Source organism: Diorhabda carinulata, chromosome 1 (assembly GCF_026250575.1).
Source record: "Diorhabda carinulata isolate Delta chromosome 1, icDioCari1.1, whole genome shotgun sequence".
NCBI lineage: Eukaryota > Metazoa > Arthropoda > Insecta > Coleoptera > Chrysomelidae > Diorhabda > Diorhabda carinulata.
The window spans coordinates 4,948,113-5,191,108 of record NC_079460.1 but is presented as its reverse complement, the minus strand read 5'-3'; the positions used below and the strand labels follow the sequence as shown (position 1 = coordinate 5,191,108).

The following is a 242,996-nucleotide window of genomic DNA, read 5'->3' as shown; positions in this document are numbered from 1 at the left end:
TTCATCTGCATTATATCAATTTACAAATAGTTTCATAAGAATCCGATTTATTTCAAAAGTAAAATAAGTATAATACTTCCTGAGAGATGTCGCGATTTATATAAGGAACTTTCATAAATCATTTAATCTCTAATGAAAATGGAGAACGAGTTTGTTCATAACTTCAACGTTGCAGGGATTATTTTGTTTCATTATATAGTGTTAAAATATTCATAAAGTAGAACGTTTTTACCTGGAAATCAATATTGTTTATAAGATTATATATACCGCGCCATCTACCAACCGGAGGAAACAGCTGATGGTATAACAGATTATAAATATAGAGAACTGCTTGTTATATCAATAAAAATATAATGACATTGTTCGGTATGCGTGTATGTACATAGTTGCGTTCGGTAAAGTTGTTCGAAGAACAGAGCGAGCTTAGAGCGATTTGTACCACGTGATCATAGGTTGTACACAGTCAGCTGGTCAGAACAGTAAAAGTGAAGTATGGAGCCTTATGTATATATGCATGTAAATATTGGGGTGTCATATACAATGCGACCCAAACTCTATTAACCCATTCAATACGGCAGCCATTTTGACAGATTATCACTTAGTACGTGGCTATTTGAGATAAACCTTTGGCTCTGGACGGAAAGGTTTTTTGATACAAATTATTTGATCAAACATTAATTTGAATTAAAAAAATCCCATGGTCCTATTTCGGATAATTAAGTGAATGCGTCTCGGCACGCTCTCCGTCAGTAGTAAAGGGTTCAGTTCACCTGTGTAGCGGGTAGCCTAGCTTCGTGACTTACATTGTAACTAATTCGTTGCTGATTCCAAGACCGAGAAATTAAACTAACAAAAACGACATTTTCAAAAAATGTAATTGTGTATATTAATTATGTTGACGATTACTTAAAATCATAAACATATTTCACATATTTTTTATTGTCAATCAAATAAAATTGTTGTAGGAAATAAAATAAATAACCTTACACATTTTTTTATAAAACGTTTATGATATGTACAATTTTTCAAATACTTGCTTATTTACTAAAATTAAAAAAAAATTTATATAAATTCAATTAAAAGTTATTTATCAAAAGAGTTTTATAAAATAGACTGAACAAAATGTTGAAATTAAATATTTTTAATTAGAAAAAATGTCAACTTATGTTAATGATTTAGTTATTTAGTTATCATATTTGTTTTTCAACATGATTTTACTTATATACAGGTGGAATTTAAAAATTTTTAAAAATTAATAAAAAGGCATACTTTCACTTGTTCGATTTTAAAAGGTAAACGACGTATTGTACACTGTTTCTTCGAGATTGACGGGAGTACAAAGCTGAGTCCTTTGGTTGTAAAGGCTAGTTTGGTGTCAAGTTGTAAAGTGAAGGGAAACGAGCACGCCGGCAAGCTCTCCATCATTGGTTAAGGGAAAGGAGAGCGTGCCGGCTGGCGTACCGTCAGTGGGTAAGGAATCGAAGAGTGCGCCGGCACGCTCTCCGTATTGAATGGGTTAACAGTGCTATATTGAAAACACAAATATTGATATCTTTTTGGCTAGTTTTTTTATTGTATTACTTTATTTTTAGTCAAATATTAATAAAAATATGAAATACAGTGAAATATTCTATATTTTTCAAAATAACGGCCTTTTCGTCGTCGGATTGCATGGGGTCCCCCACGGTCTCAAGTGACTAATATGCTCCATAAACCGCGGGGGGGAAAGCCAACCGACGCGCATTCTTGACGATTTTTGTGTTGTTTGGCGCCTTTGCCCCTTAGTATTTGTTCTGACTTGGTGGAGTTCACGTCATTTACGTTTCTTGCCAGCGATTGCAGTTTAGGGTCTGTACTGACTCTCTATATTGACGTGATTTGAATTCTGTATTGTGTTCAGAATAAGAAGACACGAGGTAGAGTTGAGAAAATTATGGGAAAATGTTTTGCCAGCTAGTGAAGACGGTTTTTTACTCGAAGTGTGTGAATATGAACCATCGGACAGTGAATTATCTAGTTCAGAAGAGGACCCCGAAAGCCCAAGGAAGAAAATTAGACTTTCCGTTTCACCGAAAGTTGTAGTTCAAACAGTGAGTGTTCCAAGTACTTCAGCAAAGCGTGTAGTTTTTCCAGAAGTATCCAGTTCCGTTTCTAATTCTCAATCAGCCAGATGACACTGACAATGTAGATGATATAATAGAAGAAGTTATACGAAAAAATCTTAACTACACTGAAGAAAACACAGACGAAGGAGGAATATTATTTGGTCGCCTGTTACAGGAGAAAAATTGAATCAATTTCCATAAATAATGTGTACTAACGAACTATTTGATTTCTTTGTGGAACAAACTAATTTATACGCTGATCTACAGAAGCTTCTTCAAGCGGCAAAATCAAGAGCTCGTATTCATTATTGAAAGGAAATCAGTCGTGAAGAAATGGAAAAATTTCTTGGGTGTATATTATGCTAATGGGTTTTGTTCGAATGCCTTCCATAACCTCTTATTGGTCGACTAATCATGCCCCAAGAAATCTTCTCTTTATACTTTATAGTCTTTGCATGTCTCAGCTCCTGTAGGTTGTTGCAATAATTTGTTTTACCCATATCTACCTTCTTGTTCTGTAGCTGATACTATGGAACGGTTCAGGCCCCCGCGTTAGATCAGCTATCATTTCCTTTCAATCCGGTACTGCTGTTTTAGATCTATCCATATACAATTTAATGGCATATCTGCTCATTTCTTGTATGGTGTTATGACCCCACTTATTACTCCAGCTTAGTATTAGAGCTAATTTTTTTCCATGAATCATTCTGAGGCATATCCAAGGATTGGTCATTATTCTCATGATTCTAACCATTTTTACTACTTTCTAGTATAATGTGGAGAGTTCGAAGATTTCATAGTGCAGCTTCTGGGCATGATTTCATGGCCCCAGCTGCACATGAAATATAGTTCCTCGTGGTATTAAGACTAGTTCTAATACCCCGAACAACTGCCCCATAGATCACGCTTGGTCTCACAATTGTAACCTAACCATGTACATCTACAGTAGGATCCCAAATTCCTCCCTACAAAGTTTCTGCAAACCAACAAGCTTTTGTGACTCTTTTTCGTGTTTGTTTGTTCCAGAGAAGTTCATTATCTAGTGTGAGCCTTATGAAAGTACAAAACTTGACTTTATAAATTCTTGTTTGCTGTATAGCAATGGAAAACCAGTTCATACCGAATTAGGCTACTAATTCGTGACAGTTTTTATACAAACAACACAAAAGTATAAACAACTCTCGATAAAAATCGATAAGCATTCAAATGTCAAAAGCCAGAACTGAGAGTGTTAAAAATTGATATAACCGAACGCGAACCGAGCAGATAGAACGAAATAAAGTGCATTGCCGAACGATACAGAACAGTACGAATCATTAGATTCACAAAGCCGAACGCAACAATTATTAATAGTTGTATTCATATAGGGTGAATCATTAGTAATGATTTTTAATGATCTTTACCACAATACAAAACCGAAGAAATAATATTGATAGCATGGAGATGGAAGATAAAGGATACATTACATACAGGAAAAATACGAAAACAAATAGAACTTGAAGAAGCGCAGCTAAGATCCGAACTGGAGGCTAGTTTGACCCGGAATATTTTGGTCAGTAAAGTGCCATAAATCGGACACATCGGCACAGCAAAAAAGCAAAATAAATCACCAAGAAGAACATGGAATGGTAATGGTAGAAATGCTCAGGATTAGGTGTGTAAATAAAAATATCAACCAAATAATTCCTCGATACAATCCTGCTATATTAACAGAAACTGGTATGGACGTACTTACACTAACAGAATGACATTGCGACTTATCGGTCGACTGCCTTTTAGAGCAAAACAAAAGACGTGACTCAACTATGACACCTGCTATTAAATTTTCCGGTTCTTTCGAGAATATTTCGTTCAAGTATTTGAATAGAATGGCCATTACTTCGAAAAGACACACCTCAACAGAATATTAACGAGAAAAATATCAAGAGGAATTTATTTTCAAAGTGGGATGAGATTGAATTGATTTTTCTGATGTATCACCCTGTATATGTACACCGTTGAATTAACCTCTGCGTTATTATATTTACAATAACTGTTTTATTACTGGGATATGATTTGTTTGTATGTTTTTTTTTAAATCCTTTTAAGAGATCAAAGACCTTGGTGTTGTTATTGTTGTCTGATTGACATGTTGAATAAATTATTCAAATCCTTTTGTTGCGTTCTTCTTAGGAAGATTTATGATTTTTTTTTGGAAAACGTCACTATTTTACGGTATTTTTCAATAATATATCAAAAAATCAAAATATACGTCTGGTTGTGTTTTATTCCAAAATTCCGTCGAAAATTCAAAATCACACATTACGTCATTAATTTCAGAAACGTGGAATCCCCTAAAGCACCATCAGGCAAGATTTACAAAAGGGTGAACCCTATAATAACACTCGAGAAGTGCCTGTTGTGTGGAGATGCCTGTAGATATTGATCTTTAACTTCTGGTAGCTCATTCCACAAGCATGCACTTCACACAAAATCATTAAACTCAATCAGATCGTGTTTGTAGTTTTGTCGAGTAGATCGTTGATGTACAGGAGAGAGATGTATCCCTGGGGAACACCAGCGTTTACCACAAACATCTCTGAGGTGTTCATGGAAAGCGATCTGGATGGATTACGCTTTGAGAAAAGTCATTCGTTGAGTTAGTACGACAAACCCTCTTAATTTATCTAGAAGGTTGATATGCCAAACCTTGTCAAAAGCCTTCGATATGTTCAGTGCGATTCCTCATATTTCTCTATAGCTTAAATCCATACGTTAGTGACATAAGCCAAGCGATCCTCGATTGATCTATGTTCACGAAAACCGTATTAATGGACTCAATATTTACTGGTTCGAGACTTTCTGCATGACCTTAGCAATGCCTGGGACTAACGCAATCGAACGGTAGTTATTCGGATTATTGGATTCAACTCGAATAAGTTTCTAATCTGTAGGGAGCAAGACCTCTTGGATATGAGTTTGATTGTTAGTTCAGCTGCACATTTCTTCAATACGATTGGTGGTATTCCATCTGGGCCAGTGGCTTTATTGATGTCCAAGCCTTTGAGAAGTTTCTGGAATCGATAAACCAACTCCAGGCAGGTTGAGGGGTTGTGGAGTTGAATTTGCCACAGACCAGCAAGACCTTGATCCATTTGGGCAAAGTTTATACGATTTTCGGCACTAGGATTTGAGCGCCATTTTGTTGTTGACTGCTCTAGTACAATGTTCATCAAACCATGGATTGTCGTCTGCAAAGGACTTGAAGAAGTAAGTAATATAGGCTTACATACTTGTCACTTCTGATATCTCGTTTGCACAAACAAAAAGAAAATCCTTCAGATGCTTCCATTAGGTCGATGTATAAAGCCAAATTTTATGAGGTCTAGGTAGATCCTGAGTTTGGATTTTCAGTTCACTCTTTGCTGAAATTAGTTTGGTGCATGTACAAATTATAATCTGTATGAAATAGGTTCAAGAGGATAGGAAAGTCTCGATTGAAATTAATTAATCGAATTTAACAGTTTTTCAACTTTCACTTTCAAAAATTTTCTCATTTTGATAAAAAAACGCTTTCTTACTACTTGATTCACGTGAATAACAAACCTCTAATAACAAACAGCGAAATTTTGAAAAATAACAAATTATAAAACGTGAAATTAATTAATCATAAGTTTTCATTCACCCTGTATATCTTGTGTGTGTGTGATATATTAATATTGCAAGAAGGTTCTGTTAAAGGAAGATCCTTCGCAATAGCCATTCGGAAATCGAAACAATTAAGGACGGCAAGGATAATACGTTGATTCAATACTGATGAAATTAATTTTCAGTTTTGATTTTCGATCATAGTTAATAGATAAAATCAGCATATGACCTCAAAAGTTGCTTGGAATTTTCTATTACACACAAAATTATTTTATAAAACTCATTGTTTAAAATTTGTAGACAGAGGCTTGTAAAAAACTAAATCAAACATAAAAATAACTAAATAAATATACAAATCAAATGAAATCTACATATAATGTACACACACGAAATATTACATATTATCTTTTAAAACGAAAATATATAATAATTTGTACTTAAAATCAATACTTTATCATTAAACATGCGTGTAGAATACTCATAATTAAATATTTACAGCTCAGAAAGCACTTTCCAGTAAAAATACCTTCAAATTCTTCCGAAATGAGGGAAAAGATTCAATTGGCAAATGATTGTGCACTTTTTTGCATTGTACAGTATTGAGCATTTAATTCTTAACGTGTTTATTACATTATCAATTAGATCAAATCGTGCTGCGCGTTATAAAGATGATTTCCTGTATCCAAATCTCTTGATAGTCTTTATAAAGGTCATAGAATTAATCTATGCGATTTCCAATAGTATCCAAATTATTAATACACAGAACCTTCCACAGAAATTGATCAAATCTATGATAAAATAAAAGTTTAGTATTTGTATTCTGCATATTTTTGTAAAACCATCAGTCTCGATATTTTTCATAATTCAGTACCTCCCAATTTCTTAACATCTCGTTTTTTTTTAATTACCAAGTTATTAGCTTTTCACTCCTCAAAACTTCAGTTACCACGAAGCCGTAAAATTCAGAAAGAATCCAGAAAGTTCATTAGCTCGAACATAAAATTTCTCTAATAAAAACTCACTTCGAAAACTTTAAATCCTAAACCAGTCGGGATTAACATTCCAATTGAGTGCAGCGACGATGTTGAGCCTGTCCTCTCGGCTTATGAATCTACACTGATAAAAATCATGGTAACGCACTAGAACGTTGATAAACTGGATAAAGTTCTACGGGTTGAAATGTTATTCACAAATATTTTTTGGTTAGTAAAGAAAATGATAAACGATTGAAGCCATTTCGGTTCTGATTCGTCGAATTTCCATTGCTGAAAATATCTGCGATGTTGCTGGATAGATCTAACAGATAAATGCCAAACCAAGATCTTGTTATAACATGTATTTGAAGAAAACAACACCGTAATCTCTATACGCTTAAAAAAGAAATCCACAATTTCCCAAAAACTACTCTTGGCAACACAAAAGTACCTGGCCCAACAAAGAGCTCCATGTATCTTTCCCAGCGGTGTTCAATAAGTTCGATACCCTTTTTATGATTGGAGTTCCTCCAAATAATCCGAGAGGGGTAAATCTGGCGAATTAGCTGCATGAGGTAGCAATTTAAACTTTAATTCATTAATTTTGGCCATTGCAATAACCGATGTGTAAGCTGGTGCTTTGTCTTGATGAAACATCACTTTCTTCTTAACCAAATGCAGTGGTTTTTGCTCGATTTCTTCGCTCAAACGTTGCAATAGGTTCGCATGATATTCGTCGATGATATTTTTTCCTTTTTCAAGATTGTCAATGAAAATTATTCCACGCGCATCCCAAAAAATTGACGCCATGACTTTGTCTGAAGATGGAACGGTCTCTGCCTTCATTAGAGCCTTTTTTAATCCTTTATTTTGATTGTTCTTTTGCTTCAGGTGTAAAATGATGGACCCACGTTTCATCTATGGTTATGGTAACAAAAATTTTGCTTTATTTCTGTGAAACACTGCCAAACACTCGATGGAAACATTTTCAAAACGCGGAATCCATCTTGCGCACAGCTTTTTCATGTTTAAACTTTCAGTTAATTTGCGATGTACTGCAATTTTTGAAATGCCTACTTTTTTTGGTAGCTCGTGCACTTTCAGAAGACGATCATCCAGTTATTCTTTGTGGATTTTCTTCAACATTTCTAGAATCGTCACCTTATTTGGTCGAACCTTGCGATGCTGGTCTTCGCATGTCATACGGTCTCGTCTAAACTTTGCTATCCATTATTTTACTCTTGTTAACGAAGGAAAAGTCTCACCCAGAGTTCATCTTTTATAATGGTTGGCCTACGCACCTCAAATAAAAGTATTGTATCACATAACGATAACCAATTGTTTTCATATTTACAAATTCACTGAAACGTTCACCAATCAAATACTAAGCAACGTGGCATCTTCAAACTTCAAGCAAATGCTGTACTTTCTACTACAGTGATATTTTTCAAGCAACTCCCTCCATCTCTAGGTCAGGCCAGGTACTTTCTCGTATTTTTCGCTGTTTAATACATCAACAAATGAAGAAAAACCACGCTTAACAGCATCGCAATATCTGTATATCGAACTGTACAATAATTTCTATAGATCTGGAGAAAAATTTAGTTTGGCAACACCGGTATTCCCGTAAGTTACCGTAGCAAGTCAATAAATTTTCCTCGTCCCAGAGAAAAATTTCAAATCATCTAATTTGTCCCAATCTAAGGAAAGTTACGTTTAGCAACACTGCAATTTTTATTTGCAACTGTTCATATATCAAAAAATGAAAAAAAAAACACTACGTTTAACAAATTTCAGTAGATATAAAGATCTAAATTACAATTGGCATCACTGTTATTCATATAAGTCAACAAATTTCGTTTTATCCGACATTATCTTAATCTCCATACATCCCCATATTATATACCATCAAATTTCCTTAGAAACTATAAAAATTACGTTTGACTACACCGTAATCTTCATTGTTATTGTTCGAAAGTCATCAATTTTTTTCAGATTCATTCGCATACAACACAAATTACATTATCCATTTTTCTCAGTGTATATAGATGTATTATTATTTACACAATGTTCCTGTTGGTGTCGTTGACACAAAAAAAGTGTCCACCGTCTTTGGACGGTATAAAAAGAAGAGTCGCTTTGAATAAATAACACTGCGCGTCTTCGAGTCGATATCGAAAAGTTAACAACCTTTTTCTTTCGATTTTGAGTTAAGGTAATCACGATTCGAAAGGTAAGTCGATAATATTTGAATTGTGACGTTCCTTGTTTTATTCAAAAAATATTTTGATCTATAGAATTTTCCTTATATTTGGAGAAATAATACGTTCGGCAACATCGTAATTTCCATAATTTATTACTTCATTAAATGTTTCGGGAATAGACTACGTCGTCTATTTTAATCGAATCACCCTTTATAAGTCGGAAATTCGTTATAAATGACAAATGAGGTTTCTCGAAAATAGTATAAAATGTATTTAAACATTATTAAAACTGTTATCAGATTAATAATCTAAACAAGATGATGTTTTTGATTCTCAAAAAACTTTTTATCATAAATAAATTTTCAATTGTATTTAAATATCATGACTTATATTCAAATATATAGTGTTTATATAAAGAATGTTTTTTTGGCTTGATGTTTATTATTTTATTCGATTTATTTTCAGGATGTTTTTTACTGTGATATTAATTGGACTTTTCGTCACATTGCAAGGTTTAGGTAAGATTTATTTCCATAAAATAATCTATAATATCTTCAACTTTTACTATGTTTTCCGTGATGATTTGTCTGGATTTCATGTTAGTCCAGTCATTATAGGGAGTTGACCTCGGAAAATCGACATACCCAGTATATTGCCCCGCGAAAACTTTGAGCGTCATAAAATTATACTCAAAATTCACATATAATTGGATTGTCACAAGTTTTGAAGTTAGGTTAACCTTTGACGTCGAAGCCATGATATAAAAACACAAATAACGCATGCGTGTGACAACAAGTGAAAAAGCGACCGGTGGGGGGTTCGAATTACAGAAGCCCTGCTGTATTTTTATCTAAAATCAACGCAAATCGTCACGAAAAGGGAATAATATGCTAATTGCTTTCCAGTTGTGAATTTTCCGGTGCATTCTACTTTCACCCTATATAATTGTTACAAAAATGAGATTTAAAGAGGGCCACGTCTAGATCAATGGTTGTTTACTCAATGTTTTGCAAAAAAATACTTTTCGTATATCTTTACAGAAGCTACTCCCGCCAGGGTGGTTTGTTACTTCAGCAACTGGGCGGTGTATAGACCAGGTATTGGTAGGTATGGTTTGGAAGACGTTCCAGTCGATCTTTGTACCCACATCATTTATTCGTTTATTGGTATCGATGAAACATCATGGAGTGTACTCGTAATAGATCCTGAGGTAAGATACATCCACATTACCACGAAAAAGAAACGAACACGATCGTTGGGTTTCAGTTTTTTTATTAGGTGAGGGATTATTTTGAATGATGGAGTTAATTTTGGAAGACAGTTTTTGCTATAGGCTTGTTTCCCTCACTTTAAGTGAGTAACTTTTTTGATACTGTTTTTATAAATTTCAGTTGGACATCGAACAAAATGGTTTTAGAAACTTTAGCGATATTAAAAAGACGCATCCAGACGTGAAGCTCGAAGTTGCCGTTGGAGGATGGGCAGAAGGAGGCTCTAAATATTCCGCCATGGTCGCTCAGAAATCCAGAAGAGATACTTTCATTGGCAGCGTTGTTGGTAAGTTACTATTTTTGTTAATTGAAAGCATTGAGGAAACTTATCATCTTTCAGCTTTTATGAACGAGTACAACTTAGATGGATTCGACTTGGATTGGGAATACCCCGGCGCTGCTGATCGCGGTGGAAGTTATTCCGATAAAGAAAAATTCTTCTATTTCGTTGAAGAACTTAGAACGGCATTCACTAAAGCGGGAAAAGGTTGGGAGATCACGATGGCGGTTCCCATGGCCAAATTCAGACTTCAAGAAGGTTACTATGTACCTGAACTTTGCGAGTAAGTTAAAATCATCGTCAAAACTTTTTGCCCCTTCCATAAATTGTATAATACGCCCATTTTATGATTTCAATGCACAATTTTGGCATTTTTTGTAACACATTTGTCCCACAACTCAATCTGGTTGAGATCCGGCGACTACGATAGCCAAATCATTACTTTCAATTTACTTTCCAATTTTTTAAAATACTCTTTGCTTCGAGGAATCCTTTGAAACGATGTCATGCTGGAAGATAAATTTTCTGTCGATCAGGCGCTAGCCAAAACGTACAGATTTTTTTATAGCTTTTTGCTTTAAAATTCTTTCAATTTTTACCAGGTTTCCACTTGCTTTTCCTCCAAAATATCACCAAACCATCATCGACTCTCTGCCGTGTTTTACAGTCAGTATTACGTATGGATCGAATATCCGTTTTTCCTTTGACTTGCTCACAAACAATCTTGGATCCAAAAACCTGAAACTTTGACTCATCACTCCATAAAACTCTCTTCCATTCTTCGTGAGTCCACTTTTTATGTTCTTTAGCCCAATGCAACCTCCTAATTTCCTTTTAGTGTAGAAGTAATAAAGACCTAGATTCATTGATCTGAGCTGTTATCTTTCTGTCCGGTCGTTTATTCCTTTCCTCGTTCTACCATATCTTCAACATCTTTTTCCATATCCTTTTTCAATTACTCAATTTCTTTTGGTATTATTTTTGTCTGCTTGTAACTTTCGATTTTAGTAACTTGCTTCATATTTCAGGCTGGTAGATGCCATTCACGTGATGTCTTATGATTTAAGAGGAAATTGGGCAGGATTCGCCGACACACATAGTCCTCTATATAAAAGACCACACGACCAATGGGCTTACGAAAAATTGAACGTCGTAAGTTATTGAAATTTACAAATATAATCGCGTATAATTTTCAATTATTTATTGTAGAATGATGGTTTACAATTATGGGTGGATTCTGGTTGTTCGCCGAAAAAACTCGTCGTGGGGATACCGTTTTATGGTAGAAGCTTTACTCTAAGTGCCGGAAATACGAACTATGATTTGGGTACATACATAAACAAAGAAGCTGGTGGCGGTGCTCCAGGACCATACACAAACTCTACTGGATTTTTAGCTTATTACGAAGTAAATAACCATTTTCATTCATTAGAGAATTTTTACATTTTTCGTATTTTTTTAGATATGCACAGAGTTATTAGATGAGAATAAAGGATGGACCAAGAAGTGGGACGAACTAGGAAAAGTACCTTACGCTTATAAAGGTAACCAATCTTAGAATGTGAGCGTGTTTATCATTTTTCATACATAGATACTATCAAATTGCACATTTAATATATAATACGTAGTACGATCCAAGAGTTCTTGTCCTCATATAGTGAATGCAATGCGTTCGGAAAAATCTCGACTCAAAGTTTCGACTTGCCACTTCACTTCACTTCAATTTTAGTATAGTAGATCTCTAACGATTATTCGGTCAAGCTGTTGTAAGAAATGTCTCAAAATGACTAAAGGATTAACCCCAACACACAAATCACAAACTCGTGTCATCATCAAGTCGTTTCATTAGGGACGAGAATCATTAAAAGATGACCCACGTGCCGAAGGTCCAATAAATTAGTGGAAGAAATTGTTGTGAAATTGCAGCACGTACCGGCATTTCCATAACAAATTTTCTAAGGATCCTACATGAGGATCTAAATATGACAAAAATTTTAATGGGTGATGAAACCATGGTTTGTTACTATAATCCGATATCCAAAAGAGATTCCATGGAAGGGCATCGGAAAGGAGAATCCGTTCCAAAAAAAGTCCAGACTACAATATTGTGGGACTATGAATGTAATTGATTGACTTCAAGAAATCAAATACAACTGTAAACGTCAGCATATCATTCTGACTTACTAATGCAATTAGTTCAAAAAATTATCGAAAAAATTCAGCCAAGTATATACAAAATTCTATTTGGGAGGGGGAACGATAGATAACAGTAGTTTATATTTCAGGAACGCAATGGGTGGGTTATGAAGATCCGGTATCCATCCAAATAAAAATGGATTGGATTAAATCGAAAGGGTACGCAGGAGCAATGACCTGGGCTATAGATATGGACGATTTCCACGGACTCTGCGGACCAGAAAATGCTCTGATACATATTTTACACGCGAATATGAAATCATACGATGTACCCGAACCACACGTATCGACCACCCCCAGGGTAAGAACCTATTTATACATATTTGAACTTTACTTAACAAAGGCGGCAGGTCAAATAATGATAACCGCGCAATTAGTAAATTAGTGTACGCATTTGTATATTGAACTTATTACATAACTTGTCAATTTAGCCGGAATGGGACAGACCTAAGAGTACGACTTCGTCGGTTATGACTACATCGAAGCCGCATTCGACTGCAGCAACTTCGACTACTCCAAAAGCCACCACCACGACACCAAGGAATAGCTCACCATCTTCCACGTTCAGTTATCCGGATGACACCGATAATTTGGCCGATTGTCAAGCAGATTTCATGGCGCACAAAGACTGTGATAAAGTGAGTATAATATAACGAAAAATCGTGTATAAAATCTACTTCTTCCTTCCTTCGGTAATTTGCCTCACTAAATACATCTCCGGAAGCTACCGGTATCGAAGAATTCCTTGGGAAACTGCTCTACCTTGTCTTCGATGTTAAATTTTAGACCTCCAAGGACTTCTTTTAGTTCTCCAAACACTAGTATCTTACACCTTAGTTTTGATATGAACAACAACACGGAATTCTCGATCCTTTCTGACATCATAAATATACTGATATCGAAAGAACTGCCAGACACCATAGCAAGATTAGTCCGCAGTTTCAATACGAGCAACACCACCAGGAGGCATCAGACAGTCTGATCAAACAGCCTATTTCTGTTCAATCTCTTAATGAAGGAAGTATCATCTCTAAATATGGGATACCGAATGGGACAGAATAAAATAATCAGCAGCCGACGATGCAGCTAATTTCGCGGATACGCAGGACGGCCTACAGACACAACTAGACATATTCTGCTAGGTCGACCAAGCGCTGAACATAACTATATCCACAGGAAAACCGAAAAGCATAACCTTTGCTAAAGAGCAAACGATGTAAGCTGGTAGTTCAGGACAAAATCATCTAACAAGATTCACAATTTAAATACCTGGGTATGGACCTGTCAAGTTATCACGACCTAGTGAAGGGCCTAAGAAGCCAGATCAACAAAGGGACTGCCATATCGGGCTGCTTAAGGCCGATAATTTAGGCGAACAACGAATACATGCGAAAGGATAACAAGGTTAGGATCTACAAGACTTGTATCAGGCCAATCATGACATACGGAATAGAAACCAGAAAAGAAACCTACAAAACGAAAAGCATGCTTCGGGTAGTTGTAATGAAAGTATAATAGTGGGAAAAACAAAAGTAGATCGAATTAGGAACACTGACATCGTTCTAGGGAACAATATGGGGTGAAAGACATCGTAAGATGGGGGAGTCAAAGAAAAACATACTGGTACACCCACGTGAGAAGAATGGAAGAGAGTAGACTGCCACGCATCGTACTTGAAGGGAAACCAATAGGGAAAAGTGAACGACCACCTAAGAGATGGATGGACAGCTAACAGTGCACCTCCCAGGAACTGATACAGAGGAACCTGCAAATCTAACAGATCATGAGATCTTAAAAATGAATGAGGAGAAGAAGAAATTCTCGATAATTCGATTATAGAATGTACGACACGTTTAAATTTTGACATATGAAAACCTAGACACCCTTTATAATAAAATGCTGATTGGTAACATTTTTTGTTGTTTTTTTAAACATTTTTTTCTATTTCTTACAGTATATTCGTTGTGATCATGGTAAAGCGACAGTTTTCAATTGTGAACCCGGCACTGTGTTTCATACTGGTCTCAACGTTTGTGATTGGCCCTCGAATTCTGATAGAGAAGAATGCAAATCCTAGTGTAATTTCAAGAATTTATTTTAAATATAGATATTCATTTTCTTATCGTTTTTTTTTCTCCAAACTACCTATACTTCACGTCATCATTTCAGCGAATTTCAGCGTCATAAAGTTAGTTTTTGGCGCCAAAAGCAAGTAAATTTCCATTCGGAATTGGATTTATCAACTGATCTCATAATGATGTTAAGATAAAACAACTCAGAATCAGCCAGCTTAGAAATGTCGGTGAAACAACCAACAAAAGAGGTGGCAGTACGAGATCCGTTCGAACTTCTGGGAAAGTTGAAAGCATGAGGAAGGATCTCTATAGGAAGGTCAGCGCTACGGAGAAGGGCCGCTTTTGAAATTTCCGAAAGACCTTGAAGTGAGTTTCGCAACCATCATCCTCCCAAAAGTCAAGTGGTTCAAGCATTCAACGAAAACGATTTTGCGACAATTCTATAAAACATTTTTTTTATTTGGGCACGGTTGAAGAAAATGAGGAGCTTGTTAACACCCTCTGGATGAGTGATAAGGCAAAAGATGGAACCACAAGCCACACAGTCCGTGTGAGCTTGAATATTGTTAATGAGGTTTTCCCAAATCGTGTGAAATCCCGAAACGGAGGGAATCCTTGTCCTCTTCGTTCACCCGACTTCACAACATGTGATTCTTTTTCTGGGGATTCTAGAAAAGTAAAATGTAAAAAAACGTACAGTTGAAGAATTCGAGTAAAGAAACTGATTGAAAATCCTAAGAATTCATCATCGTATGCTTCATAACTTGATCTTGAGGTCTGCAGTTTCGTCCTTCTCCATGCACCAGTGGCATTCCGGATTATCCGTGATGTCCATGGTCGTCTTAGATGGCAGGTTAGAAGTCCGGTCACTAGTCGATTTCGCGCCTATTTAGCTGGAGCAATTTTTTGGTGAGAGACGAGCGGGTCCGTCTATATGGGCATTCGCTTGTCTCATTTCGGGCGTCTCCATCCATCTCTTCCGAGCCCGCCATTAAGGGTGGTAGACCGATGCTTTTTCTCTTTCTACCATTAGTACTTATCCACTTATATGCCGCTTTCTGTATCTTTAATATTGATTCTATGACAAAATCAGAAATTGTCTCCATGATTGCATCAATCGGGAAGAACGCCGTCTGACCTGTGTTATTTTTAATAAGACCCACGTTTCGTCTAAGCTTTTCAATGCATAAGAATATAACAATGAAATTTTGGAAAATGTAGCCGTTTATTTTTAACAAAAAACGCCGACTTTTTACAAATTTGTTTCTCCTAAAGAAGTTAAGATTGTACGGTTTGTCGTACTAACTCATCGATTGACTTAGTAGCTTTCTCAAAAACCGATCCATCCAGATCGCTATCGATGGATACACCTCAGAGAGGTTTGTGGTCAACTTTGAACTTCTTTCTCTTGTACATCAACGATCTACTCGACAAAATTGCAAACCAGATCCATAGCTGCACACCGGTATCGTCTTACCAATTAGCAACAGATCACCAGCATCAATACCGATCTTTAAAATATTCTGAAGCTGTTGCTTTGACAAAAAAAGTTGACATTCTAGCTCAAGATTCCCGTCTAGATGTGAAAAATCGAAGTTAATAGAGGAGGAACTCAGCTGAACAGAACAGTGCAGTTCCTGGTAAACGCTGATGATATTGTTCTACTTAGTCGAAAAGAGCATGAACTGAAGGGAAGTTTTGAGCAGCTGGAGGAGGAATGGCTCACCATTAATGAATCCAAAACAAAAAACATAGTTACTTCAAGGTAGAGAAGAACTCCTCCGAGGGTTTTCGAAGTAGACCGCTATAAATCAGAAAATGTACTGTCGTTTAAATACTAAATAGAGCATACATCAGTCTCTAACGAATACTAGAGTCACGTTTACTGAATTGGGGAACGAAATAGCGGATCTATCGCACCATTTTACGCCTGGTTGTCATGTACACTAGCGAGACCTAGGAGCGAAAGATCTTACGCCGAATATATGGACCGTGCGAGCAGAACTCCACCGGCTCTATGAAGACCCCAGCCTGATAACAGAAGTCAAGAGGGCTAGACTCAGATGGATCGTTCACTTGGGAGCGTTTGCCTTAGGAACAGGGGGGGGTGCGCAAAGCGTACTGGTAAAAGCCCCAGGAATGCGACTACCAGGGCTACCGCGCAAACAACGGCTGGATGATGTCGAAGAAGATCATCAGGAGTTAAGTGTGAGAGACGCCGAGCGTTAGACCGTGATGACTGGAGGAATGTGGTGGACGAGGCCAAGGCTCTTTGAGAGCAGTAGTGTCAGCGGATAAAACATCTCCATCACCGCAAATTCGCTTGTCCAATATACTATACTTCGAAACAGCTCCTAGCCTTCTATAGATTCGTCAATCTTTGTAGGATGCTCGCACATTTGGAGCTCGACTCGCAAGCATACTCTGAGGATACTCGACTTAATCACATAAAGGAGCAATTTTATTTATAGGCGATCCAGAGTTGACCAGAAACTTTGAGAGTCTAGAGCATAGAAGAAATGTCGCCGATCACAGACACCACCACAGATGCTCTTCCAAGCTGTCTAACACAATTCTACTTATCTACAAGACCTACTCGACAGTAGATGTGGCTTATGAGCATCGATTTCGCCTACAGACGCCCTGAACATCATCTTATCGAGACTCCTCTCCTTGGAGAAGTGCAACCCTGTGGAATTAGCTACCAAGGGATGTATTCTCCTTATAGAAGTTCAAGATTGATATCTACATGCATCTCAATATGACAGGACCTACTAGAGTATAATAGGATTGAGACTGTTGTAGTTGTTTTTCATATAAAAAAATGGGCAGATTTAAACAAGGATTAGGGTTAGGTTAGGTTAGGACTATGGATTTATATGAAATACTAGGATGTAGAATATTAATTGGGATTATAAATAATATTCACTCCTTTAAACAACAAAAAATATTTAATAAATGATCCTGAATGATGATATTACATTTTAAGACTTTATTTCTTTTTTAAAATAATCCTTTTCAATACGTTTAACTAAATCAATAAGAGAAGGATAATTTCTGATGATATTAGCTAAATCACTCCTCGGTAGAGGAGTTGTGAGAATGGTGAATAGATGTCCGAATACTAAAGCATCTAATTCAGTAGGTCTAGAAAAAAAAATAATAACAAATACTTTGATAATGATTTTTGATTAAAATCAATGTTACCCATATTGAAAGAAGAAGGGTTTTCCGTCTAAACGAGTCTGTAAAGATTCACAACAAGTTTCAACCTCAGAATATACTTCTTCCAATTTTTTATTATACCAACCAAGAGTATTAAGTTTCTTTACAACCTGTGATCTTTTTTTTCTATTTTGAATATGATTTAACGGCCATGGATATACAGAACCGTTTCTAACACTAGTTACCTCGTTATAAGTTTCGTTATCTACCCAACATATATACAACTACAATATAGATTAGGAGAAATCGCTTTATTAATAATTATGAACATTTACCTCTGCCATTTCAAGGACGTTGTGTATAAGAGACATGTAAGCTCTCATATTGGACTTTTCTTCACTATCTAAATTTTCCGTTAGGGTTATACCTTTTCCGTTGATAAATTGAACAATGCCTTCCACTTCGGATATAACGAATCTTCCTGCTTTTATAAAAGGCACTTTTAATGTAGGAGACATCGCTTCGGCGTTTGGTCTAGGTTCAACATTATAATCCAATTGGCACATTTTTAGATATGCCTGTATCGCTAAACAATTCGCATTATCAGGTAATAAGATTTGTTCGACTTCGTAGGGTTGGAATAGTTTAACATCTTTAGGCCAAGGTTCTTGAGCTTAATAGTTACAAGATATAATGAATTTGTCACAAGTATATATGTATACATACCTCCAAGTTCAAGCGAAATTCTATCTATTAAAGTCATTGTTAGTTTGTTATTAATATTTAGATAACTAAATTTAATTATATCTGTCAATCATAAAAATAAGCTGATATCTTCTTCTTTCTTTGTATTTATTAGCTCAATTTTTAGCTATCCAGCTCTATTTTAATATTTAAAGAAAAATTGTAATAAAATGCTAATTTGAAGCAATAGTGGTATAGAATGAAGAATCTGTTGAAAAATATTCAATTCATTCAAAATCAATTATCTATCTAATTATAAAAATAATATAATTCTTCTTTTTTTGTTCTAATTTTGTTAATTTTCTTTATTGTTTTATTATTTTAGAAGGTACATTATTATAACTAATCAATACATCAAATATTAAACGTCAGATATTCAACAAAAATATATTATCACTCCAATAAATTAACAATTCTTCTTTATTAAAGACTTTTTAGCTGTTTAGCTCACCGTATAGAGGCAATAACATTATAGAAGATTATAATTTCGGTACTACGCGATCTGTCAAAACACATTCTTTCACAAATACACAATGTCTAAGAGAGGTATGTTTTTATAGTTTCTATTATCATCTTTAAAATTATTTGCCATCCTAACATATAAATACTATATTTTTATATTAAAAACTAAAATGAAGTATTTACGTGCTATTGATTTAAAAATTTTTTGGCATAAATATATATTTTTATATTTCTTCCTTCGAAATTGGTTAAAGTTCGTTAATGTTTTTTAGGACGTGGTGGTTCAGCGGGAGCTAAATTCCGGATTTCCCTTGCTCTTCCTGTTGGAGCAGTAATCAATTGTGCAGACAATACAGGTAAATTTTTTTTAAGTAATATTTAATTTACGTTGGTTTGAAATACTGGTATAGAAAAGTTTTAATCAACAAGACGGCAAAAGAATTGTTAGTTTTACATGAAGTTAGCATTATTTTTATAGCGTGCTGGATCAAATTTCCTTTCATTATACCGCAGGAGTTGTTTGTGTGTAAATTGAAGAAATTACAAAGATATTTCATAAATACTGCATTGTTAGTTTTATATGAATTCTATGCATAATAAGACATGTGCCTTATGCTTTTCGTGTGTTAGATCATATTTCCTTTTATTATACATCAGAAGTTGTTTATTTAACTGATTTCAGAGCATTGATATTTTTGTTTTAAACATGTTTTTATTATAAATTCAATTTGTGAATTGACATACAATTAGTGAATATTTTACATTCACCTTCTTTTTCAGGAGCTAAAAACTTATATGTAATTGCTGTACAAGGTATCGGTGGACGTCTAAACCGTTTACCAGCTGCAGGTTCCGGTGATATGATTGTAGCAACCGTAAAGAAAGGTAAACCTGAACTAAGAAAGAAAGTAATGCCTGCCGTGGTTATCAGGCAGAGGAAGCCATTTAGAAGGAAGGACGGAGTCTTCATTTATTTCGAAGACAATGCAGGAGTTATAGTAAATAACAAAGGAGAAATGAAAGGATCTGCCATTACAGGTCCAGTGGCTAAAGAATGTGCCGATCTATGGCCTAGGATAGCGTCGAATGCCAGCAGCATTGCTTAAAATGTAAATTAAATGGAATATAAACTGAAACTTTAGTTAGTTTTCTTGTTTTATTTTGTGAAAGTGTAGAAAATTGGATGAATGCTTAGGAAATTTTTATTGGCATTGTTGAACTGCAATAAAAGGAATTGAATGGTTTAAATTGGAAAAAAATCAAAGGTAAGGTTTTTTTTAAATGTTTTAAAACAAAATTCTTGGTATTGTTTTAATGAAAATGAACTTAAGAAAAACTTTATTATAATGCTTTTCAGGAACTATGATACAGAATTAAGTTACCATCTTTCCAATTCGCTTCCAAATTAGTCAGTTCTTAACCATCTTCTCATATTAGTTTTTTCATTGATTTCTCTATTATTTCAGATTGTACATCCTTTGATCATTCTAATTCCTCCATATACAGTAATCCCACTTATAAAGCGGGGATGTCCAACATTACATTCTTGTACATATTGTGGAATTTATAATGATTTGTACAGTTCATAATTAGTTTTGCACAAGTGTGTTATAAATTTGACCATAGGTATAGGCCTTGTGTTGTATTGTGTAGGGATTACTTAGGTAGTACATTATACAGTTACGTTTTGTGTTTAACAGGTACCGTTTAACCTTCTATTAGTGCCTCTGCCTAATTCCAACCCTATTTCAGATTCAGCTTAACCATGCGCCATAAGGGCAATGGTGCCTTACACAAAATTTTTAGACCTTTATAAGTATATTTGTTTAGTTAAATGCATGAGTATTTGCTGTTAAGCCATAAATTGTGTTCACAGTATTATAAGATTAGTAATAAAATGGCGACATTTATACCAATGAAAAGATATTCCCATAATTCTCCACTATCAGTGAATGAAAAACTTATTATTTCAAATGTGAACGATTGCACATAAAATTCCGTTATTGCGAGGGAGAAAGATAGCAGGCCAAGTGGAATCTCCCAAGAAAAGTCCTTGATGAAGACACCAAAAGTGTAATTCGAAGAAAAGTTCACTCTTTATTTTAAAAAATAAGTATTCACCCTAGATAAGATTTTAATGGAGCTTGGCCAGGATGACAGTATTCCGTTGATAACTAAAAAACTTTTATGGACCACTTTAAGAAATATGGATAACTGTGAAGCACTTTTACTGGAACGTGATGAAAATGTTTGCTGGCGACAAAAATACTTAAGAAGTATAAAGCAATACAGGACAGAGCAGAAGAAAATCTTTTATCTTGATGAGGCGTGGATTAATGGAAGTTTTACAGTACCAAAAATGTGTAAAGACAAAAATATAACCAGTGCTCCCCAAGCTTTCATGGAAGGCCTGTCAACGGGTATTAAGGTGCCTTCAGGTAAAGGGAAAAGACTAATAATTGTCCATATTGGAAGTGAAGAGGGATCTTCAAAAGAAGGTTTGCTAACCTTTCAGTAGTGCCTTATAGGAGATTACCACGAGGACATGGATACGGATGTTTTTGAAGACTATTTTGGTGAAATGATAAAATATCTTCTGGCTGATTCAGTAGTAGTTATGGATAACGCAAGTTATCATTCTTGACGCATAGAAAAGACTCCAACTTCATCTTGGAGAAAACAAGAAATTATTGACTGGTAAACCACCAAAAGTATTGAATTTGAAGATAATTTGATAAAAAAAGGACTATTAGCTGTAGCAAATTAACACAAACATCGTTTTATGCAATACGCCGTGGAACTGTGCTGCGCACATATCATTGCGAACTAAATCCTATAGAACTTATATGGGCGCAAGTGAAAGGATTTGTAGCAAGACACAACATGACATTCAAAATGAAAGATATTAATCTACTGTTTGATCAAGCCATCAAGGAGGTGACACCAGGGAACTGGCGAAAAGCAGTCCAGCATGTCATTAAAGAAGAGAAGAAAATGTGGGATCTTGACTACTTGATCAATCGGACCGTCGACTCGTTAATTATAACGTCAAGAGGAGATGACTGTTCCTCAGATGACGAAGAATATTATGATTTTTTATAATTTAATTTCTGTATAATGTATTTTTTATAATGTTCAATAAAAAATAAGTGTACCAAATATTATGTACATACTGTATTCTTCTGATTGAATTAATTGATTGGGTATCCTAATCGAGAATATTATTTATTTACAAGTTTTAAAACATTATTTACTTATGAGTTTTCATGGAAAATTCAAAATTACAACCGAGTCTATGAAAACTTTTTTTGAATTAATTTATATCTATAACTTTTCTGTGATAATAGACCTTTGTCCAGATGTATAGTAGATTCTAGATGTTTTAATAATTATTATAAATTTACCAATGAACATCTGTTTTACAACAAATTTCTATATTTTTTTTTGTCGGAAAATTGAAAACTAGAATAATCGTCAGCGAGTCAATCCACCTGAAGTCAGGGTTGCTTGATAATTTTTTATTTTGACAATGTTATAACTCTTCAAAACAGTTTTATCTAGCTCCTTCTTGGAGAGGCGGGCATTCTGATTGAGCTGCGCATGGTATTTTAGGGCTTTGTAAACATCAGCGGTAAATTGAGTATCTTTGTACACCATGAGACTTATACCGTTATTTTCTATAAATTCTCCTTTATAAATAAGATCCTTACAAATGTTTTTCTAAAACGAGCATTAGTACCTTGAAATTGTTATTTTATTTTGAAGAAAAATTTGAACACAGTGCCCCATTTAAAGCCTAGTTTTACAATAAAGGAATCAAATACCATAGCTAATGATTTTAAACTATAGGATATATTAAAATACATATGTCAAAATATGAGGTCTCCTTAAATTTTTGAAAATCAATTTTCATCTTTTCAAAGTTTGGACAAGATATAAAAATCCAATTATATAAGTGATGTACCTGAATCGTAGCAACATCTAGCAAAAACTTCAATCTTAGTATTTGATCTTAAGCCAAGTTATGAAATTTTGAATTTAAGAAAAATTTTATCTAGCGAGTACATTTAATTTAAGGTTAAATGGAGACGATGCAATTTAGAAAAGACTTTGTGAAGTGAAAGGCTCCGTGAAAAATCGCAGAAAATAAGTTCTTGTAACACGTCTCCATAGCTACTTATTTGATGCTAAACCTGAACCAAAATGTAGCAATTGCAAATTGATTATAAAACACAACGCAAAAAGATCATCATCAAATCTACCACTCGGAACTGTACGTGAAATTATAGGGCCTAAATACAATATTACTTACCTTAAACAGAGCTCTATCATAAACTTAATATAACAAATATTTATAAAGATAAAACATTTAATTTTTACTGAATCGCCAATAACCTGTATACGGTGGATGTGAATTTTGTAATAAAGAAGACTAATAAGTAAGAGCTTTATTTATTACATAAATTGAAATAGTTTGTGTTTGGTCTTGGTCAAGATGCAAATTGGGACACGCATGGCACGTGTGAGATGACAATCTATATAGGTACATTGACACAGCGCGACATGCGTGAACTCACAGACGTGCCCCGCTGTAGTTCAGATTCAGTTTGCTGTACAACACATGTGGGTGACTAATTATCAAAATCAGTATCTCTCATTTTTGTTTTAATTTTAAATTGTCCACTGTTTTCTCTCTTTAATGGAATAAATTTATTGTTGAGACAATCAAATTCTAAGTTTGTATTCTGTGTTCTTTTTGTTTGACATATGTCAAATGTTACTTCCTATAATGTAAGTTAATGTGTTTGAATAAGAACATGTATTTTATTAATAATAATGTAAAATGTATTTATGAAGTCCTTTCAATACCATAAAATAATAAAACAATACGAAACAACTTTTATTACCGGAAAACCAAGAATTGTACATACGAGAATATTAATTGTTTACCCCACGGCTGCCAGTTTGACGTAGATCAAATGTTTTCTTAGATTGCCTAATGCGATATTAAAAACACATTTTTTTAAATATTAGTTGCAAATTGACTTCTTCCTAATTGTGTATAAGTTAAATTATGGAGAAGTTTGTTGATATGAAGGCGCTGATGAATTCTTTTATTCACGTATTGTGGCTCATTAGTCACTTTCATTATAATGCACAAATTTTGGAAAAAAATAATTTGATGTTTACCTCCTACTCTATTGGAAAAATTCTATAAAAGTTCCTATCAATTTCGTCGATTTCACCATTTCAAATATTTACTGGTAAGTTTTTACATCTTTTTTTACTTTACTTTTTATATATAGTGCTTACAAGATTTTAATTTATATTTCAATAGAAATTCGTATTTTCTATTTATTTTGGTAATAGAACAGATAATTTCTAACTGCTTTTTATTCGTTGTTCTGTTTAGATAGATTAAATATGAATTTGGAGAATCATAACCTAGGATAGTTTTATTTGATTTTCATATATTTAGTTAATAAGGTGTTTCCAGCTTTTTCACCCTTTTTCTTTACTGTTAACTTTGTTAATAAGCTGTTAATAATGATATTTAAAAACGATCATATGGAACTTCTTAATATAACTCAGAATTTATCTAAATAGGGAAATTATTTTACTAGAATCTGATTTAGAAACAAAGTTTCTTTCTGATTGTGTAAAGCCACACAATAATCAAGTTCCTCTTACTTCTTCACGTTTATCTTGGAAGCCCGTTAGGTGTTCAAGTAAAAAAAATCGAAAAAAGGAGGTTTAATTAAATTAATACAAACTTCATTGCATATTAGTACTAAAAACGAAATTAAAGCATAGCATGTACGAGGATGGTACCAGAAGTTTCAAGTTTGAAGACGCCATGTTGTTTAGTATTTGTTGGCAGCCATCAATAGAGAACGTGTTCAGTGGATATGGTCATTGTTATGTGATACAACAGTAAAATATTGGGTAGCAAAGTTTAGAAGAGACCGTATGAAATAGGAAGATCAGCAACGCGGTGGTAAACCAAAGAAATGATGAAGAAAATCAACAAAGAGGTACTCGATGATCATCGACTGAAAGTGCGCGAGCTAGTAGGCATTTCAAAAAGTGCGATCGGTTTTTGGAATGCGTGTGGGATAATTTTCATTGACTATCTTGACAAGGGAGAAACTATCAACTAAGCTAGTATTCTGCGAACTTATTGCAACGTTTGAGCGAAGAAATCAAGTAAAAACCTCCGCATTTAGATAAGAAGTGTTGTTTTATCAGGACAATGCTCGAGCTCATATCCGTTATTGAAATGGTCAAAATTAATGAATTAAAGTTTCAGTTGCTATCTCATGTATCCTATTAGCCAGATTTAGCCTCCTTGGAAAAAATGGCTCGGTGGTCAAAGATTTTTTGAGAAGCTTGACGATTCTTATTATAAAAATGGTGATTACGTTGAAAAATTCCAATTTTTTTTTGTTGAGCTAGGTACTTTTGGAATCATCCTCGTACTTATATTGTTTGAATATGTTAATTAAAGTAAATGTGGTTAACATGAATATTTTTAAAGTTTCCACACATAATAACACAGTGAGTCTTCTACAATACTAATTGTAGTAATGAAATGAAAATTAATAAGTTGTATCGCATCTTCTATTATCATTTTATTTATTATTTCATATTAAGACTTATAAATATTCATATAATAATTTTAGTTGTAAACTTTTAGTTCCGAGAAAAGTGAACAGTTGATTGGTGCAAATTGCACTGATGAGGTATTTTTGTCCATAATTATTTATTCAATATCCTTTTTCATCTTATTATTTTTGTTGAAAACATCAACGCCCATAAATCAACATATCGGTGAAATTGATAAATAATTAGACTCTTAATATTTCTGATATATTCTGTCTGTCATATTTATAATTAAAATTAATTATTCAAATTTTATTTTGCAGTATTCAAAAGTAAATAACCATTTTAGGTTTTTTTGGACAATATCAACAAGAAGAAGAGAATATCCAAAGATTAGGTTCCGAACAACAAAAAACTGAAAAGAAATTAGAAGAAATATAAACAACGACAATTTATAATGCTGAAAAAGTATTGATAATAGATTTGAAACGTTCCATGGTTCTTTGGCAACTTGTCCAAAGATGATGATTTGACTGAACCTCCAAAAAGTTTACAAGTAGATTTAACACTACAAAAACTTTAAACACTTTTATGGTTTAAGTGGAGTGAAAAAACAAAAACCTCCTTGAGGTATCTTAGCAAATGAAATGGGTCTTGAAAAAACATTTATAATGCTATCTTTGATGTTGAAATGCAATGAAATGACTGTGGAAATCGAGCATAAAAAACAATATAATGGAGGTACATTAGTCGTTTGTCCATTTAGTCTTCCGAACTGATAATAAGGAGAGTTACGAGCAAAGGACGGACCTAACCTAAAAATATTAACCGAATAAGATTTGATTACAACTTCTTATAGTATAATAAATAGGGGAAAAAAGAAGTGCTGTTTTAAAGTGAAATAGATAAGATGAAAGGAATTACAGATCTGTTACATTTGCTAATGTTCACAGATCGACCACATGGATGTTAACGGGAAAAGGAGTTTAACATGTTTGAGGAAGAAATTACAGGAGAGACTGAACACCTATATATGGTTTGTATTTTTCCAATTTAAGAAAATATTTGAGAAATTGATTCTTTTTTATTGCAGATTACATCATCTCTTATGTTAAGAAGAAAAAACTGAACTAATTGGAAAGGAATTACTGAGTAGCAAACAGAAACTTATACCTGTTGATTTAAAAATTGTTTATACCAAAATATTAATATTTTCTTGTATATTTTTCGCCATTTATCGTGGTAAAAATCTTAAAAATATCATCAATCCAAACATTTTCAAAATTTTTTCCCGTTAACATACATCTGGTTATTCTAATCAATCTGCAAATGTGGCAGATCTGTAATTTCTAATTTGATGTGCTCCATCTAAAACTATTCTTCTTATTTACTTTACAAACAGCACTTCTTCTTTTCCCTATTTATTATATCGTATGAAGTTATAATCAAATCTTATTAGGTTAATATTTTTAGGTTAGATTCTCTTTTAGATCCACAGTAAGCCTCTGCCTCAGAATGCTAACTGGACAGAAGAGTAATGTAACTCCCTCGTATTATTTTTTACATTAAAACAACTCTTATTCTGTTTGTCGCTGCTAACACACGCTAACTCGAACTTATTTCAGGCAAATCAGCTTTATCCTAACATTTAAATGCTAACGGAAACTACAGAATCGAAATATAAAGATATATGGAGATAAAATTAATCAGTATTATATTATAAATGCTTGTGGCATTGTGACAAAACTAAACACCGAAGTGTACTACTTCTAATATATTAAATACTTATGTATTCATGGTCTGGGAATTAATTACTTAAAAATTACTTAAACTTTGTAATGTATTTGAAAAACAAAAATTCATTAACTTCAATATACAAAAGTTAAATTACCTCTTGATAGAAATATTAAGCGTATTGATTCTGAATTAATATAAGTATTGGAAAATTCGGTATATATTAGAATTAGTACACTTTTGGGTTTAATTTTGCCACAATCCCACTACGGAAACGCCCTTATACATATACAAAGGTATACATTCTATTTAGTATCCATGAATTGGTATCTTGTTCCATAATTTCAATTTTTTTTTCTTTTTTTTTGATAACTATAATTGGTTTTTTTTTATTCGTTTTAAATGCTCTGTTGCATTCTACTAAATCTTCTTTTTCTTCATTATTATCTAGACCTTATCATTTATTTCTTGTTGGCTTTCATTTTCTCTATCTTCGATTCCTTAAATTTTCATATTATTGTGCTTTATTTATCTTTCTACATTTTTCAGTCTTTATTTTCGTTTAGTTATCATTTGATTAAGCTTTTGATTTTATTGTTTCAATTCTTCTGTCTATTTCTTCTTCAACGCTCTAAGGGCTTTCTTTTATCTTGAATCTTCTTTTTTATCATTCATTTCTTCACTTAACAAGTTTCGCTAGTTCTATCATCTACTCAGTTCAGTACCCAATATTCTATTTAGATTCAGTCCGGCTCTGTATTCCTATTTTTGTTCATAACTTTTTCTATTTATTATCGATTTTAATAATTTTGATTTATTTTATATCTAGTTTTTCTCTTTTACTCGATTTCCTCTGTCATTTCATGTTAATATTTCTAGGTTAGGTCCTTTCTTCTTCCTCATTTCACTTTAAAAACAGCACGTCTATTTATTATACCATATGAAGTTGTAATCAAATCTTATTCCGTTAATATTTTTAGGTTAGGTCCGTCCTTTGCTCTAACTCTCCTGACTATTAGTTCGGAAGATTAAATGGACAAACGACTAATGTACCTCCATTATATTGTTTTTTATGCTCGATTTCCACTGTCATTTCATAGCATTTCAACATCAAAGACAGCATTTTAAATGTTTTTTCAAGACCCATTTCATCTGCTAAGATACCTCCAGGAGGTTTTTGTTTTTTCACTTCACATAATCCATAAAAATGTGTAAAGCTATTGTGGTGTTAAATCTACTTGTAAACTTTTTGTAGGTTCAGCAAAATCATCATCTTTTGGACAAGTTACCAAAGAACCATGCAACTCTTTTAATTTATCTATTATGGAATTATAATAGTTCCATTTCCAGAAATCTTTGATTAAAAAATTTCTCCCATGATAAAGCTTGTGACTCAATCCGTACTTCTTCTAATTTCTGTGATTATAACCTCTCTTATTTATTTTTTATTATCATTTGGTAAATCGAAACCTTCTCTTACATCTGTAGTACTTTTTGATTTACAACAAAATATTAATATTTTTGTCAAATATTGATATCAAAAAGCTGATGAAATCATGATGCAGAATGGTATGACGAAATTGTAGAATCAGAATCTAACCAACAAATTTTTAAATCTGTTGAATTTTCTTATAACGGTTATGCTTGATGAGAAAATGGAATTTTTGGAAAATGATTGTAGATCAGATATTGCATTGGATTATATTGACCAATTGAACAAGTAAGTTGTTGAAGAATCCCAACTCTACAGTTATTTTTCATTATGAATGGTGGCGGTCCTGCTAATGACATTTTTCAATGGCTGTCATCTTGACTTTCGTTTTTACTTCTTGTATTCCGATTTGCTTGTGATTTGAATTTATTTTGTCAAGTAATTAAAAACTAAACTAGAAAAAACAGCGGAATGGCAACTTCAAGCTCGTTTTACTGATAATGACACTAATTTTTGACAGCTACGTTTTTATAATGCACAATAAAAAGGCATCAAGACACGATCAACTTAATGGTTAATTTTTAAATGTCCCATGATGCGATCTGCTGCATTTATAATCGACTATAGTTTCTGCATTTTATTTTTATTATCCATAAATATAATAAGTTAACAATTGGTGGTTTTCAGATGACTGCAAAAACGAAAAGCGGATTTCATTATCTTCAACTGTTGTCGAAGTTGATTTAAATTTGGTTGGAACAAATCAATTGACCCTATTGGATCTCCACTGGAATCCCGAATTAGAACACCAGACGCAGGATCGTATTTACAGGGTTGGTGGCGACAGATACCCACATAGACAAAAGAATTTTGGATATGCAAATAAAGAACATATAAATTGCTAATAATTCGATGTTAACTAGATCTGTTGTACAAGTCGATGGAGAAAATTGAAATTATTATTTGATATATAAAATATCTTCACTATGATTTAAATTTTTTATGTATGTCATTTCATTTTGACATGTTTTATTGTTTAAAGTACTTTTGGAATTGTACTTGTTTGAATAAGAATCTAGTTTCCATTATTTGTCACTATTTTAATTCAACCCATCTTCATTATTATTTCATATTCACTTTCTAGTTCTGTGCTTGTGCTGTCAATTAAACGCAAAGAAGTCTATTCTAACCTAAAACCATTTTTAATAAGTGCAGTCGATGCATCCAATGATTCGAGGTACATTATATTTCAAAAAGAACCTCAACCATTTCAAATTCATATTCAACTGAGTTAAATTTATATTTGTAATAAATAAAAACTAAATAAAAAGTTTTAACTACTGAAGTTCATCCAAATATATTCTTATTGTGTCAAAATGAATTTGAAAGTTTCTTTGGTTACCCAAATATTTTTTTTTAAATTAGTCATCACTGAGGTTTCTTAAAACAACTCCGTGGGGCTCTGCAACAACTTCTTCCAGCAGTCCTGTTACATAAGATAGCATTAGATGGCTAGTGTATGGTCTCCTATATCAACTACACATGACCACTAGGTGGCAGCAGAACGAACGTCAAGTAGAAACGTCAGTGACACTCCTCCGCTTATCTTTGATCTTGTAAATGATATAAGTTTCATTAATAAAATAGTATTCAAAAAGTCCTGACTATAATTTAACAAGTTATAAAATATGTAACAAGTCTAATATACAGAAGATCATCCATTAGTACAATCATTTATAAATGATAGGTTAGAATTGTCTATTTACATGTAAATGCGAGTGAATATATCGACCATTTCTCTCCGCGGGTTGCGATTCTGTACTTTTACGCTCCAATTCGGTTCTAACCTCTCCAATATCCAATCATTTTTTCTTCAGGTTCCTCGTTTTTCTTGTACCAATTTATCATCAAAACATACAGTTCTTTTACATAATGGGATTGCTTCAGAGTATATGACCTTTATATATGACGTGATGAGGTCTTCTCCAGCGACAAGTCTTTACCACCCATTTTGTAGGTCCGCTGGACAATTTCCTTTCAGTTTTCTACCAAATTGGGGTTTTATAAGTGGATGTATGTATGTGGATATTAGGGTAACATATACAATGTGAACCAGAGGATCTATTGTATACCCCCAGTGTTTACAGCTGATCTATTAATCTCTTTCCTCTTAGATAATAGGATGGCTGTAGCTACTAGATATCTTCCTCTTCTATTTCAAGCGCTCCAAGATGTACTTCTTCACACATCAAAAGATTGTGGATAGAGGTTTCGTCTTCTGTGCAACAAAATCTGCATTACTTGCTAGGTGTAGCGTCTTCAGGTGTTGTTTGTTGAGGCGATAGTGCCTCGATAGAACTCCTGTAAGTATTCCAAGATTAGGTTCATACATTGAGAAGATTTACTCTGCGTATTGTCTCCTAGAAGAGTCTTTACCTGTTTCAGCCCCTGTTGGTTGTCCGAATGATTGGTTTTGCTACTATCTACCATCATGCTCTGTATCTGATGCCACAGAAGGGTACGGGTTCCATTGAGGGTCTATAAGTGGATGGAAAGACGTTTTTTCATGGTTACCCTGTCCTTCATTTTGAAGACGATAACTTTGTTATCGAAACGCGCGTCAGACAATGTGTTGGTGTAGTGGCTGTTGTATACAGTATGATTATCACAAACGGTTCCAAAAATTCCAACTTGTCAATAATGTCGGTACGATACAAATTACAAGAAACCAAAGTTGAAATTACATATATTTTGGGGGTAGGGTAGGTAGTGAAAAAAATAATTGATGAAGTGTCATTTATTAAAATGTTTTTAGCTAAACGATTAGGAACCAGATTCTCATTTGTAAATTATGTACATTATAACAATGAGATTGTGATTCAAAATCATGAAAAAAAAAATTCGATAAAGGAAAAAAAGTGAAGCCAGTACGAAATCTTCACGGCTTCTGAGTCCCAGGAAAATTTCGTACTCAAACGAGGAACAAACCAAAAGTGCGCGAATGAAATTCGTTAAACTGGCGCATTCAATAGGATTCTTATCAATTAAGGAATTTGATTATTGAATATTAAATTGGCGCAGTAAAGTCACTAGTGGTTTGTTCCGTTTAACGAAAAGAAACATAAAAAATATTTTTTAACGATTTATAATAGATGAAAAATCGTTTTTTTTTTGATAGTTCCTTTTCAATTTTTAGAAGTACAAATAACCCACCACCTTACCCCTGTATATTAACGAAAAAAATGTTCACTCGATTTTTAATATCACAAATGTTGCAGCTAAACCTCAAAAAGTCCCATAAAATTTGTATTTTGATGTATATTTCCAGAAAATTGGCGCAATCAATAGGATAAATACCAAATTATAGGTTCTGGTAATAAGAGCGTTAATTTTTTTCGAAAAAAGTTTAGTTTATACCAAGTTTATGGCACTTTGAGCTACCTCAAAAAAAACTTGGATCGAAAACCATGGCAGTACGAGTGAAAAAATTAAGAATCGAAAGAAGGGAAAAAAATGATTTAAATCGTTAAAATTTTAACTAGTATGGCTGTAAGCGGTATTAGTGTAAGGTCCGCTGTAAATTGAACCGCTCGAGTGCGAAGTCGTCTTCTTCCTTCTCTTGGCTAGGAGACATAAGATGGCGGCAACAACGCACAGCATCAAAATGAGACCCGCTATGCATATTCCGATGGCGAAACTCTTCTGAGATATGCAGATACTGTCTGAAGTCTTAAATTTGTTAAATTAGATAATCGAAGACCTTGATTGGTAGTTACTTACTTTTTCGCTAAATACGGAATCTTCTTCAGTTTTTGCGGAATCATTGGCTTCGTTCACATATAAACCACTGTATACGTTTATGGTGGCTGGTGTACCTTCTCCTTCCGTGGTTTGCGAGCGCGCCTGTCGCCGGATTCTGTTACCACTGGAATTCCAACAAGTGGGCTCCTGGAAAATTAATTTCATCATTAAGAGCCATACTATAACCTTAGGGAAAAGTTAGACTGAAACAAAGATTTTTTTTAAATAGTTATCATGTTTTCATTTTAAATTATTTTTTGCTAAAAAACTTTTTTCAACATAGAGACGTTTCCAGAAACTACATCGAATCTAGCGCCGGTACCTAGAAACTAACCTAACCTAACCTTTTAAAGTTTTAATTGTATTTCTATCTGCAAATTAAAATATTTTACAAATTTTCCTAGAAAATATCGAAAAATCATCGAATCTATCTAGTATATATATATATATATATATATGGAGGTTAAGCATGGGTCATGTGATCCTTGGAAAATTTGATATTTTTACCATGAAATCACCTTAAGAGGAACATTCCTCTAAGTTATCAGACCTGCGTGCATTAGTTTTTCAAATAAAAAATTAATAGAATTTTAAAAAATTTTGGTAAGAGTATGATAAGCCACCCCACGACAATCATCATGAAATTGATTGATATTAAGAGAAATCGATTGTGTGCGGAAACATTTACCTCCAGAGATACCGGAAGTGGCCATTATTTCAGGAAGGCTAACAGATATCGAACCATGGATAACCTTGATCGATAGATCTCCTCAAGAAATATCTGTGTATCAAAAGTCATGATGATTGACGCATGCGCAGAAGAGTTTTTGTGAAAAAAGTATGCAAATGCATCATTTTTATCAAAACAAGCACGTTGGTCCAGGAAGCTTAATTCATACAGATGTCTGGCTAGCCTATCGATGCTTCAGTGTATAAATCACAAAGAAATATTTGTTTCTGATAGCGAGGTTCATATCCAAAGAATTGAGACCAGTTGGAGACCTCTGAGAGTATTCTTCCGCTATTGACATGTACCTTCAGAAGATTGGGAGGACGTAATCATAGAATATATACTTAGCGACGACAATGTCGTAAGTCTGAACAAAATGCCCCATTCGTTTCATTTTCAAATGTAAAAGATATAGATTTAAGTACAATTAAAATATTTGATTGAAGAAAAGTATTTTTGTTTACCTTTATTTCAGTCTCTAACACAACCTAACCTAACCTAACCTTACAAAAATTCTTTAAAATTTGGTTCTCAATTTTACAAATTTTCAAAATTTTCAAAATTTTTAAACATTTCGGACCTAACTTAACCTAACCTTATAAAAACTCTTTGAAATTTGGTTTTAAATTCTACAAGTTTTCAAACATTTCAGATTTTTCAAAATTTTTTGTGTTTTAATTTTGAAATTGTAATGGATTTTCGAATTTTCGAAATGATATAATTTTCATATTTAACAAATTATTTGAAATTTTGAATTTTCCATACATTATTGAATTGAGTATTTTTAGAAATACTTTTTTTGTCCCAATAATTTCATAATTTTTGCGAAACTCATACAAATTAAAGAAAATGTTCATTCATAGAAATTTCCAAATTTTCAATTTTTTTCTCGATATTTCACAAAAAAGTCTAGTAAGTAAAGTTTTTCAGGGGGTTTTCTCAATTTTTCAAATCCTTCAAAATCTTGCTAATTTTTTGAGTAAATTTTACATTTTTTTAATTTTTCTACAATTTTTTTTTGATTTTTGAATTATTCTATTGGGCTCGTTTTGTTTTCCAAAATTCTTATATTTTCAATTTTTTTGTGGTGCAGTTTCTAATTTATTCAATTTTTAACCAACAGAAATTGAAAAATTTTCTGGAATCCACCAAATTTTTAAAACATATTTTAGTGGTTTTTAGAAATTTTTAATTTCCCAAAATTTGTCTCCAAAATTCAATTTTACATTATTTCTCAAAATTTAATTATCCAAAATGGTCGATTTTCTCGATAAGTCTGCTAATTCTAACAATTTCAAATTCGCTATTTATCACAGGTTTTTTAATATTTTCATTTTCAAAAATTATCAACCGATTAATCAAATTTGAATACTTACGACGTCACAACTTTTATCTGCCTTCAAACACAACTTGACATTACACTGATAATAAACGGAAGCCGTGTAAGGAAATTTGTGTGCTTGGAATTCCACATAGGCTTTAGTCTTGTCTTCAGAATACCGGAACATTCCCATAATTTCCGGATCGGTGGGACACCCGTCGTCGTTAATCAATTTTTGTTCCCCCCAACCGAGACCGTCTCTGACTAAACAATCGGTTACGTGGATACCGTAAGTGTCTTGTTCATCCAAAGTTACGACGAGCGTCAGGGGATCCCCGATTTTAACGTTTTCCGCCACTTCTTTTTTGGTTGGGTCTCCCGAAAAGATGCGCATGCTACAGCCAGGCATAGGAGCCAGAGCCGTTAAACGATCAGCGCCCTGTAAACTGAAATATAAAACGTTACGATTTGTTATATTCTACTCTATATTACACAAGGTTTTACAAAAAAAAGTTTAAAAAATTTTCGTTACCTAATTCGATTTTGACATAAAATTGATAACTAATTTCCTACTTACTCGACTTTGAGCGAATCATTGGTGACTGTATTGTTCCGAGTATTATAGCGACACCTTATATGGAAACCTCTACCTTGATTCGTCACCAGTTTCAAATGAGGCTGTACTACAATCGTGTTGTAGTATTCTATGCCTCCATCGTCCTGAAAATAATAAATATCACGTCATCCATACAACCCTGTAATTTCATTCAGACTAATAATTTGTCACATCGGCAGTGAAGATAGTTTTCCATCAGACGCTTTATGGGTATTTGAATCGAAACAACCAGAGACTATCACGATTAAATGGACGGAGCCTCTTTCGAAAATTGCTTTTCCAAAATTCCAATAACGGCAACAACGGGAGCAGGTTCTCAAGAATGGTTTCTCGATTTTGATGAAATTACAATTAAGACAGAGCTTCCACAAGTTATTACACCTCTAACATTATGGATAAAATGGCTCTACCATTGTGGACTGAATCCCATTGAGTTGATCTGGAAAGATGTGGTACAATATGTACAATTACAACAGAAAATAAAACATTTGAATTTTTCACGAAGATATTCATATGATTACACTAGATAAGTGGAAAACGTGTTTTCAACATGTCCAGGAAAAAGTTGAAACCAAAATCTGGTATATAGACATTGTCATTGATTAACAAGTTGAGTCCCTTATTATAAATATTGACAACAGTGGAAGGAATAAGGAAATCAGGCATTCAACAAGGTCTGGCACTATGGACCGCTATAGAAAATCAGTTCCACAGGGAACTGCACTTAGCCCCATTCCTTTATCTTATGTACACAGCTGGTATTTCCAAACACACAACAGCAACATATACAGATGACACTGCCGCTCTAGCATCTCACCAGGACCCAGCTATGGCCTCGCATATATTGCAGACAAACTTAGACCCCATTTTCTTGTGGCTAAAAACTTGGAGAAGAAAAGTAAATGAAAATAAATCTGTTCATGTTACCCACACCCAACGGAGAGGAACAGGCAACAAAAAGAGTGCAAAATACCTCGGAAATCATCTGGACCGACGACTAACCTGGAGCACACACATACTAACCAATTGGGTATAAACGTCAGCAAACTATATTGGTTAATAGGTCGAAAATCCCAACTAATAATCGACAACAAGCTGCTAATAGGTATAGAAAAATTACACTAAAACCCATGAGGCACTGCATCCAACCCAAGTATAGCGATTCTAAAAAGATTTCAATCGAAAGCACTCAGAATTATTGTAAATGCTCCTTGGTATGTACCCAACAGCGTTATCGCTTGTGACCTCCAAATTAGGTCAGTTAAAGAAGAAATATCTCACTTTTTCCGAATGGAAACACATCCCAACACATTGGTTCAACCTCTAATGAGACCTCCCACTCAGCTAAGACTTAGAATGCTTCCGTGTGACCTGCCAGACAAATTTTAGTATCATAGTGATGTGTTCTGTGGTTGTCCCTTAATCAAACGATTATTTTTTTCAAGTGAAGGGAAATTTTCACTGGGTAATTCTCCTACAAAACAGTAGGATTGCTCATTGTAGAATTTTACAAATTGAAAATAAAAAAAGGGTAAAAAATAAAATTTAATGTTTCGATACACATATAAAATAAATAGATTGAAAATGATTCAAAATTATCTCCCAAAAAATAAATAGTTTTCTTATGCACAATACAACATTAATACTTTGTCAGAATTTAATTTAGTAACCTTCGTACGTACAGGAGGGAGAAATAAGACCAAAGAAAAACGAAGAAATAGAGAAAGAGCTGGAGATACATAAAAGGACAAAAACTCAACTGAGCCGGGCACATAATGAGAAGAAAATCAAATGATATAATCAAAAGAATAAAGCATCGGACCCCATTGTGGCCAAGGAGAAGAGAAAGACTTGGAGAAACGAAATAGAGGAGGACTTATTATAGAGAACTGGAGGGCAAAATTCCGGAACCGGAAGGAATAGAAAATAATAACAAAAACAACCAAAACAAACGATAAATTATAATGAAAACAAACAAAAATAGAAAACGAATAATCCATCTCAATAAAAAAAAAGAAGGATTTAAAGCGCCAAAAGCGTCATATGGTCATAATCCAAAGGGTTGATGATGATAATGATGAACCCTCGTATGCCAAAAACAAATTCCCTTTAGTCATCAAATTATCAATCTTTTCTACTTCAACATAAAGCAACCCTCGTATACACTAGCAAAATTTGAACATACCTCGTATATAATACAATATTATTATGAATACCTAATAATGTTAAGAAATGTTTTATTAAGGAAAACGAAATATTTTCTAATTTTCAGAAATATTAGTGGCAACCATGTATATAATGCAAAATTTGAAAAAAAAATATTCTCGAACATACCTTGTATATCATCTAATATGTCTAGAAAATGATGATGAGAAAAGTTACTTTGAAATAGTGAAATATTAGTATTTTTTAATAGTTAGATATATTTGTAGCAACCCTCGTATATAAATTGCGAAAATAGAAACAAAATATTTTCGAGTACACCTCCTATATCATTTAATAATATTTAAATAAGTATTATCTGAACAATTAAATATTAAAGCTTCTCTACATGCCAAAAATAATCGAAAATTTTAAATAAAAACGGGGTAGCGTGGAAAGGGGTTTTCGTCCTCTTTTCAGCAAAATCAAGTTTTTCAAATTTGGTGCAATTATTACACTACCCTTTTTTTATTTAAAATTTTCGAAAGGCTGCTGGTATTTTCGTACTGTAAATTGTAAATTTAAGAATAAAAATCCACAAAGTTTCAGGTTTTTTTTTCCACATAGTACTTAATAATTGAATTTATTCCATACAAATGAACCGCATTGTATATATCGAAAAATCTCCTCGAGAGTGATAGATGGGGTTTTTTTTTGAAAAACCGTTACTTAAAATACAGTTATCTACAGTTATTTAATTAAAAACTCATTTGATTTGTAAAAAGCAGACGTGAAAAAATTAAAATGGAAATATAGAAAAAATTCTAAGGACGAGTTACTCATCGGCCAACAGCCTCACCTTGAAACACGTTGCGCGGATCATCACTAAGAAATTATTCAATGGCCACCAACAGTAGAAATGATTTAAAAAGTTCTCTTTGTAGTAAAAAAAAATATTACACGAACGAGATGTTCAGGGCCGAACAAAATAAATTTTTAAATAACAAGAAATCATAGAAAATTTCAATTACGTCATGTTACAAGGTTCCATATAAAGACATGGCGAATATGTTGTTTGACTTCGAAGGTGTTTTATGTGGGATGACAATAATTTTTTTTCATTCCTTAATATTAGAATAAAAATAATTTTCTATCTGATAAATACATGGACAAAGTATTTTTGTACAAACTTACCAGGTCAGTACTCATGGTATTGCAGCCTCTAAGAGGTAGAGTATACTCAATAGGTGATTTCTTGTGAATCCATTCTCCCATACAGGTGCTGTTTTTCGAAAGGCCTCTTGGATAAACCATTCCATTGAATCTTCCTGATTTAGTAGTTATACTCACTACAATTTCATCGTTATTACATTGAACTCGAATATCCGATGCTACTTCAAGTGAAGCTGAAACAAATCAGGTATCAAGTCATATTCTCAGTTTTGTGTGATTCAATATGTTCGTAATTGTCAATAAAATGACAAATTCATTGTAGAAAGAATATACTCCTACCCTCTGAAATAATTATTAAACTATCAATGGTTTATAAGTGGACTATCGATTTTTATCGATAGTACCGGCTATCGATAGTTTCCTATCTCTTTGCAAATCGATTGTAAAATTCTTATTTTAAATAAAGCACCTTGTATTTTGATACATTTTTGAAATCTACGTAAAATTTTAGTATACTTTTGTCTGAAAACTTTTTTCGAAAAATGCATACTTTTCGAGTTATTATTTTTTTTGTAAAAACTTTGACTGTTGCAGACCCTTATAAATTATTTATTTACGAGGATACCCTTAAAGATAAAAAAAGGTTTCTATTTGGTGGCTTTAATCAAGGTCAGACGTATTTGAATTTATATTGAAAAATTTTTCATTTTATACAGGGTGTGTATAAAAAGTGTTCAAAGTTTAACTTCATAAATATTAAATCTCTTTATTTTTTCAAATAGAACCACCCGGTTTTTCCTACTTTAATAAATTAATGGGTGAAAAATAAGACAAATTCATGTATACTATAACCTAACATAACGATTTTCGAAAGTATCAACAATTGACTAATGACAGTTAAATAAGTGTCATTTATGTCATTAAATTTGGAACACTTTTTATATACACCCTGTCTAAAATAAAGAATGTTTCAACATAGATTCAAATACGTCTGACTTTTCTAAAAGCAATCGAATAGAAACCATTCTCATATCTTTAAGGGTAACCTCTTAAAAAACTAATTTATAAGGGTCTACAACGGTTAAATTTTTTACAATAAATTATTAACTCAAAAAGTATGCATTTTTCGAAAAAAGTTCTTAAACAAAAGTATACTAAAATTTTACGTAGATTGCAAAAATGTATTAATATACAGGGTGTTTTATTTAAAATAACAAAGTTACAGTCGGCCATATTTGAAAATATATTATATCGTATCTGAAAACCCAAACGTATTTTTTGATATTTTTTACCAAAAAAAAACAACTAATTATCAACGAAGGCCACAGATTTTTTGTTAGAGAGTTTTGACCACTAGTATGCGATTTGAGTCGATTTTTTGCTCACGAGTCTGATGAGTAATGTTATTTTGCAAATTTCTACAAATTGAAAGAAAATACATATGTGTACATATGTAAGATTTGCATTTGTAGGTTATGTTAGAAACTGCTTAAAATACGTAGAATTACGTAAAAATATGTAGAGTTGGCAACACTGTATGATATCATAGACAACTCTATGATAATATAATAAGAGAGATTTTTGTAATAAGTACAATACATCATTCAATTTAAAAAAAAACAAATCTTGTTGTATATTCATTGAGAGTTTCAAATTATAATTTATCTTTCAAACCATAATCGTCAACTTTACATTCTACGTAGTTTCGTTTTAAATCCATGAGGAATCTTTGTTTGCATAAAAGTAATAAATGTATATACAATCTTTTATACAGGTTATCACACAATATGTTAAGTTCATTACTAAATTCATATAATGCCAGTGTGACACGAGGACATGCATTTATAAACAGCGAGGCAACGTCCATTGCTATGTGTCATATTTATTGTATTCATTATTTCACGACATTGGATTTATTAATAACACTGAGTTAAATCACAATATGCTGATGTCAATATTTGGAATTAATTGCAAATATCTGCTATTTAGTATTATCAAGGTAATGGATGGCGAGGTTAGGTTGTTTATATTGCAATGACTTCATAGAGACAGTGCAGACACACGAGAGTGTCCGCCATGTTTAACTCGCTGAGATTTAGCATTTGTTCTTTCCATAATAATGCTTTCAAAATCATAATTTATAATCTAAAAAACTTTTCAAGGGCTCACTGATATTTTTCACTCGAAAAAAATACGAAAATAATTTATTTTGTATCGTAATTTGGGTCGTTAGATTCATGCGTTGTTTGACATTATGCGTTCCTATGCACAGATTTCTAATCCTGAACGTGTTCTGTCATCAGATTCAAGCGCAGTTTGACATTGTTGATTCGTGGTGCACAGATTTCTAAACCTAAACGTGTTCTGTCATCAGATTCAAGCGCATTTTGACATTCTGCGTTCCTGTGCACATATTTCTAATCCTAAACGTGTTCTGTCATCAGATTCATGCGCAGTTTGACATTGTGCGTTCTTGTGCATAGATTTTTAATCGTGAACTCGTTCTGTCATCAGATTCATACGCAGTTTGAAATAGTGCATTCGCGGTGTGAATAAAGCAAGTTCGGGATTTGAAATTTTGTGTTTGTGGATGTATCCTCGGACTTGGGAAGGATTTTCAATGCGGCCCATGTGCTTTCATGTCCTTTTTGTGATATTTACTATGAAATAACATCTAACCTATGTGGTTTTCTACGTAATTGTATTTGACACGACGTACAGAGCATATTCAGAATACAATCAAATCAGAATGTGCCCAACTGCGAACAAAGCTGTTCGAAATTTGAGCCGTTAGCGCTGTTGCTAAGTTGTCAATATTTTATTTGTTCAATTGCAGTCAGATCGCGAATTTTCAAGTTTCAAATTTTGCATAAAAAGTAATTTGCTTTGTTAGATCACAGCTCTGATGTAAAAAACAGTAAATAATTTTAACGTCGACCTGAAATTCTCATTTATTTGCCACCTATTCGCGCCAAATAAGTCAGTATTGCTTAAATCGAAAGTGAAATTCAGGTCAAGATGAAAATATCGATAGAGATATGAAATAACAACACGGTTATCAACTGTGAATGTGTTTTCACTTTTATTTTTGTGTTAAATCACGTCTGAGCAGCTGTTATAATTCGACGATTTGTTGTTATCCATAATCGCGCATCTATAAACAAATAAAAACAATACGTTTACTCTAGTAAATAAACTATTTTTTCATAATAAAATTGATTAGAAGTATGAACAGTTCACAATTCACAGTTTTTTAGTTTTGTGCCATCACAAATACCGAAAATTACGCAGTGCGATCCCAAAAACTTTTCAAAACGTTTGACTAAAGCTTCTATACCACAACGACGATGGTCCCAGAAGTTCGTAGCCTGAACTAGAGATGGCGTATTAGAAAGTACAGAATCTATACACCAAATATTTCAAGGCTAAAAATCGAAGCCGTGTGGAGTGGAGCATAGTCACCAAAGATAGTAGCCATCACTCTTACATCACTCTTTACAATTGATTGGTCATCACGGCAGAGTTCTAAGAATCGCTCACAACATTCTACTCGACGTTGATTTTGAGCTGAGAATGCTCATTTAGGATTTCTTAGAACACTTATTTTAGAAACGACGGACTGTATTGCAAATTCTTTTGTTTTTAGAGTTCAGTTACTTAAGACAATATATTCTTCTAATTTAATATTTTCTGGAGAAGTTTCCGTCGCAGGACCTCCCGCACGTGGGTCATATTCTGATGATTCTCGTCCCCAGTGGAACAGCTTTCACTTATTGAAAATGATGGACATAATTCACCATAAACTCCATTTTTTAAAACAACTTGACTAAGGGGTCATTCGATCTAATAAAATGGATCGAAACAGCAAATTGTTTTTCGAATGCGATGCCTTCTGTGTCTGTAGACAAACCATTGTAGCCGTGGCCGTCGTTTGTATAGGGGCTGGTTTTTTATTGCTTTGAGTTAAAAATAGATCAAAGGATTGTTGTGAAATTTCACAAGAAACTTTAAAAAACTGCAACTGAAACTAGCCGAGAAGATGATTCAAGTTTCATGTTAAAAACGAATGAAAACAACGAAAAAGTCGGTAATCTTGTTCGATCTTCTGGCTATCTAAGTATTTGTACCATTCCAAAATATATAGGAATTGACAAAGGATGTGTAGGGCAAATTATACATGTGCAAAACTCCGCATTGTGCGTCAAGAAGGTTCTAAACGAATACAAGATCCCAGTGCTAGACCAGCCACCTTATTCGCCGGATCTTGCACCGTGCGACTATGACTTTCCTAAGGTCAAATCTGCATTGAAAAGGATAAGAAAAAGCGGCGCGCGTTTTGAAGGAACTCGTAGAAAAAAACTTACTGAAATGTTTCGAAAAATGGAACATTCTTCGAAATGAATTGATCAATGTAATTTTGAGAAAAATTAAACCATCAGCATCTCATATTTCCTCATATTCTTTCCACAGTTTTCCAGTACTTTTCCCATAACTTACGTATAGATATTATGTACGAAAATTGTCGATAAAACTAATTTATTGATGTCATACAAAACTATGTTAACCCAGATCAGGAAAAATTTAAGATCCTAAAGTGTAAAAATAATAACTAAACTATGTACTACAATAAAAGTAGTAGCAAAACGTAAGTTTTTCTCAAATTTTTAGAAATTAGAGATAGGTAAACTTTTTGTTTAGGGAAAATTCAAATGAAAAACTTACTTGTCGATGGAGGGAGATTCGCTGCACTGGCTGTGGAAGCTAGACACTGAAAAAAAATCAGACAATTAATGAAAATACACGAAATAAATGGAATTTTATCATATTTTCACAATGGCTTTAGTTAAAACACGCGTTATTTTCCGTTATACCAAGTGATGTAATTTGATCCAAACTAACCAAAGGAAAAAAAAAACAAAGCAGTTGTTTTTCAATTTGTTAAGCACTTTGTGCTCGAAGCTCGGGTGTTTGACTCTCACGAGTCAAAAAAGAATCAATTGGAAGAAACTTCGGTAGGTGTTGTTTCAAGTGTCATATTTGAAAACATTCCACAAATTATTTGTTTATTTGTTGCCGTGTTCGAAATATAAAATTAATTCAATCAAAAATACGGATACTATGGAAGCACTTCTTTGAAACTATATTTTCTACTTTATATCCGTTAATTCCACAATTTGTGTTTAAAGCTCAATTTTGAAGCTCATGGAGCCCAAACATTTATCTAGTGTAACATGCCATTCGACGTATTATATGTTGAAAATTTCTTTTATCACGTATTGTGGCACAGTAGTCACTTCGGATTTATTTATTCTAATATCAAAGTTTTTGAAGAAATTAATTTGTTATCGACCTTCTACTTCAATCGGAAAATTCATTAAAACCTCGGAATGTATTCTAAATCGTCCTCTATCTATTTACATTCAAGTGCTTGAATCAAACTAAATTTTAGTAATTTTGTGGTTTATTTGTTCTGGATATTCGCTGTTCTATAGCTACCAGGTTGGAAGTTTCAACCACCAAGGATTCAACAACCAGACTACAAATTCAATTCACTACAACAATTGGGAATCTAGTTGGGGGCTGCAACTATCCCTGATTTCCGTAGATAAATTCCAGTCTTATCTTTAATATATAAATAGATCTGATTTTGTTTTTAATATATAAGTTTATAACTAAATTTACTATTTTTTCAATAAACTTATTTGTTGCTACAATATTTTTTTTGTTGTTGTGGCAATAAATATTAATTTTGAAAAACATATTCAGAGATAGTTTAAGCTTTCATTAATTTGTTTCATGAGATGTTTCTCCAGCTTTTCCACCTTTTTTATTCATTTTTAACTTCGTTCGTTGAAAAGCTGGTGGTATCCAATTTAATATCAATTTTTCACCCCATCTGAGTACCAGTACCAAAAACGACAATTTGGAACGTGGGTTTGAAGCATTGCACAACCACGTGCTCGATTGTGAGCTCAAATTATGCATGGAAAGCGACTATTTTTACCTATAATGAGATATTGAAAGATATGCTATGCGAAAGCAAGGATTTTATAGCAATTTTTACAAGTCAAAAGTTCCTAATAAAAAACTTACTCTCATCAGTCTCATTGATAATCTAAAATAAGCAAAGAGCAAGCGACTTTATGATCATCTTTTTGCTGATGTTTTTAGACAATACTTAAAATCATGTGGTGATTGAAGAGTCGCCATGTGTTGTAGAAGGATGAGGACCTTGTCCAAATCTTCAAATCACGGTTATATTTCCCACTTACTACTATTACTACTGTGGCCACTCAAATCCAAGTTGCCTTCATAATTTTTTATCCTCAGCCAGGTCTACTTCTTCACCACCTAGTCTCCTTACATCTTCACCCACTTGGTCATTCCATCTTGCTCTTGGTTTTCCAAGTGGGCGCTTCCCGTCTGGTTGACATCTACACTCTCTTCTTATTGTTGTATCTTCATCTCATCTTCTTATTACAATAACACTTACACTACATTATGTTTATCGACCTCTGAAAACGCGTTGGTCAGTGAGTCCATTGATAGCAATGTCACTGTCGACAACTACATGTGTAAGTCTATATTTGATGATTCTCATATATTTATACAAACATTAATGTTATAAACGAATGTTCTATAGATACAAGGATTATTATGTTGTTATATTCTAATGGTACGTGTGTTTCATTGAGTCGAAATGCACGTTTGTTGATTTATTGTCTTTTCTTCTTCTTTTACCATCAACTACAGTTAGATCTAGTTATACTTTTGTATCCTTACATTTATTATTAATACAGCATTCAATGTTTGGAAGTAAACGGTAAGTTTATAGCTGTGAATCGTGACTAGTTCCTTGGTGATAGATGAAAATTGAGTTGAAATAATAAATAGATTTTGGGTACCAGACTTTTTACTCTTTTCTAATCATTGGTAGCTGCTGAAACGAATATCACCATGACTTTTATTGTTACCACAATGATAAAATTGAAGTGACAGTAGAATTTAATTACTGTGCTTTATTTTATACTATTAGATCAGTTATAATCTATCCACATGTAAACCAACGAAATTTTTTCAAAATGAAGTATAGATTCGAATCGAAAACATGTCTGAAGAACATTTGGTTCATTGAGGTATGAAAAAATATTAGCACAAACTATTCCTGTGATTAGTTTGGCTAAAACTTTATAAAACACCCTATATATATATATATATTGGTAGTATCGTTGAGTACAAAATAAAATATGTCCTAGCATTCGATTTCAATAGAAATGAAATGATTTTAGTGATTCTAATTACCGCTGAAGGTAAACCACTTTTTAATTATTGATACTACTGTTAATTTATAAATCACGTTTGGTTGCTGCTCGACCATAAACATTTTTTAGTCGACTGCACATCTCTTCATCTAAAATTAAAAATCTTACTCATTATTGTGTTTTTGTCTCGCCAAGGTTACTTTTCTATTATTCTTTGAAATTTCCGAAAAAAAGATCGTAGCACATACGAGGGTCGCTACTTAAGTTTTGAGATATGTTAACACTGATGTGAATATGTCAAGTCTGAAATTGACACTGTCATCTGTCACATATCATGAATGTACGTGTTGTCCTACGAGTACTATTTGAGTTGTATATAGATACTTGAAACATTGAGGTTGAGGTATTCCACTCTCATAAATTCAATATTGCATGAAAATTTGGCTGTCAAAAAGATTTGTTCCCGTCAGATACCGCATAATTTGACAATCGCTCAAAAGAAAGCTCGTGTCGATTGGTGCAAAGAAATGCTGAAAAATTTCATTTACGGAGATTCAAAAGACTATAAGATCGTGATGGGCGACAAATCATGGATGCATATGAACCCCAAATCAACTATACGGGTCTCTCGAGATAAGTCAAATCGAACAAAAGTTGTTCAAGCATAAAGCACTTCGTCGCCTGTTTTTTGGAATAACTGGATTAGAATAAGTTCTGAATTGTTGTCAGAGAAAAAATCACGAAAACCAATCGCAGAAGTCACGACAATGCGAGATCTCAAACATCAGTTGAAACTAAAACGTTTTTGAACAGTCAAAACATCGAATCGAATTAATGGTTCATCTCCCGTAAAAAGTTACGAGATTAAAAGACAGAACTGGATCGGAAACAATCATTTTTTGGCTTAATAAAAATTGGAATACCAATTTTTGGGCAAAATGAAACTTGGAATACCAATTTTTTGTCAGTCAATTTTTTCAGTATATAATTCGAAAAAAACAAATTTTGAGAAATTTTTTCTTTTTCCACCAACTAAATTTTCCTCCTATTTTGTGGCTAAATAAATTTGAATACCATTTTTTGAACAAATCAAAATCAGAAAGGCCAATTTTTGGTAGTATCGAAATAAAAAAATCCATTATTTGGCAGTAAGCAATTCAAAAAATCTTTTGACTAAATTGAAAACCAATTAATATTAGAAAAGTCAATTTTTGACAGATTTAAACTCAAAACAGTCTCTTTTTGTAATAATTATACCCAAAAACGCTATTTTTGACAAACTAAACTCCAAATTATACTTGAAATCCGATGTTTTCGCTAAATATAAATAAAAAAAAAACAATTTTTGGGAGTATTAAGATATGATTTTCTTTGATACAACTGTACAAAAAAAAACATTTTCTGATCAAATTACATTTATATTTGACATAATCGAACTCGAAAAAGCCAATTTTTAATAAAACCGAAACCGAAAATTGAAAATCCAATTTTTATTAATTTAAATGCAGAAAAATTAATTTTTCACTAAAGTGACCCTATCAAAACCAATTTTCAACCAAATTAGGAGACCAACTATCATTTCTACCCCAATTTCTTTCCGAATTGTAATTTTTCTTTAGTTTTGGTCGAAATTTAATTCCCGAAAGAAAGCAGCAAGTCCGGTCCTGTCGTTTCCTCATTAATACGAAATAGATTGGTCATAAATTACTTACTTAATTACTTTAATTATTTATGGTAAAAACGATCTACGGGATCATCATTAAGAGCTATAGGTACATCTGATAAGGTTTTTTAAAATTGTCACCCAGTAGAGATATCTACCCACTAAACGAAGTTTGAGGTAATAAAACTGAATAGAACAGTGAACAAAACTTGAGTAGAATATGGTGGAATTATTTATGTCAACACGTCCTGGATTCGTTAAGGATATATTTTCAAATTATTATTTAATGAGAATATTTTCAAATGCGTATATAATTCTAGCAGCATATTAACTTACCATTTAGGAAACAATCGCTTAAAACGATTTCATCCAAGGAACGTGTTTGTGTTGATCGACGTAGAAGAATAAGAAATTAGCGGTCAACGGCCTTCTTTACAGTGCCTTTATAGGGCTCCGTAGAACGTTCATAAAATTATCTATTCGACGTTCAACACTTAATATCACTAGCGGGTACCACTATAATTTCCAAGGGAAACTACTATTTTTAAAAATGTGTTTTGTCAATATTTCCGTTTCATTCAACTTCTCCTAGGTTTTCCCTGTCTTTTTCCCTGGTTTCCATTATATGCCTTCCCCCGTTAGCCGTGACTCAACATAACCAAATATTCATCTCTAATATCTTTTGTTATAATATGTTCAGCCTCAGGGTACCCCATTTGGGGTAAATCGAAGATATATTCATCTAAACATCTACTGTATAGTTCAAAAAGAACTTGATTATACAATGAGGTATTGTGTCGATGGATGGGACCACATATTGGGACCCACTAGCATTAGAAATATCAAAAATCAGTTAATGGAATAGCCTACAGAGGCTAAGATACTCCTGGGTTACTATAACCAAAGATTCTGGTACGTAGATGATCTAAATTCTCTCGAAGTGACTACGGTATTCCAGAGACTTACACCTGATGACATATTAAGCAGAAAATGAGAATTTTTCGTAGATAGAACCATTCCACTTTCAAAAACTTCCTGTAAGGAAGGATTCACGTTTATAAACACTGACCACCCCATAGTGAACACAAGAGATCGTTTGGGTCGCTTCCATAATCTCTCGTTTTATTTGTGATCTTTTCTATCATAGAACGTTTCGCTGATCTCCAGAAATCTGTTTCTGTAGACTTCATTATGAGAAAATGGCAAAACGGTAAATTTTTTTTTATCTTAGAGGTAGTGTTCAAAAAAATACCCAAAGAGTTCTGCATATAAAATAGTACATTCTATATGATTGTCAAATTCTGGCAACTCTAGAAGCATGACTAATATTTAATATAAATGTTGAATAACGGCCCGGGAACTGAGGCCTGAGACACTCAGATTGTAAATTTTCTATCCATTTGACGCGCGTTTCGATAACCAAATTATCGTCTTCAGAGATCGAAAGTTCATCTCCCAATACAATCTATTGGAATTTTTGGTATCCTCTATAATTTATCTATGAAATGAGGTTTAGTAGAAAGATTTGATTGTGGTTAAGAAACCAAATACACTCGTGAGCAAAAAAATCGTCGAAGTAAAATCTTCAGCTTGATCTCACAGTCCAACAATATGTTATGATCGGTTTATTATAATAGTACTAATAAGGGAAAGCTGACCCTTATAAAAGGTTATCTACCACTATCAGTTAGCCATCAAACTTCAACAACATCGTTAACAACAAACAAGAAAAATGAACACAAACGTGAAAATGAACACAACAAGTGATAAAGCTTCTCAAGCGGTCAGAGACAAGGTCGGAGTCAGCGAGAAGTGGTCAATGCGCTAACCATGAGTCAGTCTGTTGGTTCCAGAGCTTACCGTTGTTACCAAGAGACGCGATTTCGGAAGAAAAAAGTGACAATCCAAGATGTTGTTGAGAAATCTGGCTTCATTGTTGTTCAAGTCCAACAAGAGCTCAGAGAAACGTGAGTCGTGGCTGTGAGTGGCTGGAGAGCTAGAAGAAGACTTAAGGTAGCTAACCTTGAACCAGAAAAACCCCAAATTAATTACAGCCCACCGAGCAGCCCGTCTCAAATGTTAATTGGACTGAGTGTGCCTTCATGGTGAATATAGAAGAGGACGAGTCTACAGAAGAGAGTCACGACTGTATAAAAAAAATATATTGGAAATATTAAAAATTTCAATACAAAAAATCTTATATCTAGATAACTTACCAGGACTAATACGACCATTTTGAAGAGAAACAGCTTCAAAATTCCAATAGAGTGTGTATCCATCTGAAAATACAAAAATTATTTATAAACATAACGCCCTCTATGGTGGGTTGTTTTCGACCAAATTATAGGTTAGGTCACTTTCTTCCAATATCGATAGTAATAACAGTTACGCAATCATTACATAATTCATGTATTTGTATAAATATTATATTTCTAATTACCTACGTTATAATGAATGCTTATGTCATTTATTTTAATATTTCCTTGTCGCCATTAACGACACATTTTGTTCATTTTAGAAGATAGTCCAGTCAACATAGATACTTAAAAAAGTTCTTACATACACCATGTGTACCAAAGAATTAACTAACGTCAAACGGTGTAGATGGGAAAGATTTTAAAGATTTGATGATAATCAATGCCATATTAGATGCACCATTTTGAATAAAGATGCCATTATGCTTGAAAAAAATGACACATACTACCTATTTATTGGATCGCAGATTTTGAGTGATAAAGAAAAATGGACTTGGAAGGAAAATTGATCTAGAAGATGTTTCAAAGACTGGATAGCTACTTCGGAACTTTGATGTTATGAAATCTATGAAATATCTGGGTCTGGATCAAAATTTAGCTATTTGAATGATTTGGTGATAATCAACGCCATATTAGACCCACCATTTTGAATAAAGAAGTCATTATGTTTGAAAAGAATGACACATAAAAGCTATTTACTGGCCCGCAACCTTTGAGTGATAAAGAAAAATGTACTTGAAAGGAAAATTAATCTAGAAGATGCTTCAAAGACTGGACAGCTATTTCGGAATTTTGATGTTGTGAAATCTAAGCAATATCTGGGCCTTAGGCAAATTATGCTGCACTTATCGTATCAGGAAACACATGATGAAACTGGGTTCAGTATTAAGTCTATGAAGACAATAACTTGGTTATCGAAATTAGCATCCAGCATTGAAATTTTGAGTATTGGTCTAGTGGTAGAATGAACAGTGTATCCAGTATGGATCTAGCATTAATGACTTATAGATTGCATTTCCATTAGAAGCCAACGCCGAAAATGCTTTGTAGAAGCTAGGATGTAATTTTTTAGAACCAACACAGATACTAGATTTCAAGAGGACTCTCGAAGTGGAAGACAAGGTGTAGATGGTAGAATTGAGAAAACATTTGAACATGAAATTTGTCTATAGATATCACCTGAGACCCCTGATTCATTGGAACATTAAGACATATACAATTTTCAATATATTCAACGTTTATTTCCACACAGCTTTCAGAACGTCTGACTAAAGCTTCCATACCACTATAAAAATATGATTAATCATCTTTAGAGTCACCGCATGTTTTATTTCATCGTCGCTTTTGAATATTTCACCTCTTAACTATGTTTTTAGTTTTGCGAACAAAAAAATAGTCAGATGGAGTTAAATCAAGGCCATATGGTTGGTGTTCAATCTCTGTTTATCCATATTGGTGTACAGTAGACTTGGAAATCGAAATTGTGTGGACTGAAGCATTATTATGAAGCAATCACACACCCCAGCTGATTTTGTTATTTATTCGATAATTTTTTGTCGCAAATGCTTCAGTAACTAAGGTTGTGTTTGATTCCTAAAAGTCAGTCAAAAGGATATCCTCGCAATCACTTTGCTTTTTTTGGCACGTGCTCTCCTTTCCATTGCCACTCAATGGAATAACTTTTGGATGTTGTGTTTCATCGCATTATAATTGATTGGATTACGCTTTCTTGCTCTAAAAATCGCTCATAACATGCTAATGCTTATTGGAGTAGTCCCATTACGGGACCTCACGCACGTGGATAATCTTATGATGATTCTTATCCAGAGCTAAACAGTTTTTAATTGTTGAAAATGATGGACATAGGTCAATGTTAAGAGCCTTCATTTTGATTTTGACGTTTAGCCTGTAAATTAGTTTATTTTTGGTGGAATATCAATTATTGGAAATTTTGTTTCTGAAGATATCAACGCTGGATTAAAGTACAAACTCACTTAGGCAATTTTTGGCGAATGCCTTTTTTTTAAGTAAAATTAATCATCGTCTACCAGTTATTACGTATATAAAATTCCCACTAACAATCTTGAAAACAAAAAAAAGATTCAGTCTGCAAGGTCAACGTCTATAAATTTGCAGTCGTAAATGATTAAGTGAACGTTTTCAACCGCCTACAAGGTTTTTTTTATAAAATTCTTCGAATTATCTTACCTTTAATGTCAAATTGTGGGCCTTAATTTATAGAAGAAAGAACTTATAAGCATAAGAATAAACGATTTATTCCACACTTCGAGAACGTTAGTTCAAAAATTTTCACTCTCTATTTTAAATGAAAATTCTATTCGGCACTACACGTTGAGGCCACTAAACATTTTTTTTGGATATTTTGACAGCTGTAACAACCGAAATCCACTCCACAGCCACCTGAACAACTCGACGTCAACTGGTTGTTGGTATTCTCCGCGCGATATAGAAAGGAAAAGTTGTTTGATCAAGTGGGCAGTGGGCGGTTAGGTTGCTTTGGTGCTGTCAGTGTTGTCACTGAACTTGAGGATCGGTCGCGTTCGGGCGGTGGTCGGTTTTCGGAATAAACAGGGACGGATCACACAAATTTTAATTTTCTATGAAATATATATCCAAAATAAACGTCTTCGATTCGATTTTTAATACAGAAAAGTGAAAATAACGAAAAATACTGTTTAAAAATTCAATTTCAGCGTTATTACAGACTATAGATTTTATAATTTACAGTACGAAAATACCAGTACTCCCTCTAAATTATAAGCACCCCCTCGAAAATTTTAAATGAAAAAGGGGGTCGTGTAACACCTTATTGGAAAGGGATTTTATTCCTCCGTTCACTGATATAAAGTTTTTTCAATTTGGTGCAACTATAACTAATTTTTAAGATGTTTTCCTCTCTTGCACAAAGCCCTATACTGAATTCAGACTTCTGTTTCTAAATATTCCGATGAAGATGTAGAGCTCCGATTTTGTTTAGTTTTCTTGCTTGCTCTATTCATGGTATTTTAGTATGTGACTGCTCTATTAACAAATAGTCGAAAGTCTTTTTTCTTAATAAGTTTATTAGCACATTCAAACAAATGCAGTGGATTGATAGAGAAAGTGTGTACACATGGGAGTGGCCGCGAAGTTTAACCCAAACTCGACTGATTCTGCATTTTTTTCTTCATAATATAAAATCGTAATTTATATTCTCAAATAATTTATGTCGTAGTTTAGTTTAAACATGGCGGCCGCTCTGATGTGTCCACACTGTCTGTATCTATACAAACAAATTGAAACTTCTGCCATCTATAATATAGTAATATAACTAACTGCATAAATATACTTGAATATAAAAGTGCTAGATGACGCTACTTATTATAGTTATCTAATTTTTTTTTGTTTTTATTAATTTTTCACAACATTTAGAATTTCAAAAAATTATATCTTCTTCTACGCATTTACCATCGACGAACAGTTGATGAACGACACCTTGTTTTTTTTGAGTTGTTTCGGCTCGTATTACAGCAAGAGTAGTGCCCATTAGGAAGCTCATCTCCGTGCCGTTACAGGTGAAATTGCATTCTGCTTCGACCAATTCGCCATTGACGTATATATTCAGCGTTTGCTTTTCTAAAATGCAACTAAAATCAATTTACGAAACCTAAATTTATCTATAGGTGATGACAAATTCGTAATTTTCAATAAATGAGTGTTTGAGGTACTGTATCTCAAAAACAAGTAATACTACAAATGTTAGAGCTTCTCCAGCTTAAAGAACAGCTTTTTACAAATGAATAAAATTGAAAAATCGACTTGTATATTTAATGTTATTAATAAATTGATAAAGCTGAAAAGTAGATTTGTAAATTGAAATTTTCATTGAATAAATGTTAAATTATTGCTTAATGACATATTCGTAATTTTCAAAAAAAGAAACTTTAAAACAGTGTATCTCGAAAACTAGTGATGATATAAACGTGAAACTTCAACTGACTCATAGAAAAGCACTTTTCAAATTGATAAAGCTGGAAAGTTGATTTGTAAATAAAAAGTTTCATTAAATAAATGCTAAATCATTCCTAGATGATATATTCGTAATTTTCAAAAAATGAAACTTTGACACGGCGTATCTCAAAAACTAGTGATGATATAAACGTGAAACTTCAAATGACTTAAAGAAAAACTCTTTTTAAATTGATAAAGCTGAAAAGTAGATTTGTAAATTGAAATTTTCATTGAATAATTGTTAAATTAATGCTTAATGACATATTCGTAATTTTCAATAAATGAAACTTTGAGACGGTGTATCTCAAAACCTAGTGATGATATAAACGTGAAAATTCAGCTGGTTTATGAAAAAGCTCTTTTCAAATTGATAGACTGAAAAGTAGATTTGTAAATTGAAAGTTTCATTAAATAAATGCTAAATTATTGCTTGATGACATATTCGTAATTTTCGATAAATGAAACTTTGAGACAGTGTATCTCAAAAACTAGTAGTGATATAAACGTGAAACTATAACTAAATCATCGAAAAACTCTTTTCAAATTGATAAAGCTGAAAAGTAGATTTGTAAATTGAAAGTTTCATAAAATAAATGCTAAATTATTGCTTAATGACATATTCGTAATTTTTGAAAATTGAAAGTTTGAGGCACTGTATATCAAAAACTAGTGAACGTACGAAAGTAAAATCTTCGTTTACTAATGAAATAATTTTTCTTAAATCGATAAATCTAGAAATTTTTGTTAATAGTGGCATCCATATTTTTCAGAAATATGTGAAATAGTCCTTTTGGATCTTATTTTTCTTGAAACAATATTTTTTTTCAGATACTTAACATGAGGAATAGATCAAGGAGGATTTAGCTTAGGACAAAAAGGCACGGTTTACAGTAATATATATGGTGCGTCTAAAGCGTGGGAATCCCACGGACTTAAACCTGATTCTTTCGGAGGACGTTTGGATTATATCCACAATCCAACTGGTCTCACTGGTTTCGTAGGTACCAATAGAACCCCTGGATGGGGAACCGATTTTGTCGCAGGGGGGAAATATAAAGTCACTGGGGGAAAAATTGGAGCGCTGACGTCACCGGGCAAAATGGAAGGCATTTTGAATGCCCTGGAGGTACAGGGAAACCTGATATATTAATATTTGAATAAATTGTATTTTCATGCATTATATTATTGTGAATCTTACAAACTATAAAACGCAGAAAAAATTTTGTATTCTTCGTTTTTTTTTATATTAGGGACATCCTGTATAAGAAATTCGATAATACCGAAGACGATCCTGTATCGCTTCCCTTCGGTTATAACAGCCCAACTTCTTATAGCTTGAGATTGTTTTTCTGTGAACTTTTCTAGAGGTTTTCCGTCTACTAAAAGACTATAAGAAAATGCAAAATTTGGCATCGGGTCGACTTTCAAAAGACATTTCGCTTCTTGTTTCCCTAAATAAAATTCTTCGTCTCCTACTAGCTTAAACATCCAATCTCTCCTGAAAATTTCCTAAAACAATCGAAATTTGATATATACACTAACTTATTTCACGAGGACCTTACGACTCCATCAACTCTTAAGACTCTTTTCCCGCTTTTTGTTCCATGTTCGAATTCGACCGTATGAACACCATCTAATAATGGAACACTCCAATAAGCTACCAAATTATTCCTCTCTTGTGATTCTGATTTTTCTAGTGAAGCATTTTTTGGCTCCATTTGAATTCATAACATCTAGAAAAGTGTATATCAAGAAATAACAACTTTTTGGATACCCCCCGTATAAGTATAAGAGCTAGAATCTCCGGAGTGGTGTAGCATTAATAGTTTCTTACTAAAAAATTTAATGCACTGCAATTTTGTAGGTATTGTAAACCAATATCACGCATCATGTCCATTTTTTCTAAATGATTTTTCATTGAAACGAATTCTCATTGGCTGCTCCCAGCTGGTGCGCGATAGCACACCTTGTAGTCTTTACATCATGCGTTCAACCATTGAAAACTAATGTCACGCGACGGCCATTTTTCGTCCAAATGATTTTTCATCAAAACGAAACTTCTTCAGTAAATTTTAAAAATGAGCTACAGTACTAAATAAATCTCATCAATTTTGATATGATTATAATCGATTGATTTGTTTCTAATAGATCGCTTTGGATATTGTTGTTTTCTTTGTTATTTATTTACTCAAATCCAATTTAACCATTTTCCGTCCAAATTATTTCAAGTTTATAAAAAAGTTAGAAAATTATGTTGAATGCTATAATAAGTTGTTCGATTTTAATATGAATAATTTTGTAGAATTATTGAATTATACGAATTATTTTTTTTTTTGAAAAGAAAATGTTAGACTTAGTGCTCCATCTACTTTTAACAATTTAAGAGAGCCATTTTTCATCCAAAATATTTCAACAAGATGTTTCAATTTTTAAAATGATATAGACGCTATAGGGAATCGTGTAACACTAATTTATTCATATGATATTCTAGATTAATACATGATTTAGTTTTAGTTTTAGTTTTATTTCAGAAAGAAATTTTATATAGTGTGCGCCATCTGTAATTCAATAGCTCAAGCTCAAAGTTAGAACCATGATTCCCTTCAAATTATTTCGTATTTTAACACATTTTAATCATAAGCTCGAATTCCAAAATAGATTAATAGATTTCAATATAGTTTTTTCAAGTTATGCGATTATATAGATTAGTTAATTTCAAAAAGACATTTTTGATATTTTACGCCATGTACTATTCAGGTCTAATGAGGCAACCATCTTTCGTTCAAATTATTTAACATTCCAATGAAACTTCCAAAAATATTTGAAAGTGAACTTTGATGCCTTAATACATTATTCGATTTCAATATCATTTCATTAAAATACCTAATTAAGTAAAATTCTATTTCGTAAAGAAATCTTGGATATTGTTGCCATCTGCTATCCAATAATTTAAGTTTATTGTTACGGAGCAACCATTTTTCGTCCAAATAATATTTCAAACCAAAAAAAAAATGTATGAATTTTTGATATTCTTCAAGTAATTAATTTAATCGGTGAATTTCTTTCACAAAAAGTATTTGGAAGTAAATAGTTTATAATGATATCGACAAATAATTATATCCACTTACCTTTTTATATATTCATAACATTTTGTATGATCTATTTAGATCTATAATAGCACTTTTTTATCACTAAAATGGTTTCCACAAAAATCTTTCCTCTTTTCAATTCACATTCCAGTTTAATTTCAAGGAAAATTGTCGAATCGATTTTATTTCTGTATCTATGTTTGTATTGTATAGTTCGAACTATATCAATAATGAAGGACAAAAATTTTATACGGGGTGCTTATGGAAAATACTGACCCATGTACGTGAAATTTTTAAACAAACAAAAATTGGTATAAAATCAGTTTATTCGTAAGTTTCTTTTACAATTTTATAGATGGCAATAAAGTTCCTACACAAGTACCAAATCCAATATTATATTCTTCTCCTTCACAAACGGCTTTCATGGTAACTGTATCTCCGTCCTGGAGGAACTTTCTTTGAGAACCATCTAACAGAGTGAGTGGTTTCGTTCCCTTCCATGCCAATTCGAGCATAGACCCGAAAGAATCTGAAGTCTGCCAAAAATAATGAAATTCTTAAGTTTTGATCGTTCTTTTTTATTTTTTCATAATTTCAGTTTTTTATAAATCTACGACGAAACTATGTAATTTTTTATATATTTTTTTATAATTTTAAGATATTTAAAACAAGATTCAAATAATTTCAAAAATTCAAACTCTGACCTTGCTATAATAAAATGAAATTGTGCATTTGTAAAGGTCGCATGGTGCAAGACAACGTGCAGCAAATTACATGCAATTTCAGGTCAAAATATTGCATAGATGAATATTGCACAGAGCAAACAAATTCCTAACCTCAATTTTTGTTCAATATTTTGTGTGAGTAACAAAATGAAGTGAAGTGAAGTGCTAAGTGCACCACTGTCAATAATTATATATGCTGCTATCTTGCTTTTGAAGCCTAAAGGAGAAGTTGGCTTTTGCGCCAAAAAGAAACTAGATTTATCCTTGGAATTGCTGATAAAATTAGTACTTCATCAATAATATTGCAAGTGCGACATCTTGCATGAAACAATCAGCCGAACTTCATCTGCGCATGCTTTTTATCAAGAAATATTACATCCTGCATTACATTGCAGCAATACAACGTGCAATTCAATGCAAGACGCAATATTTCTTGATCCAAAGCATGCGCAGATGAAGTTCGGCTGATTGTTTCATGCAAGATGTCGCACTTGCAATATTATCGATTAGGTACTATTTTTATTGAGTCTAAGTTTCAATTTTATAAAGAAATGAGTTTCTATACTGCTTATATTACGTTTTATTTTCCTCGGGAGTTTTTAAAATGTTTCTTAAACTATTATCAACTAATTTTTTTATGTTTTCTCGTCTAATTCTCTAGCTAAATTGTCCATTAGACTCCAAAAGCAAAGTAGAGGCAGATATAATTTACTTTTTGAATTGTAACGCAATATTTCTTGATCAAAAACATGCAGATCAACTGATTTCGTAAAACTTACCTTCGTTATTTTCATTGTTAAACTATGTAAAAAATATTAGTAAAAATTTGAGGTTAGGAATTTGTTGACTTTTACTGTTTACAGAGACTTTATGCACGTTGTATTGCATTATGTCAAGCGGCCTTAATGTCAAACGACGTGCAATATTTCTCTACGTGATATTTTGATCTTGCAAGGAATTGCATGCAATTTCTTGCATGTTGTCTTTCATCATGCCAAGCGGTCCAACAGTTGACTGCAATGAATAAATGCAAATCACCACGGAGTAATATCGGCAATCAGTATTGCTTCGAATAGTATGTTGAGTTCTCTATAATCAGACGATTCTATTTATGGATGGTTATATAATCTCATCAAACGATATCATTTTAATTTGACCCGAGCTGATTAATAAATATTTGTATATATTTCAGCTTTATTATCGACTTCAAAATATGCTCTTTTTGAGATAATAATGTCAATACATAATATACATAATCCAATTTGGTCAACGTTTCAAATCACGTTAGTCGAAATCTATTTTTAAACGGTACCGCCATCTATTTACTATTGATAGAATAAAAAAAGCCTTTACTAATTTATTGTCGAGTAGCGACATCTATTAGACAGTGGTAGACTTAGAAAGTAGGTTATTTTTCTAAAATACGCGGCTAGCTTCGTAAATGTTATTTATAAATTTGTTGTGGTAATTTCATTTTAATGAGAATTAGTATTGAAATATTTCATAAATAGACATAAAAACATACTTCTCCGCTTATAGTGCCACTTCCCAACAAATCCCCAGGATTCATTTTACAACCAGTTATGGTATGATGAGCAAGCTGCTGTTTGGGAGTCCAATATAAATATTTAAAATTCGAACGACAAATCGTGGTAGAAACATTACCATCTTTAGCTGTAAATAAATAATTAAAATTAACATTGAATTGCTTTTCTAATTTTTTAATTTTTCTCTCACATCTTTAGTCTCATTATGAGACGTTCCAATTACAATATTTCGACTTTAATAACAATAAAACACTCACGTGTTATGTCAACTTGTAGATTTATGTCGTAATTACACTTATCAGAGTGCCTCAGGTATGGTAAAGGTTGTGGATCTTGTGGGAAATTATCGGTTTTGAAAGGTTCCAAAGCAAACGTCGTAACAACCCAAGGAGATATCGTGGTACCTAAATTTTTAGCCAAGAAAGGTCCTAAAGGAACGTATTCCCACTTCTGTATATCTCTTGCTAAAAAAAATTCTTAATATTATACAGAATGTTGTTAGGAATCGAATAAATACCGCTCCAGTCGTTCATTAGAACGAAACCGAAGATATGATCTTCAGCCTTCTCGATTTTGATGGGTTCTCCAAGTTTGTTGGAACCACCAACGAAAAACGCCATTTCCAATTCGAAATCCATTAGTTTACTTGGACCAAATACAGGATCAGTTCCTAAAATTCATAATATGAAATATTATAAATCAAATTATTCATCTTGACATTTACCATCAGCTACTAATGTTTGTCCATTTGGTCTTCGAATAGGGGTACCAGAAACTACAATGGAACTTGCTCTGCCATGGTAAGCCACTGGAAGATGTTTCCTGAAAGATCGTAAAATATATCTAAAAACTCAAAATAACGAAATCACTCACCAATTCGGCATCAAAGCATTTTCTTTGCTCCGAAACATAATTCCAACGTTCGTAGCATGGTGTATGGATGAGTAGAAATCAGTATAATCGCCGATATGTGCAGGCAAATGCATCGTCGCTTCAGATTGAGACGTGAAAGCTCTAAAAATAAAATAATCAAATGTAAAGATACTTTACAATCAAGTTTCTATCATACACTCACTTACTACATAAAGTTTCGTCATTTTTCAAAATTGGATTAGCTTCAGATAAAATGCTTTGTATAGTTTCTCTGGCTTCTTTCCAAGCCTTCGGTGTTAACCCCATTAATCGGTTCAGAGTTTGCTGAAAAGAAAAATCATCAGAATTAATCAATTAAGCAAAAAATTGTTATTGAATAGTTAAAACTTACTTCTTTAAACACATGTTGATAATTTTTCAGTTCTGGTCCATTGAATAGATGGGAGACTTCGTTTAAATCTAGTATATAATCGGCTATGGCAACTCCTATCCTAGGAATAGGCTGAAAATATTTAATTGAAAATAATTAATTAGTTGTCTTCTGAAAAATAAAAACACTGAGTTCAGTTTTAAAACTTTCTTTTTCATATGGAATAGAATAGGAAAAGCAGCAGTTAATTGTATGATATTTTAGAAAATATTCAAATACACTAGGTTTGGATATCAAATAACGAGACTAGAGATATGAAATATTTATTTTCCTCCTCTATTTCTACATAGTATTGTTCGAAACAATGCAGTAAGTCTTTTTCTGTCAGTTCCTTACTTAGAAAGTACGTCAGATCGATCAAAATCACCGATATTTTTCATATTTTCATCCGTGGAAGGGCGATTATGAAAGTAAAACGTGTTCAACATCTTCTCGACTATCTTGTAAACGGTTAACTAAAAAACACGTGTACGGGACAAATATTCATTGTTCCAATAGAATATAAGTTTAACTATTTCTACCTCTAAACAAAAAAACGAATAACCCCTTCGTTACTTAATAGCCACACCTCGTATACACAAAATGTTAATATTAGTATCACCGTTTCCTGTAATGGAGATAGTTCGCAACAAGTATCTTGCCCGATTTAAAATTCAAATCCTTTTTTCTTTTATAAACAATAATTTTGTGAATAGGTTAAATAATATATACAGAAGGGAAAGAAATAATAATATCCACTTATTATTATTCCATTAGCTATGTTTTAATGTATAATATGTTGCCTATGCACCGTAAATTAATTTATAATTTGAATAATTTTCTCTTATTATCAAGTATTATTCAAAAAATCACATGAAATTATTGTGGCGAAATAATAAATCTATTACAAAGAAATAATAATATGAATTTATTAGTATGATTATAAGTTGACCTCGTTTTGGTGTAAAACATATTGCCTACCTATCGACGCTAGACGTACCGATTAAAGAATCACCTTATTTTTTTTTATTTAATTTTTAAGTTTGAACCGAGGAAAGTTGATCAAATAGAATGAAATCAACAAGAAATAAAAGGTTAGGACAATTGTTTTGAATTACTTACCTTTCCTGGCGACGTAAACACTCCGTATGGTAGATTTTCTATGGGAAAATCACAAAACTTCGAATATTTTAAAAAACACTTCATTGTTATTGTCGAAAAAAAAACTTAGTCAATTCTGTTTACTAATGTGAGGACATTCAAGGTTAAAACTTCTCTACTGGTATTTACCCAATGTTTATGGTGTAAAATGAAAGTTATGCAGTAGAATGAAAATAAAAAAAATATTATAATTTAATTTAAGCAATTGTTGTTGGTATTTGATACGCTATCTATAAATTTACGTAATATGCAACGAAAGGTTAAATATATTTGATGTTTACAGGGAGAGCTTGATAGTTATAAATACAATTTAAACGTTTTTTGTTTTTAAAATGTTTTTAAACTTTATGTTTCGTATATTACAATTTTTTACGATGTTATTTGGTAGAAAAAGATTCAAATTTCGAAAGTAATGAAAAAATAATTTATTAACATATTAATAAATGTTTTTGGGTGGCAGTAAAGTACCAACGCATGTACCGAAACCGATATTGTAGGTATCTCCTTTACAAACGGCTGTCATTGTGACAGTATCGCCATCTTGTAGGAATTTATTTTGAGATCCGTCTAATAGATTTCGAGGTTTCGTTCCCTTCCAAGCTAATTCTAACGTGGAACCGAAAGATTCGGGTGACTGTAACAGAATGTTGTTTTAAATTTATCAATGTGTGATACAAACTAACCTAAATTAATCGAATCTAAACTAACTTATACATACTTCTCCGCTAATGGTGCCGCTGCCTAGTAGATCACCAGGATTCATTTTACAACCAGTTATGGTATGATGAGCGAGCTGTTGTTTAGGTGTCCAGTACAAATTTTTGAAATTTGAACGACATACAGTTCTGGACATAGTATCTCCTTTCGCTATAATAAAAATTAAAATATTGGTAGACATGAAGATCTTTATGTTTTCAAGGTCATACAAGGTCAAGACACTATTACTATGAAAATTGAAACTGTCGAGAGAAGACTTTTGTAGATTTTAAAAACAGATAATAACTACACATTTAATGATACAATTATTAACTAGAGGGCGCTATGTTAAGTGTAGTTCTGACATATATTGAATATTGGACAAAGAAAATTATCTTGGAATTGAATTGAAGATAAAAAACATAATAGGAAGTATGAAGCAAGTGTTTTGAATATCTATTCCTCAATAGTTCTTTGTTTAAACGTAAAAAATACGATTTTTATAGTTCCCAAAACTTATTACTTCTTCGAATATAGTAATACGAATTTCCTGGAAATTTCGTACAATATTTTGATGACGGAAAGTAAATTTATGACGTATTCATTTACTCACGTGATACATCAACTTGAAGATGAATATCGTAATTAAAATTGTCACTATGTCTTAGGTATGATAAAGGTTCTGGTTCCTGTGGGTAATTATCAGTTTTGAAAGGTTCCAATGCAAATGTTGTAACTACCCATGGAGAGATTGTGGTACTAAAATTTTTAGAAACGAATGGTCCTAGTGGTACGTATTCCCATGATAATATATCTCTAGCTGGAAATAACGAATTTTTATTGAAATAATAGAAAAAAATATTAAAAATTACCACTCCAGTCGTTCATTATAACGAAACCGAAAATATGATCTTGAGCATTTTCTACTTTGATGGGTTCCCCTAAATTATTGGTTCCACCAACGAAAAACGCCATCTCTAGTTCGTAATCCATTAGTTTACTTGGACCAAATACTGGAAGTCCACCTAAGATGAAATAATAAGTATTTAAACATGTTTATCATATACAAAGTTAGTACCATCTTCTAGCACTGCTTGTCCATATGGTCTATGAATTGGAGTACCAGATATGACCACGGTACTTGCTCGACAATGATAAGCCACTGGAAGATGCTTCCTAGCATTTCGTAAAAGAAATTTCAGTGTATATTAAGCCTTATAGGTTCAATATGTTGTTGAAAAATTAAATGAGGTAGTCGATAGCTATAGCAATGAATTCTTTCAATCGGAGCCCAGAATTACTTACCAATTTGTCGCTATTGCGTTTTCTTTCCCTCTAAAAAGATTTCCAGCGTTTTTTGCGTGATGTATGGACGAGGAAAAGTCAGTGAAATCCCCGATTTGAGCTGGTAGGTGCATCTTAGCTTCGGATTGCCTCGTAAAAGCTCTAAAAAAAATAAATAAAAAAATTGGTTATTGAAAAACACATAATTTCATAAATTATGGAAAATTCTTACAAGAAATACAAAATGTGGATATTCAAGACCTAAAAAGTAGAATATTATACAGGAATATGTCAACAAGTTGCTTGGCAAGGTTCAATAAGGAAGAAAGACGCAAACAGGATATTAAATTGTTCAATTCTACAATTTGAGCTTAATAACTGGCATGTTCAGTAATTCTACTGCTTCTTTCTTTTCTGCATACTTAAGATCTCTATTTTTTTTGAAATAATATCTCTTAAATTAACACTAACACAATCATGGAAGAAAATATGACTTAGACGAATAAAGATGTTCAATTTTTTATAAATACTCACTTTTTTCTAAGAATATCATCGTTTTGAAGAACTGGATTGTCCTCTGAAAGGATATTTTGTATAGTGCTCCTAGCTTCTTTCCAAGCTTTGGGTGTTAACCCCATGAAACGATTTAATGTCGACTAAAAAATGTATTTAAAACGAAAAATTGGAAATAAAATCAATTTATTGCAGTGTAACTTATGAAAAAATCTACAATTTTCATTTGGAGACTCTATCGACTGCGCCAGTTATTATTTTATTTATGAAAAATTAATTAAAAAAAAAATAAAAGGCGCAGATGAAATGATCGCGAAAACAAATTTAAGCAACTGAAACTTACTTCTTTAAAAACATGTTGATGTTTTTTTAATTCGGGACCGTCGAAAAGTTGAGAAATTTCATTTAAATCTAATATAGAATCTGCTATGGCGACCCCTATTCTAGGTTTGAGCTAAAAAATAATAAAAAATGAAATAATCTCCAAAAAAGACGTGGGGATTTTACGATCAAGTCTTCCACCACAGTTTTTTGTTTTTTGACCAATAATCTCATCCCCATCTATATGATTTGAGTTCAATTGGGAGTTTAAATGCAGGTATAATTATTGAGAAATATTCCACTCACCTTACCGGGTGCAGTAAAAATACCATAAGGGAGATTCTCTATGGGAAAATCAGAAAATTTACAGTATTTAAGGAAGCTTCTCATAGTGACTTTGCTTAAAAAAATTAATTTACTTTGTATTTGGATTTATGTAAATTGAATAATTCTAATGTAAAATGCTTCATACATAAGGATTGTCAAGGCTTTAATTTAAGCAAATGTTGTCTCTGATAAGTTATCTATATTCTGAATTCAAAACGAGGTTGTTAATATTTGACCTTTGAAAATAAAAGTTATACAATCGATAGGATTTAATCAAAAATTTTACATTTTCTCATTAATTACGAAAATAAAATAGTAAAAAATGATAGTACCATGAGAAGAAGATATTCCGAGTACGGCTGCGTTTTGATGGAAAAGTATCTGTCTACAAGATATGATCAAAAAATTGTGTGGATAATTTTAACAGTTCCATGAAGATCCAAAAGTCTCAGCAGATCCATTCTGAGTTAACAGCCCAATCAATAACCATAACTTTGGTCTTCAATTTTGAGTACGTATGGGTATGTTAGGGTACCATGTACACCGTGACCCAAATGGTATACTGTATCCCACATTCTTGTTGTTATACTGGGAATTTTCTATTTCATACACTCCCGAGTGTACTGCTCTGCTATAGCTTCTCCAGGGGTTCGTTAAGGCGACTGTACCCCGATAGGACTCCTGTCAGTATTTAGCAGATTTTTTCTGGTTATACTTTCCCAGGATTGTCATTGCTTACCTCAACCCCTATGATTGTCGAAGTAACTGGTTTTATCCCCTATCTACCTCCTTTTCCAATGCTTTTTCTATTATTCTGTAGCTGATACCACGGGGTTCAAGGGTTCAGGTCACATAAAGGGCCTTGCCTAGCTCGTTTTACAAGACAATCCCAAACGAGTTTATATTTTATAATATTGGAGCTTTAAACTTTAATGGCTGAATGGATACCAGGCAGCATTATCTCCTGTTGCTGGAAAAATGCTTGGTGCCTTGCCCAGGCTTTCCGAGTGTTTGTTTATGGGCCTCTACACTCCTATTCTCTCTCTCGGGGATTTTCACCTTGGCGTGGTGAGAGGGCTCAGTAACTTTCAATATCCAGGGAGCGATGCCGGCGGTAGCATAGCTACTGGTAGGGCCACCCTTGCCGGTAAGGTCTCGAAGAGATGAAAGTGAAGCTAAGGAAACCCACAACGATGAGGCGTCTGACCCAGAGTGGGCGGCTTCAAACAGCGTCTGTATCTCCATGTTAGGAGCGGCTGAAATACACACTCGCCAACACGCAATGGCAAGCGTGGCGTTTTATTTGCCAAAAAACCCTCAAAGTTATGTCGAGTTTTAAAACAATTACGGAACGACCCCAGGCAAGTAGGATAGATCGTCCAAAATCTTGTGCTGAAGAAACTTCAGTCAGTCCCATGGATTCTGGGGGGGGGACAAAAAACCGACAAGCAAATCAAGTAGAAACACTAAGATCTTTAAAATCATAACCTACAATGTAAGAACATTATCGTCAAGTAGTAAACTTCTAGAAATGGAAGAGGAGATTAAGGACATAAGCTGGGATATAATCGGTTTATGTGAAACAAGAAGAAAAGAAGAACAACTTTTTAAATTGAAGTCCGGACAACTCTTTTATCAAAATGAAAATCCCAACAGCCCTGACGGTGGTATAGGATTCTTAATAAACAAACGACTTGAAAAATCAATAGTCACTCTAAAGACTATATCAGACAGAGTGGCATATATAACACTTTCCATAAGTAAAAGGTATGAAATTAAAATTATTCAAGTATACGCTCCTACGACAGCCCACACAGATGAGGAAGTTGACACCTTCTATGGTGACATAGAAATAGCACTTAAAGAGAATCGATGCTACTATACTTTTATTATGGGGGACTTTAACGCCAAAATTGGAAAACAAACAGATATGTCGGAGGTGGCAATTGGAAGCTTTGGAATAGATGGTCGAAATGAGAGAGGACAGACATTGATAGATTTCCTGCACAATCAAAAGTTATATGTAATGAACAGCTTCTTTCAAAAGAAATTGCATAGACGATGGACTTGGGTAAACCCAAATGGAAGAACAAAAAATGAAATAGACTTCTTTATCACGACGCGGAAAAGATTTGTCACAGATGTTACAGTTCTAAATAAATTCGGTATAGGGAGTGATCATTGAGCTGTAAGAGCAACTGTAAGAATAAACGCCAGAAATGAACGACAAAAAATGAAGAAACAACAAATAAAGTGGGAGACCCCAGAAGATATTGATGCGTATAATACTTTCTTAACTGAATCCCTGAACACAAACCAGTCACTAGACATAAACATATTAAATGAAGAAATCACTGGAACAATATTAAAAGCACAACAAAAATACTGTAAAAGAGATGGAGATAAAGAAGAAAAAATAAGCAAAAATACAAAAGATCTAATTAGACAAAGAAGACTTCTAGTAGAACAACAAAAGGAAGATACAAGCGAAATAAGAACACTAAATAAGACTATTTCAAAAAAAATACGGAAAGATTTAAGGAAATATAACACAGAAAAAACCAGACAAGTAATCGAAGAAAATAAAAGTATGAAGGTGCTTAGAAGGAGACTAGCTGATGGGAAAAAGGAAATCATCAAACTCAAGGATAACAACAAAAAAGAAACAAACAATAGGAGAGAATTGGTAAAAATTGTAGAAGAATTCTACAAGGAACTATATAGGAGCAGAAGAGAAGAATTAAATATTACAGAAAATAAAATGAAAGTCGTAAACCAAGGTTCAGAACTTGTACCCGAAATAACAATTGAAGAGTCAAAAAATGCCCTAACGGAAATGAAAAACAAGAAAGCGGCAGGAGAAGACCAAATTGTGATAGAAGCTGTCAAAGTTGGGGGTGAGAAACTTTTAAAAGAAATAATCTCCCTCTTCAATCTATGTCTACAAAAGGGGGAAATCCCGGAAAAGTGGAGAAATGCGACGATAATTCTCATCCACAAAAAAGGGGATATAACGAACCTTGAAAACTATAGACCTATAAGCTTGCTTTCTCACCTTTATAAATGGTTCACTAAGATCGTAACGAAACGCTTGGAACGAAAGTTAGACTTTTATCAGCCCAGAGAACAGGCGGGGTTCAGAATAGGGTATGGAACAAACGACCATTTGCAAACGATTAAGATACTGATAGAAAAATCCATAGAATATAATAGGCCCCTCGTAATGATATTTGTCGATTTTAAAAAGGCGTTTGACACAGTTGAACTTCCAGCAATTTTATCAGCCCTGCAACAATGTAGGATAGACTACAGATACGCAAAGCTCATTAAACACATATATGAAAAAGCAACTCTAAATGTAAATCTCCACGAACCAACAAATAAGATACATGTAGGACGCGGGATTAGACAAGGAGACACTATCTCTCCTAAGCTCTTCACATGTGTGTTGGAATACTCTTTCAAAAAATTAAACTGGGAAGAGAAAGGTATAAATATCGACGGTGAGTATCTAAACCACCTGCGTTTCGCAGACGATATCGTCATAATCACCGACAATATGCAAGACGCTCGGCAGATGGCCACGGATTTGAAAAGAACCACAATGAATATTGGTCTAGAAATAAATTTAGACAAAACCAAATTTATGACAAATCTGGTAACAAATGATAACATAATTATCGATGGAGGTGCGATAGCGCAAGTATATGACTATAAATATCTAGGCCATGAAGTGAGGATAGGAAGAGATAACCAAACGTGTGAGATAAAGCGTCGAATACAGTTAGGATGGATAGCTTTTGGCAAGTTGAGTAGTACCTTGAAATCAGACTTACCAATAAGCCTAAAGAGAAAAGTATATGAGCAGTGTGTTATACCTGTGATGTCCTATGGGGCAGAGACGCTTACCCTTACGAGACAAACTGCAGGAAAGATGAGAGTGGCGCAACGGGCAATGGAAAGGGCAATATTGGGAATTACGAGAAGGGATAGAATTACAAATGAGAACATAAGAAGAAGAACAAACGTTAAGGACATTATTGAAATTATAGCCCAAAAGAAATGGAAATGGGCAGGCCATGTAGCCCGAATGACGGATAATAGATGGACGAAAAGAATATTGGAGTGGAGGCCAAGAATGGATAAGAGAAGTAGAGGCAGGCCGCCAACAAGATGGAGTGACGATGTAAAGAAAATTGTGGGAAATTGGATACATACAGCTCAAGATAGAGATAGATGGTTTAAACTAGAGGAGGCCTATATCCAGCAGTGGATGGAAGATGGCTGATAGATGATGATGATGATGACACTCCTATTCCAGTTATATCTGCTGCGTTACTTATACTATTTGATAGCATGTTCATACATTCCTATTTTTGAACCTACTTATTTCTACACTATAGTATTGAGGTAAATTTTTTCACAAAGTTAAACTTTTTTGGTATTTCGATTTGAGACATGTCTCAACATAGAGACTGCTAATGCGATTTTCCTTTTGCATTTACATTTTTTTTCATTTTACTTTCAGACTTTCCGTTATTATACCGATCATATTGAAGGCATATCAAACTCTTTTTGCGAAGTAAAATGTCCCACTATTAAGGTGCCGACAATTCTTTCTCTTTCCCGATACCTTGTTGAGATGCTTGAGAATTCTATGAGATATTAATAGAATGCGCAGATCCCATCTGCAACCTCTAGGATAGAGAAAGCGTTATCATTCTGTCTTCCTTAATTGGAACAGCTTCCATCATATTTGTAATACTCCTATTTGGACAGTTGGTATGGGAAAAAACGTCTCTACGTTACGGTGTTGACAAGAATCATTTTCTCTCTCGTTCAAGACACTTTATCTATACTGCGCATGTTTGAGAATGCGCAGAACCGAGTTAGTACCTCGGAGGATAGAGAAAGCGTTATCATTCTGTCTTCATTAGTCGGAACAGCTCCCGCCATATTTGTAATACTCATATTTGGACAGTTAGTATGAGAAAAATGTCTTTACGACAATATTTATTTTCTATCTCTTTCGAGACGCTTTATCTATACTGCGCATGTTTGAGAATGCGCAGAACCGAGCTGGAGCTTCGGAGGATAGAGAAATCGTTATCATTCTATCTTCCTTAATTTGAACAGCTTCTATGTTAGTGAAATATTGAAACCCAACATTGAGGTTATGAAACTGCCTATTAGTTAACGTTTAACCAAGGCTCTTTCATTATTTTAACGTAATAAAAAATGCAGTTTTCTCAAGAATCAATTTATTATAAAATTATTACAATTTTTTGGGCGGAAGTAAAGTCCCTACGCAAGAACCAAAACCGATATTGTAGGTATCTCCTTTACAAACGGCTGTCATTGTGACAGTGTCGCCGTCTTGAAGAAATGTCCTTTGAGATCCGTCTCGTAGAGAAAGAGGCTTCGTTCCTTTCCATGATAATTCCACTAAAGATCCGAAGGAATCAGGTGTCTACAAAACAAACATTCTTTAACTGAAATAATTCCATTTTAATCCGCGAGAATATTTTTTTTATTTCCTTTATTGATTAGTATATTTTTGTTATAATAATAAATAATAATTTGGTTCCATAATAACAGTAATACCTTTCCACTTATAGTGCCACTTCCCAACAAATCCCCAGGATTCATTTTACAACCAGTTATGGTGTGATGAGCGATCTGCTGTTTGGGGGTCCAATATAAATATTTGAAATTCGAACGACAAATCGTGGTCGAAACATTACCATCTTTAGCTGAAAATAAATAATTAAAATTAACATTGAATTGCTTTTCTAACTTTTTTTAATTTTCCTCTCACATCAAATGTTTCATTATGAGACATTTCAATGATGATTTTTCGACTATAATAAAAATAAAACACTCACGTGTTATGTCAACTTGTAGATTTATGTCGTAATTACACTTATCAGAGTGCCTCAGGTATGGTAAAGGTTGTGGATCTTGTGGGAAATTATCGGTTTTGAAAGGTTCCAAAGCAAACGTCGTAACAACCCAAGGAGATATCGTGGTACCTAAATTTTTAGCCAAGAAAGGTCCCAATGGTCTATATTCCCATTTTTGTATATCTCTTGCTGAAAAAAATTCTTAATATTATACAGAACGTTGTCAGGAATCGAGTAATTACCGCTCCAGTCGTTCATTACAACGAAACCGAAGATATGATCTTCAGCCTTCTCGATTTTGATGGGTTCTCCCAGTTTATTGGAACCACCAACGAAAAACGCCATTTCCAGTTCGAAATCCATCAGTTGACTTGGACCAAATACAGGATCAGTTGCTAAAATATATAAAGTTATGAAAGTCAGAAGAAATATCTACAGGAAAGGTAAGCGACGAGAGTAGACATAAGCCACCTATTTTATAGATGACCCAAGGTTGAATCAGAGCTCTAGATGGATGTACCAGCATAATCAGATGTCAATTTGGCAAACTTGACACAAAACTGGATAATTGAATATAACTTGTATTAGTCTGGTCACGAGCGGTCGTTCACGCAATTGATTGGCCTCGAGCTGAGACATTAATATTAATACAATCAAATAAAAAACAAGCAAATGCAAGTTTGGTGTGAGACCACATGACAGGTGACAACGCACAAGCACGGGTGGAAGGAGAGAACAGAAAAGAGTTCTCTCTCTCACACGCGGGCGTTATAGTTCGTATCCAAACTTTCCAATACGGAGACTTCAATTTAATATTGTTATAATGGGGAGTAGAGGTTACGAGAAACGTCTCAATGTATCAAAAAGTGAGAATTAAAGTTAGATTAGATTAGATGAGAGCTAGGACGTGGGACGTGAATTTATCTCGCCAATACTTAGATCTATTGATCTATTGTGTACCCCGGACTCTTTATCAATCAGAATACAACAACTTTGTAAAGTGAGCTACCTGCTTGGGAACTATGCGGATTACCTCTTCTGCCTCGCACTCACAAGATGTTCGGCGGCTTCATTCGGTTTTTTACATAAGCGACAAGAGCTTTCGAGAGTTTCTACGATGTTTTTCAAGTGTTAGTTCACCGGACAGTGTCCAGAAAGCATACCATCTACTCCACTTAGCTCGTCTTCTTAGACTACCCACTTTTTTATGACCAAGGCTTTTTGGGTAACCAATGTAAGGTTATGGTCCAATGAAATGAATTGTCCCACCTTTTTCCCCAGATGATTGGTTTGTTCATTGATGTTACTGCGATGTGGCATGGTACCGATATAAGAGTAACTTTATATTTGATCCAATTGAGTTTAAAGATTCGATGCTGTTCCATATTAGCTTTGACTCAATTTTATAAGAGGCATGTGCTCACAGGGCTGCGTGTTCTGTCTTGCATGCTTTTATTGCCCAATTTCTATGAAGTTCTTCAAAGGGGGTAAGTCTAAAATGATTTGTAGTGCTGCCTTGTCGTGTCTGTTATTGCAAGGCAGACCACCCTTTGCAACTTATCTAGGGTTATTTCCCTAGTTTTGGTTTTTGTTCTTGGCCACCATATGGAAGCTGCTTAGCTTATGATAGGTCACATAATGGATTTGTACATTCAGTTCATCATTTTGAGTCTTAAGCCCCATGTTCCTTCGACCCTTCGACCATTCCACAGCAGTTATATATACTGTTGGTCCAAAAAAAGACAGAGGTTGAGATATATCAAATCCTTTACTCTTCTTCCAACTGAACAACTTTTAGATACTCACCCAACAAGATATAAAAAAAATTCAGATAAATGAATAATCTCTGTTATCTTACCGTCTGGTGGTACCATTTGACCATGAGGTCTATGAATGGGCGTTCCGGATATGACTACGGTGCTTGCCCTACCATGATAGGCAACTGGAAGATGTTTCCTAAAATTTATGAAATAAATTTCGAATTGGTTTTTTTACAATTTGAAAGAATCTCACCAGTTCGGTGTCAAGGGGTTATTAGGGTCAGCAAACATAAGCCCCGCATTGGTAGCGTGGTAAACTGAAGAGAAAAAGTCAGTGTAGTCTCCAATATTCACAGGAAGATGCATCGTTGCACAAGCCTGAGATATAAGTGCTCTAAAAAATAGATTTTAGAAGTTTTTGGAATTGATAAACGTTCATATTGTTTGTATTAAACATTTTCATCTCAAGAGATTTTTAATTATTCCTTATAATTATTCATTATATCAGTTAATTAAATGTACATACATATGATTTACGGGGGTTGTTTGAAAGTTTATGATTTCAACTTGAAGATGTTATATAAATTGGGATATAGAAATGTAAGCATAAAGAAATAGAAGACGATTTCCGGCCGACATGCTTAAGCAGCAGATATTATAAATTAACATGTTTTTTCACGACTTTTGAATAGTAAGATCTTTTTAAGTACTATTCAAATTCCAAAAAGTTTGTAATAAGTGTATTTTTGAAATTAATATTATTTTTTAAAAAGTGACAAGTGCTGCAAATGATATTTCTGGCGCTGCGAACAGAATTCTCGTACCCGTTTCCTGGTCAATTTCAATTGTTTTACGAGAGGTCACCGAACCTGGGAACAGAAGGGAGAGCATGCTGAGGAAATCATCAATAATCATCCTGTTTTTCCCTTTATAGCCCTTTTTATCCCTTTATGAGGATTTTTAGTGATATTTCTCAGGATAATTTACATTAACTTTTCGATAATCTTGCCATAGATATTTCTAATAAACGTACTTCAAATTTATCAAATAACACACTAAGCAATATTTTTTGAAAAGTGACAAGTGTTGCAAACGATATTTCTATATTTTTCTCGAAATTTGAGCTATTTTAGAGGCTTAGCTTCTGTTTGACAATCGCTTAAGTGAGTTGTTATGTGTCTACGAACATGGCAGAGAATTTAGATACTGTTCAGCATCATTTACGAGGGCACAATTTTGGACAGCTGAGTTCAAACGCCGGATTAAAAAAATTGGGCACGTTGGCTGCAGCGATTGCTCACTTTGGACCAGACGTAGATACTAACGAACATTTTGCAGGCATTATTGACGCGGTTTAAGCAAAATGAGGCAGTTTTTTGCGTAAATTCGTAACTTTAGATGAAACCTGAAACGAAATAATTGTCAAGACAGTAGATAGAGTAGATTATGTTTAAAAATGTGGAACAATAACAGAAGGTTATTATGGAAAATAGCTTGATTGGGCAAAGTTGGAAGCTACAACATTTTAAGAAAAAAAAGTTGTTTTTTCACTAGGATGAAGCAATTTTTTACACTTTGGTGATTGCTATGCCTTGAATTTCCGAATTTCACAATATCTGACGTTTTCTTGTTTTCAAATCTCAAAATGTTTTGTTGTTTTTTTGTTATATTGGAAATTTTTCAAACAACCCTCGTGTATATCATCTATCAAATGGAAAAGTTCAAAGATTATAGTACCTATAGTAGATTCAAATCAAAATTGTCCTGTCGAGATTGCGTATTCAGATTTATTTACCTTTGTCTTAGTTTATGATCATTTTGTAAAATTTTATTATTCTCAGATAAAATGCTTTGTATAGTTTCTCTAGCTTCTTTCCAAGCTTTAGGGGATAATCCCATTAAGAGATTCAAAGTTGGCTACAAAAAAATTCTTACTTATTATACGAAAAATAAATTGAAATTTGAATTAAATATATTTTCTCCACATCAAAAACTTACTGCTTTGAAAACGTGTTGATTACTTTTTAATTCTGGTCCAGTGAATAGATGAGACACTTCACTTAAGTCAAGAATGGAATCCGCAATGGCGACGCCTATTCTAGGATTAGTCTAAAAAATGTTTCTCATTGTTCAAAATGAGTAAAAAAATTACTATAAAACAATGAAAGTTTGCTAATCCTGGTTAACGATCAAGTTTATAACGCAGACGACAGTAGTTTGTTTTACTAAAAATATCATACGTTCATCGTGCTGAAGCGAATGTCCTGGATCGAAAACTAGTCAGAACAACATTCTAACATGTTCAGATGGGAGTACCAGACACAAATTAAGCCTATTAGTGATTGACAAGGAGAAACATCCGGAGAGTTTGTGTATAAAAACCAAACCGATGATTGGAGGATCCAGAATGCTTTCAAGAAATGGTTTTATAGAATATTTATCAGTGAAAAACCGGATGAAGATGAATTAAAAAGTTATGGTATCTCTTACAATACATTAACCAACATGTGATTCAAGTGGTCAAAATGCTGTCCAGGGAAAACAAGTCGTTGTAGGGTACTATCCTTAAGGATGTAGTTTTTTAACTTGCGAACCTACCAGAAAAATGTGATTTTTTAATTATGATGTTGTCAGACCAGTACAAGAAGAAGATTGCCAAAGGGAAACAGAAATTTGGCGTGAGATAATTGACGAAAAAAACTTATTGCTGAAATTGAAAGCTAAATCTTTACAAAAGAAAATGCAGATATCTGGGTAACCGGAGAGGAACAAGGATACGGGTAGATTATGATTATGAGGAAGAAATAATCGATTAGTCAGAAAGAAGAAGAAGGTTAAGTTAAACAGAACGAAGTTTCTGCTGTTTACTCAATTGGTCATGACGTCGCAATCGATGTATTCAATACTTGAATAAATTACGCGGAGGGGAACGAGGTGATGAAAGAAGAAGAATGACAGTTATTTCACCCAATGGAATATACGATTATTATTAGAGACAAAAATACAGAGTTGTATAAAAAACTTGTTTTAAAACAAAAATATAACTCAAACTATAAATGGAATTGATGTATTTTATTTTTTTATCAATAAAACACGTTTTTGTATATTATTCCAGAAATTTGGCAATTTTTTAAATTATCATGGTCTATTCTATTGAATATATAGTGGTAAAAAATAATTTTGTTTGCAAGACTGCAACAAACATTTGGCTATGAAAAATTTTTTATGATAATTATAGGTAAACCTAAATAGTTTTGTACGTCAAAATTCAGAAAAAAAACCTTCCAAAAATAGTTATTTTATTTTTATTTGCAATAAAAATGAGACTGATAAATAACAAGACGTCACTGACCTTTTCCGGTGTTGTGAACACTCCATACGGGAGGTTTTCTATAGGAAAATCACAAGATTTTGAGTATTTCAAAAAAGACTTCATTTCGACTTTCCCAGGAAACTTATGAATTCGATTGTACGCAAATTTTTGTATATATATATATATATATATAACAATGAAAATAAATATGTAACGATTCATGAATATCAATTGCTAAATTGAAAACAAAATTAGATTCTATCAGGGACGTTGCTTAAAAGGTTTTTGTTATTTTGTTTTTACTATTATTAGATTCAGAATTGACTTTGTCACAGAAGAGAAAAAAGGAACTTCAATTGATGATCCATCAACTTCAAGATCAATTCATTATCATTTTAGTTGTAGGTATGAAATTATGTGATGAATAATTGATCGATTTATGATAGAATAATCCACTATATATACAGAGCCTTCGTCTCTTTTGGTGCTTTGCTTGTTTCAAGCATAATCCATATCCAAGATAATTTGGTTGAATAAGTCTTTATCTATCGCTATTCGGTTGTTCTACCTGGTCCAATTTCTAATATTTCTAGCTTTTTGCGACCTATCCATCATCTGCCATCAACCTATTCCTGAATGATAAAGAAAGGGATGTGATATATTTTACCCCGCGTTATATGCCCGAAATAACTGACATTTCTTGTTTTTCTCGATCCTTATCTAGCAGTCTGGGTACCTCTTCCTTACAGGAATGAGCAATCCATGAAATTTTGAGGATTCTAAGATAGCACCACGTTTCGAACGCTCCTATTTTAGACTGAAAATTCCACCAAATACTCTATAACACACTAGATGATTGTACCTATATTAGTTAAGGGAAATTAGGTGATTTTGAGCTAGAATCTGGAATTAAATTGGGTGGTTTTGATTTTCTAAATTCTGGGAGGTTTTGGGATACTGAATAAATCTAGCAGCTCTTAACGAATTTACGGACATATATTTTTTGTCCAAACAGTTTTTTTCGAATTCCTCTTAGTTTTAGAGTTATTCGTGTTACAAAATTCTTTTGAGTTGTTCCAAAATTTTGAAAACCCGTGCCCGTAATGTTGTAGGAGCTGCTAGGCTTATTCAGTAACAGAAAACCTCAGAAGCGCCCAATTTAATTTTCCTATTTCACCTGTACTATATCTATATCTAAATATAGGCACAAAATATCAGTGCTGAAATTACGTGGTTAGGTTAGGTTACGTTAGGTTGTGTGAAGCGATGCTCGCTAAGAGCGGTACCGCACGCGTCGGTGGAGAAAAGAGTGGATTTTTAGCTGGTAGGCGTCCGGATAGCGGACGAATCCACACCTGTGACACCTTCCTAGGGATCTTTCGAAGATTTTCCCACCCACACCAAGATAAAAGGTTACGTTAGGTTATCTTAGGTTAGGTTAGCTTAGATTATGTTAGGTTAGGTCTGAACTAATAGATTTCTATTAGTGAGAGCTGGTTTCCATTTGTTGAATGTCATACATGAAATTTCAATCTTCGTTATTCATTGTTCAGCTAGCTCCAATATTTGAAATGTGATATCAGCTCAATGTTGTGTCCTTTGATAGTAATCGGAATTGGTATAGAGTAAAACACGAAAGTAAAATGTGAAGAAAATGGAGACTTTGATTATCAATACTGAAAATGTTTTTTCAACGAAATTTTTCACTAGAAACGTCTCCTGTTTTTATATTCGCCGTATCTCATTAAAGTGTAGAGACAACTTGTATAGAAATTGGCATTTTGTACAATTTTGTCTACATACATTTCGAGATAAAACTCGTAGTTTACGAGGAAAATGAAGAAAAGTCTTACTTTTGACGTTAAGTTTTGAACAATGAAGAGAAGCTTGTAGTAATTTGTTTTTGGAAGAAATCATTTTTGATGTGTTGGTTTTGATTCCGCGCTCAGTCTTCCAATCATCTTTGGATACACAAAATTTAATAGTATAGAGAAAGAAGAAAATACAATAAGTTCGACCTTTGAACAATGTTTTTGTGGAGGTAAAAGGAATAATTTGCTTAGGGGTGTTGTATATAAAACACAAATCAACTGTTTGATTAATATTTGTTAATATTCTCTTTATAATTTCATATACACATTTATTACAATTCGATGGTTTGTGATTGGAAGCCATATATATTTATTAATCTATTAATTATCCTACAAATTAACTAAATTCAACAATTTGAGGTGAACCAATAAAAGGAGAAAACCAACAACCACGGTTTAATAATATAATCGTTCCCATGTCCACTATATTCTCCAGATTTAGTTGCCACTGATTATTATTTGTATATTGTTTGAGGAGTTTTTTGATTTTACAGTTACTCTGCATTTATATCTAGAAGATATTTTGTACAAGACTCTACATCTTGTTGTTTTGCTTCCAAAATACGTAAACTCCTCTTAAAGCGAACTATCTTTTTGGAGTCCCACTTTCCAAGGTGTTAGTACTCTTTCGAGGTACTTAAGCCTTTTAGCGAAGGAGACAGGACTTAAGTAGATACTCTGGTGTTTCCATGGTGATATTTGACGAAGCATATACTCAATGGCGTCGGGAAAACCGTGGTTATTAGATTTTTTCCCACATTAGATACATCTAAGTTGTAATTCATGATTTCAATCTGCTGGATTGTAATTTTGTTGTTATCAATAAAAGGATACAGGGTTTCTCGTGAATAAGTTACTCAGAAAATGGTTCTAAATCATCAGTGATTCATTTTCTTTTTAAATTTTCTATTTAAAACACCAAAAAACAGTTACTAACTGTTTGTTGAGCTTTTCCCACGATTGAGGTTCTAGATTTTTTTTGGAAATAGCGAGGCGCATGATTACCAATTTTTTTGACCAAACCTTTGAGCTCGTCTATAATTCTCATCACATTCATGATTCCAATAGTCTCTAGTCACCCTGTATTTTTGACCCTTCTGTATTTAAGTAACTTAGGAAACAATAGAAAATTCCCCCATAGATATATTATTTTTTTTATAATATCTACTCAAATTTATTTAACTTATTTACGGGATTTTCTTTATAAAAATTTCGAAAACATAAATAATGAATATATAACAGAAATTATATTATTTATCAACATTACATAATATTTAAACAATTTTTAAACATTAAAAATGTTGGCAGTAGTAACAGGTTTATACTCGCTCTAAATAAATAATAACAAGAAATAGATCAATCCACTTTCTAATATACAGATTGTCCCACATCTAATTTTTCTTTAATCTTCCCAATTCAAAACAAGAACACTCTTAGGAAAATTCAATTTCATTGTTAGTTTTTCCTAAATTAATCGATTTATTAGTAATTTTTTCACCTTCATATTTTTGTAATATCTCAAAAATGATGTAAATTAATTTTCAAAAACCGATTTTGATTTTGAGATATCGAAATATCGCATTCCAATATTTTACAAATTGAAGATTTTTTTGGGGACATTATTTAGGACGATTAACGAATTACCCTGTATATTAGAAGCGTCAAATCATTTAAACATATATGTATATAAATACTTTCTATTTGAATTTTATATATATATATATATATATATATATATATATTTCTATTCAATTGATTTAAAATCAAAATTCTGTAGAAACTCATATATGTAATCTTCCATATTTGGACAGTTGGTATGGAAAAAAACGTCTCTACGTTACGGTGTTGACAAGATTCATTTTCTCTCTCGTTAAAGACACTTTATCTATACTGCGCATGCTTGAGAATGCGCAGAACCGAGCTGGTACCTCGAAGGATAGAGAAAGCGTTATCATTCTGTCTTCCTTAGTCAGAACAGCTTTCATTTATAGAAACTGTCCTTTAAGAAGTATTACATATATGTAGAAACTATATTTATACAAAATATTCCATCAAGTTATATTATTCGTACAATTCAATGTCAAGTCATCTGCATACATTCGTGGAAATTAACATAGAATCGTTTTGTTATTCAAGGTTAATCACTGTCACAATATTATTGTGATTCATGCATTATTTCGGTATTTTTTTTTTGTTATTTTTAACCCTGCAATAAACATTCAACTTACAGAGTGTTAGCCTCTTGACAAGATCCAGTTTTTCTTGACCATACTTACGGGGTGCGTTCAAAAATTATAAAAAAGATAACCGCTTAAAAATAGCCCAGTTTTTCGATAACTAATTTATAGGGTATGTTCTGAGAATGTAGCTGATAAAACCACTTGAAAATAGCCAGTTTTTCGAGAACAAAAAGTATAACTGAAATGTCCGCTTGAAAATGGCCAGTCTATTGAGTGCGCTCAAAAAGTATAACAAAGATAATTTTTGAAAATGGCCAGTTTTTTATTATTTTTTTTCGAAAAGTTTAGTTGAAATAAGTACTTGAAAATATCTAGTTTTTTTATAGGGTGTATTCGAAAAGTGCAACTACAATGATTGCTTGAAAATAGTCAATTTTTGCGAGATTAAATTTATGGGGGGTGTTCGAAAAGTGAAGTGTGGTTAAATGGAGTGAGAATTCCAATGAGGTCTCGACCTTTTTAAATCTTTGTCTATGTTAATGACATTTTTCGAATCTAGTTGAGTGAGATCCGATTTTTAAATTTTTTGTTCGGTGTATACCTCTACAATTAGGACTCTATAATTCAATACCCTGTATAAACCAGACATTTTATCAGGATGGAATAGATTTTGACACGTTTTTCACAAACATTTGACTTTGTTTTGTAACTCACAAACCAGGATTCTCGATAGGGATTGAGCAGGTACAGTATAATAATATTTCAAAAAGCGATCCAAAATTCGAAAATTCCAAATTAGCTTCGTATTATTTTCTGGTTGTAATTGATGGTTAGAGGTCTTCAAAAAACGAAGCGATGTATAAATCAAACATATTTAAGGTGAAAGACCACTTCTGTGGACTACAACGAATTTAATTAGTTTCAAAATATCGTCCACAAAACTACAATTTAGTAATTGCTACAAACAAGCTGGATTCCAAGTGACGAATTTGTCTTAACTTCAGAGCCTATAAGAGGAGGTAAATATCTGTGCAGCGTTTCCAAAATGGAACAAAATAATTAGTACATGTAGCAAAGTCGACCAGCAGCGGATTTTTCAAAATTTCGTTTCTTAGAATGATGATTTACCCATTTCAGAATAGTTCCATGATGATGACATCGTTTCTGGACACAGTAGAAGAAGATTGTTGTTAGACTTAAGTAGAAATTTCAAAACATGAGGTAGTGAAAACTTTACATGGTTGAACGAGCTATTAAGGTCGTAGTTGTAAAAATTAATTGGCGTAATAATGAAGGGTGAGGATAGGAATACATTTTGACTTTATTTCAAGAATTTATAGGTAAAAATCAATCAAACATTATAAAGTTGAAATTGATCTGATAGATTGACGACATCTGGATGATGAGATAAACTGATAGAGTTGTAGACTTGATATCAAATATTCAAAACGAATAATCATAATTTTTTATCCATTCTGTATAAAAAAATATATCATTAAACAATATAATACCTCAAAATCTGTATCAACAAATTAACATTTTATAAATAGAAACATGTTTCATACATACAGGGTGTGACAGAAATTATTACTTCGAAATACAGGATGGTGAAACGTCACAAACCTATTAGAATTTCAGAAAATTATTGTGTTTTGAAGATGCTGTCTTACAGAGTTGTATCTCAATTATCTGATATTCCTTTAATTTATGGTACACCCTGTAAAATGATAACAATTTGTATATAAATATACATTTAATAAATATTTAGGATCACCTTTTTTTTGGAAGGTATCTATATACCCACCAATTTTAAGCACGAATAAAATTTATGATGATAACGAAATTTTCTATACATTTGAATTATTGCGTCAGCTACACATTTTCACCATTTAGAAGTACAGCCTAATATGGGTAAGTCCTATTTCACTACCAAACAACCTTAGGTAACGGTTTTATGTAATTGGCGCAGTCGACAAGATTCGCATTGCTTTATTAACTCGATTAAAAATTGTTTGGTAGTAGATTTTCTAACATACGTACATTTCTATAATTTTTTTCTTTGAATATATTACACATTTAAAAATTTTACAGTTAGGATGAGAGTGAATTTTCATTTTTTTTTAAACACATCACATTTAGACCAAATTTTCACCAAATTCTATAAAATGCTATCAATTGACTCACCTACAAATACAATTATCGAAAATCTAATTTTTAATTGACTTGGCGCCATATTTAAATAACTATACGCAAAAAAAGTGACTATCTGTAACATAATTTTATATGAAAACCTTCAATTCCTATGGGAATAAGGAGAAAATTCAGTATACACGAAGTTTGGTTAAATTGGATTGGTTTGGTTGAAGAGGTTCCATAAACTCAACAATAACGTGCCTACAGGGAATAAAAACTAGAAATATTTGTTTTTAGTTGGAGACTTTTACATATCGTGACCCAGTCTATCCATTTCGGCCAATAAAAAGTCGATATCCTTTTCCGTAACTGCTGCCGAAGAAATAATGTTTCTATAAAAATTCGGTCTTCTGTCGTCAGGTTGATATCCGGTCATCAAAGTTCCTTCTTCCATCATTTTGGCTTTTAGACGTGGACACATCTATAATAAAAATTTCGTTTGTTGTCATACGTCATATGTCATATGTCAAATCAATTTAAAAAAATATATCTCTCGAACTGACGCAGACGTTAAAAGTGTTGCATACCTAATATACAATTAACTTTCGACTTTTATGAAAACAACGTTTTTCAAACAAAATCATTTTTAATTTACCTCTCCCAATTTCTTTTCTCTTGCAGGGCCGTGAGGTTCATTTCTTAATCGTTTTGGTATGTACCAAAAACAAACGTTTACCAATTCCGGTTCCATGATCAGATAGTACTTATCAGGTTGTTCTTTGATGCGTTTGACCATATATTCGGTCAGCTCCATCAATCTGTCTATCAGTTGTTCAAAACCTTCGTCGCCCTAAAGAATGAGTGAAACCATAAAAAATTAATTTACTACATATTAAAGTATAAATATCAACATTTTTCTGAAGATATGTCTCGGAAATCAATCTATCATATCATATTTAATACATTTAAAAATAATTTTTTTATCTATAAAATTTTTAATTAGGTTTGTTTTATTGGGAATATGTCCCGGAAATCAATGTGTCATATCCCCAGTGGCGCAATTGGTTAGCGCACGGTACTTATAAGACAGTAGTTGTGAGCGATGCCGGGGTTGTGAGTTCGAGCCTCACCTGGGGAAGAATTTTTTCAATTCACTTTCTCTATTTTTTCAATTCAATACTTCATAATCCGATATTATAAGTATACAAAATTGTATCTATAACAGTTTAAATAAAAAACGTTTGATTATGTTATTTCATGTATTACTGGTCACATAACCTATAGGTAGGCTTTATTTAACATATCACAATTATTTTTCAATCAATACTCAAATACATGAACAAAACTTTGATTAAAGTATCGCATAGAATAGTAATATAATACAGAATGAACTAAATTGAAAATTATTTAGAAAATAGAGCATTAAAGAAATTTACCTTCGCTCTCCATTGCAACCAAAGCTTGAAAATATCATTATGGCGTCCGCATTGGATTACTTTGTCTCCTGTATCATATCTGATATCATACAATTTGTCCTGCATGAATAAATAATCAGCAGCCATTTGATTGCAGCTCATCAAGAGACCCTTAAAAGAATCATTAATATCAATTTGGATACAGCTACTCTTGTCATACCTAATATATTAAAAAAATTTCACCAAACAAAAAGTTGATCATTCTATGATTGGTAGGTTGGTCGGGGAGTCGTTTAACTATCCCAGTCACTCTGCACCTATATCTAGAAGACTCTACATCTCATTGATCTTTAGAGGTTTTGTGCTAGAATACCCCCAACCAGTTTAATGTCATGTCATCACGAGAAGTTCTTCAGACGTCTTAACTTGTATGGTTGTGAATCTTTACCTACCACAGTTGGGTTCTGGTTGTAGGTTTGGAGTCGTTGCCTCTTTTCTGGCAATGCTGTCTGTTTCCCATTAGAGGTTCTTTGTTTTTGTTAGTTAATGCTTTTAGAGTTTGTTTGCACTCCCACACTAGTTTGGACGTGCACTCAATAGCTTTCCTTCAAGGTCGCTTGGGTAATTACGAGAGAATGAGATTGTGCTTTTTAGATTGTATCCAAATACTCTTAGGCACATTCTTTTATTGTTAGCAGCTCTACCTCATAAATAGTGAGTGTTATTTAGTGGTCCACAATGCCCGATCCAGCTCCTTGCGCTAGCTTCGAGCCTATTTATAATGAAACAAGGTGCCGAAAGTTTCTCACTGAAAAAAATATTGAAAAATATGTGTGGGAAACTTACATCTTCTTTGAAATGAATAGTCGAGCACTGCAGCAAAGCCCCCATTAGTTTATGGGGATTCCAAGTGACGGAATCAGCCCTGGAAATAAGACAAATTATTTCAGCAACTCCCAATAAATTGAATTAATAGATATCGATACACTACATTCTCTATCACTTTATCAAATGCAGTTTAGATAAGCACCAATGTCATAAAATAGTGTTTTCCACATATACAATAATTCTTGTTATGTTACTACAATGACAGGCCTCTGACATTCTGAATTTACTACTTTCTAGCTGAAAGGTAAACACTGTTTCCATGTACAAGCAAACGTCATTTGACTATCCCGTCACTACACTGCAGTCTTCAGTTTCGTCGAAACGCTCGTCAGACAGTGTAAATTGTGAGTGTTGGTGTAAACAGTATTCAGTCTCGTCGAAACGCGCGTCAGACAGTGTAATTGTGAGTGTTGGTGTAGTGGTAGTGTATTCAGTATAATACACGATATGTTTTGAGAGATATTGTCGAGGCATATGACATGATTCAGGATTTCCAATGAGAAAGATGTATCTGGTTGAGCGGAACCGAAAAAGACCAATTTGTAAATTTAGATTTTGGCGTGAGGATTTATTAAACATTTAATTGTCTATTTGAACCCAATAGACAATTAAATGGGTATCTAGTGAACCCAATTATCACTAGATTTATCCCGAGCTGTTGAAGAAGTTGAAGTACAAGGTTTGTCTGGAAAGTTTTCTATGAAGACTCCTTTTAAATTATTTTACGTATCCCAGCGGGGCTATAACCTTTCTGAGCCTTCCAAATAATAGTTGCTGTCTTTCCAATTAAAATAAACGCTTACGTATGCAATAATGTCATCGTCTGATGAAACTTTAAGAAATCAGGAAAAAGTCGATACAATTCTGAATTTAGCACTTTATTTTTTGGATCGGGCCCTTTTTTCCAATTCATCTCTTTACCTCAATAAGTAATGATGTGTAAAGTTACTGTTTCACCTTGGTGACCACGGTCACTATCACTTTTCCGACCGATAAAACCGTCTTTGCCTCTTTCGGACAGGATTTTCTCTTGCAATCAATTTTCCTAGCCGCTTTTTCGTTTCAGAAGTAAAGTAGTGGACCTAGGTTTTTGCAATAGTGGAAAATGTACTGCCCTAATTCTAAATGTTTCAAAATGGTCAAAACTTCAGTGGGAATTTCTCCACGCATGCGTATTGATATATACAGATTGAGTTTTATGTATGGAACGCCTCAATTATCTCGGAAACGGCTTAAGCGATTTTTATGCTCAAAAAATCTTATGATACGGCTGGTATTAAGGTAGTATTTCCATTGTTGTCAGTTATTCTATATACCTAAATGCCATAATTTATAGTTATAGCTACATTTCCAGTATGTAAAATTACAACGAATATTCTACATTTAGATTGAATAAACTCGCTTACTTTGAATATTCTTTAATAATGTACATCCTAACCGAAATCCCATAACAAGATCTAGTGTAATTAAGTTTCTGTAATGTTAGAAGAAGATCCACATTTGTAAAGTTCCTTAACTTTCCAAACAACTCTCGTATTTGTTATATTTAAAGAGGTGGTTGAAATATTGGTTTATAAGGGATAATTAAAATAATTAAAAATAAGTTTGACGTGACTGCATATCTTAGAATTTTCTATAGAGGGTGGGTGGTTCTTTTTAAAACATCTTTCATCAGTCAATAACAATTTATAAGCGTTTCTTCAAATTTACCGGTTTGTTAAAATCTCAGTTTTATCTTTTCTATTTAAAAATAATTTTATGAATATCAACAAACCTTATCTCTTTTTCAATGTTTAGTAATAAGTAATTCCCAGTAACGAATAATCCTATTTTTTTATATGAAAATAAAGTGAAATATCAATTTAATTTCACACTTTGATAACATCTATAAACTGTTAAATTAATTTCCGTGGCTTTTTCTCCACCGATTAATATATTTCAAGATAAAATCGATCAAGAATACTTAGCGATTGCACTCAATTCAATTAGAGGGTTTTCGTGAATTATTTTCATTTCAGACACTTAACATGGGGCGCAAATCAAGCTGGTTACTAGTTGGGACAAAAAGAAATGATTTGAGATAACGATCATCACCAAAAGACATGAAATTCACACGGACTTAAATCTGATTCGTTTAGAGACGGATTACACACATAAACCTTCAGGATCCACAGTTTTTGTCGCGAGTAAAATACCAAGTTATGGTACTGACGTGTCTGCTGGATTGAAATACAGTATAGTTGAAGGGAAAAATTATAACGTCGATTTGACTGGTCAATTATGCACCAGGACCTGGTGGTACTGGTAAAAACGAAGGGCAAGTGTTTTTGAATGGAGAATCTAGGTTTCATTAATGATATTATAATTTGTTATGATAAAAATAAAATATGATGTATAATTTGTGCTTAATTTCTGCTTTTTAACCCTCATAATCAGATCTCTTGAAATGTTGAAAAATATACTTATAACTTTGACCTTGTATATTTTACACAAATAACGAATGTAAACAAAACTAATTATAACAATGATTTAGATCCATGTTTTCACTATCGTATGACTTATAGTTGAAATGTGTATGTATGATTGTTTTGGAATTATCGAAAATTTTATGAGGTTATGAAAAATATTGTCTGAATTTTTGGTGTTTTAGAAAATTTAGTACATATTGCTTGGAGGAACCCTTTTTGTGACACGTACTTTGAAATGTGTACGTCTATGGGATACGTACGTCTATGCCTTGGAAAAAGAATGTTTTGAATATTTGAAAAGATGTTATAGAATTCTTCAGACACCATCCAAACCGAATTATAAGACTTCAAAGTTGAAATTTTCCCGATTTTGAAAGAAATTGGAAAATATTTTTACAGTCTTCCATAAAAAATTAAATATTTCTTAGACAATGGGAGATATGGGGTTCTTCTCTACTTTTTCCTATAATAAAATATTGTACTATTGATTGACCATATTTGGATTTTTGCAAATTCTATATTTAAGGGAATATTACAGGGTGAAAGTTGTGAAGATTTTTAATATAAAATCTACATTGTATACGTTTATGGAAAGGAAATGTGAAAATAAAGAGAGTAGTAGCCGTATATATACAAGGTGTTCTACGACGGGCTGAAACTATCTATATCTGGCAAAATATTTATTGTAGGATCATGAAAATTTCTACGTTTGGGTTTTCGGATACAATGTTTTTAACTAAAATATTTTCTACCGGAAGTCGACTTTCAACTTTCTTATTTCAAATAGAACACCCTTTATATTACTACATTTTTGAAATCTACGTGAAATTTTAGTATACTATTGCCCAAAAACTTTTCTCGAAAAATACATACTTTTTGAGTTATTGTTTTTTTCCTAAAAAAAATTTGACCTTTGCAAACCCTTATAAATTATTTTTTTACGAGAAAACCCTTAAAAATAGGAAAATAGTTTCTGTTCGGTCGATTTTAGCAAGGTCAGACGTATTTGAATCTATGTTGAAAAATTTTTCATTTTATACAGAGTGTGTATAAAAAGTGTATAAAAGTTTAGCTTCATAAATATCAAATTTCTTTATTTTTTTTTTAAATGGAATTACTCGGTTTTTTCTATTTTAATGCATTCATGTAAAATTTCCTATACCTATTAAGCCATTTTCATATCTTTATGGGTATCCTCGTAAAAAAATAATTAATAAGTGTTTGCAATGGTCAAATTTTTATTAGAAAAAAATTAATAACTCAAAAAGTATGCATTTGTCGAAAAAAGTTTTTAGACATAAGTATACTAAAATTTTACCTAGATTTCAAAAATGTATTAATATTTAGGGTGTTCTATTTAAAATAACAAAGTTACAGGCCATCTTTGAAAATATTTTAAAAGTATTTTGCGATATACAAATAGTCTTAACTCGTCGTGTGGGACACCTTGTGTGGGAATTTTCGCGTATAATAAAAATTTAATTTAACGAAAAATTGAATTAAAAAAAAATTTCAGGAAAGGACGCATCCAAAAAAATATAATTATTCTAAAAAAATGTGAAATATTTATTTCTTTCCAATGCCAATAGATGGAAAATTGATTAATCCAAATATTCGAGTATATTTTGTTCAGTCACACCATAATCATGGAAATTATACAGGGTGCAAAATGTGGATAAAACAAATCAAATTATAAATCATCAAAATCATATTTGTTTTGGATTGCCGGGAAATAATCTAACTTTGGTTTCTTCGTCTATGAATACGTTATACAGAGTTCGGCATAAGTCAGGCAACAAACATCGAAAAATCCGCGTAAGTCCGGCAACGGTCATAAGTCTTGCAACGTTGTCAGAAGAGTGTTTTTTGTTAAGTCGTATCTGCGTACGAAACTTCAACCATTCTAGAACTCACCGCTACCAAATCGTTCAACAGTGCTGAAGACGTACAAGTAATTCTTAAGAACGGGCTCTAAAATATGGAAATAGTAGCGTCGGCGTTATTTGAGCAGCTGAATCTATCTGCAGTGCGACTATCCGAATGCTGATACGCATGCGCTAATAAGTTTACCGTCCGCGTATCCTCCACACACTTCAAGATGATTTCGATCGCGGATTGGAATTTGGCGAGTGGTATCCCAGATCCAGTAAGATGATCCGCAGTTCTAGCATTCCATTTTGTAGTCGGGGTACATCGGCATGTACTAGAGCGGCAAGAATCATCACGTCTTCATTTAAGAAGAAATTGACCTGCCTGAGGTGTGTGTATCCATGCAGGAGGTTTCCTGGATCACGTGACGAGCGCCAAAGTTATCTGGAAATTCTCGAAGATCTACGTGGTCTAATGGACGACGATCCATGTCATTTCATGGAAGATGGAGCTTAGCAGCACTACACGTTTTGTGTGCGGAAGTATGTTCATTTTGGAGAATGGATAGGGAGAAGAGGGTTGGTTGAGTAGCTCGCACGGTCACTTGACCTGACATCCTGTGATTTCTTCCTGTGGGGCCTCTTCAAGGACTCCATTTTTGCAAGAGGACCGCGCATCCTTTCAGACTTCCAAATGCAATTGAAGAAGAATTTGAAGCGGACGGACAGGAATTTCATTCAATAATTTGATTTTTATGCGGCATTTTTTCCCAGCAAATTTTTAACTTGACAGGATTCGCCGGATCTGCGTTTCCGTTGAGAGACGTTGCGGTAAATGCATCAATTTGAACAATCTTTTTCGAATCTTTTTTGTAATTTCTTTCAATAATTCAATTTTAATGCTGCATTTTTTGTTACTTAATTTATGACGACCTCTGTAGTATGGAAAAGAAAATCCCCAGAAAATTTTTAACTCGTTTTCTTTCGATATTTCAACCCCTTCAAAATGGGATAGGCAGGTGTTCCGCGGTAGATATTAAACAAATAATTATTTCTAGTTAATTTTTTCTTAGATTGAACTTTCGATGTGTTTTTTTAAAATGTCAGTAGAATGTATATTTAATTCACATTTCAGTTGAAGGCGAATGTGAATCACATCAAATTATCAAATAAACTGAATGATATTTAATTTCTTAATGATCTGGATAAACAAAGCAGTCATAAATAAACACGCCCGCGTTTGACATAAACAAAAACCACTATTCCGAGAAATAAACAAACGGTATCGGTACTTTCTTTTCTCTACAGAACATTGTAAATCCCAATACATTATCTGATATGATATAAATACGGACGACTGCTAACAATATTCAACAGTTACTTCAAGACTATCACACAAGAAAACCAAAAATGAAAAGTTTCATTGTACTAGCGCTCTGTTTAGCGATTTCCGCTGCTATCCCTTTGGACATAGTCGAAGATGAAGAAGGACAAGAGTACCTGATCGTTCCTTTACATAGAGAAAGAAGGTAAGTTTCATTTGAAACTCCTACTTTATGTCAATCGATAAGTTCATCTGAATTTCGAGATAATATTTTTTTTTCCAGAGAAGTGAAAGTCGGCGCCAGTCAAAGCGGTGTCAACGTAGGTCATTCCAGCTCGTACGGTAACGGTCCACATAGAGTAGACACAGCCGTAGGAGCTAGTAAATCTTGGGGATCACACGGTATCAAACCCGACTCATTCGGTGGCAGTGTTAGCTACAGCCACACACCATCAGGTTCATCGGCGTTTGCAGGAGCAAATAGAGCTCCAGGATATGGGACTGACGTTTCAGCTGGGGGTAGATACAATTTCGCTGGTGGTAAAAATTGGAACGCGGGGGTTTCCGCTGGTTATAACCGTCATTTCGGAGGACCTGGTGGTACTGGTAAACCACAAGCTAGTGTTGGATTAGGTGTTAATGGTAGATTTTAAATAATTGATTAATAAAATATTAGGAATCTAATTTTGCTGTTTTATTGTGACGAGATTACCCTGGTTAGAATTTCCTAATGAAAGTCGGAAAATTGATATAATTTTTGATAGAAATTGATTCAGAAATTTAATGTAAATAAAAAAGGCGAAGTTCATTTCAAAGCTAAACTTGTTCGTTACAACTTCCTTGCAAGGGTTGGTCATTGTTTGGAAACGGGTTTTCTTTGATGATTCCATCTCTGAACATTCTAAGTGACGTTTTTACTACCATGCTTTCTAGTACTAGATTTAGAATCACTTCTAGTGCAGCTGTTGGACAAGATTCCATGATCTCAACTGCACAAACGAAAGCCAGTCTTTATACCTTCGAGAAATCGTTCCTCGTGGTATTCAGACTAGTTCTAGTACCCCAAACCACTGCGCGGTGTGGTTATTAACCCCGAAGATCATAAAATGTCAATATGAACTAAGCTGAACCTACGCGAAGGACTAGATTAATATAAAATCGAAATTACGTTCATAATATCGTTAAACATCTAAAAGGGAGTTATTGTACATTCAGGAGTGCCAAATAGAGACAATGAAAGAAAATATATATTAATAGTTATCAAGTCGTGTAAGGTAATGAAGTATATGGTTATATAGTTACATAATTGTATACAAGAGGGTATATATAATTATGTAAAATTGTATTCAGTGTAATTATAAACCCAGAAGATTTTGTTCATTTTCCACCCTGTATTTCCGATTTACATTAATCACTGAGTCGACATAAGACGTAAGCGTTATCTTTTAACGTAACCATACCCCATATTACTATGGACCAAAACCTTATACAGGGTGAATCATGAGGAGCTTTACATTCTTTTACTATATGTTAACTCCCCTAGGAAGGATATCATGTGGCTACTGTAAAGTTAATTACTTTTTATAGCATTATTAATTTACAGGGCGATTTGTGAAGTTGAAGAATGAAATTTTTTCCACGTTTTCAAATTATTTGATGCCGGACAGATAAAACGCCAATTGGCGCTACCCAAAAACAAAGTAAATAAAAATAAACACACAGATAATAATCCCCAAATCATACTTTGGCTTCTCTATTTTTTCTTCTCTATACATTGTTGTTCTTTTGTTGCGTAAGGGCATTAAACACACGCGCCGTTCCCCGTAGGGGAAAATCAATAATCGGATCAAGGTTCCCCACGTTTAAATCCCGGTTAAGCCCTAAAGTGTGCATCAATTTGCATCGAGAAACTACTTACGGGGGCTCGAAAAATACTCGTCTCTCTATCAAAGTGTCGAAAGCACTCGGGGGTAAAACACTCTCTATTGACTTAAACTCCATCCATTATCGTATGTCAGCGGATTTTGAGTCAATAATTATGAGTGCCTTTAATATATTTCGTGTTTTAAGTACTTTAAGTAGGTTCAAATATACAGGACAATTTTCAATTGGAAGGGTAGGTTACTTAGACCAAAATATGATGATAGGAGATCATAAAATTATGCTAAATACATTTCCTTTTTAGCATAATCACGTTTTTAATTTCTAATAGTCTATTTTTGAAAGCACAAATTTATATAAAAGTGATTTACTTTGACTTGTACATCGACTTTTATAACATCTTCATATTCATAGATAAAAACTGCTTAACTTGCACAATCATCATCTTTTATAATCAAAATGATGATGATGGATATCCTGCACGATCTCCTCACTTAGTCCATGTCCACAACCTTTAAATTTTTATCCTGTTTATCTGTTAGTTGCCAACAAATAAGATATATATATATATATATATATATATATATATATATATATATATATATATATATATATATATATATATATATATATATCTGAAGACATCGAAAATGAAGTATTAGAGACCAAAAATGAACAGACACCATATTTGTATCCCATACATTCTGGTAAAGCTCTTCCGTGACACGTAAGCCTGATGGATAAGCTCTCACTGCTCTTTGTTCAAATCTCCTAAAATTTTCCGGAAACCTGACCAGGTAACTATGGAGAAATTGGAATTTATGTTTTTTTTGCTCCCTATACTTTTTATTTGTAGCAGAAGATCTTCTACACGTTCCATAATAATTTTCAGAGAAGATTCTAGATTACAGAAAAGAAAGCTGTCCAAGCCTTTAGTTCTAATTCAGAGTATTAGTTATTTAATTTGGGGTCATAAAACATATCGGCTTCAATGCTGGACTGTATTTTCCTCATCAGATTCCATATTTTCACTCAAGGACCAGTTTCGTTTTACTTGTTCGACTTTACTGTTCCAAAGACAGGTAACTTTAATATGATCGCTTTATTTATCAAAAATAATGTTTACCATGTTTAAATCGACACAAATTTGTAGCTGACCTGCGAGAAATTATGACAAGGGAAGTGTACGACCTTCAGAAACCAGAAATCTAACATATTGATGAGCTCAAAGAAGGAGGAAAACTAGCCGAAAGCGCGTTAATTGATTTAGTGACAAGTGTTCCTGAAAGACCACCAAAAATTGTTTTGTTATTTTGTACTAAGAGTATTTGTTTGACAACCATCAATAGTGAGTTTGTAAACAGTGCAAAAATTGGTCATCGTTTATTTGAAAGGCCTTATCCCAACTAATATAGAAGCTGAACTGAATTCTACTCTGGGTGAGACTGTTCCTTCGTTAGCAACAGAAAATATTTGGTTAGCAAAGTTTAGACGAGACCGTACGAAATAGGAAGATCAGCAACACAGTGGTCAACCAAATGAGGTGACGACTCCAGAAATGTTGGAGAAAATCCACTGGATGATCGTCTACTGAAAGTGCGTGAGCAGTACATCGCATATTAACTCAAAATTTCGACATAGAAAGCTGTGCGCAAGATGGTGTCACAATGCAACAAAAGCAGCGTTGAGATGATGTTTCCTTGGAGTGTTTGGCAATGTTTCGCAGAAATAAAGCAAAATGGATCAAACGTGAGTCCATCATTTCACGATCTAAATGAAAAATAATCAAAACAATGGACTGGAAACGGAGAACTGGCTCCAAAGAAGGCAAAGACCGTTCCATCTGCAGACAAGGTTATGGCGCTGGTTTTTTGGAATGCGAGTGGGATAATTTTCATTGACTATAATGAAAAAGAAAAAACTATCAACGACGAGTATGATGCAATGTTAGAGCGAAGAAATCAAACAAAAACCACCGCATTTGGTTAAGAAGAAAGTGTTGTTTCATAAAGACAATGTATTTTCTCACACATCCGTTATTGCAATGGCCAAAATTAATGAATTAAAATTTAAATTGCTACTTTATGCACCCTATTCTTCAGATTTAGTCTCTTCGGATTATTTTCTGTTCCCAGACTTGAAAAAATGGCTCGGTGATGGTAATGGTTATTTTGAGTTAAGATAAAAATATTTTATTATCATTAAAATCATTTAATTTACACCAAAAACAAGAGAAAATTTTAAAAAATCGCCCCTTCAGTGAAGTCCCATTTGCACTTAGCTTCCCGGAAGGTCGTGCCGTGATTAATGATAGGGTAATTAATAAGGGCGCCGTCGAGCCCTAATTGCGGTGTACTTTAAAGTAAAATGAAATTATTATTGCCCTCTCTCCCCGGATTAGAGGAAGTTTCAATAGATATTTAACTTAGAAAGCTTGTACTCACCGCTCGATACCGGAGAGACGGGGATGTCGATATTTTTTCGAAAGGAGAAGTCCTCCACCCCAAGCTGCCTGTAAAAAAAATAATCATCAATCATCCGAGTACTTGAATGGAAATCAAATTTTGAGAAGAAGAACTGATTAGAAACCCATTGCTGTATTATAAATTAGTGACATATCTTTATTTAAAAAGTGTAAGTGAAATAAATGGATACTTACATCGACATGTAGCCACATTCCGTACTTTTTACAAATATCAGCGATGTCATTGATGGGATCGAAAGCACCTAACACGGTAGTACCAGCGGTACAAGCCACGAAGAACGGGATGTGCCCTTTAGCTCTTCTATCGATAATAAGTTTTTCCAATTCCTGGGGGATCATACGACCGTATTCGTCTGAAGGTACCATCACGCAGTTATCAGTACCCAGACCACAAACAGATGCGCATGATTTAACCGAGTAGTGACTCTGGAATACAAAAAAATATTATTGATCACCGCTACGGTACCAAAGTGCTGTTAAACATTACCTGATCTGAGGTATACATAACCAATTGGCCTTGAATAGTAGCGATTCCTTTTTCTTTGTAATTGGGAAACATTTTATGTCTGGCGGCTAAGAAGGCGTAAAGGTTGGAGATGGAACCACCTTTAAAACGAAAAAATTATAAAAAAGGTTGGTTCGATGATCTTTGTGGATCAAAAAATCACCTGGTGCTAATATGGAATCGCCTTTTCTCCAGTTTTTTCCAATAATCTCCCTCATGTGGGTCATAACAACGTTTTCCATTAAAATGAAAACCGGAGCAATTTCGTAGGTGAACATATTGGTGTTTGCTGTAGCTGTTAACCATTCTCCGGCCATGGAAACTATATCCAGACCAGTGGATAGCTGATTGAAGAAATGCGGATGACCTATAAAATCATATCTTTATAGTTGACCAATCCAAATCTCTATTATCAGACAAGTACTAATTTTCTATATAAATTTTGCGGACACTCGATTTATAAAAAATTAATACTGTATTCGATCATTCAGCTCGTCATCATCGTTGAAATGTTGATTACCAAGGAAATATTTTAGGTGTAAGAAGACATCAAAGTCGCCAAAAGCGAAGTATGGCCGAATCCCTGTAGAAGTTTTATGACAGTAATCCTAGTTGCTTAACCTTTATGATTATCCAAGAAAGAAAATCATCATTGTCTTCATTGTCCATTGTTTTTTATGTTGTTAACTAATTCATTGTGTTATTCATTACAAATTCCATATAATGAGCACTAATTACAAACTCCTGAACACAAAGACGGGTGTTCACAACGTTCTTCATCATTCATTCGACAAGTTCCTTCATTGAATTGTCTTACCCATCTTCTAATCATTGAATGTTTCACAGGATTTTGTACATCTGGCACCTTTTTTCAACAACCTCAACCTCTTCATCATACATACAAGTGGAAATAATTACTACAAATTACTGATTTTTTATCACACCTCGTTAAGACTTTAATTTAGGTAATTTCTAACTATTTTGGAATGTAATTGGTTGAAAATGGAAACCTATCTACATGGAGTTTCCTTCCATGGTGTCCAGGTACCCAGCTGAATACATTGCGACAACTCATCCTTTGTCCTTTTTGATCTATTGATTTCAAGACTATCTGGATCTAGATATAAAGTTGTCAAAATAGGTAAGAAATAAGGCTTTTTCATCGACTACATCTAATGATTTTAATGATCACTTTGTGAATGTAGCCAAAATTTATCAAATTCCATAACTTCTTTATCCTTGATCCGCTTTAATATATCCCTGATGCTAATGCTAACTTACATGGTTTCTTCTTTATAACCATAGTTTTAGCAAAGCTTCGCAGTAAAATTGAAGACAACAAAAATAAATCCTCATCTGGTACTGATTGACTTACTTTGAAAATGTCTGCCCGATTGCACATAAAATCACCTTACCACTTTAATTAACGTTTCATTTCGAAATGGCACTTTTCCCAATTGCCTAAAGACCTCTGTATGAAGTTGGAGATGAAAATCAAACATCGAATTAACGCTCAATTGCACTCCTTCTCACGTTATCTAAGATCATAGAAAGATTGGCCAAAAAAAAACTCTTATCATTTCTGTTTAAATATCATCATCAATTTTGGGTTTTTGATGCTATATTCTCGCTCCTAAATAATGTCTACTCTAGTCTAAACAGCCATCACTCCACAAGTCATACCTTACCAGCAAAAATCAGCTTGTAAGGGTTGATAAAACGATGTCTTCTTGCAAGCCCATAGAATGTAGACTGCCCCAAGGCTCAGTACTAGGCCCTATTTTGTTTATAAGCGACATCGCCTATCTAGACATCAGTGGTAAAGTCTATTTGTAGACGATACTAGTTTCTCTTTGAGCAAACCTGATCTCACAGCACAGTAGTAAAATTCTTAGAGCTTGTTCAAGGGCAGATCCAGGGTCTTGACAAAGGGGAGTTCATTAGTATTAGGACGAGTCCTCCCCCAAAAACATGGCGTTTTTTGAGCCTTTTACCAACAAAATTACGTTGTTTTGACAGCATAATGACGAACTTTACGCAATTTCCACTTTAAACCTCAATTCCTCATCAACTTTGAAAGAAAAAACCAAGTTAATTATTCAGTAATGACCCCCATGATCTCTCCCTGGATCCACGCTGGGGCTTGTTGTGGATAAGGGAGTTACATATTGCCGCCTTATTTAAAAAATTAAGTTCCTCCTCTTTTGATCTGAGATCTGTTTCCAAAGAACTGAGCTTATCCTTAACAGTTTATTATGCCTTTATTGAGTTGCATCTCCAATATGCCCTTCCCTTCTGGGGTACGTGTGGTACGAATCAATTTGAGCGAATTTTCAAACTACGAAAGAGAGCTGTTAGATATTCACTTGGGCTAAACTCTGGGTAATCATTGCAAGGACTTCTTTAAAAGATTAAAAATTCTGACTCTTCCTTCTTTTTTCATTATTATTATTAAAAATGACTTTATTTTCTGTTATAATTCCCTATTTACAATACATCTAAAAGAAAAACAATAAGTATAAGTTGGCGTTGTTCTGGCGATCCCTAGATGATGTGTGTACATCTGGAAGAAATGTTGTGGTTCCTTGCATCGTGGCATTATCCACAAGTTTGACGTAGTTCCAATAACTCTGTCCCTGGTTTATAGTTGTGACTTCCAGAATCTTTCGGCTGAAATATCCCTGAAAAGCATCTGAAAAAAAGGTTTTCAAAAATCGTTCGGGGTTTTAGTTTTCGAGAAGGCAACGTGGCTGACGTTGAATGATTTCGATATTAATAAAATTTGGAATTTTTCAATCAAACCATGTGATCAGTGAATCATGCAGGCGCGATTAGCGGCTTTGAGTTTTTCTCGAAGATCTTTTGGCAGACAGAAATTGTAAAAGTTTGTTGAAATGTTGGTAACAAAGTCTTTGACAGTGGATATGTCATGCAACCACGAGGTTCTAGGAAGTTTTGGGTAGCATGAATATTTAATGTCCATACGGAGGCACTTGTTTTGTACCACCTGCAGGATGCGGAAATTTTGTTTGGAACTTGTGTAGTAGACTGGGGCTGCTTAAGTTAAAATGGATCTAATTATTAGTTTGTTTTGTGTGTTGAGTTTACTGTGTTTACAAATGAGAGGTAAAGTTTGAATCAGTTTGCCTAATTCGTAAGCACGCTTCTCCAATTTCAAAAAGATCGTTGCACGGCTAGCCACTTAAGAACGCGGAGCACGACCTTTACTAACCTACTCCACGTTCAAAATTAGTCAAAGGCTTTACTTTTTACTTTTACAATTCTAAAAAAATTGCACAATCATTTGCCAATTGAAATTAAATCGATTGTTACCTATTACTATTACCTATAATTGTGGTTTATTTCTATATATTGAAATTTTATTTTATTTGTATGTTTGTTTTTTTTTAGTTTTTACAAGCTTTTATCTTTAACTTGTAACAATTTTTTCACAATAAAGTATTTCTCTCTCTCTAATAATTTGCCACAACTTCCACATAAATATACGTCTTTTTTGAAACCTTCCACAAATACATTAATCTGCATTCATCTCCTTTTTAAAACTTCCATCTGTCTATAATACATGGAGTATATTTGAAAAACTCCGTAGAGATTGATTGTAGAAACGACTCCTGAAGTTGGAAGCGGAAGGTCTACCAAATATCCTCGGGCTTTATAAACTACATTTGGGATACGTAGTCCTGTTTAAGGCATTTTCAAAACTTGTTTTTCAAAAAGAATTTGTAAAACTTCTCGTCTCGTATTGTCTTTTCGGTTCAATCGTAAACTGGAGTGATTTGAATCAGTTCCGATTTTAAAAAATATTCTTTTTTATCGATTTATATAATTTTTTTTCATATAAATTGTTTTTGTGTACAATTTGAAGTATTATCTAATATCTATTGTCAGTTATCAAGTTACGTAAATTGTGTGTTCAAATAACGAAATGGTTGTCGAGAGGCACACATGTTTTTTAAGCACTGCTGTTAAGTGGAATCGATGATATTGTTAATAACATCAAGATAAGTGAAAATATGTTGTTTTATACAAAACATATTGATACTGATTTCGATATGTCGCTCTCTTTATTGTTTTACTGTATTAAGCTCCTTTTTAAACCCATTTTTCGTATCTCTCATCACATTTCCATGATACATTTATCATTAATGAGAGAGAAATGCTCCATTGTCAAAAAATTGTTACAATTTGTAGACTAAAGCTTGTAAAAACTAAAAAACAAACATAAAAATAACTAAACAAACATACAAATAGATTAAAATTTCAATATACAATATATAAAATAATCGATTTGATTTCAATTGGCAAGTGATTGTACATTTTTTTTGCATTGTAAAATATCGAGCCCTCAACTAATTCTGAACGTGGAATAGGTAGGTAAAGGTCGTGCTGCGCGTTCCTAATTAGCAAAACGGATTCAAAGATGAATAAGGAAGGAAGAGTCAGAATGTTTAATCTTTTAAAGAAGTTCTGCAATTAGCCCTGCTGTTTAATCCGAATAAATATCTAACATTTCTCTCTTGTAATTTGAAGATTCGCTCAAATTGAGTCACATCACACCATAGAAGGGAAGTGCATATCGGCGATGTGAGTCAATAGAAGCATAATAAACTGTTAAGGACGTGGAGAATTTCAGTTATTTGGAAACTGATCTCAGGTCAAAACAGGAGGAACTTAATTTTTGAGATATGTAACTCCAATTTCAAGGAATTATCCCCAACAAGCCCCAAGAATTTTACTACTATGAAGTGCCGTGAGATCAGGGTTGATCCATAAGAAACTAGTATATTTTATCACTGATGTGATGTCGTTTATAAATAGAAGAAACAAAATAGGGTCTATTACTGAGCCTTGGGGCATTCCACATTGTATTGGCTTGCAAGAAGACATCGTTGTATGAACCCTTACAAGCTGACTTCTGTTGGTAAGGTATAACTTGAGCCATGCTAGAGGTGTTTCTTTGAAACCGTAGCACTGCCATTTTTTAATAAATTAATTGAAATCAATAGAATTTGATAAATTTTTGGCTACATTCAGAAAGTGATCATCAAAGTTATCAAGTGAAGTCGAGATTATGCTCAATGAAGAAGACTTATTTCTTAGATCATTCACAATTCTTTAGAAACATGACGAGAACTAGTGAGTCTCCTATTACAATAAATATCTTTGACAGCTACTATTGTCTTTGTAATTTTTGAAAAAGACACTATCCGAGAATAAAGATCGCATGTTCTTTGCAGAAATACGTAAACCTCTAGTGGACAGGGTTTATTTTGCTAATTTTTAATACGCCTGAGAAAAAAAGGATTGGATGCCAGATCAGTTAGTGTTTTCCAGTCAGTTTTTTGGCAACGGTGCTTGAGGCTTTAAAAATTTGAAAAAATTAAAAAGCATAATTTGCGAGAAGCATTTTTAGTATTGGACTTTACCGAAAATTTTTTAACGCTGCTTCATGATCAGAGAGACCTGAAGTGAGTTGAAGACAGGATAGTCTGTAGATTCAAAATCATACGATGCCACGATATAATCTATAATACTAGAACTGGTCTTAGTTATTATGAATATTGCCATTATATTCATGACCTTACCAAAAGAATGGTTGATTCTTTGGCCGAAAAATTGGCAGTACTTCGAAGGGGACATATGTTGAAAAGATTTCATATTACCTTAACTCCAAAAAAAATCTTATATGATTAGAAAATGATTTTAGATTCTTCGTCTAATTATAAATTATTAATAATAAAAATCAAAACGTGATCTTTCTATTTTCTTTTGGTCGTTGAAATGTATGACTTGAATCGTTTTTTTAATCGATTTTCAAGAAAGCGAATCGAAAATCTGCACTGGTCGACGTTAGTTCTACTATACACTATTGACCATGAGCTTTGGGACTAGAAAACGTTCAGAGAGGCCTCGAAAAACAACAATCGCTGAACATGGACTCACTGGTCAAAAGATAGCAGCTCGGATGAAGCTTAGCTAGGGATCTGCCTTTGTTGAGTACTTCTACAGTGAGAAGGAGATTGAGAGGAGCTGTCAGTGATGGAACCTCTGCAAGATACGTAGCATAAGATGGATGATGAATGAACTTCAGCAAGTTTTGAACTTTTGTTTTAATGAACCATGGTAATTTACGGAAACCTATTTCAGCAATTTCCTTCAGCTTTTGCTTCAACAACAAGAAAATAATCGCCGTTTTTCAGACTTGTTAACATTGAATTTTGGTTCGTTTTTCAAACAAGAAACATCTGAACATCATAATTTTCTTTTCCAAAGGACTTTTCTATTTTTGCGTACCAGTGATTTTAGATATCATAGAAATCTTTTCGTACATCAAATAAAAACAATAAAAAACGTTCCCGGACAGGAAAATATCAACTTTGAAGATCGTTTGACGTTCTGAAACGACCAAGCTATCAATCTATCATTATTTCGGGCTATTGCCCAGAATAATTGAATGTCAGTGGACTTGAAACAAAGACATTATTGCAGGTCCATGCACACCCTTTTTGCCGACGCACGTGACCTCAGATTACACTTAATTCGTTTTAAGGGATATAAACATCACAAAGATGCTTCTATTTTTCAGGAAATATACAGAGTACAAACGAAAATAAGTCAATTCCAAATCAAAATCTACGATTTATAACGATAAATATAACATTAAAATATAGGAATCGAACAGAAACACAACAATCTACATAAATAACCAGGAAGTCATGAAAGCAATTGCTTTAAAAATTATAAAATAGAAAGTGAAAATGGATGTCGGAAAAACACTAACAGCGCTACTACCGATGAAATTGACACATGAATCATCAAACATCGGGATATATGGTCAGGTAATAGCACGATTTGATCGAGGAAAAATGAAGATGATACAAAAGATAATGAGATTCACAATAGTCAATCCAGAAGATAATTAGAACGATCCTTGGACATTATATTGTTGGCACTTCATAAATTGTTAGTGACTATTGCAACGAGCTTAACATAGAAGAAGAAATGATCGATCAGTTGCTATGTCGCTGCATTTCCAAGGCGGAGAAACGACGTCAAATGTTTGTTGCTGAATTATAAATAGGAAAATAGAAAAATTTATTTTGTGCTGGTAAAAATATGCTAACAAGAAGAGGAAAGATATTCTATCTTTGGTGGTTAGGTTAGGTTAGCTAGTTAACTAGCTAACGACCAATTTCAAATCGAGGCTGGTTGTACTATCCTCTAATTTACGTAATTGTGCAGGTTAAAGAGGTATTCTGCAGATTATCTGACTGATATGTGCTTATGAGTTTTACCATTTACCTATACTATAAGCACAACACCGCATAGTCGAAAGAAGAAACCAACAGAGCAAGGTTTCCAGGAGGAAATTTGGAACTTTCGGTAGCAGGTCTTTACGAAGGTTTATCGCAATGAAGCTGGAAATAATGAGGTTTAAAACTTAACAAATAACTCCAAAAAGTGTATGAATCTGCACACAGAAGTTCACGCCAAAAGCATTTGTCCACGGCGGCCATTTTTAAATAGGTATTAGATCATTCGGTAGATTACTCACTGATAAGTTTTTTGTTCGATTTTACTTAAAGATCATGGGCTATAACAAAATTTGGCACCAACCATGGAGCATCTACTGTCTTTGGAACTCCGGAACTTAATTTGAAGAATCGTGTTTGTTCATCAAGGTATTGAATCTAAAAGTAGCGATCTTTGGTAGTAAATTTCTTTGGTCAAGTTCTTCATTATAGAAAACTGACTTATAGGTCTATATGACTCTACATTTTATATTGGGTTACAACCCGATACTCAATTTTTTATAGTTCCAGAAAAATCCCGATTATGAAACATAAAATAAACGTTCAAAATGGATGACATTTTTGTGAGTATCGTGCTTGTAGAAGGATTTGTTTTTTTTTCCTCAAAATTAAGCAATTGCTTCTTCGTTTGAGCTGAATTTCTTACTTCTTTTTTGAGATCAGCGAATAGCCAGCCACTGGGGGCCAGATCTGGACTATACGGTAGATTAGGAAGCAATTAGAATCTTCGCCATCGACTTGTGAATCGGTGCATTGTCTTGGCGAAATAGTAGATTTTTTTCGACATTCCTTAATTTCTGCATTCAAACGACTCAACAACTCTTTGTAGTATTCCTTATCGATTTTCTCTCCCTTTTGAAGATAGTCAATGAACAATATTCAATGCGCATCCCAAATTATTGAAGCCATAACCTTTCAAGCTGTCTATTGTGTCTTTGGACGCTTAGGACGTGGTTCACCGGAAGAAGTCAACTCAGATGATAATCGTTTTGATCTCGGAGTAAAGAGATGGATCCATGTTTGATCTATTGTCACATATCAATGCAAAAAATCTGATTTATTACATGGCCAAACACTGAATCAGCAACACTACGCTTTCTCATGGTCAAATGTTCTTGTCTTCTGATATCTTTAGGCCTCAGTTATCTCTAGTAATTTCAATTACTATTAGGTATTACCAATTTGTGGACTTTTTTTTATGTTTTCTGAAATAACTTCTTCAATTGGACGACCAGAATGTTTACCATAATCGGTGGCTGTACGACGTCGTCCAGATTGAACTTTAGAAACTTTAGCTTGTACAGTATTTTCTTTTTATCAAGAAGCAGTAATAAATTAACAAACGAGATTGTTTTGAATCCACTGTTTCCAAAATAACAGAAGTAGCTGCACTTTTTTTTAATTGATCGAAATTTAATTTGTTGAAAGCTAGTACTTCATAAACGTCATATCAATTTGACAATTGCAGCGCCATCTGTGTGTCAGTCACAAGCCTTATTAAGTGATGTAATATTTCCCATTATATATTGCTAATCGCTGACATCTTCGAGTGGAAACTTTTCAGACAACCTTTGTGTATGTGTAATATTATACAGATTTAAAATAGTCTCAAGAATAGATAGTATTTTAAAAATTTTTATATTGAAAAATTTTAAAAAAATACTAATATATTCAAAGTAATGAGAAATAAGTTTGAACATTCGTTGAATTTCGAATAAATTGAAGGAATTTAGCGACAAATCGTAAAATCCAAAAAAGAGCTAATTTGAAATACTTTATTATCAAAATCTTAAAAATGTCCTCTGATATAGAGTGTAGATCAATGAGTCTGCGATGTTAAAAAAATTTAGTTTAAATTTCTAGTGATATTCATCGTAATAATTGAATTTTTCAATTAAGTGGAGTCTCAGTCACATCCGGCGGGCTTATCTGAGCCGCTGAAATAATCTGGAAAATTTATGTGGGCTGCAGTAAAAAGATGCACCCCTCTATCTATTATTATGCCAGCCACAATCTGCTCAAGGGTAGATAACATATTATCTTCGTATTACCAACCGCCGGGTTACAAGAGCAAACAGTCATTTCATAGAGAAACAAGAATTACTGAGATAATATCTGACGTGACAGAACGACACCGCGTTAATTAGAAATATCAAAGGGGGTAGACAAGAAAAGAGATTTCATCAACATTTATTCGAATTTTTTAGCTTTTAAATAATAAATTCAATAAAAGAGAGAATGATACGATAATCCAAAATGCACCTATCGCATATTTTCATTCCAATAAATTACTCCACGTGTCTTGATATCAGAAATTAACGTCCTGAGCGTCTGCAGGCGCAGGTTAATGAGTCATGTCCACCGGTTGAGTAGATCTGTTCTAGGAGGCAAGATTATTCTGGACAGCACCTGCGATGGTGGTATCGATAAAACAGAGTCAGGTCTAAGTTGTCCAAGTTTCTGATCAACTCTAGATCTTCTATAAGTCAAACTACCCTCTTCTGTATTGAGTCGAGCATCTTTAGGGTATGCTTTAGATCCCAGCTCCAAATGTACGAGCATTACTCCACATTTGGTCGAATCTGTCGAGGACTAGAAGCTGTTATGGAGTATATAGCTTTTTGGCATTGATTACTTCAAGTTTTTGTGATGCTACTACTAAGTCAGTCGATGAGTTACGACGACAAACCGTACGATCTTAAATTATTTACAGGTTTGGTATGCTAAACTCGGTATGTCAAAAGTCTTCTAAGTATATATCCAGTGCGATTGCTCAGGATTTCCCATATTTTTTTATAACTTCAGGTAATCCATTGTTGACATAGCCCAGGAGACATTTGGTTGATCTGATGCTAGCAGACTCAAGATTTCTCAAGATTTACTGGTTTACGACTATCTTCTTGGAACTGGATGGGACTAAAGCAATCGGACGGTAGTTTTTGGAAACCGTCTTTTTCTCTTTATCTGTTGGCATGTGTTGAAACCAGGTTTCCAATCTGCCGGGATGAGACTGTTTTTCTATGATAGAGTATAGTACAATGGAAATGATTAGTAGAAGAGACGTATATGTCGCGAAAAAAAATAACATAATCTTCCATAAACTTTTTCCAGTAATATCCATTCAGTTTAACTTCTTTAAGACCGTCTTTCTTCCAGTACTTGCCTAGATTTAAATCTTGGCATAGTAAATAATCTGAAGAAGGTAAATCTAATAAATAGATTGTGTGAAGTAGCGTTTGGTACTTTATTTTAGTAATTTTGACAATTCCAATAACATATTCTTGATGAAACAGTCATCGATGTTCTTACATTTCATTCATAGTTATGAAACAGCGCAAAAAGTATCTATCTTTCCTCAGATACGTCTGCAATAAATTCCACCAAGATAAGTAGTTGAGAAAAATGAACATCAAAAAAATTGCCAGGTATGAGTCAATTCTAAGCCCTTGATCGAGTCGCAGAGCAAGAAAACTTCTTCAAATTCGTATTTTTGCACAGACAAATCAACTTTCAACAATAATTTCACTATTAAGACACTAAAACTAGGTATCTGACATTATAATTAGAGTTGGAGTAGAATGTATTCAGTGAGATTGTGAGGAATCATCTAGTGGCTCTAAGGTCATTTGTATGGACGAAAACCATTCAGATAGATGAAGAAACGTTTTGCGACATTTCGGAGGTCTTCTAGAGATCAGTTAATCCACCTATATGAATTCCAGTTCATTTTCCATAATACAAATATAATATATTAGATATGTTTTTCCTACACCTACTTTTATTTCCAATTTCTGCTCAATTTCGAAAATTTGCTAAAATATCTGCTAATAGTAATAATTTCTTTATTTTTCTTTCAGACATCAGGTATATTTTTTATGAATTCAATTTACGAACGTTTTTTGATTAAATATTATCGACTTTTATCATTTCATTATGAAATTCTACTTTTGTATTATTATTAATTAGGTATAAATTTGAAATTATAATTTATGGATAGCCCTTGTAAGTAACAACCCTCGTATACTCGAGGGTGATCAGTAGCACGCGTCAATCTTTACTTAGGACTATTGTTGGTTTGTTATCGCCCTTCTTGCCACAAAACGATCCTGATTGCATTCAATTTGAATCCCCACTAGCCGAACAAACTCCTTTCACGAAATATGATACGTGACACAATGAAAAACTTATGAATAGATTCTGATTGGTATTTTTCTATAAAATAATAAATTCGATATTGGAAATATCCTAATAAATTCGTCGTATGATCGATCAAATTGCGAGAATTCATTTTACAAAAATAGAAACGTAGCTGTCGAACATCGTAAGCTCTAATTCTTCCTGAATGCAACATATGGCATCATTTAGTTAATCCCCGGCTTAGAAGAGATAGAAAAAGCTTCTACAATGTTAAGTAAAAGTAAAAGGGGAGTCCTGCAGAGTCGAGTGGCAGGAATCGCGCTCTCCTACACTAATCTTTGTCTGAATGCAGAAGGAATCGCATGTCCAGCGGCTCGGAAAATAACACGACAGATCTGAACGTGACGAGCTTAGATTACACATACGTTATATCGCTATAAATATACAGAGAGAGTTTGTAAATTGGGATAAATTCAATAAATCAAATACTACTTCGCTTTGGCGGTTCCTAGTATCCCCAACATTTTTGAGTAACCCACTGTTTACAGCTGATCCATCAATCCTGCTCCAGTCTAGAATATAGGATGAATTTAGTTGCCAGGGATCTTCGTCTGCCATTTCATACTCTCCAAGTTGTAGTGCTCTAAAGTTACGTGGTGTTTCACAATTCAAGAGAGTGTGGATAGAGGATTCATCTCTCTTCGGGTGCCTATTGAGGTGATACTGCCCCTATAGGACTCTTGTTGGTATTCATAGATTGTTCTAGCTTAGATTGATACATTTAACAGATCTTCTCTGGTTATAGTTTCCCAGAAGAGTCTCTACCTTTTTAGGTTGCCCCTATCTACCTTATTTCCAGTGTTTTTTTCATTGTTTTGTAGCTGATACCAGGGTTCAGGTTCCATTAAGGGCTTCTCTGTCCTCGATTTAGCGAGCTTATCAACTATTTCATTTTCCTCCATTCCGGTGAATCTCGGAATCTATTGCAGGGTAACTTCATTCTTCTTGTCTAGCTCATTAAGCTTGTCAAGTAATTCCCAAATAAGTTTGGATTGGAATTTGAAGCTCTAATGGTTGCTTGACTATTGGACTCCATCTTTTTATAATGTTTATACCAGAGAAGTATGTACTATGATATTTCCCCCCTTTTTCCATTCAATAATTTCCGCGTCTACTTTGATAGGCTTAAGGTTGAGTTTTTCTATGTAGTGAAGGAAATTAGGTAGATCTCATTTGGGTTGACACTTCATTTTCTTGTATAGTTGACTCCTCTTTCAAGTATGTCACAGAGTGTATTTTCAAAATATCTTGAGTAGATAACTAGATCATCTGTGTATCATTGACAGGAAGTGGTGATGCAACTTCCCTTTATGAACATCCCCTGTTAGCAGTGTTTGAAATGGTGTCTTGCTCTTCCTACTCCTCTTGCGTCTAATGCTCTTTTGATAGCCTAGTGTGGACTACCATCATCCAATAAGACACATACCAAGTTTTCTTTGTTTGCAGTTTTATTCGCAAAATGACAAAGATGTTGAAGTTTCCACTTCACAATCTCTGTTTTAAAGTAGTTGTTGGCAGTTTCTTCATCGATTTAAATAAAGTCGATGTCAAGCTGATTGGTCTGCTTTCCTGATTTTGTTGTAAATGTTACTTTGATTCTTATCCAAGGCTTTGGTACATTCCCAAGCTCTAAGCCGCTTCTACTAAAACAGATCAAATGTGGCATTATATCTGTTCTCTTTAATAAAGAAGGACTGGGAAGATTTCGTCCACTCCTGGCGACTTGAACGGATGAAAAATGTTTCTGCTGCTCGTAGCTTTGTTATGTTTCTTTATTTTATTTCCTGATGCCGAACCACCACTCCCCCGAAAGTGAATCTTTAGCAAGAGCTGTGCTCTGTCTTCCTCACCCTCTGCGAACCTGTCATCAAGTTTCCTTAGTGCTAGACTTTGCAAAGTCTTGAAGCTGCAGGTGTAGAGTTAATGTCCTCACAGTATTTTCTGAAGCTGAGTTCTGTGGTGAAGCTCAGGCAGTTTGTTCTTAACTTGGACAGATGACCATTCCACCGCTGGCTTTTTTGCTTTTTTGCATGGAGCAACTTCTTTGAGATCTTGCTCCAGATTCAGTTGGTTGTAGCAGAAATGATTCTGACAAGACATTATTACTGGAGAGTGTAGACTTCTAGGACATAATACACAGTTCGATCTAAAAACTACATCAACAAAATTTAAGTTCTTTTAAGCCGGTACCATGGTGAATCGTATTATATTGAAATAGTGACGTATGTCGAAGCTGATTGTGTTCGTTGTACTGTAAACAATATAAACAGCAAAGTTTGCACCCCAGGATTTGAGAAGTGTAATTAAGGGCACTCGGAGCGACCCCCTTTTCTATCCGTGAGGCAGTCACTGTCCCACGCCGGATTAAAACCACCCTCTGACATTCCAGCGACTGAAAAGCGGAGGAATGCGCACTTTTTTCGAGACTACGGCCCCAAATTGTTTCTTTGTAATTATTTTCGTTTGGATATTTAGGTTTTTAATTATAATTATTGTGAAATATGAAATACGATCTATAAACTGAACACTTCCATCTTATCGAGCACTGTATCATTTTTTTGACGTCTACGACCCTCTGCCGGAAGCTACTCGAGTCGGTGGTTAGAATATAGTCCCCCCTAGGGTATTCAATGGGCTGTTAATAGATCGCCCGCAGATATCTGTCACTGATTCAATTACTATCTCTTGCAGGAGTGTTTAGGAAATGTTTGTTCTGTAGCCTGAGGGAGTATATTTGATTCTATTATTTTCCTAGTTATGTGTCGAAAATCAGGTATTCAGTTACATAATATCTGATATTTAAGATCAATTCTGATATTATGTCAAGAAGAAATTGAATTATGATGATAAAGGGTCTGTCATTTATAATAATTAACCACTTCTTTATACATTATAGTTAAAAATAAAAAAAAATTGACGATTTGTGGATTTTAAATTCCTAGAACTATCTAATTTGGTGGATCGCGGATCTCTCTGTCTTAATTCTATATTGGTCTTGAAACATTGATTTGTAGACTGTATCTAGTAGCGCTATACAAAGGATCCTGTGGTGGAGGAAAACCTCATCATAACCTCTGGCCAGATCCACCGAACGAACCTACTCTACAGAAAACTGAATGTCGATCTTCCCAGTAGAGAAAAATGTACCAGAGATGACCTTTGATATACTGACCAAGATATCCACTGCACAATAACCACATTAGTATGGGCAGTGCAACGGTACTAACCTGGAGCTACTCTGGATATTTGGGTCTAGACACCCAAGCGAAATAAAATAATTGACGATCTGACCAAGTAGCTGACAACACATTCTTGAATTAAGAAGCAACTTTAGTTGTAAGAGAGGGAAAAACAAAACAGAGGTGTTGTTGTGAAAAGGTCATAATATTCTAAAAATCTCTAGGTCTGGGTGGTGGAAATATTGCAGCTAAGTGGTAGGCGTAGTGTCAGATACCACATGGACTAGCTGATTCTGACCACCAGTTGCAGTAAACGGAAGAAAATTCTAAGATTGGATTAAGAGGAAAGCTCCACTCCAAAACTAGCGATGCTTAGAGTATTCTCCTATTCTGGAGAGCCTACATGGGATAATGCTAGGGCAACCAAGAAATTACCTAGGCAACTAGGACTTACAAGACTTACATTAGATATAAGAATAGCAGGAGCTTCCAAATATTATACCGTGTCTTATTAACATTTTTTGGAATTTTTGTCAGAATATTGTAGTGGAGGGTAATTTCGAATGTGACACTTACCAGTTTTGACTTGGTACTTCAATGTGGTGGCGCAATCGTGAACAAGTTGATTCAAAGTGACACCGTTTTCGGGTATTTTGAGGTCGAGTAATTTGATCATTTCTTCGGGATGATGGAAGTCGAGGATCTTTTCGTTTCGATCATTTTGTTTTTTTACGTAATCCATGAGGATATCAGCGACCTTTTGAAGGAATTCTTGGGTGACTTTATCGTTTGCGTTCGGGTAAGGGATGAGATCTGTAAAAAAGAAAAAATTTATATTATCATCTACGCTTTTAAATTCCACAGTCGAGATTGGCAAGAAGATAATCAACAATTTATATTTACTGTTTCAATATATATTGATATACAGGCAAATTTATGTATACTTTCCTATACCTAAACCTCACCGTTCTCCAGATATTAAATATTTTCTGCAAATTTTTAGAGAAAATTAGGAATCAAAATTTACAGAAAACATTTAATATCTGCATAACGATGAGGTTTAGTTATAGGAAAATATTCATAAATTTGCCTTATTTTTTATTCCTGAAAGCATTAAAATAGTAAAAACGGGGTGGTTCTATTACAAAAATAAAAAAATTCGATATTTATGAAGTTAAACCTTGGACACTTTTTATACACACCCTATATAAAATGAAAAATTTTTCAACATAGTTTCAAATATGTCTGACCTTGCTAAAAGCAGCCCAATAGAAAAAATTTTTATATCTTTGAGAGTATTCTCGTAAAAAAATAATTTATAAGGGTCTGCAATCGTCAAATTTTTTACAAAAAAAAAAACTCAAATAGTACGCATTTTTCGAAGAAAGTTTTTAGACAAAAGTGTACCAAAATTTTACGTAGATTTAAAAGATGTATTAATATATAGGGTGCTCTGTTCAAAATAACAAAGTTATGGTGGAACCAGAAATTGGCCATCTTTGAAAATATTTTCGTTAAAAAGATCGTATCCGAAAACTCAAACGTAGTAGTTCTCATGATTTTAGTATAAGTATTTTGCCATATACAGATAGTTTTAATCGTCGTGGGACACCCTGTATAGTATGCATATTAGTATTTCATTTATTTGAATAAAAACAATAGAAAACGCCATATTTAGAATTATATCACATTTTTATTTAAACGTTGTTTAACCTGCGAAACTTGGTCCTAGAAGTTTGGAAATATATTTGCGCATGCGTTGAGAGGTTATTATCATTAAAATATCAGCCATTTTGAACGTTTAATTTCTGTTTGATAATGCTATAAGTGAATCGTTGTGAATATTTTTGTGATTATAGCAAAAATGGAGTATCGAGCTGTCATTATATATTTGTTTTTAAAAAACTCAAGGATTGTTCTGCCAATAGATTCAGTACTATTAGTGACTTTTCCTGCTTCTTAACCTCAAATTTCATCAGACGAGGACATTATTGCATAAGTAAACGAGCAACTACTATTAGGACTAATGATTATGTATCTATTAGGCTGTATCTTATGCAAAAGTTAGGTTATGTTTATAAATTTTTAAATTTAGATAACAAAATCAGAATTCAATACATTTTTCGTCTATTTAAGGCCTCAACCAACCACGATATAGTGATAAATATAATAAATGTTGAAACGACCTACTCGTTTCAGGGTGATATATCTATCTATCCATCAAAGCGGATAAAAAGATATCCCTGAGGAGTCTTTTTGTCTCGATTCGAAAAAAATACATCAGTCACTGGAAAATCTCTTATTTTTCCATACAGAGTGTTGTGCAATAATAAATCGTTAAATAATACTGAAAATATAACATACAGGATGTTCTAAGACTTGATGCAAAAAATCCAGAGATCTTAGAACTGATTCGATGTATGTTCATCAACTTTTATTGTTTCAATAAACCTGAGTTTTGTGTTTTAAAATTCATTTAGGCAGTTATCCTCATTTTAATTTTCCAAATATAATGATTTTTCAACAAAAATTCAAATATTTCGTATACCGTGCGGAAATCAAATAGGTCGGTCTCATGAAAATCACCTTTATTTTTACCACTAAATCAAAAAACGTAATAAAATATGGGGTGCTCCATTTAAAATTTCAAAGTTAATGTCGATACTGAAGAATTGGGACACCCCGTATAATCCAAAAGTCAATAATCTTAAAATGCCTTTGAAAACAAAGAACTTTTGTAATTGAAGTTTTTTGATAACTCTTATAGGTCTCCAGAAAAGTATATGTATGTGTTACCTTTTGTTTTACACCCTGTATATGTGAGGAGGATCTTGACATCAAAGAAAAATAAGTTTCTTGGTACTATTACTTCGTAATATTTTATTTTATTATAATCTTGAAACACTTTGTAGTTTTTTTTACCTAAAATTTAATGAAGACAAAATCGATATACGGGGTTTCCACAGTAGCCCCGCCACTGTTTTTTTTTCGGAATTCAACAAAATCCAAATTCAATGAGATTCTTTCTTTAAGATAATTCACAGAAAATATATATTTTCTCGTGAACTAACACGGTTGTAAGAAAATTTTGAATCTATTTCAACTATCCACGTTTTAAACTAAATTTTTTTTATAAAATAGATTATTTAGTTCGGATTGACTACGTTCCATAGAAAATTAATCAAAAATTCCGGTAACCATATGCTCTCCTCTAAATACATCGGCTCCACAATAAGCAAACACCCAAGAAGTATTTCAATTACGAATCTGGAAGCATCGACGAATAATTTCAAACCCTACATTGGAATCGGGATGAGATGTTCCCCGGGAATCGAACGGGCAACATCTGCTACCGAGCGAGGCACAGCTTGTACGCAAAACAGTGGCGGTATCAAATAATCTTTAAAAAGATGAGTTTGATCTCATATCGTATTATTTTTCTATCTAAATTATGCGAAATAGATTCTAACATATTGTTTTGATATACAGTGAAAAAATTGTGTATTATAATCATATAATGTTTGAATAATAAGTTGCCTTATCATACAACATCATGCTATTTATTTACGAACTAAACGAATTATTTGATCGTATTTGTAAATTGAGTTGCCTATCTAATTATCTAATAACGAATTAGTTATTACATGTTTAGAGATGTTATTTTAAATAATTTTAATTCCTTGTTTAATTTTATCTGTATGCCACTGTACCCTATGAAAACCATCGAGGGTAGGTTAGGTTTAATTAAAAATCCCTCGGGCCCTTTTTAGACGATTATATTGGAACTATACGCAACAATGTGAACTTGTCCTTTTCGGAATTTCCATTCATGTTTGAATAATTGCATTGGGATTCGAAAAATTCCTTGATTAGTGACATTTCTACAGGGCGATAAGTTCGAAATAATAAAATTCCTTATACTTAATAAAGAAGTAATCATTTAACAAATGACCATAGATAACTTATAAAAACATAGAGAATATATTTCAGTTTACAATGTGAGTTGTTTCAATTAGTAATTGACGCTTGGATAAACTTGGAGAAAATATTCCTCACGTCATCGAGAGTGAAATAATTCTTCATAAAAATAAAGCCCTCTTCACATAGCATTATTATTAATAGCACATTTTCGGCAAAATCTCTCGCGGGACAATTTTCGTTCACGAAACGAGACAAGGCTAATGCGGGTAATACCACACTAAATAAACCAAGGGAAAAGGGATTAGTGTTGAAATATTTCGCTCCTGTCATACATTGACGTACCTAAAATGCGTTTTATCACGTGACATGTTCATAAACAACTCTAAAATAAATCTGAATTAATATATACACATGAAATAATATATAGACTGTTCCAGGAGTGAGTAGATAACGTGAAAATAAAAAATGACATACATATGACACTTCATTTTTGACTTACAAGCCTTTAAAGTTGCGATATTGAAGATATATACAATTTTTGGTGGATTCTTTTTTTGAATTAATTAACAGTGTATATTGTCACCTGGAAATTTCGAAAATCATATCAGTTTTGAAATAGGAGTGAATTTTTCCGAATTTTCCTTTTGTTTGTTCGTTTTTTGGAACCCTCATATAAAAAATTCCCTTTGGGTGAAATTTAATAGGAATCAGAGTTTTGTATGTGTGTTTTCGATGTTCTTCTTCAGATTTTCCCATATTACAGGACTCACATTCCAAAATTGTAGATTCTATGAATTTCTGTAGTGTTATTTAAAAAAATTTTGCTTCAAGTTTCACCCTGTATAACTCCTTCAAGAAACAAGTCATCTATTCACGAATTTTTTGCCCGGACACCGTTTATTCAAAAAACTATCGTTTATGTCATAAATTCTTCTTTTTATTAAATTCAAAAGCTTCTTAATACATCATGTCAGCAAATTTGTTGATTCTAGGTATCTGTAAATGTAATTTACATGTAATCATGACTGTCGATAATGTAGGGAGTGATATACGAATGCTTTATCTCCCTCTCTCTATGAATCTTTTGAAAATAGTTAATCGCTGCTCTTAAGACACATTTTTTATATAAAAATATTCACATATTTATTATCAGTTTTTAATTTACTTGAAATTACCCTAGACTACGCTACTGGATTTGAAGTCGAACTCCATATCTTTCTCCCTACGTATCAAACTCTGGTGCATGAAAACGGTTTCGTAGAATGCGGGTTACTTTCAAAGAAGAAAAATGGAAATTGAATGTTTTAAACGTCTGGAAATTCAAACTCGCGTGAAAGCTGCTGTCAGTTGTTTGAACTGATATTGATAACGAACCTTTGTTATCAAATATAGAAAAATCTATGTTGGATCTAAAAATTCATTCATCAAATCATACGAGGGTGGTTCATTATAAACACTATATTCCGTAACATCTATGGAATGAGAAAAACGAAGGGAGAAAAGCAAAGTCGCGACAGTTGAAGGTTAATTTCTTCACTTAACAACAAACTGTGAACGCGCAGTAAGTAACCTCCTAAAAAATACGTCGAAACCTGTCTACAGATAAAAACGACGTTATATTTCAATCTGTACTACGATACTCCTTGAAGACAACGTCAGACCGCATAGAGCTTGGATTACGATGAAAAAAATTGAACGAATTGTATCGGGAATCACTGAAGCATCCTCCTAATTGTACCGATTTGTTGCCATGCGACTATTATTTATTTGGTCAATTGAAAGAGAAACGTGACGTATTGCGATTCGAAAATAATGCGGAGGTATAAAAAATTTCAACTCAGTAATTTAATAAGAGAATTTTTTGTAGTAAAATTTCGGTTTATACCTAAACCACCCTCGTATTTTGTTGTCAAGCACTTTGAAAATAATATAAAAAGTAAATTTGGAATTTATTTTCACATGTCTTCGTAGCCGTGATCGTCTAGTGGTTAGGACCCCACGTTGTGGCCGTGGTAACCCAGGTTCGAATCCTGGTCACGGCAATGTATAAAACATTGTCACGAGAAGGCATTTTTTTAATTTTGAATTAATCCAAATTTATTTAGCTCATGTTCATGAGTTCATTCAGTTTTTTTCTAATTTAAGTTATTCATTAAAACTCTTTAGTTAGCACATTTATATATGCAGTTTCCCACACTATGTAGGAAATCTGAGCATCCGCCCGAGAAATTCAATTAAGCCATTTTACGTTGAAAATTTTGAGGTTAGAAAAAAATGCTTGACGACCAATCTGCAGAGAATTTTACGTTGTACATTTTTTTTTTGCAGAACTTGTTCTCAAATTCCTATAAACCCATTTTAAGGTGAAAATTTTGAGGTTAGGAAGAAATACCTGAGATACTTTTTTGTAGATAATTTTGTACTCTACATTTTTTGTTACAGCAGTTGCTTTCGAACTCCTCGTAGCTATCGAATTATTCGCGATTCAAAATATTTTGAGTGAATAAACCCATTTTAAGGTGAAAAGTTTGAGGTTAGGAAAAAATGCTTGACAACAAATCTGTAGAGAATTTTGTGCTGTACATTTTTTGTCACAGCACTTTTTTCGAGTTCTCCGTAGTTCTCGAGTTATTTGCGATTCAAAATATTTTTGAATGTATTAGCCCATTTTAAGGTGAAAATTTTGAGGTTAGGAACAAATACATTTGATACTTTTTTGTAAAAAATTTTGTACTCTACATTTTTTGTTACGACAGTTTTTTTCGAATTCTACGTAGTATTCGAATTATTCGCGATTCCGAATATTTTTGAGTGTATAAACCCATTTTTAAGGTAAAAATTTTGAGGTTAGAAACAAATACCTAGGATACTTTTTTGTAGAAAATCTTGCACTCTAAATTTTTTGTTACGTTTGCTTCGATTTCCTAATAGTTTTCGAGTTATTCGCGTTTTAAATTTTTTTTGATTTTCAAGTCCCAAAATTTCGAAAAACCGTGTTAAGACTTATTCAGTATCCCAAAACATCCCAATTTAATAGGTTTTAGCTCAAAATCGCCTAATTCCCTTGTACTAATATTTCAGTTATAAAAAGTAATTATGTAAAAACTCTTAACTGTTTAAGTTTCAATGAATAATTTATTAATAACTGTAAAATCTGACAATTGTTTCATTATTCAAACTGACAATTAACTCATTATTTTAATTCGATAGTATATTTAAACTTACAAACATTGAAACCAATATTATTTAAGATAAAGTAAGTCCATTTTCTGGGTGAATATTCTCTTGAACTCTAATGTTATTTTCATTTGAAGCTACATATATGCCATGACTTGGATCAGAATATCCTCTGAAATTCTATTGTATTTTATTATGAACTCTCAATATAGCTTTCGGCTATACATTTCCATCCGCCATGCTGCTTTATTGTCAGAATATCAGCTCCTGAGTCTACCAGGAAAGAAGCGTCTGAAGCAATGTCCTGTGTATCCTTCAACTTTAGGTAGATCCAGGTACTGAGCAACCTTTGTGGGTAATTTTTCATTGCCACGAGTTGTATGCCACATTTTCCATTAGAATATAGTACAAAACATATGTCGTGCTTCACAGTAGGAGATCTAATATTTCTATACTTTTTGAAGATGTCAACAAGCAATATTTCTAACAGTGATCGCAGTGTCTTTTACTTTCTGGAATTGTAATTTTAAAAAAAGTGCCTTCATCAAATACGTGACCTTCTCGTAGGAACATCAGTTCAGCCATTCTGCAGGCTCCCGCAATCCTTTTTATCATTGCGACCTAAGGAACAGAGTTATTTAATAATAATTCATCTTCAGCCACTTTTATAAATCTTTCTACATTATTATTCGTCAAAATCTTCGATTTTTCTGCTTGGTATCCTGTGACCGTTTCTTCAGCCAAACCAAGCATGATGTACTTCTAGACATCGACATTTTTGAGCACGGTGAGTTCAGATCTCAACGTTGAATATGTAGTTCACGAAGTCGACGCCTTTTCGATGATGTTTTTCAGATTTTCGAAATCGCACCGTTTTTCAAATTTTTGGTAGACCAAGGCATGTTTTTTCAGGTATTAAACTACCCCCTGCAGCATTTGCAGACCCTCTTACTTCAAATGGAATGTTTGATTCGCTATCTGAAGACATATTAAGTGATTACTTCTCACTTATTTTGATATTTCGATCTAACACCATTTGATTCCACATTAAAATTTTCATAATAATTGAAGATTCTATTAAATATTATGGAAGCACGGAATTAGATAAAAATTTGCTAAAACTATTATAAAACGCGCGCGACAGAATTTAAAAATTTTACAAATAAAAAATTTGGTTTTCAATTTTAAAAAATTTTGTACATATGCAAAAATGATCGCCCGAGCAGGGACTTGAACCCTGGACCCTTGGATTAAAAGTCCAATGCTCTACCGACTGAGCTTGTCTGGATCGATTTGGCTTATTTTGGCCTTGAATTATTTGTAGAGGTCCAGAGAAGGTTTAAATTGTGAATAAATATAAAATCAAATAAAAACAATTTTATTTTTCCTTTATGTTTTGTCACAAATTAAATGTCTGAACGCGACCATAATATTTGACATTTGACAACCAACTAATATGTCGATCGATACCTCAGACAAAGAGTGTATCCTTCTATCTTTGTATGATAGTGACATTTCAAGTTATGTCCGTTTTTGTCGATCTTTTGTGGTAGTAACACTGCACTACTAACATGCGAGATGGAGCTGCAAAAGTGCGAAACATTTGCCTAACATTGGAAATAGTAAAGTTGCAATGGACACCTCGACTTGACTCTTCACATGACCCACTGTTTTCTGTCACGTCACAGACTCAAAAGAGGAGCTTAATCAGCGTGTTTTCCCACATATTGCGCAACAGTTCTATAACATTAATTGCTGGGTGAACGAGCCATGCCGAGGATCTCAATGCGATCATTCAAAATTTTTTCCGGAGCAGTTGGTATCCTTCAAACCAGTCGACACCTTTAAGAACCAGAAGGACGTAGTCAACTATCCCCTGGATTACTACCTCAAAATTTGCAGTTAAAAGTAGGATCAGGTATCATTAATAAACCTCGACCGTAAAATGGAACTAGACTGGCTGTGGAAAAAGTGATGCTTAACATCATTGAGGCAACGACCTAGAGAGAATATGCAAAGGAGATTATGTCTTGATTCCGCGTATAACGATGATTTACCATTCGATTTTAAACGTTTACAATTTCCGGTACGTCTGGCCTTTGCGATAGCCATAAATAAATCGCAGGGCAAGTCGTTGGAAGTTTACAGAATCAACTGTTTCGCGTATGAACAATTATACTTAATCAGAAACCTTTAAAAAATTGATTGTATCACAACTGTTTGTATCTGTCAATATCAAATTGGAACCTTATAAATGGCCAGTATTTAAAAAAAAGTCTATTTTGTAATTAAGCAACATCATGTGTAATTAATCGAAAAAAATAAATAATAAAACTTCTTTGTGTTTGTATACAAAAGTTTAGGACTTTTATTTATCAATTGAGGCAGTACTGCCGTCAGTATTAGATGAAACTTAAAAAAAGTGACAAATTAACTACGTTTCCATCAATATCCCATGGGTATAAAACGAGTATTTCACAGTAATCCAACAGCCGTGTATATATCTAGACATTCACATGGGGCGCTTGAATGATTAATGAGGGTGTTTAAACCTCTATTAAAGGCTAAAGTTTGGTTTACTGCACCTGAACCGAAAGCTGCCAACAGTCGATGATCCGAATATTTTAAATGGAAACATTTAATAGAACAGTTAACAAAATCAGATTTGTTAAGCTGACCAAGAAAACTATCCATAAAATACGAAAATTTTTAAAAAAATTAGTCTCCCCGGACAAGGTTTTATACAGAGGTCAGGCAATAAATTCAGTGAACATCTGAAGCATGAAAATGCTTCGTTTTTATCTTTTTCGACAGCTTTGTCAGACTTATTAGCGTCGCTGATTTTTCGTGAGCATTGCCTCACTCACACTGATGAATTGCAATTGCAATAATATACTGAAAGTCGATTTTTTATGTATATGTATATATAAAAAATGATAAAACTGAAAAAACAAGAATTGAAATTAGATTTTAATAAGAGAAGAAAACAACAAAATGTTACACGGCACAACTGAGCGATTATTTTTTCGAATTAATACCGGGGTTATATCTAGAATCGCGTTTTCATCTCATACGTTAATTAAAAGAGTTTTTGATGAGAATCTAAAGATTAGGTCATGCAGAAATAATATTTTGAAGAGATTGTCTGACATTATCTCTAATGAGTTTCCCTCTCGCTTTCCAAGGCATTGTTTCGCCGGTGCTTTCATTTGTGAAATGGATTTCGAAATTTTGAAGAGCACACAGCGAATTAAAAAAATCAATGACTGGAAAGTGAAAAACCGAACCAAAGAACAAATGGAACAAGGAAATATAGTTTGTTAATTTAACTTCTTATCTGATGTAATTATGGAAAACACTGTATCATACTTTTCTCAGCGATGTTCAATAAGTTTAATACCCTTTTCATGATAAGAGTTTATCCAATAACAATTAACTGCCGACATTCTCTCTTTATTGCTGGAAAATCTTTATCCACCAAGTCTGGAAATAGAAAATAATCCGAGGGGCCATGGCCTTGCCTGCAGATGGAACGTTCTTTGTCTTCATTGAACCCGGTCCTCCCTCTTCAGTCCATTTTGATTGTTCTTTTGTTTTGGGTGTGAAATGATGGACCCATGGCTACAAAACGGCGCAAAATGTGGACTCTATTTCAGTGGAACATTATCAAACACACTGGAAACATCTTCACGACGCTGTTTTGTTCCATTGGGAACAAACATAGTACCCATCTTGCGCACAGCTTTCTCATGTCCAAATTTTTAGTTAATTTGCGATGTACTGCTCTTTTTGAAATGCCTACTGTGTCTACTAGCTTGCTCACTTCTAGTCGACGATCATCCAGTGGATTTTCTCCAACATTTCTGGAGTCGACACCTCTTTTGGTCGATTGCTGGTCTTCGCAGGTCGTAAAGTCTCGACTAAACTTTGCTACCCAATATTTTACTATTTATAACGAAGGCCCAGTCTAACCCAGAGTAGAATCAAGTTCAGCTTTTATAATGGTTGGACTAATGCCTTTCAAATAAAGTTTTGTATCACATAACGATGTTTCCAAATTCACTTAAAACGTTCACTATTGACGGTTGTCAACCAAATACTAAACAACGTGACGTCTTCAAACTTGTAACATATGCTGTATAGGTTATGTGCTTTCTAATACAGTGGCATTTTTTAAGCAACTACTGCCATTTCTAGCCGGGTACTTCTAGGACTATCCTAGTTCCAAATGCTATGAATAAAGCAGTATTTCTATAGGCTTTGAAATATTGATTATATCGCATAAAATTTAGTTTTGAGCCTTAAAAATCCAAGCTATGGTGATCTAACTGGCTACTAAACACTATATCTCTATTATTTCGGAGACAATAAACCCTGTCATTTCTAACGAATTACCATGTATATTCCCTATTCCTTAAGCAGACGACGCTAAGAATTTCGATAAAATCGATACCGGTACCATGACAACGTCTTCCATTTTATGTAAGTCCGCTGTCATACTTCAATTACATAAAATGGCGGACCTAATCGATTCCCTTCCACATTCTTCCATAAATTTGATGCTTAAAGGTTTTAGATGATACTAAATGTCCTGTATAAAGACTGAAATTTTTTTATAAATTATTGGAGAAAAAATGACTCACCGTTATATTTGAGATTTGCGACTGCGGGGCTCAATTTGTAATTTGATGTGTTCGCCATTTTCGACCCAAAGAGCACCTTCTGGAGAACCGTGTGTGACGTCTAACTCCCGACTCCCGGTGGTAACTTCTTCCAAATAATCCACAAAGTGGTGACCCAGTTTCGAGCACAGCGCGCGCACCGTGACGTCAACACGAGGGAGGCTCGTGTCCAAGGGTGGAGCCCTGCCAAGGGTTGAGCCTGTCGACGTAACAGCCCTTCGTAGAAGGGCGATTTTTCAATTGATATTACAAATTTTTCGGGTAATCTCTGAATACCACCGAAGTTACTAGCAATAAACTTCGTGGATTGAGGGCTGGATGAATTTAATAGTTTCAAAGTTTCTTTTTTTGTGTGTGAATGTTGAGGGGGAATTTTTTAAGGTGGCGAATGTATCTGGAAAAGTAATAATTAGATTTAGTTCATGGAAAAGTCTTTTTGAGGAGAACAATTTGATAGAAAATTATATTTTTGAATTAGGATTCTTTTATATCTGTCTTATACGAAAATTTTCTAATAACTCATTTTGTATAATTTTGAGTTACCCCTGGAGCTGTATTACGTTTTGAAGGAAGTTTTTAGGTTACGGTACCATAAATTGAATTGATTTGATGATATTTTTGTTGAAACTAACCATAGAAATCGATAGAACAAAGCATAAATTATTCCAATGGGGTTTTTTCGAAATATCAAAACTTTTTGATTGACCTAGAGATGGCGGTAGTTGCTTGAAAAATATGAGAAAGTCCACAATCTATACACCATACGTTCCAATGCTGAAGACACCACGTTGCTTATTATTTGTTTGACAGCTACCAAAACTGAACGCTTTCATTTAATTTGTGAAAATGGAAAAAATTGGTACTTTTATTTGAAAGGCCTTATCCCAACCAATATAAAAGTTGAACTAAATTCTACTTTGGGTGAGACTGAGTCTTCGTTATCAATAGTAAAATAAAAAATTATCAATAGTAAAATAAATAGTAAACAAACGACCGTATTTGGTTGAGACGAAAGTGTTGTTTCTTCAAGACATTGCACCAGCTCTCAAATCCTTTATTGCAATGACCAAAATTAATGAATTAAAGTTTGAATTGCTATCTAATGCATCCTATATACCAGATTTAGCCCCCTCGGATAATTTTTTGTTTTAAAAATGGCTCGTTGTCAAATATTTTCTAACAATGAAGGGTATCGAAGTTATTGAACATCTCTGGGAAAATTGTATGGAGCTAAATGGAGATTGGAAATTGGAAAGCTGGTAAATTTCCAAATTTTTTGTGTTTTCTTTGTTAACTCAGTGCTCATGGAACCATTCACGTATTTTCAATCAATCAAATAACTGGAAAACTTTAGAAACAATAGTGGTAACTCAGTTCAAAATGCTAAGATGATGGTTGAACTCCATAACTACATTGTAAATTGAAAAATCATTTCTTCTAGCTAACATTCTCAACGACAGACTGTTAACCTGAAACTATCGAGCTTTGTCGATGGTTTCATTAACCCCGAGTATCCTTCGGGTAAACACTCAAGCAGAAATTGAAGGGTTAGAGAAATAAAAGCATATGAGAACCATGGATTAACCACTGAGTGTCTTCAATAATATTTGTTAAGGCAAAATTATGGAAATACTAAATTCCGATAGGTTGAACAATGTTAAAAATAAAATCTACTATCCCTATTGAAACTCTAGTCTAGACGATGCAGTTCCTTACATAGATTTGAGGTGCAAACCGTACACCGTGGTTCCCACAATAACAATTTGAGGTTTTGTATCATTTCTATACTGAACACACTGCTCACATCATCACTACACCACAATTACATTGTCAGACGCGCGTTTCGACGAGACTGAAGACTGTTTACACCACCACTACACCAACACTAATAATTACACTGTATGAACACGCGTTATCGTCTTCAAAGACTGGAAATACCTTCATCTAAACGCGCGTCATCAATCTTTTTAATTTTTACAAATAATAGTTGCATATTGAAAATATACGTTAACATCGTCGTCTCATGAAAATATCTTTCCTGCAAGTGAATGTTTGAGGTTAGGAAACAGAAACAAATCGCTAGGAGCCATATCTGGTTAATATGATGGATACTCAACGAATTTCAATGCAATTCGTTGATTTTATAGTTTGTTTTGATTCAAGAGAGAGTATTAAAACGTAATTACCAATACAAGTCTTCGTTTGACCATTTTAAGTATTATCACCTACAGAATAATCTAAATATTTCTTAAAATTTTCATAAATGTACTTGGGTTGAGTTTTCAGATTTCCATTGGTGTTTTATAACCTGTACAGAACAATAGAAAAATGTTTGGATGGTCAAAAGCTCTATGTGAAATTACATACCGGTTGGCAGATAGCGATATGGATCCATAAGGTAAATCCACTAACAGGAAAGGGGCGCAGACTGATGGTGGTTGATTGACTTTTGAAGGTACTGGTTCTGGTTAATCAGGACATGAATGCTGATGGTTTCATACAATGTTTCGAAAAAATCTTCTCCATCAGAACTTCACAATAGTAATTGATAATACAAATTATCCCTCGAGACTTTTGGAAAAATTCCCCTCAACCAAGGGTTAAAAAATATGAAACTGATGGAATTACAGAAAATCGTGAAATGGTGGTGATTAGATTATTGCGAACTAAATCCGATTGGACTGATATGGGATAAATGCAGAAGATTCGAGAAGAAATATTTTTTTAAAAAGAATAACCAAAATTTTAACATTAGTAATCTACGAAGAAAATTCAAATATTATTGGATATAGTCACATTCTAGAAGAATAAGGAATATAGAAGCGACTTCAGCTTGCAGGACCCCTTCGGTTTGTTATCCAGCATCTTTAATATACAGGGTGGCCCACTATGAGTTAAAACTATCTGTATATGACAAAATACTCATAGTGAAATCGTTAAAATTTCTACGTTTGAGTTTTCGGATACGATCTTTTTAACTAAAATATTTTCAAAATTGACCGACTTCCGATTCTATCGGAAGTCGACTGTAGCTTTGTTATTTTGAAAAGAGCACCCTATATATTAATACATTTTTAGAATCTACGTAAAATTTCAGTATACTTTTGTCTGAAAAGTTTTTTCAAAAAATGCATACTTTTTGAGTTATTGATTTTTTTCTAAAAAAAAATGGAACATTTCACCCTTATAAATTATTTTTTTACGAGGATACCCTTAACGATAAGAAAATGGTTTTTGTTTGGTTGCTTTCAACCAAGGTTAGATATATGTGTATCTATGTTGAGAAATTTTTCATTTTATACAGGGTGTGTATAAAAAGTGTTCAAATTTCAACTTTATAAATATCAAATTTCTTTATTTTTTCTATTAGAACCACCCGGTTTTTTCTATTTTAGTGCATTTAGGGGTAAAAAATAGGGCAAATTCATGTATACTTTCTTATACCTAAAACTTACCGTGGAGAATTTTTGGATAAAAAAAAATAAATTCAAACATTTCGGATGTTCCTTTTTATTTATAAAACACCTTGTATTTTAATGTTTGTTTTATCTGTGATACAGGATCATAATCACCAAAAGCATTAGACGTAAAGTACAAATCTGCCACAAAGCTTCCTCGCGCTACTTATCTCCAGTAAACGTTTTAAATCAATTACGAAAACACCAATGGCGGCTTCTCCACCGCCTCCGTGTCCACTCGCCGCCTCCAACTTCCGTCAGTGACGTCACATCCGTTACCGAGGACCGTAGTTATACCGATCGTTCGAGCTACCGTTACCCAGGGAGTTATAGTTTGCGGGGTGGTAACAGAGTGGCTATAGCCCCCCACACAAATCCTCCTTTAAATATCTAGGTCAACATGGTCTTCGTTTCACGTATTTTCTTAAATATTAAAAAATTATTTCGTTCCGGAAGAAAGTTGTCTTATTATTTGACAAATTTTCTTATACCAGTGACTATATACTTTTCTTGTTCGATTTTCCGATATCAAATTTTCATTTTCGAGCTTCTCAGTGTTTTACTTTTACAACTTCTGATTTTTTCGTTCTTCATATCATGTTACTCGATTATTGATTCTGCTGTCTCGCTCCTTTCTCCTTTTTAATATCTAGTTTCTTTATTTCTCTCCCACTTCTATTTCCACCCTTATCGACTATTTTTCCCGTTTTCTGTTTCTCTATTCTCAGTTTTTGTGTCACAATTACGGCTTATCTCTTCTAATTCCTCTCCTTCGTTTTTGCTTCTCACTTGCTACTTCTTCCTTCTAGTTCCTGTTCTCCGTTTTATCTTCTCACTTGCTACTAATTTCTTTCTCGTTTCTCCCTTCTAGTTCCTGTTCTTCCTTTTTGCTTCTAACTTGTAACTTTTTACTTCTTCTTTCTCACTTGTCCCTTCTAATTCCTGTTCTTCTTTTCTGCTTCTCAATTGCTACTTTTTTCTTCTTTTGACTCGCTTCTTCTTTCTAATTCCTGATTTTCCTTTTTACTTCTCAATTACTACTTTATCCTTCTCCTTTTTCGTTTGTCTCTTCTAATTCTTGTTCTTCATTTTTGCTTGTCATTTGCTACTTTCTTTCTTCTTTTCACTCGCTTCTCCCTTCTAATTTCTGTTTTCCGTTATATCTTCTCACTTGCTATTCCTTCTTTCTCCTTTCTTGCTTCTGACTTCTCGTTTCCACTTTCCCTTTTGTGAAAGAATAGGTCGAATCAGTTAATAATGTTCAAGGCGATATAATTGAAAAAATAATGTTATTTTAAATATGGAATTCTCGTAAGCCCTAACGCAATTTCCCAATAGCGAATATCTCTGCTTCTAATAACAGGTGGGCTGAAAAGTTCATTTTCTAGCATAAAAAAATATAAAACTTTCCTATACTATTTGTCTAAAGTTTATTCTCTTGGGGTCTAGGGACAGAATAAGTCACTGAGGAACAGATCTGGAAAATATGATCGATACTGAATCAATTCGAATTCCAATTCATATAATTCTGCCATAGTTTTCATTGATTTGTTTAGAGAAGATGCTAAACTTTAGAGAAGAGTTATTCCTTCTCCTTCAAATAGAACCGTTTTACCACGATTTCGTCCTTTCGACGCAAAAATTTGAGAGCTCCAAACACGACTGTTTTTAGTCGATTGTGAGTTAATCTTGAAGAAGATAAAGAGAAACATTTGAAAATAGACAAAAATTTATGTTCCAATAAGATACGAAATTCCATTTTTGTAAACTGCTTCACGCCAATTGCCAAACTCACAAACAATTAATATGACAGATGTCAAATTTATAAACGTGTCTTTTTAAGGTTAGGACTAACTGAAAATCATATGGATTTAATGTTAGTTAGCGCCATCTACATGTCAGCCTACGAGCCTTTTCAATCCATTTAATAGTTCTGAAGATATGACAATTTTTTGTTTTGAACCCTGCGCTGGGTTGAAAGTGTATTGAAAACAATTTTTGGAGGTTATTGTATAGTTTTTTTATTAGTAATTATTATGTAAATCATTTGGGTAATCTATCAAATACACTTTTTATTCTCTACGTATCCATATGTTGCTAAAAGGAATTTCATCTAATTGGGAGATAACCTGATAATAGAATATAATATATAAGGTGTCACTAGACGTTTAAATCGGTTTTCCGGTCTGTGGAATTGATTGTGTTCGTTAAGAAAAAAAAAGAGTGGAAAATTATGCCAAACGCGATGTAAGTACAATATTAAACTTTTTGAAAATAAACAAATTATCAATAAATACTTGTAAATATTTTTTATTAAATTATAAACATTTTTATATTCAAATTGATATAATTTAAAGGTTTTTTAGTTCGATAAAACATACAACAAAATATTTTGATAACAAGTTTTGACAGATTCTAGATAAATGCAACGTGTGAATTTACTGACAGTGAAAAATATTTTTCATATATTTAGGATCGTTGAAAAAGATAAAAAAAAGTACGTGGTCCATGAGTTCTTAACCTAACAAAAGAAAAAGTAATTTAAAAAAAATGTGATTATTTTTCAATATATACACTTTTCAAAACGTCTGACCAAATCTTCTATGCAACTAATATTTTACCTCTTATCTCGGCCTTCAGCTTTTGGAATAAAAAATAGTTTAACAGGTCCAGATAAGGGCTATATGGTGGGTGTTCTATCTATGTGAAACTACTACAGCTGCCTTGGGAAGCGGAGGATTTTGAACAGGAGCATTGTCATGAAGCAAGTGCACACCTCGTTTAATTTTATCGCATTTTCCTTTTTATAACTTATTGACACAATTGCTGCGTTCACGGTTGTATTTGATTCCTTCAAGTCAACCAAAACGATAACTCTACAGTCTAAAAATATTGTAGCCATCAATTATTTAGTGTTTTTCGTGACCTTGGCACGGATTTTCCTTACCATAGTATCATCACTACTCGTGAAAAAGCTCCTCATAACATTCTACTAGACCATTGGTTCCCAAACTTTTCTGTTTCATAGACCACTTACAAAATTTTGCAGATACATTCCTACCAATTTCTAAATTTCGAAAAAAAAGTGAAAATTAGATTTATCTATGGAAACTTGCGTTGTGGCTGAGCTTTCGAAAAAAAAGGCTAGAATTGAATGCTTCATATTACGTGTTGCATTGCATTGCGCGTTTTATTGCATCATCTCAAGCGACCTTTAGCTGAACTTTATCTGCGCTTGCTTTTGATCAAGAAATATTGCGTCTTGCATTAAATTGCATGTTGTATTGCATCATGTCGAGCTGTCTTTAGTTAAACTGCATCTGCGCTTGATTTAGATCAAGAAATATTGAGTCTTGCATTGCATTGCGCGTTTTATTGCATCATGACAAACGGCCTTAAAGCTTAATGAGACTTGTCGTTGACGCGTGTATAAACATTTTTGTGTACGTATATTTATTTCTCTACCTATCTAGCTTCCAAAAAAATTCTTTGTAATAATTAAAAAATGCTTGAATAATGAAAATACTTTAAAATTTATGCTAAAAGTTTGCTACAACACAGGTTTAACGACACGACAAGAGTGGATTCAGAGACATTAGTAAAGTAAACGATTTAATAAGTGTCATCATCCAAACAGATTTATCATGCTCCCCCCTACAACATAAATTTCAGTCAGTTGCAGCAAACAGTGGCGTTTGTCAATAGGTATCAGAATATAGAATGAAATTATTCAATCGTGCCAATACAGATAAAACTAAAAACGAATAAGAACGTAACGGAGAAATAACAGTTTCAAATTTGATGCCACGCAGATATTTTTGAAAGTATGCGAAACGAGTTCTTAAAAACATATTTTCGTTTCCTTCTATTTCTGCAATTGATTCTTTAAAACATTTGTTAAGATCTGGAGATAATGGTGGCATTGAAGTTGAATTAATTGAATTCGACATTTGTATTTTTCTTTCTATTTTTGTAATTTCATTATTTAATTCATCTACTCTTATCAAATTGACTTTGCCTTAACTCTAAGGAGATCTTTGAATCATCGTTTCGTTAAGAAGTTCAAAGGCTGTAAACACTTTGTTAGGACTTTTCTTCTGGTGAAATTGATGTTTTGAAAGTTAATCATCATCGGTACTTGTACGGCCACATTTACCAGCTAATTTTTTTTTAACAATAATTATAAATGAAGCCAAAACTTCAGTTCAACGTTATAATAATAACGAAAGATGTGGCACATATTGGACGATTGAAAGTTTGAAAGATTATGGTATCGAAACGTAAAATTTTGACACTAAACTTTCGCTGAAAATGGAAATTTTGATTACCTTAGACCATATCATGAGCCTCTTCAATGCTAACAAACCATTTTAAACAAATTTTGACTGCTGAAGTTAGACATATACAACCGTGATTCGTAGTAACCTCTTCTCGTCAAAATGATCTATTATATGTATAAAAAAAATCGAAAAAATTGAGGTTATAATCTAAAATGTCCATTTTCTTTAAAAGCCTCAGTTTTTCAAAGTACCAAGACGTATATAATAAGTTACCAAGAAAATTAACAAATTTGTATAAACTACAGATTTGATATCTATGGAATTTTATTTATTGATGGGATCCTTTCGAAAATCCACCCATGGAAGGACGTAGCATCGGTCGGCGTGCCGACGGCCTTCCACTTGCTTTCCCGCACAAACAATTGAACATCGAATGTCAACGCCAGAGGTTGCCATTTTCCGGTTGGTTAAACACTTAGCGGATCGTTTCCAAAACTATTTGCATAGAAAAAAAATAGGTCGGATCAATGTGTAGTGCCATCAGAAAGATTTTACAAATGAAATTTCAACTGTTTAATCATTATTACTTCACTTAATATGCTCAGATCAAATTTTCTCTAATTTTCGTTCATCCTATAAACTTATCTTTATTCCAGTTTATATACATCAATTTTTATAATTCTAGCTAGATTTCAATCATTCTAGATCGTTTTGAGAACTATGTTTGTGATTGATTATCATTTTAGCGCAGTTTCTATAAATTTAGATCAGGTCAATTTTTAATAAACTAGCGCAGTTTATATTATACTAGATCGTTTTACAAACTATACATGTCAATATGTTTCATTCTGGTATAGTCCAAATATAGATCATTTTAGGCATTATAAACATAAATTTATACTATTTTAGCGCAGTTTCTATAATTTTAGATCATTCTAAAAATTGTATATGTCAATTGACACTATTCTAATGCAGTTTATATTATACTAGACCATTTCACAAATAATATATGTCAATATGTTTCATTCCGGTGCAGTTCAAATTATTCTAGATCGTTTTAGATCGTTCTAGATCATTTTAGACATTATAAACATAAATTTTTACCATTCTAGCGCAGTTTCTATAATTCTAGATCGTTCTAGAAGTTGTATATGTCAATTGACATCATTCACATTCAGTTTATATTATACTATATCGTTTCACAAACAATATATGTCGATATATTTCACTCTGGTACAATTCAAATTATTCTAGATCATTTTAGACATTATAAACATGAATCATCATCATTATAGCGCAGTTTCTATAATTCTGGATCAATCTAAAAGTTGTTTATGTCAATTAACATAATTCTAATGCGGTTTATATTATACTAGATCGTTTCACAAATAATATATATCAATATGTTTCATTCTGGTGAGGGTCAAATTATTCTAGATCGTTTTAGATAGTATAAACATAATTTTTTACCATTCTTGCACAGTTCCTATTAATTCTAGATCATCCTAAAAGTTGTATATGTTAATTGACATCATTCTGATGAAGTTTGTATTATACTAGAACGTTTCACAAACAATATACGTCAATATGTTCCATTCTGGTGCAGTTCATATTACAATATTGTCATTTCAGCGCAGTTTATCAAATGTAGCAATAGAATATGTGATTTCTAGTTGACGACGTTGTACAGTCGTGTCACCTCCTAGCAACGTTCCAATCGATTCAACAGTCAAGCTCCAATGTTTTAATATACATTGCGTTAATTATAGTTCTGGTCAGGAAATCGATCAAGAAATTCAAAATTTGACATTCGAAAATACCACATACTTGAAAACCATTACCTTAAAATGGAAATATTTGATGCTATTTATTGAAAAATTGGGCGTTAACATTAAACGTGCAGAAGATACAGAATATATACAAACATATGAAGATGGTGATAATTTTCTTCCTCAGATAGTCAGGGAGGATGAAAGAAGATCTAAGTAAATCTTGATACTTTGAAAAATGCACCGTTTTTGATACAGGCAAGGCATTTTGCTGATTGAGACAAAAAATATAGTAGTGTCGAGGATTACTGTCATTCTTATCACTATAATTCCAAAGGTCACACGAAAAAAACTTACGGATATTTGGCTGGGACGTGTTTGATCCAGGACCTCGCTCCTAGCGACTTTAAATCTTCTCATACCTAAGATCTTTCCTTGGTTGCCAACGATAAGCTGAAAGAACATGGTTGAAAAGACAGGCGGCAACCTTCTATGAAGTTATACAAAATGTCAGTAGCTATGTAGAAAATAAGTTTAATATTTTTGTACACTTTTTTTTATATATCCAAACGGAACATACTTTCTGGATATACCTCGCAGATCATCCCCAATTCAAATCAGGGAAATTGAGATAACAAAATTTTATTATTATATAATCATAAACTTACCAGGTCACAATTCGTTTTCCGTTATTTTCAACACGAACTTTCATTACCTAATGAACTTTCGCGGTCGTCGAATTAGCGAAAAAATTGAACTTAATTGTTGAAATGCACACAAGATAATTATTTCCTGGAAATAAGTGTTAGGTATTGGTTATAATTAGTTGAAACGGTCAAATGAACCATCACCGAAAATAGTTGTTGTGATAAACATGAATCATATATATTTAGAATTAAAAATAATTACTACATGGCTATAAACCTCGACGCATATTGAACTACATTCGACCTTGAAAGTGTTATCGATTAACTTGTGGTAGTATTTATCTTGTATTTGAAATTTTTGATATTTCTATAGTTGTGCTTGTGAAAAATTGTAGTTCTGTGGTCCTGCGTACAAGACTCAATTCACTCGGCACGCAGTGATTTCATTATTAAATGTCATTTATAAATTATGTCTATCTAATGTATACTATGATAATTATTATGTTTAAATAATGTTAAAATATATCGCCACGTCTAAAAATTGTTTAAAATGATGTAAATTTTCCTACACTAAAATTAAATGCACTTTATTTTCAATGATTTGTTAGATTTAGCCGAGCACCTTCCCTCGTAGCTGTATCTCATTGGGAACCTTTCTTTTCGTACAACCCTTGTAGTATAAATATTCCTTTGCCCAATTTTATTTATTACAACATTTTTTGTTTATATAGTCCTTTTTTATGTACGAGAAACAGTGAAAACATCGCACATTTCTTCATGAGCGAAATTCTTGGGAAAAAAGTCCGTAGCGGGTTGAAAAATTTGGAGGGGATCCAAAAATCGCTAATTTTTAAAGAATACCTCCAATTTTTTGGTAAGCACCCGAAAATTCCTGACATGCTGGTGTGAAAAATTCAAAATACTTCAAAAGATATCAATCACATCGTTCAATAGACACAACGTGTATCTTACTTAGTATTTGAATTGCATCTCTTCATTTTGTTTCTTAAAGGAGTTATACAGGATGAATCTTGAAGCAATTTTTTTTAAATAACACTATAGAAATTCATAGTATCTACAATTATGGAATAAGAACCATGTAATATGGAAAAATCAACATTTCAAAGGTATGAAAATGATTAATATTTGTCACAAATTGTCTGAACGCAACCATAATATTTGACGTTTGACAACCAATTATATGTAGATTAATAAATTTCAAGTTTTGTCACAAAATAAATTTCTCAACGCAATATTTGACATTTGACAATCAACTATATGTAGATTGATAAATCTCAAGCTTTGTTACAAATTAAATTTCTCAACGCAACCATAATACTTGACATTTGACAACCAACTAATATGTCAGACAAAGAGTGCATCCTTCTATCTTTGTTAGTGACGATTACCATTACGTGCGCGATAACTTTCTTTACTTCGACGATCCTTTGTCATAGTGACAGATGACAGACAGCGTACTAACATGTTTACTGTATTGAAGCCAGATTTATTGCATAAATCATAAATATATCTGCAATGCTTTTCAAAGAGACAAAAATAATTCATACCCACAATTCTCCAACTGATGAGTCGAAACAAGATTTGTTAAATGTGAAAAATAATCTAAGTAATTTATCTAGTCTAGTGAAAGAGATGAACGCTCAAACTCGTCTTCCCACAAACTGAGACAGCTCCTGAGACTGCCAGCTTTCAAAAGATTTCAAACCAATTGTTTAACAGAGATAAGTGGCCACCTGGATTATCATTTAAAAGCTCTGTTGAATCTTTAATGTCCCGAGAAGCCCCGCCACCACCTCCAGTAGATACACAAGAGTCTATGGAGCTGAATCAAATGATACATCCTGCAAGTACAGGTTCGCGTCCAGAAATAATATGAACAGGGTATAGAGTATGAAAATCAAACTGATAAATCATTACGGTTCAAAAAAGATTTGTACAATGAATTCCTCTAGTGAAGACAATCGTTACTAAGGGAATCGTCGAAAGTTATTCCTCGCTTATCTACTGGACAAACCAACGTCTTTGTGCTTTGATGGTTAGATTTCCTTAAGTCTAAAGGTGTTTTAACATCCTAGGGTCTACTCGTTGATCCCACAGTTTTGAAGGCAATTTACTATCAGTTTCATGACTATTACGGTATGAGCTCAGACGATGAGGATAATGATCTATCTACCTACAGAACTTACATCACCTCGAAAAAATGTTAATAGTTAATAGTACGTGTCTAGGGAAACTAGAATCCTCATTTAGTTTTAAAGACTGTAAATGGAGAACGATTCTACTTAATATTCAATCTATACGTAACACGACGAGTTGTATTTGTTTTTGGAGGAAGTTTTTATTGAAGAATATAGTTATTAGCAGATATTTTGTGTACTTGCGAGGACTTCTTAGCTGTAATAAGATACAATGTTTTACTAGTAGAAAATGTTTGAGTTTTCGATAACTTACAACAAAACCAAAGATTTATATTTTGATTGTATTTATAGACCACCTAAATCATCCCTTTTTTGAGACTTCTCTAATGATTGTGCCACTCGGAAGTTGATAGTAGGATCAGTTATCATCATCACTTTAATCAACTTCAACTGTGCAATGGAACAAGACTTGATGTGAAAAAGATGATGAATAACGTCATTCATAAAGAACAAATACAAAGGAGAGAATGTCTTGATTGCAACGAACTTACCATTCGATTTTAAACGTTTACAATTTCCGGTACGGTTGGCTGTAATTGCGATAACCATAAATAAATCGCAAGACAAGTCGTTGGAAGTTTACAGAATTAACTGTTTCGCGTATGGGATATAGAACAATTATACTTCACTAGAAAGCTTCAAAGTGTTTTGTAATTAAACAATATCATGTGTAATTAATCGAAAAAAATAATTAATAAAACTTCTTTCATACCAAACATTCCTTTTATTTGTTTTAATAAAAAAATCCTTCTATTTAGGTTAGGTTAGTATGAAATCTACTAGGTCAACTAGTTTATGATAATTTTTTTCAGAATGTCTCTCTATGGCGAACGGTTTTCTTGTCATGTAAAACGACCTAAAAATCTATATATCCCCCAAACCATAAATTTTATGGAGTTAAACAAAGAGTCCCTTTTTTATTAAAAAATCAATTCAAAAAATTATTTTTGGTATCTTTAGATTGTACTGGCTGTAAAAGTCCCTGTAAAAGTTAGGGATTGTTAATTTCGAACAAAGAGTACCTTTTTGTTCAAAAATTTATCGAAATTTCCTTTTTGATATTTTTAGATTGTACAGGTTGTCCCTGTAAAAGTTACGGATTGTTAACTTGTCATGTACAACGATCTAGAAATCTAAATATCTCCGAAACCATAAATTTTATGGATTTAAACGAGTCTGTTTTTGTTAAAAATTTTGTTAAAAATCGATTGAAAAGTATTTTTGGTATCTTTAGATTGTACAGGCTCTCCCTGTTGCGGATTGTTTATATACTTAAATATAAGTTCTAATGAAAAAACTTCTATCTACTCACTCCCTAATATTTTGCAGCCCCTGAAAACCCTCTGTATTATCTGAGTAGGATTAGTGATGTTATTTAATACGAAAAAATATTTTATCTATTACAATGAGTGAAACGCGTATGAATTAAGAAAAATAGATTATAGACATGGTTACTACAATTTTCGTAATTAGAATTGGTTACAAAAATATCTACTGCCCTTTTATAGTCCATTTAAATGTATTTCTATCAATTCCCATAGAAAAGAAACTGGAAAAATTCAGATTCAAGTTTTAGTTCGAATTATTATATACTAGATTCAGAATTCAGAATTCAGAAACAAAAAAAAACAGTACGGTCCTGAACAAGTAACTAGCTTTCAACATTTCTCCGCAGGACATCGATTTTCCTGCCTCTCCTGCTGGTTGTGGGCGTAGTTTGGAGCAGATCGTTGGATACCGAAGGAGATGGAAATACTTTCCAGCCATTCATGACGACGTCTGACAAACGGAGAGTTTGCGTGGAATTGTGCCTGACGGGACTAGGCGGTTCTCCGTGCGGCTCGGATTGTATCGATATAATGCCTCATAATCTTCCCATCCAGTTGGATGACAACATGACCAACTCGAATTCTGATAAAAGACACGTTATGCGGAACAGTTCATGTCCCGTTCTTTGTAAAAACAATCTGGGAAATCCTTTGTGTTCGTGCGACAACCTCAATGTTGGTTTGGAGAAGGATCAAAATAACGTGAACTTCGTAGAAAGTGAGTTTTCCTATTACATTTTTGTAGATATTAATTATTTTCCGATTACTGAATTGATTCATTTTTTAATTTGCTGATAAAGAAATTGTAGTAGACTAAAATATTATGAATGTAGAGGTCGTCGATCTATCATATAATTGAGATGACTGTTGTAACTCCTAAATTTTCAACTTTCCACTAATAAACTTATTTATTAGTATATACAAGGTGTTTCGTATAATATACAGAATGAGTTTTATGTATAGAACCCCTCAGTTATCTCAAAAACGACTTATAAGAATTTTCAAAATTTTTTTGCGTGGTATCTACATTGTTGTTAGATTTTTCCTTTTTACGGAAAAATTATGAATTTTGTTGTTTCAAATAATAGATCACCCTATATATTGTGTAGTTTTAGAAATCCTTAAGAAAAATTTATTATTTTTCATGTAATATTCTCTATATCTAAATCCAATAACCAAAACTTGAATGTTCTTTGATAATGTATATCCTAACCGAAATCCCATAACAAGATTTACTACATGGTGCAGAAAAACTGCATCAAGTGAAAACAAATTTTTAGATGTTTGTGTCCTGTTAGAAAGCCATCAACATTTGTGAATTGAAAAAATTACGAATTTTAGAAAACATACAGTGAAGGCGATTACAGCAGATGCTCAAAATGTTGTCCATTTACTTTAATACAACGAGCCAGGCGATTTTTAAGACTTTGCAACATCCCTGACTGATTAGTTCTTCTTATCTCTATGGTAATCCAATCTTTTAATTCCTAAATATTGTCAGGTTTTGTTATATAAACGATGTTCTTTAAGTGACCCCACAGGTAATAGTCTAAAGGATTCATGTCGGGTGATCACGGAGGCCATTGTCCTTTGGGATACTGTTATTGCCTGAAAAGTTTTTTTAAATGTAATTGAAAATACTTGCTTGGATTTGGAATACGCCGGACCATTTAAGTTACCCTCAATGAAAAAGGGATCAATGATTCAGTCGCCCATCATTCCAGCCCATACATTCAGTTTTTCGGGATTTTGGGTATGGGATTCACGCATCCAACGAGGATTGGTACGTGAATAGTATTTACAATTATGCCGATTTACGTTTCCATTTATACAAAAACTAGCCATATTTCATGGTTCATTTTGATTGTAACATTTTTTCATCAATATTATTATTATTATATTATTTCATTATAGATGTTTGCGAAATATCAAGTTTCCTGGATATTTGTCTAATACTCAAGTCTTCTAACAGGTCACAAAAATCTAAAGAATTGTTTTCAGTTGATACAGATTTTCTGATTTAGATAAATCTTCTACTAGACCAATTTAGTTAAACTTTTTCACTAATTTACTGACAGTAGATCTTGTTATGGAATTTCGATTAGGATATACATTATTAAAGAGATTACATGTTTCTTGTTGAGTTCCATATCCTGATATCATTAAAATATCAATTCTTTCTTTTTTAAATAAACGATTTTATTTTATGATTTTCAATAAACTTCAACAATAATAATTTATTAAAACATCAAATTTATTATTTTAGCAGTCATAGCCAAATGTATTATTTTTTCTTCAGCGAGCTATAACTCCGAAATTATGGCATTTAGGTATAAGGAACACAACATGAAAAATAATAAATATTTTTAAGGATTTCGAAAAGCGAAAAATTTGATTCACAAAACTTCTCCTAGAATCCACAGGATGAATCAAAACTAACTGAAAAAAAAAAAGAATAATCTTGTTTTGTCTAACGATCGATTATTTTCCAGTCTGCAGTGATTTCTGTATCAGATACAGCTACAGATTGGCCGGATGTCAAAAATGCAGCATTTACCAAGCCCTTTTTTCTTCGGAATCTGAAAACTTCGGTCAAACAAATTTCATGACCAGCAGTTATAATGGAATCGACTGGTATGCTTGGTGCCAAAATCAGTGCGGAAAAGGAGATGGAGGAGCTGCTTGCAATTGCGATCGCCTACCCATATATTAAGTATAGTTTCATTTATCTTTATCGTACGGGGGATATTCAAAAAGTTATTGTTCAAAAAATGCGGCTTGTGCAAAGAAATTAATGAAATTCAATTCGGGAGATTCTTAATTAATAAAAAATTAATACTTCTTTTCATTTTGCAAATTTTTTTCGGCGGATTTGATATAAAAATGGTAAAAATCATTTTCTTGTCCAACAAAAAATCCAAAAACTTTTTCACAAATTATTGAGAATTTGGGATAAGTACATTATATCTATAATAGAGTATCGCTATCTAGTAGAGTTATGGTGGGTTTACAATTGTAAATAAGTGCATGCAGGTCGTTTGCGTCTGCTCCCAAATTTCGAGTTTGATATTAATTTCGGTTGAGCTTCTAATTTTTCTCGATTGTGTTTATAGAGCTCAATCAAGCTAAAAACAATGATCAACAACCCTCAAATTTCTTTAAGGGTATCAAGATTCATACCCTCATGTTGTGGGATATAAATAACATGAATGAAGTGTTGCCAGTTCTCCTAGAAGTTTTACCGAAGCATCCAAAGTAAGTTGACGCCCAATCCATGGTTTAACCCTAACACTGTCACAAACTTACTCACTATTTTACAAGCTTTTGAAATTTCTGGGGAACAGCTGATCCACTCCAGTGTAGAATGTGGGATGGCTTCAATTACCAAAGATCATCGTCTTCTATTTCATACCCTCCCAGGTGTCGTGCTTCTTTAGTATTCCTTTGAATGTGGATAGAGGCTTCCTCCTCTGTGCATCACAACATGTATATTGCATTATCTCCTAAATCTAGCGTCTTCGGGTGTTTATTGAGGCAACAGTGCCCCGATAGAACTATTATTAGTATCCGAAGATCGTTCTTCCTTAGATTGATAAATTCAGCTGATCTACTCTGGTTATAGTTTCCCAGAAGAGTCTTTGTCTGTCTCATCCTTTGAAGGTTATCCCAATAATTGGTTTTGTACCTATCTGCCTTCATTTTCTATGCTTTTATATTGTTCTGTAGTTGACACCAAAGAAGGGTTAGATTTCTAATAGCTGCTCCGACTTCTAGATTGTTTGGTTCTGGGCACGTACACTCCTATCCCTATTTCTAGTTCTTACAAGCTTTTGTCTACAAATTTCAACAATTTTTTGACAATAAATTATTTCTCACTCTCTCTTTTTCTCCCACCAGTTCCCACTGATGTTTTGATCCATCCCTATACCATTTAATGGCATTTTTGTTCATTCCTGATATGGTATTTTGACCCCATTCGCTTTTACAGTTTATTATTGACGTGGAGTTTTTCTCAAAGCTAAACTTGTTCGATGCAACGTCCTGAGGCATGTTTCAGTATTGGTCATTGGAGTTTTCTTTGATGATTCCGACTCTGAACATTCTAAGTGATGTTTTTTCCACCACGCTTTCAAGTACTAGATTTAGAATCACTTCTAGTGCAGCTGTTGGACAAGATTTCATTGCCCCCAAACTTCACTGGCGTGCAAATAGAGCTGGCGCGACCACTGGCGCCACTAAATCCATGCATCTGTAAACTCATTACCAACCTTTTAATCTGAATAATAAAACAACCAGCGCTATCTAGTAAGCAGTAGCGATGATAGAAAGATGAATTATTCTTTCATCGATTGCAGATAGAGTGACAGGTTTCAAATGAATATTTATTTCAGGAGATATTGGAGAATATCCAACCGGATCAAAAAAATCTATCCTGGATCCTTTTGATGGCCAGCTTTCCTACTTAAATATATAAAAGTGTTGGTTTTTTACTGTATAGAAATAGTTGTTTCTATTTTGTAATTGATATCATATAAAAATAAAAACTGTTTACGAAAATGATGAAAAAAATTGAAGTAATATGTTACAATTGGTTTTGCCAGGAATAATTATCAACAGATAACATTATTAATTTTTTATTTAAACATTAAAAAATTCAAAACTGACCTATCAGTCGACAAAATGATCAATTTTTGTTTATTTTTCATTAAAATAAAAACTAATAGAAAGAATATTTTATTTTCATTTTGTGGCATCAACCCCAGATATCAAAATTATTCTTGTTGTTGTCTGGGGAGTACAGAGAGTTGAGGCTAGGAGAACCGTCTTTAAAAAATAAATTTTAAAAAAAATTACAAAAGAGACTCGAAAAAGAGTTACTGTAAGTGTTAAAGTTGATTCCCATTTTGTTCAACACATTTACGGCAACATTTCTCAACGGAGAGGCTGGAAGAAATCACAGCGTGTCAGGTCATACGACAGTTCGGGCCACTCAACGAATCCTCGTCTGTCTATCCATACTGCATGAAGTGTTGCATCGTTATCCATTCACCCACGTAAATTCTCAAGAACTTGGATATAATTTTGGCCCGTCACGCCTCAAAAAAATACCTACGAGAGCTCTCGCATCAACACCTGCCCACAGTAGCACTGCATATTGGTTCGGATGCTCAACTGACGCCAGTTCCTTATTTTTGTTAGTTGTTACAAATATAGGTCGTCCAGAACGCGACGCGTCGGTAACAGAGCCCATTTTTAAGAATTTCTGGTACTGTTAGCGATTTTGTAGCGGCGAGTTCGGAAACTGGAGGAAGACGTGTTATTATGATAAAGACACAACTATCTGAAGCATGAACATGCTTCGTTTTAATCTTTTCGAGAACTTTGCCGGACTTATGTCGACTTTACGAAAGCCTTGCCAACCTCTGTATTAACACGCTTTTTTTATAAACTTTGGTTATTATATTGTTGTAAATATATTGACTTCATTGTTGCTAATATGGAGATGAAAAAATTATGTACAATGGGAAAGCTGTGCTCAATGAGAAGTTGTCCAGTTGGAAATTAAAAACTAAAGAAACCTCTGTCTTTTTTTCGACAGTATCTATAACAATTTCATCCCTTTCAACGGGCACTTTTTCATACACTGTCTCCTAATCTCCACCCTCCATACTGAGGAGGTACAATCGCTAACTACTACTTATAGTCCAGGGAATAGGTCCAGATCATGGGTAACTCAAACGACATAGAACGACGAATATTTTTTTGTTTTGCCATGAAAATGATCGATGTAAAAATAAAGCAACGAATTGTTCTAAAACCTCACATGGAACTTGGAAAAACTGTATTTGGCTTATGACAATGAATGTTTGACACGTCCACGTTTTTTTTGCATGGTTCAAGCGTTTTTAACATGACCAAGAAGATTATGAAGAAGATTTACATAAGATCTGTGTGATTGCTGAATCTATAGGAATTGACAAAGTTTATGTGCGGAAAATTCCACCATGCTAAAATTGTGTTCAATTTACATTTTAACAACAAGAAGCTCGTATTGTTAGATCAACCACCTTATTTACCAGATCTTGCACCTCTTTCCTAAGGTCAAATCTGCATTAAAATTAATATCATTCGAGTTTGTTGAAGCTGTGAAATAAAAAGCGGCGCACGTCCTGAAGGATCTGACTGAAAAAAAATTTTCGAACAATGGAAGATTCGAATGGAGCAATGTAGTGATGGAGGAGGGCAATAAATATTTTATATCACTAGTCATGTTATTTAATAATCACACATTGTATAAAATTGAATTTCAAATTTTTATTTTTAGAAAAGTTTTCATTTCGTGGACTATAAATATAACTATTTCTGGGAAAAACTGTATCTGTATAATCCGCAGTATTTATCATAGAATATCTGTAGAAAAACATATCATAATTTTACTTTTTCGTTTCTATGAATAGCTTGTATGCGAAAAAATACCCAGAATACAAGGTGTTTCTGTAATATATATCCAGTTTTCGCTTATTACGACAAACTAGTTGTATGAAAAAAGTATAGTATCTCTACCAGGACGACTCTAGAAGTAATCTCAGTGAAAACTATTTCTTTTATATTATATAGAATACAGGGTGTCCCACGACGAGTTAAAACTATCTGTATATATGACAAAATACTTCTAGTAAAATCATGAAAATTTCTACGTTTGGGTTTCAAATACAATCTTGTTTTTTAATTTTGTTATTTTAAATGGAACACTCTGTATATTCATATATTTTTGAAATCTATATAAAATTTTAGTGTACTTTTGTTTGAAAACTTTATTCGAAAAATGCATACTTTTTGAGTTATAAATTTTCTTGTAAAAAAATTGACCGTTGCAGACTCTTATAAATTATTTTTTTACGAGGTATATATATAAAATGAAACATTTTTTAGCATAGATTCAAATACGTCTGACCTTACTATAAGAAACAGAACAGAAAACATTTTCATAGATTTAAGGGTATCCACGTAAAAAAATAATTTATAAGGGTCTGCAATAGTCAAATTTTTTACAAAATAATAACTCAAAAAGTATGCTATTTTCGAAAAAAGTTTTTGAACAAAAGTATACTGAAATTTTACGTAGATTTCAAAAATGTATTGATATACAGGGTGCTCTGTTGATCTCGTCTGCTTTAACTCGTTATGGGACGGGAGCGGTCAATGCTGCCGTGTGCAATCATAGGGCCAAAAATAAAAAATAATATTCTTATGTATTTTGAACCAAATATGTCTGACATTTTTTCGAAAAACTGCAAGTTTATGCAAATATGGCCCATTATAAGAAGATGAGGTCGCTTATAATTTTTCCGTATAATGCATATTCAAAAATTTACAAATTAACAATGAAAATTTTTCGCAATTATCTCCCAATATACTCTGCCAATCAGGATATTCGCCTTAACCAAATATAAAATTGATTGTGACAGATGTTTATTTTACTATAAATAAAAGTAGTTTTTACGTTGATTACTTTTAGAGTCACCATCGTATATTACGACAAAGTCACTAAGTCTTCCAATCGTGTATATAATATCACTTGTTCTAGTATTTATATACGAGGAGTGTCTGAAGAGTGTCCAACTTAACAAAGTAACAATACATAATATTTTTTATTTTAAACGTAGTCTTTTTTCACTAATTTTTTTCAAAAATAAGCGTTTACATATGCAATAACGTCCTAATCTGATAAAAATTTCTCTCCTTAAGGTTAGTAAAGAGGAATAAGTCACTGATAACCAGATCTGGTCGTCAATGAATCGCTTCTTCACCTTATCAATCAGTACTTTTCTATAATTATTTTATCTTTTTTTTATACCCGATGAAGACTTTTCCTCCAGTTGAACCATCTTTACCTTTTACAATCCATTGTCTTGACTATTTTTTCATCTACAGTTATCAATTGATGCAAGAAATTCGACTTATTTTGCTCAAACCGCCTCCATAAGACTTGAGAAATGGTCAATCGAATGCGCTTTTGGTCCAATGGGAGCAAACGCAGTACCCAACACACCAAATCACTACGTATGTATATTTCTTCGGTCAGTATACCACAAATGTGCTCTTTTAATATTTCGTTAACCCCTTTTATCTCTCTAAACTTAATTCGACAGTTTTCCAAAACCATTTGCCCAGTATTCGTACAACGCCTCTTTAATTTCGTTAAAAATGGCTGATATTTTGGTTAGAATCTTTCAACGCATGCGTAAATATATTGCCTAACCTATATTAATGAATATATTTCCAAGTTGAAATCAGGAACTTGTCAGACAACCCTCGTATACCTGTATAAAGTGTTGTAATATTGTAAATAGCTTATTGTTCTTACTCTATATCTTCTTCCTACTTGTGGTCAATATTTTATTTTTTCATATCTACTGTATTTATTTTGGGGCTTTATTATAGATGTGGAAGGTATTTTTGGAATAGTACTTGTAGAAACGACCTAATAATTAGAATGTGAAAAATACTAAAATTAAACACCATGTGAGATCTCGAATAAATAATTTTCATGGGGTGAACGTATTTGACGTTTTAATATTCCATATTTGTGTTGTGGTGGAAAAGAATCGGTCTCTCGAAGATCAATTTTTCCACCAAAAACTATGAAAGATGAAAATTAACGGATGTATAAAAAATTTCAATACGAAAACTGCACGTTTACAACTCACATATTGAAAATGAATATTTTAGTCTAAATGGATGATGAAAAATTAATTAACAAAATTAATTATATCAAATTAGGTAATAAAATGTTAATTAAAAGGGTTTTTTATACATAGGGGTCTAAGCAAAGGCAGCAATTGTACAAATTGTCGTAGAATAGTTTATTATTTTCAAAACTTAATAATTTGTTCCAACATTATTAAGATTGTTGTGTTAAGACAATAACTATTTAGAATCCAAGTTAAATTTTAAGAATTAACCTCTAAGTACTATGTCTATGCGCAGGGCTAGGACGATTCAATCTAAAATCGTAAAATCGAATCTTTAAATCGATTTTTCTGCACAACTTTCATATCAAACAATAATAGCATATATTATTGACGGATCAAAGTTAATTTTTTTTAGATTACAGGTATATACATAAACTCTGCTTTCCGTTTGCTGTCTCCGGTTGATGTTTGCTGTTTGACATTCGTAGCAAATTCTACTCCATATTCATAAACGTGACAAACGCGAACGCATGTGATTGGCTCTTTTCAATTGATACTAAAGTTGCTACGAACGACTGACAGGAAAAGTTGAAATTCGCATTCATTAGTATAAACCCTGTATTTTAGGATAATAATTTTTGTCGCCATAACTTCACTACATTTTTAATATGTTGCAGATGTCGTCATATAATTTAGTGAATAATTATAGTTGTCACAAAGAACTATAGGGTGTTTCAAGAATAAATGTCAAATCAGAATTTTTCAGCCCGAGAAAATATGTGAGAAAATTCACATTTCTGTTCACTGTTTTCTATTTAATGACTCCTAAGTTAACTTTCAGACATTCAGACAGCTGCCATTATTTCCAAATAGGAAGATCGCTGGACTTGAGTTAATATTGATAAACATGACAACGAATGTCAAGTAAATTTCCACAGTTTAAAAGTTTCAGAAATCTGTCACAAGATTTGTATTCTATTTGAACGAATTGAAAGGTATATTTTTTCTCTACCCTGTATATCATAAACTAAAAGGTGAAGGAAAAAAATTGTATGTAGTACAAAAGGGTACGATATATTAAAACACACAGTGTATTTTCTTTACACTAATTCATATTCATGTTCTACTTAATTTATATTTAAAAAATTTTCTAGAATATTCAATTTCTGGAAAAAACCACTAGTGTTATCTATTTAGTCAAACTAATAAATTGAGGTCACCCTATATGCTCAAAAATGACAGTTACTACTTAAGTTTTGCGATTTGCCAGCACTGATATGGATATGTCAAATCTGACATTGACATTGTCATCTGTCACATGTCATGAATGTATGTGTTGTCCTACGAGTGCTATTTAATTTGACATATTCATCTTGAGTGATTGCGATGACTTTCAACGTGGATTAAACCAACAGCACCATGAAACACCATCTTCGCTGGTTTTTCGAATTTAATAGTGATGGTACTTCGCTAAAGGATTAATTTCGTGGAAGTCGTGTAAAATCGGCTGTTGTGCTAGAAAACATCGATGCTGTACGTAAACTGATGTTGCAAGATCGTCATGTGACTTACCTTGAGATTGAGCTATACCTGGATATTAGTTCCACGTCTGTAAGATGGTGACGAATCATGGATTTATGCATTTGAGCCCGAAACTAAGTAACAATCGACTGTATGAGTCTTTCAAGACGAAGTCAAATCCAACAAAAGTTCGTCAAGCTCGAAGCACTTTGAAGCAAATGGTCGCCTATTTGTTCGTAATAACTAGAGATGTCGCTGCCGTTCCAAAATAGAAAGATCAATTGTGGATGGTACACCAGCATCTATTTGCCAAAAGTGTTAGAAAAAATCAGAGAAACCAATAGGAGAAGACGAAACATTCACCTCCACGTGAGCTATCAAACATCAGTTCAAACGTTTTTGGACAAACAAAGCATCGAGTTGAAAGGTCCTTGTTTGTATTTCATTGATTTCTTCTGATTCTTGCAGATCAAAAATGAATTGCGAGATCAACGTTTTTCTGCACTTGAAGAAGCCTGTTGATGCGTTCAAATGACATGTTTTGGAGGACCTCAATCGAAATTGGTTCAAACGCATTCAAGCCATATCCAATGATGAATATTTGTTTCTATTTATCTATCTCAAAACTTAAGTAGCAACCTTCGTAATTTGGAATATTCTTAATGTCGAAGTAATTAATTTCAAATTAATTAACTATTATTATCATTTTTTAAATGATATTAGATGAACTGAACGCTTAAAAAAATTTACAAAAAGCATAATTCATCATGTTGTAAGGGTTTTATTCAAGCTTATCCTTATTTTGTTCATCACATCGTTCCTAGTTCTGTTTAATTGTTAATTTCTAAGCTTTGTGCAATGTCAGCAAAAAATGGCTTGAAATTTTATTTTGTTTGTATATTATAATGAGCATATTACGTGTTGTAAAAAATAAATGATTTTTTCCTTGTAATATAAATATATATATGAATTTCTCTATTGACGTTTTTTTCTTCCTTATCTAATAATTAAATAGAAAATATGGATGATACAAAAGGTTATTAAGTGAAATATATTTACTTCCTTCATTGCTTTCGTATTTATAATCTAATCTATATACTTTAGACGTTACGTATAAACATAAAAATATAGAAAATAAGTGAACTTGCATACATGTGCAGGTCTTTGACGTCGTACTTTTTTGGAAATTTGTGTTAACGCCCTAGTATGTTTCTCACAAAGTGTAGTCGGCGTTTTAACGTTGAATCTCCACCCAATCGGCTCGCATTCGAGAGAAAGGGAAAAATGCTTTAATGTCAAAAAATTGTTACAATTTGTAGACGAAAGCTCGAAAAAACTAAAAAACAACATAAAAATAACTAAATAAACATACAAATAAAACCACAACGAGTAACAAAATTATAGGTATTAGTAATAGGTCATAATTAGTATTCGAGGTCTGGCTATTAAATAAATATATTGAAAATTGGAAAAAAATCGCTAGAACTTGTTGCAAGAGACCTATGGTGACATCTCTATCTCGCACGCGTGTTTTTGAGTGGTGTAAGCGCTTTAGAGAAAGCACTGAAGATGACCGGCACCCAGGTCGCCCTGTGACTGTTTTAACTCCGGAACCAGTGACCAAAATCAACCAAATTTTGCGTACAGATCGTCGAATTAGCATCCCGATGATTGACGAGGCTGTAAACGCCGATAAAGAAACGGTTAGAAAAATTTTACACCAGGGATTACAAATGACAAGTTTGTGTCAAAAAATCTGACTCCTAACCCAAATATCTTGCTCAGATTTTCTTCGAAGGTTAGAAAGGTTAGAAAAAGATCTGTGACTCGATTTGTATCAATGGAAAGGAGTACCTTTCCATTGCTTACCAAAGAAGACTTCCAGCATTACTTAAATCAATGGAAAAAAACGTATGGAAAGGTGTATGGCGAGTAAAGAAAAGTATATTGAAAGGAGAGCATTCGAATGTAGAATTATTTGTATAATAAAACCATTTTTCTCAACAAGTCTCATTATTTAATTAACAGACCTCGTATAAGTCTATAACAAAATTAAACCAGTATGCAGCATGTCCGGAATTAAATATTATTATTAGAAATAAAAACAAAGTAGAAGGCACTTTCCAGTGAATATGCCCTCAAATTATTGTGGAATGCGGGAAAAGATTGTATCGATTCGATTTCAATTGACAACTAAACATTCACAAAGTAATTATTAATTTTATAGAAATTATGCTAATTTTTCTTTACAAATGTCGCATTAAATTATGAAATATTCAATATTTTCCAATTCTTCATGTGAAGTTGCTTCCCAACCAGAATATACGTTTCGTTTCAAATCTTGTCGAAACGGTTCAATTGGCTTCACTTGGGGCATATTAGGAACACTCTGCGGAAGCTCCCACAACGTTTTTTGCATAAAAAGCAGTTGCTATGTCTGGGCAAAACACAAAATTTCCTTCAGGATACTTTTTCTTTATGACCTGCATTTATCTAGATCCATTACCAGGTTACAACGTTTCTAGAAGGACTAATGTATGCTGAAGAACTACCAAGAGAAGATATCGACCAACCGTATCATCACTTTTAAGTAAAACTTTTGTTTCTTTTTAAATATACTTCTGAATTCAATTCCTCGCCTTTTTGAGTTTTGATTTTTGTTCTATTTGCTGCTTCTTAGAATATTTTCTTGATTTTTGAACTAAATTCTGTTCCGTTGATCACCTATCTCTTATTTATGTTGAATTTTTTGCTCTGTTTTCATAAACTGACCCCCAGTTTTCAGTTAGTCACTTTAACCAAAGCTTCTCTCTTCTTTTTTGGCATTTCCATTCTTACAAAGTCGATCATTTAACGTCGTTCATTTTCTTTTGAATTTTCCATACTTGAAACTAAACTTCTAACAGAGACGTAACGTTTATTGCACTAACCGACTCTAAAACTTCATAATCTATGACAAAACACGAGCAAGTTGCCTTAAAATAATCCTCAACACCGAATCAACTGACCACACCATTTCAATCTCAAACTATAAATATGATATCGGTATCTTTTATTCTATTGAAAACATCCCTTTTTGTGACGAATTAATTAATTAATATAGTTTTTGTGAAAATCTGATCATTTTGACACCACTGCGTTATAATTTCATGACAGACATTTGACAACGCTGTAACTTATGCAAAGATTAAAATGGAGGCATACTTAATATAAGAGCGCTGTTGCAAGAGTTATAAAAACAGAGAGAAATCTAGGAAAGTGATAAATGATAGACTTTCAGTTTTATTATTTTATTGCCAAATGATATACAGAAAATTTAGTAAATGTCAAGAATGCATCGAGGATTTTGATGAATTATGATAAAATAGATTTTCCCGAACAAAACAATCAATTTTACGTAAAATTACGTGAAAATAGTATATATTTCCCATTTTCCGATTGGGGTCTAGTTATTTTACCAATCGGTGTCTTATTTTTATTCCAAGTCGCCTTTATCCTATTCAATTCGTCTCCTTGGGTGAATCTATCGATTCTTTTCTGCTCACAAGCAGATCTCGGGGTCGATCTATCGTAACTTACACTTGGCAACGTCGATAGATAGCTCTGCTTTGGACTGTAGGTTTTATTTTCCACTCTCTCCGTCGATTTCGGATGTAATAATCTCGTTTTGTCTTCTGGTAACGTTCTACGATTACTTCTTTGCGAATTAACTTTTTTAGTAAAAGAATCGATGCTCGCAGAAACGATCTTTTTTTTGCATATCGCCGTCAAATCAGATTTAGGAACGTCGTTGACTTGTACTTTTTTTCGCGCTTCCCTCAACATATTTTCTCGTTCCACCTGCCACTTTTTACTGTAAATTCCATATTTGTGTGTCGGAATCTCATCCGCCGCTCCGTAACGTTCAATCCTAAAGCGAATGGAAAATTATCGTTTCTACACATACACAAAAAAATCGACTCAAGTCGCACGCTCATAAATCTCTACCAAAAAATCTGTAATTTCCATTAAATTTGTGATTTTAGCATCTCGACACCATTAGTCTCAACTTTTATGCAACACTCCAGATCTTATGTAGACTGGTCCTCTTCTATGGCTACCATGAAGATCTGAGATTAGAACGAAACCCCATTTTTTGTTAGTCCATTTATCGTGTTCCATGGTAACTCTTAGATGAGATGCTTGGTGAGCTGGAGGTAATTTGAAACCAGTAGTTGACCTTTTTGGCTCAAGATTAGCCGCCTTAAGTGTTATTCTGTTGTGGGACTTGAAATTTCTCAGCAATGTCCTTCCAGAAAAGCGTCTTCGACGAAAGGTTCCAATATCTTGGTAACGACGGTGAGTTTTTGAAACAACAGACTTATGTTCAGCCCACTGGGCAATCGCTGACTTTAGGTACTTTATTACTAGTTGTGTCCATTTTTAGGTAGATTTCTTGTTGTATATCGATTGACGTTTGACGGCTAACTAATCGTGGTTAGGTTAGGTTATTTACCCCTAATTAGTATTATTGTAAATAAACATAAAAAAGTTAGTTAACGATCATAATATATTATTGGATTGTATGAGCAAGAAACAATATAATACAGTTTTTTGTCAGTGATTTGAGATTACAAGGAGTCGATTTTTTTGCTCAAGAGTATATTTTGAAAATTGTAATTTTTAACATACAAAACTATTACTGTAATTAATTAATTATGGAAAAAATTCACCTGTATTGGTTTCCGGCATCCCATAACCAACTTTCCATCTTCTCCAGCCATATTTGTTGTCGTCCTATAACTGATCCTGGTCTACATAGTCTAAGCCAAGCTATAGCTTCTCTGGCCGTTAACAAATAGTGCTTCATGATGTAAGCACCTATCAAAGAACCCGTACGACCAAGACCGGCCTAAGCAAACGTAAAATCAATTGAATTCGGGTTAAAACAGCTAGTTTGAATAATTTACCTTACAATGTACAGCTATAGCAGCAGGTGCCTCCTCTGCGATAGATAGAAACTTCATTAGAACCCCTCGAGGAGGAGTGGATCCGTCGGGGAAAATTAAATTGAAATGCTTTATTCCAACTTTAGTGAAACTGAAATTGAGGTTATGGCGACTAAATAAAAACGTTTTATCCGGTTTCCTGTCAAATGTTATCAGTTGAAATTCTCTAATTTATCAATAATACATTACTCAATAAGTCGTGTGGCTTACATGCAGATGGCGCGGCCATTGTCAAATCCATACGACGTTTAATACCAACTTTGAAAGTGACAGCCATTTAAGTGAAGCAATAGCTTCAGAAGTGTTATCCGGACTTTGCTCCATTGGAAAAACTATTTTTTATTGATTTTTTGAATTTAAATGTAGTCGTACAGACACCGATAATGTGAAACTTCGGGTTGTCAAATTGACCAAGAAGGTCCACAAACTGGTAATATCTAATCATAATAGAAATTGCTGAAGATAGCTGAGGCCGTAAAGATATCAGAAGGCAGTTTCTTTACAATTATGCATGAATATTTGACCATGAGAAAGCTTGGCCATGTTTACACGTGATAAATTACATTTTTTGCATCGATATGTGACAATGTATGAATCATGGATCCATCATGTCAATCAATAGCGAATACTTCCTAGAGTTATTAGAGCATTTAAATACAAAAATCAACCATTATTTCACGAAAACAATGCACCAACACACAAGTAGATGGCAACTATTTTTAAATTGAGCTAATTACACATCGAATTGCTTTTTCAACCACCGTATAGTCCGGATATGTTGCTTACTGATTTCAAAAAAAGCACTCGCCGATAAGAAATTCTGCTCAAATGAAGAAGCAATTGCTAGAAGCACGACATCGAGAAGTTAGAGAGGCGTTGGAATGATTGTATTGCTTTGGAAGAAGATTACATTGATGAATAGGATCGAAAACTGCCCTAATTTTTTGACTATCCGAGAAGTGTGGGGTTGTGCATTATCATTCATAAAAATTGCGTCGTCTCCAAGAATAACCATGAATAATACGTCATGATCTTTTAGAACCTCTGTTAGGTATAGGTGCGCAGTCAACGTCCCATTCTCGATAAAAGCCGTGTGAGAGCCAAAACATATACCTCCTCATATTATAACTGATTCTCCAACAAATGAAAGTCGCTCAGTAATACAAGTTGGAACGTATTCCTCGCCTTGTTCTCGTCGAACTCTTACAGGTCCATCTGCGTTTGTAAGAATCGCGATTCTTCGGAAAACAATGTGTGACCCCAAGCTATCGTTGTCAAATAAGGTGCTCCAGTGCAATATTCAATCTAGCGATCCGGTCTAGTTCGAGAACATGATCTAGATGTCCACTCATGTTTATATTTCTCAGTTCTTGTAGATGATTTCGAAGGGAAACTGCAGATTGTTCTGAACCAGGTCTTCGCATGAACTGCTGGTAGTGGCCATCTTCTAAAGCCGTCGCTTGAATACTACATGAACTATTTGCGATAGACAAGTAAAACGACAAAACCAAAAAATAAGAGTGTCTCTTTTTTGTTAATTCAGTTAAAAAACTATTGTAAAACAAGAAAAACCAAAGAAAATTGAAATTTCTTTAGATTATGGGGTGAATTTTATGCTGGGCAGTGTGTTTTAACAAAATAGTTACTTACGCTGAAGCGTTATATACGATTCCGTTCAACCTTATAATGGTCTTCACGTCATTTTTCAAAAAATATTTGATGTAAAATTCCGGCGGATGGGCTGTACGGTTATCAGCTGGTCCTATAAAAGCGAGGAACTTCCTGGGTATTAACCAATTCAAATCGCCGTATTCAATTTTGCTATATATATCGTACTCGTCGACGTTGAAATCTTTAAAATCCACAAAATTGAATGTCATAGCTCTCCCAATAGCATTAAAACAGTCAATTATTTTCAAATTAAAACCGCAATCGCCCAATGAAACGTCTAAGTAAGGCCTGTGAACATATTGAGATATTTACTACTGGTCACTAGTTTTTGCCCACACTATAGTTTATAGTTTGCGTGATGTATGTACGTACGTAGATTTTGCAACCCAAAGGATCTATAATATCCCCCTTTCTTGCAGCGATACTGGGGAACACAGTGTATACAGCTGAACTCTTAGAAAGTACTGAATGTGCGATGGTTGTAGCTACCAGAGATCTTCATCTTCTATTTCATCTCATCTCATGTACCAATAATTGATTTGGCTCCCATATACCTCATTTTCCAATGCTTTTTCTGTTGTTCTGTAGCAGGGTTCAGGTCCCATGAAGGGCTTGTCAACCATAGCTTTTAGCGAGCTTATCAGCTATCAACTTTTCAGCTATCCATTGTAGGGTAACTTTATTTTCTTTCCTAGCCTGTTTGATTTTTCTAGGCAATCCCAAACGACGTTGGATTTTATGATATTGGAGCTTAGAGCTCTAATTGCTGTTTGGCTTTCGGACAAGATGATGATCTTCTGTTTGCGTTGGTTCCTATCTAGATTAAACTGGACACATTTTTCCAGTTAACCAGAATTTAAAAGTGTTTGGTTCTGGTCCTGTACACTTCAAATCCAGTTCTGTCTGCTGCTCTAGATCGTTCATATACAATTTAATGGCATTTCTGTTCATTTCTTGTATGGTCTTTTGATCTCACTAACTTCTACAGCTTGGAATTGAGGTAAATTTTTTCTCAAAGCTAAAGTTTTTTGATGCATCATCCTGAAGCATGTCCCAGATTTGGTCATGATTTAAGAACGGTTTTTCTTTGATTATTCCATCTCTGAACATTTTAAGTGATGTTTTTACTACCACGCTTTCCAGTACTTAATTTAGAATCACTTCTAAAGCAGCTGTTGGACAATATTCCATGGCCCCAACTGTACAAATGAAAGAGCCAGTCTTTATACCTTCGAGAAATCGTTCCTCCTGGTATTCAAGATAGTTCTAGTACTCCAAACCACTGCGCGGTGTGGTTATTAACCCCGAAGATCATAAAATGTCATTATGAACTAAGCTGAACCTACGCGAAGGACTAGGTTGATAGAAGTCAAAATTACGTTAATAATATTGTTAAACATCTAAAAGGTAATTATCGTACAGGAATTTATGTAAACAAAATCCGTAAAACTGAACAAACCTTCGATAAATTGCTCCTCGTGGTATCTGGACTAGTTCTAGTACTACAAACCATTGTGTGATGATTGATTTCACAATTACCGTTTACATCCACAATAGGTTCTTTGTGTAACAACCCCAATTCCTCCCTGCGAAGTTGTCATACTGGTAGAAAATTTTTTTGCCGATCAGGCGATGGCCAGAAAGTACTACATTTTTTAAAGCATTATTTCTCCAAAATTCCTTCAATTTTGACCAGATAATCAATCGCCCTTTTTCCAAAACATTCCCAAACCATTACCAAGCCTCCACCTTGTCTTAACCTGCACACAAACACTCTTTTCTTAGATCTAAAAACCTCACTCCATAAAACTCTCCCCACTCCGCATGCATCCAATTTTCATGTTCTTAAGTCCACTACAACCTTTAACTTTATATTGGCGTCTTAAAAGAGGTTTCTTCACTGACACACTTCCAAAAAATCCAGTTTCTCTCAATCCCTTTTTCAATGTGGAATGCAGATCTTCAGATTAATTGATCTGAGCTGCTATCTCCGGGCCTGTGAGTCGTCGATCACGTTTACTGATCAAAACAATACGTTCTTAAGTTGTGGTGGTTTTTCGATGTCACCCTGAACGTTTTCTATCGCCACAGCTCTTGGTGGTTGCATATTTTCTCCCTTTGTACCTAGACTATGAAGACTTGCGATTAATTCACGAGTTTCAACCGTTAGTTTCTTGGTTTTACCCACAAGTCTAAATTTGCGAGAACGAAAACAATTTGTATACGAACTTCATAAAGTAGTAATCACAGAATAAACTACAATCATAAACACCGAAGATATAATTCAGAATTAAAGAATAATAACCAAATCAGCCGGTGATTGAAAGTTTTAACTTGTCGCACTCGCCGACAAATTATAGACATGCGTTCCTCCGGAGTTGTGGTTTGTTTGCTTAAAGAGAAATTCGTCAAAGTGTATTATGAAATTTAATGAATGTATTATGGGGTGGGCAAAAACTTTTCAGTATATACGAAATCGATATCTCACTTGTAAGGTCCGAGATCTTCCAAAACGTCCCAGATGGTGTCCGGCTCGAACTTGAGATACATGATGCAAAATAATCCCATCAAACATACAGCGTTGGTTTTCTTTTTGGGTTGATTGCACGTATAATGGACCACCCTCTTCAATCCCTTCGAAACCTTCAGGTATTTGTTCAATTTGGAGCAATATTTATATAAACAAGACAAATTCAACGGTCCGAAATCATTGAAGAAATTATCGTAATGTAGTTCATCGTCTATACAAAAATAAATGGTGTTGGAGTTGTTTTTCAAGCTGATTATGTCTTTTCCTTTGAGGACGGCGAAGTACAGCTGCTTGTGGAGTATCTCTACGTAGACGTTAACTTCTCTGGGAGTGCTGACTAATTTGTTCATTTTGTAGAAATCACGGGAACAATACGCAAGATTTGACTACGTCTCTGCAAAATATTATGTAAATAATAAAGTGAAGGAAATAATTTACCGTTATTGCCAAAATAAATTTCAATGCTCGGGAAACAGCGCGGCTCATCTTTTGAATTTAGTTTTTTAAAAATTGACACATGTTCTGACAACGACCGATTTATAAAGGTTGTTTCAAATTGTTATTAATGACGTTGTTATATTGAAAAGGGTGAAGTTTCATACGCTGAATAAATGAAAATGCTATTTTATTTATTTATTATCAAAAATATGTGTTATTGAGCTGCTAGTACCATCTTGTAACAATGTATATTGAGACCTGATGAATTCTTACAGTTTCCTTTTTGTATAAAATTCAAAGATTACATCATCTTTCTTTTAAGAAAAAATTTATTCACTCAACCACTAAATAATAAAAATCCAAATATTCAAATAATAAGATAGAGTGTTTTTTTCTTATCAATCTAAATTTATTATTCCCCATAATTTCATCAATAGATGGAACAGGTATAACAAGTCAATCCATTTCCTTCGAATCATGACGTTGCTATGGGAAAAACGTTAAAATAGATGTAATTTCGAGAAAATTATATAATAATGAATTATTATTATGTAAATAAAATATATAAATATCAATATATTTCAATATAAAAAGAACAGAAACCTGTAAATTCTAATGACTTATAACCATTGTATAAAGAATAGGATAATAGATTAGCCTTATGAGGATATCATTTGACGAGGTGGACGCCACCAATAGATAACAGTGGAGAGTTGGCATCCACAGAACGTCCTTTCTTACTGTACGTCGAAGCTTGAATTACGTGTTTTCTTAGCTTTGGTTGCCGAAATACCCCATTAACAGATGGCGCCAAAATTATTTAAAATATTATATTCAACCCTTGAGGTGTGTGTAAAGTTTCTTATTTCGGGTGCTTATAGCAAAGTTGCAATTTGAGTTCATTATTGTATTGTGTTTGTTGTGTTATTGTTGAGTTTCGTTGGTTGTGCATTTGGATTATTTTTCTATTTGAGAATATTTGAACTTGGATATATATTTCATTTTTAAGGTAAGTGGGTATTATTACAATTAATATACATCACTACTCTCTTAGTTAATATATTCAGATTATAAGAGGCGCTAGATGTATAAATGCTACAGCTTACAATTTCAAAAAAAAAACTGTATATTTAGCGAACTACTTACTAAAATGTATTTATATAACAAATAATCACTTATTCTTTTCAATTTTTTAGAAATGGCTGGAAATAAGTGTGTTTATTTCAAGTGTGGACTAAGTAAGAGATCAGATCCTACATTTAAAATGTACCGATTTCCTGTGAATGACCCTACCAGATGTCAAAAATGGATCATACACTCGGGTGAGTTATTCTTAAGACAGTTATTTTTCATAAAGCAATAAAAAATAGTGAATGTAAATATATGGCTGTTTACAAATGTTCAATACTAAACATAAGTAGGTATTTAATTATCGTCAAATAAAAGATAATTCGTCCAAAAGTTTTTTCTGGTAATGAGTTTATTTGTATTATGGTCGCATTGCATATTTACTACAAACTCCAAATCCATTCAATTTTATAAACTTATCGAAAGTACTTGAATCATAATCACCATTTTTGTCCTCATATCTATTAAGGGTAAGAATATAGTAATGCCATATACCATCTTATGATTGTTGGATACTTTCAATAAAAATGAATTTTAGTTTCAATTTTATTATATATATTGCAAAAAACACATTTAACAAGAGATAATTTTATTTGCTAGAAAGTATCCGCTTTTATGACCATAAATACTTGGTTCAGATAAGTAGACCTTTTGACTTCTTTTATTATACCATTAAACAAACAGATGGTTTTGTAAGCATTTATGGTCTCATTGTAAAATATAATTTCTGAAAGTTGAAGGTAGCAACAAGCTCCTCAAGTACATTTTTCCAGTCACACATTATGAATGAATTTATCATCCCAACAAATATTGATGTTAGTTATTTATTTCACGATTTTACTATCCATAACTTCCTACATTGATAATAGAAACAGTCTATTTAAAACTATAGAACAAATTGCAAGTGATCAAAAAAATGAAGGTTTCAATTATTTATTCACAGGCAGACTAATTCAAGATCCACTTGAAAATCACTTTTCTGTTTATCGTCAAAGAGGAGGGTATAACAGAAACCCAACAGTGAAAGCATTTCGAGCTGCATTTAAAATAAATATTATCGCCAATTTAATGAGGTCACCTAGAAGTGCTGATGCAGGCAGTCAACTGGATGATGATGATAATATACTGCTTTTACCAACAGATCACAATGAAGCACTCGCTTCATTAAATGTTAAAGAAGAATCAGCATCCGAACAAACAGATTCATCCACCAATTCAATTTCTTCCGAGGTACATTCAAATGATATTGCGGTGTTAGAAAATTGTTCTGTAGTATATTTTGTGGGTTATTTAATTGAAAAATGTTTAGATCGCTTTATTGCAAAGACTGTAAAGTCAGTTTAGAAGCTTCTGATGGAATAAACAGGACAAGAGCTTCTTATATACTATAAGAATTATTATTTAAATGATAAGTGTGCATTGAAAACTCCAACAACATTGTTGGAAAAATAGAGAAAATTCTTCCCGAGTGGTATGCAACAAATGCAATCTGTTGTAGTCATAGGCAATACATTTTCAATTTATTATTGCGAACTCAGATTTTCAAATATTGTAAAACTTTTTCAAGTTCTTTAAAAACTAGACAAACTAAAAAAATGATAAATTATCAAAAATTCAGCATAACTGAACAACCAATATATTTTGCATGTTTCTTATGGTATATTCTTTCTGTTTTTTTCTTGGTAAATCAATACACAATATTTTCATGTCAATGTTTCAGTAGCGTTGATCCAGCTACCATTATGAAGAATAATGTTTTATAAAATTGTTGATCCCTAGCTGACATTAATGAAAAATTTCGAAAACTAGAACATCAATAATATTATATATTATTATATATAATAAGATGGTTTAAGACTGATGCAAAAATATTAGAATGTGAATAATGTTCCGAAGCTACACTATCATACTTTTTAACAAACATTTTGAGAATTTGAAAAAGTTTTCAAATTACAATAGATTTACTCAATTTGTTGGCCATTCGAATTTCCCACTAACAATGTTGTAGCTGTAAAATGCACAAGGAATATATACAGGACCGTACTACTTGTAGTTTCTGATAATTTTTTCAAACGCTCAGTATATAATTATTATAATTTTATATCAACAATTTCATAAAAAGTGCAGTTATTATTGTTACTTAATTAAATATTTCTGTTCGATATTTTCTAATAAATTCATTTACTAAAACGTTGAGTGTTTTATTTAGTTATCTAATATGAAGGATGCAATTACCTCAGAGCAAAAATCCGTGATTCCTGACGTTTATGCCAAAATCTAACATTTTTTTTATTTACATTCATCTATTTCAATTTATTCATAATAGTCCAAGCATTAGGTAATGCCATAAGATGTTTATTGCCCAACCCACCTCTGACCTGTTAGAACCTTCATGCTAAAAAATTATCATCTAGGTATCTTTAGAATTATAAGCAACAAATAGATTTAGTAAGTTCCGAATATCGACAACAGCATTTCTTCAAGAAAGGACATATTGCACAAATGAAGAATTCTACAATCTCATTAATTGAATTATTAGTACGATTTGTATTATGATACATTTAGTATATTTCATCTCGTTACGTTTAAAATATTAGTATAGTCAGAACTTTTTACAAGTTATTGTTTTTGATCAAATATATTAATACAGTACGAAAGCGGAACAAAATCAAAAATATTTTTCCCAGGAAGACAGGGGAAAATGGATAAATCACATAAATCAACTGAAAGTTAAAAAAAACATACAAAATAGCCAGGATTCATTTCTTCGCCTTTTCAAAATATCTTCAAAATTGAATGTTTCAAAAATACATTCATGACGGAGGTTCTGAAATCGCAAATTCATATTATTTCAGTCACCAAAGGAAAGTATACATATTTTATATACCTTTGTGCAAGGATAATTCTTTCTATCCCAAATTTAAGTGATTAACAGATTAATGGAAAATTATTTGTTTCATTTGCTAGTGCTACACGAACTCATTACAAAAATCTTTTTTTATACATTGAAATTGGTGACAAATAATTAGTACTGAGATTAAGTTTATTTTCGGTTCGCGATGAATAACATTATTAGAAAAATGGTATTTCAAAATACGCCCTATCTATCTATTGTAAAGATTCCTATCCAATAGATAATTTGTGTCACTTTCGTAATAAAAAGTAAAATCGGCAACAAGTACTGTCGGTTCGAATTTCGAAGATAAAGAAAACTTCACATTTAATTGGGATATTTCCACAAAAATTTAGTTGTTGAAAATAGTGCTGTTTATTTCAGATGGCACTAAGCTACAGGACATTTTTATGAAGAACGAGCGAAAAAGTAACTAGATGGCGTGCAGAATTGCCTCAAACGGTTTTAGCATTGTCACTGTTCTGCTATCCTATTCTTTATACAATGCTTATGACAGATAAATGCATTATATAATCGTAAGAGGGCAAGTAAGTTTGAGAAAAAAATTTAGTATATTAAGAGGTTATTATAATAATTTTAATTGAATTGTAATAATAATATGGTAAAACATAATTATTATCATTGATTGTTAACTTTAATTGAAAAAAAAATTATTTAATCACCTTATTGACAGTTGACAATTGCTGTTATTGGTTAGGTGGAGTATAAGTATAGAACTATTTATTAATTTGTGTTCTGTGAATGTAGGTGTCAATCAATTAATTGTTGATTGACACAAGTCAACAATTATTATAGACAAAATGGTAAGAAGAAATTGTTTGATTAATTCTTTTTTTCCTAATTTTATGTTGTAGCCTACAACACCGCCTCAAATATCTCCCGTAGAAGAACAGGAAAAATATTTACATGATGCCTTGGGTATAGTGAAAGCACAAGCTTTCCAAATGAAGAGATCGTTAGATAAGAACAAACTGATGGACGCCCTTAAAAATGGTTCTGCTATGTTAGCGGAACTTCGAACGTCGTTATTATCGCCAAAAAGCTATTACGAACTTTGTAAGTAAAAGTTATATAAGAAAAAAATTCATATTGAAAGTGAAAATTCCAGACATGGCGATATCGGACGAACTCAGACATTTGGAACTCTTCCTCGTCGACGAATTTCAAAAAAGTACGAAAGTGCCTGATCTGTACGAGTTAGTACAATATGCTGGAAATATAGTACCTCGTCTCTATCTACTTATAACAGTCGGTTTAGTTTATATAAAAACTAATAGTTCGTTGAGGCGAGATCTTTTGAAAGATTTAGTAGAAATGTGTAGAGGAGTACAACATCCTTTAAGGGGATTATTTCTTCGTAATTATCTATTGCAGGTAAATCTATTTAATTATATTATATTTTTTTATTTAAGTATCTATTTCATTATTTAGTGTACTAGGAATGTGTTACCTGATACGCCTGATAACGATACAGATTGTCCCGAAGGAACCGTTAAGGATTCTATAGATTTCGTCCTGATGAACTTTGCAGAAATGAATAAGTTGTGGGTGAGAATGCAACACCAGGGTCATTCAAGAGATAGACAGAACAGAGAAAGGGAAAGAGAAGAACTTAGGATTCTTGTAGGTACGAATTTAGTTAGATTGAGTCAATTGGAATCTGTGACTTTAGATAAATATCAAAAAATGGTTTTACCGGGGATTTTAGAACAGGTTCGTTGATAAGTGATTAGACAGTGAAATTTTTTTATGATTTTTATGTTTGTTCAGGTGGTTAGTTGTAGAGACGCAATTGCTCAAGAATATTTAATGGAATGCATAATTCAAGTGTTCCCTGATGAGTTTCACGTCAGAACGCTTAATCCATTTTTGAAATCTTGCGCTGAACTTGAAGTAGGGGTGAATGTTAAAAACATCGTGATTTGTCTAATGGAGCGATTGGCTTCTTTCAGCCAGAGATCCGATTCTATAGTTTGCGAAGGTATATTATTAAATCCAAAAAATTGTTCCAAACTGCCTTTTTTCCCAATTATAGGTACAAATATTCTCAAAGAAGTTCAACTTTTTGAAGTGTTTTCCGATCAGGTTTCGACTATCGTTGCTAATAGACAACATCTGCCCCCAGAAGATATGATAGCTCTACAAGTGGCTCTAATTAATTTGGCTTTGAAGTGTTATCCTGATAAAATAGAGTATATAGATCGAGTTATGTTATCTAGTGTCGAGGTGAGTAGTGTTATTATCCAAATAAAATCTTTTTGACTCTAGATCAGCTTTCTGTGCTTTAAAAAAAACTCATCTCGGAAGAATGAAATATGCGACATCAAAACTAGATTAATAAATTTGAGTTTGAAATTCATTTGGGTTAAAAGACATATTTGAATATATAGTGATCAATTACTAAAAAATTCAGTACTTGATGGAGTTTTTTGTAACATATATACAGAAAAAGAGTCATTAATTTGTTGGAAGATAAAATGCACGTATCCTGGTCACTTCACGATCCCCTAAGTAAACTTAGAATAAAGACTGGTCATGGAAGATACTCCACACATCTTGCAAAGCTGCGATGATATGCTGATTTGCTCATTTTGAAATCATTAAAAAATTCTGTTGCTAAAGGATTTGATTCCAAGCCATTTTCTTTTACATACACATTCAAATAACTCATTTTTAAAATTATTCAGAGTTTTCTCTATTCAATTTTATAGCAATTAAGACACATGAGAGAGACACGATTCGTACATGCTACATGTGCCTCGTAGTGATCCGCATATTGGGACACGGTGGGTTTGGCTATTCACAATCATAAAATGTTCCGACATTTTTGATAATCGTACGAAACAATTGTTGTTATTGAAATTAATTTCCGAATCGGAATCGGATGATGCTGAAGAGGAAATATTTTATTCCTCGATGAGAAGAAATTTAAATTTTTTCTATTGAAGATAAAAAACAGTGGACAATGTGCAATTACAACAAAAATGAGTGATATTGATTTTGCTAATTATTTCGGAATAAATCAAAACAAGTTTCAGTTTTCTGAAGTATATGAGATGATCTGACAAGACATTGAGTCACATGGATCACCTCAAATCTGATTCTTCAGTTTCGTCTTCATATAATCACCATTTTTTGTATCTGTTTTCCCTCACCGCCTCTATTAACTTTTCTTCTATCATTTTTTCATAAAAAAATTAAGGACTTGCTAGTATAAGAATGTATTTTACAAGTGGTGTAAAAAAAATAACTTTTATATTTGTTTTTTTTTGTAACATGTAAAAGTTTTTTTTTCCAAGATATTCCAAAGATTGGGTATAGAGAACATCGAAGCGCATTCTTCTGTAGCCAAAGAACTACAAAAACTTCTAAAAATACCTTTAGACCATTATAATAATCTTTTGGTAGTGTTGAAATTGAAACATTATGCCGGTTTGATGGAACATCTAGATTATTCCGGTCGCAAATCGTTGAGTATCTATATTTTGACCAATGCTTTGGAAAATGAAACGATAATACCATCATCGGAGGAATCAGAGCAAGCTCTAACTCTGTTTAGTACGTTAGTAACAGATAAAAACGATCATCCAGTCAGTGATTTTGATATGGAAGAACTTACTGAAGAGCAGTGCCTTTTGGCTAGATTTATACACCAGATGAAAGCAGATCTACCAGATGATCAGTTCCACATATTAACCTCGGCTAGAAAGGTGAATTTCCCACAAACACCGTTATTTACTGAAATTTGATGAATATTTCATTCCAGATTCTTGGTACTGGTGGTCCTTTAAGGATCAAGTACACCCTTCCTCCTTTGGTGTTTCAAGCTTATCAGTTAGCTTACAAATATAAGGAAGTGAACGATGATAAATGGGAGAAGAAGTGTACGAAGATTTTCCAATTTTGTCATCAGACTATAACGGCTTTGGTGAAGGCGGAATTGGCCGAGTTGCCGTTGCGTTTGTTCCTCCAAGGGGCTTTAGCCATTGATAAAATCGGATTCGAAAATCACGAAACGGTCGCTTACGAGTTTATGTCGCAGGCGTTTTCCCTGTACGAAGATGAAATTTCAGATTCAAAGGCTCAATTGGCCGCCATTACTTTGATTGTTGGGACTTTGGAGCAGATCAGCTGCTTCTCAGATGAAAATTCGGATCCTTTAAGGTGAGTTCTTATCAATTTTCTAATAATTCATCTCCAAAATGTATCAAATTCTTTTGTATATACGAGGGTTAACTCGTTTTTCTATTTTTTGAATAAATTTTGAAATCTCATCAAATGAAACATACATGAGACAAAATTCAGGAAGTGAAATTAAAACGGGTATTTCCTATAACAAAATTTCCTTAGTACAACCCTTTCAGAGATATCACTCTTAAAATGTGGTGATTAGAATCGATTTTTCAATTTTTTTTCTAAAATTTTAGTAAAGCTGGAAACTTTTTTTATGAAATAAAATTATAACTTACCTTACAATCCTTGTTTATACCCAGCCCTGCAGGTGAGCAACTCCTATATCAGGGCCAACTCTAACAAACCTTTCTCCTATAACAAATTTCCCTTATCCTACCTAAAAATTATCCAACGAATCTATATCTGTCTGTATATTAGCTAAAAATATTTTCTATGATTTTTTGTTTCCAAAACCAATAGCCACAGAACATTTAGGTCCATAGCCTTGTGTTTTCTCTCCAGTTCTGGATGTTTTTCTATCCAAAGTCTTCTACTACTTTCCTCCACTGTTTTGTTGGTCTCCCTATTTTCCTCTTGCACTCTGGTATCTTCCATACAATTCGTTTCAAGAGTTTCTTTTTGTCCATCCATTTCAAGTGACCCAGCCATTGTAACCTTGTCTTTATAAAGGCTCTGATTGGTTACTTATTGAAAAGTGTGTAAATTTCATGCTTTCATCTCCTCTGCCATCCTACCGCTATCTTTCTAAGGTCTTCTTTTAGATTGTTACCTATTTGCTTACTAAAACCTTGTTGTTTCGAAGGTCCCAGTGCGCCCTGGCCGCCAGTAAATTGCTAAAAAAGCCGGACCAGTGTCGAGGAGTGGCGACTTGCTCGCATCTTTTCTGGAGCGGGAAAAGTTTAGCGAATAACGGGGAAGAGACCCACGACGGCAAAAGAGTGGTGGAATGTCTGAAGAAGGGAATCCGAACAGCGAAACAATGTATGGACGTATGCGTGCAAGTGCAACTTTTCGTTGAACTCTTGAACCATTATATTTATTTTTTCGAAAAAGGCAACGATCAAGTGAGTATCCAAATTATTTCTCTTTATAAAATTTCTTCTGGATACGTATCTTCCGTTTTTTTTTTGTTAATATGTGAACTTGAAAGACATGGAAGAACGGACCTGTTGCATTTTGTTGTTTAACACTAAAATATTCAAATGATCGCACCGGATTTTATTATAACTTATGCTAATTCAACCAAACGAACCTATTGAAATAATTTCCGAATTTTAGATGAAATATCCTCAAAAGAACGCACCTCAAACTGCGTCCAATTGTATATATTCAAAAGAACGCACCTCAAACTACGTTAAATTGAAAATATTCAAAAGAACGCACCTCAAACTGTGTTAAATTGTATATATTCAAAAGAACGCACCTTAAACTGCGTCGAGTTGAACATATTTAGAGAAATTCTCCTGAGAGTACGTCAATTTGATTATATTTATAAAAACCCACATATTGGTATTTTTCACTTACGCTAATTTGAATGTAATCAAAAGAACGAACCTCAAACTGCGTCAAATTGAACATATTAAAAAGAACGCACCTCAACCTGCGTCAAATTGATCATATTCAAAAGAACGCACCCCAAGCTGCGTCAAATTGTATATATTCAAAAGAACTCACTAATTGATTTCATTTGATGGTATTAGAAGGAATGTATTCAAAAGAACGCACTTGTTTTTATATTTACTTGTGTAAATTTGAAACTTGTCAAAAGAACGCACCCATTTTAATTATTTGATGACATTAGAAAGAAAGTATTCAATAGAACGTCTCCATTGTTATTACATCTTAACTCTAGATGAATAATAATTTAAAAAAATGCACTTGTAATTATTAATTGTGTAAATTTGAAAATATTCAAAAGAACGCACCTATCACCCTTATATACTGATTGTAGTCAAAAGAGCGCACTTATTCTTATTATTCATTTGTGTAAATTCGAAAATTGTCAAAAGAACGCACACATTTCAATTTTTTGATGACATTAGAAAAAAAAAGTTCAAAAGAACGCACCTACATTATTTACTGATATTATACAGAATGTACTCAAAAGGACGCATTTATTGCATTCATTGATTTAAAAGAACACAAAATAACAAACCGCGCAGTTTGCCATCGACTAAAAATTTTCTGTAATACGAGGGCGCTCAAATATGTTCATGATATTGTAATTGCTCTTTTTTACGTTCTTCACTTTGCACTTGTTAATTAATATACTGTTGTAGTTTTTTTCTAAAATAATTTGTTTCAGGTGGATACTGACGTTCTAAATCAACTTATTAAAAAAATTAAAATCGAATTATCAAATTTGGAGATTTCGGACGAAGCCGATCAGATTACGAAACATTTTAACAATACCCTGGCGCATTTGAAATTGAGAATTGAGTCACCAGATGGCGATAGAGACGCATATAAAGGATTACAATTGCATCCGGAACTGGACGACGATAAGACCAAATCGAAAGGAGAATAAATGCCCTAGGGACTTTTATCTCGATTTTTCTAAGGAAATTCCTCAGTAAATGAATAGTATCAGGTTCTACCGTGTGAGTAGCTTACACCGCCCAATATTCTTGCTATTTAGTTGCAATCTCTCTATATACATATTTTTTCGATTTTTTCTTTCTGAAATTGATCTGATTGTTTTTTTTTCAATCATTCCAAGTTATTTAAATATATTTTTACATATTGGTTATATATACATATTAAATTAATTATATCAATGCTATTATTTAATAAAAATATCTATTATATACATATATACTATTATTTATTTGTTCCATATATGAAATTGTAGTTTCTCCTCCGTATATTAGCTTCGAATTCGATTATACGAAAAATTAAATGAAAATTCATAAACAAATGACTACGCCCATGATAAAGGGGTTCGGATTAAAAAATCGGGGGTTGTGGTAGGATAGGTCTTTAGATTTTGCCAATATTCAGTATTTTTCCGAGGTTTTCCTTAAATTAGTACATATATTGAATATTTGAAAAAAATAAATTTGAAATAAAAAATTCAGTTAATAATATAACTCTTTATTAAAAAATGTATTTACAGTAGCGATAAATAAATGTAATGATTGTATTTAAATTTAAAAATATTTTTTATTAAATTTAAAAAAAACTGACTACACCCATGGTAAGTTTGTTTACATGACCAATGATTTGAATGTTGCCAATATTTAATGTTTTTCCGAGTTTTAAAAATAAATTTAGATGAATAAAAAATTTTTTTAACAATAGATTTAATCAATTTTTCTAAAATATTTTGTTGAAAATTGATGACCACGTCAATGCAGGGGTGGTTCTAGGATAAAGGCGCTTTTTCATACAAAAATATTTGAATCTGATTAAAGAAATAGTAAAAAAAGTCGAAAAATCACAATAAAAAATTTATTATTTTCCAAAAATCATACGATATGTTCGTTCGTTTTATTCAAAAAATTATTGCTTGGGAAAAAATCAAAAAAATATCAATTTATCAACATTTATAAAATATAAAAATAAATTGTCAAAAATTTAGTTTTTCACATCGCCGCCCCTGGCAATTTTATTGAGTTCCTAATTTAGATGTTGCCAATATTTAACTTTTTCTGAACTCTACATCAAATTGATGTTAATTCGATTTATCAATTTTTTATTTACTAAAAAAGTATTAGATAAACAGAATTTTCACTACGCCCATGGTAAGTATATCAAATTCGGGTACGTCAAATCAGTACCTTGGGTTTTTTATTAAAAAAAATTCGAATGAAAAAATATTTTTTGTAGGTTGAAATAATTGACCACGCCCATGGCAAGCTTAAATATATAAGTCATAGATGTCATTTTAGATGTTGCCAATGTTTACTATTTTTCTGAGTTTCATGTCAATTTAATCATTACTTTCGCTGTATCCTAGTTCAATGTTACAAATACACCTATCGCCCGATTTACACGGTAGATACGTTCCTGAGAAAAACGTGTAAATCGAAAATTTTCAAGTCAAAACCGCGTAAATCGAAAAGCTTGTAGAAAATGCATAATTTTGCTATTTAACAGTTGTGATTTTTTTTTAATATTTTTAGGTGTACACAAAAATAGAAATAAAATGCATTGACAGGTTAAAATATGTAATATATTACGAAAACACTGTTTTCTTTATTTAATTACAATACATTAAACAGAATAACAAAAAATAAAACCAAAGGTGTTTTATTATCCCTCATCACTATCAGAAATTACTCTCATTCTTTTTTTCGGAATCAAAGGTTCGAAATCACTTTCATCACTCGAAGTTATTTGTGCAGATTCGATGTTTGAAGCAGAAATATTTACATTATGAGAGATTGTAATAAAATCGGTTATTAACAATTGCTTCGAATTTTTTGTAAGATATTTGTAAACTTCTTCTTATTGAGTCAAGCAGCGATTTATGTCACGTTGGAATCGTAGAGCCCTTTCAACGTTTGTGTTATTTTGTATAAAATGATTATCCAGCTTTCTTCCCAATGCGAGTCCTTCGCGGATGACTTTAGCAGTGAATGTTACTGGTATTAATTCCTCTTCATCAGATTTGTCAGACTCACTTTCGCAGACTAAGTTAACTAAATCATTCTCACTTAGTTCTTTATCAGTAAAATCATCAAAACCTTCTCCGCCCAATGAATGCGCCATCTATACTATCTGCGAATATTATCATTTAACGTTGAAATGGAATGTTCATTTTTGACTACATTTGGCTACAATTTTTTCCAACAGCTATTGAGCGTTGTTTGCTTAATCGCAGTGTATGATAAGACGATATGCTTCACACAGTCTAATATTGTAAAATTTTTCCAAGAACTAATAACTGTTACAGATGATTCATTGTTCTCCATTTATTCCAAAATGTATGTAAAGGCTCGTTTTATGTACAAAGCTTAAAAGTAGAAATTATGCCTTGGTCCAATGGTTGTAATAATGAAGTTGTATTTTTTGGTAAAAATTTTACTTCAACGTTCTCATATTCTAGATCTTGTGGATGACCTGGCGCATTGTCAATTAACAAAAGCACTGTAAAAGGTAATCCCTTTGAACTTAAATATTTTTTGGCATCTGAGATAAAACCATTCAATAAACATTGCAGCAGTAACCCACGCTTTCTTATTAGCCCTTCAATAAACGGGAAGATTATTGATGTTTACTCCTTTAAAGGCACAGGGCATTTTTGATTTGTTAATCACTAATGGTTTCATAATATAATCTCCTGAAGCATTGCTACAGAAAAGAATTGTTATGCGACCTTTTGCTGCTTTATGACCACTAGCCGATTTATAAAATTTTGAGACATAAGTCCTATCAGGCATTTTTTCCAAAATAACAACCTGACTCATCAGCATTGAAAACCTGACCAGGGGTGTACGAATTGCCGTTAATAATTTCTGCAAAATTTGCTGGATATTCTTGTGCTGTATCTACGTCGCTAGAAGCATTTTTTTGTAAATTCATAATGCTTTATTTGTTATTGCGCTTGTAACAATGGGTACTCTTTTTTGTGTTTGATCTTCTATCCAAAGCATTAACGCTTTCTCCATCTTTTCCAGTGCGATATTTCTGGTGTTTGATATTGTGCCCATACTCGTGGTATTGCCAGCTGCCACACTCTTTCTAATTGTGTTCTCATTTGTTCTAATAGTTCTTATTGTAGCTTCGTTCATGCTATATGATTTTGCAACATCTACTACTCTATCTTCCTCTCGTAAGCGATCCAAAATTTCGATTTTAGTTTCTAAAGAAATAACTTTTCTTTTAACTTCTTTCTTCATTATAAGCCTATAATTCTTTTTAATTTATGTTAATTTACAAGTACTAAGCGCCAAATAAGAACAAAATTATACCTTTAATAAAAGAACCAGTTGTTTCAATTCACCATAACTAGATTGTTTAACAAAAGTTTAATGATTAATTTTTATTCAAATTAAAATGTTTTAATTTTTTTATTTTAATTAAACCTATTTGGTAAATTACCATCATTTTTCCCTTTTTAATCACAGCCGTTAATTTATAATAATCTAAATTATGCACTCGTAATTTACCAATATGGAAAATTAAATCTTTCTGAAACTGTGAAACTTCCACTCAAATACAATTTTCCGTAGATAAAACTTTAATTTTATGCGAAGAGATACAGACACAGTGTGCGTGTGCAGCAAGTCAGCACAAAAGCTCGGGATTCCCCGTGAGGTATGTACACAGCGCACGTGTTCAATCACAGTAGCATTTAGTAGAGTGCGATAAAAACAAAAAAAAACTTATTTGGAAAACCGTGTAAAACAAGTACCGTGTAAATCGGGGGATAGGTATATATATGAAGTAATGGTCTCGATTTTAGCTCTCTAATCTAATTTTTATATAAAATATTTTTGTGATTCAGTTTTCGGTGGATTTATTGAAAAAATTGATTCAATTTTTAATGGATTCATTAAAAAAATTTATACAATTTTCAATGAACTCATTGACTAATTTGATTCAATTTTCGATGAACTTATCAAAATCGATACAATTTTGGTTTATTAACAAATTCGATTTAATTTTTAATGAACTCATCATAAAAATCGATTTAATTTCATTAACATTGAAAAAGTTTTCGATGAATTCGTGAAAAAATCGATAGATTTTTCGATAAATTCATCGAAATCGATACAATTTTCAATGAACTCGCTAGAAAAATGAAAAGAATATTCAATGAAATCAGTAACAAATTCAATTCAATATTTGATGATTTTATTAAGAAAAAAATTTCGATGAATTCATTGATAAAATCGATTCATTTCCAATGAACGCATTGGAATCAAAAAAATTTTCGATGTATTCATAATAAATCGATAAGTCTCCGATAAATTCATGGAAATCGATACATTAGATAAATTAATAGAATAATAATTGTAATCATTAAGAAATTCAATTCCAATTTTCGATGAATTCATTAAAATTGAAACAATTGTTGATGAACTCATTGAGAAAATTTATTAAATTTCAAATGAATTCATTAAAATCGAACCAACATTCAATGAATTCATTAAAAAAATTCAATCGAATATTTAATGAAATCATCAAAAATTGTATTTTTCTGTTATACAAAGGTTCGATAAAAAATATTAAAATCTAATCAATTACAATTCTGATACGATTAGCAGTTTTCCAGATTCAAATAGTACAAGGTGGACTAATAAACAACTGTCCAATAAATGTTTTTTGGTGGCGGACGTTATTTTTTCTTTATCGGATTAAAAAATTCACTCATGGGAGCAAACTTTTTGTCATTTTCCGTTCGCGTCGACAATCTCGAAGGATTCCCCACAACTCGGACAAATTTCTCTATGGTGTATGGACAGACGAGTATGCGGCTTCTTCCATGAAACGAAACACACGAATTCAGCTCTACCGCGAACGCTAGCTCCATCCATCGACCCGCTCTGTAACTAAGTTAACAATAAATTAAAACATCTTATAAAAAATTTAAATTAGCTAATAAGCACATTCATTAGACGCTTCTTCACTAGGAAACTCCCTTTTGTCACTCCATTCATAGATTAAAGACGCTGGTGATGAAATCTGGAGAATAGGATGGCTACGAACAAAAATTACCATGTAATTCTTACGGTGATCAAAAATGTGTCACAAATCTTCCATATTATATTTCTTGGCTATACTTTTAGAAACCGTAGAATCCATTTATCGAGGTCCCAGATGGTGTAGAAATTACTAATTACGATTGTACCATTTAATCAAATTGATATATTGAAATATATGAATTGAAATATATTGATGTTAAGCAGAAAAAGGAAAAGAACCATTTTCTAGCTTAGTTTATGTTTGGTTTTATTTAAACTCGATCAGGTTAGGTTTAGTTCAGCTTCGAGTAGGTTAATTTACTTTAGCTTCGAGTAGGTTAGGTTCACTTTAGCTTCGAGTAGGTTAGGTTTAATTTAAATTCGATCGGGTTAGATTTACTTTAGCTTCGAGTAGGTTAGAATTACTTTAGCTTTAGTTTGGTTTACTTCAACTTAGTTTAGATTAGGTTTGATTTAAAATCGATCAGGTTGGGTTTACTTTAGCTTATGTTAAATTAGGTTTACTTTACTTTAGCTTAGGTTCGGTTTACTTTACTTTAGCTTAGTATAGGTTCTGCTTAATTTAAATTCGATCAGATTAGATTTACTTTCGCTTCGAGTAGGTTAGGTTATATTAATTACCTAATATTTCACGAAAAAAATAGCGGTAGCGTTGTTAGGTCGTCGCATTGTAGTTAAATGGTCGCGGGTTCAAGTCTGAACTAGGAAATTTGCAATTTTGCTCTAAACACCTTGTCAAATTGACATTTTAATTTCAATTAATTTCCTCATAAAATTATTTGTGACTTAATTTCAAATTCTTTTGAAATTAAATGAAACAATACAATTTATTCTTCGAAATTTACATTAAAAAAAATTTAAATTCAATATACCGTATAAGATCTATTCAAAATTTTTGTCAAACTTTCTTACAGTGTGTCCCGAGATTAATAACATGATTATAAAATTGTTTGAAACGTTTTTGATGTAACAAGGAAAAGTTACCTCATTAATCAAAAAGGCACTAACTTAACTATGGACTGTGTATCGGGTGGACAACTAAGAACGGCCATCGGACATGTCTTAGGAACAGATTATATTACAGCTGCAGGGGAAAAAAATTATAATAAAAGTGACCCTGAGCTATAGTCGACGGCCATTCTTAGTTGTCCACTCTATACTTTTATGGGATAAGTTTATGAATAAGCAAAAAAATAACAAGCATTAATGAAATTTTATTATGGAATGTACACAACTTTACAAAAAATAACGTAAAAAAATAAATAAATTATATACATGAAATTGATCAAATTCAAGCAACAATGTTAAGCATACAAAGAAGGAAAAATCAGCAGGAAATTCGAAATTCTTGATTAAATATTCAATAGAAAAACGCTTTCCCTCTAGGGAATTGAAAAAGAATATTCATTCTAATCAAAGTTTGTTACAAACATTTTCAGCCGATTTTCCCGAGAAACAAAAATTGACATCTTATGAAAAATGTAAAAGAAGAAAATGAAGCTTACACAAAAAAATGAGGATAACGATTTTTTTTGTTTGTATAATTGTGCTGAAAAGATTACATGAAATTTCGAAAAAATTCACAGATAACAATTTTTTCGCGGTAAATTTCCCAGTATTTATTATATGTTTATAGATTTTAAGAAGGCTGTAAAGCTAGTCAAAATGACATAAGACATTTGATTGTTGCTTTTTTAATCTGTTGTTGGACAACATTTCCGAAGATTGCAATATAGACTTATTTAGCACCATAAACAGCAAATAATTTCGTATGAAGACGATTTAGCTCTAAAAACCAGAACCAAGAGAGAAATGGAAAAAGCATTACATAACTATAAAGAAAATTATGGATTAAGAATAAACCAAGAAAAAATAAAGTATATGGTGGGGAAATTTTGACAATTTGAATAAGAAAAAAAATCTTAGCTAAATGTGGTTGAAACGAATATCACCGGGCACTACATTCCCCCAATGCTAATATCCCCCAGACCAGAAAGAGAATGAAACCGGAACTAATGTATGGTGCCCCTTTCGGATTCATTTTCGATAAAAATAATATTGGATTGATAGAGAGTTGTGCCATTTTCCACACACGCGAAGTCCAGATTTGATAAACGAAGCGAGGAAAATTAATTCGAACCAGAATTATAACTAAACAAAGTTCTTAATTTTGTCACTGACTGATTAATCGACAACTATAAGGCACTTCTAATAAATATAGAAGCTATATACCTGGTGTGGTAATGTGTGTGAAAGTGAGGTTATAATAAATAACCGCGGCGCGCACACTTGTGAATACCAGCAACCACAGAACATACCCAATAAGAAGATCGACTTGCATGTAAATTTCGGCAACACGAATTTAGTTTCGCCATTTACCAATCGTGGGGTTAGTGTAATAAAAATGTGTCATTACTGTCAATGTCAATTTTCAAGTTAAATAATTATTTGCTTAAATTTCCTAGACGCTTTCCTGATGTGTGTTCTAAATGTGAAATATGGAAAAATACTTATCATTATATATAGAACATAACCTAATAGATTGAATAAATGATATTTACTTTTTATACCTTGTAAAAATTGATAAAAACAGTATGAAAACGGCCTTTTTCCACGGATTCCCTCCCTTAACATGAAAATATCAGAAAAACAGCATGAAAACGTCTGTTCATACATATTTCCCCCCTTAACACGAAAATATCAGGAAAACGTCTTTTTACAGGTATTTATCCCCTTAACATAAAAATATCAGGAAAACAGCATAAAAACTTCTTTTCCTATATATTTTCCCCCTTAGCACAACAAATCAGGAAAACGTCTTTTTACACGTATTTACCTCATTCACACGAAAATATCTGTGATAGATAATTTTTTAAGCTCAGTCAGTCAGTTAGTTTTAAGTCAGCTGATCACATTTATCCACCAGTCCGCCAGGGTGGAAAGAATCTAAGGATCATAGCTCTTAAAAGATTTTGATTGAATATTTAAGAATATAAATTACGATTTTATGAGCCTTATTGTGAGAAAATCAAATGATAAATCAGCCAAGTTTGGATTAAACATGACGGTCACACTGTCAGGTACAACGCCATCTATCATGAAAAAACAAAATTATTTCCTCCCCCCAATCTATTAATCCATGAATTATTCGTAATTCCATTGATGTTTATATTAAATTATTTCAAGCAAAAGCAAATTTCGAAATCTATTTATACTATACAGGATGATTCTTTTTACAGACAGAATTGAGATATGAAAATTTGACGTATTGAATTTTAAACATGCCTAAAGTATCTCAAATATTACCAAATACAGAATATTATAAAAATCATATCAAGCGATCCTTGCATATATATATACAGGGTCCCTAAATTCGATTGCCCATTTATGTACACAAACGCATCCTTTCCAAGATACAGGGTATTGAAGTTTTAAAAATAAAACGATAATTTGTGCTAGAATTTTTCGAGAAAAAATATCATTTTGTGACCTGCTCTTGTGATCTATTCATAAATTTGAAATTTATCGACAAAAAAACGTTTCATTTTTAAAACTTCAACCCTGTATCTTGGAAAGGATGCGTTCACGGTTCCCTATCCCGATAGCCATAATTCGACCCTAGAATTTCCCCTAGAGCGTTGGCAGTCGAATTTAAGGACAGGATATATCAAAATAAACGATTCCTACTATTCACCTTTGAAATAATCTCGAAAATGCATTCTTCCGTTCTTCAAAGGAGAAAACAACTACTTTCCTGGCTAATACCTCGACGAATATTGAATTACAACTTACGTGATGTCAATTGACCTCTTTGTCGACATTAACATCGCAATTGCAATGAAAGTTTGTAACTACTGACTAGTTTCGACGTTATTATGTCTCATCGGAGTGGTTTAACAACCCTTGAGAGGGCTTGAGACCCGAACTGAAGACAAAGATTTCTTCCTGACAAGTGGTTCGAAGTTGAAAGTGAGGATGGCGCCAGTTAGCATTTGTTAACTACATGTACCAAACAGCGACACTCTTTGACGTTTTCTTTAGTTCGGGCTTTCTCAAGAGTTGTTAAACCACTTTGATGAGAAGTAATACCGTCGAACTTACCACGTAAGTTGTAATTCAATATTCGTCGAGGTATTAGCCAGGAAAATAGTTGTTTTCTCCTTTGAAGAACGGCAGAATATATTTTCGAAATTATTTCAGAGGTTAAAAATACCATTGGACTCTATATATATATATATATATATATATATATATATATATATATATATATATATATATATATATATATATATATATATAGCATAGTTTTTGTACACAAATAAGTCCTAAACTACAGTTTCACGACGCTATCAGGAACAACTTTTGATTGATAAGCGAGTGTCGGTGCGACTAGTCATCGACAATCCGTTCACGTTTGTATACGTTCTAGATCTCACCTTGACTCTTCGTCGAGGTCTGATGTTAAACAAACCGTAGACCACTGGGTTCATGCAGGAATTTGTGCAGGCGAATAGGAAGAGTCCTTTTTTGATTCTTTCGTCCACTGCATCAGCGGATTCTTTATCATACCAATACCTATAACAATCGAAATTTTATTATACAGTGCTTTTCAGATAAAAGTATCCACCTTTAATAACTTTTGTAATAATGGTATTTAGAAAAAATCCAAAAACACGTCAATTTATGTTGGAAGGGGCAAGCATTATGGCTTATTTAAACTTACTGGAAAAGCCACCCCCTCACCCCTAGCAGCATCCCCTTTATTTTTTTAAATTACTTTTCATATTTTTTATGTAAAATTTGGATACTCCTCTTTGAGCTGATTTCAAAAATGTATAATACTTGTAGGTTAAAGTGGTTAGTTTATGAGATAAACAATTTTTCTTTTAAGAGCACAAATTTTACTTATTATTTACTTTCACCTTATTTGCCTGTACTAAAATGGGTTGTACAACAGTTCAAACTCTTTAATCTTTTTAACTGTGCTATTTATTCTACTTAAAAAATCCAAACAACAAAAAACTCTACTTTTTATTAAAGTTTGACATTGTCAACTAGAATTTGTAGTCACTATTGATAGTGTAATTTGATACATTATTTATATTGTTTCTCTGAAATGGTTTACTCTTTGCAAGAAATAATTGAAATTGTAGGTTTATACTACCAAAATAATAATTGTGCAAAAGCTGCTGCTAGAATATTTAACGAATTACATGACGGAAGACATGCAACTCATAAGTATGTAATTCAACTGATGGAGAAATTTACCACAACAGGGTCTGTTTGCAATAAAGTGCATAAGCGAGAGGGACTCGTAAATAACGAAGCAATCCAAGTGGCAATTTTAGGGCAAGTCAGCTTAGAGGCTCAACAACCCCAATCGTTGTCAATAATAAGTAGAGCGTTCGGTGTTTCATCTTCTACAGTTTTCCGAGTTCTACATAAATTCAAGTACCACCCATACAAAGTTAAGTTGGTGCACGAGTTGAATGAAGATGATTTTGATCGTCGTCTAGAGTTTTGCGAATCAATGACGCAAATTATCAATAACAATCCACAATTGTTAAACAATATTTGCTTTTCTGATGAATGCTCATGGTCATTAAATGGCTTAGTAAGTAGGCATAATTGTAGATATTGGGCTGAAAGTGATCCACATATTATGCGTGAATTCCATACACAACATCCCCAAAAGTTAAACGTTTGGTGTGGTATCCTAGGTGACCACATTGTCGGACCTTTCTTCATCAACAGAAATTTAAATGGTGAATCATATCTTGAGTTACTCAGGGAAGGGGTTGACCCACGTATTACAACAATAATAGAAAATGATGATAACCTTTCCGAAGATTTACTGGTATTTCAACAAGACGGAGCTCCCCCACACTATGCTATGCCTGTCCGACAATTTTTAAACGAAACATTCCCCGCTCGTTGGATAGGTAGAAGGGGGCAGATGATGGAGTGGCCACCTAGGTCACCGGATTTAACACCCCTAGACTTCTTTTTATGGGGGTATTTAAAAACAAAAGTTTATGCTACCCAACCAGAATCTCTGGATGATTTACGAGAGAGGATAGAAAATGAATGTCGACAATTAAATCAGTCAGAGAGGCATTTCAAAATAGATTATACCATTGTATGGAAGTGAATGGTACTCATTTTGAACAATTATTGTAACTTCATAATAAATAGCACAGTTAAAAAGATTAAAGAGTTTGAACTGTTGTACAATCCATTTTAGTACAGGCAAATAAGGTGAAAGTAAATAATAAGTAAAATTTGTGCTCTTAAAAGAAAAATTGTTTATCTCATAAACTAAGCACTTTAACCTACAAGTATTATACATTTTTGAAATCAGCTCAAAGAGGAGTATCCAAATTTTACATAAAAAATATGAAAAGTAATTTAAAAAAATAAAGGGGATGCTGCTAGGGGTGAGGGAGTGGCTTTTCCAGTAAGTTTAAATAAGCCATAATGCTTGCCCCTTCCAACATAAATTGACGTGTTTTTGGATTTTTTCTAAATACCATTATTACAAAAGTTATTAAAGGTGGATACTTTTATCTGAAAAGCACTGTATATAATATTCTTCACTGAAACTTCGGCCATTTTAACATGAGGTTATTTAAAAACCAAGACATGTGGAGAGTTGTCTAGGAACTAACGGTTTTAAACTGACACCTTAAACCAATAGAAAGGATTTTTGGTATATGAGCAGTTTCCGCACGCGAATGGTATCATTAGATCCAAGTATCAACCACTCAGAATACTAGAGATTTGTTCCAATCTGCTAACCTGGACCGTTTTTGGAACAAGCATCGACAAGACCGTACCGGAAACGGTTCACAAACGAACGAACCTTATACGACCGTGACGCTCGACTAAAGCAGTGCACAAAATGAACGGGAGATGACGCTGGTTCGCTAATAAACATAACCTTAAAATGGCATGTTTATAAGGAAATTTGTACGGTGATCAACGATTTTGAATTGGAATATAGATTAATGAACCTATTGAGCAGAGACTTAACGAAACAATCAACAAGAAAACCGGATTGTCGATTAGATCAAGAAGTTAATCGCCAGCTCTGATGGTGTGCAGAAATTTGCAGGGAGGAATTGGGGTAGTAGCCCTAAGGTGGTTGTATATGGCATTTGTGAGATTAATAATCACATATGGGGCAGTGGTTTGGGGTACTACAACTATCTTGAATACCACGAGGAAGCAATCTCTAAAAGGTACATACATTGGCTCTCATTTGTGCAGTTGGGGTCATGGAATCTTGTCCAACGGCTATACTAGAAGTGATTCTAAATCTAGTTTTTGAAAGCGTGGTATAAAAAACATCACTTAGAATGTTCAGAGATGGAATCACCGAAGAAAAACCGTTCTTAAACAATGACCAAAAAGTGAAGGAAAAAAATAATTCGAACTGTCAAAGGTGTTTCCAGAATCGGGGAGCGGATTTACAAATATCAAAAACGAATCGAAAAAACATGTAGATACCTTTTTTGTGATAATTTTCGCGATCTAAATACTCGAAATTTTCAATTATTTCCACGTTATTGACGGAATACTATTTCTTACAGTTTTTCCGATGGTTTTTCCAATTTTCCACGGCCGCTCGCTTCTTTAAAGTACTCTGTGTCAATAAACATCAGATTTTTAGAAATACGTCAGAAATTTTTAGCATTTTTGGAGAAACGTTACGGTCTTTTGAAAAACGTCTGATTTTTTTTAGTAACGTTTTAGTAAAATTTTGGCTACAGCGCCTGGACTAAAACACGCAGCTAAGATCGTACCTTCGCTCAAATAGTGTCATAAGTCAAAAAATTAAAAGAATTCTCTATTGTTATACGTTGGTGGTGGAAAACTTGAAAATTCTAAGTAAAATAATGTTACTTTGTCAGTTTTTGATATATCATCAAAAAACTGAAAAACGAAGTTGAAATGAATATCAAATGCTCATTATTCGATAGTTTGTTTTTTGACTTATGACACTGTTTCACGGAGGTGTGATCAAAACTTTCAACGAAATTTCCAATAATCTCAACGTAATATAACCAAAAAAATTTCGACGGAAAACACCAAAAACTTTAGGAAAAAAACGTTGCCAAAATGTCAAATAGAAATTAAAAAAAAAAAAAAACATCATTGAATTCGTAGCGAATAAACATCAAAAAAGTTGGAATTTTTGGAATCGTTAATGATTTTCACACTGAACACACTGTATAAACTACCACTAGACCAACACTCACAATTACACTATCTGACACGCGTTTCGATAACCAAGTTATCGTCTTCAGGGGCAGTTTACGTTCAGTTTCTGAAGATGATAACTTGGTTATCGAAACGCGCGTCAGACAGTGTAATTGGTGTAGTGGTGGTCCAAACAGTGTGTTCAGTATCAAAATTCTGAACGAAAAAAATTTGATTGAACGAATATTTTACCAAAAATCATGAAAAGCTTCCAAGGAAAAGAAAGATAAAAACCACTTATTCACTTATTAGAAAAAGTTTGAAGATTTTCAATGAAAAATCCCAAGAATTCCAACGAAAATACTAACAACTGTGAAAAACCACTAGAAACTTTAACGGAAAACTTGTAAGAAATTCAACGGAAAAAATCACCATGAGAGCCAATAAAAATTTTCTGAAACCAAAATAACGAAAGATCAACACAAAAATTCAATAATCTGAAAATATTAGAAATGAACAAATTCCAAATTTATCAAATTCTGCTAATATTTTGTCATGAAATTAAATGGAGTTTCCTGCGGAAGTTTTTCCACTTGATATAACTCGAAAAGACAAACATGGATAAAAACTAATTATTGTGGCCAAAAGCACATTACATATAAGGAAAAAATAACACGTGACATTTAATTAAACTGAGATATATTGGATATTATTCCAATAAACAGGGTGAATCAAAAAAAGACCATCACGTTTCTAAGATACATAGAAAACTGAAATATACTTGAAGTTTGCACAGGAAAAATTGTTTTATTCAAGATAATATTGTTTTTGTTTCAAGATAATGTGTTTTATAAACCTGTAAAAGGCGTTTGACCGTATACCTTCTATACTACAGGCAAATTCCATATAACATCATAAAAACCATTGAAAACATTTATCAGATAAACAAAATACCGGCCAAAATTAATAGCGAAGAACTTCCTGTAAAAAATGGTATTCGACAAGGATATACTCTTGGCCCCGTATTGTTCAACATAGTTATGCATGAAGACGTCAAGATCCTATGCTATGTCGATGTTGCATAAATTCTGATTGCAAAAAAACGAAGATGATCTACAGAGATTACTATTCAAATTCAACCCAACGGCAAAAAGTTTGAAAATGAAAATATCTGCACCAAAAACGAAATGCATGACCACCTCGGAAACACCTAGAAGATGCAAATTGGTTGTTTACGAGGAAAAACGTTACATCAAAGAAAGAAGAAGAAGATAATATTGAATACTGATGTCGTTTTGAACGTTTTTTACGGCGCAAACTTCAAATATTTTCCTAAATATCCTAAGGACCGGATCACCTTTTTTTGAAACACAAAACAAATATGTCAAATACAAATTTTTAATAGTTCATTTTGAAATACCCCGGTAGGTGAACGATAGATTATAGATTCTATAGAATTCCGTTTAAACAATACACTATGTAAATTGTGAGGATCTACACTACATCTTATTATTAACATTCATTTAAATATTTCCCGTTTGAATTGCCTGACCCATATTCCTTAACAAAAACACGATTTCTGAAACAATCAAAGCATCACGGTCGTTTATGTTGAGCGAAACAAGCAGACAGACGATTTGTCTTCTAGTTTTTCAATTCGAGCCCAAACCGCCATTAGAATTTTAAACCGAGCAGTTGTCAGAACTTCCCCTAATAGTGCAGTCATTGATGCGTTATTTTTGCATGAAATTTCGGAATCAGGCTCGTCCTACCCTCAACTTCAAAAATGAAAATGATCTGAACTCCGCACCCACCCTGGGGGTGGTTGCTACCCCTTCCGGGGGTGTAATTTTTTTTTTCAAAATGACCCCGGATATCGATAGGAGGCCCAATTTTGAGAAAAAAATGTTTTATGAAGTTTTTCAAAAAACCCAATACTTTTCAAGTTATTATCAATTAAAAATTCGACATTTTTTCACGTTTCTCATCGATTTTTTGCAAATATCCCCAAAAATATGCATTTTAATGAAAATTTTATCATAAACATTATAGCAGATAAAAAACTGAACAAGCGAGATATTGAAGATCAAATTCGTTTTTTATTTTATCTGAAATTTAATCAATGTATTCAACGCCATCTAGCGGCGAGGAAATCCATTTTATGGATTCTAATGAAATAGGGTTTTTTAGTGCTTGAGATTAGCTTTAAAATAAGCACTATTAAAAATCTTTTGCACGTAAAATGAGTGAGCTGTAATGCTTTTAAATCTTTTAAATCGAAGTGCCATTTCCACCAAAATTGAAATTAATCGTATTCCGTCTAGAACTTAACTTTAATATAAAGAGTTTGATGGATTCTAGCAGTTTGGATACTTCAGGACACATATTTTTCAAAAAAATTTTGAAATTCTTAAAAAAAAAGTATAATGATGAAAAGTTTAGGTCCTTTTTTCTGACAAAAAATTTGATTTTTGTTTTTTCTTTCACACAAAAATTTACGGAGATTTGATTGTTTAAAGATCGCGCTGCAGTGCAATGACAGTCTCTCTCGAACCCTTTAACCCTTCACCGTTTTATAATGGAAGATTTTTCACTATATATTGTAATGAAAAAAGTGTAGTTCTTTTAATTACCTTTAAAATAGTTTTTTATAAGTTGTGATAGCATAAGAATTGAAGAAGTTATGGTTCAAAAACTAATCGTATTTTTTTCTAAAAGAAATTTTTTATTAAGTGGTTGTTTTTAAGGGTCGAATGGGGGTTGAACATTCGATAATTAAGATAGATAACATAAAATATTATTTTCTCTACACTTAAATCCTTTTATGTCATACCAAAGTGATTTTTTCAATTTAGGGGTTGTTTTCAAGTGTTGTCAGGTTTTTAAGGGGTTGAAAATGATTTTATTATGAGTTAATTGTGTTAAAAAACACTTTACAATTTTAGCCCTTAATATTAAAGACGTTTTCTAGCGATAAAATGACTCAATGTAAATTTTTCTATTAAGGGGTTAACCCTTAAAAATAATAAGAGGAGCTTAGATCATTCTCATTTTTCAAGTTAAGGGTAAGATGAGACTAATTCCAAATTTTCATGCAAATCGCTTCACAGTAAAAAAGCCCAATTCTAACTCATCTAACATACTTAAAATTTTACAAATCACCCTGTAAATTAATAAAGAGGATGAGTTAATACTTTTTACCAGCCACGTGATATCCTCCCTAAGAGATTCTACACATGGTAGAAGTATCTTATGGCTCACTTTCCCACTCTCTATACGATCGTTGCTTGGGAGAAAAAAATCTGTAAACCTCCTAATATTTCTGGTTATGACTGAAATTAGTTCAAACTTTGTTATTTACAGTATTCTGTTTATAAAGATGACACCCCTTGTATTATTACATATCTTGATGTATCTATCAGCATTCCACTACCTGATTTATCAATCTTTATACGATACATTTGATGGTGATCCTCCTTTTCCTCGATTTTCTTCTTAAGTAACTAGCAACGGCATATCAAGGAAACTTTTGCAGGTTTTCGCAGTTTTTCTATAAATCATAAATATAAATTCGTTCATAAGCTAACTGGCCGACCATAGAAAATAATGCATCGTGGTGGTCGACCAAATTAGATGACGACTCCAGAAATGTTCAAGAAAACCCACAAATAAACCTGAATTTATGCGCCATTTCATATTTATGGATGAAACGTGGATCCAGCACTTACACAACTGGAACAAAACAATCAAAACAATGAATTGAAAAGAGAGAATGGAAAAGAGAGAAGGCAAAGACCGTTTTATCTTCAGACAAGGTCATGGAGTCGGTTTTTTGGGATGGGCGTGGGATAATTTTCATCAACTATCTTGGAAAAGGAGAAATTATCAACGGCGAGTATTATGTAATGTTTGAGCCAGGAAATCAAGCAAATTGGCCGCATTTGGCTATAAGAAGAGTGTTGTTTTATCAAGACAATGCACCAGCTCATCCATCCGTTATTGCAATGACCAAAATTAATGAATTAAAGTTTGAATTGCCACCTCATGCCATTCACCAGATTTTGCCTCCTTGGAAAAAATGAATTGGTTGTCAAAGATTTTTTGAGAAACTTGACGATTCTTATTATAAAAAGGGTATTGAACTTATTGAACATCGCTGGGAAAAGTAAATGGAGCTAAAAGTAGAATACGTTGAAAAAAAAATATATTTTTTTCCAAAATTTCCAAAGTTTTTTTTGTTGGGTCGGGTACCAAATCCCAGTTGGAATCTTCGGAACCGTTGAAACAAGTTATCGTCTTCAGAAACTGAAGACTCTAGTCCCTGAAGACGATAACTTGGTTATTGAAACTCGCGTCAGAGAGTTTGTTTAGTTTGAAGTCCTTTTATCTAACAAAAATTAATCCAAAGAGTTTTTTCTTTCTCTAGAAAGGTTTTCGTCTAATATATGTGAAGTTCAGCGATTGTCTGTTGACGTTTTGCCAACACGAGAGGTTACCATCTCCAGAAGTTGCGATCTTCTAGTTACTGAAGATCTCGTGTTAGCAAAACGTCAACTGACGACCGCCGAACACACCAAAAACCGTACATTTCACATTTTTCCGAAATTATTACTTAGTTTTCATAGTACAATTGGTAATATATATATATATATATATATATATATATATATATATATTGCTTCACGCAGGTCTTTTAGACCCATAACATGGAAGTGATTCCCTTCCACTCTATCATATCTTTTTGCTTTCGATTTCCTAAATTCCTCTCTCTTTTGGGTCTTCCAATACCTCTGCGTACCATCTTTTCCTTGGTCTCCCTATTTTTTCTTCTTCTTGTTAGTTCTATGTCCATCATCAAGTATTTTTCTTTTCCTTCTCTTCCTCTGCTTTGTTGAGAACCCACGTCCCTCGTCACCGTCGTCCTTGATAACCACCCCAAAATATCCATAACTTATTCTAAATTCATTGCTTTCTCTCACTGCTCTTTTCCTTTGTGGTGTTATCATTATCATTAACTTCGATTTATCTTCGTTGACTCGTAGATTCACTGTCATTTCTATGAAGATTCTGAGGGTTTCCTTAAGCTCGTTTTCCAATGTTGAAAGGATTACCACATCCTCTGCTTATACCTGTAGGTGCGTTATCCTTGGAGTTAGTGTCCCTGTTTTGTTCAAACCGATTCCACGTACTATCCATTCTATTACTACACTGAACAGCGTAATGGATAAGGGATGTTTTAGCTCAGAGTTGATCTGGAAACATTTTAATATTCTTTGATTCGCCTTTATCTTCGTTTTTGTCTATTCGAGTATCATTTTCTGGAATACTTAGATCGTTCATAATGCTGTACAAATAGTTTTTGTTCATCGCTTTTTGGAAATCTATGAAAACTGAGTAAATTGGTAGATCGTATTCATCCTCCATGATCTTATAGATCTAAGCCCTCCATATATTCTCAAGCTTTTATCTATGACGTTAGTCAAAATTTTGTAGGTTTTATCTGTAGTTTCTGCATTTCCATCATATTTGATTAATTCCGGCTCTATTTCGTCCTCATTCCTCCTTGTTTAGGCCCTGAATTATTTCTAGTATTTCCTCCCTCAGTGGTGGTAATATATTTTTGATATTATTCCAATCTTGGAGTTGCAAAATCCTTCCATTGTCCACCTTCGTTTTCTGCGATTATTGTTTCATGGAAATCCTCTTTCCATTTTGGGATGTGTTTTGCACAGAATTGGTAATAAGATTTTTTTTATATTTCGTACATGTTGCTGAAAACGTTTGGAATGAATGTTATACATGTTTCAATTCAAAAATCACATTTTTTTGAAAGAAAAATGTAGATATAGGTTATCGTTTGGAAAATTATTATTCATGTCAGCCTCGCCGGCATATGTTGCTTCGACGGGAATCCGGATCCAAAGCAATAAAAAAGTGATATTGAAAAAATTTAATCGGTAAAAAAATGAGAACAGTTGCCTGGAAAAAAAATACTTTTCGAAATATGTTGAGTATTTACAAAAAATTGTTGTTCTTGTGACTGGGAAAACGTATTTTAATTAAATAAACAAACACGACTTTCCATATTTTTGTTTCAAAAAATTAAAACGTAGAAAATAAGATTCTATTGAAGTTTTTGGAAACAGCAATATACGAGACGGGGTCAATAAGTAACTTTTTCTTAAAAAAAGCTCAAATTTCTGGATAAATATTTTTTTCAATGTAGTTTCGTTTGAGATCTATACGCATTATCCTAGATTTCCATCCTTTATCATATGTGATGAAATTATTTCATTATTAGGGCCAAATTTCTTTCCCAAGAAATTATATTTTTCTCAGTGAAATCTTGAAGCTAATAACATCAGCTTCAAAATGATATAAGATATAGCTCTCACAGTCCAGCAGTATCTATGTTAGCCCCCTTTCTATGCTTGTCTTCAATACAGTTGAGTCTCTTGCGGTAATGCCATGTTCAGTACAATAAAATTATTCTCCATAGTGCCTAAGCAGCTCCTTCCATCACACCGGACTGTACAGGCGCAGCAGAGGATGTGAATGAGTGGTTGCTCCAAGATAACAGTATGAAGTGACATGAAGAAATACTGAATACAGTAAACGCAAGAGTAGAAGAAAACGACGTGGTGCTAGAAGATAGGGCACAGAAAAGACACAAAGCTGTGAAAAAGGCGTTAAAGTATGCAGAGCAGCTGGAGGAAGCATCTTCTACGGAGCTTCCACTTCAGAGGAGACTGCGTCCAGAAAAGGACAAACAGCGAGTAAACAAAAGAAAATAACGACCTACAGTCTCTAAATTTTCTTTTAGATTCTTTAGTTTGTTCAATTCAGCTTTTTTATCCTTATGAAGGTTATTTACCTGAACCACCACTAACAGCTAACCAACAAACAAGAATTCTACCTGAAAATGGATACAAATGACGAAGCGATCATACCATTTCGACAAGAGCAGAGTCATTCAGCCACTGCGTTGAACATGAGTCAGTCTACTATTTCCAGAGAGCAAGGTACACATCTGAGAAATATGACAGATGACGTTGCAGAGTACTCAGGTCCTCATTGGTGTTCAAATCCAAGAGCTCAGAAACGCGAGGAAGTACTGAACAGTTAGAAGAAGACTTAAGGCAGCTAACCTTGAGCCAAAAAGGCTAACTAGTTGCTCCAAATTAACTCCAGCGCTTGATTTGTAAACAAGCAACAACCAAGTTGGTATATTGAAACTGGCGATGGAGCGAGGGGATTAACGGCGAACCAATTTATAGAAGAAATTTTAGGGAATACAGGACAATGCCCGTCCATATACTGTAGATTTCATACGGCAATATTTACAGAGATGTTAAAATTACCGTTGCCCGGACTTAAATCCAATCAAATCACGAAACCGGACCTCAAAATGACGCTCAATGAATTGAATTGTATTCTCTATAAATTGTGACGAATAAAAACCGATACTACTTATAAGATACTCTCTGTATATAAAAAATTACCTCAGATTTCTATATTACACTAATTTTTTGTTTGAAATAAGACACCTCCAGTTTATCGGTAAATATCACTTTGGATCGTGAAGAAGCAGCTAAAACTTTCCTCGGAAAAAAAAGTTATGGAATGAATATTCCAGACACGTCCTTCGCCATCATTGTATCCTGAGATATTTTTTGTGAGCCGCCATATTTCTTCGTATTAACGGATTAATTTATAGTGGAAAAAAAGAATGGAAAAGCGAGAAAAGGTTCATTGGTTCGAATATTTTTACAAAATAAAAATTGAAAATAGCGCCTTTCGAGGATCTATTGTTGATTTATTGTTTGAACTTTATCAGAATCCTGGAAATGAACGAGTGGACTCGTTCAAAGAATATTTAATAATTCGATCGCCTTGGTTTCTATCAAAATATTTAATGAGGTCAAGTTGTTAGTCTGAGTTGTATCATTGGGGAAGAAAATCATTAGAAGATGACGTCCGTGCGGAAGGTCTATATTAGAAAACATCACATTAGTGGAAGAAAGGAAGTGGCAGCACACCTCTGCATATCCATGAAAAGTGTTCTAAAGATCCTACATGAGCATTCTCAGCGCAAAAGCAAGGTAAAATGTGAAGTTGTGAACTATATTTGGAGCGAGGACCCAGAAAATGTGATGATGCAGCATTAAAAAAACATCGTTCTAAAAAAAGCAACCAAAAAAATGGTGGCTACATTTTGTATTCTTTCGATTGACTTACTAAGGCAGTTCCATCAAAATCGAAAACCAGCTGAGGCGTGAGCTTGATTCAATATTTTGCTTTTCACACGAATGTGACTACGTACAGATTGAACACCCACCATATATCTCTGATCTGGCACCGTGTGACTATTTGTTAGCAAATTTGAAGGACCAGTTTAGGGGTGAAAGATTCAACAGCGACGATGAAATTAAACAGGCGATGTACGAATATTTTGACTAAAGAGAAGCTTTAATCAGATGTTTTGAAAAGTGTAGGGAAAATAATTTATTCATGACTTATTTTCCTATTGACTTATAGACCGCATTAGGTTATTTAACAGTTTTGCTTTATATAACCTATTTACGTTGACTTTAAATATACGAAGGCCGTTTTTATTCAACCTCCGATCGCTCTGTGCAGACGCTAAGCGGACAGAAGAAAGCACTGTGGCGACTGCGAAGCTCTCGCACTATACATTCCGCGTCATTGTTGACATTTACTCGCCAGTCGGCGTTGTGCTACAGCCACGTAAACATATCCCCCATATTGATGCTCTCACCAAGTGTGATTCGTTTTCTACAGGCTGAAAACTCAGAAATCTATTGGGGAATGAGTCGTGTGTATGGGGAAAACTTCATGAGTGATGGTATCGAAAGATCTGTCGTTTCAGAATACTTGGTTCAACGAGTTGACAGAATGGTTAAAGAAAACCGCAGATTCATCATTACTGCTTTGTCTACGGAATTTCCAGAAGTTTCAAGGTCTGTTTTGTACTCTTGAACGGTAAGGCTATATTGGCGGCAGCTTTCTTTGAAGAAGGTACTGAAAAGCTTGTCTACAGATTTGACAAATGTCTCAATCTCTTCGTTATAGTGTATCAATATTTTGGTAATAAAATTATTATTTTATATGAGCTTGTTTTTTATTTACAGCCTATCGGAGGTTGAAAAAAAACAGACCTCTACTATATCAGAATTATAATCAAATTCAAGTTGAAATAAAAAACTTGATGCAATCCATTATCATCTGGGATAATCTTAAAAGCACTTAAACCAAGTTTTTCATTGAAAAAATACGACTGTATTTATTTTGAATATCTGAACGATTAAAAAATTTTTATCGTTGTATAAAGTGATGAAATCAAAACTGTATCAAAATCTCTTAATTGAAAAGTTACATTTTGACTTTTTGCCATTCGCGAATGACGTTTGCCCTCTATTGACTCTATTCATAAACTTGACATTGCTGCCGTTAACCTAAAAATTTTGTTGGGACTTAACGTGTGTAGAATGACAATAACCAAACTTAACAATAAAAAGAATTTGAGAAAGTTTAATGTGAGACCAACAAACAGGTTTTTTCACAACAGGACAATGATGAAACACATTCTGCAAAAAGTTACACAAAATTAAATCGATAAACGTGGCAGTTTCGAGCTCCTACTGCATCCACCATTTAGTCAGCACTTACATCCGTCAGATTACTATTTATCCACTTCTATAGTGGAATTTTTGTGTGGGAAAAATTTGAATCCAAAGAAGATGTTGGAAACATTGAATACAATACGTCGTATATTAAATTTTTCAGTTTGTGTGATTATTCTACGAACAAAATACACACCCTATAATTGATGAATTGGGGTGAGAGGTATTATCTCAACCACCATTATTGGTAAAAAGTTTGAAGATTTGAACATGTCCAAAATGTCATTTCGAGATATTTAGCTCAAAAAGCAATTGATTTTTGTCAACAGGGCACAATGTTTTTGAGAACGATACATTTTTTATTTGAAATTAAAATCCCATCCCGTTATAAAGTTAACACAAAAACAATTTTGTCGCAATCATATAAAATCAAAATCAATCGTTTATATTTTGTTTGTTAACAATTCCCGTAGGATTTTTTTTTTGGATTAACAAGCAACCTTCAGATTGATATTGATAAACAAGTACATCAATCAGATTGTTCTAACGATAAAAAGAACGTGGACAGCTTATTAGATGACTTAATAGATTGTCCTGCGAAGCAACGATTTCTATTACGACGTTAAGTAAAAAAAAAACATATGAGGGTCAGTCGAATTGTAATTATAGGTCATCATATACTTTAAAACTTGTTGCACATCAATAATAACATATTAGGGTCCCAAGCAATACAACCAGATCGTTCTTCATAATCTAGAAGTTAAGTTTCGAGAACGATAAAATTTTCCACGCGCTTCGAGTCTTGACTAGAACCTTCCTTAACCATATAAAACGAGTGCGTCGACGCGAGGTGAGTCAGTTGAGTCGAGTAATCGAAGCGATACGGTTGGAGAAGGATTTTAATTGTACTTCGAAATAGTGACTGTGAAGGTATTGTGCATTTGTTTGTGTCCTGCACGTGCACTTACAATCAATTCTTAAAATAACTACAATGAATATGAAACCTGACATCAATGAGCTTGCCAAAAACAAGAAAAGTCAGGTATCTGGATCCTCTAGCTCAACATAATTACCTACACCATCTTTTATAACTTTGATATAGGGGTCTCTAGCTTAATTAATTCGTGCGGTTTGATAAGAGATGGCGTAACTTGTATAATATTACATCGTTCCAATATTCCGAAACTGCCTTGAATAGCTACTGTTATTGAACGTCTTTTCTATATGTCATTCATTTGAAGCGTTAACAACAATAATTTTTTTTCACTCAAATATGTCAAACTTGTTCCTGAAAAAGTGTTTTTGCAGGGAGTTCTTCTCTTTAATATGAAGAAAAATGCTTACGAATGTCATCGTAATTGGAAGTTTATGGCGAACATGCTCTAGATGATCGAAAGTACCAAAAGTGGTTTGCACGATTCAAAAGTGGTGATTTTGGATTGGAAGACGATGAACGTCCTGGGCAGCCAAAAAAGTTTGAAGATGAAGAACTGGAAGCATTACTCGATGAAGATTGTTGCCAAACACAAGAAGAGCTCGTAGAATCTTTGGGTCTTACTCAAGCAGCCATTTCAAAACGTTTAAAAGCAGCTGGATATATTCAAAAGCAAGGAAATTGGGCTCCACATGAACTCAAACCGAGAGACGTCGAAACGCCACAGAAGGAAGTACTTTTTGGAGAAACAAAACAGAGCAAGACCAGAATCTATAAAACGTGTGTGAGACCTATTCTCAGATATGCCTCAGAAACCAGAGCCGATACATCAACAACAAAAAGAATAATGAGAACCGTAGAGATGAAAATACTGCGAACCATCAAGGGAGTCATCCTCAGGGACCGAATAAGGAGTGACGACATAAGAGAAGAATTGGGCGTACAGGATGTGGTACGAGAGCTGAATTTCAGCTTCTCAGGAAGATCCAGGAAGAGGGCAAAACGTACAGGATTGAACAGGATTTGGTCCTATTGAAAGAGGAAGAAGAAGAAGGTAGTGACTTAAGATTCGTTGAAGTAGTTTTAATAACATTTGTCCCAAAAAAACTGGAGTTTGATACGAGGAAATGGATGCAAAGCATTGTGAAAAATTGTTTTCAGATATTCTCTTGAAAATAGAATTAGGATTATTATGGATAACGCTCAGTACCACAACACCGTCCTACAATTTAATGGAGAGAAACCTTGGTAACATTAATAATAATATTAATAATAACATTTTTTTTTTTATTAGCAATACTACTGACAAAGTACATATGCTCTAAAGGTTAGCTACGATCAACTGCTTAGCCTGAAATCTACTGTTTCGAATGCTATGCCTACCGTGTCTGTAAACAAAGCAGTATAGCCGTTAGCTTCGTTTTTTCTTTCGGGTCGCCTGTCCACGTCAAAATATGAAGAAAACATCAAAACAGTTCTTAATCTTTTTCGACCTGACGGCTTCTGCATCAGGTTCGTTATTTGATAGCCACAACTTGTATTATTTTTCCATGTCAATGACTAGCTGATTTTCATTTGTTCACTTGTTATTATTGCAGCATGGTTTTTTTGACAAATATCGTATCTAAAACCATGTTCTTTCTTAGTAATATTTCAAATTGTCATTTCTCTTCTATTAACTAAATAGAGTCAAACCGTATTCTTTTTCATATAAATTTTTCACTCTATTGAAACAAAATCCATTAGTGAAACTTACGATATCGAATCTCTTGGAGAGTATTTCCATTATACGCTAATTTGAATAATGGAGAATACGGAACATTGATTTTATTAAACAAGTACAGTTGTCAGGGATTATACCTGCACATAATTATTTAAAGATGAGTTAAGTGCGGATAAAATTTTCGGCCTTCTTGATCCTTTCAGTACAAAATATAAGGTGACTCGTTCGGAGTCTTCATTCTGCTAAAGTTACCACGGATATTAGTATTTGTCCAACAATAGGTGATTCATTCGATTCAAATAACAAACACGTGAGGTTGTACTATTCACTGCGCTATTTCTATTACAAATAGATGATTTTTTTTTATAAAATGGCGTCGTTGGCGAGCACTGATATTTCCTCTTCACTTTTCACTACTTCACTATTAAAATTAGTGTGTTAATTTTGCATCAGCCTGTAATTCTATGTCGGTTGTTAGGTATAGAAAAATAAAAGTTTACTTACCAAATACTCATAACTTGGTAAGGAGTCCAACAAATGAAAAAGACAAAGACTATAATAATAGTCATCTTCAGTGTACGAATTTTTGCTTTTCCCAAAAATGGCAGACTTGATCTAGTGACGCTGTCAGCTGAAAAGGAAAATCGTACCATAGTAAAATTGATATAAGAATAGTTTATGGAAATACAAGTAACAGAAGGCTTTAATTTCCAGCAACGAGTTCCACAAGCGCGTAACGTTAAAAATATAAATTAGGAAAATTAGTTCGTAACCTAGGTGGTGGATTGGTAGCACTGATTCATGTTTGACATTTGACTTTGGAAATATTATTTGGATTTGAGTTATCGTCTTCAGGAAATTAAGTATCTGAAAACAATAATTTGGTTATCGAAACGCGTGTCAAACAGTGTAATTGTGAGTGTTGGTGTAGTGGTAGTGTAAACAGTGTGTCCAATTATCGAAACGCACCTTAAATAGTGTATTCGTGGTATAAATAGTGTGTTCAGTTATTGAATCGCACCTTAGACAATATAATCGTGAGTTTTAGTGTAAACAGTGTGTTCAATTATCGAAAGGCACCTTAGACTGTGTAGTCGTGGTATAAACAGTGTGTTCAGTTATCTAAATGCATTTCAGACTGTGTGATTGTGAGTGTTATTGTATTGGTGGTGTAAACAGTGTATTCAGTATTATTATTATTATTGGTTTTAAAATTGATTTTTTCCATCCGCTTTTGTGTTTGAAATTGGTTTTTGTTGTTTGTAAATAAATTGTTCGTTTAGCGCCTGGCACTTCTTATCGATTATTTTAATATTATGTATATGAAAAACCATCAAACATGATGGATTATGCAAGTTCTACTACAGATTGAAATATGCGTAAGGATTTGACACCATAAAGATCAAAAAAACTATACGAGGGATTGTCGGGTGGTAAAAATGTTAATTGAAAGCATTCAGAACGTACTTTTTGCTCGGAAGAGGATATTTTTACATAAAATTACTAATTAAATCTTTATTGAATATTTTTTATATTTATAAATAATGAAAAACAACCTACAATTCTTTATGAAAAACATCAAATTATCATTTTGTTATAAAAATCAGTATCAGGGTGAATAATATAAAAATTAAATGAAAAATCTTTTGTTTATTGAATTACAAGATTCAAATTGAATTTGAAGTAATAAAATATCCATTTGAAACGAAGTATTGAACGCCATCTGTTATATATAAAGCCAATTTTGAACTAACGTTTTTTTATAACTTTAAGTATCGATATCTCGAAAACGTAGCGAGATATCAAAAAATACCATTCTTTATTTTCGATTTATTTTGACCTAATTAAGCCAAATTCAAATCGCCACGAAAATCGTACTCTCCCCGAGCATCTTATCACCATTACATTTTTAATAACTTTCTTCATATTTGTTTGGAACGTATATAAATAATTTGTTTGGTGTTTTGATCGTAATACTTTCACATTGGGACACTATCCAGAATTTATAATACGAGGAATTCATTATTTAAAACAAAAACAATTGACTGTTACGGCTGTTTCGCGAGGTGTGACGTCATTAAAGACGCCATGACAGTACTGGTATTTTTTGCGGTCAATTTCAAATTTATTTCTAAGAACTCAAAATACTAATTTAAAAAACCTATTTTTTTTAAGATAATATATTCTTGGGGTGAAATAGATCCTGAGCTATAGTTTTATATCACAAACTTAATCTAAAAGACACTCAACTGTATAGTGTCGCTAATAACCTTTGAAGTTGATGCGATAATAAATAAAGAAGAGAAAAAAATCCTTGAATAACTTTCAAATACGATGTCAGTGATAGAAAAAATCAATAAACACCGCGGCTTATCCAAACCGATGAATAAAATATGAAGCAACTTCGATTCGATGACAAAATTGATATACATGTCACAACAAAACCCCTGTTGATTGGCCTAATCTTCACTTTACCTAAAAACACTCAAACGTGGAACAAATTAAGTACATACCACTCGTAGGATTCCTCGTTCTCCTGAATATTTCGAGTAGAATAGAGGCGTACGAATATATAATAACAACCAAGGGTAAAGCGTACATCATCATCATCCCCATGATGAGGTAAGCCAACTCGTGGGCGAAAGTGGGGAAAGCGTTGTACGTGACGCACTGCTGATACCACGTTACGTTCGGATGAACTTCTACATGAAATACCAACATCTGAAACAAAAACAACAGTTGGAAGTTTATTCAGTGCTTAGTTTAAATCAGTTTTTGATATTTTTACTTAATCCCTCGAAAGTTTGATTAAAAATTTTTATTCATCGAAGTTATGTTGTTTTAAATTATTTTCATTCCATAGTTCACAAAATAAATCGATTATCAACCTTCCTACACCCGCGCACATGTCTATGAGACAGAAAAAACAGTTTTTTGTAAACATTTTTTTTTCTAAGAACTTTGAGACTTTGAGATTAAATTTTTAGGTTATAAATGCTTTAAAAATAAATTATGAACGTATTCGATTGTTGTTCGAGGAGGAAAATTCAGACTCCAATTACGAAAATGAATTTTATAGCGAAGTTGAAGATGGTAGTCCCAAGAAGAAACACCTCATTTTAAAGATGAAAATTAATCTGCGGACAGAAAGGATGATTCTCAATCAGATTCATAAGATTATGCAATTAACAGAGATTAGTGGAATAAAACTCCTGGATCCAGCTAGGTTAGGTGTCGTATGAGAAATTTATAGGTCCTAACGGTGAAGCTATTCTTGGAAAGTGTTTGTATTCGGATTGTTCCGTGCACAAATGAAGAAATAAACCGCCTAAAGGATGAGTTTTGACGAGAAAGGGACTGCGTAGAGACCGATCCAATAGAAATTGAAGCGTTGTTGGGTTTCTTAATCTTTGCAGGAGTAAGAAGAAATGGTCGACTAAGTGCCAAAGATTTCTTCAAAACTGACCGGTCTTCCTCATGCATAAACAAAATATTGCGTTACCATAGCAACGAACAATAACTTATTAAAAGGGTTAGTGTGAAGTTTGACGTACCTTAAAGGTAAGCAGATTTACGAAGATATGCTTAATACCCTTGGTGATCAATGTCCTTTGTAGGCGACCGTGAAAAATTGGACTGCAAGCTTCAAAAGAGATAAATTTTCCATTGAAGATGATGAACGATTGGAAAGGCCAGTTTCTGTGTCAGTCCCCGAAAATATCGATGCAGTTCATGACATGATTTTATCAGACCGTCGAATTGGGCTAAAATGGATATTTGAAGCACTAAATATAGTTCACGTCAATTTGGATAATTGCTGCAAAATGGATACCCAAATGTTTAAATGTTGACCAAGGGCGTGCAAAGGTAGAAGCATCGCGTTCGATCTGTGCTCGATTTGAAAACGATGTAGACTTCTTAAACCGAATTGTTTCTATGGATGAGACTTGGATACATTTCTACGATACAGAAACAAGGCAACAATCTATGGAATGGCGATACTCTGGTTTTCCAAGACCTAAGAAGTTTCGTGTCCAAACATCTGCTGGAAAATTTCTTGCTTCAATTTTTTGGGATTTCCATGGAGTAATCATGATTGATTTTTTGGATAAGGGTAGAACAATAACTGTAGATTACTATTCGATATTACTGACCACTCTGTTTTTGCAGGACAACGCCTCTGCTAAAATCTCATGTTGCCATGCAAAAAATTCGTGATTTAGGGTTTGAATTATTAGAACACCCCCCTTATTCCCCAGATTTGGCTCCGTCCGACTATCATCTCTTTCCTCAACTGAAAAAAAGTTTAAAAGGTCGTAAATTTTTTTCCAACGAGGAGGTAATAAAAGCTGTGGTTTGCACAGCACATTTTTTTTGAAAGGTCTAGAGACATTACAGATTCGCTGTAATAAATATTTTGACATTGAAATTTTGTTTGGTTCTATAGTAGGCTCAGAATTTTTCAATATATCCAAGTATCCACAAAACATGGAACTGTATGTAGGAAAACAACCTGAAGGTCCCTATAAAATTGATGACTTAATTTAAGAACTATGCAACTGTGCGAAAACAGAGCTTCCCAAACAGTTGATTGAATTACGAGGTCGAGCTGAAAAAACTAGTGTATTCGGACATCGCGGTAACCGCAGCCTTGTATGATATATACCTAAAAAAAGGCAAGAAGTTCTTATTTTTGTCCAACATGTACGATGATCGAAATATTGATGAAGAGATTGGCAAACCACACATCATCATTTATGGTGTTATTTTACAGTTTGATGAACGTGGCATGAATAAATTCGTTTATTTTATATCCAATGAAAAATGCTTACAAGAAGATTAGGCTAAATCCTCATCTCAGGCGATGAGCTCTCACTCTTTCTCTGCTAAGGACACTGAGGTTAAGACCCAATGAAATACGCAAATTCGATGGTCCTGAATCTACAGCTGCATCTAACAACAATAAAATTGGCCGATGTGGATATTGCGCATCAAAGTAAAAGAAAAATATTGTGCCAAATATTTTTGTTTAGAGCAAACTGCAATATTTAATTTATGTTATAATGGTTTCAAGATATGTGATTTTTAAGAATTAAAAAATATTTTATGTTTGTTTCCTAGACTATAAGAAACAAATGTAACTTTTTTAGGTTGTTGTGAAAATACTTCTAGTCAATGAAGTAATAAATAGTTTATACTAACAATTGATATTTTTTGTTTTATTACATCCAATAGTTCCTGTAAAATGAAAAACATATAAACGTTTTTTTGGAAGAAAACCATAGCACACCGTGCTCGGATATAGGAAGGTTAATTAGACTTTAGTTGTTTAGTGAAAGAAAACTTCTTATCGGTTCGAGTGACCCGAGTCGCTCAAAAACGAGAATTTAACATGCAAATACAACTGAATATTTAAATGGATTCTCCTTTCGCACCATCAGTCAAGCAAGAAAGCTACTTTTTGTCATGGAAATAGAAATTCCTCGTCATGTCAATTTCGTACAATGTTTTACATCACTCTTAGGCTGGATCCACACTATAAGGTCGATTACGGTTCGTTCGCGATCCGATCTCGGTCTGGTGAATTCCAATCACATTCACATTCGACAATTTGACTTCGTTCACGAAAAAATGTTCTTGGTTTCAGGTATCCTCTGTTTTAAAATTAGCTTTTATTAATAATTTTTTACCAATTTCTCAAAAATTATTAAAAAAAAACTAATTTTAAAATAGAAAAGATCTAAAATCAAAAACATGTAAAAGCATTAATATATCAAAAAGTCTAAGAAATAAGAACTTGAAGTATTTGATATACGCAGCCAAAAAATGTCATTAAACATTTCGATTGAAGAATTAGATGTTATATCTTTTAATTTTGATGAAGAAAATAATATCAACACAATGTGACAAGTTCGATCTCGCTCAGACAAAATTTCTGATCGCGATTGGAATTGCATTCGACTGGAACTTTTACGGATATAATGAATGTACACATTGTCTTTCATCTAATGATATTTCACCGGACCAAGATCGGACCGCGAACGAACCGTAATCGACTTTATAGTGTGGATTCAGCTTTAAAGACAAATTTGTGTTCCCAAAAACGTTTTAACATGGTTTTCCATTACGATACACCGTTTGACTTTTCGTTAAATTACTACTTAGTACCTTTAAGAAATATTTCAATTATTTATTACTCCGAGAGAAAAGTTAACTTACCTGGGGAGCGCTACAAATACAGGCTCCTATCCAAGCAGCAGCAACCATGAATTTCTCTCTCCTACCACCCATATCCAATGGTTTTAATACCGCATAGTATCTATAATAAACAAAGTTTATTTAATTTCTCATTTCTTAGATATTTTATATATTTATCTAGGCTGGAAACTTTTAAGACAACCCTTGTACATATCACAGTATATCTATGTGATTACTGAAACTTTATTTATGTTTCCGAATTGTCTTGATTTTAGGTCTCTTCTGTTATAAAATTAATTTTTTAAAATAATTTTTGAAAGATGATTAAAAATTTTGACGTTTCGATTACTTTAATCAATATATCATATGCAAAATGACACTGTCATTTTGCGCATTTATATTAATGAATAAATCACCTAAATCATGAATATTAAAATAAAAATATTGTCAATATCATATTTTGATAAATATGAAAGTCGAAACGTCAAAATTTTTATATATCTTTCAAAAATTAGAGACCTAAAATCAAGACGATTCGAAAACATAAATAAAGTTTTAGTAATCACATAGATGGCGTTATATTCTGTGAGATACACAAGGGTGGTCTTAAAAGTTCCCAACCTAGATATTTTTCAGTATAGTCTCCTTTTAAGTCTATACCCTTTCCAAATAATAATCTCTCTCTCTAAAACCTCTCTTCTAAGTAAAACTTTGAGGTTAGGAAACAGGAAAAACTCGCTGGAAGCCAGATCTAGTGATTATGGAGAGTGGTGAAGCAATTTGAAATGCGAAACTTAAGTTTTAGTCATAAAGATCACTGAGGAGTAAGCAATTTCTTTGTTTTCGAACGCTGTCGCTGTTTAGTCGCTCTCTTTACCTCATGAGCTCATTATACGTTATTTTTGAAGATAAATGATGAACTTCTGCCCATAAATATTCCTATAAACGACCGCATGCACTTTTCCTTTTATTTAATCTCTCATAGCAGCGTTTCAACTGAATTTACTAATTAAAGATGCTTTGTTGCTAGATTTATTTCTTGCACAAAAAAGAACACGTTATATGCAAAAATTTTGTAAAATATACTTTAAATGAACTGAAAAAATAGGCACACGAAAAAAATTGAATCAAAATTCACGTTAAAAGTTTGTGTGTTTATATAGGAAAGTGATTCCAATATAAGCCGGAATTTTGCTATAAAAATTTTTATTATAAGCTATGAAGTTAAATTTTTTCAGTTTTTCTGTACCTCCAATTCTTCAGCCATATCGCTTCGTCGAACCTCTAAAATGAATTTTTCTTTAGCACAAACTTTCTCATCTTTAACAGTTGTTCTGGGTCGTCGCCTTAAGTCTTATACATACACTTGAGTCTTTAAGAGGCCTTCATCTTCGAATGGCTTCAGTAGTTTTCGATAAATTTCTGCGGATTTTACATTATCTTTGGCCAAAAAAATAATAATCCTCAACAGATACTGCTACATCCAACTCACTCATGGCTATAAGTACTCTAAGAAACGAGGTTACGTGGTCCCGGCTGTTCTTTAAGCTTCGTAATAGACCATTCTAGCATCTAGTGCTCTTGGAGCAGAACCCTATTGTGGCCTCATCAGATGCTACATCAATATAGAACTGAATGAATAGCTAAACATGGAGAAACACTCCAGGCCTAAGACAATCCAAAAGATTCATAACCATATGAGCCTATAACTTCTCTTGATGACTAGAAACGACATTAAACTGGTGGTCGATCTTCTGATAGATCACTGCTTCATTAAATACCACCTTAAGAGGATGATCATGAAAGAGGACAACTGCAGATTCTGCGAGAAAGCCATGGAAACAGCAGAGCATGAATAGTATGGGAATGTCCTGCCCATTTCGCGCTAAGAGGCTTAAGTACCTTGAAGTAGTAGTAATAATACTGTGTGGGATATAAGAACGAGTTTACGCTAGGTATAGGTGCAGAGTTAAGTCAAAACGATCACCAAAACAATCTACAACATCCAGTGCAACCTTATACGCTAAGAAGTAGATAAAACATGTTTTGAGGATGGTATATTTGATACATACCTATCCATACTGATGCAAACGAGTATAAAACTGGACAGATATAGTCCAAATATCCTGAAAAACATCAATATCCTACACAATGCATCCCCAGCTAACCATTGAACTGTAAAAGCCCACGCTATTTCCAAAGGCATCATCAGGAACGCAACCTGTAAAGAAAATAAGAAAATAGTATGGAAATTATATCATTAGATTTGACAGTTATTTTGAATATATTATCGAAGATCCTTAGGGTTTTAACTTTATCCCATAAATTTCTTGGTCTCTATTTATTTTTGTTTTTTATTATATAAGGGAACTTTTTTCTCACAATCAAACCGTTGGAAACTATACCGTTTAAAAATAAGGGTTACCAAATATTACATCAAAATTACTATCCATTTCTCGTATATCCCTCCTAATACTAAAAAGTTGTCACGTTATCGGAATCGTATAGAAATGATTCATGTTGGTAGTGGGATCTAAAATAGATGGAATATTAGTATTCAAATTCAATCAATTTCGGCTTTTGAACTCGTAGGATGTTTGATTACATGTTTTCAAGGCATCCCTTGAAAAGAAAATCGTCAAGAATCCAATGAAAAATATATTTACATAAAAAGATCAACAAATACTCATCGTATTCAAATTTGATTTCAATAGTTGGAAAATTCTACGTTTTCATTAGAATAATTTAATACTGAGAGCGATTTTCTAAAATATTTCATCAGAAAAAGAATTTCTGATTATATTGAATAGAATATCACTTCTCTAATTATGAAACTAGTTTTTTTTTCACGGCTGCACGGGTTTATTATGTTTATTATCCATTAAATAGTTTGTGTATTCAAGAGATCCCCTAGTTTTTTGGGGTCTTGGTCTTACTTCTACAAGACAAAGACCAAACCTAGCATTGCAATACTTATACAAGACCTAGTATTACCACCGACCTAGAAAGCAAGAAGACTTAGGTACTAGGTGGATTGAATAGTCTAGTTGCTGTTTCTACCGATCTCAAGTTCGAATAAAGAGTTTTTTGCTAAAGCAAGCAACTTGCCTATAGTAAAAATACACTCAAACTCACAGAATCAATCTACAAGCCTCGCATATTATGGCACGAACCAATATGCTGCGATTAAGATGTTGGAATGACGGTTCTTGGAACAGAGAAAACCATGAAATAATATTGGAGCTGAATCGAAGAAAAATTGATCTTTGAACACTTTCTTAAACTAGAAGAAAGTGGAAAGACACTTCCTACATTTAAGACAATTAGTAGTAAAGATCCAGTATGCTTAGAAGTCGATAAGAGCACCAGAATCGCTGGAAGTTTGAGCTTCCACCTCACAAAATTATGTCCACCTCAAGCAAGATGCAGATACAAGCAAGATGAAACAACTGGCACAGATCAACTGAAAGTAGAAAAATTGGTTGACCAAAAGAGCATATAATAATAAGCCAATCACTAGAAAATCAGCAGGCAGACCTCCAAAGAAATGGGGCGAGTCTAGACATCGATATCTCAAGATCAAGACTAAAGAAATTGGAGATTTGAGGGCAAGCCCTAAGATAAATGAAAAAAGAAGACTAAACTTTCGTTTCAACCTGGTAGTGATGGGTCCAGGTTTCATCTACAGTTGTAAATAGACCCAAAAAAGGAAGGTCGTTGACTTGAGTCTTCCGAGCTTGTCAACATAATCCTACCTGAAGTAGTTTTTACCTTTTCCACAGGCAAATGCATCTCATGAATACTAGAATGTCAATTTATAGGGACTCATTTCTTTGAAGAATTGCAAGCCTGTAAAATGAGTTACCAGGGCACGTCTTTCCCGAACAACTCGAGTGTAATAACAGATATAGTCAGATACGTACGAAGAACAAGATGAGAAAGGAAGGCACAGGTTGACTGAAAAGACCAAAATCGGTTGACCAAAAGAGCAGTTAAGGAGAAGCCAACTACCAGAAAATCAGCAGGCAGACCTTCAAAGAAATGAGCTAAATCTGAACATCGACATCTCAAAATCAAGACTGAAGAAATTGGAGATTACAGGACAAACCCTGAAATAAGTAAAAGAAGAAGACTTTTGTTTCCAAATTCTAGTGGTGGGTCTAGTCTTCATCTACAGATATAAATCGAAAAATCCGATTCATTTTGATTGAATAGCGTCAATAGTTCTTCGGAAATGTTTCTTCGAATGCGCTTTTGGTCCAAAGTAAGCAAACGCGACAAATGCATTATCTCGATATGCCTATAGCCTTTTGCTCCTTCTATCTCTCTATCTCTCTAACCTCAATCTAACTGAAGAATTAAAGTGATTTTGTTTCCAGAGTAGGATTTTTCAAAAATTCATTGCGCTGGGTCATCCAGCCACGAACGGTGTGACTGAACGTAATGTTCAGACCCTTAAACATCGATTAAAAACCATTGCAGACGATTCAAACCCCATGTATGCAAAACTGTATGCAGAATCGTTCACCTCGACGATCAACAAGTGGAGATAAAGCGTCACATTGACCAGCTTAGGGGTTCAGAAATTCCAAAGAAGAAGGTTAACTTTGCCCCTGAACTAGAGGGAGATGATTTGCAACCTACCTCGGCTGCTCATTCCCCTCCAAACCTACATGATTTTCAACCTATTCAAGATCCAGATTCTGACCGTAATTAACGGAGAATACCTTAAAGTTCCGGCCTGAGCTAGACTCCAATACCAGAGGTTCCAGTTGCAGGGGCCGCTCCAGAGCCTTCCACTACTGATATCAAACGTTCCAACCGTCCTTGCAAAGCGCCCTCTTACTTGAAAGACTAAATAACGTCTTAATAAGCTTGGGATACTGTTGTAACTGTCATCGAGAAATTAGGCGCGCTTGCGTCGTAGTAGTACCATTTGATGGAAGATTTCGATGATATAGCAGGTTGTTGCAATTGTTCACTTTTCCCAGATACGCACACTTTTCCTCTTTCATTTGCTTTCCAGAAACAAATATTTGAAACTCGATACTCAATTTTTTTAAAAAAATCCACAACTACTCATACCATTAACAAAATGGCTGAAATTTTGATGAGTTATGGTTTTGCAGTTTTTTTTCTCGTGATTTTAGTGATTCTAAGATCAAATTGATCTTATTTATCGTTTTTGAGAAAGAATTCCAATCCTCAAGGTTATTAGAACTTGGATATTCATGAGTGGTAATATTTGAAACTACTTCTAGCTATTAAAATAATGATAAGTGCTAAAGAACCTGTCACTTTCGAAATACTCTTCGTCGCCTATGATGTTGTTGAGGCTCAAAACGTATTATTTGTATTAATTTGAATAAACAGGAATGGGTGTCTCGTACAAGTAGCTTGAAGTCTATTTAATATTTTACCAGTAAATTTACAGAAACTTGAATTATGTTTGTATGTTTCGAGAAACCAGCGACGTGGTTTTCGTTGAAATGTGCACACCAAAGGAAATTTAGTGTAAAGATGTCGTCTTAAATAATGAATGATCACATCCATTAAAGGGTGAATACGATGTCAAACCCCGCAGGAATTGTAATTAATTTCTTCAAATTATTCTAAGTAACGTTTTGCACATAATCAAGAAAATTTCTATCTGTTGGTCACTAGTTAAATAATGAATACGAACGATATTCCTGTAATAAATTTAGAGAACATCTCAGCTGCTTTCTTTCAACATAAAACTCAAATTTCTTATTTCCATCCAACGTGTAATTCCTCTTACCAAGGGCTGGATTTAAATTAGAAACGATTTTTTAATGTCGGGAGCAATTAATAAATGGTTGGAGTGCATGGAATTTATCACAAGATTAGAATTATGTCTTGGTAAAAACTAGAAATTTATTTTCTTCGCTAAAATCTAACAGTTTTTGGCTAAATTGAAAATAGGCCATAGAACTAAATATTTTACATAGAAAATCTTGAGCATGAAATATGGACATTTAATAAACATATTTTTATATGTTAAAGTCGTTAAAAAAATAAACATATCCTTTTCAGAGTAATTTTATACGAGGTATGAACCGAAATTTTTGATACTGATCTGTTACGAAGCGTAGAGAACAGCCATGACCGCAAACCTCACTTTTCAGTGTACTTATAGCCACAAGAAAAAAGGATGTACAAGTGTCTATTGCGCAACGCATCATTAATCGTTTTTTAGTCGAAGATCAAATCACCATCACCGCAAATTCGCTTGTGGGTGTTGAAGCTAAGAGAAAAATGTCCTAGCATAATCACGTGGCCCAGATTCGTGAAAATTTGGAGTTTGGCTCTCAAGCATACTCTTAGGATGCTCTACTCAATACGGAGGAGAACAATTCGACTTGTAGACGATCCAGAGTTGACCAGAAACCTGGACAGTCGTAAATTCGCTTGTTGGGTTTTGAAGTTGAAAGAAAAATCTCTTAGCATAATCACGTGGCCCAAATTCGTGAATATTTGGAGCTCGGCTCCCAAACATACTCTGAGGATACTCTACTCAATACAGAAGAGAGCAATTCGACTTATAGGCGATTCAGAATTGACCAGAAACCTTGTCAGCTTAGAATATAGAAAAAAGGTCGTTGACCTGAGTCTTCCCAGCTTGTCAACATAGTCCTATCTGAAGCAGTTTTTGCAAGATCTACTCCTCAGGCAAGTGTCGCCAAGTTCGCCTGTAGGTGCTCAGAATGTCAATTTATTTGGACTCCTTTCTGTGGAGAAGTCCAAGACCCTGTTATATGCTACCAAAGCACGTCTTTATCCTCTTAGGGTTTATCTCTTGCGCTTGCTTTTCACATAGAGAAAACACGCGTCGATGAAGTGGCAGTTAAAGCGAAGTTTACACTGTTTACAATTGGTGAAAAAAATTTTTTGTAGTTAACAATTTTTTTCTTTTGGATCTGGATGTACGAAGACTAATGGGACACTCAGTATAAACGCAAGACGTTCACTTCTTGTACGCGGAAGTATTTGGTTGAGATATATCAAAGTTTCGTCTTTGCGCGTCCCCTTCAAAATTACTTTCGCTGATCGTTCTCCTTCACGCCGGAGTTTCTACGAAAAAATATCTACAAAAAATTTGTATAATTTAGAAGCCACACCAGCGATTTTTCATACATTTATTCACCACTCTCTCTTCGAGAGGTTTTCACGAAATATACACAAATAATATTGAATGACACAAAACTGTCATGTGCAGCCGAGATTGCCACGCTTATGATAACTTTGTATGGTATATTTAACGTGATTGTCTCTTTTCAGAAATATATTTTTGTTTTGAATTCTTCGGGGATTGTATATCAACCGAAATAGAATAGTTGATTCATATTTTTTTTTCATACGAAAAGTTATATTATTATAATGAAAAGTCTGTCGTGAATTGGATGAAAACAGTAATTGGACCAATAAAATTGTCTCCAGTATTGTTGAGTCAAAATATAAATAAATATTTTCCATGATTTGTTCCCATAAAAGTTTATATAATTCCGATCTGACTAAAATTGTGGGGTAGTTTTTAGTTTCATTCGTAGAATTCAAGAAAGACCTAATTTTGCAACTTTTTTTCATTTTTCAAATTATAGATTTGTATAAATTATACAGGGTGAAAAATGCTGCAAGGATTTTCATAACAAAATTTGATAAACAAATTAATAAGTAAGTAATAAGTATTAATTGTACCATAATTAGGACTTCACTTAAAGTTTGACGATAATTAAATTGTAATATTGATTTTTTGGATATCATGAAAACTAATCCAAATATGGAAATTGAAAGATTTCCGAAAAATTTTTCACAGGTCCTCATAGACAATTCTGTAATCCTGATCCTACTAAAGATGTAGGATTATTTGTTATTTCGATCGATAAGGAAAAAAAAGAGCTAATTGATTGACCTTTTTTGATTTTTGAAATTGTACAGGGTGAGATTTGTGACATGCCCCAATAAATCTATGCCAACAAGCACTATTCTAGAAAATGATCGACTTTTTCACATTTTTTGTGAAAAAGAAACATATTTTTTCACCAAAATACAGTAATGAAAAATAAAAATCAGTTGAATCATGAATTAAGTGGATAAATATAGAAATTTTGTTTGTTTTTTCAAAATTTTCCTACAGTCGCCATTAATTATCTTATCAACTCAAACGTGTTATTAATCAAAACCAAATCGTAATATGATCTAAAGAGTGGCCCAGAAACAAATTCACTCTTCAAAATCGAAATTTTACGAGGTTTGTCTCAAAAATATCGAACTTACCTATCTTCATATTATCGACTCGCCTTTTTTTTTGATCATACGTATCGACCGCGTGGTTTACAATCATTAAAGTTCAAACTTCTAGGTAGTATTAATGATTATGAATCGGTTATGATCAAAAATGAATCTTCGAGACCTTTTTGATCAAAATTGGAACGTTGTCTTTACTTATGAAGGTGTTGTGTTCTATAAATATCCTCCGAGAAGCTAGACAATCACTAATATCTAATGATTCGTTGATTACCATGATTATGTTGTAGTAGCAGTATTTAAAAGCATCGTATAGCTTTCACAACCTCCGAACAGTCCGGACATAGCTCCCTGCGACTTTCCTGGGTTTTAAATTCTACTAATTTGAAGATAAAGACAGTTAAAGCACTGTGAACGTGATATTCAATCATACGTATTATTTTACAAAATAATAGAGAATAACAATGAGAAGTGCCCTCGTAACTACTAACCTAACCTAACTACTAACTAATTTTTTTAGAAAGGCTCTAGTTTTTGCTAAATATTCAACACAAATTACTAGATATGTGGCAGATTAATTGCCTCTATAGTCCAGTGAACTCTATTTTCACCTCAATTTCCTTAAAAACAAAAGGTAGTAAATACCTTAAAAAGCAACTTTTACCCTATGTGCTTTTACTCTAGAGGTGAATATCACCTCAGCTAAGGGGTGGTGATATTTTTGTTGAAAGCAACCATAGAAATCGATATTACAAAGCATTTTAAGCACAAATTATCATATTTTCGAAAAATCAATACTTTTTGACTTATTCATGATTGAATTTTTGTTACCAAAAAAATATTTTTGATCGATTTTTCACAAATAACTGAGTTTAGGTTTCATCGAAAAAATTGTGAGTAGGTCGAATGTAGTTTTGAAAAAATAAAAAGAAAGTTTTTTTATTATAGACCCAATACAAACCGAAATATTATTTATTAAATGTAAACTTATTTGGTGAACCGAAGATTTTGAAAAATTGAAAACTGTATAAGTAGAAAACGGTCAATTTTATGAAAAAAACTTTATAAGACTTATAATACATAAAATAAGGGATTTATGACGAAAATAAGATAGAATCCCTTCATTTCATGGAACAAAACGTCATTTCTACCCTTGCAATTGTTACCTTAATTGAAATAAATTATTAAATCACTTCGAATACAAAAAATGGGATCAAAAAGTTTGAATGGAAATGGGAATGGAAAACTCCTAGAAAACAAAAAATTAAGTTTTTTTCATTAGTTTTTTTTCATTTTATTCTTAACTTCAGAATTAACCGAGATATAACCTCTCAAAAATCACAGTAGGGTGTGATTGGTACCGTTTTGGAACCCTTTTCCTTTTTAAAAATAAAGAGTTCGATGTATTCCAAATCTTTTTAACCTAATAGGTCATAATTTGGTTATTCAATCAACTACCTAACTCAAAAATTGAGAGAGTTGAGATAAAGTACTATAACTGTTTTTTTTTTCCTAATTTTATTATCAGAGAGTTTGGTTTTTGGGGAATAAAAAACATAATTACTATTTTAGAACATCAGACGATCTTTATTTTGATCCTAAAATTGTTTTTTCAACATTCTAAATGCTTTAACCTCCATTTTATTGAATAAGGAGTAGGTTTCATCCCTTACAAGGGTGGATAGAACTTATTCCCAAAATCTAGGGGTCTTGATGGAATTCTGAGGTGATACTATATTTTTACGTTGTTTACTGGACTACTAAGACGGTTTACTTGAGTTGTTGCTATGCAATGCAAGAATGTAAAACATTTGATTCATGAATACGTCGATTCGGCGCAAAATACGAATGTGAAAACTAAGAAATTTTTTTTTTAGAAAGTCGTCAAACGCAACTAATTGGTTAATAGAAAGTTGAGATTTTGAGGACTCAACATAAAATCATTTATGTGAACAAAGAACACAACGCCGAGCTTATTTACCACGTATAATTATATTCAGACATATACAAAAGGGGTGAATTTATTGGTCTCTAAAATATTGTTGAAAGCGACGAAAAGGTTTCTAAAATTACAAATAATAGAGTTGTATGGCTCACAGATTGCGACCCGACGTCAATTATTTTGGTCATTCGACTACAAAATGAAACGCCTGAATATAACCCCTTGTGGACGAGCTAATTTCACGTATTTTTGAAACTTACTATCGCTCTCGGAACAAATAAAACAGCAAATACTTTGTTATCCAAAAATCCTTCACAATAAGAGATGCAAGACATCTATAAACATACTGACGAGGCGTTAAAAAGATAAAATTACACGTGTCTTTCCTGTACGATGTGTGCATCCTCCTTTTCAGGCGTGGAAACAACCCCTTCAGATAAAAATAAATAAAATCAACATTTAATACATCGCTTGAATGATTAAAATAAAAGTTGAATAGAACACCTTAGATATTGTTTCATATTTATGAGTTGCAAATAAGTATCTTGAGATAATTACATCGGAATGTGATCAGAAAATGATCACCAAAAATGATTGTTCACCGACTTTGGCTTTCCTAATTTTTGAGCTATCTGAGCCCTCAAATAACTATCTTGAAGATAATTTTTGATTGAAAATAACTGGGCAAAGGCCATTTAAATACTATGTAAGATGCCATTCGGCTTGTTACGTTTTTCTTAAAACATATTGAATATTCCTTTGTTCACGAATTGTGGCACATTAGTCAATTTTGATTCATCTATTCGAACATTCGAGTTTTTGAAGAAATCAATCTGTTATCGATTTGTTTCCATTTTATAAGGAAATTCAAAAAAACCTCGGAATGTATGCTAAAACGTCCTCTATCCAGTTGAGTGCTGCAACCATCCCTAACTTCCACAGATAAGTCCCAGTCTTTACTTTAATATTTATATGAATCTGAATGGTTTTTCAATTTATAACCTTAACTTCCTCGGCAAGAGACTCTTCTTCAGGAAGTGGTATTCGTCCTCAGTTGAAGTATTTAATACAAACCATGTAACATACCGCATTAATATTTTGTCGCAGAGTAGTAAATTCAATTTTTTTTGAACATTCGAGTTTTTGAAGAAATTAATTTGTTATGGACCTGCCAATTCAATCGAAGAATTCATAAAAACCTCGGAATGTATTGTAAATCATTCTCTATCTGTCTATTTCTACAACAAACATAATTAAATTTATGGTGATATCATATTCGCTGGTAAGTCAAATAACTTTTTAATATTGCTTTTTGTATTTCACAACATTCTAGTTACTCTAATGAATTGCCTTTTGTTTCAAGCAATTATTATATTCTTATTTTAATATTTTCTGTGTATTTGGAAAAAAAAAACTAATATAATAGAACAGATTTCTATTTCGTTATATTTAAAAAAAATATAAATTCAATTTTTTCATATGTTAGAGTATGAGCTCCTTTTTTTTCAAATCTCCTCTACCTACTCGTTCTTTTTTTTTGTAATTTCCATCTGTGTTCCCGTTTTCTCCCCATTTTAAGAAGTTCAACAAAGGATTCAACAACCAGACTACAAATTCAATTCACTACAACAATTGGGAATCCAGTTGGGGGCTGCAACCATCCTGGATTTCCATAGATAAATTCCTGTTTTATCTCTAATATATATATATATATATATATATATATATATATATATATATATATATATATATATATATATATTAAAGTTGTTGTTGTTTTTCAATTTATAACTGCTGTCTATTCGTTGTGCTCTTTGGGACACGCAGTTGAAGCGAATTTAAGACTTTTTCAATAAATTTATTTGTTGCTGAAACTTTTCTTTACTGATAACAGCAATAAATATTAATTTTGAAAATCTTCTCCGGGGATAGTTTTAGCTTTTATTAATCCAATTCATAAAGTGTTTCCAGCTTTTCCACCCTTTTTATTCACTTTTAACGTAGCTCGTTATAAAGCTGGTGGTGTCCAGTTTGATATCAAGTGTTTACCCCGTCTAAGTGCCAGTTATTTTTATACTTTTACTAAGGCCCAATACCACTTCCTTAGGAAGAGTCTCAAGTCAAAAGAAAGATTACAACTTAAATTAAACCTTCTAATAACTACGAGGTGTGTTAATTAAGTAACGAGAGCTGCTTCGCTAGAGGTCAGCTGTTTAGCCTGAAACCTACTCTTTCGAATGCCCCTTTTTATCAAATCTGCTCTACCTACTCGTTCTTTTTTGAGTAATTTCCATCCGTATTCCCGTTTCTTTTCCCATTTTATTTTTTTCCGCAGTTCTTTGTTGATCTGACCGTCGACTAAGTATTCGTGCGATTGCTGAATCTACAGGTGAAACTGCTAATCAACATTATTATCATCACATTCTTAAATAGCTATGTGGAAGAGGCTTCTTTATCAAGATAATGCGCCAACTCATTCCGAATTGTCTTTCAAGAAGTTTCTGGACGAGTACAAAATCCTAGTGCTAGACCACTCACCTTATTTGCCGGTTCTTGTACCCTGCGACTTCTAACTCTTACCTAAGGTCAAATCTAAAGTAAAAAGTAAACTTTTTGCTAATATTACAGATAAAATGCTTAGTTTTCCAGTTATTATCAAAAAATATCCAAAAACACTCTATTTTTGGTCTTAATCTCAGCAGGTTTAATCGTGAATTGCCTAAAATTGATTTACTTAACGATTTCTGTTAGTTTCAATTTCGGCAGTCATCCTCAGGCTAAAAGCACACATCAGAACTTCATAATTTTCAACCTAAATATATTTATAACTTTCATGGAAAATTTTGCAATAATCAGTGTTAGACAAAAACCTTTGGTGGCTAAAAAGAGATTTTTAAATATTAATTTTCATGTTCTTAAAAAAAGCTCCAAGATCGATTTCCCTCAATTAAAAATCTGATACTCCCTCTACATGATATCCTCTAATCCTTTCACTTACCAGAAGATCCGCTATCGACAGATGCACCAGCATGGTATTAATTCTTGAAGGATTTTTCTTGCGTCTTTTCAAAATTAAAACCAATACAGTGATATTGGCTACCGTCGAAAACACCATTAAGATACTGTAACCTATAATAGATATTTTATGCCCTTCGTTGAATTGCATAGACAGTGGGAGGATGGTTTTGTTTTTTGTCGTATTCGATATGGGCCATTGTCCAGATGAACGATCTAAATCAAGCGCTTCCATTATATTTTGGCAGTGTCGATTCGACGCGTTGGATTGGTACATCTGAAAAGAAAACAATTTTTTATCAATTCGCGAAAAATAGTTTCTAATACCAATAAAACATCTGCATTACTCCCTATAAATATTTCTTCATTAATTCCATAAATTTCCATATTTATCCTTGCAGGATAGTACGTAACCGGATCTTTAAACTCTATTGAGTACAAAAATTTGAAACTTCAAACTCTACACAAATAATTTCATAATTTAGTACCACTATCGTCACTAGGATCACCAGGATGACGGATACTGTTCAATAATTTTACCTTTATCTCTACCTGGACACCATGATAACATGTAACTAAATCTTTGCGCTCGATTTTTTTTTTAACTCACTTCAAACTCTCAAATCAGAATCATTAAATTGACGATTTCTTTTCAAAAGCTGTCTAAGAAACGGAGTCTAGCATATCGAAGTGAATAAGACAGTAGAAAATAATATTAATTACCGAAAGATGGCGTTGAATTATGTTTCCGTTTAATTATGATGTAAGCTGGACGAGCTTATTTAGTAGCACTCGTCCTTAGACGGTAGTCGTATAGCATTAACTAGTACCATGTGAAGACGAGATATATTATGTTTGTTATATTACAGGGTGTTTCAAATAAAAGTGATACCGTCTTTAGGTTAGATGAAAAACTGAATAATATTTGGGGTTTGCTCAGTAAAAAATTTTCGTAGCGCCGGATTATTCAATATTCCGAAAAATGCTACACGAATTCACCTTTTTAAATCTTTTTTGGTGTAAAATTAAATGATCTTTGGGTTCATTTAAAATTTTGGTAATTTTATACTTTCACGGTCCCCTCGTTTTTTGGCTCTAGAAAATCGAAAAATTATCCGATTTTAATGAATTTTTTCTCAAATTTTCGTTTTTACGACAGATTTATGAGAAAAAAATATGGTAATAAAAAAAATCGAAACTTATATTGGTGAGGTTAGGTTAGATTAGGATAGGCTAGGTTAGGTTAGGTTATGTTAGGTTAGGTTAGGGGTGAGGTGGTGTGCTAAAAATTCAGAACAAATCTTCACATTTGGTCTACTTTTAAAACACCGTCTCCCCTGCCCCTGTTCATATAAATCATAATAAAAAAAACTTAAAACGATTATATATAAAAAAGGTCAAATTTAAGAGAAATTGTTGTAAAAGCATGATAAATCAACATCTTTGTATAATTTTCTTTCCAATTTGTTCGTTTTTTTGTGTCTATTAAGAAAAAAAATATAAAAACTTCATTTTATAACTTGGAAAAAATGAACAATTATACGCGAATGAGTGCAATTTCATGAACATTTAAAGCCCTGAAACCAATATAAATTTTCATTTTTTTTATTCCCATAATTTGTTTTCGTAAATCCACCGTAAAAACGAAAATTTGAAAAAAAAATTCATCAAAATTGGATGATTTTTCGATTTTCTAGAGCAAAAAAACGAGTGGTATAAAAGTATAAAATTAGCAAAATTTCGCTTACTAAATCTAATATTCAAAAAGTTATGTCCAACACTACTTGGTACGAACCGTAACTAGTGCCCTCTACATATTCGTATAAAATTTCAATCCAATGTTGCCAGTAGTTGCGGCAAAATCGTAATTTGTTTTTACCAAGTAAACCCCAAATATTTTTCAGTTTTCTAACTTTCCAAAAGACGGGATTAAGTTTTTTGACACACCCTGTATAGTAAGAAAACACTAAACAAGCTTTTATGGAATTGGAAAGAGGAAAATAAAATAAAATGTCTGACTGGAAAATTAATTTCACCACTATAAAAGCGTACGACATTTTTCGCCTAAAACTACAACTGCATTTGGAAATAAAACTAGTAAGTTATTATAACGATTCATTTTATGACAGTAACATTATTTTCATCGTCATATATTTTATTTTTATATGAAATTTTTCACTTTTTAGATAAAATAACTATGGAAGCGTTCATTTTATCACCCAAGTTTTGTATCTTTTCAGTATTGGAACCAAAAAAACTAGAAATTGACAAAATTCATTATTTTCCTTTGTTTCGACGAAGTTAATTTTAACATTCACAAAATACGACCATCAATATTGAAACACCTCATATAGAAAACTAATACCAAAACGTATAAATTCATAAATAATTTGTTATGAAATTTCTATAAAATAATAAAGATCATCAATCTTCTCACAAATGATATTTTTGGCGTTAAATTTTCGGAGATAAAAAAATTACAAAGAACGACAAAGAAAGTGACACTGTCGATAGACCATAAAGAGGATTGGGTGAAAAATTACTCTCGATATTTCGACCGACATAATCTTATTCGTGGTAATCATAAAAAAAATGTATCTCAAACTGATGTTACTAATAAATACCAAAAAAAAACATTCACCGATCGGACAGTACAAAGCGATGAGAATCCTCGTCAATATCAGTCTAAAAAAGACGATCAGAAGTAGTTAATATCCAAATTGATAGTTAAATAACCAAAATCTTAAAATATTACCAGGATCATACGATTTTTTTTATAACAACGCAAAGATATAGGACGATTATCCCAGTAAATCAAAATAGAAAAGGGACTGACACAGGGATGTGTTCTATCACCAGCCCTTTTGAACCTTGTAGTAGATTGAATAATGAGGAATCAACTGAAATCTTGAAGTCCTTGAATCTTTAACAACAAATCGAAAGGTTGAAATCCTCAGAAATACTAGAAATATGTTTCGTAAAATCCAAACTTTTATCAACAGGTGCCTACGGGTTGTCTGCCTAATTTAATGGCCCACCAGGATAATTGATAAACAACTTTAGAACATAACGAAAGAAGAGGGAATAGACGCGATGATAACGAAACGAATATGGAAATGGATACTTCATACACTGAGGAAACCAGCAATGGAGGAAGAAGGAGAAGATGCAGATCTTTACGAATATGGAAAAGAACTATCATAACTGTTGAGTTAACGTGGAAAGGGGCTATTTGAATAGCCAAAAACAGAAGAAAATGAGAAGCTATCGTCAAGTAAATTGGACGAAACCCTCAAAGCGACACCTACAGGTGTTTTTTATTCCAGTGGAAACTACATGACGATGATAATTATGATGATACAACCTTTACAGACATTTAGATTTTTCTAAATCTTCTAATAAAAGTAATTACAACATATGTATTGTCCTATTATCCAATTTACTTACTTTTTACAGTTTTAATTGTTGAGAATTTTTTCATTTAGAATAAAGTAGCGTCAAAAACAATTTACACAGTTTCGAGTCGGCGTTTTGCCAAGATTAATTACCACTTTTAAAACGGGTAATTTCGGTTACAATTTATGTTTGTTTCGCTTTTACAAAGAGGGAGAAGGGGCGCTTATGAATCCCCTAAATATTCGGAAGCTTTTTCGAATGATTTACAACTAAGTTATGTTATACATAGTATCTATTTTCTACAAAGACTAACAACTAATTTTCGACAAAATGATTTCTTAAAATTTATTGAAAAAATCACATATGAAGTATTTCTACATCTTAAATTATACTTTAATAACTTCATCCTACTATGAAACTCGATTAAAACCAAAAGGAAAAGCAAATAAAGAAACAAATAAAACAAAGCGAACTGATGAGAAAAAGTTTGAATAAACTGAGAAAGATGGAGAGAGACAGAATCGTTGGATAGAATTTGATAGGATAAGGAAATAATAAGGTATAGGAATTGCTCCTCTGCAGAGCCGGGGTTGTGATGGTTGCGTGGGGTTGTGTTTGCGAACTTTTCTGGAGGAGGAAAAGCGAAGATTTAGGATTTTTGGCTAGAAGAAATCAAAAAGAAAACCTGCAAACAAAAACAGTCCTTCTCGTTTTGTTTTTTTTTAAATTTGAATGAAGGACGAGTGGGTATAGCTGCGGCTGCGTTATTCTCTATCGTCGGCCATTCGGCTGAAGAACCGGTTCAGGTTGGAGGGAAACCGCGAAAAACGAAGAGTGTTTGGGGTGGATGTGGAGGGTAGGGTTTCATCTCATGGATATGGGAGGATTATCAAGGAAGTTAAGGTAGATTTCAGGGATCATACGCTGTTGCTAGCAGCTGAAGGGGCGGATAAATTAGTTTCCTTTTGGGTTTTGAGCCTTGGGGTCGTATGTTGTTGACCCAGGTAATGAGAAGGGTTTTTCTGGCAGTGGAATGACTTGATTCAATAGTACGAATCACGAATCACATAGCGGGCTTGAAGGTCATTTAGGCATGGGGATTATGTCAATATAGTGTTGCTAGGGCTAAATCTATGAGGTCTGGCTATTAAATAACCTGACAAGTGGGGTAAAAAACGAGTAGTGCGTTGGGTATCTAGATACCTTGTCTATGCACGTCCCACAACATACTTCCGTCACTATTATAGTATTTGTCCAGAAGCGGTTTGAAACGAACTAGTTTTTTCCTCGTAAGCTCTCGAGCAACGTATCAATCTCAAATTTCTCGTTAAATTGAAAAAAACTCAGACTCAGTACTCCTTGTTGCAGGAGGCCTATGAGGACAATTCTCTATCTCGTGCGCGTGTTTTTGAGTGGTGTAAGCGCTTTAGTGAGAGCATAGGAAGCACTGAAGATGACCAGCGCCCAGGTCGCCCTCTGACTGTTTCAACTGCAGAAACAGTGACCAAAATCAACCGCATCAACGTGCAGATCGTCGATGAGGCTGTAAAAACCGATAAAAAAACGGTTAGAAAAATTTTACACGAGGAATTACACATGACAAAAGTCTGTGACAAAAAATCTGACTTCTGACCAAAAGCTCTTGCGTCTGCGCGTCTCAGATTTCCTTGAAAGATTAGAAAGGTTAGAGAAGTATCTGCTTTGATGGGACCCGATTTGACAAGAAACTATCGCTGAGCTTCTTAAAACATTCAAGTCAAGTCAAAATTTTAATTCTTCACTATCAAATTTTTCCATGGACCCCCGTTCTGTGGTCTTCTGGTCCACATTGGGAATCACAGGTTCAGAAAGTGTGTGAAATAAAATCCATATTTGATTTTTCTGAGAAACGGTCAGGAAGAAATTATAAACTAGTGAAAACAACATATTTTTTTGGACAAATCAATCTGCTGTTATGGCGTGTATCAATTTATATTCACCTGCAAAAAATAGAGAAGTAATTATTGTTGTATAGCTGGAAGTGCCACAGAAATATTATATTTTGATACGAAATATATTTTCAAATATATTTGTCTCAAATTCACACTATATTACACTTGATAAAAATTTCAGTGAAACGTAGCTTTTGAATATGAATGGAATCGTCGAGTTGCGTTGAATCAAACAAATATATGAAAATAATCACAACCAAAAAAAATCCAATTTAGTCTACCCCTCACAACATTTTATTCAAATAGAGCAGAAGGGATGTTATGCTCATATAATATATAATAACAATCAATTGTGCAGTAAGAAAATTAACCTCAAAATTGGATTTGAACTAAATCAGCGACTATAAAGAGGGTTGTCGGAAAAGTCCTTAAACAATTAACCATGTTTTGTTTTTCAATAGAACAGGCATGAAAAGTCAAAAAACCATATATATATATATATATATATATATATATATATATATATATATATATATATAAAATCTACTGTTCACTTATTATATTATATATTATTATATAGTCAAGTATTTCGAAATTGTTCTTCGCTATTCAAAATCAATATCAAGGGACAAAACAACTACTTCCTGCCTAATACCACGACGAATATTGAATTACATCTCCTCTAACAAACCAAATAGCAGCAAATCTCTGATGTTGTCTTCAGTTTAGAGTTTCTACTTTGAACTAGAGGTTGTTATACCACTCTAATGCGACGTAATAACGTCGAAACTAATCGGTTACAGCCCTCTTGCTCCAATTGCGATCCATTAGGGATAGCTAGGAAAGTAATTGTTTTCTCATTTGAAGAAAATGCGAGCAAAAAAAGAAATGCGCTGTTTTAGATACAATTTTATACGCTTCAATGTGAGTGAAAATTTGTTAGCAATGCTCATCGTGGTGGCCTTATGTGGTGATGCATACTACAACAAAAAACCGCCGATGTTATTACTTTAATTGAAAATGGACTTGGTGTACCAGCGTTGAAAGGAGACTGGATCCTGTTATAGGCGACCTGAAACAGACAGAAGGCGACTTACAACCGCTTTATTAAGAATCGCCTTAATGTAGTTCAATTGCAACGTTATTTTCGTGAGATGCGAGGAGTGATTATTAGTCAGTGGACAATAGGACGAAGACTTCAGGAAAATAACCGGCGATTGGTACTATCTCATCGGCAATCACGCCTGCGTTTTGCACAAAACGATCTGAGTTAAACGTTGGAATAATGGAGATTTGCTCTGTTCTCAAATGAGACCAAAATATGCGTTCATAACAACGACCAAAAAAGGAAAGTGTACCGAAGACCAAGAGAGCGATTTGAGGATTAGTGATTCGAAAAGCGAGGTGCTAAAGCATGATTTGGGATGCAATTTTCATAGGAGCACGAACAGACTCTGTTTTCATTCGTAGGGGCAAGTGAAGGAAGAGGTTTGACGACTGGAGTGGCCAGTATACAGTCCTGACCTAAATCCGATAGAACATTTATGGGATGAGCTGAAAAAGAGAATTCGAGCTAGACAGAAGAGTACCTTAGCATCCCCCAAGAAACTTGATTAGATCTAGAGGAAGTTATAGTGTAAAGTTTTTAATTGTCAAATACCATATTCATGTAAATAATAAAAAATTTCTGTTAAATCATTTTAAATTGTCTTTGAAACAACATTTTGAAAAATAACCTCAAACACGGTTAGGTTGACATGATTTTAATTGAAAATATCATCTCCGTGATAGCTAAAATATATAGCTTCAGTGATGAAGAAAATTGAATAATTTTACCATAAAAAACATAGGGTTGTGTACATCAATTAATAAATTAGATAATAAAGTCTCAAAGAAGAAAACATTGAAACCATAAAAAGCACCCCACGTTTTTGGATCTAAAATTGTGATTTATTGGTTGAATAAATAAATCTATTTCATTAATAAAACGCAATGACTTGGTTTGTAGTTTATGAGGCAATATGAGTAAAAAAGAACATTGCGGCCTATATATCTACTTTGAAACGATAGGAGGGTGTTTAGTACGGAATCAATTGATTTGTATTGTTAACTTGGATCGATATTTTGCATCCAGGCAAACCCGTGGTAATAAATGTTTAATTCTAATTTTAGAAATTCTGCCAATCAAAATTGGAATTTCTAGCAACGGAAACGAAATATTCCCATTATTTAATTTTGAAATTATTAAAAATTTCAATGCATCCGTAGTATACTATAACGGTTTGTTCGTATCTATTTTGAAGCAAACTTCCATTAGGTAATACATTCAAAATGGCAACCGGTTGTCATAAATACCCCCGTATCAATCTAATTTGAATTCAACGTTCCGTAATAACATCCGACCCCAAAAATATAAGCAATGGCTATGTAAAATGATATTATATTAAATGACATCGAATATCCTCTCTATAAATGCCCAAAATATCATTTTATTATAAAAAAAGTCCTTGTTATTTGGGGGTAAAAAATAGTTAAAGATTTTTATTCATTTAATTCGAGACTTTTTACTTTCTAAAGCATCAAAAGCATTATTATTTTAAACTGACAGTTTATTATCAAACAATAAGGAAATATAATAAAAAAATCAACAAATATTTCTTGTTTTTTGCTGCTACTGAAAAAATGAAGAAGAGGTATGAAACAACGTGTCAATACAGCAAAAACTGATTCCCAACAAAGGTTGGTACTACTGCAGTTTCAAATACTGTACTTTCAATGTACTCTCTAATAATTCAGTCCTTGACTGAAATTATGACTTTCTTACCTCTTAGACCTGTTTCTAATAACAAACTTGATTTGTACATGCACCAATTGAAATATCAGATCACAAACTTATCACAACAACGTGTGAACTAAAAAAAGATTTGGCTTATAGGTCGGATTTACTTGGAATGATATTTACTTCAATTCCAAACTCTTTTTTCTATCATATAAAAGAGTTTTCTTCCCTGGAGATTGGAAACTTGCTCGGATTCACCCCATACCAAAAAAAAAAGAAAAAAACGGTTCCCAACCTCTAGCGTCCTTAACCAGGAAATTTTGAGATAGCTTGAGTCTGCTAACATCATCAGTGACCATCGAATACCTATATCACCAATATGGGCAATCACACTGGACATATCAAAGGCTTTTGACAAGGTTGGACATGCCGATGTTCTGAATAAGTTTTTCGTTTTTATTCATCGAGTGACTCGATGTTGGAAGTTTGGAATCAATGTTTTTGTGAATGTTAATTATTTCATGTACATTTAGAATTACAGAGGGCAGTACGTGCATTATTCTTGATAATGAATTTTATCTATAGCACTTTTATAGAAAACTTTCTAATGTTTTCAATTAGAAAATCTAACTTCATGTCTACATACTAATGATACTTTTGATGATATCACCCGTTCTCGAGATAAAAAAACTTTTTCTGAGAAGAGAGAGATTTCAAATAACAGACAATGAAAAAAGTTGTGAGGTAAGACTCTTATTTCAACGATAAAGCAGAATTAAAAACATAAAAAGAACGAATTAAATGCCCTACGTGGCCTTCTCTGACTTCTACAAGTTTTTTATAGTCCATTCATTTGACGTACGAAGTTATTTTACTCAAATGGAATCTTCATAAACGATCGGTTACCAATAATAAACAAAGACAGTTCTTCTGGTATGAACAAGCAGCTCTTCGACAAAATCTACAGTATACTCATTAGAAACTGGTCGACGTTCTTTTGCCAAGAATGTGATATCATTTGTAGAAGATGGAATGGAACTGTAGCACGAATTCTGAGAAGACAGAAATTAGGAAAACAAAACGAAAATCACATGCATGCAATCAGCATGGGATTCATTTCCTGCTGAAGCATTAGCAAAAAAATACCTTCTAGACATCAGCTGATTATGAAATTTCGGTGTATGATATATGATGTTTGCACTGGTTTGGTAGAAGGTGATAGAACTACGAGGACCGCTTTTTTTTCAACCTCCGATATGCTATAAATTAAAAACAAGCTCGTATACAACAATAATTTTCTTGCCAAAAGATTGATATTCTATACCGAAGAGATTCAGACATTTGTCATATCTGTGGACAAGCTTTTCAATACCCTCTTCATAGAGAGTTGCCGCCAATGTAGCCTTACCGTTCAAGAGTACAAAACAGACCTTGAAACTTCTGGAAATTACTAAGCAGTAATAGTGATTCTGCGGTTTTCTTTAACCATTCTGACAACTCGTTAAACCAAGTCGTCTGAATATACAAATTTGTGTTCTTTGGCCCTCTTCATAATGCACATCATTGCGGCTATCTTTAAACTTTCGACACCATCACTCATGAAGTTTGCTCCATATACACGATGGATTTTTGCAGAAGTTTGGCCTTCAGCCTGTAGAATCACACTGCGCAATTCACATTTGGCGGAAGCATCAATAATAGCAGACATGCTTACGTGGCTGTAGCACAACGCCGACTGACGACGGAATGTTAACAATGGCGGAGTGTGTAGTGCGAGAGCTTCGCAGTCGCCTACAGCGCTTTCTTCTGCCCGCGTAGCGTCTGCACGGAGCAATCGGAGTTTGAAAATGCAATTACTCAAATGTCTCGAGCACCACACCGTTGTTTTCTTCGATGGTATCATATTTTTTAACAGTAATCAAGGATTCAGTGGGTTTCAATGATTTGTTTCAGTGTATCTACACATTTTAATGATTATTTTAATTCTGTAATAATAAAATCAGGTGCAAAAAATAAAAAAAGAAATTTATGATATCCAAACATACATACATACAAAAAGAAACATAAAGTTAGGTTAGGTAGTGGTAAGATAGTAGTAAGAAGTACGTTTTTCGACCAATGTCAACTATATAATAATATCCATATATTTAAGACTCTCTTCTTTACCAGCAATTTCTGGCACATGTCAATGTGGTCCAGGGCTGGTAAGGAAGGAAAGAATGAATAGTCTCCCTATCAAAATATCTGGTGGCACTGTCGAGCAAAAGGAAACTTCGTCGTGGTTTAAACTAGAGGCAGGTATTTCTAGTAACCAAGCAAGCATTGTATAAACACTTAAGAATTATAACTAAAAGTTCTTAACTTGCTTACTGACTAATTAACTGACCGAGCATCAAATGTCGACATTGGATGTATCAAAGCGCATGAATCCTCAATTTATGGATACAATAGACTAAGCGTGGGCTTTGAGAGAAACTTCAGCTGAAGCTCAAGAAGTAGTACCGGAAAAGAAAAAGAGAAAGACTACCGTGGGCTTTAAGAAAATTTGTTGTTGGTATATAAGAACTAGAGGGTACTGGAAAGGAAAAAAAGAAATGAGATGCCATCAAAAACAGAAAAAAAGTCTCATAACTCAGTTTTTCTATCGTATAAAGTCGTGAGATCCACGTAATATCAAATCGGTTGATTTATTCAGTCCCTATTTAAGGAACCCTCTATCTTAAGCTATTACTTAGGTAGTTAATCTAACAACATGTTATAGCGACAAGCAATCAAAAAATCAGAAGGGTAGTTCTCAGTACGTTTTAATGGCCATTCAAAATCACTTCTTCTGCCAATTGATCGTCGAAAAAATATATTTCTCCGATGATTTCTGACAATTAACGAACTTACTTATCTGCTTATTCTCATTGAAATCTTGTCATATTCTGAGTCAAATAATGTAATTATGAAATTGAGATATGTTAGAGTGAAGCGAGCGAATCATCAGTTCGAGAGAGTGCTTGTGAGAACTCAGTCACATGCGTGATTAAATTATAATCTAATCAAATATCTTGATGATGTTATTATCATTGCGTTTGGTTTATTAAACCCGAACCAAATAAAACTACAACATATTATAACAATACTCTTCATATAATATTGTATAAACATGATTTTTTCAAGATAAAACCAAATGTTCAATCAAATCTGACACATATTTGTCATCATTTTCATAACTTATTATTTTATATCCGCTGGAGTTGGAATCATCTACAGTACGTTACCAAATTATTAAAAACAGTACTTTTTTTAGTTAAATTATTTTTTTATATGATATTCACGTTATTTTTTTCATTTATTTGAATTCATAAAGAATGTAATTTCTGGATCGGTTGAAATGGGTGAAAAAAAAAATACCGTAGTGGTTCATTTTTTCACGCTTTAGCGTTAAAAAAATGCCGTAATGGGTCATTTCGAACTGTCACACTTTTATGTATTAATATTAGTTCAAGAAAATCCGTTTTGTGTCTAAATAAAATGAGTGTAGTATTATTATTAGTGGTGGAGAGTTATAGTGAAGTGAAAGTGTAAACTGCACACCAGAAGATGTTGTTTAATCGATAACTGCACTGCAGAGACTATGAATCTTCTCCCCGAGAAACCCAGGGATCAGTATTTAAAGGAATATAATTCTTTTATGGAGTGGCGTACTAAAAAACAGCTTCAAAGAAAGAGTATTACTAGTTTACTTTGAAACTAAATCCAAAATGTGGAAGTCTTTAACATTTTAGTCGATTTATTCAAACTGAAAGGCACCTTAATGGTAAATAAGGACGTAGTAATTATAGTAAATACTCGAAACTCATTGCAAATTTGAAAAATAAATCAATCGGCTATAGAATCAAAAAATCTAAAACATTTGCTTGTTTCTATTTCAAAATATATATGACAGCAAAAAATTTTAATGTGAGCTTAGATATTATTTGTTCAATTTAGACATTATAATTCCCATCCAGCTGGAAATTAGTAGAATTGTTTAAAATACAATTGAACATAGAATTTGCATATTCCCCATCATTTCCGCGTATGGAAAAAAATTTATTCAAGGTGAAAGGTCAAAAAAATGAGTTATTCACAATTTTCATCAAAACTGTGGGTTTTATCACAAAAATACCTTAGACAAAAATTCTAGACCATCAAATTATCTACAACAAACGTATGAATACTTTTTTTCCTACAAGCCACTGTTTCTGAGATATAATGAATCAAAAAGTTGTAAAATGTTTTCACCAATAACTTTTCTTACAACATTGAGATGAAGCGAGACTTGATTTGTGAGTATTTGTAAGAAATTTCTGTTGACTGGAGGGAACTGTCATAAGGTCGTCAAATAAATTATCAATTAACGAAGATGTTGCTAAAGTTCGACGATATTAAATACGACAGTAAATCTGAAACATTAAAACTTTTACAACTTTTTGAATCGCTATATCTCAGAAACGGTAGCTCGTAGAAAAAACAGTAGTGATACATTTTTTGTATATAATGATCTACAATTTTTGCCTCAAAACTTTTATGATAAAACTCACAGTTGACACTTTGACCTTGAATAAAATTTTTTCCATACACGGAAATTATGGGAAACATTAAAATTTTATTTTAAATTCTATTTTGAACAATTTCCAGCTTGATCGAAATTTATGTAGCTTCGCTCTTATTTTTTTGGTCTAATTTGACCGGACTATTTATGTTGCTTCAATATTCGGAATCGCAGGAGCTCTGCGGAGGAAGGAATTATATAAAATGAAGTCTAACGTTATTAATAATACCGGAAATGTTTTAATTATCATAATAACTGATATAAAAACTCATGTACAACGTCGATTCGTTGTTATTGGTGAAATATCTGACAACAAACATTTGTAAAAAATATAAAAACCAATGACCCACAAATGTCAAAACAGATCGTTTCTTTTTGCAGTATAGAAATAGAAAATGCGAAACTCAAGTTGTAGGTAATATTTGAATTTACCTAATCCAAAGAAAACTTCACTGGGCACACATTTCGACGCTCTTCGACGTCTCTATTAGTTGATTTCGGTGGGTGGAAATCCAGCACAGTTGCGGAGGGTTACGTATACAACTCAATAAAAAACAAAATAGATTCCACAGTGACAATTTTAACAACTATCAAGCAACATTGTAAATGTTCACGATCTTACCATTAATCCAATAAGTACTAATACAACTATAGACGATGTTATTTCTTTGAACTTATTAAATGCTGCCAATTCAATTACCAATTTCAATGTAATTTTTTCTTCACTTCAAATTAATAATGCTCACAGTTATGCTTCCAATATTACTATTACAAAATAAAAATTGATTAAAGTTTTGTCGAATTTTTCTACCGTCCCACTTGTGCAAAAAAATAATTACTTTACTCACTTGTTGCATAAATAACTATTTTATTTTATTTGTTATTTTTATGTTTGTTTTTTAGTTTTTACAAGCTTTTGTCTACAAACTGTAACAATTTTTGACAATAAAGCATCTCTCTCTTTTACTCTGTGTAGATGTCTGCTGTTAATTGACAATTTGCGTCAGTTGTCAAATGTCGTTTGTCAAAAACTACTGTGAAAACTATGATAAATCTTTTTCCTGTCGGAAATACTTGAAACGTACGTGATGGTTGTTGTTGGATTACTTTTTTAACTTTATGAATAAATTCAAGGTTTTTTGAAGGATGTTTGGATGGAATGAACATTAATTTTTTTATTACGTGAGAAACTGGATAGTAGAATCGTTGGAGATCTTCCATCACGTGACTCAATCTATCTTCTTCACGAGACCAACTACGTAACAGTTTGTTTTTAACGAATTTTTGGATTAAACTTTTGACATTTTATGATATCTAAAATGCCGTACAATTTATAATTATATGTGAAATTTTCAAAATTGCATTAAACACGTGGAAAAAGGCAGAATTATTCACAATTTAGCATCGTGCTTTGAAGCAAAAAGTATATTGCTTTTCTCGCAATAAATATTAACAATATTCAATATTTTATTTTCACACACAAATTAAACGCTTTTCTTAGAGAAAATTTAGTTAATATGATCCTTATTTCACGATCTTGTGAATAAAAAATAGTTACAAGGTCTATAACGAATTATTTCATCAGAAGATTTGAAAATACAAAAATTTGTAGAACTGAACACAATATCAGCCCTACCAGATACAATGAAGCGGAAATTGAGGTTAGGTACGTTGAGTAGTCACAACCCTATCGTTATAGGAAATTTTACTGCAAAAAAAACGTGCCGGTCATAAAGATAGGACTAAAAGGGTCCTATGAGGGTATAGGATTACAATGTTTGACAAAAGATATCATATTCCTATAAATTATTTGATTCTATAGAGATGTTCAAGCTGAATATAAAATGCTCAATAAGCCCAACAAAAGGACTGTTTATAGAAGCCATAAGTGTTGTAAATTACCTGATAACAAAATAAAAATATAGTTTGAAGAAGAAAAAACATTTTCCGTGGAAAAAATCCGCATATTTGAATACGGAATTTTTTTATACCTTACTCAAATGAATTAACACGTTAACACGTGGACTTTCAGTCTAAAACCTAAAATCATTAAATGAAAGTTTAACAACTGTACGCCATTAGAGAACAAAGCTATGATAATTGATTTTTGTTTAATTACAAAAAATAGAAAAACTAACGAGTTCTGTTTGTTTACAATCTATTTATCGTGTTAATAAGCTAGAAGATTTCCCAAGAACTTTTGACGCCATTCAATCAAAATGAATCGGATTTTTTGGGTCGATTAATAACTGTAAATGAAACCTGGATCCACCACTAGAATCTCGAAACAAGTCTTCTTTTACTTATTTTAGGGTTTGTCTTGTAATCTCCAATTTCTTTGCAATTCCACCTGCTGATTTTCTGGTGGTTGGCTTCTCATTAACTATTCTTTTGGTCAGCCGATTTTCCTCTTTTATTGCTTCTATGATTTGTATCAATCAATAATTTCAATGACCTTAAGTTTATGATCGTTTCCACATTCTGTAATTCTTCACCTCTTCCCTCGAAAACGAGATACTGTCGGCCTCTCTATACCTGAACACTTCTCGAGAAAGCGAAAACAAAAATCTTCTGAAAAGAGCGACTTCTCTTTGTTTTTCATTTTTTATCTCTCTCTCTGTCTGATTAGATCTAGCAGCAACTTTTAACAAAATTACGTGCACGGTTTTTCGAAATTTTGGGAATTGGAACTCAAAAAAATTTTGAAACGCGATAACTCGAAAACTATGAGGATTTCGACATGGACTGCCGGGACAAAAAAAAGGAATACAAAATTTTCTACAAAACAGTATCCTAGGTATTTGTTCCTAACTTCAATATTCCCATTATAAAAATGGTTTGGATGCTCAAAAATATTTTAAATCGTGAATAACTCAAAAACTATGAGGAATTCGAAAAAAATCTATCAGCATTTTTCCTAACCTCAAAATTTTCAACGTAATATGCGTTCAAGTACTCAAAAATATTTTGAACTGCGGAAACTCCAAAACTATGGGGATTTCGATACAAGCTGCCGGGACAAAAATGTAGAGCACAACATTTTGTACAAAAAAAGGTTCAATTTTTACCTAACCTCAAAATATCCATTATAAAATGGATTTGAACGCTCAAAAATATTTTGATTCGGGAATAACTCAAAAACTACGAGAAAAATACTGCATCAAAAAATGTACATATGCACATAATTCTCTACAGATTTATTAAAAGCGTTTCTACCTAACCTCAAAATGTTCAAATTAAAATGTATTCATATACTCAAAAACCTCGAAAACTACATAGAATTTGAAAAAATGTGCCGGAATCAAAATTGTAGGGCTTAAATTTCTCCATAAATTGGTTCGGGGGCATGTTTTCCTAAGCTCAAAATTTTAAATGCTCATTTAATACATATTTTAAAATTTGATAACTGATATAGCCTATGATATTCGTATATATTAATTTTGAAAACTAAATTTTAAAATTCTAAATTTCGTAACCCTTCTTATTCATAAATTTTTATAATAGACATAAATTCTTTCTAATTATTTTCTTTGGAATTATAAGTCGATGCCTTTATGTATAAAAAATTCTATCAAAACCCTGACTGTTTTTTATGATAGGACAAGACCATTATGAGACTTTTGATTTTGAGGTTATATTTGACATTTGACTTTTTAAATTCTTATAATGAAACATTATCATATTTCTCTTGAGAAAGTAAAATCAATTAATTGTCAAATATCCTTTAGGAATTTAGATAATTGTGATTTCTTATAAATAATACATGGTAACAGGTAAACATATGAAATATAATTTATTGTCTATGCAAGTTTCAAGGAGCCTCAAAAAGAGCTGAATGAATCTCAATTTTTGTAGATACAACCATCGCTAATGCTTTCGATAAATTGATTTCTTTGAAATTCAAAACAATCCTAAAAAAAATTTAAAAAAGATCATTCATATACTATTTTCAAGTTATATAATAGATTTCATTAAGATACAAATTCCAAGGCAAAATTATTATTTAAGGAGGAAGTTAGATCTATGTCTATATTAAAATTCAAATCACTTCACCCCTTTTAGTCACAGTAAAAAAATCATTTTTTTGTTCGATCTTAACTAACAAAGTCGACTGAAGTGATCTTTTACAAAGAGGTATTGGAGAGTTAAGTAAAATGAAAAGGTTTGCCTATTCGATTTTTCCTTTTCATTCACATTCATACAACTCACCAGATTTAGCACCGTGCGAATTAAGTGAAAAGAAAATCATTAAGCCAAACAAGCACTTTGCCTTGAACCATTTAACCTGATTGCGATTGGATCTTTGAACCTCGCACGAATTGTATCATCTCCCAACAAACACTACCGGTCAAAAATTTTGCCCACTATATAGTTCGAGTGATAGATAACAAATAAAACCATTCCAAGGATGTTAAATGGAAGTAGGATACTGCTTTCTGACTTTCCTGTCCAATTTGTTCCACAATAGCTCAATAATTACTTTTACTAAATTCTTCCTTTCCTATTCTTACAAATATTTTCTGCACAGCTTCGACAAATGTTCAGGATCGTTGTCATGTCATGTCAGATAAATTTTCCGTATAATATTTTTTATAGTCTTCTTACTTAAAAAAAAACCTTCAATTTTTACCAGGTTTCCAGTTGCCTTTCCTTCAAAACATTTCAATCGGGATTACACATGGATGTAACATCCGTTCTTTCTTTGGCCTGCGCACTAACACTCTTTTCCTAGACCCAAAAGCCTCAAACTTTAACTCTTCACTTCATAAAACTTTCGTCCAATTTTCATGTTCTTCATCCCATTACAACCTCTCAATTTTGATGTTTTTTCACTACCACCCTTCCAATAAAGCCAGCCTCTCTCAAAACCCCTCAATCTTTACCAGGTTTCTAGTTACCTTTCCTCCAAAACATTCGAATCGGGATTACACATAGGTGTAACATCCGTTCTTTTTTTGGCCCACGCACAAACACTCTTTTCATAGACCCAAAAACCTCAAACTTTAACTCATCATTTCATAAAACTTTCGTCAATGTCCTTTTCACTGTAGACGTACTCGAAAGCAGATACCTAGATTATCAACCAAACTGATCTAAATTTGCGAAAACAATTCGTATACGAACAAGACATAAGGATGTCTGAAAAGTATGCTAATGAAGACTAAACTACAATTATAAACACCGAAGATATAATTCACGGTTGGAGAATAGTGAACGGTGGTTGCAAGCTTTAACTCATACCAAGTGGTTTGGTTTGTAAGATCTTTTCGACCTCATCTTTTGACTATAATAAAATAATAGGCTCTAGGCTCATTGATGATTGTGATCATGGAAAGTGAATCGGTTTCGTCATTATCCTTGTTATTCAATCATATATTGAAAAATTAATAGATCTGACAACGCTGCCTCAGTAATAATCATATAGTAAGACGTTTCTCAAACCGTGCCTTGAATTGCTTTGATTGGTGTTTTAATATTAATGGCAGATTAGTAATTTTATCAAAAAATACGAAAATTTATTAGGTTTTTGTGATAATTTATTTATTTTTGAGTTTATAAAAAATGTGTATTATAGAATGCTCCTAATAGTACCTCGTTAGTTTTGTTATTTATATTTGTTTAATTTGATTATTATATGAAAATAATTTAAGGTTAATTCGATGTTGAGAGTTGTAAATGAGAAAGAAATGTTTTCTTTGTAACATTTTTCTTTGTCTACTCATTCTATTTGAATAAATATCAAATTTTCAATGTTTATTTCGAAGAACTTCCCTCCTTATTTCTGTTAACAAATTTTCTCCGGTATCTCAATGTATTTGATTGACCTTCGACACCAATTTCCCAGCAGTATGTAATAAAAGAAAGGCACGTACTACTATTATTCTTGTATTCTTAATTAACTAGGCCAACAAAACAAGAAATATCGCAATCGAATGAAATATTTTTTTTTCAATTTATATGTGTGTAAATTTCCATAGAAGTAATGGGATATAATAAACTGAGAAACTCACCATTTTTTTGGAAACCACTACATTTTATTTGAAATAAGTTTTGGTTAAAAAAAAAACACAAATTGCACCAAATAAATCAAACAAAATCAAAAAGTTTCTTCGAAACCAAATAAAGTTAATTCTTAATATTTATCACACGCGAATTTGTTTTCAAATTTCCGAAATGATCGTATTCAACTCCAACACGTAGTGGCACGCAAGAAGAAACTCCAGAACGTTGCGTCGGTGGCAGAATGAAGCATCATTTAACGTCCCGGAGTTAAAAACTTTACCAGTGCTTGCGCGATACCGGAGTTGCAGGTGATTGAAAGTTGAATTATTTCATCCGAAAGTTGTAGTTTCGAAATTAGCATGAAAAAAAATCTCGTTTTACTTTCATCACGGAGATAAATGTTTCATTTTCAAAACATTGTTACAATTTGTAGACAAAAACTACAATAAATAACAAAATTATAGGTATAAAAATAATTAGTATTTAAATCCATAGTAAAAATTTAAAACCAGCTTGGCCGGAATTGAATATTATTATTAGAAAAGTCGTTTACAGAATAGAATAAATATGCGCTGAAATTAATAATAATAAAAATGAGATTTAATTCCGATTAGCAAGTGATTGTGCATTTTTTTGCATTGTAAAGTATTGAGCCTTTAACTACTTCCAAACGTGGATCGTGCTCCGCGTTCCTAAGCTGTGCTGCTTAGTCTCTCATGAGGGATAAGCATATCGAAGATGCGACTCAATAAGGACATAATGAACTGTTAAGAAGGTGGATAAGTTCAGTTCTTTGGAAACTGATCTCAGTTCAAAACAGGAGGAACTCAATTTTTCAGATATATAACTCCCATTTCCAGGAATTGTCCACAACAAGCTGTAAGAGAAACTAATGTCGTCTGCAAATAGACATATTTTACCACTGACGTCTAGATAGGCGTTTATAAACAGAGGAGTCTAGTACAGAGCCTTGAGGCACTCCACATTCTATTGGCTTGTAAAATGACATCGTTTTATCAACCCTTACAAGCTGACTTCTGTTGGAAAGGTACGACTTAAACTAAACGAAACTTGTTAATTAAAATATTATGATTAACACAATCGAAAGCCTCAGTGAAATCACAAAAGTGATGGTTGTTTAGGCTAGAGTAGACATTATTTAGGAGGGAGAATATAGCATCATTTGTGCATTTTGTACTTAAAACCCCAAATTGATGATGATATTTAAACAGAAATGATAAAAGCCCTTTTTTGACCAATCTTTCTATGATCTTAGATAACGTGGGAAAGATTTCAATTGGGCAATAATCCTCCTTTTTGCAGAGGTACAATTAAAGCCATCTCAAGGCAATTGAGAAAATTGCCATTTTGAAATGAAAAGGAATGTGCGAATGTGTATTTGTTTTCTAATCCCTTGAGAAAGTATGCAGCTCACTCTATATCTCACAAATTAACATTCTCATTCCTAATTCTAAAATTTGTAGCTTTAAATCCTTATCGTGCTACAATAAAAGACGTTTTTAGTTTTTTGGATGGATGGATGATTGTGATAAAAAATACTCTGTTTACCAAAAAACGTGAAAAAATAATCAAAAATTTAATAATCAATATTTTTTTTTGTAGTTGCATTTTAAGACGGAAATGAATTTGTGATAAAAAAAAACAACCCCTTGAAACGAAAATATGGAAAAGGATAATGAAGGAATGAATTGAATTGAAAAATTAAGGATAATCAACAGAATTAATAAAAAAAAATCGTTGTATTAGATCAATTCTTTGATTTACATAAGTTACACTGGGTATAAAATTGAATCTATATAGTATTAAATTTCAATCAGCATCGATCTGTATTAGTAACAACAGCAATTTTCTATTAGTGTGATCAAAATAATGACATTCAAAATAACCTAGTAATATGCGAGATACTTATAAAACTATAATTATTACAAATACCTCGTAATCCATTTAACAATTGCACAGATTGTACAGTATAGCCCGAAATAAACAGTACTGAACTTGTAATAATACATACTGCTACTAACTCGTCCATGACATGGTCCATGAGGCGGTCCTATTCTGTTATACTGGCGTTTCTTATGCTTCTTTTATCACATGTTTTTATCACAAAGGCGAGATGTTGAAAAACATTATTGACACTCTTTACTATTCTAAATGTGCTCCTCCTTGCTCACGACAGACTTTATACCAATGTTCATGTCATCTTATAGAATAAAGGTTGTCTTAGGTCTGCAAATATGACTATAACGGCATTTTTTAATTCATCGATGGTTTATGGTGCCCGTTTTAGCCAATTTCAACCATTCCCCAAATGCGTCTGGAAATGTGAAGAATAAGGAATCAATTCTGCTTTGAGAGTTTTTCCGAAGAAATAGACGGCATCAGTATAGCAAGTTGCCCCGTTATGGTGTGAAAATTTTGTGCACGACAGAATTGATGTAGATCAGGGATGAATTTGTATGTATCTTTGTTAATTTAGTGTGACTTGTCTATCATTCTCATCGATGAAGAACCGATCAATGATTCCGTGTCCAAAAACTGCACAACAGACACTTTTGCACTATGTAAACTTTGTACGCCCATATACATAAGCCCATAAATGAAAATATGCTCCATCTGAGAGCCATTCAGGATTTTATACCGTATCACAAGATTTCTGGCGCACGCAATCTTTATATATACAATTATTGATGTACCTGAATCATATACAAAAACGCACCCAGATCATTTAGGATTCCTTGCAAGAAAGTCCTTTTTAAGCCAAGTTTCACAAGATTCACGTTCATGGTTAATGCTGTAAGTCCTGGTACGTCTCGAGTTTCCTTTTCGTTTGCACAATATATTATCCGTATTTCTACTTTTCAGTAACCTCCAAAATCACAGCATCATTTGGAGAACGTTCATTAAGCCATTTTATGATTTCTCTCACCTTAGTACTTAACACCATTTCCAAAAATTAGGCTCCACTAATCAATTGCTTGAGGTTTACTTGAATTTGGGTCATCATCTATGTCAATTTGACATTTAGTAAAAATAGGTCACATATCAATTCTCAACTTTCTAGAACCTAGTACCCTAAGAATATTGTCTTAAATTCGTTAAAGTTAAGTAAGTTAAAAAAGTTGAGAATGATGCTTGAACATCCGAGAGGTAGTTGAGGCTCTCAAAATCTCCACATTCATCAAATGTATCATTACTGTCAATACTAGTGTCAAAACATGGGTTTTTCAATAGACGTCGAAGCTGCGAAGGGCGCTACAAAAAAAATGCTTATCGTTTTATACAATTACTGTGGTGTGGTTTACCATGACGTTCCACGGGGTCAAATGGGCAATAATGAATTCTACTAGTTTGTTTTGGGGTATCTACGTAAAGCAATTTGTCATGAATGACCAGATTTTGGAGAAATTTATGAGACACTAGGTCCTTACTGGTGTTCAAGTCCAATAAAGGCTCAGAAAACGCGAGGCGTGGGTGGACAGTCAGAAGAAGACTTAATGGAGCTATCTTTGAGACAAAAAGGATAGCTACTCACCCCAAATTAACTCTAAACCCACGACTTGCCAGAAAACACGTTAATTGGACTGACCAACAATGGAGCTCAGCTCTCTTCTCAACCGAAAGCAGAGTGTACCTGCATGGAAGCTCTAGAAGAGGAAGAGTCTACAGAAGACCCGGAGACATATTCACACAGTGCTGCAGAAAAGAAAACGTGGCTTTTGGAGGAGGTTCCTGGATGGTTTGGGCAGCCAATAACAACATTTACCACTTCTATATCTACTAAAATCATTAAAAGAATGAAAGCTATAGATTATTTGCTAGGAACTTTCGAGCGAGCGACTTGTGTCGATTTTTTTGCTCACATGTTTATATGGCTTAGGCTCTAATTTATTCAATAGTTTCCCACTTAGCAATAGAACGAAACCATATCACTAATCTAAAAAAATAAGAAGCTTTGGATACCTCTGAGCCATTATCGGATTAATATGAAATTTGTTTATATTTTCTTGACAAACTAACCTCAAAAAATATTTTTTCTTTACAGACTCATCATAAGGGACACTTATAAGTTTTATATTTCTTTGTGGTAGTCACCAGAGTGGGATAGTACATGCACAGTAGTATCTTGAAAGGAAATATGATGACAAGTGATATTTTATATATGATTTTACTAATAACAAAGAATTTTCTTGTACTAAATATTATTGTAGATGAGCTACTATAGAAATCGAGAAAGTCCTTATTGTGACTGAAGTTTACTGAGGAACAAAGTACTGAAATTACAAAACAATGTTCTAATAGTCTAACTGAAGATGACGAACTCATTAGAAAAAGTGAAATCAACATATCATCCTGGAAAATCAAGACATTGTTTCACGATAAACAAATTATCGTCTTCAGAGACTGGAGGTGAATAGTTTACCTTCAGTCTCTGAAGACGATATCTTTGTTATCGAAACGCGCGTCGGACAGTGTAATTGTAAATAAAAATTCCAACTTAGTTGTGAAGACTCCAACGGAAGAAAACAGGTTCTTAAATAGACCAGGTATTCAAGCTTATAAACACACGAAGGAATTAAGTTATATTTTAAAATCTTAATGTTTTACCTAAAGCAAGTTTTAGATACTTGAATAGCTTTTGTTTTACGTAATTGAGCATTTAACCTTAAATAACGGGAAAAAGGTACATTTAACAAAAAGTCATTAAATACTTTTTAAAGATCTTAAAAAGACCTTTCAAATGATTACTAATAAAAGACGTTTCGACTGAAATTTCAGTGAGATATGATGTAAAATAGTTGAAGCTAAAAAAAGTTGCACTAAAACTAATGCCATTTCATTGAAAATCAAAATTAAACTTATTGCTTGTACCAAATACTTGGATGTTATTTACGACATCTGGAAGTTTAGCTGATTAGAAATGCATAATTTTGAAAAAACTGAGCATTAAATAATACTTTTTTTTTATTTTTCAAAAAAAATTTTTTTGCACAGTCAAATCAAAGCATTTTTTATGACGATTATTTTACTTTTTCTATTTTTTTTTGTGGCATAAAAAACGGAGTTATAAAACCAAATTAATCTGTCACTATAGTGCGAGGATCGCTTTTCTTCACCCTTTATTAATAAAATGTGGAGGGTCTCAAACCCTTCTAACATACATACATAGGCTTGTAGCCCTGAAAATTACCTTTAAAATGGTTTTCTGTAGAATGTGATAGCTTCAAAATTAATGGAGTTTCATAAAAAATAAGAATTCGACATTTTTTTGTGAATTATAGGATATAAAAAAGTTTTAAATTTTGGGGCATGGATTTTTTCTGTTGAAGCTAAGTTGCCTGTAGGTACATTTGTTAGTACCAAGAGAGTTTTACAGGGTTGAATAATAACAATCAATAACCAATTAAATTTCATTAAAATACTATAAATTTTTCGCAGTAAAAATCAAACTGCAATGTTTTAAATAGTTAAAAGATTTTTTCCTATATTATTTTCATCAGAAGGGTAGTTTTTAAAGATTTTTAAGGGTTGATACTTCAAAATATATATGATTTTTCTATTATACAATATGTTAAGATATTTATCCTGCATAAAGGAAAAACATTTGAATTGAAAAAAAGTAGGGAAAACTATAAATTGGTATTTTTCGATAAGGGATGGTTGTCACCCCTTAAAAACAATTTGCACACCTTGCGACCATGTAGATCTGGATATGGAGGGTAAGATGAGCCTAATTTTCATGAAAATCGGAGCTGCATTAAAGAATGCGGAGGTTTGACACTATTTTGAGCTTGAATGTCTGCACTAAAAACTTAGTATCAAGATCAGATTGGTAGGTCAAGTGTTTTTCCAGGTTTTATTGAAGTTCGATTCAGAATTCGAAAACTGGTGTGAGTTTCAGAAAAACATGTCCATAGTCATTGATCAAAATTCAAATCAAATAAGAAGATGTCTGTTTCAAATGATAAATTGAAACCACAAGCCAATAGAATTTCTTTTCTTTCTTCCCAGACGTTTGACAGAAAGATATGGACTTGTTGAGTTAGGATTTGAGTTTTGCAGTTTCTAACGATGACGATTTTGGCGAAATGATTAAATATATTGAAAGTTCGATTCAGTATCTTCATGACGCTAGTAATTTCGTCCTGGAAGCGTGCAGAAGTCAGATTTCGAAAAATTTTTCTATTAAGGATAAAAATCCATCAGCTAGCAAAAAATATTAGAATACTGTGAGGGTTTTAAGGAGAAAATGTTGTTATAATGGATAAAAGGGACTATTTCGACAGCTGAATGGAAACAGGACCATAGACCAAAATCTCAAAGAATCCGATGAATAAAATGGTCAAAGCTCAAAAACTCCATATATATAGAGTATTGAATACCAAGTAAAAATTAGTATTACTTAAAAAATTCTAATTCACGGAAATATCTTGTTTACAAATATTACGCAGGTACAATACGAACCAGTTTTTTCATCGTGTTGACACAGTTTTGCGCACAGGTGGAAGAGTATTTAAAAATAACAAACAGTTAGAAATAAAAATAACACATTGTTGAATATTAACTAATAATAGGAATAGCATAAAAAATGTCGATGGTGTCTCACTGATAAACGTTCTTTGAACTAATTTGTATTAGATTTTATACTGTATCAAATTCATACACTAAAAAAAGGTGATGATAATTTTTTAATGCGAACTATTATATAACGGGGGCATCAAAATCTTTCAATATTCAGTGCGAAAACTAGACCAATAAAATTAATTCGAAAATATGCGTCTAGAAGAATTGATACCCAACAAGCAAGATCATTGGTTGGTTCTAAATGCGTGTAATGTGACTTCGCTCCTTTCCAGGTGGTGACCTCGACTTTTAGTTATTTTAAATTCGAAATTTGTCATCAGTCGAAGTCGTTTTTTCAACGTTTTGAAAAATTTTATGTCATTTGAATGAAAAAATATATAAACTGTGCAATATGAAAGGAATATACATAACCTCAATAGAAATACGATTAGTACAAATAAAAATCAATATTACGTTGATTAAAGTTTTTTATTACCATGTAGTAACATGAAATAACAAAAATAACTGATTTTTATTGATGAAAATCCAAATATGAAGTTGATATAAATCGATAGGTGCGTAGTACAAAATTTAACCATTCATGTGAGAACCTCGGACGGCGCAGTTGCATATCAAAGTCTTCTTTGGGATAATCTTCAACTAGACTATCCCTACCAATTTTTGCTTGTTTGGCAATATCAGCCACATCCTTATCCTCAAAGGACGCTAAATTACGGCATATTCTTGAACATTCACGCTTACTTTTTGGCACCACCATATATGTCACTATCTTATGTAACATCTACCTTTATACTAATCATTTTACAAACCAATCAGTTTTTTCTTTGTTAAAGCCTCCAGAAGCTACGATACGCTCCGTAAAACATATTTTTCCATCTCGCAGAAACGTCATAAGCATATTTTTTCAATTATTTTTCTATATTTTTTTAAAAGTTTGCCGTCCTTAAATCCCACGTAAACCAGAAGCTACGATACGCCCAGTCTAATTTTCCCTCCAACAGTCTGTTTTAACGTCACGTGATAAGAAGTATATTCTTCCCAGTTGCCCCGCCCGCCGCGGATTAACCTTTGAACTGACCTTACCTTCACAGTACACTCCTTTGTATATTTGCAGTGTTGGTTTGGTCAACTGGAGCTGGATTCTTAGTGTTTATGATGAGAAAAAGGCCAAGGTTTGTCCTCCTTTATCCCCGGCTCAGAGGATCCTCTGGTCTATCATACCAGCTCTGGATTTGAAGGTACGTACACCTGTAGAATATGTTGGACGACGGCTGCACTTGTTGGTATTTGAGAAGCCAGCTTGGAAGTTGGCTTTGGAAATGTCCCGTAGCGGATTTGGTCTCACTTGAGGTGAATAGAGGGCTACCAAGAACCGTTAACCTTCTGAAATTAGGACCTCAACATCTCACGATGAAAAATCGTGACAGTCTCTTGTAATGTCGTTTTCTTCTTAAGAAGCTTGATAAACTTCAGCTTACCCTTCCAGGTTTTATGACGTAAATGAAACTCACTCAAAGTTCAGAATCGGTTAATTATTATCTATTAATATTATCTACAATTGTAGTTTTTTTTCTATATATTGAAATTTCATGTTATTTGTTTCTTTATTTAGTTATTTTTATGTTACTTTTTTAGTTTTTACAAGCTTTTATCTACAAATTTTTTGACAATAAGGCATTTATAATGAATAAATGAATTACACATATCAAAAAATTTCTTTGGTATCAATTTCTTATATTCAAGTTTTGTTTTCAAGTATTATAGTATATTTTTTTTTTAATTTAACGGGTATATTATAAGTAACTCTCTGAAAATAAATTTATTTTCTAATTTTCTTTGGTGATTATTTGACGATGCTTTCAACAGATTTTAAATTTTTTCCCATTTTCCGTTAGACTGCGTCGTGCTTAAAATCCGTGACAATTTTTTAAAACCGAACATCCCTTAGCTAAACCTAAGATTTACCATCCTTTTCCATATCGATTTGCTGTAATAAAGTTTTAAAGTACACGAGAAATCGTTTTGATGGAGATTATATTTAAAAGTGGATATTAAAATTTTGGCTGCGAATCAGCTTTTAGGCTAATTAATTTCTTTGAATAATTAAAATTCCAATTAAAGGTGCGATTTAAGAAAAAATGGAAATTCGTATCAAGAATTTAATAGAACTGCGGATTATATTAACACCTGGCAAAATTTATATTTTCAAAGTTCAAATTAATTAATCTCGTAGCACACACACCGATTTCGAACGGTAGATTTTATACCAGTCCATTAGTGAACCACGTGTGGGAATTTGACCAGGCACACACGACCTTTCCAGTCGATGACTATTTTTGGTAGTGCGTGCTTCAACATCTCAGGGAGTTCATTAAATAATGCAATAGACAAACTCACATTTGAAGCTCGGCTACTAAGCACACCCTGAAGATGATCGACTCAATACAGAAAAGAGCAGTTGATTCAGAGTTAACCAGAAACTTGGAAAGAAAGGTCGCTGACCTGACTCTGTTTTACCGATACTACCATAGCAGATGCTTTTCCAAGCTGTCCAACATAGCAGTTTGTCTGTAGACGCTCACAACTTCAATTTATCCGAACTCATTCCTTTGGAGAAGTGCAAGCCAGTGGAATGATCCACCAAGACACGTCTTTTCCCTGCAAAAGTTCAAGATTGACATCCACAGGCATTTCCACACGGCACCACTAAAATTACTAGGGTGTGAAGGGTTTCATCCTCTTATGCTTGCTTTTTATATAAAAAAATTCCTACGACGATACGTAAACTGAGAAAATATTTTATTTAATGGAAATTTCTTCGGGAAAATCAGTCGGTTTTTTTGATCTGAATGTTGGAATGAACAAGTTACAAATTTTAGTAAAATCGTTTACTTTTGTCGTGTATATCATATTTTGTGGTCGACATTCCTTCAAGTAAGAAAAATTTACCTACACTAAATATTGTGAATGATAAGATGTTTCATTGATGAAAAATGAATTCGCAATTCGACCTCGTTCATTTTAACTGAAAATCTATTTGAACTTGGCAACGTTCAATATAAATATTTAAAGGGAAACGTGAATAATTGACTCTAACCTTGGAACCAAATCTGTATCTCTTGCATTTTTCACACTTTAACACTTCAAGGAAACAATTAAGTCTAATTAACGGTTTCCTTAATAAGTTTAGCTTTTTCTTGTACATCTGAAAAGTTTCCGCGATTGGGGAATTTTCCCCGGGTTCGACTAACAATAATTACAGGTCACATAAAAAAGTTTTTAGGGGAAACTTTCCGGGTTATTACCCGAGAACGTTTTGAGAAAATGCATTCCGAACGTTTTTTTATTTTTGCACTCTGTTCGTGGAAATAAAGTTACAAAAGCTGGCACAATTGTCTTCTATATTCCCACAAAGTTTGAGTTTCATCCATCATAAACTTACAAATATACCGATTTCTGTTTTACAAAAAAAGTTGAATGAAAGTTTTTCCGGAGAACTGAAGCCAACTGCATAAGATTTATGATTTCACCGCAACTACTGGCAACCTTATGGAAATTGGAAATTTAATACGAATATGTTTTGGAAACTGATACATCCAATGAAATTTGTTTTTATGTCTAGCTCTCATAGAGGGCGCTAGTAACATGGCTCGTACCAAGTAGTATTGAACTTAACTTTTTCAATATTAGATTTATTAAGCAAAATTCGAAGTGAACTTGAACTTCTTCAAGTACCATACATTTTGCTGCGTGTAGGTGTTCTTTTATCCAAAACTTCTAATCTATTATCTGAAAGCACTCCATTTCTGCACGAAAAAAAATTGTTGCCGCACCCTTAATGCCATACCATTCTCTTATATTCTGTAACCAGGGATGTTGTTCACGCCCTGGTCGATCTTTCCCGTCAGTATGAGCTTGGGAGCTGAATATCTCGGTCCTTGCAGGATGTGTCCCAAATAAAAATTTTTGGTAGTTTATGAAGCAAACGAAGACATCTTTTCTTTGATCATAGTATTTTTGAATTAGTAACTGCATACAGAATAATACTTCCCTTGTACCTAGCCCGTTTTGGAACCCACTAACCTCTTCGTACTTTTTAAATATTCGTTTGTATATAATTTTCAAAAAAGCTTTAATTGCATGGCTCATCAGGCTTATCAGTCTGTAGTCTTCACAAGTTTTAACACTGGGAACTTGAACATCATTTGATAAAACTCGATACTGTATACTGTTTTCGGAATATTTCGATTTGAAAATTATAAAGTAATAAGCTGGTATGAGTAATGATGGAAGTCAACTATGAGGTCATTGAAATGATGTCTTCCAATTCTTGAGGTGAATAAACTTTTTCTTAAAGATACCATCAAAATATAATCCAAGGGATTGAAATCGTATAACTGAGAAGGTCAATGAATCGGATCTTTTGCACCTCTACCAATCCATCGATTCGGAATTACCAATTACGACACTTTCTATCAAAATGCGGTGGAGCTCTATCTAATGTCTTCAAAAATCCAGGTACATTTCACCATTTAAATTTCCAGGTACAATGTGATAACCTATTAATTTGGATTCTCATCACACCAGTAGTGTTCATTAAGGTAATTAAACCTTGTCGCGTGAAAGTGGCCTTTAGATCGAGGCTTGTCCTTTCTATAATGAACTGTAACCAGTAGATCGTCTGGAAAAAGCTCTTGGACTTATCTGTAATGATAAGGATGTAGCTGTTGCTCTTTAAGTCTGCTCCAAGTGCTTGAAAAAGACGTATTTGTTTGTCTTGCCACATTCCTTAAGTTAACTGTTGGACTTTTATCGACTAAATTGAAACTACGACGCTCTAAAAAGAGTAAAGGGAACGTCAAAGTTAGATCAAAAAGGAACGACACAATAGAAGAGGAAATAACCTGAAAGAAACAATTATAGAATATATTAAGGAAAAGCAGGTACGGTCACGTGCAGAGGATGAGGAAAGAGAGATTACCAAGAAAATAATGGAGTGGATCTCACAGGAGAACAGAAGAAGAAAAAGACTAAAATTATCATGAATGCATGGAATAAGAGAATGAATCAGTGTACGAAATCTGAATATTTATTTTTAAAAAAGGAATTTTTGTAGTACTTTTTACCTCAACATTTTTTATTGATAAATATATATTAAAATTAATTTATATTTTAGAAAATAAAAGTATGCATTTCTGATGATCTATTATTTCATTGGACTATAACACGTGTTTGAAAACAAGTCAATTATCAGTTTTGTAATAAGAAGAAAAACAATATTTTTTTTTGTGTTATCAGTTGAACTAGATCTATATTTGGTCACACGCAATCATATATATGTCACACTGTATATATTACATCATAAATAGTGAATTATAATAGATTTCGAAGTAAATATTTCGAAAAAAAAAACATTTTGCACCTCCACGAAAAAATTTATCTGAACTAATAATTTGTCTTATGTTTTATGTTATAAATATAATAATAGATGGAAAACTTACTTCACAAACTCATCAAATCCATTGTATGACTAATGGATGAATTATTTTCTAAATTTTTGTTAAAAATTTTTATTTCACACGCACTAAATACCCAAAATACGGACAAAATTCTCGCGACACGAAAGTGACAACGTAAACATGGAAACGATGTTTTCACTGCGAAATATCTGATGACCCCCAGGTCATAATATATATTTAAAGAGGGTTTCTATTATATCAGTGATAATATTGGAATATATTTGTTGATTAATTGTTAATAATTAGTGATGTAATTTATCGACCATACACCCACATCATGATTATTATTATTTTTAATTAAATTCCGTTTTTGAATCTACATTAGTACTTCAAGTTGGAAGAGAATGTCTTGCAGATACAACTGTAGGTGGAATTATGTTAGACAGCTCGAAAAAGCATCTGCCGTGGTTGTATCGGTAAACCAAATTCAGGTCTTCGAACTTTTTTCTATACTCTAATTTATCCAAGTTTCTGGTCAACTCTGGATCGCCTCTAAATCGAATTGCTCTCTTCTGTATTGAGTGTAACATCATTAGGGTGCAAAACTTCAAAAATAAACCTTGTAGAGGATTAAAAGTTATTGTGGAATATATAATCTTCTCTTTTTCTTGGTACAGTTTCCAATCTGCTGGAAAGAAACCTTTTTTATAAGATAGAGAAAAGAGTTTGGGCTAGTGGCTTTATTGATTGTCCAAGTTTTACCACATCTTACTAAATTCTATTTCTGGAATTGATATACCAACTCCAGGCAGTTTAGGTGGTAGTACCAAGCTTCAAAAAATGTTCTTTTGGTCAGATCATTTCAACAAAATGCTAATTAGTTGTTCGATGAAAACGAGTTTAGTCTATTGCTTAAACTCTTTGTTTTGATGTGAAAACATACAGTTTGAAGTTGTATTCTAACGAACTGCTTAAATGAAATGAACAAGATGATAAACTAATCACTGCACTTTTAAATCAAAGAGATTGTCAGCTGAATGAACACCAGTTGGCCAGAACCACCAAAAACTCAATCATTAATTGATAGAGGCATACACGATATTTGTCTTTGAAACAAATTGATAAAAACCTTGTTGAAATTTCTCGGACATCCATCGTATTCTCCAGATCTTACCCCCAGTGATTTCTGGCTGTTGTCAGATTTCAAAATTATTCTCCAGGAAAGGAAATTTGGCTATAATAATAATTTCTGAAGTTGAAGTCTATTTTGAATATACAAAATAGAAATTAGAGGTGTTTCAGAGCATTAGGGTGCAATACTTCAAATATGGACCTTGTAGAGGATTCAAAGCTATTGTGAAATATATACTATTCTCTTTTTCTTGACACAGCTTCCAATCTGCTGGAAAGAAACCTTTTTTGTAAGATAGAGAAAAGATTTTGCTCCAGGAAAGAAAATTTGGCTACTATAATAATAACTGCTGAAGTTGAAGTCTATTTTAAATATACAAAATAGAAATTAGAGGTAATAGCATATGCATTATGTTGATATGAATGGAGTTACATTTTTAAGAAAAAATGTGTTTTCCTTGTTTAGACTACGTATGTATTT

At 33.1% G+C, this 242,996-nt stretch overlaps 15 protein-coding genes, 2 long non-coding RNA genes and 2 other non-coding genes across 24 annotated transcripts; 9 read left to right on the top strand and 10 right to left on the bottom strand.

The window, feature by feature from the left end:
* The first annotated feature begins 8,666 nt into the window (after positions 1–8,666).
* On the top strand, positions 8,667–14,779 carry LOC130901955 (endochitinase). Its single transcript, XM_057814095.1, has 11 exons — positions 8,667–8,939; positions 9,376–9,428; positions 9,951–10,120; positions 10,302–10,467; positions 10,522–10,744; positions 11,490–11,613; positions 11,671–11,868; positions 11,924–12,005; positions 12,747–12,958; positions 13,089–13,295; positions 14,612–14,779. Exons 2-11 carry the CDS (start codon positions 9,377–9,379, stop codon positions 14,732–14,734), a joined length of 1,557 nt encoding a protein of 518 aa, XP_057670078.1. The 5' UTR covers positions 8,667–8,939; position 9,376; the 3' UTR covers positions 14,735–14,779.
* Positions 14,780–17,664: 2,885 nt separating this feature from the next.
* On the bottom strand, positions 17,665–18,730 carry LOC130892010 (metaxin-2-like). The gene is made up of 4 exons (XM_057797185.1): positions 18,624–18,730; positions 18,233–18,570; positions 17,940–18,181; positions 17,665–17,879 (listed from the first exon to the last, which is right to left on the bottom strand). The coding sequence occupies exons 1-4, from the start codon at positions 18,658–18,660 to the stop codon at positions 17,717–17,719; spliced, it is 780 nt and encodes a 259-aa protein (XP_057653168.1). The 5' UTR covers positions 18,661–18,730; the 3' UTR covers positions 17,665–17,716.
* A 387-nt stretch (positions 18,731–19,117) lies between these two features.
* LOC130897722 (60S ribosomal protein L23) lies at positions 19,118–20,249 on the top strand. The gene is made up of 3 exons (XM_057806632.1): positions 19,118–19,187; positions 19,376–19,459; positions 19,884–20,249. The coding sequence occupies exons 1-3, from the start codon at positions 19,175–19,177 to the stop codon at positions 20,207–20,209; spliced, it is 423 nt and encodes a 140-aa protein (XP_057662615.1). The 5' UTR covers positions 19,118–19,174; the 3' UTR covers positions 20,210–20,249.
* Positions 20,250–25,520: 5,271 nt separating this feature from the next.
* On the top strand, positions 25,521–30,580 carry LOC130897802 (uncharacterized). Its single transcript, XR_009059800.1, has 3 exons — positions 25,521–26,742; positions 26,800–29,160; positions 29,560–30,580. It is a non-coding gene; the product is annotated as an uncharacterized LOC130897802 (long non-coding RNA).
* Positions 30,581–31,654: 1,074 nt separating this feature from the next.
* On the bottom strand, positions 31,655–52,375 carry LOC130897598 (cuticlin-4). The gene is made up of 8 exons (XM_057806571.1): positions 52,044–52,375; positions 49,797–49,859; positions 43,378–43,423; positions 38,677–38,888; positions 35,302–35,444; positions 34,780–35,170; positions 32,653–32,820; positions 31,655–32,601 (listed from the first exon to the last, which is right to left on the bottom strand). The coding sequence occupies exons 2-8, from the start codon at positions 49,857–49,859 to the stop codon at positions 32,407–32,409; spliced, it is 1,218 nt and encodes a 405-aa protein (XP_057662554.1). The 5' UTR covers positions 52,044–52,375; the 3' UTR covers positions 31,655–32,406.
* A 523-nt stretch (positions 52,376–52,898) lies between these two features.
* On the bottom strand, positions 52,899–57,098 carry LOC130900671 (fas apoptotic inhibitory molecule 1). Its single transcript, XM_057811437.1, has 4 exons — positions 56,975–57,098; positions 55,409–55,579; positions 55,127–55,355; positions 52,899–53,471 (listed from the first exon to the last, which is right to left on the bottom strand). Exons 2-4 carry the CDS (start codon positions 55,562–55,564, stop codon positions 53,272–53,274), a joined length of 585 nt encoding a protein of 194 aa, XP_057667420.1. The 5' UTR covers positions 55,565–55,579; positions 56,975–57,098; the 3' UTR covers positions 52,899–53,271.
* A 145-nt stretch (positions 57,099–57,243) lies between these two features.
* Positions 57,244–61,894, bottom strand: LOC130900659 (fumarylacetoacetase). The gene is made up of 9 exons (XM_057811411.1): positions 61,612–61,894; positions 60,472–60,582; positions 60,283–60,404; positions 60,081–60,221; positions 59,932–60,029; positions 59,725–59,877; positions 59,465–59,671; positions 59,186–59,334; positions 57,244–57,471 (listed from the first exon to the last, which is right to left on the bottom strand). Exons 1-9 carry the CDS (start codon positions 61,693–61,695, stop codon positions 57,277–57,279), a joined length of 1,260 nt encoding a protein of 419 aa, XP_057667394.1. The 5' UTR covers positions 61,696–61,894; the 3' UTR covers positions 57,244–57,276.
* Positions 60,758–61,605, bottom strand: LOC130900686 (uncharacterized). The gene is made up of 2 exons (XR_009060205.1): positions 61,032–61,605; positions 60,758–60,965 (listed from the first exon to the last, which is right to left on the bottom strand). It is a non-coding gene; the product is annotated as an uncharacterized LOC130900686 (long non-coding RNA).
* A 157-nt stretch (positions 61,895–62,051) lies between the features above and the next one.
* LOC130900641 (fumarylacetoacetase-like) lies at positions 62,052–65,001 on the bottom strand. Its single transcript, XM_057811386.1, has 9 exons — positions 64,771–65,001; positions 64,487–64,597; positions 64,165–64,286; positions 63,652–63,792; positions 63,425–63,522; positions 63,219–63,371; positions 62,960–63,166; positions 62,369–62,517; positions 62,052–62,284 (listed from the first exon to the last, which is right to left on the bottom strand). Exons 1-9 carry the CDS (start codon positions 64,852–64,854, stop codon positions 62,087–62,089), a joined length of 1,263 nt encoding a protein of 420 aa, XP_057667369.1. The 5' UTR covers positions 64,855–65,001; the 3' UTR covers positions 62,052–62,086.
* Positions 65,002–66,322: 1,321 nt separating this feature from the next.
* LOC130892729 (craniofacial development protein 2-like) lies at positions 66,323–66,976 on the top strand. Its single transcript, XM_057798335.1, has one exon. It carries the CDS (start codon positions 66,323–66,325, stop codon positions 66,974–66,976), a length of 654 nt encoding a protein of 217 aa, XP_057654318.1.
* Positions 66,977–70,035: 3,059 nt separating this feature from the next.
* Positions 70,036–75,923, bottom strand: LOC130900650 (fumarylacetoacetase-like). Its single transcript, XM_057811398.1, has 9 exons — positions 75,807–75,923; positions 74,453–74,563; positions 74,250–74,371; positions 72,708–72,848; positions 72,553–72,650; positions 70,937–71,089; positions 70,677–70,883; positions 70,396–70,544; positions 70,036–70,261 (listed from the first exon to the last, which is right to left on the bottom strand). The coding sequence occupies exons 1-9, from the start codon at positions 75,888–75,890 to the stop codon at positions 70,067–70,069; spliced, it is 1,260 nt and encodes a 419-aa protein (XP_057667381.1). The 5' UTR covers positions 75,891–75,923; the 3' UTR covers positions 70,036–70,066.
* Positions 75,924–77,855: 1,932 nt separating this feature from the next.
* Positions 77,856–131,537, bottom strand: LOC130900630 (glutamate decarboxylase). 2 transcript variants are annotated; one of them, XM_057811364.1, is made up of 11 exons: positions 131,451–131,537; positions 121,237–121,669; positions 110,072–110,308; positions 94,949–95,152; positions 94,768–94,886; positions 94,455–94,706; positions 94,240–94,307; positions 84,213–84,291; positions 83,388–83,537; positions 82,607–82,801; positions 77,856–82,432 (listed from the first exon to the last, which is right to left on the bottom strand). In XM_057811364.1, the coding sequence occupies exons 2-11, from the start codon at positions 121,292–121,294 to the stop codon at positions 82,259–82,261; spliced, it is 1,536 nt and encodes a 511-aa protein (XP_057667347.1). In that variant the 5' UTR covers positions 121,295–121,669; positions 131,451–131,537; the 3' UTR covers positions 77,856–82,258. The 2 variants fall into 2 exon arrangements, with proteins under 2 accessions (XP_057667347.1, XP_057667357.1); XM_057811374.1 differs by lacking the exon at positions 121,237–121,669 and having other exon boundaries at positions 131,451–131,521.
* Positions 82,998–83,089, top strand: Trnai-uau (transfer RNA isoleucine (anticodon UAU)). Its single transcript is given in 2 exon segments — positions 82,998–83,035; positions 83,054–83,089. It is a non-coding gene; the product is annotated as a tRNA-Ile (tRNA).
* On the top strand, positions 89,863–90,598 carry LOC130900678 (uncharacterized). Its single transcript, XM_057811450.1, has 2 exons — positions 89,863–90,119; positions 90,198–90,598. Exons 1-2 carry the CDS (start codon positions 90,001–90,003, stop codon positions 90,565–90,567), a joined length of 489 nt encoding a protein of 162 aa, XP_057667433.1. The 5' UTR covers positions 89,863–90,000; the 3' UTR covers positions 90,568–90,598.
* Positions 115,387–115,458, top strand: Trnah-gug (transfer RNA histidin (anticodon GUG)). The gene has a single exon. It is a non-coding gene; the product is annotated as a tRNA-His (tRNA).
* On the top strand, positions 126,928–145,508 carry LOC130900665 (uncharacterized). Its single transcript, XM_057811424.1, has 4 exons — positions 126,928–126,980; positions 135,324–135,694; positions 137,469–137,689; positions 139,368–145,508. The coding sequence occupies exons 1-3, from the start codon at positions 126,967–126,969 to the stop codon at positions 137,687–137,689; spliced, it is 606 nt and encodes a 201-aa protein (XP_057667407.1). The 5' UTR covers positions 126,928–126,966; the 3' UTR covers positions 139,368–145,508.
* A 2,967-nt stretch (positions 145,509–148,475) lies between these two features.
* On the bottom strand, positions 148,476–154,889 carry LOC130892577 (dual specificity protein phosphatase CDC14C-like). The gene is made up of 5 exons (XM_057798048.1): positions 154,341–154,889; positions 151,832–152,140; positions 150,143–150,272; positions 149,906–150,084; positions 148,476–149,103 (listed from the first exon to the last, which is right to left on the bottom strand). Exons 1-5 carry the CDS (start codon positions 154,730–154,732, stop codon positions 148,587–148,589), a joined length of 1,527 nt encoding a protein of 508 aa, XP_057654031.1. The 5' UTR covers positions 154,733–154,889; the 3' UTR covers positions 148,476–148,586.
* Positions 154,890–159,331: 4,442 nt separating this feature from the next.
* LOC130892216 (vacuolar protein sorting-associated protein 35) lies at positions 159,332–167,301 on the top strand. Of its 4 annotated transcripts, none has more exons than XM_057797480.1 (10): positions 159,332–159,389; positions 159,717–159,918; positions 159,971–160,236; positions 160,294–160,575; positions 160,633–160,843; positions 160,898–161,088; positions 162,162–162,572; positions 162,629–163,026; positions 163,859–164,120; positions 165,362–167,301. In XM_057797480.1, the coding sequence occupies exons 1-10, from the start codon at positions 159,363–159,365 to the stop codon at positions 165,581–165,583; spliced, it is 2,472 nt and encodes an 823-aa protein (XP_057653463.1). In that variant the 5' UTR covers positions 159,332–159,362; the 3' UTR covers positions 165,584–167,301. The 4 variants fall into 4 exon arrangements, with proteins under 4 accessions (XP_057653463.1, XP_057653445.1, XP_057653472.1 ...); XM_057797489.1 differs by lacking the exon at positions 159,332–159,389 and adding an exon at positions 159,601–159,665; XM_057797462.1 differs by having other exon boundaries at positions 160,633–161,088.
* Positions 167,302–171,902: 4,601 nt separating this feature from the next.
* Positions 171,903–241,667, bottom strand: LOC130892209 (adipokinetic hormone/corazonin-related peptide receptor variant I). 2 transcript variants are annotated; one of them, XR_009059009.1, is made up of 8 exons: positions 241,427–241,667; positions 210,615–210,908; positions 199,482–199,630; positions 197,431–197,530; positions 193,725–193,932; positions 191,716–191,842; positions 172,699–175,283; positions 171,903–172,634 (listed from the first exon to the last, which is right to left on the bottom strand). XR_009059009.1 is itself a non-coding variant. In XM_057797445.1 (7 exons), exons 2-7 carry the CDS (start codon positions 210,906–210,908, stop codon positions 175,058–175,060), a joined length of 1,104 nt encoding a protein of 367 aa, XP_057653428.1. In that variant the 5' UTR covers positions 241,427–241,667; the 3' UTR covers positions 171,903–175,057. The 2 variants fall into 2 exon arrangements, 1 of the variants encoding a protein (XP_057653428.1); XM_057797445.1 differs by having other exon boundaries at positions 171,903–175,283.
* Between the last annotated feature and the right edge of the window lie 1,329 nt (positions 241,668–242,996).

Coding starts and splice junctions, on each gene's coding strand:
- LOC130900630 (XM_057811364.1), bottom strand. CDS start 121,294: ATGGCGAACACATCAAATTACAAATTGAGCCCCGCAGTCGCAAATCTC. Junction 110,309..121,236: donor CGCAAATCTCAAATATAACG/GTGAGTCATTTT, acceptor TCTTTTTTACAG/ATCTCATCCCTTACCCGAAC. Junction 95,153..110,071: donor GAAGTACCAAGTCAAAACTG/GTAAGTGTCACA, acceptor ATGATTTTATAG/GTCATCCGCATTTCTTCAAT.
- LOC130897722 (XM_057806632.1), top strand. Junction 19,460..19,883: donor CAATTGTGCAGACAATACAG/GTAAATTTTTTT, acceptor CTTCTTTTTCAG/GAGCTAAAAACTTATATGTA.
- LOC130900665 (XM_057811424.1), top strand. Junction 135,695..137,468: donor TAACGTGAACTTCGTAGAAA/GTGAGTTTTCCT, acceptor ATTATTTTCCAG/TCTGCAGTGATTTCTGTATC.
- LOC130901955 (XM_057814095.1), top strand. CDS start 9,377: ATGTTTTTTACTGTGATATTAATTGGACTTTTCGTCACATTGCAAGGT. Junction 11,614..11,670: donor CTTACGAAAAATTGAACGTC/GTAAGTTATTGA, acceptor TATTTATTGTAG/AATGATGGTTTACAATTATG. Junction 12,959..13,088: donor ACGTATCGACCACCCCCAGG/GTAAGAACCTAT, acceptor TTGTCAATTTAG/CCGGAATGGGACAGACCTAA.
- LOC130900659 (XM_057811411.1), bottom strand. CDS start 61,695: ATGAAGTGTTTTTTAAAATATTCGAAGTTTTGTGATTTTCCCATAGAA. Junction 60,405..60,471: donor ATCAACATGTGTTTAAAGAA/GTAAGTTTTAAC, acceptor TTTTCTTTTCAG/CAAACTCTGAACCGATTAAT. Junction 59,335..59,464: donor TCTACAAGTTGACATAACAC/GTGAGTGTTTTA, acceptor ATTTATTTACAG/CTAAAGATGGTAATGTTTCT.
- LOC130892216 (XM_057797462.1), top strand. CDS start 159,363: ATGCATTATATAATCGTAAGAGGGCAA. Junction 159,919..159,970: donor AAAAAGCTATTACGAACTTT/GTAAGTAAAAGT, acceptor TGAAAATTCCAG/ACATGGCGATATCGGACGAA. Junction 161,089..162,161: donor TTATGTTATCTAGTGTCGAG/GTGAGTAGTGTT, acceptor TTTTTTTCCAAG/ATATTCCAAAGATTGGGTAT.
- LOC130900641 (XM_057811386.1), bottom strand. CDS start 64,854: ATGAGAAGCTTCCTTAAATACTGTAAATTTTCTGATTTTCCCATAGAG. Junction 63,523..63,651: donor AACGCAATAGCGACAAATTG/GTAAGTAATTCT, acceptor ACGAAATGCTAG/GAAGCATCTTCCAGTGGCTT. Junction 63,167..63,218: donor TATAATGAACGACTGGAGTG/GTAATTTTTAAT, acceptor CGTTATTTCCAG/CTAGAGATATATTATCATGG.
- LOC130892010 (XM_057797185.1), bottom strand. CDS start 18,660: ATGACTTTAATAGATAGAATTTCGCTTGAACTTGGAG. Junction 18,571..18,623: donor AATTTCGCTTGAACTTGGAG/GTATGTATACAT, acceptor GTAACTATTAAG/CTCAAGAACCTTGGCCTAAA. Junction 18,182..18,232: donor ACGTCCTTGAAATGGCAGAG/GTAAATGTTCAT, acceptor TCTATATTGTAG/TTGTATATATGTTGGGTAGA.
- LOC130900671 (XM_057811437.1), bottom strand. CDS start 55,564: ATGGAGCCAAAAAATGCTTCACTAGAAAAATCAGAATCACAAGAGAGG. Junction 55,356..55,408: donor TCTTAAGAGTTGATGGAGTC/GTAAGGTCCTCG, acceptor CGATTGTTTTAG/GAAATTTTCAGGAGAGATTG. Junction 53,472..55,126: donor GCGATACAGGATCGTCTTCG/GTATTATCGAAT, acceptor GTTGCATTTTAG/AAAAGCAAACGCTGAATATA.
- LOC130897598 (XM_057806571.1), bottom strand. CDS start 49,859: ATGGATACACACTCTATTGGAATTTTGAAGCTGTTTCTCTTCAAAATG. Junction 38,889..43,377: donor GAATCTCCCTCCATCGACAA/GTAAGTTTTTCA, acceptor GATTTGTTTCAG/CTTCACTTGAAGTAGCATCG. Junction 35,445..38,676: donor ATACCATGAGTACTGACCTG/GTAAGTTTGTAC, acceptor TATTATTTTCAG/GACGATGGAGGCATAGAATA.
- LOC130892209 (XM_057797445.1), bottom strand. CDS start 210,908: ATGTACCAATCCAACGCGTCGAATCGACACTGCCAAAATATAATGGAA. Junction 199,631..210,614: donor TGTCGATAGCGGATCTTCTG/GTAAGTGAAAGG, acceptor TTTTCTTTACAG/GTTGCGTTCCTGATGATGCC. Junction 197,531..199,481: donor GTTTGCATCAGTATGGATAG/GTATGTATCAAA, acceptor TGTTTATTATAG/ATACTATGCGGTATTAAAAC.
- LOC130892729 (XM_057798335.1), top strand. CDS start 66,323: ATGGAAGAGGAGATTAAGGACATAAGCTGGGATATAATCGGTTTATGT.
- LOC130900650 (XM_057811398.1), bottom strand. CDS start 75,890: ATGAAGTCTTTTTTGAAATACTCAAAATCTTGTGATTTTCCTATAGAA. Junction 74,564..75,806: donor TGTTCACAACACCGGAAAAG/GTCAGTGACGTC, acceptor AACATTTTTTAG/ACTAATCCTAGAATAGGCGT. Junction 70,262..70,395: donor GTGGCACTATAAGTGGAAAG/GTATTACTGTTA, acceptor TTTGTTTTGTAG/ACACCTGATTCCTTCGGATC.
- LOC130892577 (XM_057798048.1), bottom strand. CDS start 154,732: ATGAACAAATTAGTCAGCACTCCCAGAGAAGTTAACGTCTACGTAGAG. Junction 150,273..151,831: donor ATCGTATATAACGCTTCAGC/GTAAGTAACTAT, acceptor CCTCAATTTCAG/TTTCACTAAAGTTGGAATAA. Junction 149,104..149,905: donor GATGCCGGAAACCAATACAG/GTGAATTTTTTC, acceptor CATTCGCTTTAG/GATTGAACGTTACGGAGCGG.
- LOC130900678 (XM_057811450.1), top strand. CDS start 90,001: ATGAAAAGTTTCATTGTACTAGCGCTCTGTTTAGCGATTTCCGCTGCT. Junction 90,120..90,197: donor CCTTTACATAGAGAAAGAAG/GTAAGTTTCATT, acceptor TTTTTTTTCCAG/AGAAGTGAAAGTCGGCGCCA.